Here is a 237,091-nt window from a genome sequence, read left to right as displayed (position 1 = left end):
CAGGATTAGCCCTAAGCACCCTAAAGCATCCAAGAAAAGTGTGCATCCAACCTTTGCTTGAAGACTGCCAGTGAGGGGGAGCTCACCACCTCCTTAGGCAGCCTATTCCACTGCTGAACTACTCTGACTGTGAAAAACTTTTTCCTGATGTCTAGCCTATATCGTTGTACTTGTAGTTTAAACCCATTACTGCGTGTCCTCTCCTCTGCAGCCAACGGGAACAGCATCCTGCCCTCCTCCAAGTGACAACCTTTCAAATACTTAAAGAGGGCTATCATGTCCCCTCTCAACCTCCTTTTCTCCAGGCTGAACATTCCCAAGTCCCTCAACCTATCTTCACAGGGCTTGGTCCCTTGGCCCCAGATCATCCTCGTCGCTCTCCTCTGTACCCTTTCCATTGTATGAAGTGCTGCTGCATGGTTCGATTGCTCTCTCCCCTTTCGTCTAGAGGAAACCTGCTGGATCGTGCTGTTTCCCTCTGTGTTTGGCCAGGCTTACATATTTTGGACCCATGGAAGTTTCCAGATAGTCTTCTAAAGAAGCCCCACATGATGAACCAAAAAGTGTCTCTCATGTGAAATGGCTCCCCTGTTCCCGATGTTCACTGTGCATTTATTTAGCTAAAATGTGAACTGCTGATGTGCCCTTCTTCGAATGCACCTGCTGTTTGTTTATTTAATGCTTGCTTTTCTCTCTGAGACTCAGGCGGGATTACACAGTGCAAACCAGTGCAGTCACTAGAATGGTTTGTCCAGTAAGCAAACAGCGAGAGCAGAATGCAGAAATTTGAACAAAGCTGCCATCTGACTAAACATACTGAGTGTGAGAAGTTAAACAATGCAGAACATGGTATTTACAGAAGTAGAAACCTAAGACCTGGACCAATCTCTTATGATATAGACCTGTTCTTCCTATAAAAATGTCCTCCTGAACAATTCTGTTTTGTGCATTTGTGAAGAACAGCTCCCCCAGGACAAGACATTGGACGCATCAGGGCAGTGAAGTGATTGCAGGAATAGAGTAATCATTTCATCCTTATCTATTGTTCCTCTTAATATTTGTGAAACAGCCTGAGGGGTGGAATGAGTCTGGGGTGTCCGAGTTGGAATAGGGCCAATCAGGGTGCAGCAAAGCTGGCCGCACACTGATTGGTCCTGCCCCTACAGCTCCCGCCCTCCTTCCCTGGATGCTAGCCACTTTGCTTTCAGACGCCTGAGAGAGAGATACAGAGACACAGAGAGCCCTGCCAAACCACAAACGAGCCCTGATTACCTGCTATGGCTCCTGCTGAGAGGGAGAGACAGAGACTGAGACAGAGAGACAGAGCCGCCCAAACGAGCCCTTATTCCCTGCTACAAACAGCCCTGATTACCTCTAATGGCTTCTGCTGCAAGTTGAAAAATATCCAGAATGACCTCTCCTCCTGGAGAGGATAGGATAAACTCAAGTCCACCTAGTAGCGATGTGTGTCCAAAAATTTGATACTCACATGTAGTGGATCTGGTCCAATGCACACATTTAAAACCACCATGCTAAGCACTGGTTGGATGGGAGAACACCAGAGAAGTCTAGGGTCGCTATGCAGAGGCAGCCAAATCACTTCTCAACGTCTCTTGCCTCGGAATCCCTACGGGGTCGCCATAAGCCAGCTGTGATTTGACAGCAAAAGAATGAAAGTTGGTGAGCTTGATATGAGAGAGATGGTTGTTTGACTCCTTTCAAAGTTCTGTTTTCCTTTGGAATTTCTGAATGTTTATACTGTTCAGTATGAAGCTAGTGTTCGTAACACAAATTCATTCCTAGCACTGATCTTTTAGGCTCCGGTTGCTGCTGAAATTCCCAAGATTCTGATCACCCACAATGAAAATTTAAAAAAATATACGGAATATACACTTATTTGGCATTCCCTTACAGAAAGCCATTCAGAGGCAAAATATGCAACCCTCGATTATGGATCTCATGTCCAAGGGTCTTTGCAGGAAGAAAACAGCCCCCCCCCAAATCTGCTTATATTTCTCCTTCCTCAGTTGGAGTCCGATCCCTTATAAGGAAACACCTAATGTATTTGCAATGATGGCATGTAAAACATGGGGCAGCAGAGTAAATCTGGCTAATTAACTCCTCAGCTAAGCTGGCAGTAGACTTTCTCAGCCTTCAACACGAATAGAGACTCCTTTCTGCAGACAGGCAAGGTCACAGGAGGCTCCCATGAATCCTTTGCTGTTTATGTTAAAAAGTACACCCTGATCTTTGGCAAAGGGACTCCTGCTGGCTTAGTTATCTATTTGAGTTCGTTACGGTAAGGACAATGGAAAGCCAGTAGGCCTGACACCATGGCTGAAGAATTTAAGGCCATATTTCAATTTGAAGACAATATTAGACGTTTCATTCACCTCTGACCTTCCCTTCCTGCTCTGGTCCTATGGAATGGGTGGTTCTCACAATTGTGCCTTGATTTTCTTTTCTGATTTGTTTGGAGATGCTGTCATAGGCTGAGGATGGCCAACGGACAGAGCTACCACTGCCTGCAAAACTCATGCTTGTGTAAGACCACTATGGCAACCCTTTCCAACATACTGCAAATGAAGTAAACTAACTATACCTAGTAGAAGAAAGTTGGAGTCCAGTGGCATCTTTAAGACCAACACAGTTTTATTCAAGGTATAAACTTTCATGGACACACATGCTTCTCCCGGTACCTCAGATATCTCTTGTACTGAAAGGGGTGTGTGTGTCCTGGTTGAACACTACTTAATCCAGATGTCAATCTGATGGCCTTTGCATGTACCTTTTAGTGGTGAGAATTACCGTATTTGCCAGCGTATAAGACGATTGGGCGTATAAGACGACCCCCCAACATTTCCACTCAAAATATAGAGTTTGTGACATTACATTACAGTACTATGGGCCACTATGGGCAGCTCTGTCTATCCCAACTGAAGTGCACCCGGCATATAGGACGACTCCCCCACTTGGAGGCATGTTTTTCAGGGGAAAAAAGTAGTCTTATACGCCAGCAAATACTGTAAATGGCATCTGCAGTTTCTCCCATGTAGGTCCTGGAACATGTAGAACAGTGCTCTTGAATGCCACAATGTCCATTAATGTGTTTTCTGGCATCCATGTCTTTCCTTAACACCTCTTCCCAGTGCAAGGAGCCATATTGGCTTTCTTTTGCCTCACTGGAGCAGAAGACACTTCAGAAGTCGTCACCATGGGGTCTGTAAGATGAGCCAGGTAATTAACGGCTGCCCTCATCCTAGGAGGAAACTTGGCGTGAACTCTCCCCATCTTTTGCAATTGCACACCTGCAGTCCCGGTTCTCCTGGCAGAGGTCACTCCCAGATCTTCCTGAAAATCCCGTAAGGGCCTACAGACTCAACAAGGCTGGGGACACCTGGTGTCAAGACTTCTGCCCATGCAATTCATCATCAGGCCACAATATTTTACATACCCAGTGAGTGAATTTCCAACAGATGTTGCATCAAATCGCCATGAGAATAACCATAGAAGCACTGGCACTCCTGACACTTAAGTGTGTGTAAAGGGGATTCTCAGACTGAGAACAACTTCGCAAAATAGAAATAGTGGGAGACAAGCTAGCATTGTTATGCCGGGTGGAATTTCCTGTAAAGCTACTGATTCCTCTTAAAGGTAAAGGTATCCCCTGTGCAAGCACCGAGTCATGTCTGACCCTTGGGGTGATGCCCTCTAGCGTTTTCTTGGCAGACTCAATACGGGGTGGTTTGACAGTGCCTTTCCCAGTCATTACCGTTTACCCCCCAGCAAGCTGGGTACTCATTTTACTGACCTCGGAAGGATGGAAGGCTGAGTCAACCTTGAGCTGGCTGCTGGGATTGAACTCCCAGCCTCATGGGCAGACAGCTTCAGACAGCATGACTGCTGCCTTAACACTCTGCGCCACAAGAGGCATCCTGAAAGAGGAATTTCTCTTTGCAATTTTGGTATACCACGTAAGCAACTGTGTTTAACAATGTTACTAGAAGTAGCAAAAAGTCACTTCTACATCTTGTGCTCCTTCTATGGAGCATGTAAAGTGGCTTGCAGAATATGAGGGGACCTGTGTACTTTCCTGGGAAGTCAGCTGTTTGAGGAGGAGGAGAAAAAGAAAACCACTGTTTCGCAGCATGGAATGGATGAATGACCTCCTCTTTAAACTAGCCATTTTCAATGTGTTTTTTGGCCAGGGCTGTTCTTGGGTTCCAGGGCCCTCCGTCAGGCAAGGACACAACACAACACGAACAGCTAGACAAAATAATTCATTATTGGACACTAAGAAAACCTGAACATTCCGACAACTTGGAAAAAACTTCTTAAAAGATTAGGAAATGAAAGTTTAATCATCTGTCAGGCTTAACAGGATCCTTGCGTTTGGTGCTTGCGCAATGAACTGGGCTAAAAAAGGCCTAAGCTAAGAGTGAACTAATTATACTCGACGTACCATGCCTTATGTATACACAAGACAGATTCCTAGAACCGAATCATGTGCATTCATTTTTTTTCTTAAATGCATTAATTCAAGCACACACAAAGGAATGGGTTACACAATTGCTTTTTCTTTCCTTTGACGAAGGTTGAACTTTCTAGCAATTAATGACGTCCTGAATAAATCTTTGTTGGTCTTAAAGGTGCCACTGGACTCTGATCTTATTGTGCTGCTTCAGACCAACATGGCTACGAATTTGTATCTATGACAAAAATGGTATTTCATGAGTTCAGTTACCAGCCCCCCCCCCCCCTAAACCCTCTGGGCTCCCTTTCTCACATTTTTAAGTCTGTGGCCTCCTTCAAATGTGCCAGGGCCCCTGTTTGTGTCCGTGACAACGCACTGGGTAAAACAATTGGCCCTCAGTGGCAGATAGGCACCCAATAGTGAGAGGGCACTCCCCCACTGAGGGCCAATCATTAATCTTCCTGCTTTAAACCATCAGCTCGTCATTGTATCATACATCCTCATAAGATGGAGATGAATCCACTGACATTGCTGAGTCTCCTGGGATGGGAGATAAGCAGGTCTTGAATCCATTCCCAGGATATGATTAGACAGGGCTTTGCGATGTTCTCTCGTGGAGCCTGGAGTTCCTCAAATGTTCATATGTCAGGCTGATAGTTTTGTGGAATTCTGTTGCATATTCTGGGTTTCTATTATCCCTACAGGCCCGATCTGAATAAATCTTTGCCTGCAGATGCTTTTCATTTCAACCCTGTTAGCCAGCTTTTCACTCTTCCTGACACTCTGGGTGATTTCGACCGGAGCACTACCGGCTATCCTCTAAAGCCTGTGCTTTGTTAACTGAAGCCGTTGGCAAGACCGGAGGTAGGGCCCTTCAGACGAGGCTTAAGTCGAGCAAGTGAGCGTTGGCTTCCTTGCTGTATAAGGTTGGCTCAAAACGGGAACAGGCTTGGCCTAGCTACTGAACAAAGTGGAAATCTAAGGCAGAGCCTCCATACAAGGGAATCCACCCATGAAGTTTACAGGCCTTTCTGGATTTTGGATGAACCGATCCGACCACTGCATTTCCTGAGGCTAGTCACGATGTTCTTGTTTTCTGAGATTAGGTGGGTGAAAAGGATTTCCGAATGTCACAGAGAAAAACGAAATCAGCAGGCCAAAATGATAAGTCTCACAGCCACTCTTGTTTGGTGTATAAATCATATAATTTCCGGGCAATCAGAACAGGCTCCTAGGTATATTTTTCCCCGTTTTCAAATACTTCTTCAATGATCTGATGACGAACCAACACGTGCCCCATGTAGGAATAATATTGCCTCAAGATAGAGAGCTTAAAGCTGAGAGATACGTTATAATTTACTGTTAAATGGATTACAGACTCTGCAGCGGCAATCATTGCTGGCAGGGGGCTCATGGGAATTGTAGTTCATGAACATCTGGAGGACCACCGGTTGACTACACCTGATCTAAGGCATTCTATAGTACTTGTACCATGAGTTGGATCCAAAGGAGGCCTGCCATTGGTGAAAGGACTTACACCCTCCTAGCGCAATTTTCTCACTAAGGTAGTTTCAAGTAAAGGCTTAGGGAAGCACATTAATTGATGTTCCTCCATGACTGAGCAATTCCCAGAACCGAGGGCCTCTTTATCCACAGTTCTATCAGCTTGTAAAGTCATATACGTAGTAAGCATCCTATGCTTAAAACGATAAATTAACGCAAAACAAACAGGAGCAGTATGCAGATAGGTAATTTTAATTTTTAAAAAATATTTCTTACATTCTTGGTGTAAAAAATTACAACACATTATGGTCATAGGAAAAGGCATATTACGCGTTACATATTGGTTATTTACATATGTATGTATATACAGAGTGCAGATCTTACAAAAAAGAAACACCCACAACAAAATAAAGTTCTTTAACATAATTTACTTGTAACACGTTATCAAACACATTTGACTGTTGTATTATTGGATACACATTCCCAGTATTAGAAATACAAAATAATATCTACCCATTTAACTCCAGTACCTACAGAAAACAACCCATTCGACATTAATTTAAACGGAATTCACAGATGTGCAACCAGTTCAGCTTTTCTGGCTTATTCATCTCTCTAATAGTGGACAGAGGTGAGAAACATTCTGAAATATTGACCAAGGCGTGTCTCTCCTTCCAGCAGAACAAACCATCACATTTGGGGGGGGGGGGTGAGAGAAATACTAGAGTGACACAGCATTTAAATAATAGGATGCTGCCACATTCAGGACAAGAATATATTGTAGCTTTGTTTCCAGTGGCTGGAAGGACGTATTATACACCAGGGGTAGTCAACCTGTGGTCCTCCAGATGTCCATGGACTACAATTCCCATGAGCTCCTGCCAGCATTTGCTGGCAGGGGCTCATGGGAATTGTAGTCCATGGACATCTGGAAGACCACAAGTTGACTACCCCTGTTATACACCACCGTTGTTTAGGCAAGGGGACCCAAATCTTCAGTTAGAAAAACAAAAAACCCTTTTCGTCATGCTCTCAAATTAAAATAGAAGTCATTCCATGATAAGGTGAAGTTATATCTGGAGAAAGCACAAATGGTCCAAGCTTGGTAGAGGCCATATGAATATAGAAACAGACTTCTCTGTTCTTATCCCGAGTTGGATGAGTAACTGAGTGGATAAGCAAGGTTCTGCAGCACAAGTCCTTGCTCTAATCCAGCTTTGCAGGAGGAGACCTTGATGGAAACCAGCAACAGGGCCAATCAGATATTCGGAAAGGGGAAGGAGATCTGGATTGAACATGTCCCACAAAACAGATGTTGGACATTACCGTTCCTGTTTTATTGTGGGAAATGACATTTTAGAAGAAGAAGAAGAAGAAGAAGAAGAAGAAGAGTTGGTTCTTATATGCCGCTTTTCCTTACCCGAAGGAGGCTCAAAGTGGCTTACAGTCGCCTTCCCATTCCTCTCCCCACAACAGACACCCTGTGGGGCGGGTGAGGCTGAGAGAGCCCTGATATTACTGAGAAAGAAGAACAATTTTATCAATGCCGTGGCGAGCCCAAGGTCACCCAGCTGGCTGCATGTGGGGGAGCGCAGAATCGAACCTGGCATGCCAGATTAGAAGTCCACACTCCTAACCACTACACTAAACAGGTATATTCTGTTCTTGCACAAGCGAGATTCCAGTCCATAGCACTTTAGAAAACAACACGATTTTCTTTTTTGAGCTTTCAAGAGTCAAAGCTCCCTTCTTTAGGTACTAACAGGAATGGAGATCCCTGAGCCCTGATATCCTTGTCACTCTTAGGTCAGCGACTGTAATGTAAGATTAAAATCTCTTTTGTTTGGGGTGTTTGTTTTTTTTTGTGTTAATTTTTTTAAATTGTCTGGGACAATACACTTTGCGAAAAGTGACAGTTCTCAGAAAAGCTTCAAGTAGAGATTACAGCAAGGGATGGCTTAAGTTGAGTTCATTAAAAAATAAATCTGGACAATAGATGCCCCCCCCCCCACAGTTGGGAGCTGAATACGGACAATCTTATCTCATGACAGATGCTAATTTTCTGCCCATAAGCATTTATCCTCTGCTCTAATGAAGCCGGTTACATTGTGCATTGTACCTTTGTAGGCTGAGGTGCATTGTACCTTTGTAGGCTATCTTTGCAACACCCTTCTGACGGGGATATCAGAGCTTAGGGATTTCCATTCCAACTTATATCTGATGGAGCCTTGACTCTCAGAATCTTATATGCCAAAAACCTTGTAGGTCAAACCTAGTTCCTCTGCTGCAGACTCTACTTTCTGGACTGCTCTCCAGAAACTATTCTTACATGGAGGTTGCTGGAGGTTCCCATTCCTGTTACCGGTCAACTCTGCTCAAACAACATGTTATATTATTAAAGAATGAACTCAGGTTGGGCAACTTGCCAGCAAGAACAAAAGGAAGGTGGACAGAAAAACGCTGCTTATACCATCACCCAATTTTCATTTTTTTTTCCTGCTCAAAATGACTGCCCCCAGCTGCTTTTTCACCTTGCACTGGGAGGCCATGTTGAAGTGACCGGGTTCCCATGGATGCAAAATGGTTTGGAGAGGGCAAGATATGAAGTGGGGGAATGACTCTCGGTCAGGGGTGTCTGGTCTCCCACTACATCTTCCAGCATCTTGGGTCTTTGCCTTTTGGCACCACAGAGGCTGGTGGGAGGACACTGAGTGGGGCATAGGCTGGCATCACATTGGCACGGTGCCATTCCCTTTAGTAAAAGAAGGAAGTGACAACATAAGACTCTCCAGAATTCCAACCCTTCCCCCACAAGATCTAGATTTTGTATATTCTAGAGCAGGAATGGTCAAACTCTGGCTCTCCAGACGTCCATGGACATCTGGAGAGAAACAGTTTGGCTGCCACTGCTCCAAAGCAACCAACGACATCACTTTTCATTTTTTAAACACTGAAAGTGATTTCATTGGGTTGACACGACACCAGTGTGCTACATCCCACCCCCCATGTGTTCCCCGGGAATTACTGGTTGTGGCCCACCAGACCTACCCTCAGCCTATCCAGGTTGAATTTGTTTTCAAATAAAAAATGCAGAGGAATTAAATGAAAACCCTGCCACATTCCACCGGGCACCAATTAATGTTTTTCTAATAAAGTCTTGTGCAAGCAGGCTGGCTGGCGTTCACAGTACTAACAGGTCCAGGGCATGCTCAATTGTCCGGAGTTACGTATTTGAGATAGGGGATAGTAAGAGATCTTACATTCTGAGATATACTTGAACATCTCTTCTATGTAATTTGTTGTGACCCGGCTCAACATTTTAGAACTGGTAGCTTATTAAAAATGTATCCTCCATGCTTTCCAAAGCACAGTTGCTACCCATTATAGCACTGTATTTTCCCAGTCACCTCAGACAAGAGTATGGATCCTACTGGCCCAAGGTCCATAATAAGTTTTTTGGTTGGTGGGAGGAAGATTTCAACAAAGTCCAGACTCCCTGTACCTCAGTACTCCTAGGCTGTCCTTTGGGACACCAAACGGTAACATATGTATCTACGGCAATGAATTTTCTGGTGCCGAATCCAAACGACAAAGCTGTTTACGGTGACTTTGCCAGAATCGTCATAAATAAGATAAATAAGCCTCATGATTACTCAGGTCACTAACAAAGTCACGTGACAGAACTACAGTTTCCATGTGGGTAGATAATCGCAAGATGGCCGCCGTTTAATGCCAGTGAGCTGGGTGTTCTCGAGCGCCATTGCCCCACGCAATTAGCTACGTATCCTACAATTAAAGGTAAACATAAAAAATAAGTCTCTAAAGATGAAAGCAAAAGAATATGGAAATCCAATGAAAAAAAATAGCATCCTGTTGTTGCTAATAGGCTTCATTGTACAAATACAGGGAATTACAAAGTGTGCTGATTTACTTGTTTTTCATATGCACATGGGCTTGGGCTCGCTGACTCTGAACATACCACTTTGTTCCGCTGATGGTGAAATCTTCCATGGGTGGAAGAGATTCTTTATGATGGTTCCAAGCTCTGCTATCAGTGGGGAAAAGGAGTAAGATCTAAGCCAATGACTCCCTTTTGTTGTATGCCGATAAATGTCTTCTGATTCTGACTCCCTTTTTTGCTAATCTTTCCAAACATAAGAAGAGCCCTGCTGGAGAAGGCCCAAACATTTCCTCTGGAAGTCCACAGACCTTGAAGGCCTTCTCCTGATGTTGACTCCGGCACTGGTATTTGGAGGATGATTGCCTCTAAAAATGGAGTTTCCTTTTAGTCACCGTGCCTAGTAGACAGATAGACCTATCCTCCGTGAAACTGTCTAATCCACTTTCAAAGCTGTTTATTTCTGTGGCCATCCCTCCAACCTCTGGCGGCCAATTCCACCTTCTAATCACTCACTGTGTAAATATGTACTTTTGTCTGTCGTGGAGCTACAGCCAATAAGCCTCACTGAATGTCCTCCAGTTCTAGCATTCGGGGCAAGGGGGAAAAAGTTCTATCCACTTTCTCTATCTTGTGCATACTTTATAACCCTCTATCATGTCTCGGACTCTTCAGCCCTTCCTCATAGGGAAGGTCCTTCAATGTGCTCATCATCGTGGTTGCCCTCCTCTGTACTTTATCCAGCTCTGTCATTGTCCTCTTTGAGATAAGGTGAGCAGAACTGAAGAAGAAGAAGAGTTGGTTCTTATATGCCGCTTTTCCCTACCCGAAGGAGGCTCAAAGCGGCTTACAGTCGCCTTCCCATTCCTCTCCCCACAACAAACACCCTGTGGGGTGGGTGAGGCTGAGAGAGCCCTGATATCACTGCTCAGTCAGAACAGTTTTATCAGTGCCGTGGCAAGCCCAAGGTCACCCAGCTGGCTGCATGTGGGGGAGCGCAGAATCGAACCCAGCATGCCAGATTAGAAGTCCGCACTCCTAACCACTACACCAAACTGGCTGATTTGGAATACCAAACTGGGTATTCCAAATGAGGTGACACCATAGATCTATACCAGTGGTTCTCAACCTGGGGGTCGGGACCTCTTTGGGGGGTCGAATGACCCTTTCTCAGGGGTCGTGGCAGGGCAAGCAGCCTGGCCGGGGTGGGGGAGGGGCGCCATCCACACAACAGCCTTGCAGGGTAGATTGAGATAGAGCGTTCATCTGTCTGGAGCAGCGGAAAAGCGCAAGATCGGCATGGTGGGACAAGAGGCAGAACTGAACTGAGAAACCCCAGGGGAAAAAAAAACAATTGATATGCAATCATGAACAATGGATCTTCACACCATTGGTCAGTTTTGGTTTAATTTCTGTGGAAGAACCCTTGCATAGTTTTATGGTTGGGGGTCACCACAACCTGAGGAAGTGTATTAAAGGGCCGTGGCATTAAGAAGGCTGAGAACCACTGGGCTATGCAGAGGCATTACCATGGCAGCTGTTTTCTTCTCAGTCCCTTTCATAATATTCCCTAATGCAGTTTGCCTTTTTCATCACTGCAGCACACTAAATTGACACTTACACTGAGCTATCTACTACAATCCCAGGATCTTTTCTCCCTCTCAACCTCAGACCTTATTAGCCTATTCTAGAAGCCGGGATTTTTTGTTCCAATGTACATCGCTTTGCACTCACAAACACTGAACCTCATTTGCCACATTTCCTCCCATCCAGCCAGCACAGAATAGTAAAGAGTGGCAGCTTGTAATCTAGAGTAGCGGTCCCCAACCTTCTTCTGGTCGGGGACCGCCTCCGGGGGTGGGGGAATGCCAGCGGCCCGGCTCCCGCAGTTGCTCATAAACGTGCATGTCCAATTGCTGGCCACCAGGTGGCGCTAACACGCATGCGCAGAGTTGCCGTGCATGCGCGTTTTGGCCACCAGGGGGTGCAAACGCGCATGCATGGCAGTTCCGTGCGTGCGCGTTTGTGTAGCTGCCGCACCAGCCTCTTTCCCCCCCTCTCGCTGCAGGGGGGGGAGGCAGGCGCAGCTGCTGGCGGCCAGGTATGATGGCCTTTGCGGCCCGTTACCGGGCCGCTGACCGGGGGTTGGGGACCCCTGATCTAGAGAACCAGGTTCAATCCCCCATTCGTCCACTTGCAGCCAGGTGGGTGAATTTGGGCTGGTCGCAGTCCTGTCAGAGCTGTTCTCACAGAGCAGTTTTGTCACAGCTTTCTCACTCCCACCTACCTCACAGGGTGCATGTTGTGGGGAAAGAAGGGGAAATGTGCTTGCAAGCCGCTTTGAAACTCCTTCATGAAAGGAGCCGCTCTAAAACGCCTCTACGAGCTAGCCGGCTCGTGGCGGTTTACAATAATAAAACAATAAAATGTTTTTATTAAATTAGTATGGTTGTTTTAACATCAGGGGTCCTCTGCCCTGAGCCAGCCAGAGAAGGGTGGGATACAAAAAAAAATTGCTATTATTATGTAGAGGAGTGGTTTGCCCCTGCTGTTCAACCACTACTCCCCACTGGCTCTCCAAGAGGAAGGGTTGGGATTTGCTGCACAAACTGCTCCAGTTTGCAATTCCATTATATCTATGTAGCAAGGAGGTGATTTTTACGGTCACAGCCATTAAGCACAACTTTATTACTGGAGAGGAGCTTGAAAAATGAGCCCTGGCAGGTTAGGTTACTTAAGTGGAGGGTTGGAACAAGGGACAAGAACAAGCTGGTACCTTCCAAGCACTTCAGAGATAACTCTGGGTTTTTGCTGAAACTGTCACAAAGACCTCCGCCGTACAAATTGCGGCAAGAACATTTGGCTCTGCAAACAAGCCTAAAGACGCATTGCTGGCAGATAATGTGCTTCACCCAGGGGAGAGGGCTCTTTCGATTACTTGGGCGGATCAGCTCAAAGGAGACTTTATTTCACCATTCTTGGGGGAAAACTAGCAGGTGGCACGGAACGCGGGCTGCTTCAAACAAACCTACATCCTTCCCGCATGGCAAAACGTCCACCGTGCCTTTTCAGCTTTGTCACTGTAACTCTGTACAACTATTCCCTGCCACTGCGGTAAATTTATCACACTTGTAACAAGCCACAGCAGATGCAACAGAGCGCCAGTACAGCAAGATTGAGGGTGGCCAGCGGAAGGGTAATCACAATCCCGTCTACCCCAATCATAGAATCATAGAGTTGGAAGGGACCTCATGGGTCATCTACTCCAACCCCCTGCACTCCAAGTTGGTGTAGTGAGGAAAACGATTCTGATCACAATCCGACATCACAACAAATCTGCTTGTTTGTGAAGAGCACAGCCATGGCTTGTCTGCCCTGCTTGCTCTACCCTCCCTCCTCTCCCCCCGCACATGGTATGATCAATTGAGAATGTCCTGATTTCAGAGGCCTTCAATCAAGCCCCAAATTTGCCCTGCCCCTTGACTGCTGGCCCCTGGCCAAATCGTTGCTTGTTTCATCCTTGCAAACTGAGATTCGAAGCCACAGCTTGAACCCACGAACAAACACAGCTTTGTGGCCTGTACCCAACAAAGAAGAAAAACACAGAAGGTAAAAAATTACTCCCCACAAAGGGACCTTTTCGAAACTGTCGCTGCCTTAACAGGCCAACTTCCTAATTTGTAGGGATGATAAAACTGCGAAGATCGTAAAAAGTGAGCTTGAATGGCACTCATCGATTGCACTCAATGACAAAATTCACATTTGGCGGAACCTGCACACAACACCCTGCTACCACTACAAGCACCTGCAGTAAAGGGAGTTCACATTTTTGTTCTGGATTCAGAGGCCTGGGCCTATTCCACACATATAGGATAATGCACTTTCAATGTGCTTTGGCAGGAAATTCAACTTCCAAAGTGCACTGAAAGTGCATTATCTATTGTGTGCAGAATAGGCCCTGGTTTACACAGCCAGCAGAATGTGGTGGGAGATGGGACTGCCGATCAGGGGTGCCTGTCCACTTCAAACACTGCCTGCCAGGGAAAAGTATAGCACATCATATAGAAATGTTCAAGCCCAGCTATTCATTTGACCTAGATTTCTTATTGTAGGTGCTTTTTTAAAAAAGCAATCCAGAAAAGTAATATGAAGTGGTACAGTTCTACCTGAGATTTGCAGCGACCAGTTATTGCCGCTGAGTTCTTCTGCACATGTGGATTAAGCCTGAGTCATGAGAGATAAACAGTGCAACCCTAAACAGATTTCCACCTTTCTAAGTCCACGGAAGTCAATGAGCTTAGAAGGGTATAACTCTATTTAGGGTGGAACTGATTTACAAAAGCTTGCGTGAATTCCTTGCCTCTTGTCTTTTGTATAGGGATTTCTCATATCAATTAAGGTTGCACCGATTCACAAAAATGTGCATGCATTTATTGCCTCTGTCTTTTGTGTAAGGGTTTCACTTATCCATTAAGGTTAACGAGGATGCCTCTTGAAATGGGACCTGATACTTCAAGAAAGCACCCGTAGCATTTTTTCCTTGCTTTGCATTCAACGGAAAATGTTTCAGTAGCCAGGTAAACAAAGGTTCACACGCTCCAAGCAGATGCCGCTTACAGCGGTGCTGAACAAAACTTTCAGAATGTGAAACGCTTTTTGCAAGTCAGCTGTCTAATTGGCAAGAGGAGAATACAAACAGGTTCAAGCCACTTCATGCACCAAACACATCGGCAGGAATAATGTTGGATTTTAATTCCCGTGTCTCTTCAGTTTTCAGATCACTTGCATTTCATGGCCATGCCTGTATTCTTTGGTTTTTGTTCACTCAATTGGTGCCCTGCTCTCATCCATTTCAAGGGGTCCAAGTGCAAAATTAATAACAAAAAAAAAAACACCCAAACATTTTTATTAACGTGGTTGGTCCTCTGATTCAGGAGTACAATGCTTCGGGATAGACAAATTCTATAAATATAATTTATTAATAATTATACCGATAAAACACACGCTAGCAAAGAAGGGGGAAGGTCACTTCGATGTGTCGTGGCATTTCCACTTTTAAAAGTTTCCTTTAAAAACAGAGAGAAAAATCGCAATTTGATTAGCTGGTGTTCAGTGGTAGGGATGCGCCGCCCGGCACATGACACATGTAGATTTTTGCTAATTGTGAGCACTCTGGACGTTTATCAACAGTTCACGAAGTATTTTCACCATAAATCTTTGAAATGGCTTGGACCAACTGAGAAATGATTGCTCAGAAAGGCAGATCTCCCAAATAAGAGTCTTCAATTCCTGGCTGATTTGTCGTCCTTAAAAAACAACGTGGAGCTTTTGGTGACCACCAGTGGAGAAGCCTAGGAAAAGTACCATGGGTTTTGAAAAACGGTAGAAATTAAGAGCAAAGCAAAACACCCTGTTGATTATTTTCCTCAGAGTCTCATCCCCTTGTCAGGAGCTACATTATCTGCCGCTGCAGAAGTCGTTGGAAATCAACCACATGCAGGGGCAAACTGGCAGATCCCCGTATCTGTGTCAGACAGAAAAAAAAAAAATCACAGTGCTTACTGCTTGTTACCATGGATACCATGAAGATACTGCTGCCTGCTAACTATTTACTAGAGGAAGACAACGTAATTCTCTGGAACGAGTCCCGTTTTGCCTTCGTAGGTTGCTTTTAACCATCCTGGTTCCACAGATGGATATACTGCGAAGAAACCGAACAAGAGAGTCGCTTTAGGTTTCGACAGAGCTTTGCACCCCTTTCACATATGTATTTTCATACAACGCCATTTAATTATCCATTAATGTATGTTTCTAGAATTGGGAGCTGTCTCAGGAAGTTCGCATTACAGAATCACAGAATCATAGAGTTTGGAAGGGGACATACAGGCCATCTAGATCAAGGGTAGTCAAACTGCGGCCCTCCAGATGTCCATGGACTACAATTCCCAGAAGCCCCTGCCAGCGAATGCTGGCAGGGGCTTCTGGGAATTGTAGTTCATGGACATCTGGAGGGCCGCAGTTTGACTACCCCTGATCTAGATCAACCCCCTGCTCAACGCAGGATCAGCACTGATTGAAAGCATAGGGAATATTTTAACTGCACATGAGATATGCGTGGGCTCCAGTTTATCTGCTTTAACTACCCGTTTCAGTGCCCTGTTCTAATGATTTTAATAGGTGATCGTTTTGGTATCATATTTACGGCTGCGGCCTGCCTTTGGCCTGACTGTGTTAGAGGAACAGCAGAGAAGATAAATCCTCAAAAGAAACAGTAACAAATATTAGTATATTATAATATTGAATAGAATACACAGAACCTCAGGCTAACCTCTGACCACCAAGAAGGCTATGCTAGGGGGAACATGGGACCTGCAGCTATAAAAGCTGTGGGGACGGGGGGGGGGGGGGGGGTTAAGCAGGGATTCCCAACCAGGTACTATTCTGCACACGTTAGTTAATGCACTTTAGAAGCAGGTTTTCCTGTTCCGCACAGTAAAATCCAGCTGCCAAAACACATTGGAAGTGCATTATCCTATTTGTGCGGAAAGGACCCCAGGCTCCCTGGTGTCCTGGGGCTCCATGAAAGCTCCTTAGGAGCTCCCTGGGCTTTCCCCTAAAGCCTGCCTTAATAGACTTGACCACACTTCCAGCCCGGTTCCAGAGCTCCCCAAAGCTACGAGCCTTTGGGAATGTCAGAATATAAATCCCTGGATGGACAGGCAGGCAGGCAGGCAGACGGAGTGACTGACTGACTGATTTCTGGGGCTGCTCCATGGTCAAAAGTCTGAAAAAAAGTTGGGGTATAATACAGCTGGCTGGATCCGACGCACTACCGTGGTGGAAAATGCCATCAAGCGGCAGTCAGCTTATGTCAACCTCATAGTGCTTTCAAGGCAGGAGAGGCTCAGAGGTGGTTTGCCACTGCCTGCCTCATCGAAGCTACCCTGGACTTCCCTGGTGGTCTCCCATCCAAATACTAACCAGGACTGACCCTGTGTAGCCTCTGAGACCTGATGAGATCGGGCTAGCCTGGGCTATCCAGGTCAGGGTAACCCATTATAAAATATCTGTTCCACATAGTATATTTCTTTTAAGGGCTTGGAAGAGAAGCGTGTCTCATGGCTGAGTGCCTCGTCCTCCAACCGGCTTGCCTGTCTGTCCAGCGGCCAGCCAATTACCTTCTTTCCCTCACCCCTGACCACCCCCTCCTCCTTCTGCTTCCCTCTGAGGCTCGGAGGCTGCAGTCCTCTGCTGCATGAGAGCTTCCCCTGCCAGTGAGTTCCCTTACAGCTGCCTGCAGCCTTTCCAGGTCCTGGGGGGAGGCCATCCACAGATCTATTCCACTCCGCCCCCCCCTCATCCAACATCTGTTGCATTCCTGAATGCAAAGGGCTTGGCCCCTAGTCTAATTATAATATTTATTAAATGGCCACAAAATGACTCCATTATCACCCTCAAACAAATAAGGAACGCTGCCCCTTACCATTGGAAAATATTGCCCCCTGTGGGAAAGAGAGTTCGTGGCTGTGCTCAGCTTTGCAGGAATACATTGCCTTGGCTTGCCTGAAAGAAAGCAGAGTTGATGGTGTTTCTGTTCAAAAGAAATGCAGGACGTACAAGAGGAAGAGAAGCCTGTGCTGAGAAGTTCATTAGGTGAAGTCGACAGGCTGACAGAGAAGACACTCTGCTTATGCCTTGACCACCCATGCCCGGCCCCCTGGCACACACTCGCTAGGTGAGGGGTCAGCATCCATCATGCCGAATGCTAAGCCGTGTTCTCCTCATCAAAGCTGGCTCTGGGTCCATTCCGCACACATTCGATAGCGCACTTTCTATATGCTTCCACAGCTGGATTTTCCTGAGAGCCAGCGTGGTGTAGTGGTTAAGAGCAGCAGACTCTGATCTGGAGATTTGAGGAATGGATTCCCCATTCCTTTGCACACAGTCAGCTGGCTGACATTGGGCCAGTCACAGTTCTGTTAGGGCTGTTCTCACAGAGCTCTCTCAGCCTCACCTACCTCCCAGGGTGTCTGTTGTAGGGAGAGGAAGGGAAAGGTGTTCAGGATTCCTTTGGGTAGTGAAAAGCGGGGCATAACCCCCCCCCCCCAGAAGTTCTTAAGTACACTGAAAGGTTTTTCGCTTGCCACCTTTTAGCAGTAATAGTATGTAACAAAGGGTATTATGGGTTTTTTATTGTAATTTATCTTTTTATTATTGTAAACTGCCACGAGCCCAATTGGGAACACCGGTATAGAAATCAAAGTATGTATAAATGAATGAATGAATGAATGAATGAATGAATGAATGAATGAATGAATGAATGAATGAAGGAAGGAAGGAAGGAAGGAAGGAAGGAACTAATGATCCAACATACGTGCAATGGGCACTGGTTTCAAACCTTTATTTATTTTTTATTTATTTAACCTTCAGTTTTCAGGCTGCCCCTCTCCTCCTGGTCTTGGGGCGGCTTAAATGACGAATTAGAACCAATACCAGGAGTTTAGGTTTAAAATACAAGTAGATACGTCGTTCCTGCTCTCCACGGAGATAAGATGCTTACAGGTTGGCCAGGTTATGGCTAACATCAGTGCCAACCTAGCTGTCAAGGCTGCCAGGAGGAATTCACACTAGGGATGTGCAGCTGTCTGGTCCACTCCGGATCCCTCAGCTCTGACTAAATGGTGAACAGCATTACATCAGTACTAGTCCACACTGGATTCGCCATTTCTTTTGCTGCTCCCTACCAACACCCCTTTCTGCAACTGCAACATTCATCTTTACAGAACTTTTCTTTTGTCTTTGAGAGAATCTTTACGTCTCTGATGTCGGTATCACAGTGGTAACCATGACTTAGATGCAAATATCCTAAATACAATAACATCCTTGCCTAAGCACAGGCTCAAATCCCACTCAGCAGGAAAAGATCACCAACAGAGGAAGGGGGGACTCGGGCGAGAGACATTGTCTTCCAGTCTCACCTAACCTCATTGAGTTGTTATGAGGATAAAAAATGGATAACCACACACATGCTGATCTTGCATTCTTGGAAACAGCTAAATGTTGTTCTTTGTCGTTCTGGGACACCCCCCCCCTCCCGAGATCAAATGACCAGATGAAGTCGGGACTGGTGGTCCCCCTTGGGGAACCTTGCAGGCTGGGTAGCCCCGGATTTCCATGAGGCCACCAAAAGAGATGGATTACCCAGAGGCACCCTCACTAGGGAGGCGTGGCCAGACACACTTTCCAGGGTGGCTCAAGCCTTCAGCTCCAGCTGTTGCTGGGACTTTGAAGGTGAAATTGGGGCATCGGAACCGGCTGGGTAGAGACTGAGAGGGCTGGCCCACTTATTTGGGAATGCATGACGAGCTGTAGTGAAGCACAGATTCCAGGTGGCCGGTCGAGGAGAGCTGGGTTGGCACAATGTCCTGCAGAGCCAGGTGTTCTGAATCACGGCTCCAGAGAATGGTGAGATTAAGGAAGGAGTTTTGGCACAGCTGAGACTTTCAGAGGGCTTACTTACCTGGGTGGGGAAGAATGGACTCCTGCCTGCAGCTCAGCCTAGTCCAACCTCCTGGGCTACACGTCACCAAGTTGAAAAACTCTTATTTATTACTAGAAGCAAGGCCTGTTGCACCCAAGAATACAATGGGTGCTAGGACATACAACCGGCCCTGTGACCTTCCTGGGCTTTGGCCCCTGCCCCAGCCCCAGCCCCCCACTCCTCGCTCGAGCTTGAGATCCAGCATGGTGAAGTGGTTAAATAGCCCCAGACTCTAATCTCCTCCCATGCAAGATGGGCTTGATTGCTGCCCCCCTCCATATGCAGACAACTAGGTTCAGAAAGAAAGAAAGAAAGAAAGAAAGAAAGCAAGGAAGGAAGAAAGAAAGAAGGGAAGGAAGGAAGAAAGAAAGGAAGGGAGGAAGAAAGGAAGAAAGGAAGAAAGAAAGGAAGAAAGAAAGAAAGAAAGAAAGAAAGAAAGAAGGGAAGGGAAGGGAAGGGAAGGGAAGGGAAGGGAAGGAAGGAAGGAAGGAAGGAAGAAGGGAAGGAAGGAAGGAAGGAAGAAAGAAAGAAAGAAAGAAAGAAAGAAAGAAAGAAAGAAAGAAAGAAAGAAAGAAAGAAAGGAAGGAAGGAAGGAAGGAAGGAAGGAAGGAAGGAAGGAAGGAAGGAAGGAAGGAAGGAAGGAAGGAAGGAAGGAAGAAAGAAAGAAAGAAAGAAAGAAAGAAAGAAAGAAAGAAAGAAAGGAAGGAAGGAAGGAAGGAAGGAAGGAAGGAAGGAAGGAAGGAAGGAAGAAGGGAAGGAAGGAAGGAAGGAAGGAAGGAAGAAAGAAAGAAAGAAAGAAAGAAAGGAAGGAAGGAAGGAAGGAAGGAAGGAAGGAAGGAAGGAAGGAAGAAAGAAAGAAAGAAAGAAAGAAAGAAAGAAAGAAAGAAAGAAAGAAAGAAAGAAAGAAAGAAAGAAAGAAAGAAGAGGGAGGGAGGCAGGGAGGCTGCCTCCTTCGTTCCCCGTTCTTCATGTCTCCCAAAGGCCAGGCTGGGTGGGGAAAGCCATGGGGGGTGCCTCTTTCCCACCCATCCCCATCTCCCAAAGGGCAAGCTGTGCAGTGAAGGCTGTGCTCTCATTCATTCAACGCAGCCAGTAAAAGACAGTGTGAAAGTAACAGTGCCAGTCTTTTCAGAGCCCTAAAGGAGATCTTCATTTTCTTTTGACTACGACACACACTCAGACCCCTTCAGCACACAGAAGAGGGTTACAGAAATGGCACCTAAGGAGCAGCCCGCTGGGCCTGCACACTAGCAAGCTGCCCCCCCTGCCTTTCTCCCCACAACTCTTTACTGTGTAATTCAGGGTAGTCAAACTATGATCTCCCCATTTAACACTCACCCCCACTTTTGAAGTAGGTTAGACTCAGATGTAGTAATGGACCCAGTATGAAATTTATGAATGTCATGGATGAGTGGGAGAATTTGAACTCATGTCAGTGGTCCAAGGTGCTCAACTAAGGTACACTGTATAGTACCATAACAATATAGCTGAATGATCAAGTTTATTCCTTCCAAAATGTAAAACAAAAAACAAACAAACAGCTATGAACCTTTAAGGTCCCCACTGTTTTTATTTAAAAGAGAAACAGTGTAATGAACAAAGAACTACAATTAGATTGCCAAGAACAAAGCAAATACCTCTGAGATTAAAAGAAAGGGAAAGGGGGGAAAGCAGAACTGTCTTCAGACTGAGCAAAGCACAGTCTGGCATGGCAGGTGTTGCAATTATCACAAAGGTGGCTCTCCACCCTGCTGCAGGGCACTCTGTACAAAGGATAGTTCAGTCACAGATCGCCTCCTCCTTCCTGCTGGCCTCTCATTTGCCTGGCCCTTTGTTACTGATCTGCGCATCTACAAAGGCCCTGTCTGAATTTCTGTTAACCCTGCCCACCTTGCTTGCTTTGTCAGCAAAAAAACCCCAAAACAACAACAACAACAACAACAAAAGCCACACGTCCTTTTGTCAGACAGATTCTTCCCTCAAATTAGTGTGACAGCAAAGTGGAGATGAGATTAAAGATTGGGAGGAAAGGGGGGAAAACAAAGTTGCACTTACTTATGACTCTTGTTCATTGTGTGTCTTCTGTGCAGGGACACATGGGACTATGTATGAGCAGGACTAAGAATGAAGAAGCCATTACAGCTAAGAGCCTCCTGAGGGTGCTGTGCATGGGAGCCAGAATGTTTGCTGCCATCTAGGGACCACATGCTCCTATGTAGCAGTAGCCCCAATCTCAGTATCTCTAGGTGCTGAAACCAGAGTATGCAGCAGGGCAGGAGGGAGGGTATGCGTGCCTGCACAGAAGTTACATGGCGGCAAAAGAGGAACGGATGGTGAGAACACTGCTGAGTGGGAGCATGTAGTTCCTGGGCAGGAACAAACTTTCTGGTTCTAGTGAAGTCCCCCGTGAGCTCTTAGCTGTAAAGGCCTCTTCAGTGGTAGGCCTGCTCGTATGCAGTTCTCATGTGTGTCTGCACAGAAGATTGATGATGAAGAAAGGAAAATGCACAAAGTCTGTAGGATTATGATTTTCATTTCAACAAACGTAGATAACTAAAGAAATTATAATTAAATTAAGTTTCTATCTGCATACATTCAGAATAGCACATACTGGGAACAAAAGAAGAGAGGCTAATCGCTTACGTTTCAGTCCCTTGAAAGCATTCCAAGGCAACTGGTTGACCATTGTTGGCCATTCTCAACCTTTCTAGCAATTCATGACATCATATGTGACAAAAAAGGTTTTTCATTGGTTCAGTTACCAGGGCCCCCCGTAAACCCTTTTGGTTCCCTTCTTACATATTTCAGTCTGTGGCCCCCTTCAAATGTGCCACGGTTGTCCTAGTTGACCCTTTTAACTAGAAATGTTCAGTATCAGACCTGTGTCCTTCTGTTTGCATAGCAGGTACTCTATCCCTGAGCCAGGGCTCTCACCTTCAACATACCGTAAGTCTCCTAAATTTCCCTATTGCAGAGTGATGTAGATTATGTTAACCAGGAGATTACACTGGTCTGCATTCTAAGATGCAGGTCCATTCCCTCCCATTATCCTGTGTTGCAGACAATTGCTCCACAGCTTGCATTAAACATAATATACAGAGTCCTGACCTTAAGCTTGCAGCCTCTTAAAGCATTTATATTAACCCTCTAGGGCCTGAGCAGAACCTCTGCTTACATTAAATCAAAGATTTGTAGTCCTCATGACTGCAGAGCCAGCATTGTGTAGTGGTTAAGAGTGGTGGCCTCTAATTTGGAGAACCAGATTTGGTTCCCCACTCCTCCTCCACATGCAGCCAGCTGAGTGACCTTGGGAGTCACAGTTCTGTCAGAGCTTTCTGAGCCCCACCTACCTCACAGGGTGCCTGGTGTGGGGAGAGGAAGGGAAAGGGGCTGTAAGCTGCTTTGTGATTCCTTTGGGTAGTGAAAAGTGGAGTATAAACACCAACTCTTCTTCAGTAATCTCAGGGCTCTCTCAGCCTCACCTCCCTCACAGGGTGTTTGTCTTGGGGAGAGGAAGGGAAGGCAATTGTAAGGCGCTTTGAGACTCCTTTGGGTAGGGAAAAGCGGCATATAAGAACCAACTCTTCTTCTTCAGTAATCTCAGGGCTCTCTCAGCCTCACCTCCCTCACAGGGTGTTTGTCTTGGGGAGAGGAAGGGAAGGCAATTGTAAGGCGCTTTGAGACTCCTTTGGGTAGGGAAAAGCGGCATATAAGAACCAACTCTTCTTCTTCAGTAATCTCAGGGCTCTCTCAGCCTCACCTCCCTCACAGGGTGTTTGTCTTGGGGAGAGGAAGGGAAGGCAATTGTAAGGCGCTTTGAGACTCCTTTGGGTAGGGAAAAGTGGCATATAAGAACCAACTCTTCTCCTCCTCCTTACATTAAAGGCTGGCACAGAAGTAGTATTGAAACAACAGGGTTTGGTGAAGGACACCTGTGCTTACCTTCCTGAGGGGGCCTGTTTCAGTGGGCCACCACTTTCGAACAGCTGGGCCTTGGCTGCCACCCTGAAGAAGGCAAGAAAAAGTTTCAGGCTGACACAAACTCCCTTAAACACAAGAAACGGAATGCTTGCAATGCTGGGCAGACTTACACAGACCCTGGCCTCTGATAGCCGTTACTTGACATCGTGTCTAATCGCAGTCTTCGGCACATCTTGGGCGGCAGGTCTGGATTCGCCAGAGTTTTTGGGGTCTCTTGGCCATCTAGAGAAGCTAAACTCTGAACCGAACCGCTGCAGCTTTTGTTTCCTGAATAACGAAAGGGACAAACAGAACCTTCTTGTGCATCTCTTGCAGGGTCAACTAGGAGCTCGGCAGTCACCTTAAAATCAGAAAACCTGAGCTGTCCTTTGCTGCTAGGCAGCAGAGGTGAGTTGGCTGATTTGCACCTGCAGGGAAGAAGTGTTAGACCGGCAACTTCGTACACAGACCTGTGTTTTCCGTATCAAATGGACAAGTGTTGTGGGGTCAGCAGCAGGCAAGGCAAAGCTCCCTTCAACTAATGGTGGAACTTTCTCCAACTGGAAAGGAAGGGAGCTTGCTGTAGTGGGCTCCAATGATGGAAGTCTCCTTCCATTGCGGAAGGGCCAGACCATTGGTGGAACAGAACCCTCCAATCTGGCGAGCCAGGTTTGGTTTCTCTCTCCTCCACCTGCTGCCAGCTGGGTAACCTTGGACTAGCTGCTAGAGCCTGTTCTCACAGAGCAGTAATATCAGGTCTCTCTCAGCCCCACCTCTAGCCCTGAAGCTGCTACAGTGTGGACTTCTAATCTGGTGACCCAGGTTTGATTCCCCACTCCTCTGCATGCAGCCAACTGGGTGACCCTGGGCTTGTCACAGTCCTGTTAGAGCTCTTTTCACAGAGCAGTGATATCAGGGCTCTCTCAGCCCCACCTCCCTCACAGGGTGCCTATTGTGGGGAGAGGAAGGGAAGGCGCTTTGAGAGGCCTTCAGGTAGTGAAAAGCGGGGTAAAAAAACACAACTCTTCTTCTTCAGCACGAAATCACTGGCTGCTCATCCCCTGCGAACCATAACCCACCCTACATGTGTTTGGCAAAGGCGAGCAAACAGCATGCGCATGGATTTACTGCTTAGCTCCTCCTTTAGGTCACAGGCAATGTGCATCAAAGCCAGTTTGCTGGTAATCAGCCTTTAGAAAAAACAGCAGTGACAGCAAATTACTGGGTGGTATAAAAAAAAATAGCAACTGGCGCAGGAGGTTTGCAGTGATCATTATCATCACGCACAGAACAACACTCAACAGTGGGGAAGCGGCTTGACTTCTTTGATTTCCCCACCCCCACTGCTGGTGGGCAGAAGTAGAACAAACCAACCTGCATATTAGCGAATGGAAACCCCAGAAGAAGAAGACTTGGATTTTATAACATGCTTTTTACTACATGAGGGAGTCTTGAAGCGGCTTCCGGGCACTTATCCCTTCCTCTCCCCATAACAGACAGCCTGTGAGGTAGGTGGGGCTGAAAGAGCTCTGACAGAACTGTTCTGTGAGAACAGATCTACCAGAATTGTGACTAGCCCAAGGTCACCCAGCTGGCTGCATGTGGAGAAGTGGGGGGACTCAAACCCAGCTCTCCAGATTAAAAGCCCCCATATTAGCATATAAGAACCAATTCTTCTTCAGTTATCAGGGCTCTCTCAGCCTCACCTCTCTCCCTCACAGGGTGTCTGTTGTGGAAAGAAGAAAGGGAAGGCGACTTTAAGCTGCTTTGAGACTCCTTCGGGTAGAGAAAAGTGACATATAAGAACCAACTCTTCTTCTTCAGTTATATCAGGGCTCTCTCAGCCTCACCCACCTCACAGGCTGGTGGCAAAAGGCAAAATTGGAGGGTTTCTTGCCCTTCTGGTGTATCTGTTTTATTATTTAATTTATATATTGTCCCTCTCGGACTTGCTGCCTCGATGTGCTGTCTGAAACATGGGAATGCGTATGTGCTCACAGCTGCTCTGCTGACTGGGATTTTAGTCCTTTTGGCTACCAATTGTTTTAAAATGCATTCGTTTTTTTTTCTTGTCATGTATTTTTATCACTGTGAGGTAAATTGCGAACCAGTATGAAATCAGAGCGTTGGGCCAATTTCTTTGGAATAAGTATAGTATTTTTAAAGTTGTAATTCCACACTTAGTAATCATTATAAGATGCCTTGTACTTCTGTCATGACACAGAGGAAACACATTCCTTTTTTTTAAAAAAAGAGAAAAATAAGCAGACCCAAGTAAGCGGGGTCTTGTCCCCATTAACACCAAACAATAGGGTTGGGTGCTCTGGCGTCCAAAATGCCTGTTCGTGCCCGAAGCAACCAGCACTGTGGCATGGGGGGGAGGGGAGGCACACCGCCACCCATGCCTCCCCTCCCCTCCCCTCCCCCCCACGCTGTGACGCTGGCCGCTTCGGACGCCAAAGCGCCCAACCCTACCAAGCAAGACGCCACATGGAACTTACCTTCAGCAGAAGGGATTGACCTGACAGACGAAGCTGCCGACCTTTTCATCCCGGAGAGACTATAGAGTCCTTTTTTGGCCAGGTCCGTCGGCGGAGAAGCATTCTCCGGGCCAGTGATGGAGGCAATGCTCTGACAGTCAGACTCTACGTCCGTTTTCGCTGCATCCTCCTTTGAGGATGATTCGGGACTGGTCGTCCAAAGTCCCGAATTTTTCTGCCCATTGGAAGAAGGGGACGAGGCGATCCAAGGGACTCCTCCTGCCTTCTCCCTGGGCTGGGAAGACGTGGATTTGGTGTTGCTGTTTTGTTCTGAAGAGTGAGAGGAAAGGGATTCAATGCTGCCCATGGGAGTGCTGTCTGGGCTGCTACTGTAGGAGTCACCTGGAAGGGTGGGGAGAAAACAAGCCCGTTTTTCTAAAGGGATATTGAACCTCATTTGTTTAAAACATTTATTAAGCCTCTGTCTCCCTTGTGGAAAGCCAGGGGGCTTAGAAATACAAGTAGACAACATGAATAAAATGATTATACGGAACTTTGGTTAGAGAAACTATCGGAATTTGCCAAATTGGCAAGATTGACAGTACTAGTTAATAGTCGCCCAGAGAAGGAAATTCACGAGCAATGGAAAATGTTCATGGACTATCAGTCTAATCAATAAACAGCTTGTGGTGGTGAAGGGTGGTGGGGGAACTGAAGATTTGAAGATATTTGGTTAGGAGAACCTATCTTGGTAATTATTGTGTTGTATGTATTATGAATATAACAATAATAATTTAAAAAAATGATTATGCAGAACATAGTAAAATCAATTTAAGTAAAACTAACAATTGTAAAAAAGCACACAATGGGTCACATTGGTTACCAAGGCTACACTTATAATTTATTAAAACGTTCCACATGTACAGTAATTTTCATTCACTTTTTCACAATTCTATACAAGTGCCTGAGAAGCCGCATAACTTAGTATTTGCTGCTGAATACAGAATCTTGTGAATCTCAACTTTAATTCTAAAAGAGCCCTTAGGGTTCATTTTTTGGCAAAGAAGAGTTCCAACCATTATGGACACAAAGCTAGGCCGTATTTATTGGAGTGAGAATCAGAATGCCCCACCTTTGCCATAGCTTAAGATGGCTTGCATATGAACATAGGAAAACCCCACATAACCCTTGCCCCCCCCAGGGGAAGAGATTCCAGGTGAAATCTCTAAAACCAGAGAAGGGCTAAATCAGACTATCACGGGCCAAAGCCTGGAGCTTCAGGAGGTTAATTAGTTCATTACCCCACCTCTTTATAGAGACAGGTCTGCAAAAAAAGGAAATATCTTCAGGCTTTGCTCCCTGCCAAGTCCCCGAAGATTTATTTCCCAAGCACCAAGGCAATGCAGCTGTCCGTGCTTTAGTTCAGAAAGCACCGGAATGAAATGTAACAAGAGAAACCCTTGAAATGAACAGTTTGCATGCAAGATACTGAAGGATCTCCCCACTCCAAGCTCTAATAGGTGCAGAGCCATCAGCTGATGATGATGTCATAATGCATCCTCGGACGGGGACTTGCTGCTAACGGGGAGACTGACCATCATTACAGCTTGGTCCATTCCACTGCTTTGGAGATAGATTTTTATGTGTGGATGAATTCTCCTGATTTTCTTACGTAAACAAAGCCAGCCTTACGTGGCGGACACCCAGCTGACCTTATTTTCGGGGGAGAGGGTACAAAAATCAGTAAAACCTCAGAAGCTTGCAAGTTGCAACACAGGATCTGCCCATGGGACATGACGTGCCAACATCAACAACAGCTGAGATCAGTACTCTTTTCATAAAGAACAAGAGCATCTGCCTTCTGCTACTACCCAGGTAACTGCCAACAGGTATGAGATCAAGATGCTGGGTGAACCCTACTTACTGTCCGGGTCCGCAAGGCATGGGGTGTAGCGTCCTCTGGGCTTGCGAGGGCCTGTGGAGAGGCAGATTGCTCTGGTCCTCCTTGACCCTGATCGGGACTGAGGCTGGGGAAGAGGGATGTTGGGATCTGGGGCTGTGTGGAAGATCTGCCGGTGACAAGCAAAGAGACTTCAGTCACTTGGAATTTTTTAACGGACTGCATGCTCTACACTTTCCCCCTTAGGATAATAGAGCATGTCTGACCTCGGAGCTTTCAAGAGATCTCATGGGTTTGGGCCTTTCCCCTTTATCAATAGATACCACACCAATTCTCTCCCAAGACAAGGCGATACAGCCATACACAAAAAGAAAAAAAAACTAAAACTATTGAAACTTGCTCTATTCAAGGCAATAGGACTTGAAATCCTACAATTCAATGCCAGCGGGCTGGTTTACAGCAGAAGGGGGAAAATAACCCCACGGTAATTCTTTCTCAGAAGGCCTGTTTCAATGCCTAGTGACCAATCAATTTAGCCATAGTGTGGCTACAAGAGTGAGTGAAATTAATTTTATATATATTTTTAAAACGTGTTAAACAGTTATTGGGTGATTTGACCATATATGGTCATGTCAACCACTCCTACCTCCCCAAATGGCCAATGATAGGCCTGGAGGGGGTGGGAAGGGGAGGGGATGGATGGACCCTGGATGGGCATGTTTACAGCTAAGTTTCTCAACCATATTCTACACGATTGTGCTACTTCTGGAGTTTCTTGAAGTCTGAAAAATGTTTCTGGGGCTTCTCATTGGTAGAAAGTTTGAGATAGGCTGCACTACACGGTATTCCCCTACTTCTGTACTCATCTCCGAGCACTGAAATGGAGCAACACTGGAATCTCAAAGCAACACGGTGTAGAATATCTAGTGTTGCATGTTGTTTTTTTTTTAAATTATATAAGGGGCCCAGTCTTCCAGGAACGCTTGTGTGTCTTCTCTCTTACCTTCTCGTAATGCTCAATGAGAATCTCAACCACAATATTCTGAAACTTGATGTTCATCATAGCCGCCACCGTCTCCTCCTGGGCTCTCATCAACGTGGGGCCAAATATAACCCCGAGGTTGGAAACCGTCATGAGGTTCTGCTGACTGTGTAACGATACCCTGAGGAATAAATGAAGCAGCAAAACAAAATCAGGGGTGTGTGTGTGAGAGAGTTCAACCACTAGATTTTTTGTTCAACCACTAGATCTTTTGTTCAAGTCACAGGTCAGAGGGAAGCAGAAACTACATTTGTTCTGCTACCAATGTTTTCCTTTTAAAACATCATTTGCTGCTGCGATTTTATAGCAACTCCCTCTCCCCTTGTGATGAAAATATTTTGCCTTTACTGCAGTAACTCATCTCTGTTGTCAAAAAACAAACAAAAAAAACCCTTGTCTTTTCAGGGTTATATGCAAGGCTCCAAGTTATAGCCTCGTGGGAGGGTTATGGAAATCAGCTTATGGTGTAATTGTGCTAGTAAGGAGAAGGAGGAGGAGGAGGAAGAGCAGGAGGAGGAGGAGCAGGAGGAGAAGGAGAAGGAGGAGCAGAAGAAGAAGAAGGAGGAGGAGGAGAAGGGAGGGGAGAATAATAATAATAAGAATGTGCTGTAGAGTGCTGAACAACGACTCATGGCGACCCAGCCAAAGGGTGTTCCAAGGCAAGAGATGAGCAGAGGTGGTTAGCCCTTCGTCCACATAGCAACCCCAGTTTTTCTTGGTCTCCCATCCAAGTACTGACTGTGGCCAGCCTTGCTTAGCTCCATCATTTTGACAAGCTAGTTAATGCTACAGTGATAATTGTAATATCTGCTATTTTCAGCACACTTAAGAATGAAACTTTACACACTTAAATTTTCCCTGAATGAGGTTGAAACCAAGAACATACCACAGTGTATCCTACAGATAAGAAGTTGCAGCAGCGTCTTTAGATGTTTTAAAGCAGAGGCTAGACAGCCATCTGACCGAAATGCTGATTCTGGAAATTTAGACAGATCGCGAGTGGGTGGGCTGGAAGCACCGGCTCGTACGGCCCTATCCTGCATGCCCAGGGAAATGCCGATTGCCAATTTGGGGTCAGAAGGTGAACTTCCTCCAGACCAGACTGGCCAGGGATTCTGGATTTTTTTTTGGGGGGTGGGTGGGCATCATCTAGGCAAGGAATTAGGGTCACTGTGGGTGGACAGGTGGTTGTGAGTTTCCTGCATTGAGTAGGACTAGATGGCCAGTTGAAGATGAAACTCAAATACTTTGGCCACCTCATGAGAAGGAAGGACTCCCTGGAGAAGAGCCAATGCTGGGAGCGATCGAGGGCAAAAGAAGAAGGGGACGACAGAGAATGAGGTGGCTGGATGGAGTCACTGAAGCAGTTGGTGCAAACCTAAATGGACTCTGGGGAATGGTAGAGGACAGGAAGGCCTGGAGGATCATTGTCCATCAGGTCGTGATGGGTCAGACATGACTTCACACCTAACAACAGATGGTCAGTATGCCCCCTTCCAACTGTTTGATTCTATACAACAAATGGGCACTGGTCAAGCTGAGCAGTGAAAAATATGAGGTTGTCTTGAAGAATGGTCCTCATCAAGTGGTGGCAAAATTCTGGGGTCCTAAGTCTTCCTTGAAAAATATACATAGATGGGCATGTTCCACAAGTTGCCATTAAAATGCATCCCTGAAGCAATAAATGTCAAAACTCCGGAGGCCAAAACTGTGAAGTGAATGCCTAAATGCTAGCACATCCAACCCTGCTCCAACTTTTCACCTTGTTACAGAACGAGGTTGGCAAATTGGGGAACGGGTAAAGCAATTCCAAGAGCACGGCAAATCCATTTCTGCACAGATCATGCCATTTTCGTTTTAGATGGAAGAGTTCAATGTCTCATTTAAAGAGAGGCCTATGAAAAATGCAGCTAAATTAATATAGATAGAAACAATAAGTAGATCTAAAATGAACAGCTGCAAATGCGGGGCATAAATTCCCTGCTTTCCCCTGGTGGGACCGCTGAGAAAACATTCATCTGTTTGGAATCATGTATTGTAAGAAAGCTACATTTGCTGCAAGGAGGCAAATGTGAAAGCCCAGGAGGGTGGTCCAGGGGCATCATGCCAGCCTGCCGGTGACGCCCTCTAGCGTTTTCATGGCAGACTCAATACGGGGTGGTTTGCCAGTGCCTTCCCCAGTCATTACCGTTTACCCCCCAGCAAGCTGGGTACTCATTTTACCGACCCTGGAAGGATGGAAGGCTGAGTCAACCTTGAGCCGGCTGCTGGGATTGAACTCCCAGCCTTATGGGCAGAACTTCAGACAGCATGTCTGCTGCCTTACCACTCCGCACCACAAGAGGCTCTAAGTAAAGCTGTAAAAATTGAAAAACTTGTCTGTTTTTCTTTTCATTTAATGTGAAGGCTCCAACCCAAATGGTCTCTAGATGTGTCCCGTTTTCAAACTTTTCCTCAGTGGCTGTCCTCTCGCTATTCGATCGGGATAAGCGATTCCAAATAGGAATGTATAACACCTTAATTGCGCAAATGAATACTTAATATATAATCTGGCCAATGGCTTTGTATCCTATGGAGCGGCTCCCAGTTTCCTTGGTGACAAATTGGGTCTTTTAGGTAACAAAACAGAAAAAAATGAAATTGATATTATTCTGACAAGCAATGAATAGGTACACATTTTGGAGGGAAAAAGTCCAAACTAGTTCTGGCAAAAGAATTGTCCATTCTTAAAAAAAAAAAAAATTGCTTCTTCAGAATGCTAATAAGATGGGAACTTTTTAATAACCAATTTTTCCCTTGGCCTCATCTACTTTCTCCCAGCTCAAGAAACCAGGAGCTGAAAGTCGATGATGTCTTCTATCTCATAACAAAGCACAATTCCTGCCTTCCAAAAGCCCATCTTTACTGTGTCACGGGTCAAGGTACAATTTCAGATATTGCCAATTTGTAGACTGCAGCTTCCCTGTATTATAAAAGTGTGAATTAGAGGAGTCATTTTCCATCTCCTTTTTTATAGTATGATGGCACAGAAAGCAGGAAGTTTTTCCACGGTCAAATCCATCTGCCCTGCTTAGCTGCACACAATTTTTAGTTTATGTTCTTTACATACAAAGACACTGAAAAGTGATGTCCATTACAGATCTGGGGTTTGTATATCGATGTATGTAAGTATAAAAATGTATGTATGAGAGAAGGTGTGGTTTAATAATCAGAATGTTGGACTTGGGTTCAAAACCCAATCAACACGTAATAGCTCACTGGGTAACACGGGGCCCAGCACTGAGCCTTGCTCGGCCTGCCTACATCTCTGGCGCTGCCACTTCATCCTCCAGCATTGCTGCCGTGACCTATGGCATTATGGCCATGGTGGTACCTGCTGCCACATCCCCCAGCACTGCCAGCACAGCCTTCGCTGGCATGGCCTCCTCTGTTGTCGGCCCAGCCTTCTCCACCACCTCAGCTGGCTGCCCCATGGCTGCCAGCTTTGGGGCTTTTTTGGGCCTCTGCTGCCGCAGCTTCCCTGCCTCACATCCGTGTCCATTTCTGTCCCAGGGGGTGCACCAGAAGATGTGTTCCACATCAAAAACTGCCCCGTACAATACCAGACCAGCAAAAAAGATGTATACGTGCCATTTTAACCCGACATTTCAAATACTATATAATCACATGCACACACCCTGAGCCCTCCACGATCCTGCTAACAGCCCTCCATATGGATTTGTGATAGAATTTTTCTGCTTTTAGGCAGGCAGAGTATTTTTTTTTAAGGCAAAAGAAACTCTCTACAGATGCAAGATCTGATGGCCTAAGGATATGAATGCAGGCAGCGCTTTTGGGGAAAGACACGGAAATATTGCAGGAGAAGAAATAATAAACTGGTGGGAATAGTTAAAACCATCGCCTAGAGCTTCCCTTCCATATAATCGTTTTTTCCCAGCAGAAGGAGAGGACAATTATAACCAACGGATTAATTCATCCGGCCTCGTTTATTGCCGGAAATGTCCTGGGCTGCAGAGAAGTAATGCATTTCTCTCTGCTAGTTCTCTGAGAGTACAGGCACCATTTTCAAGAGTTATTTCCTCTCTTCGGGACAAAGCAATTAGAGAGAGAGAGAGAAAGAAAGAGGGAAAAGGCACAAGGTTCAAGCAGCCTCTTTCTGTTTCCTTCTTCCCTTTTCCTTCCTTCAACGACCACCAGAATGCCAACTAAAGAGGAATTACTTGACCAAGTGCTTGATGAGGATGTCCAGCATCTCTCGGTTTTTCTCCGGCAGTTTGTACACGAGAGCATGCACTGCTTCCACCCTGTAGTTCTGGTCATCAGATTCTATTAAAATAAAAAGAGGGGGAGGGAACAATCCCCACGTGGTTATTTACTACGTTTATCATTGTTTTTCTTTTTTTTTATATTTGAATTTATTGCCCGCCACTCTCGGCAAAGACGGCTCGTGGCGGGTTACAAGATAAAATAAAGTAAAATACAAATCCCCTTAAAAAAAAAAAAAAAACCCAAACACAACAGCTAATAGAATACAACCCAGCAAGAACACGATGGCAAACCAACCCCCCCCCCCACCTACGCCTCCTGGGGACCAAGGGGAAACAGCTGGCCACCATTGATAGAATATGGTGGAATACCTTCCCTCCCTACTCCTCCTTTGGGGGGGCCATAGATCATAGAATCATAGAGTTGGAAGGGGCCACACAGGCCATCTAGTCCAACCCCCTGCTCAACGCAGGATCAGCCCTAACCATCCTAAAGCATCCGAGAAAAGTGTGCATCCAACCTTTGCTTGAAGACTGCCAGTGAGGGGGAGCTCACCACCTCCTTAGGCAGCCTATTCCAAGAGAGATCTTCTCTTTGCCCTGGCCGCAACCAAAGACCTGGCGGAAGCGCTCCGTTTTACAGGACCTGTGAAAAGCTGAAAGCTCCTGCAGGGCCCGTAGCTTCCCAATAAAGACCCCAAAAGCAGTTTCTCTTCTCCTCACAACAACCCTGTGCAGGTTGGTTATGCTGAGAGGGTATATTTGGCTCATCTGGGTCTTCCTTAGAACTGCCCCCCCCCCCAGTATTTCCCTAAAAGAAGTGCTGAGGAGGAGGGGGGAGAACTTGCAGGAAATGCCTGAAAAGAGAGCTGTGGAGGTAAGCTGGGAATGAGCTCTGTGTTCATGGACTGAAGGATCGAACCCAACGGCTGAGAAGTTCAAGCAGGCCGACCTTGTTCAGGATGGCATAAGCGCACCAGGTGAGGCTGAGCCCTCAAGTGAACGGAGCCTTCTCAGTGGTAATATCTGAGTCAGGCCTGAGGGTGGTGTTACTGCCTGTATCAGCCTTGCTCTGGGGAAAGCAGACGTGGCCCAGTGTCTGCAAGGGATTTACTATTTTTACTTCATGGTTTACTTACTAACTGCAACAATGAAGTCCTTGTGCAACTTGTAGGTCATCAGCGGCTCTGCGAGACACCTGGGTAAAAGACCGGAGAAGAAATGGTGAATGCACGAATGGATCTTCGCTTGTTACTGACGACAAATAATCTCATCTTCTGTACCACTATATATTTCTGGTAAGGGATTGGAGGAGGAGCCGGTCTCATGGCCTAAGTGCCACCACCCACTCTGGGTGGCTGTCCTGCCCCTGAGTGACTCCTCCTCCAACCAATCGCCTTTCGTCCCCACCCCTGACCACCCCCTCCTACATGAGAGCTGCCCCTGCCAGTGAGTTCCCTGGCCTCCAACATGCAGCGTTTCCAGGCACTGGGGGGAAGGAGAGGCCATCTGAAGAGTTCTTCCACCCCTCCCCCAATCGCGGAGGGGGAAGAAGCGAAGCAAACCGCTCATGTACCGGACGGGAAGCAACGGCGGCAAAACTCAGAGTAACCGATTATGCATGCGTTGACCCCGGCACCACTTCTGGCTGAATCCCGGTCACCCGGAAGCTGCGCTTTCTTCCGCGTTTCGCTAACGTGGCTTTTTTGGCGGCATGCACTGAATCTGCAGCCGGTTGCAGCCGGCTCCGTGCGTTATCGGTGATTTTAGTCGCTGCCATTCCACCCCGAATGTGCGCTATCCCCCCGTGCATAATGGGCCTGTGTGACGCGTCTATCGTAGAGAGCCACGCACTGTGTACTACGGAGCGAGCTCCAATCTTGTGTATTACAGACAGTAGCAGCAGGATGGGCCCTAAAAGGCATGAACGAGAAACATGGATAATTGGGGAACATAAAAGAACGGAGACTCTAACCACTGGACTCACCTGAGGTAGTTCTTTAGGCCACTTGTGATAGTTTTATTGTCCCAGACTTCCAAATCAATGTCTATATCAGGAGGAGATTTAGGAGCTATGGGAGAGAGTGAGACACACAGAGATGGCGTTCCTCGTTTGTTTTATTTGGCAAGAAGTACTTTTAGCTGAAATGAGTAGGCGCTTAATGTGCCACTAAGTCATAAGCTCTCCAACCAGGACACAACACAAATGCAAACATCAGGGATATGCGCAGGTTTTCACATCTATCCAGGTTCCAAGACTGTGAAATAAAGCTTCAGACAGTGCAAAACTCATAGCTTGATAATAGAGCCCATGACTTGCAAGAAAATGTCCTAGGACCTAGGTTAAGTCCCCAATACCTCTGGATCAAAAGATTTTCAGAGGTAGCCTCCAGGATAAAAGTCCTTAGTCTAACACAGGGGTTCCCAATCTTTTTTTTTTTTTGAACCTTGGGCACCTTTGGAATTCTGAAACAGGACGGTGGGCTCAATCACAGAATGGCTGCAATAATAAGTCCATGCTCTGGTTCGGCCTCACTCGGAGTCCTGTGTTCAGTTTTGGGCACCCCAGTTGAAGAGGGATGCAGACAAACTGGAGTGTGCCCAGAGGAGGGCAACAAAGATGGTGAGGGGTTTGGAGACCAAGACGTATGAAGAAAGGTTGGGGGGGCTTGGTCTGTTTAGCCTGGAGAAGAGACAACTGAGAGGGGATCTGATAACCACCTTCAAGTATTTAAAAGGCTGCCATATAGAGGATAGAGCAGAGTTGTTCACTCTTGCCCTGGGAGGGATGGACCAGAATCAATGGGATTAAATTAATTCAAAAGAAATTCCGTCTAAACATTAGAAAGAAGTTCATGACAGTGAGAGCAGTTTCTCAATCAAACAGGCTTCCTCGGGAGATGGTGGGTTCTCCATCTTTGCAAATTTTTAAACAGAGGCTGGATAGCCATCTGACGGAGAGGCTAATTCTGTGAAAGCTTAAGGGGGTGGCAGGTTAAGCGATAGGGTTGTGAGTGTCCTGCATAGTGCAGGGGGTTGGACTAGATGACCCAGGAATTCCCTTCCAACTCTATGATTCAATAACAAAAAGCCAAATGCTACAGGATTCTAACTCTCTGGTATTTGAGTCGGAAGCTCTGTCTAATGGGATGCCTTTTAGTCTGCACAGCAAAACCGCCACCTAGCCCTGCCCACTTTCGAAAAGCAATCGGTGAACAGTACCACAGAGGGGTCTGCTGGTCTAAGAGCCACTGCTAGAAACGAACCAAATGATCTGACTCAGGCCAGATTAGCTTCTTATCTGACTGGGAAACAGCCTGCAGAACCCCACAGTATATTGCGGTGCTGCCACCCCAAGCAAACTTACAAAACACGGTATTCATCAACTTCTGAACTTTGGAATTCACACCGCCTATTCTGTACAGCCCCAAGATTGTGATCCCTGCAAGGGCAAAACAGGAAATAACAGTGACATTCTGTTCCGGGAGACTTTGAAATCAATGGCTTACTGATTTATTTTATACAAAGCATTTGCGCCATTTCTCTGTCCCTGGAAGTCCCTTCTAACTTCACGATTCTATGAATCAATATTCATTCATTCATTCATTCATTCATTCATTCATTCATTCATTCATTCATTCATTCATTTGTTCATCAATCACATTTTTATACCGCCACCCCCAGTATAGCTGAGAATTTATTTAGGGAAAAGGAAATGTTTCATTAACACTGTCAAATGGTTTTTACTAAAGAATGGTTAGCCCCTCCATACATACCTCTTGTTTCCACAGCATGAATACATTTTCTAACGAAGTTAAAACCAGCTTCATTTAGGAACACTGTCAAAAGAGGAAAAAGGACATGCAGGATTCTCAGTATGCGTCAACATCCAGAAAATCAGAAAGCCAAAGCCTCTCATTCCACTGTAAGCAGAACTATCCCAATACTGGCAAAAGTGTCTAGAGATCAAAGTTTGTGAAGGGTTAATATTTAAATTACCTTACTGAGAAGAAACAAGAGAAGCGATACAGGGAAAGGGGTTTCCTATAGCGTATTACCTTCCATCCTTCACTGTAATCCTTCAGTGCTATAGCAACACCATTGAGATTCCGTGACTCCAGTGACTCAGTGGAGACAATGCATCTCAATGGTTCTGCTATGACACTGAAGTGCCATACTGGTTTAGCGCTATAGCACTATAATTAAAAAAAAAAGATCAGGTAAAAAAGGGGAGGGGGAAAAATGGCATTGTAAGAAGCACTATGGACATTTAAAACATCTTTAAACCGCCCGTGGCGCCGCGGGCGCCACGGACTAAATAAAAGACTAAGGGGTTCTAGGGCGGGATGTGTCCGTGATGAGGAAGGGTCCGGATTGGACCCTTCCTCCGGACAGACAATCGCAGTAGCTCTCTTGGCTGCTGGCCTGGCACGTCGGAGGCGCAAAGCGCCTCTGACGCGTCAGGCCAGCCGCAAGGGAGCCTCTGGCAGCCGCGTGGAGCGCGCCTGCCGGGGGCTCCCTGCCCGGCAGCCTGACGCGGCGAGAGGCGAAAAGCGCCTCTCGCCGCATCAGGCCGCAGCCCGAGGGAGCCCCCGTCAGTCGCGCTGCCGGAGGCTCCCTGCCTTGAGAGCGCGGCCGGCCTGACGCAGCTCCCTTGGTCGGTGAACCGAAGCCCCTCTCGACCGGCCTCCACGATCGGCGCCGCCTCCACGATCGCCGCCGGGGGCTCCCTGCCGGCCGCTCTGACCCAGCTCCCTTGGTCGCCGAAGTGAAGCGCCTCTCGACCGGCTTCCACGACCGGCGCCGCCACACCCACCATGAGGCCGGAGCCACCAGACCCTGAAGATGGCTGCTTTCCTGAGAGGTAGGCGCGCCTCCCGGGGGGGGGGGGGCCTGCGAGCGGCCGCGGATCGCGTCCCGGCCCATGCCTGCCCTTGCATATATGCCCAGCTGCTGGAAAGCCAGAGACGCGCCCCGCCGCCATTGCAAGGCCCGCTAGCGCCCGCTGTATTCGGGGTGCAGCGGGCTTAGTTTCTAGTTTTAAATGATTCAGATGGGAGGGTAGAAAACAGAATACAGCCATTTCTCTCAGAATTGGATCAGCTACACTTTACTAACCCCACACAAAGAGGTATGAACAAGAAGTTAAATTCCTCTAGTGGCCAGAGGGAAACCCATTAGCTACTCATTACGAAAATTGAATACAAAAGGTATTCCGAAAATGGCCACAATTATCAGTCTCCGTTTCTGTCAACCGCAGCACAAATTGTGAGGCTACAGGTAAGTGGAGAGAGACCACTCAATATGTTTTCCTAGAGCTCAGTTCTGTTAGGGACTGGAAAGGAGCCATGTTTAATTCCCATTTGTAGAGATGATGATGATGACGGTGCCATGAGGAGTACAAAGGACACACACTGATAAAATTACTGTCAGGATTGTCAGATTGAGCACTTAACCCCGACCCATTCAGGAGTAAAACGCTGGGAGGTGAGAATTACATCATGATGAGTCAAGTCACAATGTCAGGTTGAACTGTACCATGACATCCTTGAGCAAAACTGGATATTACCAAGCACCATTAGAAACGTCTGGAGGAAAGGCAAAAGGACTTGCGATGGTCTTTAATGAGTGGTTTTATTTCACTTCGGTGGACCTCCTTGTCCTGTCTCTTTTAAAATCTCCACAGCTCAAGTTTTGCCAACCGGCTGTATTAAAACGAACAACATTTCTAAGTGGTGAAGATGGGGACTATTTTGTCATGAGGCAGCAGCCTGCTCAGCGCTTAAGAAGATCGTTTTGTTTAGAGAGACAGAAAAAAAATATATGCAGGATTATAGTTCACCTATAGTTAGCTGCTATTTTTAAAAATAAATGAAGAAACCCTTCCTATATGTATATGACAAAACTAGAAGAGTGTTACTTAATGTAGGTTACTGCATATATGTGACCTGGTGTGTCAAAACTGAAAAAATACTGGGAAAAAAATCTTAAAGTTATTTTATGTTTTTTTTTTTGTAAGCTGAATGCAGATTCCGTGATCTGTTTGGATACCAGTATAGCCGACCCAAATAAAAGATGATTCCCTGCCCCAGCTTTTATTTGGGCATATTGAGCTGTATCAATTAACTGCCAATTTTGTTCCCCTCCTTCCAAGCAAGGGGAAGTGAAACAGATGGTTTAAATAGCTGGTAGCCATTTTGGAACCGAAAAATTCAGCATTCCAGATTATATGAGGAAATATAAATATTTGTTTGGATTCAGTGTACCTGAACCTGAAAAACATAGGTTTTTTTTCTTTTTTTACACACCCCTATAGGTAACTGCATTTAGATAAGGTCTTATCCCTTGATAGAAAGAAAGTACCAAGGGAAAGTACCTCATATAAATATAGCATGTCTATTATGGATATTACACAAAATACAAAGGTATAAATATTTCATACAGTTAATTTTTCTAAAAAAAACTTACTTTCCTCTTTCTTGCTAATAATGGCTGGCAAAGTATAAATCTGAAAAAGAAAAAATAACAAAAAAGAACATCACACTGGTACGCATCATTTGGGTTAAACTAAATGGCCAGTACGGCCCATTCCAATTCTAGGATTTAGCAACCAATAATATAAACCAATCATTTATTGTGTGAAAAAAGTACTTCTTTTTTCATCAGATGTAATGTTAACTTGTTCCATGGAAGGGCACATGTTCTAACACTGTTAAGCAAAGAGAAAAACATTATCTCCTGCCATTAAACATATCTCCCTACATGACAAAATTGTCTGGCCTCTTCTCCCTTCTTTTAAATGGTATTAGCCTCTACAAATGTGAACGAGGCACTGATCTCCTAATATACTTAAGAAACATGGTATTCTCTCTAGAACGAAAAACCAGGTATGTACATACCCCCTTCATTCAAAGTCCCTCACATAATTCTGGGAGGATAAATAGCATTTTAGAGCCTCCTTTGTACACCAGAAGGTCTACAGAAGTTATAAATAATAGATAGGCACCAAAGACGCTAAACAGGATGGTTATTTATACGTTACGGACTGTTTCTTGTATTGTTTATACATTTTTATGTAAACCGGCCAGAGCCTCTGGGGAGGGTGGTATATAAATCAAATCAAATCAAATCAAATCAAATCAAATCAAATCAAATCAAATCAAATCAAATCAAATCAAATCAAATCAAATCAAATCAAATCAAATCAAATCAAATAAAAAATCAATCAATCAATCAATAAAAGTGCTGCCACACATCTGTATATTGAGAAGATGCTGGAGATTTTACCTCCTCACTATAGTTCTTCTGCTGTATTGGATTTTATTCTGGGGGGTCATCTGACTTTGGGAACGATTTTTCAAAGTATGGTGGGGGCAAGTCTCCCATTATTAATAATTCAGATTTAAGCTCTGTATATTTTAAAGGATACATTAAGGTCACATATTTTCAAGGTGCACAATAATGCCAAAAAAATAAATTAAGAAAAAAGTTTCCTTACTGGTTCTTTCCCATCCATAGCTTCCAGCCAGAGCTTCCTATTGGATTCAGAAAAAGCCTGAAGTGTAATGATCCCATGTCTATGAAAAGAGAAACAAAAGTCCACTTATTTAGTTTTCACAATTATTTGGAGATGAAAGAACAAATCTGAGGGTGTACTGGCCGGGTCCCATGAATCTGTTCCTCCATCAGTAGTGCTTTCCTTTATTGCAAGAAAGCTCCTGCTTGACATGAGGCTCTTCTGACCAGTGGAAGATCTTGATGATTGAGTTGAGGGAAATCATGAGTTGAGGGATGCATCGGTAATGGAATGGATCCACGGAACCTAACCCAACTTTCCAGTCAAGAACTCATCAGCTCTATAGTTCACTAAACAAAAATGATGAACTTAGAAGACAAGTCTTCTGGGGTCAAAAACCAAATGAGCTAAATAAAATGGTGGAACAAACCGAGACACAACCTGTGCCAGCTCTATAAGAACTGGGTATTTTTATATCCCACTTTTTACTCCCCGAAGGAGTTTCAAAGTGGCTTACAATTGCCTGCCCTTCTTCTCCCCACAGCAGACACCCTGTGAAGTAGGTGAGGTAGAGAAAGCTCTGAGAGAACTATGACTGGCCCAAGGTCACCCTGTTGATTGCATGTGGAGAAGTGGAGAATTAGAACCCGATGCTATTATCCATTACACCAAGCTGGTGAGGTAAAGCAAAGGCTCATGTGGAAGATATTTTGGGGAAAGAGGCAGCCATTAACCCCTGCCTTGTCCCCTCACTTTTGTGCCCAAGGAACTATCGCTCCTTCTCTCCACCCCTCTCCCAGGCTTCCTTAAAACAGAAGCTGCTCACGCCCAGTAGGGCTTCCTGAACAGGGAACAAGGACGTAAAGTATCTTTAGGCTGCTTCACAGGAAGGGCAGGGGCAGCCTCACAGGACACCTTGTCTCAATGCCACTGGACATAAACAATGGCTTAAAACTGTGATGGATACATTTGGTCAGACAGATCCATGCTGAGGAAGCCTACTCAAAGGAGATTAAATGGAGTGTCACCAGGGTTACAACAAAATACATGAGTGGAAGGAAAAAAAATCCCTATTAATTTACTTTTCAGACAAGATCTTTTTAAAGCAGAAGGGAACAATTTGTTTGGATACGCTATCACTTACATCTGCAACCATGGGGGCTGCTAGACCAGAACCCAAAAATCTGTCTGGACTCTTAACAGGTATGCACAAAAATGACAACCTCCTGAGCCACGAGAGATCTCAGATCCTCCGGATGTGGCAGATTCATAGCCTGGTGATTTACAGACACAGACGATTCCTAGTTTGGCTACAATTTACCGTGACTGACACAAGGCCAGAAAACCAAGCCGAGTGTCAGTTTTTATTTATTCATGCGGTTTCTTCAGTTAATAAATATTTCACTTAAGGACAGAAGTGTCTGTTATTGGACTGATCTCACACTACACTAAGCCCCACCACTGATTTCACCATTTTCCAGAACACCATTTATCCATCTGCAAACTGAACTAACCCCCCACCCTCGGCCCCCCAAGCAAGCTCTCCTCCAAAGCATCCCAATTTCTGTACCAATGAAAACCCACTGGGGCAACTGAGTTCAGTTTCGGTGCTGCACTTTTAAAAGGACGTTGATGAATTACTGAGGGTTTAGAGGAGGGCCATGTATATTGCTGCAAGGTTGAAAGGACTTGGTATGTGCAGTTGAAATGAGAGAGGACTAAGACAAAATAACAGCAACCTGCTTCTTCTGAGCATAAATAATGTGCTCAAATTACAGGACAGTGTCATTCAGACATTTTACAGTTATACAAGTTGTTTATCAGTGGAATATACTGCTTTAGGAAAGGGTAGGCTTTTATGTTTAGTACACTTCTGTAAGAGCCTCTTGTGGCGCAGAGTGGTAAGGCAGCAGACATGCAGTCTGAAAGCTCTGCCCATGAGGCTGGGGGTTCAATCCCAGCAGCCGGCTCAAGGTTGACTCAGCCTTCCATCCTTCCGAGGTCGGTGAAATGAGTACCCAGCTTGCTGGGAGGTAAACGGTAATGACTGGGGAAGGCTCTGGCAAACCACCCCGTATTGAGTCTGCCATGAAAACGCTGGAGGGCGTCACCCCAAGGGTCAGACATGACTCGGTGCTTGCACAGGGGATACCTTTACCTTTACACTTCTATACCAGCTTTTTTCAACCTTTTGCCTGAGGAAGAGCCCCTGAAATAATTTTTCAGACTTGGAAGAGCCCTGGAAGTTAAGTCAGCTCCCACACCCCAGGAAGTGACATCACTACCCACACCCTTAGCCCTCCTTTTGCTCCCTCCCCCTGCCTTTACTACTACTATGGTGGCTCTGCCTCAAGTAGGCCGGAAGGAAGAGTAGGAGTTGAGAAGACAGCCCAGACCCTGCCCAATATGACATCACTTCAAAGATCCTGCAGACCCTCTTCAGAACTCCCACGGACCCCTGGGGTTCAGAGATCCTTGGTTGGGAATCCCTGTTCTATACAGAGACCAGTTAGCAATTTTCTTCTGAAGATTCTGAGACAGAGATGCCCTGTATCAGGCTGAAGACATTGTTGTTCCCTTTGGCATTCCATGAATGATCCCTCCTGCCTAAGTGATATTTTAATGTTTTGTATGTCTTTTCACTCTCTCATATGTATTTCAACTCTGTTTTTAACTGTTTTAAAAGGGGTTTTTTAATTATGTATGCTTGGGAGGGGTGTGATTTTAATACCTCTGTTATGTTGTTTTATCTTGCAGGTTTTACATTGTTAGTCACCTCGGTGGTCCTTATAAGGACAGAAAGGAGAGAGATAATTTTTGCATACAAAATAAATAAATATAGATTCCCCAAGAATGCAACCATCAGAAATGTTTGTCATCCCAAACTAATTTTGCATCTTAAGAACTGGATCCCCTCCCAAGAAATCTGTGTCCACTACAGATAAAGAAACAGAAGTAAACTTTTGTAGACAAAACTTTCAAGTGTGGATATGGTGCAGGAGGGGCTGCAAGACGTAAGTGGAGCAAGTTAAATGATGTAGGGAACAGAAGCGATAGAAGAGAGCTAGAACCACTGCCAGAGTATCTAATATGCAATGATGACTAATTTGCTGATATCAGGCTTTCTCAACCAGGGTTTCCTGAGTGGGTAGGAGTTAATATTTTATATATTTTTTAAAATGTGTTAAAGCTTTATCAGGTGGTGCAACCATATATGGTCATGTTGATCTGCCCTCCCTCCCAAAATGACCAATGATGAACCTGGGAAGGGGAGAGACCCCAGGTGGGCATGTCCACAGCTAGGCTTCCCATCCATATTCTGCACGATCACGCCACTTCTGGGGTAGCTTGAAGAATGTTTCAGGGGTTTCTCAATGGTAAAGAAGTTGAGAAAGGCTGCCTTAGATAAAACACAATACAGTATGGTGGAGAGCCCCATTCACCTTCAACGTGTAAACTATGCTTTCTCCTTGACGGTTTATGCACTGGAGGTTTCATGCCTGGATGCAGGCTGGAGCTTTAGTCGTAGCAGGTTGGCCGACCTCTTCCTGCACCCACACGGGGGAGCATTTGGCCCGGTGCACCTCATCTGCCCTTGATATGTACTCCTGCATGAGAGCTGGGGCAGTGAAGTTCTCAGTGCATAAACGGTCCCTTAAGATAAGGGATGGCCTTCAGGTGAAAATTTCTAGGCTTGTGTCTGCTTAGCTGCCAAATGGAGAAGGTCTTTGCTTCCCCAATGCCTTGCTTCTCAGTTCCAGGGCACCTTCCTGGTTATTATTTCTGCCATGTTTAGAAACCAATTTTGAATGAAAACATAAAACATGCACTGTCATACTGCAGACAAAAATCTCTATACTTATACTCTTAATAACTCAGCACAAATCTTTTTATGCACGCTTTTTGGGGAAAGGGACATGGATAAAAATCACAAACCTTTCAACGACTTCAATATCAAAACAGAAACGTTTGTCAATTGAATCAGTTTTCCTCCGGATGCAAGATTTCAACTTGAATATTTCAGGTGTGCTTGGAACAAGGCCATTCTGGGAAGGAAAGAAAGAAGATTGGAGGGTGAATCCAAAGAAGAGGAAAAGATTTGATAGTTTTTTTTGTTAATTGACTTGGTAGCCTCCTCACAAAGGCATTTCTTGTTTTCTTGCTTATTGCTGACCTGGGATGCTTCTTCGCATTTGGCTCTTCAGACATTGTGCTTACTGGATTAATTTTACCATATTAATCAAGAAACAAATCAAATGTTTTTTCCCCTTCAAAACTATTTTATTCGTATGTACATATTTACAAGAGCCTCTTGTGGCGCAGAGTGGTAAGGCAGCCGTCTGAAAGCTTTGCCCATGAGGCTGGGAGTTCAATCCCAGCAGCCGGCTCAAGGTTGACTCAGCCTTCCATCCTTCCGAGGTCGGTCAAATGAGTACCCAGCTTGCTGGGGGGTAAACGGTAATGACTGGGGAAGGCACTGGCAAACCACCCCGTATTGAGTCTGCCATGAAAACGCTAGAGGGCGTCACCCCAAGGGTCAGACATGACTCGGTGCTTATACAGGGGATACCTTTATCTTACATATTTACATTTACCTGATCAGTTCATTAATCAATTTAAGAAATCTTCATTAATGATATGGGTTTTAGCCCTACGGTAGAATAATTTTGAATTTGGGCAGTCCTTCCAATGCACTACTCACAAACCAGCAGATAAGGAAAAACAATTTTGTGCATATATACTTGCCTATTAAGAATGATACTATTAGCAATCTTACTCATGTGTAGTTGCTTATTAGCAACTATATTCTTGGAATTGGTTCATTTCTTCCCGATTTAAAATTCATGGCTGAAAAGTCATGCGGTCTTTCCCCCCAAATTACAGACACCTTGGGATGAATACTTACTACTTTCCCCCCAGATTTTGTTTCAGAAATACTCATTGTGAAAGTTTTTGTCCCTTTATCGTAAGTGCAATAATGTTTTATCCAGGTGAATCCAAGAGGCCCTGAGGGGAAAAAAAAAAAGATACCTAATCTTAATTTATTATAGAACAGAAGATACGTCGTAAGCAAATTCTTAAAGACATTATCTTAACATATATATAGACTAAATAAAGCCGTAAGGGCTTTGTGGGAGGAGTTAGGGCGGGCTCTGTCCGGGATGAGGAAGGGTGCCGACTGGCCCCTTCCTCCGTACAGACCATCGGCCGGGCCAATCGGCAGGTGCTTCACACCTGCCGATTGGCCCGGCCGATTCCCGCCTTGCCGACAAGGAATCTCTCAAAGCATCTCTCGCCGCGTCAGGCCGCCGGCCAAGGGAGCCCCCGGCAGCTGTGCTGTGCGCGACTGCCGGGGGCTCCCTTGCCTAGCGCCCGCTGTATTTTTATTACAGCGGGCTTGATTACTAGTAAATAAATTATTCATTTTGGCTTCTACTATACTCCTAAGGCCCTGACAATTATTTAAAGTTTCAAGCTTCTCTCAGGAGGTGAGGAAAGCTGCTTTCTGCGTTTGTGCATGTAGGTGAACATATAAACTTTCAAAGACTAGATACCTCCGGGAATTTGACTTCAAGCAGCTTCAGGTTGTCATTTTCAGTATTAGCATAAGCAAGTATATCCTTCTGGTTCATACCAAATGTTAACCCGGTCCAATATTCTGAGTGTAGCTTCCGAAAGTATTTACAAGCAAGACAACAGTTCTTCCCTGTTCTTTATCTCCAGACATTAGTGTTCAGGTGTACACTGCCCCTGTACATGGAAGTTCTATTTAACCTCGATTTCTTCTTATATATTAGATATAAAGCTATTGAATGACACTGGAACAATACTTTCTACACAGTCATCTAATAACCAGTTAAAACTGTATAAACAGAGTTCAAGGACACGGTTATTTTGACACCCAGAGGAAAACGTTGATAAATTTAGCCCCCGTATGTTTGCCAATCGTTACAGAAGGCCAACAGAAACAACACCGGTGACACACCCTGTACAGTGGAACTCTTGCTCTCAAATGACCACTGAGGTGTTACGGAAACATATATAAATCACCTTGCGTGTCTCTGTATCCTCACTTAGCAAGGAAACAGGCATCTACTGGTCATGTAAACAGAATAAAAGTGAGGACAATCCCCCAGCCTTCGTAATAAACACAGCAGGGAGAAATGAGGATGTTTCGTGGTGCACAAAATTTTGTCAGCAATGCCCATTAACATTTTGGGTGGTAAATGTTTCCAGCACCGTCCTACAGAATGATAAAATATCAACAATTTGGGGACCAACTTCTCACCAGTCCACCATGGAAAACTAAAGCTAGGATGACAGGGAAAAGGTGCCGGTTTATCCATGTAGCACGTGCTACGAGCCCCATGCTTCCGCCCCCCCTATGCCTCCCCCCCATAGAACAGGGCTGTAGCCTCTCTCCTCCTCCCTTTCCCCTCTTTAAGGATACCCAGTGACACCCCTTTCACCTGTGGGGGGGCCCTACTCTGGTTGTTTCCACTGCCATCCTTAGAAGAACACCATGGATTTCTCGTGAACAACAAGAAGTCAAAAATCAAGATGGCAGAAATGGATTAAAGTCTTTTTTTTCTTATTTAATGAATATATATTCTAAGGGCAAAAGAAGAAGGGGACGACAGAGAATGAGGTGGCTGGATGGAGTTCCTGAAGCAGTCGGTACAAACTTAAATGGACTCTGGGGAATGGTAGAGGACAGGAAGGCCTGGAGGATTATTGTCCATGGGGTCGCGATGGATTGGACATGACTTCGCAACTAACAACAACAATTTCTAATTTTCAACTTATCGGTATTTATTAATTTCCAAACATCGGCAACCAAAATGGCAACCATACTCTATTCAGGTATGTTGCCGTATGGACTAGTTTTTGCTGGATGCACAATTTATGTAATTCAGATTCTAATTAGGACACTGCCTAATTGTAGATACTGACTGGCAATCATTGATGAAGATACAGAAAGTGGGATACCTGGGACCCCGTTTTGGTTGCTGATGTTTGGAAATTAATGGATACTGACTAAGTTGAAAATTAGAAATATATTCATTAAATAAGAAAAAAAAGACTTTTATACATTTCTGCCATTTTGATTTAGATTTCTGACTTCTTGTTGTCCACTGCAATTGTGCTCAGCTAAGGACCCGTGAATATTTAAACTGGGTTTGGTGCTATGGGCCTTGCAAATCCTTAAACCACTCTGGCAGGGAGATAGATAGATAGATAGATAGATAGATAGATAGATAGATAGATAGATAGATAGATAGATAGATAGATAGATAGACAGACAGACAGACAGACAGACAGACAGAGACAGACAGACAGACAGACAGAGGAGAGAGAGACAGAGACAGACAGAGAGAGAGACCTTCTATTCAGAACAGGGACTATGACTGTGTCATTTTTTCCTCTTTGGCCAAGACTAATGATCTAATCCTTTCCTATTCAGCAAGAGCATGTCAAGTTGGCCTTTCACCGTCTAATGCAGCACTGCATGTGCCCAGCCTTTCACTCTGTTCTTGATCTCCTGTTAATAATGTCCAAGGTAATTTCCGCATAATAGTTTCCCCCCCCCCTCTCCCTCTTTTCCCGGTTGCTTTTTATTATAATTATTAATCAATGGAAATGCATGAAGGCTGTCCAAAGCAATCAGCCACTGTTAAGGAAGAAAACAAATTTATGACATGAAAACCGGACGGGCAACCTTTCTTTTTGCTCCGTCGTGTAAACAGGAGCAAAGGACCAAATGCCACCGAAAGCTAACTGTTTCAGACTCCGTTGTCACTGAACTCATGACTTTAGAGCAACCTTTCTCAATTTTTGTTACCATTGAGAACCCCCGGAAACATTCTTCAGGCTTTGAGAAAACCCAGAAGCAGTCCGATGGTGCAGAATATGGTTGGGAAGCATTGCTGTGTACACATCCCCTTCCCACCCCCTCCAGGCCCAGCATTGGCCATTTTGGGAGGGAGGAGGGCTAGTTGACATGACCATATATAGTCATATCACCCAATAAATGTTTAACAAATTTTTAAAATACATACAAATGAATTAACTCTCAGCCATTTGGGAAACCCTTCCAGGGCCATCAAGAAACACCAGGGTTTCATGAATCTCTGGGTGAGAAAACCTCTTTTAGAGCATAAAATCTACGGAGCCAGCATCTTAAGGTTGGCTTGCATTTTAGAGTTGCTGCACTAAAAGCATCTTCTTCCCAGCAGAGCTTTTCTCACATACTTGGATTTTGGTGCCCCTACTGTATGATGCTAGGCCAACACACTGCAAATTCCCCCAGTTCCCACTACACCTCAATAGCTGGTCACATTGATAAGAACCACCATTTGAGACTGGTAGGCCAACAGCAAGGGTGGACCCAGTAAAAGATGCTGCCTGTTTGGCTGAGCAGGACATTTTGTAACATCCATTTCGTATCAGTTAAACATATACAAAAATTATCTATTGGGTATTTTGATCCTTCTTACAAGCAGCTCAAGGCAGAATGCAGGATTCTTTCTTCCCCTTTTTGTCTTCATCAACAAACCCAAGAGAAAGAGAAAGAGAGAACACTGGTTCAAGGTGACCCTTTGTACCTGAGCCTTTTACACCCTATTCCGTCTCTCTCTACATCTTAGTACATCATGATAGCTTTAAAAATAGCAAGAAGAGAAAGGATGACGTATCTAGGGCATGGCATGTGCCCTGGACGCCACTTGATGGGGGGGCACCACTGAGCAGTAGTAGCATAATTTGTTAATTAAAAGATTAACGAGCTAGGCTTGAATTTACCAGAGCCAGTTTGGTGTAGTGGTTAGGAGTGTGGCCTTCTAATCTGGCATGCCGGGTTCGATTCTGCGCTCCCCCACATGCAGCCAGCTGGGTGACCTTGGGCTCGCCACAGCACTGATAAAGCTGTTCTGACCGAGCAGTGATATCAGGGCTCTCTCAGCCTCACCCACCTCACAGGGTGTCTGTTGTGGGGAGAGGAAAGGGAAGGCGACTGTAAGCCGCTTTGAGCCTCCTTCGGGTAGGGAAAAGCGGCATATAAGAACCAACTCTTCTTCTTCTTCTTTTCTTCTTCTTCTTTTCTTCTTCTTCTTCTTCTACCCCGAAGCCAGAAGGACTCATGAACATAACCTGACATGCCAAAATCACCCATAAGTGACGTCGACACATTGGGGTCATCAGGGGATGCTTGCTATAGGTGCTATTTTTCATACATATGCTCTGGAAGGCAGACAATGTATCATCTGAACCATCATAGTACATTGGGACCCCAATGGGCTCATAATCCTACTTACGTTTCTCTTGAACATACAGATAGCCTTCCATTGTCCACTGGCTTGGCGGCCTGTAATCCTGGCTGGCCGACTTCATTCTTTGCATCAGTCGTTCGACTTCCTGCCTGGTGCTTTCAAAATTATTCCGTGTCTAAGAAGCAAGACCAAGAACAGTCAAGGGGATAAATCAAGGGTGTACCTTGTGCCATATTGAGAAAGACCATTGTTTGTGCCATGGGGAAGCCATTAGCTCTACAGGAAGTCATAGCAAGTGCTGCGGCTGTCATGGCAGCCAACCACATCAAATAACTTTTTGACCACTAAGTCAAACAAGATTGGCCTGCACAGTGCTTGATTTATAAAGCCACTCCAGGAAATACTCAAGGTTGTTAATGAACATGAAACAACACAAGCACAACAGAGAGACTAGAACTCATGATAAAGAAAACAGAATCACATGTGTGAGTTTTGTGTGTATGATAAATGGCAGCAACTTGTTTTTGACTCATGATGACCCCATGAATTAATCATCTCTAGAACCTCATATCAATGGACAGCCTTGTTTAGATCTTGCAAACTGAAGGCTGTGGCTTTCTTTGTTTGGCCATGGAATCATAGAGCTGGAAGGGGCAATACACGCTGTCTAGTTCAACCCCCTGCTCAAACCCCTGGGGTTTACCAAATGGGTGTGAGTTAATTAATTCTAAATATATTTTTCATATATGATCATGTTGACCCCCCTCTCCCAAAATGGCCAGTGATGAGCCTGGAGCGGATGGGAAGTGGAGGGGCCTCAGGTGGATGTATACGCAGCTATGCTTCCCAACCATATTCTGCATGATTGCACCACTTCCAGGATTTCCCAAAGCCTGAAGAATATGTCAAGGAATTCTCAATGGTTGAGAAAGGCTGGTCTAAAGCAGCCATGATATCTGCCCAGCCACTGCTTAAAGATCGCTAGTGAGGGGGAGCTCAGCACCTCCTTAGGCAGCCAAGTCTTTCTCTAGTCTTTAGGATGCTTTAGGATGCTTAGGGCTGATCCTGCGTTGAGCAGGGGGTTGGACTAGATGGCCTGTATGGCCCCTTCCAATTCTATGATTCTAGTCTTAGCATTATTGTATTTTGTAGTGTATGTCCTGAAATAGCCATTTTCTCATTCTATAAGCAGAAACGTAACATTGGATGGGCCTTTTTTCAGAGGCCAAGATGTTAAATCATTGAGTCTATCAACCTCCCAGTGCACTGGGGATACTGAGAAATAAACTAAGCAATGGCTCAGACTAAACACAGGCAGCAAAATGCTTGGCGAACCTCTGAAGCCTCAAAGCTTACTGGCAACAATTACAGCTGAAGCATCAACCCGTAGATCAGTCTTTCTCAACTTTTGTATCGATGAGAAACCTGAATGAGAATTCAGGCTTTGAGAAACCCCAGAGCAGAATATGGTTGGGAAGCGTAGCTGTGCCCATCTGGGGCCCCTCCCCTCCCCACCCCCTCCATGCCCATTACTGGGAGGGGTGAGTAGGTTAACATGACCACATACAGTCATAAAAAGGTAAAGGTAAAGATATCCCCTGTGCAAGCACCAGGTCATGTCTGACCGTTGGGGTGACGCCCTCCAGCGTTTTCATGGCAGACTCAATACGGGGTGGTTTGCCAGTGCCTTCCCCAGTCATTACCATTTACCCCCCAGCAAGCTGGGTCCTCATTTTACCAACCTCGGAAGGATGGAAGGCTGAGCCAACCTTGAGCTGGCTGCCGGGGTCGAACTCCCAGCCTCATGGTCAGAGCTTCAGGCAGTGTGTCGGCTGCCTTACCATGGTCATATCACCTGATAAATGTTTAATGAATTAAAAAAATTAATTCCTACCCATTTAGGAAACCCTTTCAGGGCCATGAAGAAACCCCAAGGTTTCACGAAACCCTGGTTGAGGAAACCTGCTGTAGATCAATGAAAAGGATAACGTACTTGAGAACTATTCCATCCCAAGGCAAGCACAGCAGTAGCCTTATCACAAACCTGTCAAGTGGTCTTTTTGTGTCTTTCATTTATTTATTGGCTAAAATGGTACTAAAACTGACAGCAAAGAAAGATAGTTCTGGATTCTTAAAAAAAATACTCATCCAGGGTGAGCACGCATTGCTCAAAAGAATTAGTTGACAGGGTACAAGTTTTGTGAAACTTCGAGGTACAAAAAATCTGATGGAAGAGAAAAATCCTGATCTCCAGTCGTTTGAAATGAAATACAATAAATATCCTTATCCATTGTTGTTCCGCTATATATTTATGAAACAGCCTAGGGGGTGGGATGCGTCCGGCTGTCCAAGTTGGAATAGGGCCAATCAGGGTGCAGCCAGCTTTGCCCTGATTGGCCCTGCCCCTGCAGCTCCCGCCCTCCGTCCCTGGACTCTAGCCTCTTTGCTCTCAGACGCCTCAGTGCCTGGAGACATCAGCAGTTAAGGGGAGAGGGCCCTGGGCAAAGGATCGTGGTAGAGGGCTTGCTAACCTGTTGACTGCTCGTTAAGGACTGCTAAGGAGCTCTTTGGGCCCTGCTAATGAGCTGTCCAGCCCCCGCCTGCCCCACTTGATATGGCTGCGAGCTGTGGCCTAAAGCCACCTTAAGCTGCCTGGTCAGGGGCCAGGGGAGGGGACCCTTTCAAGGCCTGTTCTTAGGAATGGGCTTTGAAACTAGTAACACAATAAAACCCATTGCAGCAACAATCCACTAATAACACCCAACAGAAAGATTTCTGAATTGAAGGAAGAGAATCTACCCAGACAAGCTATTGGTTCCCAAGATGTGGACGCGTTTAGGATCAGAATAAGCAAGGACATTGCATCTAGAAAGTTTTAATTGCACAGCAGCTGTGAAATTATACTAAACTGGAAGTCACGGAAGTGGCGCATGAACATCTGCAATCAACACAAGCTGCAATTCCTACAGCTAAGGAATTCTCCAGAAGAATCATCCAGCGGTTGCTCACATACCCTAAGCATACCCATTTTGCTCCTGATCACACAGCATCATGGGTTTTGTAGAACTGAAGATAAGTGAATCGGTCTTTCTTACACTCAGAGTAACTCATGAAGAACCTTGACTATTTAGGTAGATTACAAGTATATGATTAGGCCCAAATGGATTAATCCTATAAAATGATGATTCTATGAAATGCTAGAAAAGTGGGCTGTACCCTGGAGATGACTTATTTTCCATTCCTCTGTACCAGCGGGCCCTACGATCTCTGAAAAGACACTTTCATAAGCCGGGGGATGGAAACTAGTTTTGCAAATGAAATGCTGTGCATTTCAGTGAACTGGGGTGAGAAGGAAGAAGAAGAAGAGTTGGTTCTTATATGCCGCTTTTCCCTACCCGAAGGAGGCTCAAAGCGGCTTACAGTTGCCTTCCCATTCCTCTCCCCGCAACAGACCCCCTGTGAGGTGGGTGAGGCTGAGAGAGCCCTGATATCACTGCTCGGTCAGAACAGTTTTATCAGTGCTGTGGTGAGCCCAAGGTCACCCAGCTGGCTGCATGTGGGGGAGCGCAGAATTGAACCTGGCATGCCAGATTAGAAGTCCGCATTCCTAACCACTACACCAAACTGGCTCTGGTAAATTCAAGCCTAGCTTGTTAATCTTTTAATTAACAAATTATGCTACTACTGCTCAGTGGTGCCACCACTACACCAAACTGGCTCAACCAGGTGAGGTTGCTTCTCATCCTTCTTCCATCGGATTTATGCCAATAAAGGTACTCTGAATCTGAATCCTCTTCTATCGGCCAAACGTCCAATCTTTGTTGTTACAACGCTTGAAATGAATGATGTGTCTGTTCCAGACAGAAAGTGCGGCAGATTTATCAAAACCACAACGGGTTTAACTTAAGGTTAGAAGCTGCAAGAACACAGTCCGAGCCAAATTCCGCTTAAAAAAAAATCAGCATCAAGAAGAGACAACTCAATAAAGTCAAAATGGTCCATGGAATGTCAAATAATACAGCTCTAGCTGTTTAGTCTAATAAGCACACAGGAGTGACCACAGGTGTAAGCTGGAAGCTACCATCCCAAATCTCATCTTTGTCCCTAACTCCAAAGCTATTCTCTCTCAGTGGAAACATCCTTGCTTAGTGCTGCTTCTGAACTATGGAAGCTGCACACCGCTGCTACAATGACGAATGGCAGTACAGAATGAGAGGGTGTTGCAGATATCAAAGCAACAGTGACCTCTGCTGCTTCTCTCAAAGGAAAACTGGTTCTAATGCAATGCTCTGTTTCTTTCTCATCTTCTGAGACCATCTTTGCCTCTTCTCAGCCCTTTGTAACCTCCAGGTTATGTCCCACTTATATGCTTGCTGATGGATCAGGGGTGAAAACTGACCCCCGAGGGTAGAACTTTACTGTCACCCCTTTCAAGGTTATTCAAATACATTATTTGGACCAAGTTTCAGATGCCTGCAACGTCTACATGAGCACCCTTCAATTAAACCACCTGTTTATGTAGCTAAAATGCATTCATGGACTTTAGCTCTTCTGTTCTCCAACTCAAAGAGCTTTTACTGCACTGCGGGAAGGAAAGTCCATTCAGTGTTCAAGTGGATAAGCAGCTGACATTGAAGAAGAGCTGAGGTTTTTTGTACCCCGCCTTTTTACTATCTGAGGGAGTCTGAAAGTGACTTAGGATCGCTCGCCCTTCCTCTCCCCACAACAGACCCCCTCTGGAGGTAGGTGGGGCTGAGAGATCACCAATTTAGCAGGCAAGGGTAATATTTTAGGGCCAATTAAAGCCCCTTAGATACATCCCTATGGTTTTGTCACCTGCCACTAACAAGAGTTCTGTCCAAGAGACTTTGGAGCATGGTGGCTCAGCCATGGAGGCTGAGCTGCAAGGGCCACCATGGCTGGCGTCTTCCCCCCATCCTTGGATTACCTTCTCCCAGCTCTTCCTCCTCCCAATGGCCTGGAAGCAGCACAGAGGTGGAGAATGGGGGCGGGGAAGACCCATGAATGGCTCTCAGTGGGGGAGTGGCCTCTCCCTACTGGGGGCATATCCCCCAGAGAGCCAGTCCAGTAGTGTGTGCTTTGGCTGCAAACAATCCCCAACATTATTATGGCCACAGATTTTGGAGAATCATCTTAGCTAAGTGTCGAATTTTATTCATTTATTTGATAGTGAAGGGTACAAATAGTTTGGCCAGAGGTGTAACAAAGTCTGAATGCAGAGTAGGCAGGATATATACATGAACCCAAATCCATTTAACTTATATCTAGAATATATATTTTTTAAAACTGAGGGGCATAACAAGTTGTACTATTTCAGTTTGAAAAGTTAACCTAATAAATGGATTTCCTCAGGGCTTTTGGAGGGGAAGGGGAGAAGGATGAATCTAAAGCAGGGGTAGTCAAACTGCGGCCCTCCAGATGTCCATGGACTACAATTCCCAGGAGCCCCCTGCCAGCGAATGCTGGCAGGGGGCTCATGGGAATTGTAGGGCCGCAGTTTGACTACCCTTGATCTAAAGTGTTGAAACTATTATGTGGTGTGGACTTCTGTCTTTCCACTTTTACCCACCCTTCTCCCTGCACTCAGAGCAACCCTGCAAGGTAGGTTAGATAGAGAGAGAACAACTAGCCCAAGGTCCCCCAGTTTCATGGCTGGCTAAGGATTTGAAGTCAGTTCCCAAAGTTGAGGCCCTCATTTGACAATTCAATCAACAAACCACACAGACTCTAAATACCTGATTTGCTTCTAAGAGATTATAGCACTGCCAACACTGACTTCTTGATAGAATCCTAGAATCCAAGAGTTGGAAGGGGCCCTACAGGCAATCAAGTCCAACTAGCAGGATCAGCCTAAAGCATCCATAATAAGTAGCTGTCCAACCACTGCTTAAAGACGGCCAGTGAGGGGGAGCTCACCACTTCTGCAGGCAGCCAATTCCACTGCTGAACTACCCTGAGAAAAAAAATTCCCCTGATATCTAGCCAGTACCATTCTACACATAGTTCAAAGCCATTACTGTGGGTCCTATCCACTCTGGCCAATAGGAACAGCTTCCAGCCCTCCTCCAAGTAACAACCTTTCAAATACTCAGAGAGAGTGCTCTGCCCTGGTTGAGGTCAGGGCAGAGCCCAGGTTCCATCCAAGAACTTTCACTCCTCTCTCTCTTACAGAATTAATGTCCGACCTCTCTCTGAACAAGCGGGGAAAGTGGGAAGAGTTATAGAATAGAATGCCATCTTTTTATTGTAATAATAGGGTATTTATGGTAGCGATCCCCAACCTGTGGGCCGTGGACCTCATGTGGTCCGTCGACTAATTGGAGGTGGGCCCCGAAGGAGGCCTTCTCCTCCCCCCGGCCCTTTACTTCATTCCCCCCCCCCCCCCGCCCTTTACAACACACTTTGGGTGTCATTGTCTCCCATCACTCCCAGATGGGACTATCTCGATGCAGAGAAACAAGCTCAGGGTTCCCATTGATTTGTCATTGTCATGAGTTAAAATTTCCATGAAAATAAAATGTTCCTTATGTTCATTGTTGTGGCGTGTCTGTATCTTATTTTGAAGGGATGTTTAAACATTACCATAGCGACCAGAGTCAGAGAGCGTTAGGGCCATGGTTGAGAGTAGAGGAGTAAACTGCCCCCCCCCCCAGGCCTCAGTAAAATTGTCAAGCGTTGAGTGGTCCCCGGTGATAAAAAGGTCAGGGACCACTGATTTATGGGGTTTTATGTAATTTTACTTTGATTTTATATTTTATTGTGAACTGCCGTGAGACCTTTTGGCGAACGGCGGTATATAAATCCAACTATAAATAAATATAAATAAATAAAATAAACAGACCGATCATGGTCCCTCTCTACTCAAGTCCAGTTACCTAAGAAACCGCAGGAAACGCTCCGACTTACGTTCTGCAAATTGAACTGCAGTTGTTGCTTGTATGGTGCGAACTCCTGGGCCAGCTCATACCCCTCGTGGTAGAAAGTAAACAATCCCTGTAGAAAGGCCAAAAGCTGAAAAGGGGAAAAAGAGAAAGTGATGTCAGAGCATGTACTCAAAATTCTCTCCTTTAAATGTATTTTTATTGGGGTTTTTTAGACTGCCGCTCTCCACAAGTGGGTTCAGAGCAGTTTACAACATACATTCCACTTATATCATATTACAAAATAACAAGAACATTAATAAAACCTTAGTAACTCCATTATTATTGCCCATTAATTGGTCAATCTACCTCTTAGTCCACTTTATGGACAACCTACCATTTCATCTTTCAGTTTCCAGTTTAGTGGTCGGTAGGTTTTACTGGCTATATAAGCCAGTCAGCTGCAATTTCCAGGTCAAGACTAAGAGTAGACCAGCGTAGAGCCCGTTATAGTAATCTAGGCTGGAGGTGACTGTCACACGGATGACTGTGACTAGGTTTTCCAGGTCAGGTAGGGCACTAGTAGCTTTGCCAGGCAAAGATGAAAGCATGCCTGGGCTGCCACGTGAATGATTTCAGCCTCCGTCGTAAGGGAGGCATTGGAAGATCATCCCCAAATTCCTGACAGAGAACAAAGTTGTCAGCTGCATTCCATCAAAACAGAGAAGAGGCACTTCCTCTTCCAGCCCAAAATTCAAACACAGACATCTTGGAGCAATTGAGGGAGAAAAAACAAGACACCTTTCCACGTAGGAAGAGATATGCAGAAAATGATTTCAATGTGCCAGTGGTGTTTGCAGTTTGTCCAGCTGCTTGCGATGTTAAGCAGAAGAAGCCATTGGCAGAGCTCCCCTGATGTCATGGGGAACAGAGATAAAATGGAACCTGCAAAAAGTGCATCGGATGGGTGGGGAACTGAGGCAGAATTAAATAAGAGACCTCAGAAAGGAATGGGGTACAGAATCCCATGAACACACAAAAAAATGCATCAGATCTTTGGGGTCCACAAGGATCGGTGCTGTCAAACTCTCCAGAATCTTAAGCTGAGGTCATTCATATCACCTATTACATGACCCCTTTTATTTATTTATTTATTTATTTATTTATTTATTTATTTAGATTTATATACCGCCCTCCCCGAAGGCTCAGGGTGGTTTACATTAAAACTAATCAACGATACATGAAACAGTCTTCATTAAACATACAGTAATTAATAACAGTGGTTGTAACCATATAACAGAATAATGTAACAGTATAACAGTATAATAAAATAATATAACGATGGAACGGTGCAATACCACAACAGGTCCAGAGCGCTCTGGTGGAGTTCTGGGAGGAAGGGGGGAAATGGGGGGAGGGGGGGAGCGGGGGCCCTTCATTCGCTGTTGGTTGTGCCTGGTCTCAACCAAATGCCTGGCGGAGGAGCTCCTTTTTGCAGGCCCTGCGGAACTGTTTAAGCTCCGTCAGGGCCCTGATCTCCTCCGGGAGCTCATTCCACCAGGTGGGGGCCAGTACAGAGAATGCTCTGGCCCTGGTCGAGACCAGGCGGACTTCTTTAGGGCCAGGGACCATTAGCCGGTTGGTGGCGGTGGAGCGCAGAGCTCTTTTAACTGGAAATGCCAGGGACTGAACCTAGGACATTCTGCATACCAACCAGGTGCTCAACCAATGATCTACAACCCCTCCCCTTCCCACCTCTTCTCAACATAACCCAGACACAGTCTTGGAGAAGAAGGGATAGGAAACCAACTTGCTAGATCCAGATTTCCTGAAGCAACTGAATCTGCTGGGATGGGGGCAGCAGGCACCAGAGTAACAGGAGGAACTGCCCTCCTTTCCCTATAACCCAGATTCTCATTGTACATTCCTGAATGTTTGCTGGAGGTTATCTGATGTAAATATAACCACGGTACCCAGGCGAAAGTTCAGCACTGAGAAGACGAAATCTGGGTAAAGGCACCAATGGCACCATAGTGCAAAAATCAAAACATGTGCACCATGTTAGTCAGAGACTAACATAAATTCTAGACAGATTCTATGTGTCAGAGTTTATGAGTCAAATATCATCAGTCAATGATCATGCCAGAGTTCTATGATAAAGGAGTAAAATAATAATACAATTTACATCAGTACAATTCCATACAAGTGTGGAATAATAACTGACTGATGAATCTATCTAGAACAGTGGTTCTTAACCTTGGGGTCCCGACCCCCATTTGGAGTCGCCTGGCCCCTTGCTGCGGGGTCACAGTGGCGGAACCATGCCACTGGCCGCCTCCAGATTGTTGTGTGCCTGCGTGCACACACACACATGCACCTGCACATACTGCCCGCACGTGTGTGCCACCGCCGCAGCCGGGATTGCATCGTGAGAGCGGTTGAGAACCACTGATCTAGAATTTGTGTAAGTCTGTCTGTTATTGGACATGTTTTGATTTTTGCACTTCTGGTGATTTTGATGCCTTCCCCCCAGAATTTGTCTTTTCAAGTGTGGAACTTATTTGATGTCAGAGATCACTAGGAAAGCAAAAGACCCCTGGCTAATCCACTTTCCTCACTCCAGCCATACAATAGGATAGCAGAGAACAAAGAAAACAAAACATCTATGCACGGATAACAGTAGATTGGCTTGGCACAGATAACAAAAGATACCCTGTGCTTTCCCCATCGGTTCTATATGGAGAAAGCAGCGAATGGTTTATCATTAGAAGAGTGACCTGGATTTATCACTGGGTTTGCACACTTGCTCAATATGGCTTCCTCGCTTCATGCTCTGCCAGTTAATTAATCATTTCTGGAACATAATTGGTTCACACATCTGACTCACAAGCAATGATTTGTTTCATGTGCGCCACAGAAGGATTCCAAACCACAGTTTAATTCATGGTTTTGCAAGTGGTGGTGGTGGGGGGACCTAATTTGTGGTTTTGGGGAACTAGAGTTTGGTGTGAATGTGGAAGTGATTAATTAACGGACTGCACAGGAGGGAAGGAAGGAAAGGGGAGCTGGTAATTGCTACAAGTGAATCACGACGCTATAATCCTTGCACATTGTTTTGTACCAGGCGGTGTGGGTTGCTGAATTTTTTATTTTCCTAGTTGTCCAGTTGATTTTTAGGAAGCTTGTAGGTTAAGAAAACTTCCCCCCTCCCATTAACAAAGGCCATAATTTCTCTCTGTATGAGTGCCTGTTCTCTTTTGCCCAACCAAAGTGAGCTCCTGAGACCACTGGGACACTATGGCTGGGACATGGGTACAGCTGATGTTCATCATTGCTTCCTGGAGCCATGCAAACCAAGCAGACTCCTTCAGGTAGAGAAAAGCACCATATAAGAACCAACTCTTCTTCTTCTTCAGTATTATCAGGGCTCTCTCAGCCTCACCTGCCTCACAGGGTGTCTGTTGTGGGGGGAAGAAAGGGAAGGCAATTGTTAAGCCACTTTGAAACTCCTTCTGGTAGAGAAAAGTGGCATATAAGGACCAATTCTTCTTCAGTAATATCAGGGCTCTCTCAGCCTCACCTCCCTCCCAGGGTGTCTGTTGTGGGGAGAGGAAGGGAAGGCGCTTGTAAGCTGCTTTGAGACTCCTTTGGATAGAGAAAAGCAGCATATAAGAACCAACTCTCCTCCTCTTCCTCCTCCTTTTCTCCTGCTATGGTCCTCAAACTTTGGACTCTAAAATCGAAGCTGGTCACTTCCTCACCAAATTAAACCACTCAATGTAGACCCAAACTATTCATGTTTTTTGGCTGACAAAGTTGAAAGTTGGTAGAGCAGTGCTAATGCATAAAGCTGCAAATTGGGAAGTCTCAGGCTGAAATCTCAACTCAGTCATAAGGAACCCTTTGACAATTGCTTCTTTCACAGTCGGAACACTCCGACAGCAGGATGGATAAACACAGGCCCAGATAAAAAGCCAAATCCTATTATTAAGCGTTATTTAATTATCATTATAATCATCATTAAGCATCATTTAACTGTAAAACGTTATTAAACGTTCACCTCGATGTTTATTCCTTATTCAATCTGGCTCAGAAAAATGGAGTCATGTGCGCAGCTTTGTAGGATGGCAATTATTCAGAAATCTAGAAGAATAAATGTTCTGTTTATTCCCAGCTTCTTCAAGCCTTTATTTCATAAACTGCACTGATCCAGAAAATCCTTTGGCCCTGGTAAGAAATGCTCATTTTCATTGACGCTATTGGAAGATTCCCAAAACATTTTTTAACAGTAACCAGCACTAGATGGCAGCAACTCCAAATTTATAAACCTTTCTGTATTGAAATCAGGATTTTTTTTTTAACTGAGGGTCTTTAAGGGCAAGCAAGATTTCTAACATTGAAGGGTGAAGGACATTATTTGCAAACACAGGCTGCTGTCTACAGAACCCTCACCCTACACTGAATGCTAACAGTTCCCAGCCATGATTTACAATGCAGATCAAACTCTATGTTGAGAGTTTTCCGAGAGACCTGTCAGGGATGACTTCATTGGACAGGGAGACATTGTAAGGGGGAAGGGGATTCTCCCACAAAACATTCAGCCCCAGGAGCTTGGAGGCTCTCATAGAATCACAGAGTTGGAAAAGATCTCCAGGGTCATCTAGTTCAACCCCCCGCACAATGAGAAAAGGAAGTTGAGAGGGGACATGATAGCCCTCTTTAAGTATCTGAAAGGTTGTCACTTGGAGGAGGACAGGATGCTGTTTCTGTTGGCTGCAGAGGAGAGGACACCCAGTAATGGGTTTAAACTACAAGTACAATGATATAGGCTAGATATCAGGATCAGGTTCAAGGTTCTGGTTTTGACCTTTAAGGCTATACGCGGGTTGGGACCCATATACCTGAGGGACCGCCTACCGCCCTATATCCCCCGCAGGGCTTTATGCTCAGCGGGGGAGAATCTCCTGATCGTTCCTGGCCCCTACCTGGTGGAACGAGCTCCCGGGTGAGCTGCGGGCCCTGCAGGATTTACCAGCTTTCCGCAGGGCCTGCAAGACGGAGCTCTTCCGCCGGGTTTTTGGTTGAGGCCGGGGTCAATGAATGAGTGCCAACATTCCCCCCCCCCCAGACCTAGCATCTCCTCCCCACCCTCCCTGCCGCTCTGATAGCAGGGGTGGGAATAATAAGTTCCGCCATGTTGGGATTGTTTTAAAGTCTTTTAATGGGTATTTTAATGGGGATAGGACTGCTGTGACCCGCCACGAGCCTGCGGGGAGTGGCGGGATATAAATCCAATTAATAATAATAATAATAATAATAATAATAATAATAATAATAATAATAATAATAATAATAATAAAATGTCACAGTCAAGAGTAGTTCAGCAGTGGAATAGGCTGCCTAAGGAGGTGGTGAGCTCCCCCTCACTGGCAATCTTCAAGCAAAGGTTGGATGCAAGCTTTTCTTGGATGCTTTAGGATGTTTTGGGCTGATCCTGCGTTGAGCAGGGGGTTGGACTAGATGGCCTGTGTGGCCCCTTCCAACTCTACGATTCTACAATGCAGGAACTCACAACCACCTGCCTACCCACAGAGACTCCAATTTCATACCCAAGTGATTCCCCCCCCACCACCAAATATCTTCAGAATCCAGCCTGGCCTGGAGGAAATTCACCTACCATCTCACAATGGCAATCAGCAGTTCCCTGGGTATGCAAAGAAGGGCCACAAGAAGTAAACACTGGCACATCCCTTCTAGGGCACCCACTCACAATCCGCCTAAATTCAAAAAATCAGCCTTTCTGCCAGATGACTATCTAGCCTCTGCTTCAAAACTTCCAAAGAAGGAGAACCCACCACCTCCTGAGGAAGAGCCCACCACCTCTTGTTCCACTGAGGAACCGCTCTAACTATCAGGAACGTCTTCTGGATGTTTAGCCAAAAATTCTTTTCAACTAATTTAAACCCATTGGTTCTGGTCTGACCCTCCCGGGTAAGATATTCCAAATGCCAATCTAGCTAGGACAGCCAATGGCGGCCGCCATGTCCGTTCATGACTGTGCGCCATTCCCAGGAGCTAAGCTTTCACCAAACAAGGTATGAGCAGGAGCTAAACTTTCACCAAACAAGGTAGGTAAGGTGAAATAAAGATTCCCCCTTCCCTTCTTTTCAACAACATCCCATCTCCAGCATGGCTCTCTCAGCCTAGCACATTTCTGGTATGGGGAGAGGGAGGGGGAGAAAGGCATTTTGTGCAATGAACTGTGGCAAGATAAGGCAGGAAAAGGGAGAGTTCAGGTCCTTTCACCTCCCGTGACTCTGTTTATATTGAACTAGACGCATTCCATCCACTCCCAAGGCCGACTTTATACATTAGCCATACACACATGGGTCCACTTTGTTTGAAAGAGGTGCAGGGAGCTTGTTTTTGTTTTGCTATCAAGTCGCAGCTGACTTTTGGCCACCACACGGGGTTTTCATGGCAAAACGTGTTCAAGAGTAGCTTGCCATTGCCTGCCTCTGTGTTGCAACCCTGAATTCCCCCTGGAGGTCTTCCATCAAATTCTAAACAGGGTCTACCCTGCTTAGCTTCTTGGCTACCCAGGGCAGGTAGAATGTGCAAACTGAAAAATCTCCCATGCTGCCTCTGGCTTTTCTGCAAAATAAGAACGGCAACGCTGATGGGACAAGGAAGCCCTTCTGCTGTCCCCTGGCAAACACCCACCCTCTAGAGCAGGGGTGGCCAAAGTGTGGCTCTCCAGAAGTCCACAGACTACAATTCCCAGGAGCCCCTGCCAGCACCTACTAGCTACTCCTTTAAACCAGGGATTTAACCTGAGGCCTTACACATGCACAGCAGATGCTCTACCACTGAACCAAAAAACTATGCCGGTAACCATGTAACGCAGGGTTAGTCAACCTGTGGTCCTCCAGATGTCCATGGACTACAATTCCCATGAGCCCCTGCCAGCATTTTCCATGTAGTCCATGGACATCTGGAGGACCACAGGTTGACTACCCCTGAATTGTAATGCACCCAAATACAGTGCAGCGTAGTATTTAAAGTGCCAACTAGGACTGTGTTCAGTTATGGTTCAGGCTAACTACACCCCAGGACTGCTGTGGGGATAAACTGGGGAGCCACATATGCAACCCTAAGCCCCTTGGTGGGATAAGAACTTAATAAATGACCAGAGTTTCCTTTTCTGAAAGTTATCATGTGCTTTTCAATAATGCACGGCAGGTGGAGATGCAAGGGGTGCCCTTGGTCAGTGTTAGGAAAATGCTGCTGTTAAAAGAAGAGGCCCGCGGCAAAAGAGTGTAGCGACATTATGACCGTATGGCAGCAGCCATGCTGGGCTGCTGCCAGGTCCTTGCGCTGGGGTGGCATGCCCCGCCACTTTCCGCGTACGCATGGGGGTGGGAATCCCCCAACATACATGGACTGCTCTAGCATAGCGCGCGTGCACAACACCGGGGCTGAGAAAGCCCAGTGTGATGTGCGGCAGCAGCAGCAGTGGGGAATGGAGGGCATGGGGGGCCCACCATAGGCCAGCATGGGGGTGGGAGAACGCCCCGTCCAGCTCCTTAAAGCTGACAGCGATGTTTGGTGTCCCTGCAGGGATTCCATTATGTACAGGGTTGGCCCGGCAGGGTCACAGATGGTGCCCATGGCATCGAACGAAATGCAGAAGTATCCGCGTTTGCTTACCATGGGGCATCCTAGGCGCTGGGATTGGCCAGAGCTGGGTGGAATGACGTCGACGTCATGTGCAATCTGGGATTAGTCCTGCTACACAGCCACCAGCACAGCCTTTCCACCCGTGCATAATCGGTCTATGGGAGCAAAGCCTTTCTACAGTCAGCTCTGCTTACTGTAAAAAGGCTGGCCTGCCTGATTAATGTAGGTCAGCTTTCTCCTCTCCCCTCCCCTCTTATTTTCCAAACAGCTAGCAAACTTAATTTAAGACTGGATATCGAAGTCTATTTTGTGTTCTCCGCAAATTGCAAAGCAAAAACAAAGCAAGCAGAAAGAAACAGGGAGCCAGGAAGACAGTGACTTCTTGGCTTGATGAATTGAAGGCCAGAGGTCAAATTCCTGCCCTATCCAAAATGGAAGTGCGATCTTCTTCCTGTGAGAATGAGATGACCAAACAGTCTCAGGGTCACCAGCACTACATAAAAAATAAATAAAGGCTCTTCCAGGCTTCAGATGCCGCCTTGATGCTTTCTGGAATCCTCGCAGGCCAGCTGCTAATATAGCCATGTCTGGGTTAAATTAAGAAAAGCTCTGGTTTACTGAACCGGTTGATTTAGGTACTCGCAGCAAGACAAATGCAAGATCCTGCGTACATCTGAAAATTGTTAGCACGCATCAAGGGACTGCATGAGAAATCTGGGAGCAAAATACTCAATCTGCCTACCACTTCCAAGGGGTGACATGACTGTAAATGACACTGGCCAAACTTCACCGTTCCCAGTTTGTCCCTGGATTTATAGGAGAGGCCTTGGCTTAAGCAGCAGACTCCCTGCTTTGCACCTAGAACAGGGGTAGTCAAACTGCGGCCCTCCAGATGTCCATGGACTACAATTCCCAGGAGCCCCTGCCAGCATTCGCTGGCAGGGGCTCCTGGGAATTGTAGTCCATGGACATCTGGAGGGCCGCAGTTTGACTACCCCTGACCTAGAAGGTCCTGGGTTCAGCCTCAGGATATCTACTTAAAACATTAGGCAGGAGGGGATGACCCACGGCAAGTCTGAGCAGTCACTGCTGACCTTGGCGAAGGACCAATGACCTGGTTCAGTGTAAAGTCAAATTATAGGCTCCAGGATTTTTTGCTTGGAAACGAACGGGAGTGTTTTAGGACATACAGCCTATCCTGTTGGAAGCCCATGGAACGAGCATTACGTCTAAGTATGTTCCATGAGTTACTTCAGACTGCTGGGTTCTGTACATCTCCTGCAATTCTGACAGGTGAGTTTTATTTCTGTTATAATGTTAAAATGCTGCCGTGGCTCTGTGCACCTATGTTATAAGGAGACACGTTCACTGTAATATTTTAAGGAACGGCGATTTTTCATGCACGTTGGAGGAAGATTTGAGACAAGAAGGTGTACTGGTCCTTGTTTGCTGCAATATTGTGCAAAGCTGCGACTCTGAAAGGCTGTAGGCACAACAGTACTTTCACAAGCAGTAATGTCGGACTTTTGTTACAATTACAAGCTTGTGGATACTTGTGCCTACGCGGTTTTGTTTGTCTTGGCTATACTTCACTGTGTACTCCCTCCCTAATTGGTGTCTGTAGCCATAAGGCTGTCGATTTTGGGTTGGGAAATCCCCGGATTCCAGTCGCCTTCCCTTTTCTCTCCCCGCAACAGACACCCTGTGAAGGTGAGGCTGAGAGAGTCCTGATATTACAGAAGAAGAAGAGGAGGAAGAAGAAGAAGAAGAAGAAGAAGAAGAAGAAGAAGAAGAAGAAGAAGAAGAAGAAGAAGAAGAAGAAGAAGAAGAAGAAGAAGAAGAAGAAGAGGAAGAGTTGGTTCTTATATGCCGCTTTTCTCTACCTCTACTTTTATTACAAGCCTGTGAGGTGGGTGAGGCTGAGAGAGCCCTGATATTACTGCTTGGTCAGAACAGCTTTATCAGTGCTGTGGCGAGACCAAGGTCACCCAGCTGGCTGCATGTGAGGGAGGAGCAGGGAATCAAACCTGGCTCACCAGATTAGAAGTCTGCACTCCTAACCACTACACCAAGCTGGCTCTCTTGGTCACATCTCCGGGCAACACTAAGTGAAGGCATGCAGGAATAGGGGCCGTAAGCCTACCTCCAAATCATTTTCCCGACATGAAATGTCCCCAGGAGGATGCTACACAGCCCTATGCATTTCCCCAGTGCACCAAAACTGACTCCCTGGGACTGTTTCTGTTTGGGAAAACCAGATGAGGAAATAGTGTGGAGCCATCGCTCCCCCCCCCCCAAAAAAAAAGCATGCTATACTCCCAATCTGAATTAGCCCTGGGAATCACTTCCTGAGGGCAGAACGCCCAGGATCCAGTGGATCAGTCCTGGAAGTTTCTCACAGAGTTAGGCTCCCAGGTAAAAGACCGCAGGGCATGCTTATACTATCAGCTCCACTGTGGTACTTTTCAGTAGCATAATCCACACCGAGAAGCTTGCTAAGAAAAATGAAACCTCAACAGCAAAGGAATTTTATCTGCAGCCGTCAGCCGCATGGGAACGCTACCACTGCGCTGGGATGTCAGTGCTACCTACAGGGTGAAACCTTAAGCAGGAGAGGGGCTGACTGTTAGAGATTAAAGCAAGTCCCAGATTCAGTTTTCTAACCTCCTCCTCAAAGGAGCCTCAGTGAGCAAGGCCAGGAAACAGCCTGAGGACTTGGAGGGTGGATGAGATCACAGTAGCATCATGTGCCAGGGAAGAGTAAAATCCAGATTTCATCAGGCAGTGTCATTCATTCATTCTTTACTGGAATAACAGTGGGCCAGCTTGGTGCAGTGGTTAGGAGCACTGACTTCTAATCTGGTTTGATTCCCTGCTCCTCCTCTACATGCAGCCAGCTGGGTGATCTTGGGCTTGCCACAGCACTGATATAGCTAAGCAGTGATATCAGGGCTCTCTCAGCCTCGCCTCCCTCACAGGATGTCTGTTGTGGGGAGAGGAAAGGGAAGGCAACTAAGCCACTTTGGGACTCCTTCTGGTAGAGAAAAGCACCATATAAGAACCAACTCTTCTTCTTTTTCTCCTTAAAAAACCCTTCCTAATTATCCGTATCAAACATCTTCTCATATATTCCTGTATATTTGTTGCGAATATTAGGCAAATTTGTCCAATGAAAATCATTCCTCCAACTGGACAAACCACGTGTGTTTGAATTCTGTTTTAATACGCGCGTTCCTATGTCAGGATAAGAACTGGTTAAGGTCGCTTCTTTTTCCCAGGAAATATTAACTTTGTGGCAGCAGCTGATACAAAGACAGGAACTGGATTATTTTATGGCATACGCTCAAATGTGTGTGTGGTGTGTGTGGTGGGGGTGGGATGGGGAATCTGCAGCTCTACCTAGTGTGTTCGTTTCTTGCAAAAAGATCGGCGAATCGTTTTATGGAATCCAGAAATGTCCTTGAGAGCAGTTAATAGTAATGATGCAAGTTACCCAGAGGAAAGCAGCACAAAGCCAAGGTGGCTCTATTTTCTGGAAAGAGCTGGGAATTATCCACAAGTTTCTTCTTGCACAGAATGCTGCACTTCCGCCAAGAATACGCAAGCAAGTAGATGTTTGGGTGATAGCAGAGCTTCTTCATGGAATATGACGTGGGGTTGAACTAGGGCAGGAGAAGGCAAGCTCATGAGCCTTTTGTTGGCAGAATTCACGACTCAAAACTTACTACAGACAGAGGCCTAGCCTTCACTCAAGACCGTGAGCACTTCACGGTTTCCTTGATTTCACTGTAAAGCGAAATCAAGGTATCCCCTGTGCAAGCACTGGGTCATGTCTGACCCTTGGGGTGACGCCCTCCAGCATTTTCATGGCAGACTCAATACAGGGTGGTTTGCCATTCCCTTCCCCAGTCATTACTGTTTTACCCCCCAGCAAGCTGGGTCCTTATTTTACCGACCTCGGAAGGATGGAAGGCTGAGTCAACCTTGAGCTGGCTGCTAGGATCGAGCTCCCTGCCTCATGGTCAGAGCTTCAGACAGCATGTCGGCTGCCTTACCACCCTGCGCCATGCGCTTGTAAGGTGCAAAAGATGGCTGCAGCCCAATCTCAGCCACGGGTATTCTGAAGGGAACCCCACTGCTTTCAAGCGTACCGATTCCCAAGTCAGCAGAGCGGTGCGGAACCAAGACGACGGGTTCAAGGCAAGTTTTCCTCCCACCTGCCTTAATAGATTTGTGTTGTCTGAAGCTTCGCGGCTCACGCTCTCCCTTACTGCTTTAATAAAAGCACAGGCTGACCGAAACCTGAAGACTAGTGCCTCAGCTAAGAATTCCAAGCCAATTTTGACGTTATGAAATGCTCGCCATGCGCTGCGTAGACAACGCCATTAAGCAACAGTCGTTAAAGTGTCATGTAGACTGATGGCAAGACGTCTGCAATTTCATTCCAGGCTGGGCCAGAAACCTGTTTTTTTTTTTTTTGCGAGCGTTTAAAGAAGCAGAGATGATTCTCGAAACCGGGGCTTCGTGGCTTTCAATATTAAATTTCCTCCTTTAATTAACCCACATGCTTCTCTGTAAATGCTCTCATTGTGGATGGGAAGGAGTGGTTCTCAAACGGTGTTCACAGGAAACTGTGGGGTTTCTCAAATTCCAGAGGGGCAGTCAGGCTAGTTTAGTTGGAGTGAAAAAAAAAAAAAAGGAATCTTGTGGTGCTAAAAGATTTATTGCAGTGGAGCTATAAAGCCAAACATTAGGGCTTGTAACAACCTGAGGATGCCAATGAAGTTCCCATGTGCAGAACACTTTTATGAAGCCTAAAACCACCAGCCGTACCGCCAGGAAACCAATCACTTATTGATCTGTCAGCATGATGAATTTCATCAACTGCCAACAGAATCCTTCTGTACACAAGGACGTGAAGGTCACGTTTTCACAGAAAAGATAAATTCACATTTGAGAAACCAGTGGGAAAATCTGTAGGCCTGGCACTCTGCTGGTGAGCTGGAAGTTAGCATTATTTAACCAAAGGACAGAAGGAGAAAATGTTTCTCAGCAGTTTTTCACAGTTCGGATATCAAACCGGACAAAGTTTAGCTACGAATTGGCATGACGTTGAAACTATGTTGGTCAAACAGCAAATGAAAATCCAAAATTGTAGGCTGGAGGTAAGCAATGCATTGGGTGCTGTTGACCATTTCTGCACATGTGGGGCATTGGAGCTATTTCCCCCAATTCCCCCTCCCCATGCTATTCCCAGAGGAATCCCCTATACCCAAGGAGCAGCATTTCAGAGGGAATTTTGATCTGCAGGAGAAAGGGGGGTGGGAGAGATATGGAAAAGCTGTCATTCAATGACAGAAAGATTTCCATCAGCTGACCACAGAAAGTACCATGTGGAAAAGACAGAAAAACAAACCAGAAGACCCACAATAAAAGAACGGAGTGCAATGGCACCATTAAGACCAAGGCAAATTCTGGGTATATGCTTTCGTGTGCATGCACACTTTTTCAGATACATAATAAATGAAGACCTGCAGCTCTAAAATGTGGCTTGCTTTTACACGTGATGCCACAGACCATGGGCTGAGTCCCACATGTTACCACCTACCATTGATATGGGAGAGCTAGACCTTTGCCGATCTGATTGAGATATGATAAGAGAGTCCAGTTTTTAGATAACCAATGCTAGATTTTTAAATCTGAACTCATTTCCTGTTATTTTGATTGTTTTAATTGTATTTAAGCCACCTTGCTCAACCTAATGCCAGGGAGAAAGGTCTGGTCATGTTTTGTCAAGAAGAAAGCACGCCTCTCCTCTGGCACTCATGACCATCTCGTCCCTTGCCCGTTTGCTCAGAGAGGAAGAATCATAGAATCATAGAGTTTGAAGGAAACACATGGGTCATCTAGTCCAACCCCCTGCACTATGCAGGGCACTCACATCCCAACGCTCATCTTCTGTAATCTGCCACCCCTTTCCTTCACAAAGGGTGGAGAATTATTTGGGACGAGCTCAGTGTCCCAATATAGGGTCCTATCTGCTGGGCACATAGTACCTCCTGCAGCCCAGAAGACAGAAGGTCCTACTGCGGATCCCACTGGAGATCTCCATTGCCCGGTTCCCCTGTTGTTTCCATGCAACACTGCAAAACTGCAAATCCCCTGGGCTCTCCTGAGCCAAAGTGTTGCCTTAATGGCTTTGCAAGATAGTGGGGATCCCTGGCTGAAGATAAGGACAAATGCTGTAAATCATGAGCCTGACTTCAAAGAGAGCTTGGAAAAAAGAAAGTATTTGGAGAGCTCTCTTCAAAAGTTGACTGCTCCACAGGCAGGAAGAGAAGGGAAGATGGGAGGGGGGGGGAGTGGAGGGAAGGATGTTCCCCACACATCCTTGTCTCCTAGTCCTTCCAAGGGAGGACAGAGCATGCACTGCAAATTGAAACCCACAATCCTTTGCAATGTTCAAGGGTTCTGTGATTTGTCCCCCTTGCTAGACAGGTCAATATGGGTCTTCGATGGTGTGAATTATGAACCCTTGATTTAAGGGAATAAACAGTAACAATCAAACATAACTCACCGGCTCAACGAACTCAAACTTTTTCCTCTCTTGAACTTCTTGGATCTTAAAGACATATTCTAAAGACGCTTCATAAAAATTTTGATGTTCTCGGTCGATCTGGGAGTCCGCCTGAAAAGTGAATAGACTGAAATTACGGTAAAGCACACGACATTATTTCACTGCTGTGGCTGCTTCTGTTCAGGCTTATAATACACACACGGTTATTTGTTACTGGTTTGGATCCACCTCTCCCACAAATAGAACAAGCTAGTGGAAGGGATCTTTGACTTCCCTTTCCCGTCACAGACCCTCAGGAGTCTGGGGATGTGAAAGGACTGTAATGAAAAGCAAAGATATTTTCCACAAGCATGTTCCTTTGAGCAGGGGTAGTCAACCTGTGGTCCTCCCCTGTCTTTGAGGGAATGGCTGGATCTCATTTGGAGACTGCCATGTTCAGATAATTTTTATCCCGCCCTTCCTCCACAGAGCTCAGGAGGGCAACATCCATTAAGGTCTCCTCTGTTATCCTCAAAACCAGTCCTGAAAGATCACCTTCTCTTGTATCAACCTACCCAACTAACCTGGTCATCTTCAGAGGCTCTGCTTTGGGTGTCTTTGCCATCTGAAACTAGATGGGTGGGTACCCAAGAAAGGTCTTTCTTGGTCACGGCAGCAAAACCTCAGACTTTCCAGCCCAGAAAGATCTGTCTCTCTTCCTGTTGTTGTCACCTCTTATTTGTTTTGTTGAAACTCTTACTGGCCTTCCTCCCTGGACATGCTGTGTTTATATGTCAATATGTGGGTTTTAAAAATTGGATGGCTTCAATATTCTACATACACCTTATTCATTTATTTATTTTTTATGCCACCCTCCCAAAGGACCAGTTCAGGGCAGTTGTACAACCTTATAGGAAATAAATTGTTAAAATAGATAAAAGTTAAATTTAAAATTAATTAAAAATAGTTACTACACCAGATTGAAAATATTTTAAATACTGTTTTAATTTTTGCATGTTTTAATGATCTTACCAAGATCATACTTAGCCATAATGAATGAAGACTGAAAAACTCTTTGACCAGTATTGGAAACTCTATTGGGGTGGAAAGGTTTTAAAGAAAGATGCTTTTGGATGCTTTAGGATGCTTAGGGCTGATCCTGTGTTGAGCAGGGGGTTGGACTAGATGGCGTGTGTGGCCCCTTCCAACTCTATGATTCTATGATTCTATGAAACAAACCATTTCTGCAGCAGAAATAACACTTACGAAGAGCCAGCTTGGCATAGTGATTAAGAGCGGCAATCTCTAAAACGCAGAGCCGTGTTTAATTCCCCAGTTCTACTCCACATGCATTCAGCTAGCTGACCATAGACTAGCCAAAGTCCTGTTAGAGCTGTTCTCACAGAGCAGTTCTGTCAGAGCTCTCAGCCCCACCTACCCCACAATTTTTCTGTTGTAGGGAGAAGAAGGGAAGCTGACTTGTAAGCTGCTTTGGGACTCCTTCAGGTAGTGAAAAGTGGGATGTAAAAACCAAATGTTCTCCTTCTATCACTGATACTATCCAACAGACCTGAGTGTGCTCATGACCAACATAAGTGGCTTCAATCCTGAACTCAATAGCTTAACAACCGTGATAAGTGAGGGCTGAGACTGAAGAAAAGTATTATAAACAGAAGCTAGGAGGTCAAAACTGACACAGGCGAGGCAAAATGTACTACAGGGGCAAGCTGACCCAATTTGGTAGGGTAAGTAAGAAATTTTTGATCTTAGAGATGCTGTCTTAATAGGAAATGTTAATTTTTAATTACTAGACATCGACGAACCCCACACACTAGATTCTTGAAGACTGAGTACTCATTTGGAAATCAGAGGAAATCAAAATAATCAAATTGCCCTTGGGGATAGGAAACAGTCAAGGAACAACAAATAAGCTTTAGCCATTGCTTCTTTATATGCTGCCTCTCCAGGGACTTGTTTGAGGGAGCACACAATTGAAACAAAAAGCAATGCTGGTAAGGGTCCACAAGCCACAAGCAGGCCATAAAAGAGCCTTTAAAAGGGTAACAGCCCATTAGTTAAATGGCTGGGTAGAAGGCTGTGGTTTATTTATTTTTGAGTTTGGTTCCTGAAGGAAAACGAGGGAGGTGCCACCGTTGGAAAAGTCCTGTCTCTAGATGCTACTTGCTTCACAAGATGTATCAAAACCAAAATCATACCGATCTGGAAGAGGCCACTAAGGGCCATCTAGTCCAGCCACCCCCTACACGCACACAACTTCCCAGGGACTTAAAAATATATTTACCCGTATATAAAAAGGTAAAGGTAAAGGTATCCCCTGTGCAAGCACCGGGTCATGCCTGACCCTTGGGGTGACGTCCTCTAGCGTTTTCATGGCAGACTCAATAGGGGGTGGTTTGCCAGTGCCTTCCCCAATCATTACTGTCAATCTTGAGCCGGCTGCTGGGATCGAACTCCCAGCCTCATGGTCAGAGCTTCAGACAACATGTCTCCTGCCTTACCACCCTGCGTCACAAGAGGCTCTTAACCCGTATATACTCGTGTATAAGTCGGCCCGAATTTTAGCCGAGGCACCTAATTTTACCACAAAAGAATGGGAACTTATTGGCTTGAGTTTAAGCCTAGGGTGGGAAATGAAGCAGCTGCTGATAAATTTCAAAAATAAAAATAGATACCAATAAAATTACATTAATTGAGGCATCAGTAGGTTAAATGTTTTTGAATACTTATTTCAAAGAAAAACAGTAAACTAGCTCTGTAAGTGGAAAAGAGGGTCAACAAAAACAATATGGTATCTACAATAACTTTAAAAGTACACTCAAGTATAAGCCGAGGGGAGCTTTTTCAGCATTAAAAATGTGCTTCAAAATTCGGCTTATACTAGAGTATATACGGTAAATTGAACCGCCTTTCCTGTAATTTGAATCCATTGCTCCCAATCCTTGCAGTGAACCAGCTGGCCCTCTCTTAAACATGTCTACCCCTTATGAAATTAAAAACACAGCTATCCCAAGCTACACATACCCAGCTCTCTGAGGATCTCCTCGTAAGGCATGAGTTCCAGCCCCTCAGCCATCCTAGTCACCCTTCTCTGAACATGGTCCAACGTCCGAATATACTCCTTGAACTGCAGCATCCAGAATTGGACATAGTATTCCAAATGAGGTCTAAGCAATGTGGAACACAGGACCATTCTAACGTCCCTTGCTCTAGACCAGGGGTAGTCAAACTGCGGCCCTCCAGATGTCCATGGACTACAATTCCCAGGAGCCCCCTGCCAGCATTCGCTGGCAGGGGGCTCCTGGGAATTGTAGTCCATGGACATCTGGAGGGCCGCAATTTGACTACCCCTGCTCTAGACCAGTGGTTCTCAACTTTCCTAATGCAGTTCCCTTTAATACAGTTCCTCATGTTGCAGTGACCCCCAGCCATAAAATTATGCAAGTGTTCTTTCACAGAAATTAAACCAAAACTGAGCAATGGCATGAAGATCCATTGTTCATGATTGTAAATAAATTGGTTTTTTTCCAGGGTTTCTCAGTTCAGTTCTGCCTCTTGTCCCACCATGCCGATCTCGCTCTCTTCCGCTGCTCCAGACAGATGAACGCTCTATCTCGATCTACCTCACAAGGCTGTTGTGTGGATCCCACCTCCACAGGCCAGGCTGTTTGCCCTGCCGCGACCCCTGTGAAACGGTCATTCGACCCCCAAATGGGCCCCGATCCCTAGGTTGAGAACCACTGCTCTAGATTCTATGTTTCTAGCAATACAGCCTAATATTGTATTAGGCTTCTTAGCTGCCATACCACACTGTTGGCTTCTATTCAACTCCTAAGTCCCTTTCCCATGCACTGCTCTCAAGCGTGGTATCCCGTGTCTTGTCATCTTATCAACAATTAGGGGTTTGATTGTTCACAATTGTTTTTATGAACCATTGCACGACTGCTGCTAACAAAAAGCTTTGTTTTTACAAGATGTTTTTACACTCTAGCTTGTTTTTGATAGCATTTTTGTTCATTAATTTTTATACTATTGTTTAAAAGGTTTTACTGTATCATTTTGCTTTGCGAATGCCCTCAAACGGGTCTCTGGAGAGGTCAGGCATAAACTTCCAAAATAAGAAAGTGGCTTGTTAACTAGAGAAGCTGAAGAACTAGAGGCAAACAGATTTCCAGCTGAAAAACAGATTCTGATTTTAGGATTTAAAATGCAGTCAGGGATTCTGTAATACGTGAACTCATGGGATGGTGATACAAAATACTCTTCTTTTTTTTTTGTCTCAAGCAACTGCACATCATAACACAGGAATGGCAAGAGCTGGGAGACAGCAAGAAAGCGAATAGTAACACCCATCTGACATCATTAAAGTAAAAAGAGAGAGCAAGAGGGAGAGAGAAACTGCCTTTAACTAAAAGAAGTAGCTAATTTGATTGAAAGTCATCCTTTCTCTTGAAGGTCAAAGAAAGTTACTTTTCTCAGCAGTAAAGAGAAATAGCCGAGATGAAGACAGTTATGGCTTCCTGTATTTCTCTTTTTAAGAAGCATATAAAAATACAAGTTAAGATACAGCTGTATTAGTTAAATATAATCATACCCAGAAGGAAAGGACTGCTTCATTTAAGATCCTTCAGAATGAATTCTGCAGTCCGGACCAGGTGACAGCAAAGAGAAAATCTGGACATAAACAATCTTACTAAGAGGAAACTTGGCTATAATTCATGAAGATGGAAAAAGTCTTTGACCGGTATTTATGGATGTGTCGTTTGTACTTCAGTGCTGGGAATAAATACTAGGGAAGTCTGTGACAGCAACTCCGAAATACTAAGAAAATCAGACAAATCTTTATTCATTACCAGTTTTATATTCTCTGGGAAATTCTGGTCTATGAGCCTAGTAAGTAAAAATAAATCTCAATGCTAGGTAGGTTTAAAGCAGATAAATGGAAGTACAGCCAGGTCTGGGGGAGGGGAATGCAGAGTGTGTATGTGTGGGTGTTTGATGATTTTCAAAGGAGGGATGCTGAGTGGATGGCATCTCTTAACTCTTTCATTGCCTGTTCCTTCCCACATGCAAAAATTTCCTACTATAAGGCAGCATACAGACTGGAGAAACAGAGAATATACACGGATCTCAGCCAATCACTGATGCTTTTCTGCTGCCACTTCTTCTCCCACTACTTGTCCAACGTTTTGCTGCTGTTTGTTGGTGACCCAGGTTCCCAGAATGTCTAGTCCAGTCAAGGAAGCCAGCCTGGTGTAGTGGCTAAGAGTAAGGTAAAGGTATCCCCTGTGCAAGCACCGAGTCATGTCTGACCCTTGGGGTGACGCCCTCCAGCGTTTTCATGGCAGACTCAATACGGGGTGATTTGGCAGTACCTTCCCCAGTCATTACCATTTACCCCGCAGCAAGCTGGGTACTCATTTTACCGACCTCGGAAGGATGGAAGGCTGAGACAACCTTGGGCTGGCTGCCGGGATCCAACTCCCAGCCTCATGGACAGATAGCTTCAGACAGCATGTCGCTGCCTTACCACTCTGCGCCACAAGAGGCTCTTGTGGCTAAGAGTAGCAGACCCTAATCTGGCGAGCCTGGTTTGATTCCCCACTCCTCCTCCGCATGCAGCCAGCTGGGTGACCTTGGGCTCGTCACAGCCCTGATAGTACTGCTCTCACAGAGCAGTAACATCACAGCTCTCTCAGCCCCACCTACCTTGTGGAGAGAAGAAGGGAAAGATAAGCTGCTTTGGGACTCCTTCAGTGGGGTATAAAAAATCAGCTCTTCTCTTTCAATTGTTAGAAATGGTGATGATTTTGTGTGTCCATGTCCCACAGATAACTTGCTTTTTCAGGTTCACGATATGGCCCCAAAATCTAAAGCACCCACAGTAAGATCGAACAACACAGAGGCAATGAGCCTATTCCATTAGATGTAACACACAACAGAGCAAGCAATGCCTGCAAATTTTCTGACCTGCCTGTCCGACAATTTCATTTATCAAATGGTGGAAGAACCTATGAGAGGCTCAGCCATACTCAATATGGACCAACAGGCAAGAGCTGGTAGATGGAGTGAAGGAGATGGGAACCTTGGTAGGGAGTGACTATGTCCTCCTAGAATGCCTTTTGAGATGGGGGGGGGCAAAGAAATTCATAGTCAGATGAGAGCCAGTTTGGTGTAGTGGTTAGGAGTACGGACTTGCTGGGTTAGATTCTGTACTCCCCCACATGCAGCCAGCTGGGTGACCTTGGGCTCGCCACGGCACTGATAAAGCTGCTCTGACCGAGCAGGAATATCAGGGCTCTCTCAGCCTCACCCACCTTAAGCAGGAGAGGGGCTGACTCTTAGAGATGAAAGCAAGACCCAGATTCAGTTTTCTAACCTCCTCCTCAAAGGAGCCTCAGTGAGCAAGGCCAGGAAACAGCCTGAGGACTTGGAGGGTGGATGAGATCACAGTAGCATCATGTGCCAGGGAAGAGTAAAATCGGGATTTCATCAGGCAGTGTCATCCATTCATTCTTTACTGGAGTAACGGTGGGCCAGCCTGGTGCAGTGGTTAGGAGCACTGACTTCTAATCTGGTTTGATTCCCTGCTCCTCCTCTACATGCAGGCAGCTGGGTGACCGAGCAGTGATATCAGGGCTCTCTCAGCCTCACCTCCCTCACAGGGTGTTTGTTGCGGGGAGAGGAAAGGGAAGGTGATTGGAAGCTGCTTTGAGCCTCCTTCGGGTAGAGAAAAGTAGCATAGAAGAAGAAGAAGAAGAAGAAGAAGAAGAAGAAGAAGAAGAAGAGGAAGAGGAAGAGGAAGAGGAAGAGGAAGAGGAAGAAGAAGAAGAAGAGGAAGAAGAAGAAGAAGAAGAATCAACTCTTCTTCTTCTATATTTTGTGAGGCGGACTTTAAGAAATTCAGAGACATTGTGAGAGTCATCCTGTGGGCAAGAATGCTGGAAGAGAAAAGGGCAAGTGACGGGTGGGCTCTCCTTATGCAAGAGCTATTACATGCTCAAGCCATGACTATTCCAGGAAAATGGAAACATTGTAAAGGATCCAAGAAGCCTATTTGGATGAACAGAGAACATCAGGAGGAGCTATGGAAGAAACAGGAAATGTTCAAGAAATGGAGAGAAGGATAGACCTCTAAGGAAGTGTATCTGCAGATTACAAGGTGCTGTAGGTCAGCCATCAGAGAGGCCAAAGCTGGGGGTGAGTGGAGACTGGCAAGGGAAGCCCACTATAACAATAAAAGCTTCTTCATAGATATGAGGAGCAAATGTAAGTTAAATGAGGCAATAGGGCCATTGCTGAGTGTAGATGGAGAAAGTCTGACAGAGAGAAAGCAGAAAGGGTCAGTACTTATTTCACTGGAAGAATATGGATACCTCTAGGGATGGTTGTAGGCAAGGTATAGTCTAGGTGGCAGGTTGTCATGTTGAGAGACACCTGACTGCACTGTATGAGTTCAAATCCCCTGGGATGGATGGTGTACACCGGAGAGTGCTCAAAGTACTTTCTGGAGATATGGAGAGCATGCAGAATCTTTGTCCATCAGCTTTAGGACTCCTTGGAGGACTGGAGAGGTGCCAGAAGACTGGAGGAATATTATCTCTGTCTTCAAAAATGGGAGGCGAAATGACCTACTACAGGCCTACTACCTCTGTTATGGGTAAGATAATGGTGCAGATTTTAAAGTGGATGTTCTGCAAACATCTGAAGGACAATTTGTTGATCCAGGGAAGTCAGCACAGATTTGTCTCCAACAGGTTCTGCCAGACCAACCTGGTTTCCTTCTTTGACTGAGTGACGACCTTATTAGATTGTGGAAACTCAGTTGATGGTGTTTACCTGGATCTTTGAGGCTTTTCCATGATGTTCTGATGGGTAAACTGGAAGACTGCAGACTGGATTTTCATAGAGTTAGGTGAATAGGGAACTGGTTAAAAAACTGCACTCAAAGAAGAGTTGTCCATGGTATTCCATCAGATTGGATGAAGGTGAACGGAGGGTGCCCCAGGGCTTGGTACTAAATATGTTACTTTTTCAATATTTTTATTGATGAAGAGGGGGTGGAAGGATTCCTCAATACATTTGCAGATGACACCAAATTGGGAGGAGTAGCAAACACACCAGAAGTTAGAGATAGTATTCAACAAGATCTGAACATGCTGGGAAAGTGGGCAAATGAGAACAAGATGCAATTCAGTAAGGAGAAGTACAGAGTTCTACATCTGAGTCACAAAAATGAGGCATTCATACCTGATGGGAGATACACTTCTGGGTAGCAGTCAAAACAAGATCTTGGGGATACTTGTGGACTGTAAGCTAAATTTGAGCAAACAGTGTGATGCGCTGGTAAAAACTGCAAATGCAGTTTTGGGCTGTATCAACAGAGGCATCAAATCAAAATCAGAAAATGTCATAGTCCCACTGTATAGCGCAATGGTCAGACCCCACCTGGAGTACTGTGTGCAGTTCTGGGGGGGCCTCACTTCAAAAAGGATGTGGACAAAATTGAGAGGGGGCAAAGGAGGCTGATGAGGATGAGAGAGAGAGAGAGAGAAAGAGAGAGAGAGAGAGAGAGAGAGAGAGAGAGAGAGAGAGAGAGACAGAGACAGAGACAGAGACAGAATTGCTGTTTAGGATTGAAATCTATGGGTCCTGAGTTTGGGATTGCTATTTTCAATGGGGGATGTATATGGGTGTCTGTGACAGCTGATGATAAAGATAATGATACCAGGTTTGGACAGAACACAGTCCTCCCTGTAATCTAAACACCCCTGGATTTTCAAGCAGATTGAACTACAGGGCTTGTTTTTACAGACCCCCCACCCCCACCCCAAATAGGTACCCCTCTGTGCAGCTGCACTTCTCTCTACTGATTCCTAAAACCGTGGCCAGGCAGCAGCCTAGCAGGAGAGCTCCAGATGGCCATGCCATCAAAAAACAAAAACCCTGTCTGCTTTTTCCTACTCTCACAGGGACTGACAATAAAAATCTCTTAACTTTCCACTGAAAACTATAGTTGCCGACCTTCCTTGCTGCGGCCTGTTTATTTCTCTTCCTTTGCTGAACCCCACATCTCTTTCTGTCTGCCATTACGGGTATGTACTAAAATGAGTGACAGAAATGCCCACTGAGATTAATGGGAGAGGCCTGAAGGCCTACTGGATAAAAGGGGAGCCAGGAACACCACTTGTTTGACCCTTGGGGCTTCTTTAGTAGAGGGCATTCTGGAATTTTGGCATCAGCGAGTTGAAAAACAACCACTCAAGCCCTCAGTCAGTACTGGTGGGATATAAGTATTTTAGTGAGATAAATGAATAAACTTTGCTCAGTGAAGTGTTAGAACAGGGGAAGTGAAGGCTGCCTAAGTGAATAGGCTGCCTAAGGAGGTGGTGAGCTCCCCCTCACTGGCAGTCTTCAAGCAAAGGTTGGATACACACTTTTCTTGGATGCTTTAGGATGCTTAGGGCTGATCCTGCGTTGAGCAGGGGGTTGGACTAGATGGCCTGTATGGCCCCTTCCAACTCTATGATTCTAAGGCAGGGGTAGTCAAACTGCAGCCCTCCAGATGTCCATGAACTACAATTCCCAGGAGCCCCCTGCCAGCGAATGCTGGCAGGGGGCTCCTGGGAATTGTAGTCCATGGACATCTGGAGGGTCGCAGTTTGACTACCCCTGTTCTAAGGGGTAGAACAGGGGAAGGAAGAACAGCCACTTAAGTTGGAGGTAGGCTGCTTAGAAGACGGTTGGATCTTAGATTGTTCTTAGGTCAACGTCGCTAAACACCTTGGGCACTGAAATGACAATATATAAAATGTTTTCAACATAAATGGGTCCATTTTCCATCTGGAGGTATTTACCCTGTGGACACTCCCCCCCCCCTTCCATGTGGCACAACTGGTTTAGTTACACAGCAGTCTGGGGTGCAGATTATTTGAAAAAGAAGAGTTGGTTCTTATATGCTGCTATTCTCTACCTGAAGCAGTCTCAAAGCACCTCACAATTGCCTTCCTTTCCTTCTCCCCACAACAGACACCCTGTGGGGTAGGGGAGGCTGAGAGAGCCCTGATATTACTGAAGAAGAATAATAGTTGGTTCTTATATGCTGCTTTTCTCTACCTGATGGAGTCTCAAAGCGGCTTCCAATCTCCTTCCCCCTCTCCCCACAACAGACACCCTGTGAGGGAGGTGAGGCTGAGAGAGCCCTGATATCACTGCTCGGTCAGAACAGTTTTATTAGTGCCGTGGCGAGCCCAAGGTCATCCAGCTGGCTGCATGTGGGGGAGTGCAGAATCAAACCCAGCTTGCCAGATCAGAAGTCCACACTCCTAACCACTACACCAAGCTGGCTTGTAGGACAGCAAGAAAAAGCAGACCATCTGATCTCCTAGCTAAGTGTAACTCTAGATGACATTTCCAGTTTTTTTCAGCCTTCCTAATATTACATTTGAAATTAAGGCTTTTCCTTGTAATAAACAACTTGGCCGCTTGTTGAACTGGCTGGATATGCCGTACATTTCGACACTCCATAGCAATCATTTACATGGTACATCAACATCCCTCTAAGATTTTTACATGATTATAGTTCTTTCCAAGAGCCGGCATCTATTAGGAAAGAGAAGAGCTAGACATGAAGTAGTTTGTGAAGAAACTACACCAAGGACATTACTCTTCCTTTCCATTAGATTATTCCCCAGCTCAAGTCAAATCCTTTTATTTCACCAGCTTTTACAACAAAAAGATCACTGTACCTGTTATCTGTGTGCTTTGTTTCAATGCACTTATTTAGATTGCCCAATTTCATAAATAATCCTTAGAATTTCCCTGTAGAGAAACGTGCTTTACTTAAACTCAAGGATGAATTGGCACTTAACTCTACTTAGCTGAATCACAGTTTTTGGGAAGCATATTATGAATCGCATTCCAGCTTGTCCGTGTTTTCGATGGAAAGTGCATTTATTTTCTCTACCATTAATGGAGACGGAAACTCATGCTCCAGGAGGAACAGTGCATGTGAAAATCCAATAAGCACAGGTAACAAAATCTACTTGCAGTTAATTTCAACCAACAGGCATCTGTTCAGTGCATAATACCCAAGACTCAATTCTAAGTTCATAAAACGGCCTTTTAGAAGAAGAAGAAGAAGAAGAAGAAGAAGAAGAAGAAGAAGAAGAAGAAGAAGAAGAAGAAGAAGAAGAAGAAGAAGAAGAAGAAGAAGAAGAAGAAGAAGAAGAAGAAGAAGAAGAAGAAGAAGAAGAAGAAGAAGAAGAAGAAGAAGAAGAAGAGTTGGTTTTTATATGCCGCTTTTCCCTACCCAAAGGAGGCTCAAAGCGGCTTACAGTCGCCTTCCCATTCCTCTCCCCACAACAGACACCCTGTGAGGTGGGTGAGGCTGAGAGAGCCCTGATATCACTGCCCGGTCAGAACAGTTTTATCAGTGCCGTGGCGAGCCCAAGGTCACCCAGCTGGCTGCATGTGGGGGAGTGCAGAATCGAACCTGGCATGCCAGATTAGAAGTCCGCACTCCTAACCACTACACCAAACTGGCTCTCAACGGTGAAGTCAACGGTGGTTTCCTGCTGACCATGAAGGAGAGAGAAATGCACAGAATTCAAAAGACTCTGCAGATAAATATTTGTCCCTTCCATATCTTTTTGTGCTCTTGCAATCTTAGAGATGAAGTATGTTAACTACCCATCCTTTCCTTCCCATCAAGGCAGAGTGGTAGGCAAAATAACCTTTGCATTGGTACAGCTGGAATGGATGATCAGGAAGAACAGATCAAGGACCTGGGTGGGGCAAAACGAGGCATGGCAATCAGAGGGAGAGCAAAGGGATGCCAATCTCTAGCGGCAAGAGCAGAATTTACAAGTTATGGATCCTGCTGACAAATCCTCAACCTCTCTACAAGCCTGGAAGTACTACCTACCTGGTCTTGCTTTGACATATTGGCTGGCTGAGAGTGGCAGAACTCTGTGTATTTCTAGATGAGGTGGCAGAGCTTTGTACATTTAATTGAATTTTCACTTGATCATCCCATCAAGGGGCATGGTGAGTTTAATGCCAATGGGAGCAATAATTCCTAATGGGTGTCAGGAAGACAGACTTGAAAACAACAGCTTCTTTCTAAAGCAAGCGTTTATTTCAAGGCAGCTCTATCCAAGAAGATTCAAAGCCGAATCTGGCTTGCCTATTCAAAACTAAGTTCTTATCCCCCCCCCCCCGACTTTCCCGCCTAAAGATGTTCACACACACACACATACACACAGAGACACAATAGACTTTCATGTCCAGGTGCCGTCCGGGAAAGCGTCCAACAATGATAACATGCCTAGCGTTGACCTTGGAGCGTCTAGTGTTACTACTTACAACGATAACAGCGCTTGTTACACTACTGAATAGTTAGTAGTTCAGGGCTAAAAGACAGACAGGCAAAATGGCTACACAGAGGCTAAGACATATTACATCATGGCGGTAATCAGTGGATTCTGACAATGGGCTCATATTAGAAATCTAGATTTAGCCAGGGATGGAGGATGTGGGATGATTCTATGGAAACTGCTGATGTGATATTTCCTTCACAGCTGAAAGAAGCTGTGAGGCCTCTTCTTAAGAATTCATCTCTTGAAAATGATGTGGGCAATTATTGACCTGTGTCCAGTCTCCTTGCAGCTACAACAGCTTGAACACTCATGAAGCTGCCTTATACTGAGTCCTACCATTGGTCTACTAGTAGGTGAAGTGAAGAGAAAAAGTCATAAAGGTATGACAGAATCATATTTATCAATGTATCTCAAAAGTGGAGTTTGATGTGGCGGAGCAAGTGAAAATGGTAGGTTTTTTAATGGACAATCATGTACCACGCATCTCTGGTTTCCCGTTATGAGGAAGGAGGAGGAGGGGTCAGGAATAGACAAGATACTCTTCTACACAGTAGATAATCTATCTTTGAATTTTCAATGACACAAACTTGGCGAACACACTCTTGTGCTTGAGTATTGTCAAGAGATGATCTACTAAACAGAGTATTGATTATTTGTCAGGGGATGGCTTTTAAATAATTACTAGTTCATCATCTGACTAAAAATGCAGATATCTTTTAAAACCCATGAGCAATTCATTCATGCGTTGATTTATTTATTTTTATTTCTAATTTGATTTATATACCACCATTCTCAAAGATTCTAGCTCTAGCAATACATTTTCATTTTGATGTGTGTGCTGTTCTCAGTTCCAACAACAAAACAATATATTTGCACTGGAAAGAATGTTCATTTCAGGAAGGGAGGAATAAAGTTAGAAATCATAACAATGCCATGAATATGTTTCCAGCAGATTCTAGACTGAAAACTGAAAAACAGAGCAAGCTATATACTGCATGCCTGGCCCTATTTTATTACAGATTTCAATACCGGGCAGATTTAAGATCAACATGAACCAAATTGATCAATTCCAAGAACTGACTGAAAGATTTACAAATAAAGTGTACACTTTTAGAATGGAAATATAGACTCTGAAAATTAGACTGTGGTTTAACACATGAAAATACACAATCACAATTCTTGGGTTTACTTTGCCTCAGAATATTTATCACAAAAAAACATTGTTTTAAGAACCAGAACAGAAATCACTGTATTTATTCTGACTTAAAAAAGAAGTCAAAAGAAGTCATTTTTTTTTCTTGAACACATTTTTTCTTTGTGAAAATAATAAAATAGTGTTAGAAGCTTACATCTTGTAGGTGTGACTCCTTCTTCTTTGCCGACAAGTTTAAGTGCTTCTCTAGAGTAGAATAGTATTTTTCGCTTTCTTTGTCAAACTTCTTCTTTCCTTCCTGGAAATCAAAAGGTTCCATATTAAAAAAGCACAAGCAGACATTGCTATGCAATGCAAAAACCTGGGAATGTGGTAGAAAGTCTTCCTACCTGCTGGACAAAGGAATTGTCCAGAAGAGTTTCCTTATACAAGAAAGTGTATCGTTCAAAAATTCCACTGGGGAGTAGGTGAAACCTACACATGTGATCACAGATCAATCCCCCAAGACAGACAAAACATCCCGTCTCCTCACAGACAACACTTGACACATCTAACTGCAAGGTGCAAAGTCAGGGCGTATGCCTGTGAACTGCACAATGTTTGAATCAATTTGCTTTCGATTGTTTTCTTTACTCTGCAGGTATTTCAAACTGCTCAAGGTCCTCTGCTCAATTTATTCTCTACAACTTGTGAGGTAAATTAGGCTAGGATGAGGGATGGGGTTTGGCCTAAGGTCACCTGGTGAACTTCGGAGCAGAGGAAGAATCCGAACCCAAATATCCACAGCCCTAGTTTGTCACTCTAGTCTTGGTCAACTTTTGGACCTTTGAGAACCCCCTGAAACATTATTCAGCCTTCAAGAAACTCCCAAAGTGGCATGACCATGCAGAATATGGTTGGGAAGCATAGCTGCCTACATGCTCACCCTTCCCCACTCCCTCCAGGCCCATCATTGGCCATATTGGAAGGGATGAGTGGGTCAACATGGCCACATATAGTCATATCACTTAGAATCATAGAGTTGGGAGGGGCCATACAGGCCATCTAGTCCAACCCCCTGCTCAACGCAGGATCAGCCCTAAGCATCCTAAAGCATCCAAGAAAAGTGTGTATCCAACCTTTGCTTGAAGACTGCCAGTGAGGGGGAGCTCACCACCTCCTTAGGCAGCCTATTCCACTGCTGAACTACTCTGACTGTGAAAAACTTTTTCCTGATATCTAGCCTATATTGTTGTACTTGAAGTTTAAACCCATTACTGCGTGTCCTCTCCTCTGCAGCCAACAGAAACAGCATCCTGCCCTCCTCCAAGTGACAACCTTTCATATACTTAAAGAGGGCTATCATGTCCCCTCTCAACCTCCTTTTCTCCAGGCTGAACATTCCCAAGTCCCTCAACCTATCTTCATAGGGCTTGGTCTCTTGATAAATGTTTAACGAATTTTATGTTTCACTTGATAAATGTTTAACTTGATAAATGTTTAACGAATTTTAAAAACATATACAAATTAATTCCCACCCATTCGGGAAATCCTTTCAGGGCCATGAAGGAAACCCAGGGTTTCACGGAACCCTGGTTGAGAAAGCCTGTTTAACCAAGTTTAACCATAAACGTTTAACCAATTTTAAAAATATATAAAAAATTAATTAACTCCCACCCATTCGGGAAACCCTTCCAGGGCTGTCAAGAGACCCCAGGGTCTCACGAAACTCCACTGAAAGATGGATGGAAATGCAGCGCACCTAGTGATGGGTGCCCGGAAAGGACAGTGGAAGCCCCCTCGTCACCATGCAGGCACTCAGCTAGTGAGTGGTTGGCAGAACCTAGGGTGGGCTTGTGTGGTGGCATCACTCAATGGCACTAGCCACTCAATAGCTTTTTTTTGCTTGCATTGTACGGCAGCTGCAGTCCACATCTCTATCGCCTTCTAATGCCCTCCAGGGTGGCGGGTTAAAGTAGATGAGCGATTGGGATGCGAGTGTCCTGCGTAGTGCAGGGGGTTGGACTAGATGACCCATGAGGTCCCTTCCAACTCTATTACTCTATGATTCTAGGAAGGGCATTGCAAATACTTGAACATTTAGGAATGCTCAGTGGCAGGAACCGGGACACTGATTCCCCATGACCCATGGTGCAAGCCACTTCTAGCAGGCATACATGTAGCACAACTATATGCAGAGAACACAGATACGTCACGTAGGACAGATACGATTTTGTCGACACTCTCTGCAAAAGAGGGCAAGCAGATGCCAACGAAGCTTTGAGCAGAATCAACCACGACTATTTCCCCCTGAACTGCTGAAGCAAGCTCTCAAAGTCGCTGACTCAGTTGGCATCGTAGCCATGAACCAGACATGTGGGTTTGGCCCAGAGTGTGGCTGGCTGCTGACCTGCCCATTTTTGGCATCAAGACCTGTCTATATAGCTGGAGCAGCTTTCTGAAAAAAAGCACAGAAGAAGCCTCGGCAAATACCACTGGTGCCTTAGTGGGACTGGATGCATGGGGCTGTGAATGGCCAGAAGAAGACAATGTCAATAGCCAATGCCAAGAGCCAGCTTGGTGGAGTGGTTAGGAGTGCGGACTTCTAATCTGGCATGCCAGGTTTGATTCTGCACTCCTCCACATGGAGCCAGCTGGGTGACCTTGGGCTCGCCACGGCACTGAGAAAACAGTTCTGACCGAGCAGTGATATCAGGGCTCTCTCAACCTCACCCATCTCACAGAGTGGTCTGTTGCAGGGAGAGGAAAGGGAAGGTGAATCTAAGCCACTCCGAGACTCCTTCAGGTAGAGAAAAGTGGTAACTCTTCTTATGAATGTTCCAAAACCTCCAAGCAGAGACCTGCCTATGCCTGGAGGCTTTGGAATGTTCAAGCCACAGGTGGGAGGATTTAAAGGGGCATGTAGCTTCATTACAGCCGATTATGACAGCCTGGGGCTGACAGAATCATCTGTAATGTGTGTGGGGGATCCAGCAGCCTTTAAATGTTCCTGACCAAGTCAGGAAACATTTAAAGAGACCATCCACCCACATGTTACAGCTGATAATGACAGCCCTGTGGCTGTCATGGTCACTTGCTAGGCAGCCCACAGTCCCTTTGAATACTCCCCTCCTATCCTGGCTGAGGGAGCATTTAAAGGGAGTGTGAGAAGCCTAGAGACCATTGTATTTTTTATTAAATGGGCATTACTAACAGTATTTAAATAAATAGTTGGGTTTGGTGATTTCAGCTTTTTAAAAAGTCTTGCTTCGTTTTAAGAGAGTATCCTTCATGTTCTCCCCCTAGATTTCCCCCCAGATAGTCAATAATCTCATATTCCTAATAAATGTGTATATTGAAAAATAAGAAAGAATATGAAATATGAAGCAACTAGACAGCTGCACTGGCTTATTCAAGGTAAAGAAAACAATACATGACAGCTACCAGACGCATAAAGATTATGGTTTTAGTATTATTTATTAAATTTCTGTACTGATCTCCCAATTTGGCTCAGTTAAGATTATGTTGAAAGAAGAAGAAAAAACTCCCAGCTGTGAGCTCTTTGGGGGGGGGAGCCTTCAGGGTGGGCGGTATATAAATCTAAATAAATAAATAATTAAAATGCTTATGTTTGTTTCCATGTTAATTGTAAAAGTTGCTATCCTTGCTTTGTAGGAATTTCTTACAGGCCAGAGTGGCCAGGGATTCTGGTTAGAGGGGGGCATCATCTGGGCATGGAATTGGGGCAGGCAGTTGTGAATTTCCTGCATTCTGCTGTGGGTTTGACTAGATGACCCTGGAGGTCCCTTCCAACTCTGATTCTATGATTCCTGTGGTTAAGCGGTTCCCTTCAGGTAGATTTTATCTGCAGGCCTTAAACATATCCTGTGTGATTTACTTCCCCCTGAAATAGCCAAAGAGCTATGAGTTCTGGAGACAAATCCAGTGAAGCTATCATGAAGCACCTGTCAGGAACATTTGCGAAGGCTCATCGAGTACAGGGCGAGTACGAAACTGGAGAGAACAGAATATAACAAGTATCCAGAAGCTTGGGATGTTCCGAATTTGGTGCCTGAGTGTGAATTTCACAGGATTCTTCTTATGAACATAAGAAGCACAAAAGGTACTTTTCACACTGTATGCAGTATGAATGCACTTCTATTGGACATATCTCTGTTAAATCATGCCCTGAACAAATTAATCAGCGATAGTGATCTCAGGTACAAAGAATGGCAGAAAAACCCACTGGGCTAAGATTTTACTGGCCAATGCTGAGACCTGCTTTGCATATGCAGCAGAATAAGGTGCTAGGGAGAGACGGTGCCACTTAAAAAGAACAGCAGGCAGGTCCTTTTTGAAACTGTGAAAAACTCCCTGAAACACACGTGGAGCTGCCTGAAGCTGAATTAGATCCTCATTTCCTCAAGATCAGTACTGTCTGCTCAGACCGGCAGCAGCTCTTTAGGATCTCAGGCAGAGGATCTTTCTTATCAATTACTGCCTGAACTTTCAAATTGTGGAGATGCTGGGGACTCAACCTGCATAGAGATTCTACATTCTACGTACACATTCTCTTGCACAAGTAGGAGATACTTTCTGTCATTCCTGCAACCCCTGTTGTCTTGTTCAATCACTATTCTCAGTTCAGCCAGTTTGGCGTAGTGGTTAGGAGTGCGGACTTCTAATCTGGCATGCCAGGTTCGATTCCGCTCTCCTCCACATGCAGCCAGCTGACCTTGGGCTCGCCACGGCACTGATAAAACTGTTCTGACCGAGCAGTGATATCGGGGCTCTCTCAGCCTCACCCACCCCACAGGGCGTCTGTTGTGGGGAGAGGAAAAGGAAGGTGAATGTAAGCCGCTTTGAGCCTCCTTTGGGTAGGGAAAAGCGGCATATAATAACCAACTCTTCTTCTTCCTGATGGACTTCACGGGAGTGGGGAGGGGGAACAGCATGGAGGGGGAACAGAATGAGAAGACGCATGAGATGGATGAGGAGAGGGGAAGCCCACAGTTGTATCTCATGTGACCTGGCCTCAACTATAGGCCTGGAGGGAAAGAGCCTTTTTAGAGACCCTGTGGAACTTTGGATGTGGAACATCTACTGGCGCGCTCCCTCAAACGGATATGTAGACGGACGTGATGGATGTTATCCCACCATAGAGAGCACACCAGTGGATGGCCGGCAGCTGCAGTGGCGCCAGAGGGGATGGGTGGAAAACAGGCAGCCTAATACCCCATAGCCTTCTCTGCCTGCCCTTTGGGAGATGGGCGTAGCAGCCCATCCCTCATGGACTTCCCAAACAGCCTGGCCTTTGGAAGATGTAGGAGGAGGTGAGAAAGAGGTAGACCCCGTGACCTTCCCCATCCAGCTTGGCCTTTGGGAGATGTGAGGGAAGGGGCAGGAGAGTGGCAGTCTTTCCCCCAGCAGCCTTTGGGAGATGTAGGGGAGGGTGTGAAGGAGGCAGCCCCCCCCCCCCCAATAGCCTTCTCTGCACAGCTTGCCCTTTGGGAGATGGGGGTGAATGAGAAAGAGGCATCCCCCATGTGGCCTTCCCCACCCAGCCTGGCCTTTGAGACATATGGAGAATAGGGCAGGAAGGAAGTAGCCCCCCTTGGGCCTTCCCTGCCTAACATTTGGAAAATGTGTGGGAGGGAGAAAGGTTACAGTCCTGACCACAAGGCCTTCTTGGCTGGGCCTTTGGAAGAGGTGGAGTGTAAGAAGGTGGCAGCCCACCCTCCACACCCTGCCAGGCTTGGCCTTTGGAATATGTGGGGTTGGATGGGAAGATGGGGACCTCTGTAGACACTGTTCTATAGGTTGGGGGTAGGAGGGCCAGTTCCCCTCCAAAGCAGCTGTTTTCTCATGGGAAACTGATTCCTTTCTTCCTTCCTTCCTTCCTTCCTTCCTTCCTTCCTTCCTTCCTTCCTTCCTTCCTTCCTTCCTTCCCTCCCTCTCATATATTCAGGAAGGGTTCCAGGCCCCCACCTGGAAGTTGGCAACCCAGCTGCCTGCATATGGAGGAGTCAGGAATCAAACCCAGCTCTTGAGATTAGAGTCTGCTACTCTTTAGGACCCAGAAAGTCACCATGCAGGTGTATGTGCTAGCACCCTCTGTATTCCTGGGTGCAATGGGTTGTGCCTCTAGTAATAAATAAGTAAAAACAAGTAAATGACATCCTTGGCAAGACTCTATTGAATTCATTAACCGAGCGATGTTTTGAGCACTTAATTTGCCGTGGCGGTGATGAATTAGCTGTTTAAATTCTTCCATGTTTCTCAGACCACACTAAAATTCTGTCCACATGTAAAATTAGCAGACTTCGCTAACAGGCAATTAAAATTCCTACTGCGCTCATAAAAAGAAAAAACAAAACAAAACAAAACAAAACAGAAAAGCAGCCCGGCCTGTTGCATGTATTATAATGGCTCATCCCACCTTAAAAATGTCCTCTTTCGAAAGCAGTTCTCGTCTGAAAGAAAACTTAACAACCACAGTTTCCTGTTACTGGGGCACCCTGTAGTCTGAGAGCTGTATTTACTGGAAAGCAGCACTACAAATCAGCTTTTAAAAAATATTCTCTCACCATTTACCACATGCGAACAATTCTCCTGCCAACGGCATGAGAAACGCAAGAGCAAACGACAACAGGGATTTGAACCGCTGCTGAGGCATCCTAAGGGTACCTTCTTTGCCTTTTTCTCTTTTTTTTAAGGTCATGATGGATCCATTGGGAATCTCTCAATAAAGGCCAGCAAGATGGCTTGTTCTGTTCTGGCATTTAAATATATATAGAGAGGGAGCTGGGCAAGTATTCCCAAGGACCCTACAAAGCACACACAAAAATGCCAGCCTTCCAAATCTACGGGTCAGCAAGTACAAAAAAAGGTACAGAAAAGATCCCTACTTGCCAATAAAACAACCACGTTAGATTTTCGCCAGGATCTCTGACCCCACCCGCAAAACCTCTGAAGGCCAATGAAAAAGGGAAGAAAAAGCAAAAAGTATATTAAATGAGAGAGGGAGAGGGAGAGGGAGAGGGTGAGAGTGTGTGTATGCGATGTCTTAAGCAGGCTTTTATTCAGCCTCACTGAACTCAATGGGGCATTCTCCTTGGAAGGTGGATGTACATATTTATTTAAAACATTTATTAGCTCCCCTTTCTTCCTTATGGAGCTCAAGATGGTTCATAAAATAGATAAAGTAAGATTAATTTTAAAAAAAAAACCATAAAACCCCAAATTTAATATGAGGACTGCTAGTCAGCACTGTTGTAAATCAAACCGTCTTTACGGCAGCAGCTAGAATTGCAGAACTCCAGGTAGAGTCTGAAGAAATTAAACTGATCCACAGACTTCATAGATCCGTTGCCCTGGAGACTTCAAAGATCCCTTGCCCTGTCTGATGCCTCCCCCTTCCCAAACGCCACACCCCAGATCGCCAAGAACTTCCCACATCCTATCTGCAGCCTTATTCTTTGAAACACCTCGACCACTTACTGAAATTGGGATGGCAGGTAATTGTGCGTTTCCTGCATTGTGCAAAGAGGGTTGGACTAGATTACCCTGGTGACCCCTTCATGATTCTAAGATGCCAAGACGTCTCTTCCCCCAGGGACTCTGACTCATTCACTGCTTTTGGGCCATGGTATTCCACGTCACCGTGATTGTGCTGCCATGCCTCCAAAATAAGGTGACCAGATTTCAACACTGGTAAAGCGGGACACCATTGACTGGGAGGGTTCTTGATTAAAAATTTGGTCTATATGGAGCAACAAAAAGTTTCATAGAATGCATAGAATGCAAAAATAGTATTGTAATATATATATATATTCTTAATTTCAAGATAGGTACAATTTGCCAGGTGCCCCCAGATGTCCCTCCAAAAGTGGGACAATCTGGTCACCTTACTCCAAACCCTCCTTACTAACTAACTAACTAACTAACTAACTAACTAACTAACTAACTAACTAACTAACTAACTAACTAACTAACTAACTAACTAACTAATTCTATGCCGCCCTCCCCTGAGGCTCGGGACGGTTTACACAGAATGAAGGGATTATACAGTGTAATTCATAACATCAGAAAGAGTGATAACAGTGGACACCAGAACTGAAGACAGCAAGAATTACAACATTTAACATTAACTTCTAATCATGATCCCGTAGGCCGGTGGTTCTCAACCTTCCTAATGTCACGACCTTTTAATACAGTTCCTCATGTTGTGGTGACCCCCAACCAAAAAATGATGCAAGGGTTCTTTCACAGAAATTAAACCAAAACTGACCAATGGCGTGAAGATCCATTGTTCATGAGTGAATATGAATTGTTTTTTTTCTCTGGGGTTTCTCAGTTCAGTTCTGCCTCTTGTCCCACCGTGCCGATCTTGCTCTTTTCCGCTGCTCCAGAAAGACGAACAGTCTATATCAATCTACCCCACAAGGCTGTTGTGTAGATGGTGCCCCCTGGCCAAGCTGCTTGCCCTGCCGCAACTCCTGTGAAAGGGTCATTTGACCCCCAAAGGGGTCCCGACCACCAGGTTGAGAACCACTGCTGAATGGAGCTAAAGTTGTGTATATATTAAAATTCACACTGCTGTGATGGGGCTTCTGGAAATAGATTAGAGATGGATCCTGAATATGACAGGCAACGGTGTCTTTACAGAGACTGAGGGCGGGGGGGGGGGGTGTCATCATGATATAACTTCTAGGAAAACCCCAGAACTGGCATTATGCCCCACTTTTTACTGCCACTACCAAGAAGAGCTGAAGAATGGCTGTACCCCCATTTTTACGATCTAACTAAGGCTCAACGCGGTTTACAATTGCCTTCCTTTCCTCTCCCCACAACAAATACCATGTGAGGTAGGTGGGGCTGAGAGAGCTCTGAGAGAACCGTTGCTGGCCCAAGGTCACCCATCTGGCTGCACGTAGAGGAGTGGGGAATCAAATCCGGTTCTCCAGAACAGAGGCTGCCACTCATAATGACAACAACAAGCTGGCTCTCTAGGAATCACCAGAAACTCTGTGGCTTTACCTCTCTCAATTCCTAGATAGGTGTGGCATCATTTCCAGTTTTCCCTCCATGTGACATGATGCCAGAGGTCCAGTGCCCATTTTTCGGTTTATTTTTCTCTTGCTACTCTCCTGAGCAGCAGGAAGAAATGGAGGCTGCACCAGGGGACTGGCAGCCAGCCCTACTTACAGAGAAAGACTTAGGCAATGGTTGCTTTTCTGCTTCAAAAAAGGTGGCTGATGGGCTCAGTCATTGAACCGCTGTTTGGCTAGAGGGTCCGTGTTAAAATCCTACCATCTCCAGTTCAAAGGACTAGGTAATAGGTGATGTGAAAAACCTCTGGAGAGCAGCTGCCAGTCAGAACAGGCAATACTAATCTTCATACGTCAAAGCTGTATCTCAGGATAAGGCAATATAAGGTAGCGCCAGGTGCAAGTAACTTATGAAATCATACTTAGTTTCAAGAGAAAACGGAGATGAATACCCCCTTCTCCTAGAATCAGGACCTGGGCCATTCAAATACAAGTTGGAACAGTGTACTCTTGTGGAAAGAGCCTCTTGTGGCACAGGGTGGTAAGGCAGCGACATGCTGTCTGAAGCTCTGATCATGAGGCTGGGAGTTTGATCCCAGCAGCCAGTTCAAGGTTGACTTGAAAACGCTAGAGGGCGTCACCCCAAGGGTCAGACATGACTCGGTGCTTGCACAGCGGATACCTTTACCTTTACTCTTGTGGAAATCTTCTCCTGAAGAATCTGAATATTTTGCCATACGACATAATGATGCAGGAGTTCCTGGCTTAAAGTCATATCAGTGTTTATGTTTGTCCTGTTGTCCCTAACCTCTTTCATTGTGTAGACCTCCCTTTCCCCTTATATCTCGGCAATGAAAGGAGCTGTCATTCCAGAAGGTGGCCAGAAGAAAAAAGAAACCACCCTGGGAAATGACTGCAGATCTGGGTGTTCAGTCTGGGCAGGAAGAAGCTTCAGTGGGGTATGTTGTTCAGGAATGAGCATTCTGGAAAAAGTGAGGGTGAGAAATGAAATAGTAATAAGGCTGGGTGTGAAGAAGGTTAATTAGGACAGGATTTAACGTTCTATTTCTGGAAAGCCAAAGGAAGAAGGAATGCAAGAGAGCCAAGAAACCACTGAGTGTTCAAAAAGAACATTCAAGCATGAAGACAGAGTGTAACATTAGGGAGATCAGGTACTTGCAATACTTATATGAAATAAATTAAAACCAATCCTATTTTCAACACTGTTTTTCCTTCGGTGTCCACCCTGGAATTAACCCTCTTAGCAGATGCCTTGTAATGTTTGGTTGCAGCCAAAAGATAAGTATGGCCTTGTAATGCTTAGATCAGGGGTAGTCAAACTGCGGCTCTCCAGATGTCCATGGACTACAATTCCCAGGAGCCCCCTGCCAGCGAATGCTGGCAGGGAGCTCCTGGGAATTGTAGTCCATGGACATCTGGAGGGCTGCAGTTTGACTACCCCTGGCTTAGATGCTTTGCACACCAGATGCGGGGGGTCTTTGGACCCTGCCTGCTGTTAGGAAAGCAGACTGATGTTGCCAAGAGAACCCTCTTAGGTGCATGCCAGATCTGTAGATTTTTCTCCTTTAGAAACTCAGTCAACCTAGCTAAGCTAGTGCATGCTTCTGGAACGTCCAGGTTCTACCTGAGACTAGAGTTGCCAACTCCAGTATGAAGAAGAAGAGTTGGTCTTTATATTTACATTCTCTGTCCTGGCCCCCACCTGGTGGAATGAGCTCCCAGAGGAGATCAGGGCCCTGACGGAGCTAAAACAATTCCGCAAGGCCTGCAAAACGGAGCTCGTCCGCCAGGCATTTGGTTGAGCCCAGGCATAACCAACAACAGCTGCAGGGCCCAGCTCCCTCCCTCCCAGAAATCCATCCACGCATTCTGCTCCTGGACTTGTTTACACTGTTATCACTGTTACAATGATCAGTTAGTAGTATTAATGTTATGGTTATCTATATGTTATGAATTGTTTCTTGTATTGTTTTTACTTTTATGTAAACCGCCCTGAGCCTCCGGGGAGAGCGGTATATAAATATAATAAATAATAATAATAAAATAAATATTCTGCTTTTCACTACCTGAAAGAATCACAGAGCAGCTTACAATCACACCCCCTTCCTCTTTCCCCAACAGATACCCTGTGAGGTAGGTGAGGCTGAGAGAGCTCTGAGAGAACTGTGACTGACCCAAGCTTTATGTGGAGGACTGGGCAATCAAACTCAGTTTTTTAGATTAAAATCAGCCAGTCTTAACCACTATCCCACATGGGGAAAAAGACTGCCTATCTGGGAGTAGAGCATGGGAGGAAGAAGCTTCAGTGGGGTGGGGGAAGGAAGAGGCTCAGCCACTCCCCGAGCTGCAATTTTGCCCAGGGGAACTGATCTCTGTAGTTGTGAAGATCAGCTGCAATTCCAAAAGATCTCCAGGCCCCACCCAAAGGTTGGCAACCAGACCTGGGACTGGCCATGAATATGATATGGAAACTTCAGTGCCGTTCTGTGTCCAACTCAAGTGTTGCTTGATGTAGTGGTAAAGAGTGGTGGCTTCTAATCTGGAGAGCCGGGTTTGATTCCCCACTCCTCCACATGCAGTCAGCTGGGTGACCTTGGGCTAGTCACAGCCCTGATAGTACTGTTCTGAACAAGCAGTCCTGTCAGAGCTCCCTTAGTCCCACTTCCCTCACAGGATGTCTGTTGTAGGGAGAGGAAGGGAAGGCGATTGTAAATCGCTTTCATTCCGCCTTCGGGCAGTGAAAAGCAGGGTATAAAAACCACCTTCTTCTTCTCCTAGGTGTTATAATCTATCACAGCCTGGGATCCATACAGCTGAAGGATCACATCTTCCTATATGTAAAACCTGCTCAACAGGCCCTGCTAATATAACCATCTTCCTACCAGATGTGCTTGACATGTTCTTTATTCTGCAGGGTTTATAAGAAGGAGCTATTTGGGAATGCTTTTTTGGGGAGGATTATGTTATAATGCTAGGCTTTGATCCACTTGATGACAGGCTCTCTGGATCTTACTTTGTTTACGTCTGTCGTAGGTGCTGCATAAATTGTATATTCTGTTGCTTTAATTGAACGCACGTCCCTTTCAACATCTTTTAGGCCGCTACCCGTAAAAAAGGTTGACTGACCTAAATCAAGGGTTGGTCTGCTCGGATTCATAGCTGTATGACGGTCAATTGAGGGGGGTAGCGGCTTTAAACTGAGTTCCATTTTTAAATTTTCTCATAAAATAGTAAAAGGAGTAGGAGGACTTACCCAAGCAAAGTAATTAACTTGTAGTCATTAGCGCACTAAGCACAGTTTACCGACAGCATCATTGGAGAAGACATCACACCTTAGATTTTGGGAAATTCCAACAGCATGAGGTGAATTTTTCCCGGGGCTTTAAAATTATGCTTTCCCATCTTTTCTGTATTATAACCAGAAATGAGAACAGCCTCCCCGCCCCCAACCTCAGCACTAACTTATACACAGAAGAGAACCAGCCTGGCCATTGTTTTGTCTAAATCTTCAATTTGCTGTTTTCACATCGCCAGACTCTCTTCTCCACTCTGGAAGGGTTAGGCTCTGACTTGGATGGTCCAGGTGAGCCCGATCTTGGAAGCCAAGCAGGGTTGACCTGCATGGCAGAGCAACCTGGGGCTTTTATTTTTATTTTAAGGAATGGGGTATTGCAGGCAAGGGTGGGGAGAAGTCGGGCCAGGACAGCCCAAGTTTTCCTCTACCAAGTGGCCCTGGCCCGACAGGTGTCCCAATGGCCCATTATGCACGGAGTGGAAGGTCCACATTCGGGGTGGAATGGTGGCAGCTAAAATTATGCACACTGCAGGTGGCAACCGGGCACAGAGTCAACGTATGCTGCTGAAAAAAGCCGCATTTAGCGAGATGCAGAAGTTGCAGGGCGCAACCAGAAGCGGCTCCGGAGTAGCCATGTGCATAACTCTGGGTTTTGCCGCCGTTGTGTTCTGTCCCGTGCGTAAGCGGTTTGCTTCGCTTCTTCCTCCTCCGCGTTCTCCATGCCACCGTTTCAGCAGCCGTGCGTAATAGGCCAATGAGGCCCACGGCAAAAAAGGAATGTGGACTTATTTTTGTTCCCTTGCCGTGGGTCAACTAAGGGCCTCAATCACACCAGGTGCGGGACCGGTCCGGCCCAGCGCTAATGTCATCAGGACACGGGAATTAGCCCCAAAACTGGACAAGTGGTGAGTCAGGCCGAATTCCTGGTGCGGAAATGGTCAGGTAGTGGCAAAACTGCCTCTCAGTGCCTCTTGCCCTGAAAACGTTACAGAGTTGCTGTAAGTCAGCTGTGACTTGACCACGACCACAACCACCACCAAACATGGTTTATATTTCGAATTCATGGGCAACAGCCCTGCTCACACGGTCCTTGCCGGGGCCAAAACTTTGTTAGCGGATTCTCTGGGGGAAACAAACAAATGCTTGGCCCCGGATCAGAGGTTTTCTTTCATGTGCAACCATTGCATGCTACCAGTTTATGACCACTGAGTCTCCTACAATCAAGCTCATATGTCATTCCTACCAAAACCACATCAAGGAAACTTCATATTTCAGAATGTGAAACGGAATATGTGTATGTGGATATTGCTGGCCCCGCTGCAAACAAGCGTAGATGGATGAATGTAGACAGTTACACAGCATTGGACGCACAGTAATGGGTTTAAACTACAAGTACAATGATATAGGCTAGATATCAGGAAAAAGATTTTCACTGTCAGAGTAGTTCAGCAGTGGAATAGGCTGACTAAGGAGGTGGTGAGCTCCCCCTCACTGGCAGTCTTCAAGCAAAGGTTGGATACACACTTTTCTTGGATGCTTTAGGATGCTTTGGGCTGATCCTGCGTTGAGCAGGGGGTTGGACTAGATGGCCTATGTGACCCCTTCCAACTCTATGATTCTATGATTCACTGCACTTGAGAGCCAGCGTGGGGTGATGGTTAAGAGAGGTGGCCGAGAACCAGGTTTGATGCCCCACTTCTCCACATGAGACCTGTTGGGTGACCTTAGGCCAGTCACAGAATCTCAGAACTCTCCCAGCCCCACCCACCTCACTAGGTTATTGTAGGAAGAGAGGAAGGGAAGGGAATTAGAAGCCGCTTTGAGAATCCTGAGAAAAATCTATAAAAAAACACTCTTTTTCTCCTAGTTGGAACAAGCAGTATTTTCTCTCTCTTTCTCTCTCAGAACGTTTTAGCACAGGACGTACATAATGCGAGCACACCTTCCAAAGCCATCGGCACACACTTCATATGTTTCTCTAAGGACTATATTAAGCTGTGCAGAGGAATTCCTGTTATAGTAGTTGTGCCCAATAGCAACTACAGCCAGCATACTGGATCAGCCAAGTGTTAGCCATCAGTAAATCAAACGCTTGCCCATTTCCGGTAATTACAAGGTTGAGTTTAATGGTGTACCAAGGTACAATTGATCATGCAACATCTTTAAAGGCATTTAAAGGGGATTTTGGAAGGAAAGGGAGACATAACTATCCTCTCCAAGTTTATCTCCCCCAGTTTGTCTCTTGAAGTAATTTTATTGCAGCAAAGCTCATTTCCAGTCCTGAAGGAAAAACAAAACCACCTCTGTGATAGATAAATTAAAGTGATAAGCCGTGTTTGGCTGGAGGGGCAGAACAAAGTTTTCAGTGCAGTGGCCCTGATAGAGCTGTTCTCACAGAACAGTTCTGACAGAGCTCTCTCAGCTCCTCCTACTTCACAAGGTGTCTGTTGTGGGGAGAGGAAATGGAAGGCAACTGTAAGCCACTTTGAGACTCCTTTGGGTAGAGAAAAGCAGCATCTAAGAACCAACTCTTCTTCCGTAATATCAGGGCTCTCTCAACCTCACGTACTTCACAGGGTGTTTGTTGTGGGGAGAGGAAGGGAAGGCAATTGGAAGCCACTTATAAGGCAATTGTAAGGCAATTGTAAGCCACTAGTAAGACTTCCTAGGGTGGTAAAAAGTGGGGTATAAAAACCAACTATAATAATAATAATAATAATAATAATAATAATAGTAGTAGTAGTAGTAGTAGTAGTAGTAGTAGTAGTAGTAGTAGTAGTAGTAGTAGTAGTAGTAGTAGTAGTAGTGCCTTTTTGGTGAAGAACTAAATGTCAGAAAAACATAAATTGGATAGACATGTGTGCAGGAAAAAAATTCAGACCATTTTGCATTTGTCTGGAATAGTTTTGGATAGAATCCGAATAACCTGAATTGCCCTCGAATCTGTTAAACATTTCCATTATGCTGTATGCCAATTTACTGCTCACCCACTACATTTACGTATAAACTAGTAATTTCCATGTCATTATATCTGAAGAAGTGTGCACCCACACGAAAGCCTATACCTCAGATAAAACCGGGTTGGTTTTAAAGGGGCCACTCGACTCAAACTTCGTGCTGCTCCTTCCGACCAACCAGAAGCTGGAGAAAACAAAATTTTCCCAGGCACGCATCAAGTAACATCGGAGCACACAGTCCTTTCCTAGTTGGAGTGCCAGGCCCATCTTATGAGAACATAACCTCATGGCTCACGCATGAGATTGCTTACAACTGTCTTCCTGTTTACAAATGGGAAAAGAAAAAGGTGAACGGTGCCAAAGGTTAATCGGGGCCATTCGACCCTTCTTCTCATACAAGCAGAGCAATAACCAGAAGATTCCAGCTTGGCCACTGCTTCTACGCTGAATCCACTTCAGGGCCACGGTAAGCAAGTATACAAACGGAGGCCCTTCTAGGCTGAATGCCGGGAAGATTGCATCAACACTGACGGTCATTACCCATCTAGAGATTAGTGATCCTTCATCAGAACTGTAAGCTGGGTCTATCCTTCACGAGGCGGATGGCGTCGTTTCAGGATTAGGAGACAATACACAGATTGTTGGATTCCCAAGTGGGTGAAGACGTACACCGTCTCCTTGAGCGTTGCCGGAATAATCCCTCCTTCCTAACCACTGTTTTAATGTATCACGTGTGTTTTATCTGTTCTCTGTGTATTGAGCTGTTTCTTAAAAAATACTTTAAGAAGTTTTTTTTAATGCTGAACAAAGATCAAGTCCGGCGGCACCTTTGAAGACCGACATCCCCCCCCCCCCCCCCAAGTGACATGGAACTCAAACTTTGTTCTGCATTTTTTTAAAATGCTGTAATGTTTAGGATGTGCGTCTGACTGTAAGGGTTCATAATGTAATTTTATCAAGGCTTTTAAATCGCTGGCCACCTTGGCAGCTTTGGTAAGGCAGAAAGGTGGGAATAAATGGGTTTTTTATTTATCATATGGCATGCGAAGTACAGCCAGGAGATTAGAGGATTGTTAAGGCAAGGCAGCCAGGCAAGGGATGTCTGGAGGTGGTTTGACATTTCCTGCCTCCTCATCATGTTCCTTGGAGAAACCACCACCCAAATCCTTGGAGGTCTCCCATCCAAATACTACTCAGGGTTGTCCTTGCTTAGCTACCAAGATTGGACAAGATCCGGCTTGCCTGGGCTATCCAGGTCAGGACTGTAGCTTTAGGGAACTATCTTGTATGCATAAGACCCCGAGCAATGTTACCTCTTGTGAATATTACACATGAAGCTGCTTTATGCTGAATCAGAAGATCAGCATTGTCTTCTCTGACTGGAAGCTGCTTGCCAGGATTTCAGACAGGGGTCTCCAGTGGTTCACCCACGGACTGACCCTTCCACACAGAGATGCTAGGATTGAAACTGGGGCCTTCTGCTTGCACAGCCTTGATATGATAGCTATATTTAAGGAAGAGGGGGTCAACTGGTTTACTGCAGATTTAGAGACAAGGACATGGAGCAATGAGTTCAAATTATGCGAAAGGAGGTTCCACTTAAATATTAGAATTTTAGAAAATAATATTAAATATTAGTATTTTCTGGTTGTGAGTGCTGCTCATACATGGAAAGTGCTGACTCAGAGGGTGGTGGAGTCTCCTTTGCTAGAAGTTTATAGGAGGAGATGGGATGAGCACCTGTCAGGAGTGTGTATTTTTTAAGACCTAGAGAACGTGGGTGGGCTGGACTGGATGGCCCTTTGTGGTCTCTTCCAGGTCATGTGATTCTCATGACCACCAGATATCGGAAGTTAAGTAGGACCACTAAAGAATACCAAGGTCACTCCTCTAAAGCAAGCAATGGGCAAAGTGGTGACGAGATACCACGTTCCATCTCCAATTTTACACAGAAAAAAAACCCCATTAATGTGAAAACAGGGAATGGCTCGTTCCATTTCTTTTTTATTCCGTACTGCGATTCTGTCACTGACATTGGAGCTTGATCTTTCTCATTTTGGGGGCTGTTGCTGAGGATTCATTTATGCCATCTGTTCCCATACAATGCAAAAGGAAAAAGGAAAAAAATGTATTTTGATGAGAAACATTTGCTCTAAGAAATGAGAAACTGGTGGAGCAATAAAGGTTCTTAGGTTCATTCTCACAAAAAAGAAACCAAATGGAACCAGGCATGATTTGAACTGAAACAGGCGGTTCTCAAAATCTACTCTCCTCCCAACGTTTTAACACTAGATTCAAATCTAAACCCCCCCCCCCCCCAAAGTCTAAGGGTTTCTTGCATGGTGTTGTGTGAACCAGGAGACTGTGACAGAATGAACCACCCTTTCTTGGCATTTTTATCATTGAGAAACCCCTGAAACATTCTTCAAGCTTTGAGAAATCCCAGAAGTGGTGTGATTGTGCAGAATATGCCTGGGAAGAATAGCTGTGTACGTTCCCACCCACCCCTCACGGCCCATCGTTGGCCCTTGGAAGGAGGGCAGGTCAATATGGCCACATACGGTCATATCACCTGATAAATGTTTAATGAATTAAAACATATATTAAAAATTATAGAATCATAGAGTTGGAAGGTGCCATACAGGCCATCTAGTCCAACCCCCTGCTCAATGCAGGATCAGCCCTAAGCATCCTAAAGCATCCAAGAAAAATGTGTATCCAACCTTTGCTTGAAGACTGCCAGTGAGGGGGAGCTCACCAACTCCTTAGGCAGCCTATTCCACTGCTGAACTACTCTGACTGTGAAAATCTTTTTCCTGATATCTAGCCTATATCGTTGTGTTGTTGTTGTTAGGTGCGAAGTCATGTCCGACCCATCACGACCCCATGGACAATGATCCTCCAGGCCTTCCTGTCCTCTACCATTCCCCGGAGTCCATTTAAGTTTGCACCTACTGCTTCAGTGACTCCATCCAGCCACCTCATTCTCTGTCGTCCCCTTCTTCTTTTGTCCTCGATCGCTCCCAGCATTAGGCTCTTCTCCAGGGAGTCCTTCCTTCTCATGAGGTGGCCAAAGTATTTGAGTTTGCCAAAGTATGTACTTGTAGTTTAAACCCATTACTGCGTGACCTTTCCTCTGTAGCCAACGGGAACAGCATCCTGCCCTCCTCCAAGTGACAACCTTTTAAATACAAATTAATTAACTCCCATCCATTGGGGCCATCAAGAAACACCAAGGTTTCACAATATCATGGTTGAAAAATCCTGTTCCAAAGGAACCAAGAAACTCCCCCCCCCTTACTTTCAACCCTGTAATTCTCTGAATATTGTCTGCCTTATTATGGCTCTGACACTATTCCATTTGGTGATCCCTGTGTACAATCTAAGGAAAAGACTTAAATAGGCAGGGATCTGTGCCAAGTGATATGAATGCTGTGTTTTAGTATACGCAGATGATCTTAACCCACATTCAGAGTAGCTGGTGGGAAGGGCTGGATGGGGACAAGGGGGTGGAGGGCATAACGGTGCTGATGTTGTTTTGTCACTTCCAGGTACAATCCAGATATGATTAAGGGGTAGCTCTAGGAATTGTTGCAAACTGATTTTGTTGCAGAATTTTCATTGATTCCTAGAGTTACCCTTTGACACTGTTGCACCAGAAATGACACAGTGCTTAAAAAAAAACAAAACACCTGGTGACATAACTGGTACCAGCAAAAAGGCTTGCAAGCCTAGTAGTTGGTGAAACATGTTGACTAAGAATTTGAAACACAGCTCACGTGTGTGACCTAGGGTGCCATCTTAAGCACAGAGACACATTTCTTCAAATTCCCCTGAAGTCAATGAACCCAGATAGGTTTAAAGGTGACAAGGCTCTACTTTGCCCCCAATAATCTTTACACCGCCCGTGGCGCCGCGGGCGCCACGGACTAAATAAACCAGTAAGCCCTTGGAAGGCGGGCTGTGTCCGGGATGAGGAAGGGTGCCGATTGGCCCCTTCCTCATGACAGACTATCGGAGGGACCAATCGGCAGGCGCGAAGCGCCTGCCGATTGGTCCCTCCGATTCCTTGCCGGAGCAACTGCGAGCCGCGCGTAGCGCAGCTCGCAGTTGCTCCAAGCCAGCCAGCCTCTAAGAACCTCTAAGCCAGTGGTCCCCAACCTTTATTAGGCTGGGGACCGGCAGGGCATCGGCCCGCGCCCGTGGGGGCCGCCCCCGCGGGGGCCGCACCCACGCATCGGGCCGCGCCCGCGAGCCGCGCCCGCCGGACGCGCCCGCGGATCGGGCCGCGCCCGCGGATCGGGCCACGCCCGCCGGACGCGCCCGCGGATCGGGCCGCGCCCGCCGGACGCGCCCGCGGGCCGCACCCGCGGATCGGGCCGCGCCCGCCGGACGCACCCGCGGGCCGCGCCCGCCGCCGCCCAGGGAGCCCCCGGCCTCTAAAAACGCATCGCCGGCACAAGAAGATGGCCGCCGGCAAGAAGAACGCGCCCGGGAGCCGCCCGCCGAAGGAGCTGCCCACCGCAAAGGAGCTGCCCGCCGAGAAGGAGCCACCCAAGGAGCTGCCCGCCGCGAAGGAGCTGCCCGACGTCGCTACAGCCCTCTCACCGGTAAGCTACCTTTCCTCACCCTGCCCTCGCCAGTCCCTCGCAATCCACCCCCCTGCTAGGGCCCATTGTATTTGGAATACAATGGGCTTTTTTACTAGTCTTTCATAAAGTGACATCCAAACCCTCGTTTGTCTCTGCTTGTAATGCATCCTCCGTAGAAAGATAAGGTGGTATGGAGTCGGGGGGGGGGGGGATAAAGGGTCCAATAGTATCTTGTATGCTTCAGATATCATAGGTGTTAGATGTTTCTTCTGTTAGGCTTTGGTATTAACCTTTAAGGCCATTCATGGCTTGGGCCCTACCTATCCGAGGGACCACTTGTCTCCTTATGCTCCCCACAGGGCTCTTTGCTCTGCAGGTGCTAATCTGCTAGAGGTCCCTGGCCCTAAGGAGGTTCACCTGGCCTCAACCCAAGCCAGGGCCCCGACCTGGTGGAATGAGCTTCCAGAAGGGCTGAGGGCCTTGTCGGAGTTTCAGTTATGCAGGGCCTGCAAGGCACACCTCTTCTGCCAAGGCTTTCTGGCTGAGTCCAGAGCTTAAGATCACCTGGGCCCCTCCATGGGATCAGATCCCTGCACTTACATCTGTGCATCTGTTGGGGTGTGGCTCCGGGAGGGGGATGAGAGAACTGTTTTATACCAGTCTTGCTGCTGCTATTTTAGGGGTATGGTTATTAGGAGGTTTATGGTTTTACTTTGTAACCCGCCATGAGTCCTTTGGAGAAGTGGTGGGACAGAAATCCGATCATAAATATATCAATCAACAGGTGAGATTCAGTTTCTGTTGCATTATAGTGAGGAAGAAATAGAGGGTTTTGCTCTTCTTGTTCTTCTACTGAAACCATAGAGTCCTCATGGATGTTCATATCAAAGCAATTTGCATCATAACAAGTGTCTCCATTGTTATAATGCCCATGTATTTTCAAAATGAACTCCTCACTGGAAAGTCCAAGGTTGATCCCACTGCTCACAAAGAGGGAAAGCCACACTTTAAGCCCCCTGCTCCCATGAAAATTAAGGGCAATGATAATGACGTGCTCTACAGAGGGGTAGTCAACCTGTGGTCCTCCAGATATCCATGGACTACAATTCCCATGAGGCCCTGCCAGCATTTGCTGGCAGGGGCTCATGGGAATTGTAGTCCATGGACATCTGGAGGACCACAGGTTGACTACCCCTGCTCTAAAGGGCTTCTGTGAAATTTCCAAGATAACTTATCTAGCATTAAAGTGCTATACAAATGCTAACAACAAAGTTTGAGACCGGTGGCACTAATAACCAATGACGTTTAATTCTGGGTTACAAGCCCTCATGTGCATGCACACTCCTTCACGCTACAAATGCTAATTATTCTTATTGTAGCTGCGGAATCAAGGAAACAGAGCAAACAAATCCATCTTCTGGTAGAGCAAGAGGTTACGACAGTTTGGAGGGGGGGAGAGAAGGAAAGCAGAAGGTCCTTGCCTTGCTATGAGAACATCTTGGTTGGCCTCTCCATCTTTGATCAGAGACAGATCGTAATAAAAGGCCAAGGAGCCCTTGAACAAATATTGCCAAACACTCCACAGGATGGGATAAGAACGAGCCCGCAAGAGCTTGGCCTGAAAGCAGACAACACGGTAATCCGTGATCTCAACAACATTACCAGCTGGGGACCAGCAAACCACATTGACCAAATAAGGCAAATGACTTCGTGCCTGGAATCCTTTCCCACTGAGCTCACTCCGCTTTTCCGATGGTTCGTGCAATAAACGGCGGAGGTCACTCTCCCCCGCTCTCCACCCGGCATGATTCAGAGGGAATAAATTGCCAAGGACCCAACAGAGAGCCACGTCTGAGAAGCCTACAGGGGGGGGGAATGCCGCTATATTTAAAAAAGCAAACAAAAACTGAGCATAAAACAGAAAAGGGAGAGCATGAAAGACAGAGTAATGTCAATGAGAACGCTGCCATGTTTGGTGCGTTTTATGAATGCGCCAAGGTGGCAGGAGACGTCGGCTTGATGGGTAGGTGTTTCGTCTGGAGCAGGGGAGGCCAAAACGGTGGCTCTGCAGATGTCCATGGACTACACTTACCATGAGCCCCTGCCAGCAGGGGCTCATGGTAAGTGTAGTCCATGGACATCTGCAGAGCCACCGTTTGGCCTCCCCTGCTCTAGAAGATCAAGGCTACTCTACTCTGCACATAAATACCATTCAGATAAAGCAGTGGTCCCCAACCTGCGGGCCGCGGCCCGGTGCCGGGCCGCAAAGGCCATGGCGCCGGGCCGCGGCTCCCTCTCCCCGCCCCCCCCCCGCAGTAAAAAACTTCCCAGGCCGCAAGCTTGCGGCCCGGGAAGCTACTTACTGCGGGAGGGCGGGGAGAGGGAATCAGGGCCGGGCCGCGCCCGTGCAGGCCGCGCCCGCTCGGCCCGATCCGCGGGCGCGGCCCGATCCGTGGGTGCGGCCCGCGGGCGCGGCCGGGCGTGGCTCGCGGGTGCGGTCAGCGGGCGCGGCCGGGCGCGGCTCGCGGGCGCGGCCCGATCAGCGGGTGCGGCCCGCGGGCGCGGCCGGGCGCGGCTCGCGGGCGCGGCCCGAACCATGGGCGTGGCCCGCGCGGGCGCGGTCCCTGCGGGCGCGACCCGATGCCCTGCCGGTCCCCAGCCTAATAAAGGTTGGGGACCACTGAGATAAAGAACAAAGCTTCTGTAACCAAGGTGACTATCTAAATAAAGAACAGGCACACGTCAGAACAGAAGTGGAGCAAGGGAACGTTGGCAAGGTCTGGCATAGTCGAGCTTCTTGCTGGAATTTAAAGAAGTGAGGCTGATCGTCCCTGATTTACCCTGTTCATAAGAGCGTAAAGGCTTGGCTTTCCAGCAGCCCTCCATATGGTGAGTTCAGGGAACCACATCTTTCTTTGTGCGCTGGCTACGGCAAAGCAACAGAATTTTCCAGTTGGCACAAGAAGAAGAGTTGGTTCTTATATGCCACTTTTCTCTACCCGAAGGAGTTTCTAAGTGGCTTACAGTCGCCTTCCCTTTCCTCTCCCCACAACAGACACCCTGTGGGGTGTGTGAGGCTGAGAGAGCCCTGATATTACTGTTCAGTCAGAATAGCTTTATCAGTGCAGTGGTGAGCACAAGGTCACCCAGCTAGCTGCATGTGGGGGAGGAGCGGAGAATCAAACCCAGCTTGCCAGATTAGAGGTCCGTGCTCCTAAGCAGGGGTAGTCAACCTGTGGTCCTCCAGATGTTCATGAACTACAATTCCCATGAGCCCCTGCCAGCGTTTGCTGGCAGGGGCTCATGGGAACTGTAGTCCATGAACATCTGGAGGACCACAGGTTGAGTACCAATGCTCCTTAGCACTACACCAAGCTGGCTCTGGGAGACACAGGCCTGAATCCCCTCTCTGCCACGTTAGTCCACTGGTTGACTTTGGACCAAGCTCAATTGCCCTCAGCCTAGCCCAGGGGTAGTCAAACTGCGGCCCTCCAGATGTCCATGGACTACAATTCCCAGGAGCCCCTGCCTGAATATGCATTTGCTGGCAGGGGCTCATGGGAATTGTAGTCCATGGACATCTGGAGGGCCGCAGTTTGACTACCCCTGGCCTAGCCTATATCATACGCTAGCTGTGAAGATAAGAAGGCGAAGAATGCTAGCTGCTGGGTGGGTTCCCCAGCAGGTGAGAAAGGCGAGATATAAATGAAGTACCGTAAATAAATAACAGAAGGTAACTATTTTGGTTATTTATATTATTAATAATTAGGCTTCTAGACCCTCTTACCACATGAAGCAGCTCGGGGTGGTTTACAATATAAACCCAGAAGCACCAATAAAAATAGCCATTCAAAACATCAATAAAGCAGAAAACCAATAGCAACTTGTGCAGATTTTAATGGCTGCATCCCTCTTTTACCTCAGGTTGAACTTCACTAAATGGTGATCTGGCAAAACTATGATGACCTGACATATTGGACTTTTATATTTCTTTCTCTGCCACTGAAGTCCACTGGTTGACTTCCGTGGCACTCCGGGGGCTCAAGAAACTGGCTTGGTTATGTGATTTATTTATTTGTTTGTTTATTTACCGCTCTCCCCGGAGGCCTAGGGCAGTTTACACAGAACATACGAACAATACATGAAACAATCTATAACATATGAATAACCGTACAATAATATTAATTAATGGCTGTAACAGTATAACAATATAACAATATAATAGTATAAACCAGGGGTAGTCAAACTGCAGCCCTCCAGATGTCCGTGGACTACAGTTCCCAGGAGCCCCCTGCCAGCATTCGCTGGCAGGGGGCTCCTGGGAATTGTAGTCCATAGGCATCTGGAGGGCCGCAGTTTGACTACCCCTGGTATAAACAATGCAACAGTGCAAAAGTCCAAACGGGTCCAGAGCACTCTGGTGGAGTTCTGGGAGGGAGGGGGGAGCATGGGCCCTTCAGTCGCTGTTGGTTATGCCTGGTCTCAACCAAATTTGCTTTGATATGACATTTGAATTGGGCCTGAAAGTGTGTATGGGGGGGGGGGAGGAATAGTTGTATTTGCTCTGCGGCTCTGTCCTTTACCACAGGAAGCGTCCTACGGATTTTCCATGCATACCCTTGATTTCTCAAATGAATACTACAGATATTAATAAACAGCCAACAACCGACGAGGCTGGGTTTTATGTTGTTGCAAAATTCTCAAGCCACGTGGCCTCTGACATTTTGCTTCTGGAGAAAGTTTTAAAATGAAAACGGAGGAAAGGTCACTCAGTATTACAGGTGCTACCTATATTTAAACTTCAAGGTGCAACTGGGACAGGCGATCTATAAACAACAAGGACGCAGACTGTGTGCTTTTGCTCTCTGAAGTCATTTCAGTTTGCCAGCCTAACAAAATAAGCTCTCTCTCTCTCTTATGTGTATTAAGTTATAAAGTTACTATTTCAAAGTTAGGATTTTCAAGGCACCCTTCTCTCCACTCCAAATGACAAAGGGACGACAGAACACCTATTAATTTTTAACAGGGGTGGCTTTCAAGGGAGGCGGTGCTAGAGAGCCTTGGGGCTATGAATATCTAGGGAATGACAGTTGTTTGCACGGCTAAAAAATGTATCTCTTGGGAGGTTTAGTTTCCCACATCTGAGCCACATTATGATGATTCTGCAAGCTGGGCTGCTGTTTCTCAGTGCACACCTTAGCCTCACCTGGAAGGGTATCTTCAAAAATTATGCAACAGAAACACAGCTCCCTCACTCCAAAACCCTAAGTCAGAGCTTGGCTGCAAAACTACAGACATACAACCTACATGCACACAAAGCAGTGGCAGAAATAACATATATGTGCACATGTGTTTGTATATTACAAGAATCCATATGTATTTGACAAGATGGGAACATAGTGATGACAGAACATGTGACATTTGAACGTTTTTAATTCTGCATGCTGATTTTACTGTAGGTACCTGCCCTGAGCAAGTTGGAATTTATTATTAGTGTATCTTGCTTCCAAACTGAACTAATTTCTGGTTATAATCGCCCTTTGCATTTTGCTTTTCATACACAGCATCACTGACCAGAATGAAAAATCAGCGCTTGACCTTACAAGCAGCCACTGTGCAAAGGGATCTACATTCAATAAAACTTGTTTTCCCCTATCACATTGTGGGATGCAACAAATTTTATCCCATCCCTGTATCCCCAAAGTTATTTGACACAGCAATATTTGCTGGCCTAAAAGTCCACCCATGCTTCGCTAGTAATTTGTGGCCAACTGACATACTAAAAGAGAGACGTAACCCAAGTCTTACCATCGGGCAAACATTTCCAGGTCTGGTCACCTGGGGCAACACTTACCAGCAGGTGAGCAGCTACCTGCAGGCTGGTTTTATGAGATCCTTTCTTGTTTCTCCCATCCTGAACTCATCAGGATTCTTGCAGTCGGTACTGAAGCTATTTCAGGGGGCAGCAAGACCCTGGTCAACCCTGTGGCTTTCTCATGCTTAGCCAAGTGGTTATCGTTCCCCTCTATGAAGCAGCTCCGTTGACGGTGCTGGAGTAACTTAACTACAGTATAAAGCAATAAGATTCATGAACTTACTTTTGCTGCCCCAATCTGTTCTTTACGGAACTTCTCCAGTGGTGCGATTAAAACGTCATTGGCATTCTGGATCTGAAATGTAAAAAAAAAAAGCATGTTCAAAGAACTTGATTAGTAGTTGTCTGAACTACACAAGAAAATCCTGTTCACACACCACTTATTTGCAGAAGTAAATCTATAAAGCAAGCAGGTTTGGACAACCGTCCAAATACTTAGAGAGCAATCATGTCTCCTTTCAACCTTCTCTTCTCTGGGCTGAACTTTCCCAAGTCCCTCAGCCTTTCCTCATAGGGTTTGGTCCCCTGACCCCGGATCATCCTCGTTGCTCTCCTCCGCCCCCTCTCCATTTTGTCCAAATCCCTTTTTGAAGTGAGGCCTCCAGAACTGCACACAGGACTCCAGGTGGGGTCGGACTAATTTGGTAGGCAGCGGGACTATGACATCTTGTGATGGTGATCTGATGCTGCCGTTGATACATCCCAAGACTGAATTCACCTTCTCCATCGCCGCATCATTGTCTGCTCCAATTTTGCTTATAACTCATAACAACTTATAACTCATATAACTCATAAGAGCACCTAAAGGGCTTACAAAACTGAAAGATGAATTGCAGATTTCATCCAGCATTAAGTAAGCACACAAAGCATATAGCAATTTAAGGGAAGATAGAAAGAGACAGACAGACATAGATCTGAAAACTGGCAAGTCCTGTATAGGAGAAATATACAAGGCTGGCATCCATAATGCCAACTTGGGTACGTTTAACGGAGGCTGGTTTCAAATCCCCACATCCTGATGACACTGATGTCAATTCTGAGCAGTGGCTTTCACTCTGCCTAGCATACTTCACAAAACCTACTTCACTGAGGGTCACATAAGATGCAGAGAATCATAGAATCACAGAAGTGACCATCTGGGTCATCTAGTAGTCCAACCCCCTGCATTATACAACCCTATTGCTCATCCACTGTAACCTGCCACCCGTTGAAGCTTCACAGAATCAGCCTCTCCGTCAGATGGCTATCTGTTGTTGTTGTTATGTGCGAAGTCGTGTCCGACCCATCGCGACCCCATGGACAATGATCCTCCAGGCCTTCCTGTCCTCCACCATTCCCCGGAGTCCATTTAAGTTTGCACCTACTGCTTCAGTGACTCCATCCAGCCACCTCATTCTCTGTCGTCCCCTTCTTCTTTTGCCCTCGATCGCTCCCAGCATTAGGCTCTTCTCCAGGGAGTCCTTCCTTCTCATGAGGTGGCCAAAGTATTTGAGTTTCATCTTCAGGATCTGGCCTTCTAAAGAGCAGTCAGGGTTGATCTCCTCTAGGACTGACCGGTTTGTTCGCCTTGCAGTCCAAGGGACTCGCAAGAGTCTTCTCCAGCACCAGAGTTCAAAAGCCTCAATTCTTTGTCGCTCGGCCTTCCTTATGGTCCAACTTTCGCAGCCATACATTGCAACTGGGAATACCATAGCCTTGACTAAACGCACTTTTGTTGGCAGGGTGATGTCTCTGCTTTTTAGGATGCTGTCTAGATTTGCCATAGCTTTCCTCCCCAGGAGCAAGCGTCTTTTAATTTCTTTGCTGCAGTCCCCATCTGCAGTGATCTTGGAGCCCAGGAAAATAAAATCTGTCACTATCTCCATTTCTTCCCCATCTATTTGCCATGAATTGAGAGGGCCGGATGCCATGATCTTTGTTTTCTTGATGTTGAGTTTCAAGCCAACTTTTGCACTCTCCTCCTTCACCCGCATCAACAGGCTCTTTAGTTCCTCTTCACTTTCTGCCATTAGAGTGGTATCATCTGCATATCTGAGGTTGTTGATATTTCTCCCTGCAATCTTGATCCCAATTTGTGACTCCTCTAATCCCGCATTTCTCATGATGTGCTCTGCATACAAGTTAAATAGGCAAGGCGACAGTATACAGCCTTGCCGAACTCCTTTCTCAATTTTGAACCAGTCAGTGATTCCATGTTCAGTTCTCACTGTTGCTTCTTGACCTGCATATAAATTTCTCAAGAGACAAATAAGATGCTCTGGTATTCCCATCTCTTTAAGAACTTGCCACAATGTGTTGTGCTCCACACAATCAAAGGCTTTAGCATAGTCAATGAAGCAGAAGTAGACGTTCTTCTGGTACTCCCTAGCTTTCTCCATGATCCAGCGTATGTTGGCAATTTGATCTCTAGTTCCTCTGCCTCTTCGAAATCCTGCCTGTACTTCTGGAAGTTCTCGGTCCACATATTGCTGGAGCCTAGCTTGTAGGATTTTGAGCATAACTTTACTAGCATGAGAAATTAGCGCAATGGTGCGGTAGTTTGAACATTCTTTGGCATTGCCCTTCTTTGGGATTGGAATGTAAACTGACCTTTTCCAATCCTGTGGCCATTGAGTTTTCCAAATTTGCTGGCATATTGAGTGTAGCACTTTTACTGCATCGTCTTTTAAGATTTTGAATAGTTCAACTGGAATGCTGTCACCACCACTAGCTTTATTGTTGCTCAGACTTCCTAAGGCCCATTTGACTTCACATTCCAGGATGTCTGGCTCCAGGTCAGTAACTACCCCACTGTGGTCATCAGGGATGTTAAGCTCGCTCTTGTATAGTTGTTCTGTATAATTTTGCCACCTTTGTTTAATCTCTTCTGCTTCTGTGAGGTCCCTACCATTTTGGTCCCTTATCATACCCAACTTTGCATGAAACGTTCTCTTCATATCTCCAATTTTCTTGAAAAGATCTCTGGTCCTCCCCATTCTATTGTTTTCTTCTATTTGTTTGCACTGTTCATTTAAGAAGGCATTCTTATCTCTTCTAGCTTTTCTCTGAAATTCTGCATTCAATTGGGTGTATCTTTCTCTTTCTCCCTTGCCTTTCACTTCCCTTCTCTCCTTAGCTATTTGTAAAGCTTCCTCAGACAGCCATTTTGATTTATTGCATTTCTTTTTCTTTGGGATGGTTTTAGTTGCTACCTCTTGTACAATGTTGCGAACCTCAGTCCATAGTTCTTCAGGCACTCTGTCTATCAGATCTAATTCCTTAAATCTATTTGTCACCTCTACTGTGTATTCGTCGGGGATATGATTTAGTTCATACCTGAGTGGCCTAGTGCTTTTCCCTACTTTCTTCAATTTAAGCCTAAATTTTGCAACAAGAAGCTCATGATCTGAACCACAATCAGCTCCTGGTCTTGTTTTTATTGACTGGATAGAACTTTTCCATCTTTGGCTGCAGAGCACATAGTCAATCTGATTTCTGTGTTGACCGTCTGGTGATGTCCATGTGTAGAGTCGTCTCTTGGGTTGTTGGAAAAGAGTGTTTGCTATGACCATTGTATTCTCTTGACAAAATTCTACCAGCCTGTGCCCTGCTTCATTTTGTACTCCAAGGCCAAACTTGCCTGTTATCCCGGTTATCTTTTGGCTTCCTACTTTAGCATTCCAATCCCCCATGATGATAAGCACATCATTTTTTGGTGTTGCTTCTAGAAGGTGTTGTAGGGCTTCATAGAACTGATCAACTTCATCCTCTTCAGCAGCAGTGGTTGGGGCATAGACCTGGATCACTGTGATGTTGAATGGTTTGCCTTGGATTCGAACTGAGATCATTCTGTCATTTTGGGGATTGTATCCCAAGACTGCTTTTCCTACTCTCTTATTGATTATGAAGGCTACTCCATTTCTTCTGCGAGATTCTTGTCCACAGTAGTATACCTGATGGTCATCTGAATTAAATTCACCCATTCCTGTCCATTTTAGTTCACTGATTCCTAAAATGTCGATGTTCAGTCTTGACATTTCTTGTTTGACCACGTCCAGCTTACCTTGATTCATGGATCTGACGTTCCAGGTTCCTATGGAATAAAAATCTTTACAGCATCGGACTGTCTTTTCGCCACCAGTTACTTCCACAACTGAGCGTCCTTTCGGCTTTGGCCCAGTCGCTTCATTCATTCTGGCACTACTCGTACTAGCCGTCTGCTCATCCCCAGTAGCATATTGGACACCTTCCGACCTGAGGGGCTCATCTTCCAGCGTCATATCGTTATGCCTATTGGAACTGTCCATAGAGTTTTCATGGCAAAGATACTGGAGTGGTTTGCCATTTCCTTCTCCAGTGGATCACCTTTTGTCAGAGCTCTCAGCTATGACCTGTCCGTCTTGGGTGGCCCTGCACGGTATAGCTCATAGCTTCACTGAACTACGCAAGCCCCCTTGCCACAACAAGGCAGCGATCCTTGAAGGGGGGATGGCTATCTAGCCTCTGTTTAAAAATTTACAAAGATAGAGAACCCACCATCTGCCGAGGAAGCCTATTCCACTGAGAAACCACTCTGTCAGGAACTTCTTCTGGATGTTTAGCCAGAATATCTTTTGAATTAATTTCATCCCATTAGTGCTGGTCCGTCCTTCAGGGGCAAGAGAGAACAACTCCACTCCAAGCTCTACATGGCAGAAGCATCAATGAATCCTCATGGAACACCATGGATCTTACTTCTAGGTAGACATGCACAGAACTGTCGTGCATTTGACGCAAGGTACAAAACGAACATTTTCTTGAGACCAAACATTTGGTAAAGGTAAAGGTAAAGGTATCCCCTGTGCAAGCACCGGGTCATGTCTGACCCTTGGAGTGACGCCCTCTAGCGTTTTCATGGCAGACACAATACGGGGTGGTTTGCCAGTGCCTTCCCTAGTCATTACCGTTTACCCCCCAGCAACATATGGTAGCTTAATGTAAATTAATGTCCTTTAAAGTTGAAGGTGGGCTTACACAGAAAGCTACCCAAAATTTATTTGGCTATTCATTCATTCATGTTATTTTTAAATATGTCAACTATCATACATCCTCTTTCTGCATTTATTACTAATCATCTGACTAGATGGGAAGTCTCAATAGTCATACCATCTGTCCTGGAAGTCTACATTGGTGAGGATGAAAGTCTGTTGTAATTGTTTTTTTTCATAACCTTATAAATATTTAAAGCAGAAAACACATGTTCCCAGAACTGCAGTTATTTTATAGTAATTAAGTTTTAGTACTTGCACATTGATTTACTCTGGTGATCAATTGGAGGGTGGAAGGAGGGGTGGGATACGGCTTCAGAACTTAATATGACTATTTTTCCGCCTAGATAATGTTTGTATTTGAGGGGGAATTTTCATTTATCATACAACAAACAAGAGTTTAATGGCACCTTAAAGGCAGACGGGTTTCTATTTTAGCATAAGCTTTGGTGGACTAGGGCCCAATTCATTTGTAATTATCATCTTTGCAAGTACTTAACATACCAAATGAACCACTGAGGACATTCTGATAGTCAGTGCTTAAAGCTGTCCTAGTAAACGAGGGAAGAAGAGATTGCTAAGGTATAAGCAATTACTCTTCAGATCAATTAAATTCTGCAAACCTGGCCTATAGGGAGTTGACAAATGACTTTGGGAGATGCAGGGTTTGTCACTGAGCCATCTTTCCAACAGATTTTATGGGCAAGATCACAATTTGTTTGCGGTATGTGATACACTACAGTGTTTCCTAACAGGAGATTGCAGATTTTATTTATTTACGTTATTTATAGTCTGCCTTCCACACAGGACTGAAGGTCAATCACCCGTAAGGAGTCAGTACAATCAACAAAATGGGACATTCGAAGATGAATGCACTCAGAGATTAGAAGTCTAGAACCATCGGAAAGAAACAGAAGCACAGCATAAGTATGAACAGAAATTACATAATGGAATCCTAATTACAATATGCTATAGACCAGTGGTCCCCAACCCCCGGTCCGGAGACCAGTACCGGTCTGTAGATCAGTTGCTACCGGTCCGTAACTCCTTCTTGTCCTCCTCCCCAGCTGCTGCCTCAGGGGCTGCCCTGCCACTCTGCTGCTGGCTCACTTTTGGTGCTCTCCAGCAGCTGCCATGGCTGAGGCTCCCCCTCGCCGTGGCACTGCATGGCACTGCGCAGCTGCTGCTGGCAGCGCTCCCCAGTGGGCGGCGGGAAAGCAGGTGGATCAGGGGTTCAGGTGGCAGCGACATCCCTTGGCAAAAGACTACCCTTCCCCGGGCTTCAGTAAAATTGTCAGACATTGACCAGTGATAAAAAGGTGGGGGACCACTGCTATAGACCGTTTACGCAGGGGGAACTTCACTGCCCCAGCAACCATGCAGGAGCACAAATCAGTGGCTGATGAGGTGTACTGGGCCAAATGCTCCCCCGTGTGGGTGCAGGAAGAGGTGGGCCAACCTGCCACAACTAAAACCCCAGCCTGCAGTCTGGCATGAAACGTCCTGACCACAAGTCCCCATCACTTGTCTAAGTCAGTTTGTGAATTGTTTTATACTGTGCGGCCTTATTACTTCTGCAGCCATGTGGAATAGTACAGTTTTGCACAGGGAGCAGGGTAGTAACCTGAATAAGCGGGGCCAAGAGAGTCATAAAAAGAATTCAAGTGACAAATCTGAGAAATGATAGATGGATGGCTGGATGGCTGGATAGATAGATATTTTCATTCCAGCCTTTGTATATTACTAAGAACACTTCTTTATTAATTAAAATGTTTATACACTACCTTTTGTCTTGCGGAGTAGACCAGGGGGCACGTGGGGGCAGATGTCAACAATTGTGTGATGTCATTTCCAGGAAAAGCCCAGAAGTAATTGTGTGACTCTCTAGGAATCACTGGGAACAGCACAGAGTTTGGGGAAATTCCTAGAGATGAGACGTCCCACCATCAGCCGGACAGCCAGTTACTTTGCACCTCTGAAAAGCTAGCCTTAGTACAGAGTCAAGACTCAGGTCAAATGCTGCTGTGAGGAGGAAAAAAGGGCCCAAGTAGTATGCCTCCACCGTATTATAGCAGTTCTTCCGATCTACTATGAAAAGGGACGAGATTTCTCTACTCTTCTTCAACCTTCTTATACAAACCCCGCAGGGTGAGAAAATATGCTGGTGCTATAGGTGTCGGTTAAGTGTCTAGACCAGGGGTAGTCAAAACTGCGGCCCTCCAGATGTCCATGGACTACAATTCCCATGAGCCCCTGCCAGCGTTCACTGGCAGAGGCTCATGGGAATTGTAGTCCATGGACATCTGGAGGGCCGCAGTTTGACTACCCCTGGTCTAGAACCAACAGCAAAGGTATTGACTTTTTTTTTTAAAGCAACACAAATAAACAAAGTTAATTAAGAAGGATCCCTTGACCTCCCTGAAGCCCCTGAAAAAAAGGCATGAATTTAGAAGAAGAAGAAGAAGAGTTGGTTCTTATATGCCGCTTTTCCCTACCCGAAGGAGGCTCAAAGCGGCTTACAGTCACCTTCCCATTCCTCTCCCCACAACAGACACCCTGTGAGGTGGGTGAGGCTGAGAGAGCCCTGATATCACTGTCCGGTCAGAACAATTTTATCAGTGCCGTGGCGAGCCCAAGGCCACCCAGCTGGCTGCATGTGGGGGAGCGCAGAATCGAACCTGGCATGCCAGATTAGAAGTCCACACTCCTAACCACTACACCAAACTGGCTCTGAATCTGAAATGAAACGACTCCATGAATTGCCACAGTTTAGTGCTTCTCTACATTGGTTTTGCTTCCATCAGCACAAAACTCACTAAAGTAAGAAAGAAAATCTCTGACTTTAGCCACTGAAAAGAATGGCTTACAGCCAAAGACAACACGACGTTTGCACAGATTGGATTGAAAAGGTTTGTAAACCAGCAAGGCCAGTGACGATTTAGGGTCTGTCTTCATAAACTGAGGTCAGTCCAGAACCAGTTCAGGTTCACTCGAATGCTAGCGGACTGGAACTCTTCAACCCACATCTTTGTCCAGCTTCCTGCCCCCCTCAAACTTCCTGCCCCCCCCATAAAACCAGGAGTGGTGTTACAACAGTTAAATATCCAGGTAAGGCCTAGACCAGGGGTAGTCAAACTGCGGCCCTCCAGATGTCCATGGACCACAATTCCCAGAAGCCCCTGCCAGCGCTGGCAGGGGCTTCTGGGAATTGTGGTCCATGGACATCTGGAGGGCCGCAGTTTGACTACCCCTGGCCTAGACTCTCCCTGGTGAACCTCTCTCCCCTTCTCAAAGGAGTTTCATTGTTATTTCAGAGAGTGATTACAGAATGTCAGTGGAGTGAATCCTAATCCAAGCTGTACTCGTGAGCATTCAAAAAGATTCTTTCCCACTCACCCTGAAAAACACTTGCAAGGGAACCTCAAAAGTGGAGGTAGAAACTGAAGCAAATCCAGGTGAGTTTGCCCAGTCTGCACATAACTTCAGAAATATGCCACAAGACTTCAGAAATACAGGTTTTGGTACACCCCCCCCCCCCCCATGACTAGAATAAGATTTTGTTTTTATATGAAAAAGACCGTGAATTTTTGGACAATACACCTGCACAACAGACAATTTTCAGGTTTAGAAAGGTCAATATCAAAGGGTTTTTTATTGTTTAGCCTGGGAGGGGGACAATATCTTTGAGCCTCAACATTTTCCTGTTCTGTTGAATAGGAAAATGGTCCTTCATGAATATACGCTGAAGATGATAAACTGAAGGCACAGAATCACTATGTTGGAAAGGATACTCCTACCCCCTGCATAATGCAGTGCCTTACGATAACAACAGACGGGACATGAAACACATTCAGCAGTTTTGGTTGGACTAGTAGGATTTTTCACACTGAACAAATTTGGAGCTGTTGGGGCATCTAATTACTGCTTCAAACAATGGCTATGCCTGGAACTTTTCAGCATTTCCAGTCTGAAATGTGTTTTGTATTCGATGTTAATTAACTTTTTAGATGAATACAGTCAACATTTCACTACCATGCCTGGCGTTCAATTACATCAGTTCAGACTTCTAATTCCGCTTTTCAATTCAGTTCCTGAGGCACAGGGAATTAAACCCCACAAATTCCATGCCTAGCAAAGAATGTTCCAAATAAAAAAAGTCCCAGAAAAGTCTCACCTTTCCCCACTCTCTGCTAACCACATGAGGACCCTTCCTTCAGGTTAAGTTCCCGGGTCTTTCAGAAGGGGAAGGTGGGGGAGTGGGCCTGTGCCTAATCCCTTTGTTTCTTTCAACCTCCTCTTTTGGGTAAATCCAGAGTGTACTCATCATTATACAGGACTAGTTCTGCTGTTGGTATACACTACAGTAGCGACCCCCAACCTGTGGGCCGCAGACCACATGTGGTCCGTCGACTAATTGGAGGTGGGCCACGAAGGACGCCTTCTCTCCCCCCCCCCCCGGCCCTTTACAACACACTTCGGGGGTCATTGTCTCCCATCGCTCCCAGATGGGACTATCTCGTTGCAGAGAAACAAGCTCAGGGTTCCCATTGATTTGTCATTGTCATGAGTTAAAATTTCCATGAAAATAAAATGTTCCTTATGTTCATTGTTGTGGCGTGTCTGTATCTTATTTTGAAGGGATGTTTAAACATTACCATAGCGATCAGAGAGTGTTAGGGCAGTGGTTGAGAGTAGAGGAGTAAACTACCCCCCCCCCACCGGGCCTCAGTAAAATTGTCAAGCGTTGAGTGGCCCCTGTTGATAAAAAGGTTGGGGACCACTGCACTACAGCAGTGGTCCACAACCTTTTTATCACCAGGGACCACTCAACGCCGGGGACCACTCAATGCCTTTTACTGAGGCCTGGTGGGGGGGTAGTTTATTCCTCTACTCTCAACCACTGCCCTAACGCTCTCTGATCGCTATGGTAATGTTTAAACATCCCTTCAAAATACGATACAGACACACCACAACAATGAAGTGTGTTGTAAAGGGCCAGGGGGGATGAAGTAAAGGGCCGGGGGGAGAAGGTGTCCTTCGGGGCCCACCTCCAATTAGTCGAAGGACCACATGTGGTCTGCGGCCCACAGGTTGGGGATCGCTACACTACAGGACCAGTTGGTGTGCCCAGTTGTAGAGGATTTATCTGCCGATAGGTTATGCTTTTGAATTAGGATATAAAACTGCTACATTGAGGGCATGCCGGTGCCTGCATAACAGTGGGGCTAATCCTTGCTTATGCACGACACTGGCACCATCTGGGCCCCCTCCCAGCCCTGGCCAGCTTTAGGGTCTCTGATGGCCAACGGCAAGGGAACACTGATGTTTTCGCATTCCCTTTCTTGCCACGGTGAACATCAGAGGCCTGGCCATGCCAGATCCATGCCTGTATGCCCAGCTTCCCCTCCCCACCTACGGTGTCCCTGCAAGGACACAAAACATGGTGCTGTGGAAAGCCCCAGAAAGGTCTCACCTATCCCCCATGATGGTGAGATAGCAGCATGCAGCATCCTGCAGTGGGACCCCCACACCTCGTCCCCCCTGCGGCTGCTGTGAGGCACAGTGGAACCATCCAGCCCCGGAGTTGTGCATGCGCACAACTGGGGGATTTTGTCCCCCGTGCATACACAGAAAGTGGCGTGCCATTTTCTGCCTGCCACGAGAAACCGCCATCGGACTGGTGCCACTGTGCAGAATGGGTCATTGAGAAGCTATGGGTAAAGATCAGCATGGCTTGTGATATTAATTTGGCAATGTATTCAGTGTGAATTTGTGTGTTGTGTGTGTATCTATATCTAACTAGGGAGGTTGTCAAATTGTTTTTTAAACTGCTTTCAATGATTTATTTATTATTTATTGTCAAATATGTCGATAACTTTTGTGAGTTATCCTGTGCCAAACAGGGAAGGATGGCATATAAAAATTAAAATTATTTATCTGTCTGTCTGTCTGTCTGTCTGTCTGTCTGTCTGTCTGTCTGTCCATCGATCCATGTGAGTAGGGATGTTGTATTTTATTTCAAGTTTTTTTTCTTTTTCAATGAAGTTCCTTTACAAAATGTCTATTACCTACACATTCCTAAGATTCCTATACAGTGACAGCAGCCATGGAAACAGTTCAGAATCAACTGCTGCTGGCATTTCCAGGGTTTACACTAATACCTTGCAAAAAAAAAAAGAGACCACAATGCTTTGGTGGTCAGACATCCTGTGTGTGTGGGTCAACCCCCCCCCCCCCCGTGTAATTATTTACACAGACCTATCAATGTGGATTCTCCACTATGCAAACAAGGAGCAAAGACTCCAAATAAGTTTACAGTTTAAGCAAATTGCATAGCATTTAATATTTCTTCTCAAGACACACAAAACATGCGAGTCGAAGCATGATTTCGTATTCTTCATTTCTCTGTACTGAACACCAGTGACCCACGAAGAAATCTCTTTGGAGGCTAAGGAACCGGAACGGAAAGTGTGCAGCCGTATCTGCACTGCTGGAATAACGTAATTGAAAGTTGTATTTTAAACTGGGTTTTCATGAATGAGCACATCCAGGCAGTAAGCCAAGATCAGCGTCCTTGTTTGTAATGGTTACATGCCCAGGACCCTTAAACGCTTAGAACAGAAAGGGACTACTGTGCAATTCTACATGGATTCAGGAAAACAAGGACACAGACGTACACTACGTAGATCGTAAGAAAGATCTGCACATCCACATGACATGGAGAACTCTTTAAAATGGTATTAAATGCAAGGATGGCCAACTGGTAGTCCATGAGCTGGATCCCCCCCCCATTTTTTTTTCCTGGTACCTGTTGAGTAGAGCTGCTAAGCTCCCCATGACAGATGAAAAACCATGCAGTCTCATGTACTTACCAGAGGTTGTTACTGGAACTAACGACGCATAGCTCTAGGAATCACCGGAAACTTTATGGCTGTAGCATAGAGTATCCAGTGATTTCATGAGCCTCTTGTGGCGCAGAACAGTAAGGCAGCAGAAATGCTGTCTGAACCTCTGTCTGAATCCCAGCAGCCGGCTCAAGGTTGACTCAGCCTTCCATCCTTCCGAGGTCGGTAAAATGAGTACCCAGCTTGCTGGGGGGTAAACGGTAATGACTGGGGAAGGCACTGGCAAACCACCCCGTATTGAGTCTGCCAAGAAAACGCTAGAGGGCGTCACCCCAAGGGTCAGACATGACCCGGTGCTTGCACGGGGGATACCTTTACCTTTATCCAGTGATTTCTGCGGCTGCCATTTATAATTTCGAGTGAGAACTTCCAGTAAGTACACAAGTGCCTTTTTTAAAGGTTTCCTCTCATGATGCTGTACCTCCCTCACACACATCCCATTGGTAGCATGTTTGCCCCACCCACATCTTAAACTAAGTAGATGGAGTATAGTGACAGTAATAAGCAAAAGTGAATAGTTTTAAATGATAAAAACTAAATAATCTCACACTTGAAGAAGAGTCGTTTTTTTACCCCGCTTTTAACTGCCTGAAGGAATCTCAAAGCGGCTTACAATCACCTTCCCGTCCCCTCTCCACAACAAAACATCCTGTGAGATAGGTGGGACTGAGAGACCTGTGACAGGACTGCTCTGTGAGAACAGTACTATCAGGGCTGTGATGAGCCCAAGGTCTCCCAGCTGGCTGCATGCAGAGGAGTGGGAAACAAACCTGGGTCACCAGATTAGAAGCAGCTGCTCTTAACCACTGCACTACCTTTCCGTGGATTTTGAATGTAGTATATCCATATGTTTTTGTAACAAATCACATTTCAGGTCGCTGAGCTACTTTCTGAGGGGGAGAAATACACTCACAAATACAGAAAGTGGCCAACTCTAATCAACATTTATGCTTGTGAAATACCCGGCTCATCCTAAAATATCTACATACTAATAGCAATGTGTGGCCTCCCATCTGCGGATATGTAAATCCACAGATCAGGGCCCACATCAGCGCAAAACAAATTTTTCAACGGTGGGGACTCCCCAGGTTGGAAAAAAAAAATCTGAAATCAACATTAAAATATATTAAAAGGTAAAGGTATCCCCTGTGCAAGCACTGAGTCATGTCTGACCCTTGGGATGATGCCCTCTAGCGTTTTCATGGCAGACTCAATACGGGGTGGTTTGCCAATGCCTTCCCCAGTCATTACCGTTTACCCCCCAGCAAGCTGGGAACTCATTTTACCGACCTCGGAAGGATGGAAGGCTGAGTCAACCTTGAGCCGGCTGCTGGGATCGAACTCCCAGCCTCATGGGCAAAGCTTTCAGACTGCATGTCTGCTGCCTTATCACACTGCGCCACAACTTAAAATATATACAGAGGGTTAAATCCCTTCAAATGCATTTTTTCCTCTGTACACACAGACAAGGTTCTTACTAGATCAGAACAATGCCACTCCAGTCCAGTCCAGCACCAGCTTCAGAGTCAAAGGATACCAGAGCCAAAGGATACTTGGGCCTGTGGCAGAGTAGGACATTGGCAACCATGCCTCCTGCAGCAGCCCATTATGTAGCCATAATGCTGAGTTGAAATCCTAAAGGTGCCCACAGGCTCATAAAGGTTGGGGACCCCTATTTTAGGGCTACGTCTTTACTCTTGCCAAGAAGAGAAGCTGAAACTTTATGCTAGCCTTGCCCAAATTCGTACAGAATACTGGATTAACAGGATATCGTTAAATCCCCGTGTCAGTGTTTTGGGGAAAAAAACCCGAAAGCCTTTGTTAAATAAATACCTGCAGCAGGAGGACGTGCTCATCATGGGGAAAGAAATTAAGTTTAAATTATGTGACTCAAGGAACAAATTACTTTAATAAATGAGAGCGAGCTAGTGACTTCGCAATTTGCAGCCCCATTCAGCCTGCACTTTGGCTGAACCCAACGGAGCAAAATTATCTCTCGCACTCCCACAGATAAAGCACATCCAGACAAAAAGCACCCAGCTGCGCTATTGCTGTGCTCCCTTTTAATGACAGACATCCAAGGTGCGCTGTTGGCTGCTTAGATTTATCTCTCGCCAGCACACTTTGAAATTTACACAGCTTATAAAACGAGTTCCAGAGCAATAACAAAAAGGAGATCTATTAATGCCGCATGGCCTACAATCTATCCCAGGGGTAGTCAAACTGCGGCCCTCCAGATGTCCATGGACTACAATTCCCATGAGCCCCTGCCAGCGAATGCTGGCAGAGGCTCATGGGAAATGTAGTCCATGGACATCTGGAGGGCCGCAGCTTGACTACCCCTGATCTATACCATTTGTAGCGCCTTTGATGGCAGGAGGTGTCAATCTACCTTGTTATGCTAATGTGTACCTTAAGGCAGGGTAGTCAACCTGTGGTCCTCCAGATGTCCATGGACTACAGTTCCTATGAGCCCCTGCCAACGTTTGTTGGCAGGGGCTCATGGGAATTGTAATCCATGGACATCTGGAGGACCACAGGTTGACTACCTCTGCCTTAAGGAACACTTCCCTGAAAGATTATCAAAGATCTCTGCTCTGGTATCTGATGCGGTGCTTGCTTTGTGGCTAATTAATTGTGGACCTCAGTGTTGGGGAGGGAAGGTTGATCAGAGGTTTCTAGCTTACATCTCTACTAGAAATGTATCTCAGAAATTCTTCAGGATGAAAGGACTGACCACTAACAGGAATGTTAAGATCTGGTGATGAGTCACTCATGCTTACCCAGCCTAGATTAGCCTTTGTGGCATAACACAGGAGGGCAGGTAGAAAAGGCCTTTGGAAGCATTTGCGGCTTGGTCAGCAGTGACATATGCCTCTTCTCAATCGGTTCAATAAAATCAGAGTCCCGTAGCCCCTTTAAGACCAACAAAGATTTATTCAAGGCGTGAGCCTTGAATAAATCTTTGTTGGTCTTAAAGGGGCGACTGGACTCTGATTTTATTGCGCTACTTCAGACCAACATGGCTACCCATTTGAATCGATCCTCTTAACGTCACTTAAGATGTGCCTCCCAAGCCCCGCTCCCTTAACTCCCGCCTGCAAGGGTGTGGCATGTGGCCAAGAAAAATGGTACTCTGAGGAACAATGTGAGTGGGGTCTGCAGTGGGAAGGGAAAACCGCCAATCTGGTCGGACTCCAACCCAGGATAAATGAATAAGGAAACAGTCACCTCAAGATGACCATAGGCTTAATTGGGTTTATGTTTATAAGCCGTCTTGAGTCCTTGGAAAAAAGCAGGATATAAGGTTAATTAGACAGACAGACAGACAGACAGATATAAAGAATTAGACAAATTCATGGAGGAGAGGCTTCTCAAAGGTTATTGGCCATTACAGTTAGATTTCTGAACACCAGCTTCTGGGGAGCAAACAACTTGCTTGCTATCTGTCTGTCTGCCTGGTTGTCGTTATTGTTGTTGTTATTGTTGTTGTTGTTATTATTGTTGTTGTTGTTATTATATAGTTGCCTTTATTGACTGCCACTCCTGGGTCCTGCCAGCTTGTGGTGGTTTACAAAAAAATTATAAAACCATACAAAATACAGTTACAAAACTATACAACATTATAACTGGTGGCAAAACCCTTTCTAAAAACCTTCCCTCCCTTCCTTCCCATACCCAACTGCAGCACATACAGGTCACGCCGCCACCTCGGGAGGGGTATATGAAACTCCTGCCCAGATAACCAGCACATTGGGCCTATACAGGGCCTATAGAGGGAGGGACTCGATCTTCCTAGACTGGCCTCACCCAAATGCCTGGCAGAAGAACTCCATCTTGCAGGCCCTGCGGAAATTTGACAGCTCCATCATGCCCTTGTTGAGGTTCTTATTCTGGGCTGACCACTCTTGGGGAATAAAGATGCTGGACTCGATGGATCCTTGAATTCAACGTGGCTCTTCTACTCCTAGCACTTTCCCTTCTCTCTTCTCTTACTGTTGACAGCAGATCTGGAAATGGAGGGATCAGACTGGAGGCCACAAAGGGTCTGGAGCTGCTTTCCTTTCAGTGCCCTCCTCCCCTGACATCAGAGTTGACAGGGCTGATAACCTGCTATGAGCAGGCGGTTCAAGATTGGCCCGCCCTATTTAATGGCCCCCCAAAAATGAGCCAATTGCCAAATTCATGCTCTGTGTATTTTGTATCGACTTGGGAAGATACAGGAGGAACGTGTATATATACCTTCAGAACACAGGAAGTGGATCCCATGACATGTAGGAGTATGTGTGAATGGAATAATTAAATGGGCAGAGACCAACTATGCAGGTCTTTCTCACCTTCATCCACACATTCCCTGCTGCTGGGTGTTGGAGTTAAAGCGACCAGAAATCTGGGGCCACAAGGCGGGACGCTGTGCCGTGGTGGCAGCGGCAGGTGGGCCCTCCCTCCCTGACTGGCCTCAAGAAGGGCAGCAGTGGCCCGGGAACAGCCCGGCGGACGGGTCCAGGAAGAGGCAGGAAGGCACGAGGAAAGGGCCGCCTGAGCAGGCGGCAGCAGAGCCGGCCGGGAAGCCCCGCCCTGGAGCCCAGGCACCTGCACGGGGACCTCCTGAGCCCGGGATGCTTGCTGGGCTGCCGCGCATCGCACAGCCCCCCCCAAATAAAAAACATTATTTAAAAAAAATTGGAGAACTCTGCAGGACATTTAGAAAATGCCGGACTGTCCAGCCAAAGGCGGGACTTCTGGCCACCTTATGTTAAACGGCTGGGAAAGGCCCATAGAATTGGGGCCACCACTGTGTGGTCTATTTCACATGTGCTCCCTTGAAACGTTATCCATTCACACAGGAGAAGAATGAAGTGGCAGGGTAGAACAGATTGCATCCTTTCTGATTGTGGGTGGACAGTGACATTTGGGAATGTGCCCCAATGTGAAAACTCCCTGCAGTGTTAGAAACCCTGCACAGAGAACAAAGAGAGAAAACGCATTCCCCGCTATATTAAGTTTCGATTTACATGGAGTGTCCAGATCCCTTATTCCAGTGGTTCTCAACCTTGGGGTCCCAACCCCAATTAGGGTCGCCTGGCCCCTTCCACGGGGTCGCCAGGTTGGTGGTGGCCATGGTACTGGCTGCCTCCAGACTGATGTGCGCATGTGCGCATTGCACCCACCGCAGTTGGGGTCGCGGCATTATGGCGGTTGAGAACTGCTGCCTTATTCTGAAGCAGTTCCGTTACCAGACTCCCTTGCGCCATATTTCAGAGACGACAACTTCCAGAGTGCCTAAGGCAAGACTTGACCTACAACATGCCCATGATTCACTCTCTCTGCATCCAAAAATATATTCCCTCATGAAAATGAACCAGCCCAACTGTTTCACCAGAGTCTGTTTGGATTGTTTCACGCCAAAACTCCATGTCTGTTCAAACAGAATCCCTCTTGCCCAGGAACAGCTTTTAAGTAATTTATTCTGAAGGAGGTACGGCCAAACAAAGGTATCGAATGACAGGAGCATACCTGGCTGACTCTCCAGCTGGACTCCGGGATAAATTAGTCAGTCAGTTCCTACTCAAGCTCTGAGAGAAAAAAGCAGTCCAAAAACTAACTCCCTCATGGAATTAGAAACAAGGCTCATTCTTGTTCCCACAGAGTCACCAGCAGCTCTGCTGTGGATTGAGAACAGATGCGCCTTGTGGCGGTTATCAGATGTTTTCATCTGCTGCAACCCAGGAAGAACAATCAATACAAATAATGCCAATTTGGAAGGCCATTAAGCACAGGACTGATCTTCTCCAGTCCCCACTTTCCCCTCCACCGCCATCACTCCAATGCAACCAGCACAGGAGGCCGATCAGTTTGTCTGGGCCAAATGGTTCTTACTGATGGTGCAATTTTATGTCACATGAGTAGGCGTGTAAAAGGCTGTCAAACGGCAGTTGACTTAGGGGGACCCCAGCAAGGGGCATTTAAGACAAGTGAGAAGTAGAGGTGGTTTGGCATTGCCTTTCTCCACAGAGACTTCCTTGGTGGTCTCACGTCCAAATACCAATCTTGATTATTGTTGTTTTTGTTACTACTACCACTACTACCACTACTACTACTACTACTACTACTACTACATTTTTGTAGCATTCCCTTCCCAAGAGGCTCAAAGTGGGTAACAACCAAAAATATTCAAAGTAATTTAATTTACATAATAAAATAATTTTAATCCGCTCCTGCGGAGCAGATTAAATAAAGGAGTAAGGGCAAGTTGGGAGGAGTTAGGGCGGGCTCTGCCCGGGATAAAAACTCGGAGGGGCAAATCAGGAGCCGCGATGCAAAATCAGGAGCCTCCTTGGCCACCATAGACTGTGCGTCGATGCAGGGAAAGGAGCAGGGATGCCGCGTCTTTGACGCGGCGGCCCTGCTCCTTTCCAGCCGCACACCCTCCCAACTGGCCCGGAAAGGAGCAGGTACGCGGGGGCCGCACTGCGTTCTCCCGGCCACTGGAGCAGCCTTGCCACATCGCAGACGCAGCGAGGCCGCTCCTGTGGCCGGGAGAAGGCTGAAGATCGCTGGCGGTGCACCGCCTTCTCCCGGCCGCTGGAGCAGCCTTGCCACGTCCTAGTGCCCATTTTATGCCTGGCTAAAATGGGCTTTGTTTCTAGTTACTATATAAACGTATATAGCATGGTGTAGTGGTTAGGAGCACCGACTTCTAATCTGGAGAGCCGGGTTTGATTCCCTGCTCCTCCTCCACATGCAGCCAGCTGGGTGGCCTTGGGCTGGCCACAGCACTGATTTATCAGGGCTTTCTCAGCCTCACCTACCTCACAAGGGGGTCTGTTGTGGGGAGAGGAAAGGGAAGGCGACTGTAAGCCGCTTTGAGACTCCTTCTGGTAGAGAAAAACGGCATAGAAGAACCAACTCTTATTCTTCATTAGTATCAGGGCTCTCTCAGCCCCCCCTCCATCACAGGGTGTTTGTTGTGGGGAGTGTTGGCATTCCACCAGGCTGAGGTCAGGGATGATAAGGCCAGTTTTACTTCTTTACTGCACCTTTAAGGCAAGTTCACAGAGTATCTTCTGGGCAGGCACACCTGGGAACTGAGCATGAGCCGGCCTACCATCAGAGAGATTTTATAGGCAAGAGCCTCAAGGGGAGCACTGTGTACTAGAGCAAAACCCTGTTTCCGCCCAGGGACCATGAGATCCGACGCAGCGGTGCCCCTACCCACAATATGTCTAGAGTGACTGAAGCATGCCATATGCAACGGGGGCAGGAGGGAGAGTATGTGGTCTACACAGGAGATACTAAATCAGGGGTAGTCAAACTGTGGCCCTCCAGATGTCCAGCAAACGCCGGCAGGGACTCATGGGAATTGTAGTCCATGGACATCTGGAGGGCCGCAGTTTGACTACCCCTGTACTAAATAAACAGTAGTTACAACTGAGTGCAACTTTGTTTTCATCATCAATTTTCTCTGCCTTCTTATATGGATCCTAGCAATCTACTCACTAGGAGGTGAGGCATGCTCTCTTGACTTGAATAACAAATGAAGTACTACCTTGCCCATTTGATCTTCTTTAGGATGCTTAGGGCTGATCCTGCGTAGAGCAGGGGGTTGGACTAGATGGCCTGTATGGCCCCTTCCAACTCTATGATTCTATGATTCTCTCGCCTGAAGATCCAGAACATAAGTGACATACAAAGGTGTAAGATCCAGAACATAAGTGACATACAAAGGTGTCAGCTGATGAGCAGGTGGTAACTCTTCTCTCCATACTGCCATTAATGGCACTCCATCCAGGGATGCTGATGATGAATGGGCTTGCTGAATGGGCATGAATGCTGAAATAGTAATTTGGCCAGCCTATAATACTCCCTGATAAACGTGACAATCCAACAAGACAAGTTTTGAGATGATGTTCTCCTACCTTTCCTAGGGCCATTAGAACAAACAGAGCCCTATCGTTGTGGAATTCTAGGGATCTTTTAAGACAAAACAACAATGGTCTTCTAATATCCAAGAAGTGTAACGAATGCTCAGCGTCTGAACTTGGTGAAGGGAAAAACACAGGCAAAATAATATCCTGGGATAAATGGAACCTGGACACTATATTACTAAAGATCTTAAGGCTAGGGCAAAGGATGACCCTCTCTGGAAAAAAGACCAAAGTTCTATTTGAAGGGTCGCTAATTCAATCACTCTTCTGGCTGAAATAACAGCCACATGAAAACACACTTTCGTAGACAGGTCTGCCAAGGAACATGTAGACAGGCGTTCAAAGGGTTTTGACATTAACTGAGCTAACACAACCGATAAGGACCATTAGGGCAATAACGGGTCCCCGGACTGGTATAGATTATATAGCCCCTTAAGAAATATTTTGGATATAGATGGTGGGAGAAGACGGATACCCCTTATCCTTGCGATAACAAGAGATAGAAGTCAGATGAACCTTTATAGAAAAAAAATGCTACCCACTTAGTTTTCAGGTGTAATATCCAAATACGCACTGCAATGGGGCATTACCTGGTGCTCCCACCCTTTCATTACACAAGGGAAAAAACTGCTTTCACTTATATGCAAAGGATTTCCCTATGCAATATGTGAGATTGGAGGAAGACATCATTAACTTCCTGCAAGAGTATCAGGTCTCTGTCTAAGGCCTCCAAATCATCAGGCTGAAGTAACTTAGATTGCGATGAAGTATCTGGTTGATGCTCATTAGATCTGGGTGATCTGGAAGGGGAACAAATTGTTCCCAGGATATATCCATAAGGCAGTGGTCCTCAACCTTCCTAATGCCGCGACCCTTTAATACAGTTCCTCATGTTGTGATGACCCCCAACCATAAAATGATGCCAGGGTTCTTTCACAGAAATTAAACCGAAACTGACCAATGGCGTGAGGATCCATTGTTCATGATTGTATATAAATTGGTTATAAATTGTATATAAATTGGCGGGCACCTTCAGGAAGAGTGGCAACATTGGTGGTGACCCCCCCGCCCGCCAAGATGCTCACCCTGACGCGACCCCCGTGAAAGGGGTCCTGACCCCCAGGTTGAGAACCAGATTTAGCATCGTCAAAAGGGGACTAGTGGGATCATGTTCAATCGCTCTTTCCTGGCCTTCTCTATGTACCTGAGGGGCCGCCTATCTGATTACATCCCTCGGAGTGCCCTTCCATCAGTCAACACAAATGGATTAGTAGTCCCCGGCCCTAAAGAAATACCTTTGGCCTCAACCAGAGCCAGGGCCTTTTCAGTCCTGGCTCCTGCTGGGTGGAATCACCTCTCTGGCACGATCCAGCCCTGCTGGAACTCGAGCAGTTCTGCAGGGCCTGAAAGACAGAGCTCTTCCGCCAAGCTTACGGTTGAGGCCAGCAACAATGACATCTTATCAGGGCCTCCCCCCCATTCCTCCTCCCCCCTCCTTATGGCGCTAGTGGTTTTAATTTTTTTAAAATTATACTCATTTAATTTTATTTTAAATCCTACTGACTAAATCCTACTGCAATGACATGTTTTTGGCTTTTATCGACTACCAGGGAAGACTCTGCAGAGGGAGACCATGGCAAACCACCTCTGTTTCGCAGGGACTTCGCATGAGCAGGCCGGCCAACAAATAGGTTTATAGTTAAGAGCAGAGGTAGTCAAACTACGGCCCTCTAGATGTCCATGGACTACAATTCCCAGAAGCCCCCTGCCAGCATCTGGACATCTGGAGGACCACAGGTTGACTACCCCTGGGCTAAGATTTAGATGAGTGATTTTATTTTGTTCTTTTTTTAAGAAGAGTACTCTGATTGATGCGGACACCTCAGAAACGGGCAGCCATATCCGTTTACGTAAGGAATAAATAACCGTTCACCGTCTTGGTACTTCTTTTTGTTAGCTAATGAAAAATGACAGTAAGCACCGACTTGTCTGCAACGAATCGTCTAGACCTCTGCAGGGCGGGTTCGGCATCAGCCATGTATCTTACACGAGGGAAAACGAGCACCACATGTAACCCTGTTATTTTTTACTTTCGGGAGATTAATAACTACGGCATCCTGTGGCTTTTCTTCAACCTCTGTAGGGCTTCATTGGGCTTTCTAAGTTTAGAAAGGCTAGTACTAAGGAGCCCTGGGACAATTAAAATCATTCATTTCTTTCGAGGACTGTCAATCATAGAATCATAGAATCATAGAGTTGGAAGGGGCCATACAGGCCATCTAGTCCAACCCCCTGCTCAACGCAGGATTAGCCCTAAGCATCCTAAAGGATTAGCCCTAAGCATCCTAAAGTCAAGTCGTCCCCCCCCCCCGGCTAATCACGACTGGGGGTTCCCCACCCTAAGTTCTAGTTGCTGCTCCAAGCACATGAGTTTCTTATAAAGGCCAACTGACTCAAAACATCTACAGGTCCCCCCCCCCCCGACTGAGAAGTCGAACCTACCAAGGGCTTGTCAGTTGCTTGTTGAAATGTTGTTCTAATCTAGCTGATATGTATTGTTATTTGTTATATTGATATCTGCTATATTGTTATTGTTATATTGATATTGTTCTCTGTAAATGTTCTATGTGTTTTATGTAAACCGCCCAGAACCGTAGGGAAATGGTGGTAGAATCATAGAATCATAGAGTTGGATGGGGCCATTTAGGCCATCTAGTCCAACCCCCTGCTCTACGCAGGATCAGGTATAAAAATCTAAATGAATAAATAAACAAGCACAATAACTATAGGGCATTTTTCCTTCAATAAAGCAATCAAAACGCCTCCCACAAATTAAAATCATGGGGCTGGATCCCGCAGACCATTTCTGTGTGCACAACAATCCGTCTACGCTGTTGGCCTGCGCTCAATGAAAGAGATCGCATCCTTCCCCCACACATACACACTATCTTTTGCGCAAGACTACAGCACAAGGTATTTCTTCTGATACAGCCTGCAATGCAAATAAATGAAAACCACGTGAGCCATCTGTTGTACGTTTCGTTGCTCCATGTGCACATCGTTATTTCATTAAAAGGGCGTTCTGTCCCCCCAGGCCTTGCGCTACTGCTTGTGTGAGCGGAACTCGGCCATGTACATTTCCCCTTCTGATCATGCATTGCTGGAACCAACCCCACAGTGGCATGCCCGGATACAAACTTCTGTGAAGAGAGGGAGTATGTAAACGCCAGTTTTACCGCTTTCCCTTTCTGCTGTGAGGCCCCCCTTTCCAAAGACAATGCTGAGGATTGGAAGAACTTGCGTAGCATACCCTGGGTCATGGTAGACTGTTGCACAAAGAGGGGGTTGGCCAACTTGTGTGCGCATATCAAGCTCTCGGGCAGTGGTTCTCAACCTTCCTAATGCCGCGACCTTTAAATAGTTTCTCATGTTCTGGTGACCCCCAACCATAAAATGATGCAAGGGTTCTTTCACAGAAATTAAACCAAAACTGACCAATGGCGTGAAGATCCATTGTTCATGATTGTCTAGGAATTGTTTTTTTTTTCCCTGGGGTTTCTCAGTTCAGCTCTGCCTCTTGTCCCACCATGCCGATCTCGCCCTTTTCCGCTGCTCCAGACAGACGAAATCTTTATCTCAATCTACTCCACAAGGCTGTGTCGATGGTGCCCCCCGACCCAAGCTGCTTGCCCTGCCGCAGCCCCTGAGAAAGGGTTGTTCGACCCCAAAAGGGGTCCCGACCCCCAGGATGAGAACCACTGCTCTAGGGGATAGCAAATGATCATGCATTACAAGCATGTGCAGATTTCCAGCTATTTCCCCCCTCGCCTCACTGCAGCTCCCCACATGATCTGAGATATAATTCTAGAAGGACACCCCGGTACTTAAGCATGGCTTTTCCAGGGGCTGCTGCAGGAAGTGGGGAAAAACAGTCAAATCCACATCCACTATTTGCTTCCAGATTTTCCCAGAAGATATTTTCTCATATACTTTCTAAAAGAAGGTAATTTTTTAAAAACAAAGCAGCAATGAGAAAGATGAAGGTGGGAGAATTGAACGTACTTTTGTTTTGTTTAAGATTTAGGAGTCCCAAAGTTTTTAAGAAGAGTAACCATCTAAGGATTCACTGGAGACTGAAATTAGACACCCACCTACAGAAGTTAACCAAAAACATGGTTTGACCTATTGTGTATTCGCTGGAACCAGGCAGCCATGTGCCACTGAAACATCCACACACACACAATGAGGTGGGAGAGTCAGAGGAGAAAGACCATCACCCCCCATGTTTGTTTTCATGTTTCCCTAACTTTACATTACAGACAAACTTTAGTACATTTTGGTAATACAGCTAAGCAATGAGAAATACAGTGTCCTTTAAAGCAGCGGTCCCCAACCCCTGGTCCGGAGACCAGTACCGGTCCGTAGATCAGTCGGTACCAGGCCACGGCTCCTCCTCATTCCCCTTCCCAGCTGCTGCCTCGGGGGCTGCCCTGCCACTCTGCCGCTGGCTCACCCTTGGTGCCCTCCAGCGGGCGGTGGGAAGTCAGGGGCGCCAGCGGGAAAGCAAGCAGAGCAGGGGCTCAGGTGGCAGCGACGTCCCCCAGCAAAAGACTACCCCCCGACCCCGGGCCTCAGTAAAATTGTCAAGCCTTGACCGGTCCCTGGTAATAAAAAGGTTGGGGACCACTGCTTTAAAGGTTATAGCAAAACATTTTGGCAGATTAATAGATTCCCTGTTTAAAATTAAAAGCTGTAGTGCAATTATGCTAGAAGGAAAAACCCTGAGTGACAAGAAAGCTAAGTACTACTTAAAGTTATTAATATTTTACTACAAAATATATATTTGCTAACTTAAGAGGTTCTTCCTGGAAATCATTGTGCCTTTGTTTAAAAACCAAAACAACCAACCCCATTCTTTCCTCCTAGCTTGTAATTTACCTTAATAGAAGTAAAATTCTGTTCACAGATGTCAGTGAGGTATGCAACCATGGAATAGAAGTGGAGTGCATGAACAAAAATAAACTGTAAGGTACTGTAAGATACAGCTTCTGGCAACAACAGGGGTAGGGAGAGCAAGGACACTGGAAGTCCATAAAACCATAAAAGGACACTGGAAGTCCATAAAGCCATAAAACCATAGAATTTTCAGCGACTGCTAGAGAGGCATGATATCACTTCCAGGTTTTCTGTGACATAACAGTGTTGGATGTCAGCAATTTCCGTCTTACTACGGGCTGCCAGTGAGCAATGGGAGCTTAGGTAGCTCCTGACCAAATAGGGCATATCAAAGGAAACAACTTCCAACCTTATTGACAATCCAGAAGCAAAACAGGGATAGGAGACCGTGGCAGGAATAGGAAGAAGAGTTGGACTCTATGCTTTGGAGGATCATATAGATGCCGATGCTAAACTATATGGAAGCTGAGTAATTTGGAAGGGGAGGTGTTGAGTAGGATAGAGAAGAAAAACAGCTGCTTTTATACCCTACTTTGCATTATCTGAAGGATTTCAAAGTGGTTTATAATTGCCTTACCTTCCTCTCTCCACAACAGACACCGTGTGAGGTGGGTAAGGCTGAGAGAGCTCTGAGAATGGATTACCCCAAGGTCACCCAGCTGGCTGCATGTGAAGGAGTGGGGAATCAAACCCTGCTCTCCAAATTAGAAGTGACCACTCTTAACCATTTCACCACACTGGATGAGGGCTAATGTTTTTCTCTGGTCGGTCAGACAGATTGGGCTTTCTGTAAACAACTAGCTGATCTTTTCAATCCTAAATTTTTCTAAGCTTTCCTGTGGCCTTGGCTTGCTGACAGAATACCAATAAATCATCACATTAACTTTTAGCCAGTATTTCTGTTTCCTACAACTTTTATTTCTTACATGTAGATCCCATCTTTCCTCTGGGGAGCCCAAGGCAGTGTCCAGAAAGTTCCCAGGTGGTCATCTCCCATTCAAAATACCAATCAGACCCGGACCTGCTTAAATTCAGTAAGGTTGCGGCCTCGTGTTTCTTCAGACTGCCTTGGGCAATAGCAGCTTTTCTTGGTGCAGCTAGAGTCTCTTGTGAGCCCCTGGGAAAAATACCCCAACCAGAAGCAACATGGCATCTATCGACTATGACGGAATCAAAATTCAGAGTAAAAATAGCTTCCTGAATTTGAAATGATCAGAATGAACTTCAACGTATTAGGTGTTTTTCAGAAAACTTAAGTCAACAATACATCTTCATGGCTTGGTGATTAAAAAAAAAAACCAGAAGCAAAAAGTGTTTCCCAGGTGAAAACAATATCCAAAACCTAAGGAAGAAGAAGAGCATCAGCAACAAATTTTGCGCCGGACTTACCAAACGTCTTCTTTCCTCTTCCACTGCAATCAGTAACCGGGCAAATTCCTTCAATGACTGGGCTATGAGAAAGTAGAAAATAACACAGAATATTTAGGAGATTATAACATCAAAAAATTACCCCAGTCCCAAAGAAGGGCAATGCCAAAGAATGTTCAAATTACCGCACCACTGCACTCATTTCTCATGCTAGTAAAGTTATGCTCAAAATCCTACAAGCCAGGCTCCAGCAATATGTGGACCGAGAACTTCCAGAAGTACAGGCAGGATTTCGAAGAGGCAGAGGAACTAGAGATCAAATTGCCAACATACGCTGGATCATGGAGAAAGCTAGAGGGAATTGAGACAACTAGAGAGAGTGTGGCAGAACACTTGCGATGAAGCGGCAAGAATATCCTATTGCATGCTTATAAGTATGTAAGAGAGGCAGTGAAAGTGGCGAAACAAGATTTTTTTTTTGCCACAGAAATTGCATCTGTGAGCTCTCGCCTGGCACAAGTGTTTAAAGTAATTTGGTTTCTTACTGGAGGAAGGGCGCCAAAATGTTAGTAAATTGGACCTTAACCGTGAGGCGTTAGTGAGCTTTTTCGAGTCTTAAGTCTTGTCACTCCACCGGGACCTTCCCGCCATGGTTGATACAAATAGGGAACTGGAGGCCTGTTGGCTATCTTTGGGGGTGATGTTTGATAGCTTCAGATGAGTTTCACTATCTGAAGTGGACAAATCGCTGGGGTCAGTGAGGGCAACCACTTGTCCCCTTGATCTCTGTCTGTCTTAGCTGCTCAAAGAGTGTGGACAGCGGATAGGAGGCCAGATCAGGGATATTATTAATCTCTTCCTGTCTACTGGGGAGTTCTCTGAGCTGCTGGACGGGGCAGTGGTTTGCCCTCTCCTTAAGAAACAATCACTGGATCTGCGGGACCCGGCCAGCTATGGCCCAGTCTTGCATCAAGTGTTTCTGGGTAAGGTGGTTGAAAGGGCAGCCACGGATCAGCTCCTGGTGTTCTTGGAGGAAACTTTGGAACTTGAACCATACCCAGTTGGGTTTCTGTCCTGGCCACATGGTGGAGATGGCGTTGGTCACCCTGATGGATGACCTCTGTTACAAGCTGGATCAGGATGGTTCGGCCATCCTCATGATGAGCTCCTGCAAAACGGAGCTCTTCCGCCAGGTCTATGGTTGAGGCTGGGCAGCAAGGATGATTATGGCTCCCCCGGCAGCTTGTGAGTTCCACCTGTCCCGTCCTCACCCTTCTCCTCCCCCCACCCAGAGGTATTGCTGGGGATGTTAGGTATGGGACGATGTTTCCGCCGTATCTTTATTTTATACCGTTGATATTGTTGTATTTTATGGTTTTTATGTCAGGGGTTTTAATAGGATTTTTTAGATTATATCTGATATTTGTAACTCGCCACAAGCCTAATATAAATATTTAATATTTATATTAAATAAATATAAATAAATGATATATCTGTTGGCCACATTTGCTGTGGTCGATCACGAGTTGTTGGCCGACCACCTCGACAGATTTATGCTCTGCGGGTAGTAACCTGTTGGTGGTCCCTGGCACCTGGAAAGTTCACCTAGCCTTGATCAGGGCCAGAGCTTTATCAGTCCTGGCCCCTTCCTAGTGGAATGAGCTTCAAGAAGATCTGAGGGCCCTGCAGAAACTTTCTGCATTCTGCAGGGCTTGCAAGATGGAGCTTTTCCACCAGGTCTACAGTTGAGGCCAGATCAGATGGACCCCCAGAAGAGACTGCCACCAGGCAAGACCATCACCGCTGGTAGACTGTCAACATCCCTAGTATCCCATGGTGCACCTAGAGGCACCCTGTAGTAGGTAAATTTTTGCCACCAGGATATATAATTTTAATGGGGATATATAGGGTTTTAGGTGGGATTTTTGCTGTCTAACCCACTACACAACAGCTTGCTGGGAGTGCTGGGAAATTAATCCAATAATAATACTAATAATACCTTCCAACTCTATGATTCTATGATTTAATTTGTACACATTAACCAAAGATTTGGAGGCAGTCTCTTTGCTGGCTCTAGACTTTCTATTCTGGCCAGAAACGGTCATTTATATCAATTTTGCAATGTACAATCATCTGTTGTTCTAATCAAAAGGGGCTCTCTTTCGTGCCTGGAAAAATAAGACCGTATTTCATTCATGGATAGTCTGGCACTGGAAGCAGAGCATGGATGACGAAAACAAAATCCGACACAATGAGACAGCCTAAAATGAATTATGCGTCTTGATTAAAAAGAATTTTGCTTTGGTTGGGTTTTTCCAAGAGCCGGTTGTTATTATTTTGGAAATAACTAAAATCTACTAGGCGCTGCATAAAAATAAAATGGAAGACTATCCCTGCCCACAGGGACATAACTGGGGGGCAGGGAGAGATAAAAACAAGTTGTCAGTTCCAGGGCTAAATTAATATAAGAACAGGCAGGCAATAGCAAACCACCTCTGAATACCTCTTCCCTTGAAAACCCCAGGAAGGTCACCATAAATCGGGACTTTCCACCTTGGCATAAATATAAACCCCTCAGATTAACAACAACAAAAAATGATAAGGCCTGAGGCATTTATTCAAAGGATGGGGACTTCGCTTAATCCAGCACATAAAGCAGGAAACAAGAGGGGGAGTGGAAGAAGAAGAAGAAGAAGAAGAAGAAGAAGAAGAAGAAGAAGAAGAAGAAGAAGAAGAAGAAGAAGAAGAAGAAGAAGAAGAAGAAGAAGAAGAAGAAGAAGTTGGTTCTTATATGCCGTTTTTCTCTACCCGAAGGAGTCTCAAAGCGGCTTACAGTCGCCTTCCCTTTCCTCTCCCCACAACAGACACCCTGTGAGGGAAGTGGGGCTGAGAGAGCCCTGATATTCCTGCTCAGTCAGAGCAGCTTTATCAGTGCTGTGGCGAGCCCAAGGTCACCCAGCTGGTTGCATGTGGGGGAGGAGCAGAGCATCAAACCCGGCTTGCCAGATTAGAAGTCCAGACCCCTAACCACTACACCAAGCTGGCTCTCAAGAAAGTGTTAACCAGGGACCAACTTGTTTCAACGAGGCCATCCATGTGAATTGGTGTGAAGGGGTAGTAGTGAGTTATTGCATGAGGCATTTCGCTTTTCACAACTAAGTTATTTAGAGCAGCCATTCTCAAGGAGCTCTTCTCAGGTTCAAGGGCCCCCTGCAGTAGGCTGGCTGCTTGCACAATGAGCTAAGCTAATAAAGGCCTAAGCTAAGAGTGATATAACTACACTCGATGTACTTTGACTTATATATACATGAGTCAGATTTCTGGAACATTCAACCGGGAGAAGCACGTGTGTTCATTTTTCTTCTTGAATGCATTCATTCAAGCACACACACAGGAACAAGGATCAAAACTTTCGCAATTAATGATGCCATATGTGACAAAGAAGGGATTCAATTGATTCAATGAAACTGCCTCATAATTAAGGTGACCAGATTGTCCCACTTTTGGAGGGACATCTGGGGGTACCTGGCAAATAGTACTTATGTTGAAATTAAATATATATATATTACAATATTATTTTTGCGTTCTATGCGTTCTATGAAATTTTTTGTTGCTCCATATAGACCAAGTTTTTAATCAAGAACACTCCCCCCCCGTTCAATGGTGTCCCACTTTACCAATGTTAAAATCTGGTCACCTTATCATATATGTCTTTATATTTCTGGTTCACCATAAGCAAGTATGGCCAAGGCAGTTATTCTGAAATAGTCCAGTCTCCACTAAGAAAAATTTCCTGGCTCTCCATTAATTTGAGAGACATACTAACAGCTACATAGAATGCTACATTGAGAACAGTGATTACATACACAAAGCTGACACAACCCCCCCCCACACACACACACACATACACACTCATGCCAATTGGGTTCCACACAGTCTGTGATCTTATAGACATTACACCTTAATTGTCAAGGTAAAATATTGATAGCACCTCTAATAGGAAGAATTGTCAAAACCCAGTAAGATGCCAGATGGCCCCGGGGACCGGAGAGTGCGAAAAGCCAGGAGGGTGGGACCCCAACAGGTAAAGTCAACCAAGTGCCCCAGGAGCATCATGGGACTCTGGTCAAGCCAAAATGGCATGAGTCACTGGCAAACATGATAATGCGAGCTCAACAGTATTCCCGGCTTCTATATACAGCCGCTTATTATGGGTTGGTATAAGAAAGTCCTGCTCATCACAGTCTGCAGATTGTTGTATCCATACCACTGCCGTTGAATTGAACATTTATTCTCTCCATGCAGAGAAAATATTGGACATTTGAGCATCAGAAACCAGTGCTATTAGTCATTTATATGACGATTATTGTTGTGGTTGTCATATCAAGCCTTCAGACTAGAATGCAGAAGATGGCAGGCTGTATCTCACCAGGACTATTCACCAAGCCCATAAAGATCACGTAGGGAACTATATTAGGCCTCGCCCATCAACGTTTTCAACTTAGCTACGTTTATGACTATCAAACAGCACGGACATTCATGGAGAGACACTACAATGCCCATTAACTACTACCCTTTTGCTACTAGAGCTTCTGGACACTGCTGACACCCCAATTCTAAGTATGCTTACAAAGGAGTAATCCCACTTTGTTCAATGGAACTTATGTTCAGGATGCTGCATAAGACCTCAATCAATATCCTTACAAGTACACAATAAAATCAGAGTCTAAAATCTACTTCAGACCAACATGGCTACCCATTTGAATCTTATAAGTACACAGGAAGAGACAACCAGAAATCTCTCCCATCTATAAGCAAGTATAATTCTTGCAATTTCTTAAAGTGTGTTCCTAAGATATATAAAAAGCTCTTTTTTTACTGACAAAGCAGTATTTTTAAAAAACTGCTATAAAAGTATTTGAAGGCTTTCCTGTGTACATGCAGGGGATATTTAATTACGTTTAGATTGCTATGCTTCAAGTCAATCCACCCAAGTAGGTAAAGGATCAAGAGAACAAATAGTAGGATTTTCTGAGAAAAAGAAAGAATTGTTGTACCAGCTCCATGTATCTGGGAAGCCTCTTCTGAGAATAAAAACACTTGAGAAATCTTGACTCAAGATAATAAAATGTTGTTATGGAATTCAGGTCACTGGGGAACCTGACCATAACTACCACAACAGCCAGAGAGTGGGAATGAAGGTATGATAACAACATTAATCTACCAAACAGAAGTGGTGAGGGGTGGATTATACAATAAATATCAAGACAGACAACCGTTCCCCTCTTTCTCTTGAGAAGCAAGCCTGAACAAGGCTTATACTGCATTGCAATATAAGCCTAGGCTTATATTGCATTGTAATATCACTGATTCATAAAGTTCCAGCATTAAAAATATTTGGGGTCTTGCAAGACCCAGTAGGGTCCATGAGTTCTACTGATCTTACCTACAAGCAGCAGTGGGGGGCACCCAACTATCAGAAGACCTCATAGAGCTGGACTTTCTTATCTCCCCCCCTCTACTGACACACTCAATTTATTTCTTGGGGTAGGTGGACCCTCAGGAATATCATGAGAGTACAGTGAGGTCCCCCACCTTTACATCTTCAAAACTGCCTGGACAGATACATGTTTATCTTCCCAGAACAATTCCCCACCCCTTTGATGTGGCTGTCTATAGTGCTGGACCAAGATCCCTGATTTTACTGGATGACCTTGGGACAGGCACTCTCTCAACCTCACCTATCCATACAGGTGTTGCAAGGATGCCATGGAGACAGCTTGATATAGTGGTTAAGAGCAGCAGCTTCTAATCTGGAGAGCCAGGTTTGATTGCCCGCTCCTCCACATGCAGCCAGCTGGGTGTTCTTGGGCTCATCACAGCTCTGATAGAGCTGTTCTCTCAGAGCTCTGTCAGCCTCATCTCCCTCACCGGGGGTCTGTTGCAGGCGGAGGAAGGAAAGGAGATTATAACTAGTTTGAGACTACGTCTAGTAGAGAAAAGTGGGGTATAAAAACCAACTCTTCTTCTTCAAAGGAGAATCAGGTACACTGTAGCAGGATAAACATGTATTAGTCTAAACATAAAATAAGCAGGTTTTAATGTAAGAATCCACTGGGTATAAGTTCCTTTCCAAAAATTACCGGTCCTCTCATTTTTATTGTCCGCAGCAGTGGATTTGCAATTAACTCGGTTACACAATTCACATAGGACCAACATTTTTTTTTAAATATCTCAATCGACAAACACAGACGTCATTTTCATTTGCGGTAAAGATGGTAAAGAACATATTGTTTGAATTTTCATTTGCATTCAGGGAAGTAGGGATGTACTCCATAAAACATTCTTGTAAAGTCAGCAAGACAAACTGCTTCCAGATTATTTTGCTGTCCAAACTGGTCGGTTTTAACCACAGCGTGATTTGTTACCTGCCACACGAGTTACACTTTTACTCCTTTTTTTCAGGAGTCACTTTTTCAGTGCCAGAGAATTTATATCTGTTTGGCCAGACAAATGCCACTATAATGAGTGCTGGCGTTTTCTCTCTCTCTCTCTCTCTTTTACAGTTTGAGTGAAAGCTCTGAGAGGTCAGAAGTGGTTCATCAGATATACCAATAAGCACAGGTTTGCTAGCCTTGAGCACCCATTCAGTGGAAGGCACAGGAAGGAATGCACAAGAGCAAGTATCCTGGCCCCGCCCCTTCCCCTGCCCAATCTCACTCCCTGCTCACATAACCATTTCCTCTGCACAGCTGCCCCTGCAGGCAATTTTGCAGAGGAAGGTGCAGTGTCAGCACCCTCGTTCCTCCTCTCCCTCCTTGTACGTTCAGGGAACATGGGAGGCTGTTGTATACGTTTTATTTATTTAGATTTTTATGCCGCCCTTCCATACGGTTCTGGGTGGTTTACATAAAACATCGTAGAATAGTCACACAGAGTATTAGAACAATCTAACAGATAACAATCGTAACAATAACATGTCAACCAAAAACAGTATTTTAACAGAACAATAACATTACCAAATACCTGGGCAGCTTCGATTGTTCAGTCATATAAGTAATTTCACCTGAGCCATCACCAAATACCAGGCTGCCCAGTTAATATCCACCAGGTTAAACTGCCTGAAATAATATGCTTATGGCAAGGTTGCAAACAATGAAGCCCAGGTATCTTCAACACTGACATTTTGGAATGCCCTTCCCCGTGCTATTTGTCTTTCTCTCTCTGTGTGTCATTGTTTTCCATCAGCTGTTCCTCCCCTGTTGTACTGTAGCTGTATGTTTGCATGTTTTTATCCAATTGTATAAATATTTTTTTTGAAATGTTCCTTTAATGCTTGGATCTTCACCGCCCTGGGGGGATCGTATTTGGGTGGGAAAGCAGCATAGAAACGTCTAAAATAAATAACTGAAATGAACTGTGGGTTTCAATGAGCAGGGAGAACGCTATTTCATTGCTGCCGTTGTTTATCCATTGTTTTGGGTGGTTCCACAAAAAGTTTGGAAGCTTTAAGAGAACGCAGTCTGCCTTCGCAGACCTCAAACCAGGGTTAGTCAAACTGCGGCCCTCCAGATGTCCATGGACTACAATTCCCAGAAGCCCCTGCCAGCATTTGCTGGCAGGGGCTTCTGGGAATTGTGGTCCATGGACATCTGGAGGGCCGCAGTTTGACTACCCCTGCCTTAAACACAGGGAAGTATACACAAGTCATAACATACATAACGAATACCGGGTGTGATATAGTTGCGCCCAATCCTTCTTTTTCCCGCAAAGTTTTTGTGGCAGGGGAAGCGTTCCATTCCTGGCCAGCATGGTGCAGCGATTAAGAGCAGCAGACTCTACCTGAAGATCCAGGTTTGATTCCCCGCTCCTCCACGTGCAGCCAGGTAACCTTGGGCCAGTCACAGTTCTCTCCAGACTCTCTCAGCCCCACCTACCTCAGAAGGTGCTTGTTGTGGGGAGAGGAAGGGAAGGCAGTTGTAGCCACTTTGAGACTCATTGGGGTACGGCAGGAATTTCCAACCAGGGATCCGTAGGGGCCGCTGGGAGCTCCAGAGGGGGTCTGTGGCCTTTCCCCCCTCTACCGTAATGGACGAGCTAGGGAAATGGCTGCCTCTACCTAGAGGGCTCGGTGGGAGGCCATGGGAGTAAAAATCAAAGTGCAGAAAGTTGGTTGTGTAGTGGTATGGGGGGCCTGGACTGTCTTCTTAGCTCCTGGCATTATTTCAACGCAATGTGAGGCAGAACCGCCGTAGAAGTAGTAAAGGTGAGGTGGAGTAAAAGGAGAATGAAGGGTGTGGGTGGTCATGTCACTTCCAGTGACATGGCACTTCCTGGGGGCGTGGCAGGGAGGCGTGGCCAACTGACATCACTTCTCGGGATCCTTGAGGCTTGAAAATTTATTTCAGGGGCCCCTCCACCATCAAAAGGCTGAAAAAGGCTGGGATTGAGAAAAGTGGAATATAAAAACCAGCTCTTCTTTCCCAGTTGTCAGGCCTCCTGTAAGTTGAGCTGTGCTATTGCAATTTTAAAAGAACCAATGTGTAAAAGAACCAATGGGATCACATCTTTAGTATCTAACAGAGGCTGTTTTAAAAGTAGTGTTGGGGAAGGGGGGGAGGGACATGCTATGATTATTTAACTCTATAAATTAGAGTTTATAAGCCCTATGAAGATAGGTTGAGGGACTTGGGAATGTTCAGCCTGGAGAAAAGGAGGTTGAGAGGGGACATGATAGCCCTCTTTAAGTATTTGAAAGGTTGTCACTTAGAGGAGGGCAGGATGCTGTTCCCATTGGCTGCAGAGGAAAGGACACTCAGTAATGGGTTTAAACTACAACGATATAGGCTAGATATCAGGAAAAAGAATTTCACAGTCAGAGTAGTTCAGCAGTGGAATAGGCTGCCTAAGGAGGTGGTGAGCTCCCCCTCACTGGCAGTCTTCAAGCAAAGGTTGGAGACACACTTTTCTTGGATGGTTAGGGCTGATCCTGCGTTGAGCTAGATGGCCTGTTGGACTGCGTTGAGCTAGATGGCCTGTTGGACTAGATGGCCTGTATGGCTCCTTCCAACTCTATGATTCTATGATTCTATATCTTTCCAGTATTGTAGAACCTTCATGAGAGAAATAGAAACTAAAATAATTTCTTTTCACAGTCACTGTTGTTCTCTGCCAAATTGGACAATTCCACAGAAGTGACAACCTTTTCCTATGAATTGTGCGTTGTGGGCCTTCGACAAATATTCTTTGGCCTTATGAGCCTCCAAAAATGTTTAGGAGCCAGGCTTATCATCTCAGCCTTCAAGGTTTTATATTTTAGTGACCATTATTTAATGAACAGTCTAATTATGGTTACCACAAAACCTAATCCTAAGCACTTCACAGTTTATAATTAAAAAAAAAAGCTTTAACAGAAGAGTTGTAGCATACGAATAATTAATGGATAACCATGGTTGTCATCTAAAAAAAAAAAACTAACCACTATCTCTCTTCTAAATAACAACTGTCCATCTATTGAAAATCACCAAGAAGCACTTACAATAAATAATTCCTGAGAATACTAGGAGTCATAATGAAATTTCTAGGTGCCATGGCTCAAGGGTCGCCACATTCCCCCAGCCTCTGGTGGGGAATGGGCGGCAGGGGGGAGGGCAGATCCAATTTGGGAAAATCTTGGAGATTTTGAGACAAGCCTGGAGAGAGCAGGAACCTAAGTAGCCTATAATTCCATAGAGTCCATCCTCCAAAGCAGGGGTAGTCAACCTGTGGTCCTCCAGTTGTCCATGGACTACAATTACCAGGAGCTCCTGCCAGCATTTGCTGGACGGGGCTCATGGGAATTGTAGTCCATTGACATCTGGAGGACCACAGGTTGACTACCCCTGCTCCAAAGCATCCATTCTGCCTGAACTCCCACAATTCTGCAGGGCATGTAAAAGGGAGCTCCTCCACCAGGCATTCCCCTGAGACTGACCAACCCAATAATACCTACAGGTCTCCCCCTCAGACACCTCCTCCATTGCCTACACCGGTCTGACCTCCTAGGGTTTTTTAAAAATCTAACTTGTCATACCTGCTATATTATTGTTAATCAGAATCATTGGTACTATGTTAATTTAAACCAGAGTTGGATTATTTTTGATGTTATTCTATGTTATGTTTAGGCTGTTCCAAGTATTAGCCCACAACATTATATGGAAACTGCCCTGAGCCGTATGGGAGGGCGGCATAAAAATCCAATGAATGAATGAATGAATGAATGAATGAATGAATGAATGAATGAATGAATGAATGAATGACCTGCAGTTTTGGGGGATCCTCAGGTCTTACCAGGAAGCTGGCATCCCTAAATGGTTCCCAGGCATCTGGGATTCCTTGGTCTCTGGTGCAATGTATGTCTGTTTTCAAATGTAATGGTCGAAAGAAACCACATTGAACAAAACTACACAAACAAAACTGTAGATGCTCTAATTCTACACTATGTTCAACGTTGTCTCAAATATTTCTACAGCCTGCCTTCCATCTAAACACAGTTTTGCAAAATCAAACGCAGCCACACAACGTAGTTTTGCAGTGGGAAACAATGTCTGACACCAGCTTTAACATACAGAAAAACAGTTGCATATTGGCCCCGCTGTGTATTTTGTGGTTTCTTTCATCAGAGTTAAAACAGGTTTGCAGCTGTTTTCTCTGGAGCGTTTCCCACGTCCAGAAAAAGCCTGAAAACGAGTTGAACTGTATATACTTTAAAAAAAAGTTTTGCGCTGTTTTACAAAAAAAATTCCCTTTTAAATAACTTCTTCTAGAAAAGGGGAAGGAGAGAAATGATTATAACTGGCTGATAAGTGGAGCTTAAAATTTAGGCCCAAAATAAATTTTCTGTTATTGTTAAATGATCCTGGGCTTTGTTCCATCCCTTGGATTATAAATAAAATATATGATCAACAACATTATCCACTTCAGAATATCCTTTAAGGATCTTCATATGAGAAGGGCCGAGTTTCCAGAAAAACCAGATGTCCTTTCTATTTCCGCCCCTTTCCTGGTATCTGTTCTGAATAGATTTTTAAATAAACTGAGGAGAAAAAAAGACATAGCATTTTAGCTCTTAATTCACTTTGCCAATGAGTTCACCAGGACATTTCTTCCTTCTGAACGCGGAGAAACTCCATTAATCACAGTAGTTAATTCTTATGACCAATAGTTTTTATATAAGAAGAAGAAGAAGAGTTGGTTCTTATATGCCGCTTTTCCCTACCTGAAGGAGGCTCAAAGCGGCTTACAGTCGCCTTCCCTTTCCTCTCCCCACAACAGACACCCTGTGAAGTGGGTGAGGCTGGGAGAGCCCTGATATCACTGCTCGATCAGAACAGCTTTATCAGTGCCATGGTGAGCCCAAGGTCACCCAGCTGGCCGCATGTGGGAGAGTGCAGAATCGAACCCGGCTTGCCAGATTAGAAGTCCGCACTCCTAACCACTACACCAAACTGGCTCTCCTGACTCCTAACAAAACTAAATAGCACCTTTGAATGCAAGTGGTATATGACAAAATTGTGATGTGCAAAACACTAGCATGGTTCAGTGGTTAAGAGTGTCGGACTAGATCAGTGCTTTCTCACCCTGGGGGTTGAGACCCCTTTGGGGGTCGGACGACCCTTTCACAGGGCTCACACCGCAGGGCGAACATCTTGGCTGGAGGGGCACCACCACTGTTGCCGCTCCTCCTGCAGGCGCCCACGCTCGGCCGCCAGCCCCTCCAGCAGTGCCCTCGGAAAAAAAACAATCACGAACAATGGATCTTCACGCCATTGGTCAGTTTCGGTTTAATTTCTGTGAAAGAACACTTGCATAGTTTTATGGTTGGGGGTCACCACATCGTGAGGAACTGTATTATATTGTTAGCCGCCATGAGCCCTTGTGAGAGTGGCGGGATAGAAATGCAATGATAAATAAATAAAATAAAAAATAAATAAAGGGTCGCAGCATTAGGAAGTTTGAGAACCACTGGACTAGATTATAGGAGATCAAGGTTCAAATCCCAAATTGTGCCTTGGAAGCTCACTCGATGACCCTGGCCGAGTCACAAAGGAAACAGGAAAAGGAAAAAAGCCTCCCTGAACCAAGGGATGAAAACACCCAAGATGCCCTTTCGGTTCTGGCCCCGACCTGGTGGAATTAGCTCCCGGGGGAGCTGCATGCCCTGCAGGTGCTTTCAGCGTTCTGCAAAAAGAGCTCTTCCACCAGGTCTATGGTTGAGGCTGGGGGTAGGGAGGAAGATCTGTGGGGACCCACTGGTGTACTCAGCAGTCAATTGTCATCATGACCCTCTTTATTTCCCCCTAGTTTTTTTTTTTTGGGGGGGGGGGAGGTTGGGGAAGTTTTACTGCCATATTGTTCTGTTTTTATTGTAATTTTTCCTGTCCATTTTAATGGGGTTTTACTGGACATTTGCAACATGCCATGAGCCAGTTCTGGGAATGGCGTGCAATAAATTTAACAATAACAATAATAATAGTCTTCCGCCTCTGGGGGAGAAGAAGTAATTCACAGGCCAAAGGTCCATCTACGGCCTGCCAAACCTTCCTCTTGGCTAAGATCAGCAAAAGAGGCCTTGCAGAATGTTACCCATACTAGTGACCAGGATTTGCCTGATACTAAGTCACCAAGCCATTTGAGCTGGGTGTACTCTGACGGGCAGCAGCTCAGCGGGTCTCAGATCTTCCTTTCCAGTAAGGCCTACCAGCCAATTTCAGCCGGAATTTCCAGGGTCTGATCCTGCATTAGTGAGGCTTCTGATCTGCCACTCAAGCACGGCCCTTCCCCGTTAATGTTCCATATTCCAAACGTAATTCCAATAATGGAACAACAAAACAATAGCCTGTCTTTGTTTTACAAACCTTTGATGTGAAGGTTGGTTCCCATTTCAAACTCTAGGAAAAACAATCTCCATCTAGTAACCTGCTCAGGTTCTTTAACCACACTTAGGAACCATGCCAGTTTAACCTGCAATTTTAGGATACAATGACCCATTGTACTGGATTTGAAGGGTCTGACCTCCATGGTAAGCATTTTTCCCGTGACACTTTGCCGAGAGCAGCAAGAAAGAAATCCAAATATAATAATAACAACAACATATACAGGCTGCTCATGATATTAAAGTGTATGCAAATATGAAAGCCAGGACCCTAATGACTTGCTGAATCAAACCACTACATTTTTTTTTTGCCACTGAATCCAGAGCTGTGATGAAACTCAAATACTTTGGCCACCTCATGAGAAGGAAGGACTCCCTGGAGAAGAGCCTAATGCTGGGAGCGATCGAGGGCAAAAGAAGAAGGGGACGACAGAGAATGAGGTGGCTGGATGGAGTCACTGAAGCAGTAGGTGCAAACTTAAATGGACTCCGGGGAATGGTAGAGGACAGGAAGGCCTGGAGGATCATTGTCCATGGGGTCGCGATGGGTCGGACACGACTTCGCACATAACAACAACAACCAGAGCTGTAGGTTAATGACCAGCGATTACGCTTATGTCTCCTTTTCATGTAGGAAAAATCCCCCTACCGTCCTTCGTGCTACTTCAAGTAGTTTGCCGTGCTTATGGAATTTATATACTTCCTCACTATTCAAGATAGTGAGATTGTAATCTATTCAAGATTGTAATCTATTCAAGATAAGATTACAAAACAGGCAAAAAGGGTTACAATGGCAGAAGAAAATGCAGTGAAATAATACTGAAGTAGACAACAATTCTAAGAGCCTCTTGTGGCGCAGAGTGGTAAGGCAGCAGTCATGCAGTCTGAAAGCTCTGCCCATGAGGCTGGGAGTTCAATCCCCGCAGCAGGCTCAAGGTTGACGGTACCTTCCCTTCCTCTCCCCACAACAGACACCCTGTAAAGTAGGTGGGGCTGAGAGGGGTTCGAGAAAACTATGACAGGCCCAAGGTCACCCAAGCTGGCTGCATATCGAGGAGGAGTGAGGAATCAAACCTGGTTCTCCAGACTAGAAATAACTCCTCTTATCCACCACACTACAGGTCTAGAGCCGAACCTGCATTCGTTTCCGATTTACCTTAGGCTACAGATGAAATTTTCGCAAGCAACGCCAACTAAAAGTTTTCTGTCCCAATAGGTTTTAAAAAAAAAAAGCTTTGCATTTCCTATCAAAATCATTTCGCCCAAAAGAGTCATGAGGAGTACAGAAAACCTCCCCACAGATAACCAATGCCTCTGAAGGCTAGGCAGGGTATTTCCTGTTTGGCTAGTGCAACATTTCTATTTCTAGAGAGAGAGAGAGAGATTATTAATCCACATGTATTTATTCAAAAGAGCATCTTGTGGTGCAGAGTGGTAAGGCAGCAGACATGCAGTCTGAAAGCTCTGCCCATGAGGCTGGGAGTTCGATCCCAGCAGCTGGCTCAAGCTTGACTCAGCCTTCCATCCTTCCGAGGTCGGTAAAATGAGGACCCAGCTTGCTGGGGGGTAAACGGTAATGACTGGGGAAGGCACTGGCAAACCACCCTGTATTGAGTCTGCCAAGAAAACGCTGGAGGGCGTCACCCCAAGGGTCAGACATGACCCGGTGCTTGCACAGAGGATACCTTTACCTTTATTTATTCAAATAGTTGATATTCATGTTTTTCATGTCGAATTTAAAAAAAAAATTCAAAAATTTATTTCAGCTTACTAAAAAGCTAACGCATTTGGAAGTGTACAACACTTTCTCAAAGGGGGAAAAAAAAACCCCAGGAAGTTCCTTGCTATAGCTGTTCCGAATTCACTTCACCTCTCATTTCCATGAACATACCACACAGTTCATTTTATACAAGTCGCCTAAAAAAATCCCACACTTATTAAGCTTGGCATAAAAAACAACCGTTCTAGTTCTCAACATCTGTGTGTACCGTGGCTGTTTCCTCCACCAAACATCTATTGCCAGAGCAGCGATATAAATTAGAAATTAAGCTTGTTCTTTACACCATTGCGTTGGAGTTGCTATTTGTCTTTGCATCAGTAGCAATTTATACAATGCTTGGGTAGCTTACGGAAAGGGTTCTGTCTCTCCCTCCTCAAGCCTTTTGGCTGCTACTAACCGCTAATTTATTCCTATCCCGTGTTTCTTCTTAATGAAGATTCAAAGCAAATTAAAACACCATTCTCCTCTCTTCCATTTTATCCTCACAAAACTTGAATCCTGTGAGGCAGGTCTCAGAGCCAGCTTGGTGCAGTGGTTAAAAAGCGGTGATTTCTAATCTGGAGATCCAGGTTTGATTCCCCGCTCCTCCACATGCAGCCAGGTGGGTGGCCTTGAGCCAGTCACAGTTCTCTTAGGACTGTCTTCACACGTTGTGTTAGAGCTCTCTCACCCCTACCTACCTCGCAGGGTGTCTGTTCTGGGAAATGGAGGGGAAGGTGATTGTAGGCTGCTTTGAGACTTCTTTGGGTAGTGAAAAGTGGGGTATAAAAACCTCTTCTTCTAAAAGTGTCTTACTGGCTCATGGTCATCCAGAGATGGCACCGCGGGTATCTGAACCTAGATGTCCTACAGCTCCGTGGAATCACTTTAGGTCCTGGAGGACCCTGATCTCACTCAGGAGAGCATTCCGCCACGCCAGGGCCGGAACCACTGGCTTTACTTGCAGCCAATTTGACACAGCTTAAGTTTTCTCTTTCTCCCCCAACCTTCAAGGCTAGGACAGAGGAGAATGAAAGCTCCTTTGCTGCATGACAGAGGTAATAGCACAAAGGAGAATAATAGCTGTACCAAAGGCCATGAGAGCCAACAAGTTTCCATCTGTTCCAATCTCTTTTGATTTGGCTGTTACTGACCGCCCTGAGACCTTAAGATAGTTGAGACCGCAGAGCAATGGCAGGCAATAATCTTTTTAAAACTCACCGGAAAACCCCGGAAAAGCAGTTATAACTCAGATGTAAGAAATCTTACTTAAAAGTTTCAACTATTATTTTGCCTCCACTCCACTGTCTTTTGAGGAACTGCTCAGGGCATTCTACTGCGCAGAGCTCTCCATGATTTCTTACCCAGGTCTTGATGAATAAAATCCAGTAGCACCTTTAAGACCAAGAAAGATTTATTCAAGGCGTGAGCTTTCGAGTGCAAGCACTCTTCCTCAATCAAGTACAGAACCATGGATGCCTCAATATGAACTCAGAAAAAAACGGAATCACAAGGCAAAGTAACTTGGTAGTCCTCTCTGTATTATTAGTAAAAGTCCAAATAAAGAGTCTGTTTTTTGGGACTTTTACTAATAATACAGAGAGGACTACCAAATTAATTTGACTTGTGTTTCCATTTTTTTCTGAGCACTCTTCCTCAGACTATGATATCATAGTCTATATAGACAGTTGGGTGTAGTGGTTAGGAGCGCGGACTTCTAATCTGGCGAGCCAGGTTCGATTCTGCGCTCCCCCACATGCAGCCAGCTGGGTGACCTTGGGCTTGCCACAGCACTGATAAAACTGTTCTGACCGGGCAGTGATATCAGGGCTCTCTCAGTCTCACCCACCTCACAGGGTGTCTGTTGTGGGGAGAGGAATGGGAAGGTGACTGTAAGCCGCTTTGAGCCTCCTTCGGGTAGGGAAAGCGGCATGTAAGAACCAACTCTTCTTCTTCTAAATATAGGAAACGTGGTCACCAAAGGATTCGGTGGCTCGACACAATCAAAGCCGATACAGAGATGACCACGAACCAACGAAAAGAAGCAGTCATTGACAGAGACGTATGGAGAAAACTTTCCTATAGAATCGCTAAGGGTTGGACACGACTGAACGGATAACATCATCATATAGATAGACTATATATAGTCCATACAGGCTATGATATCATAGTCTGAGGAAGAGTGCTTGCACTCGAAAGCTCACACCTTGAATAAATCTTTGTGGGTCTTAAAGGTGCCACTGGACTCTGATTTCATTGTGCTACTTCAGACCAACACGGCTACCCATTTGAACCAGGTCTTGATGGTGAGCTACCTTTGTCTTTCAGCGTTCCGCAGGGCCTGCAAAACGGAGCTCTTCCACCAGGCCCTAGTCTGCACACACAGGATAATGCACTTTCAGTGTGCTTTGGCAGCTGGATTTTCCTGTGCGGAACAGGAAACTCTACTTCGAAAGTGCATTGAAAGTGCATTATCTATTGTGTGCAGACTAGGTCCAGGTCTAGGGTTGAGGCCGGTGCGGCGAGGAAGATCTGCATGGCCCCCCTTCCAGGACAGAGCAGCATGAGTGGCGGTTTGCGAGTTCCATCTCTGCCCCTCTTCTAGGAGATATTATTGGGGGAATGAGAATAGTGAGTTTTCCCACTGTTTCTTCTTTTTCTGATTAATGAATTGTGTTGTTTTTATGTCTGGGGTTTTAACGGGGGCTTTATGGGGGGTTTTATTCAGACATATGTAGCCTGCCACGAGCCGTCTGGGAGTGGTGGGCAATAAATGGAATTAATAATTATAATAATAATAATAGGATTCTCCATAACTAGAGAGGCAGCTTGGAGTAGTGGTTAAGAGAGGCAGCCTCTAATCTGGCGAGGAGGGTTTGATTCCCCGCTCCTCCACATGCAGCCAGCTGGGTGACCTTGGCCCGGTCACAGTTCTGTAAGGGCTGTTCTGACCGAGCAGTGACATCAGGGCTCTCTCAGCCTCACCCACCTCGCAGGGTGTCTGTTGTGGGGAGAGGAAGGCAAGGCAAATGTAAGCCGCTTTGAGACTTTGAGAGAGCCAGTTTGGTGTAGTGGTTAGGAGTGCGGACTAATCTGGCATGCCAGGTTCGATTCTGCGCTCCCCCACATGCAGCCAGCTGGGTGACCTTGGGCTCGCCACGGCACTGATAAAATTGTTCGGGCAGTGATATCAGGGCTCTCTCAGCCTCACCCACCCCACAGGGTGTCTGTTGTGGGGAGAGGAAAGGGAAGGCGACTGTAAGCCGCTTTGAGACTCCTTCGGGTAGGGAAAAGCGGCATATAAGAACCAACTCTTCTTCTTCTTCTTCTTTGGGTAGTGAAAAGCGGGGTATAAAAACAACTCTTTTTCTTCTTCTAATCCCTGAAATGACAACTTCAAAAGCAGTTCTGCCTACAATGAACTAGGAAGAGGCAAAGCACTAGCCAGATTTTAATGCATCACCTTTAACCACTGACAGTGCTGTTTATGAGATTCTTTCTTACGTGAGTGCTTGATAAATCTGTTACTTTTTTGAACCAATCTGCACCTTGCCTGCAACATGAACTTTTAACTCCAGGGATAGGAGCCAAGGAATGGCCCATCCTCTCCTAAAAGATGGATGATGCTCATCTACCACACGTCTCTCTGTGCAAAGAAAAGAATTCTATTAGGAATCATAAATTATCCCCTTTGCCAATGTTTCAAAAATTCGGCGGAATCATGGGAAGGATTTTCTTTGGCTGCAAATCCAGGCACATTCTTAGTGACTGAATGACTGGCTCTTCTGATCAGAGGTTTAGACCAGGGGTAGCCATTCGCTGGCAGGGGGCTCCTGGGAATTGTAGTCCATGGACATCTGGAGGGCCGCAGTTTGGCTACCCCTGGTTTAGACAATGGCAGGCATCCGAAGGGATAGGCAAACAAGAGTTCGCAATTCTGGAGTGACTCCAAGTTTCAAAAGACCCTGGGATCAGGTGTTCATGTAAGTGCCTCCCCAGGCTTGGCTTAGACCAGTCATTCCCAAGCAGGGTTAAGTAATCCTGTAAACTAGGATTGTCAGCCTCCTGGTGGTGACTGGTGATCTCCCAAAGTCACAAGTGATCTCCACATCACACAGATCAATTTCCCTGAGGAGAACTGCTGCTTTGCGTGGTAGGCTTTAGGAAAACTGAGAGGAATGTTTCCTTATTGTGCTCAGGCAAGGCACTGCACATACAAAAATGAAACTAACTTCGTATTGAACAAGCGTTTAATTTTATGAGTGATGCTGTGCCCACTGTAAACATGTGACTTCCAGGGGCCTGGCAGAGAAGCTTGGCCAGCAGGTTTCCAGGGTTACTCAAAGCCTGAAGAATATTTCAGGGGTCACTCCACAGTCAAAAACTAGAAAAGGAATGGCTTAGACCTAAACTTATCTTATTATACTATTTAAAACATTCATATGCCAACTTTCCAACCAGATAGGATTCCCAAGGTGATGAACCTCAAAGCATTAAAATGTCTTAGACATTTAAAACAGAATTTAAAATTTATTGTTTATGTGTGTGTGTGTGTGTGTGTGTGTGTGTGTGTGTGTATGTATGTATGTATGTATGTATGTATGTATGTATGTATGTATGTATGTATGTATGTATGTACAGAGAGACAGAAAGACAGTAAACAATCAAACAAACCACATAAACATAAACATACATACCACAACCAGGGAGTAACAGTTAGTTGGGGACTGCCAAACAAACAAACAAAAAGTTTTCACCAGCTTGTGGAAGACAACAATGTAGAGACACAGACAAATCTCCCTACGTTTGCAGTTCTACTGTTTCAGTGCCATGATCGAGAAGGCCCTTTTCGTGGATTTCCAGCCATTTAGAAAAAACGGAATGTTTAAACAACTACCCTGGTGGGATGGCTGAATAACCCACCAAATGCAGCATCCAGCAGCAGGTACACAACTCAGAGCAAGATTGGGAATGCGGTCGCTGCTGAATCTTGCAGCAGAGCTCTATTTGTAATAGAGCTATGTGTGAAAAGAGTCGGAATAAGAAGGTGGAAAATGAATAATTATCTCCTGGAGGACCTAAAGGTCCAGCAGATTTGTGAAGCAAGTCTACAAGAGTTCTTTCAACTAAATGTCACCCCAGACTCTTCATTGGCCACGGTGTGGGACGCCAGTAAAGCATATATGAGAGGCATACTTTTGCGACTTAACACTACAATAAGAAAAAGAGAGGAAAAGACCCTGAGTGAAATAAAATGAATCTTGCTGCAGAGTTGGGCATGTTGCCATTGGCAGTGCAGTCTGGTAGCTGCGCTGGCCCTGGCATCAGCAGTGTTGCCTAAGGAGAACCCAGAGGCTGCAGTCGGCCTGGTGGGGCCACAGATGCTAGGGACATGCGGGTCCAGGGGCAGCAGCCCCACAGCCCAGTTCTCTGTGCTGGCTCCAGGGACTGCACTGGGCCCAGGCCCACACCAGGCCCGGAGCTTGTTACTGGACAGTCCAGGAATCCACACTGGATCCAGCAGTGGCTGCTGCAGCACCCGGGGGCCACGTTGGATGTGGCAAGAGATAGGATTCCTTCCCGCAGCAAGTCTCACACTCCCCCACTTGTGATTTCTATTTAGCAGATGGAAATAGGGGCCAGATGCCAAGAAAGAATGGATTGGCTAGAGCCTTCCAGTCAAGTGGCTGTTGCAGAGAAAGCTAACATGGGCATGTTTCATTTCTACTTATAATAATTTGGGTTTTTTCATTTCACCCTTTTCCACTGCTGGCATTCCTAAAGTGTTTCGATCCCTTGACAGCATACCAAAATATCTACCTGTTAGAGGCTGGGGTCAGGAGTGAGGAAGGGGACTTTCCTTCACACACCCACATTTGCTAATCGGTGAAGACGGAGCAATACCAAGGCTATATTCCACAGATAACAAGTGGACTTGCACTCCAGTTTCTCCAAGTGCAGGGAAGTTTAATGACAATAAATCAATCAGATCTCAAAAGTATGCTAAAGGAAGCAAAGATTATTGCCATTTTCCCGCCAAGCAGAGAGGAACGAAGTCAGAAACTGGGATTTTCCTCGTCAAACCATGTGTGTGAAATTCAGTACTCTCGCTAATTTGAACCAGAGACTTCCTGATTTACAATTCCATCACTCGGGCATTGCTTTACTACGGTTCCAGATTGATTCTGACATTTTTCTTTCCTCTGTCAGACAGCACCATTTCAACTTTCAAAGGACCAGGAAACATAAGACACTCTACGATAGGTCAACATTCCTTTCCTATTTTGGGGGAAACTCTTACAAGACGCTCCGGGACAGTGTCGCAGAAAATGGAAAATGGGTAGGTCGATTGCAAAACCTACACAGCAGTGGGGTGCGGGCAGCAGACAGCCATTTTCCTGCCTCTAATCTCCGAGTGCCATTGAAATGACTGAGCAAGGACTGCCATTTTGAATTTTCACTTCAGGTGCAGAAACATCAAAATGACAGTGCTAAACAGGAGGCGGGTCTTCAACAGATGAAAGCTGCACTGGAGACTGGTACAACAGGATGACTAAATTAAGACAAACTGTACTAAAAGGTATAATTGGTGGACTGCTCCTTCTTGTATCCCTGCTTTTTCACTGGCAGGAGGGATTAATCAATTATATCCTTCTAAAGTAAATTAGACAGCAAGAGACCAATTTTTGCAATGATACTCTGTAAGTCCATAATTGGTTTTGAGCCTAAGTTCCTGGAATTCAAGTCACTGATTGAGCCAGAGGGACAGGAGAAGTACCTGCGGGGGCTCCTCTATCATACGACTCTAGCTGAGAACATGTAAATTAAGCATCGAGAAAACCAGAAACCATTTTGTTGTCCAGGCCGTGTCCTTAAGGCACGCTCATATTCTCAATGCACAGAAAAACACACCTGACAAATCAACAGCTGCAGCTGTATTATCTTTACGTGTGGGTGGTTTAGCGTGGGTGAAACCATAAAGAGCAGGAGGACAATAAGAACATTGGAATTTCACTTGTGCCTCATTAAATACAGGTTCCAGCTTTTGAATGCACAAAATATTAGGAAAGGGATACCTAAAATATTATTGACGTCTGGAGTGGGAGAGGGGAATCCTGAAGCATTTTCAAGTTAAATTTTCCATAACGAAACGCACAATGGAAGACTTAGCATGCAGTACATTTAACAACACTACAAGGGTAGAGAAAGGGAGAGAGGGAATGCAGCTTTGAAGCCCTAGTCGGTGGACTGATCATATATGTCATTTAACAAACCAATGGACCAGTCAAATACTGCTCTGTGTTTTACAAAGTCAAGAAATCCTTTGTGTAAGGGTCAACCTATCCTCCGGACAAAAATAGTAGGGGTAAGGGTCACTTGCTCCCTTGCCCTGCAGGAACCATGCCTATGATCCATATTTAGAAACAGATATCTTCTTGACCTGTATCTCTACGTCTGCCTTTGCCCACACCAGTCAAGCTAGATTCAAGTGGTGAGCATCCTATTCTTCATGCTAATTCTACTTTTCAGCCTCCTCCCTCCCCCCACTCCGTTCTACCCCCATTCTGGTTCCTCCCTGCTCCCCCCCCCATTCTCTTTCTGGAGCATCTCAAGGTGTCGTCTAGCCAGCACCACCACTTGCAGGTGGCGTGCATGTGCATGGGTGGCTCTGACGACCTCTGCCTACCACTGCCTCCGGCCGCTGCCACTACCGCCTGCCTGTGCCCACCGCTGCCTGCACCCACCACCGTAGTGGCGGGCAAACTGGCGACCCTGGGGAAGGTGCCAGGCAAGCCCAAATGGGGTCCCGACCCCAAGGCTGAGAACCACTGTATTAAAATATGGTTATCAGCTGTTACTCCACTCTGGTTAGTCCTCACTTGGAGTACTGGGTTCAGTTTTGGGTACCACAACTGAATAAAGATGTAAAGAAACTGGAGCGTGTCCAGAGGAGGGCTACGAAGATGGTGAGGGGTTTGGTGACCAAGTCATATGAGGAGAGGTTGAAAGAGCTTGGTCTGTTTAGCCTGGAGAGAAGACGATTAAGAGGTGATATGATAACCATCATCAAATACTCTAAGGGCTGTCATGAGCACAGTTGTTTTCTGTTGTCCCAGAAGGGTGGACCAGAACCAATGGGTTTAAATTAATTCAAAAGAATTTTCGGCTAAACATCCGGAAGAAGTTCCTGACAGTTAGAGCGGTTCCTCAGTGGAACAGGCTTCCTCGGGAGGTGGTGAGTTCTCCATCTTTGGAAGTTTTTAAGCAGAGGCAAGATAGTCATCTGACAGAAATGCTGATTTTACGAACTTAAGGCAAATTGTGAATGGGTGGGCAGGAAGTGATGTGCCAATGTTAGTCTCTTGTGGCCCTTCCTTGCATACCACTGGAATTGCTAATTGCCACTGTGGGATGATAAATGAATTTCCTCCCGGCTAGGCAGAATCTGGAGATTTTTGGTGAGGCATGAAATTGTGGTCACCGTGGGTGAGCAGGTAGTTGTGAGTTCTTGCATTGTGTGTGTGTGTGTGTGGGGGGGGGTTGGACAAGATAACCATGGAGATCCCCTTTAACTCTATGATTCTATGATTCTAATCACCATAAATAACTTTCTGGCCTTCATTTGCTGCTAAATTACTTCAGAGATCGGACGCTTTCAACATCTCTGAAACCTGGCTCCATGTGACACCATCAACCATGCCATTCTCCTCAGTTCTACATACATGGCCGAGGACTCAAAAGAAGGCCAGACTCAAGTAATGCTTGGCTATCAAAGTCAGCCAAGTTTACGAACCTCTGATTTATTCTGATAATTTTATGGGAACTTAAAAAAAAAAGTTTTATGGGCACTTATTTATTGGAGGGGAAACCTGCACAGGCTACTGTTGACATACTTTTCATGCTCACCCGAGGAAAAAGCTACCAGCTAACTTAACACTCCCAGTGTTAAAAGTTAACTGGATTCCAATACGTTAAACGCCAAAAGGCCACTCGGCCATTTACCCTGGTTAATCATGAAGCCACAACCTGCATTTCATTCGGTGAGGATAAATCAAAGTGACCCAATTTCATGACCATTGTAACCATTACTGCTCAGTGATCCAGAACCTAGTACTCTCCACCACCATCACTGATAAGGAATTCAGCTCCAACCACGCAATCCGGACAGGAAGACACATTCTCTCCACTCCGTGAAGCAGGGGTGTCCCTGGTTTACTTGGTAACCTATTCAGCTCTTTACAATTTACAGCTCCAGGCTTTGGAACAACTTAATGGCCGTAAGAACATTTAGAACGACACACACCGATTTGGTTTCTGATTATTAGAACACGTAACTACAGGCCACTGTCTTTTGTGTTTCATTTTAGTAGGCGGTTGTTGACGGAGGTTTTTTTCCTGTCATTTCTGACAGACCCATTTTAGTAACTGGCTGCCAGCGGAATTTATTGACCTGTTCGCAAAAACCCACTTGCATAGGGTCAGCAAATTGTGGTTGAGCCACTTCTGAGGGAAACGACTTTCTTCCTTTTTCTATCCCTCCATGGCACTTCTGAATCACTGTGGTGCGCTGTTTAAAACGTCGACAGCAGTTCCTACAATGCTACTTTGCCCCTTTTTCGCTATGTGAACTACTCCAGACTTTTCTTTAACATTCTAAGTCGAGTACTGCAGCGTTACGCCAATACTGTAGTGCTGGATTGTTTAGCATTATAATGTTCAACTTAGAATGTTTAAAAAAACTCCAAGGAAGATTGCAGGGAGAAAAAGGGCAGGCGGGAAAAAGGAGCAATGTTTGAAATGACCATAGCACTTCAGGTAGGGCTCACTGACTGGTGAGCTTCCCCTCACTGGCAGTCTTCAAGCAAAGGTTGGATGCACACTTTTCTTGGATGCTTTAGGATGCTTAGGGCTGATCCTGCGTTGAGCAGGGGGTTGGACTAGATGGCCTGTATGGCCCCTTCCAACTCTATGATTCTGTGATTCTCTTATCGTTTTACTCGAAATCAGGCCTACAATGAATAACATTCAGTTTAGAATAGTAATGTGAAACCCTTCTGCACATACTTTTTGGGGACACCCCATTCCACATTGACTGGGAAAAAAAGGTTTGTCAGAGAGACGAGCAGTCATTCATAGCAGAAAAAATTAGCAAACGTACTTGTATGATAACACATTTGCAAGACACAACTACATTGCATTCACATGTAATATTGAATTATGTGAAAGGATTGGTGTGGTACTCCAGAGCTGTTGAAATCCCCTTTTGCTTTATTTTTCATGTATCCATGGTAATTGTAGGCCACGGACATCTGGAGAGCCATCCCTGATGTAGTGGATACTGAGACAAGGCAGTGGGCACACACGGCCACTGCTGGCTCTTTCTCTCCCCCCCCCCCCCCGTGTTGGAGGGGTAGTATCACGGGAATCCAACCCCACCACCGACCCCAGAGCAGTTGCCTCAGATGGTCAAGACTGCCCCTTCACTGGCTGCTTTTTTAAAATTGAATACTAGAATTAAAAAACATTTGAGCTGCAAACACAACAAGCGCTAGCGTGGGGGAGGATGGAGATAAGGGATGGATGGAGAACTTAACTGGTAGCAGAGAGGCTGTCTGCTGGGGCCGGGGGGGGGGGGAGGATTCCTCGTTCCTCTATTCGCTGAGCCGTGGAGGGGTGAGTTGGGCTCGAGAGCTGCCAAAGGGTGAGCTTGTGAGGTGGGGGTTGTGCTAGGAGGGTGGTAGGTGGCCTCGTTGGCAAGGTCTGTTTTTTGGGGCATTCATGCTTGAAGGTATAGATTCTGACCTCCTTTCCCTGCGGCGTTCAGGCTCTGAATGGCAGTGAGTGTGCCAGAGTGCTCCTCGCCCCGTTTGTTGTGGGCAAGTGTGAGTGGGGCCGGCCCAATGAGGCCCTGATTGGCCCATAACGTTCCAGGGACCATAAGCAGAGGCCGGACCGGCTCCGCCCACGAGGGCTCTGAGCAAATATTTATACAGCTAAGCGTTAAAGATGTGTTGCTCAGGGAGGGTTTAAAGCATTGAACATGTTATCTATTTTTATACAACTGTTTTTGTGAGCCACAAATAAGACACTAGAGAGAGACAGCCACAGACTACAATAAAAGCCGAATGGATCAATGTTGACCTGACATTCACTTTTTAGCAAGCATGCTAAAAGGACTAAACGACTGGGCAGAATACTGAGCACGTACTGCCCTTTCTACCTCAGGAATTGTGCAGGCCAGACGCTTGCTGCTTTTTGGTTTTAAAGAAACAAAAGCGTTGGATCCAGGCTACCCACAAGTGCAGAGTGGAATGCCCAAGAGCCATGCAACACTCAGCAGGCAGAGCAGGGAACCAGAGGCCACATTCAGACATTGTGAGGCCACAACGGAAACAACACAGATTATTGCCGTGCCCACTCTCTCCCTCGCGCCTCCCCCAAATTCACTTTGCTATCTGAATCCAGAGCCTGGGGAAACTTGATCCTGGATCAGAGTTTATTGGGAAGGAAATGAACTCCAGTTTATTTGCCCAGGCATTTGGACATTAGAGCAAACTGGTGCTTAAATGAAGGCTTCCCAAGCTGCAAAGTTTTTGGGTTTTGCTCTGTGTATAAAGGAAAAGGGAAGAATAATTATCAGGAACCATTCAGACATGAGAATGGCATTTATGACCATCACAGGCAGACATCTTTGTGATGTCTGGAGAGGGAGGGGGAGAGGGCTGTTTTTTAATACCCCGCTTATCAATACTGTTAGAGAGAGCTCTAACAGAAATTCACTGTGGGAACAGTTCAATCAGGACTGTGACTAGCTTGTCACCCAGATGATTGCCTGTGGAAGAGCGGGGAACCAAAACAGAGTTACACAATTCTATTATTTTACCATTTTACATTATCTTATTCTACTTACAGGTTTATTTTACACCCACATTTTGTTAGCCACCCTGAGACTTTGTGAAGGGCAGGATACAAAGTAATTAATTGATTGATTAACTCAGTTCTCCAGATTAGAGTTTGCAACTTTTAATCACTACACCATGCTGGCTCTCCTAGGAAGAAGAGTGGGGGGATTGTACCCTTCTTTTTAATGCCCAAGGGAGTCTCAAAGTGGCTTACAATCGCCTACCTCTCCCCACAATAGACACCCCATGAGGTAGGTGAGGCTGAGAGAGCTTTGAGAGAACTGTGACTGGCCCAAGGTCACCCAGCTGAATCAAACCCAGTTCTCCAGACTAAAGGTCGCTGCCGTTAACCACTATGCCAAGCTGGCACTACACCAAGTTCGCTCTGAACGCTACAGGGGATATCCATTTCTTCTAGAAATGCATTTTAAATGCATCTCATGCTCCCTTCTGGACTCAGCTCACCACAGTTACCCTGCCCATCTCTTGGCTCAGCTTATTTAGGTAACCTTCTTCCTTCGGTTCCCTGTCCCAGTGACCTTAGGACAGCAGCCCTCTGTTCAACACGAATGGCAAAACAGAATGCACATTCACAAGGAGCTATATTGAGAAAGATAAAACACAGAAGCCCTATAACACCTCCTTAAAGTGTTAAGCTTTGTGAATATTTGCACAAACTGCAATAAAAGGCAGGGAAAACCGTGGGTGAAAGGCCATCAGCCCTTCTCTGATGACTTAAGAACTGCGGAATTACCATGCCGACAAAATATTTGCATACCTTGAGGCTTTTTGGTTCCTCGGTCTCCTCTGCTACTTAAGGAGGCGGCTCTTAGCAGAACGAAAGCAAAACTTTGGCTTTTGCTGTCAAGTCACAGCTGACTTCTGACTGCCTTGTAGGGTTTTCAAGGCAAGATACATTCAAGGTGGTTTACCATTGCCTCCCTCTGCATCATGCCGTTAGGTATTCCTTGGTGGTCTCCCATGTGAATACGAGAGCCAGCTTGATGTAGTGGTTAGGAGTGTGGACTTCTAATCTGGTGAGCCGGGTTTGTATCTGCGCTCCCCCACATGCAACCAGCTGGGTGACCTTGGGCTCGCCACAGCACTAAAAAAGCTGTTCTGACAGAGCAGGAATCTCAGGGCTCTCTCAGCCTCACCTACCCCACAGGGTGTCTGTTGTGGGGAGAGGAAAAGAAAGGTGAATGTAAGCCATTTTGAGACTCCTTCAGATAGAGAAAAGCAGCATATAAGAACCAACTCTACTACTAGAAGAAGAAGGCTGGTTTTTATACCCTGTTTTCCCCTACCCTAAAGAGGCTTACAATCACCTTTTCTCTTCCCACAACAGACACCCTGTGAGGCAGATGGGGCTGAGAAAGTTCTGAAAGAATTGTGACCAGGCCAAGGTCATCCAGCAAGCTTCATGTGGAGGGGTGGAGAAACACACGCAAGTCTCCAGGTAGGAGTCTGCCACTAACCACTACATCATGCTGGCTCTCTGAGCCAAGGGGCTTCAGCATTGGCTCCTCCCACACAGCCCAATCTTCCAGTATTACCAGAGATCCATGGGAAATTAGTTGCACTGCAGCAGCTTCCATGCCCACAAAGGTATCATGGGAAGGGGCTCTGTATCAACACGGCCAACAAGTATATGCAATTGTGCACACATCAGTTTATTCCATTTAAACAGGCACCTGAGATGCATTTGAGCTAAATGTCACACTTGCCCTGTCAATTGATATTTCTCTGCAAATTTCAGAGGGGATGCAAGCACACTTCAGGAAAATGTATCTTCAGCAAGTGAGAACGCCAGCATGCTTGTCCTTCATCATCTGTGCCTGAAAAATTGCACATGTCGTTTTGGATGATGGTGGCTGTCAGCAAGGGCAAAATGATACATTGTACGTTCAAGCAAGTCTATTTCTAGGCAACATTAATATAGCTCTATGACGCCACCACGCACTTAACGACAATTGTAAAAATGGGAACAAGATCCATTTTCAACCGGTATGCATGCATGTGCTCACATTTGAAACACAGTTGCAAAGGTCTATGGTTGAGGCTGGGGTCCGCAAACTCGGGACATCACCCCCCCCCCGGGAGTTAGGAAGTGTACATTGCACTCCTCCATTATCTCTGATATTAGTATGGGGAGGGATGGGGTATTTTCTCTTTGCCGCCATGTTGGTATTAATATTTTAATGGGGGTTTTAATGGGGTTTAATGGGGTTAAGATTATTGTCACCCGCCTCGAACCTTCTGGAAGAGGCGGGGAATAAATCGAAATATAATAATAATAATAATAATAATAATAATAATAATAATAATAATAATAGTTGTTGTTGTTGTTGTTGTTGTTAGGTGCGAAGTCGTGTCTGACCCATTGCAACCCCATGGACAATGATCCTCCAGGCCTTCCTGTCCTCTACCAGAGTCCATTTAAGTTTGCATCTACTGCATAATAATAATAATAATAATAATAATAATAATAATAATAATAATAATAATAATAATAATAATAAAAGTCTGTATACGATAAATTTCAATTTTAAAAAATCTGCTGTATCTCGGGAAGTGTGGGCAGCTCACAATTTGAAAGCAAAATCTTAAAATGCAATTATTTTTTTAGTGTTTTCCAGAGAAAAACAAGCAAATGTTCTTTTTTTTTTTTTTTTATAATGATTTTTTTTATTTTCATAAAGATAGAAATATAGTCATCATTTGAGAATATACGACCCCACATTGACTCCACAGTGATATAAACTTTTGCCCAAAACTCTAAGAGCCATGAGTCTAAGAGCCATCCACATTTCCACTACATTAAAAAAAAAAAAAAGCCTGTTTAGATATACAAAAGAAAAGTTATTATTAATCAACTTACTTGAGAGATCGTAGACCTCACATTAACTGCTTGATACAATCTGAGAGCTATCCTAGCAGATATTTCTAGGTTTGAGTTAGATGCTTAACATTAAACATTTCTTATAGCACAGTATTAGTTTTGGCCCTGTATCAATACCCTGATAAAGGGAGAGGAAAGTAGGGCTTTGCCTTAAAGATGTACAAAGAAAAAAAATTACAAAAGGATTTCATAATTTCTCCTTATCCTTAATACAGATACATCTACAAACCATTTATACTTGGCCCATTCTAAGAGCCATCCTGACAGGTATAAGTTGAGAGCTTTGCATTTTCTACAGATCAATATGAGCTTTGGCCCTATAACAATACACCAATAAAAAAAATAATAAGAGGGGAAAGCCCCATTTTATATTTCCAACGCTAACGATTATATTACCTATATGCCTACTAAGAAAAAGAAACAAGAGAGAAAAAAGGCACTGCTTCCCCTTTTTCATAAAAATAGCAATATAGGATACAGTATATGTTGTTAATACAGAGAATAATAAGATTTCCAGGTTTAGATTAAATGCTTAACATTAAACATAGAACAATATAAGCTTTCAGTCTTCTATAGCTTCTCCTTATCCTTGGTTCTAATACATCTACAAAACAATTTTTGCTTGACCCATTCTAAGAACCATCCTCAGTGTAGGCTTTAGTCCTAGGACAATTCACTAATAGAAGAAAGAAAAAATAGGGGGGGAGAACCCCATTTTACATTTTCAGCACTAATGATTATATTACCTATATGCCTATAAAAGAAAAGAGACAAAAAAAAAAAAACAAGAGCGAAAGAGACACTGCTTCCCCTTTTTCATAAAAATGGAAATATAGAATACGGTATAACATTAAACATAAAACAATATGAGCTTTCGGTCTTCTTAAGGGGGTCTCATCTCGAGGCTTGCTACATCTTGTCGTTCCCGTAAAATTATATTCTGTCCCATTGGCCTTTGGCGTAGAAAGTGCAGTTGTACTCTTTCCCGCAAAATATGCATCGATAAATCTTGAGGCCGTTGCACCTCCTGGACTCCAGTATCAATACAATTTTTTCCCCAGAGAGATCCTTTAAATCGGTTACTTTCACTGCAGATCCATATTTCTTTTGATTGATTTTTGTACACTCTTGCTTTGAGATGGCTGTATGTCTTTTTAAAAAGGGTGTCCTTATCTGGGCTGCAGAACTCCGGCATCCCATTTTCCGTCTCCAGAATTTCAGATTTCTCTTCTACTGTTGGTTTTCCACCTTGTTTAGAGCTGTCATCAGCCACTGTTATTGATCCATTATTCCTGTTAAAGACGTCTTCCTTGGCATCTTGGATCTCCTTGAAGATATGAATTTCAGATTTCTCTTCTGCTGTTGGTTTTCCACCTTGTTTAAAGCTGTCATCAGTCACTGTTATTGATCCATCATTCCTATTGAAGACTTCTTCCTTGCCATCTTGGATCTCCTTGGAGATATTTTTGATCAATCCATCTAAGAATACTTTGTAATCTTGGGTTTGTATCTCTATTAGATGAGCCAATCTTTTTAACATAGACATGATTTTGACTTTAAAAAAACCCGGCCCCAAACAATTTTACAAGTGGCCAGTAGAGGTCCTCTGTTTTATCCTCTAATGTTCCGGCACAGGCATGTGACGTATTGAAGCCGGTTAAGGCAGGGATTCTCGTACTGGCACAAAGTTCTCGTGAGATTTTCACATTCACTGCTCTTATCTCTATCTCCGAAAACCAAAACAATTACAATAAGAGCTTTTGCCAATTAATTCGAGTTGATTTGAATCCTTCTTCTGCTTAGTTAGGAGAATTAGCCTGCCTCTTAACGAGGTGGCTTCAGGCAGAGCAGAGTAAGAGGAGGGGGGAAACAAAGGGCTTTGATGCAGGAAGAGAGACGGAGAAAAAAAAAGCGAGAGATACTTGCAGTAAATGATGTTTTGGAACTCAGCCGAAGTCCTCCCCTCAGTTCAAAGCGTTCATTTGTGGTAAATCATCATGTAGGGTTGAAGCAGATACTTTAAGATTAAAGAAAGAAAAGAAAGTCCGAGGTAGAAAATGGCAGTCGTCCTCTGGACCTGGAACGCTGACAGCCTATAATCCAGGGAGATATACTCCCTAAAGGATTGGAGACGGCCCCAAGAACTTCCTGGGTAGAAAGGTGAGGTGAGGTTTGCGTACCCCTCCTCTTTTCTGCCAATTGCTTGCACAATTGACCCCTGTCAGGCTTCAGAGATAGCAGAGCAGATGCCCTGCCACCCTCTCAGGACGACATCTTTAGCCACACCTCAAGCAAATGTTCTTCATAGATATCTTCTGCCCAAACGGCAACGTCTCCTTTTTATTCCCATTCCCAGTTATTCCATCTGTAGTGTTACCTTCATGATGTACCTCCCCATGTGCCCGTTAATGTATTACAGAATTTGTTATTTATAATGCTGGATTACTGATTTTGTTTTTAGTTTATCATACCTGGTCATCTTTAATATCCACTGGAAAGGTCTCACGGCGTTTAACAATAAAATATAAAATCAATGTAAAATCCCATAAATACCCCATTATTACAATAAAAAGAAGGCATTCTATTCTAACTTTCCCCACTTATCTGCTTATGCCCCCCCCCCGCAGTGCACTTTGCTCTGCAGGTATGAATCTGCTAGTTCTCCTGGGGCCCCAGGACATTCCCCTGGCCCTGGCCCCAACCTGGTGGAATGAGCTCCCAGGAGAGCTATGGGCCCTGACGGAGCTGTCAAAGTTCCACAGGGCCTGTAAAATGGAGCTCTTCTGCCAGGTCTACAGTTGAGGCTAGGGAGGAAGAGTTGTCCCAGGATTTACGAACTGGAGGTCCCGCCTAGTGGAAGGTGCTGTGTTAGATCTACCTGGTTGTACCAGAGTACGGATGCAGTTGGGATAGGTGATCTACCGACTGGAATAAGGGAGGAATGTTGTTCCATCATCTATTGGAGTTTTAGATTGCATTATTGTATTTTATTGGGGATTAACTGAAAGGGGTTTTATGCAAATATTTGTATTCATTCTTTTATTTTGTTGTAAGCCGCCCCAGGCCAACTGTGTCGGGAGGGGTGTGGTATAAATTAAATTATACATAAACAAAATTAACAAGAATCAAATTCCAGTTTAGCAGATATCTGCTGATGCTGTTACCCTTCAAAAGCAGGCTTTTAAAAAGCAGTCCAGATGCAGCAACCTAGAATCTAGACAGCTACATTCTAGTCACCCCAGCAGCAATCCACCACCATCACAACTGCATCAGGATCAGAACTTTTAGCGGACAATATGCACATGTGAGGAAGAGAAATAACAGGCAAAGGAACCAGTCAGGAACAACCCAAACATGAAAAGCATGGTGGTGAGTTGTCCCACATGGCCAGATGTCAGGGAAATACATAAAGGTATCCCCTGTGCAAGCACCGGGTCATGTCTGACTCTTGGGGTGATGCCCTCTAGCGTTTTCATGGCAGACTCAATACGGGGTGGTTTGCCAGTGCCTTCCCCAGTCATTACCGTTTTACCCCCCAGCAAGCTGGGTACTCATTTTACCGACCTCGGAAGGATGGAAGGCTGAGTCAACCTTGAGCCGACTGCTGGGATTGAACTCCCAGCCTCACGGGCAGAGCTCCAGACTGCATGTCTACTGCCTTACCACTCTGCGCCACAAGAGGCTCTTAGGGAAATACATATGTTTTAATTAAATTTTTCAGCCTCCAGTGGACAATGAACTTTCTCTGGGAAGATGCCTCAGTTTCCAAAGACAGGGCGGAATATGAATCTCAAAATCAATCAATAAAATGAATAAACAATTCCAAAATGGAGCTGCTCAAGAGTCACACTGAGAAGCAAACCAAAACACTCACCAATGCTAATTTCATCATCTGTTTCAGCATCTCCAATGCACTCAAACTGAAAATCCTGAAGCGACTGGGAAAATTTTTGTACAGCCATTGAGAGATCTGTTATTTTAAAAAAGAGAGAGGGAGAGAAGATTAAATTATTAAAAATTAATATTGCAGAGAGTAAGCTTAAGAGCTCAAAGTTTCATTAGACTGCTTCTACGAAAAGTATTTCCATATGTAAGGGATTCAGGTGCAATTTACTTCACAGATATATGTGTATACAATCATCTTTCAACTGAACCAGAGATGTAAAGTTTCCAAAACAGTCAAAACTATTAAAAATAAATATCACTCTAGAAAACTACAGAAAATGGGGGAGGGGAGGCGTTTTTTTTTTAAATAGTTGCAACACCTACCATCCTTTCAAACCTAAATTTACTGTGATATTTTTAAAAACATAAAAGACACAATTGATAACCAAATCTGCATATAAAATCTGCTAATGACATTATTCAAGGATTCCACCAAGTTTACAGAAAACGGCACTTTGTCTATGCATCTATGTCTGATGCATAGACTGATATTCTACAGGACGGAAATGAAAATACAGGGAGAGTAATAATGGGCTATAATTATCAGTTATAAACATGGATGCTGTGTAAAATGGAAAAAAAAACAACAGATTACAATCTATCTGGAGCAGTTAGATCGACGGCCAACACAATTCCAAAAAGGTATCAGAAAACTAAACTCCTTGATTTAGTTCTGCCTCTCCCAAAAGTTTCCAACTCAAATTTTCCTGGGAAAATCCACATTACCAGCCCCCCAGGCAACAGAAGCTGGGAAATTCCTTCTTCTGAAGCCTTGGAGCAGGGGTAGTCAAACTGCGGCCCTCCAGATGTCCATGGACTACAATTCCCAGGAGCCCCTGCCCGCAAACGCGGGCAGGGGCTCCTGGGAATTGTAGTCCATGGACATCTGGAGGGCCGCAGTTTGACTACCCCTGCCTTGGAGGATCCACTGCCAGTCAGATAAGACTGTACTGGCCTACATCAATAGTCTGATCCATTCATTATAAGGCAACTTTGGGTGTTCACCTCCAAGGCTTGGGAAGCTGTATAATCACTGTAAATGCATACTAAAAGTGGCAACATTTCATTGTATTTGAACTGAAGAAGAATTGTTTTTTATACCCTGCTTTTCACTGCCTGATGGAATCTCAGGCAAAGTGGGTTACAGTTGCCTTGCCTTCCTCTCCCCGTAACAAACACCCTGTGAGGTAGGCGGGACTGAGAGAACCCTGAGAGAAACTGCTCTGTGAGAACAGTTCTAACAGGACTGTCACTAGCCCAAGGTCACCCAACTGGCTGCATGTGGAGGAGTGGAGAATCAAACCTGGCTTGCCAGATTAGAAACCGCTGCTCTTAATCACTACCCCCAACTCTCTTGGGGGGTAATACCAGCTTGGAAACTACCATTGTTTCACCAAATCATAGAGTTGGAGCGGACCATACAGGCCATCTAGTCCAACCCCCTGCTCAACGCAGGATCAGCCTAAAGCATCCACGATAAGTATCTGTCCAACCACTGCTTAAAGACCACCAGTGAGGGGGAGCTCACCACCTCCTTAGTCAACCTTTTCCACTGCTGAGGTAGAAGCCTCCTTCATGCTACCCCATATCATATAACATGGGGGTATGTTTCTGCCACACTTCACGTAGAAATTGTAGCCAAGCAGGCAAAAATAAAGGGGGGAAAATAGATAATTTAGCAGATCATTGCTTCTGATGAGCACGATTTTCTCTTCTGCTCCCCTCCCGTGCTTCAAAATTATCCTTGATAACTCCCGAACCCTTGCAAATTCACCCAACTGCCTATAAATGACAATTGTAAGTCTTGACAAACACATGGAAAACTGAATTATAGATATTAAAAACAGGCGCTCATCTGGTAGCCTGAACATCTTGAGCTACTGTACCGTCTTTATATTTTACGTATTAAAAATGCTTTCTATTACTAAGCGCACGGAATTCGACACATTCTTGGTGAATGCTCAGCAGACTGGGTGGCGGCTTCCTCTTTCTAGATATACAAGTCATGCTTCATTTCAGTTTAGCAGCTGCCTATTGCATGTCTAGGACTAGCCAATGAAGTTGGGGGTGTGAAGAGACCAGCTAATCTGAATAAGTGGCTTTCGAACTGGTTTCTGAGGAAGGCCGGCCTTCTACTTGGAAGGGTTTGTCAGTGAGAAAGACCACAATGGTGGGCAAACTTTCCTGAGATAAATGTTAGACTATCATTACAGCTGTTTATTTATTTATTCAATTTATAGATCACCTTCCTCTTTAGTCTAACAAGCACTCTATGGGAATCAAAGGGCTCTCTCAGCCTCACCCACCTCACAGGGTGTCTGCTGTGGGGAGAGGAAAGGGAAGGCAACTGTAAGCCGCTTTAAGACTCCTTCGGGTAGGGAAAAGCAGCATATAAGAACCAACTCTCTTCTTCCTCCTCTTCCTTCTTCTTCCTCTTCTTCTTCTTCTCCTTCTTCATTAGAAGGGTGTTACAGAGGACATGCAGGGTTTCTAGGTGGAGAACAGGATTGTCAAATCCAGGCTGGTTAATTCCTGGAGAGATGGAAGTGGATCTTGAGGACGACAGGACCTCAGCAGTGGATGACACCATGGAGTCCACTCTCCAAAATAGCCATTTTCTCCCGGGGAAATGACCTCTGTAGCCTGAAGACAAGCCGTAATTCTCAGATATTCTCATGCAAAGTGAATGGTTTCCAATAACAGTGTATTCACAAGGCAAAGTTTAGGGGAAACGCTTGGTACATTTTAATTGATTTTTTAAAGTTACAAGGAGCTAGAAATACTAAAAATAATTTTAAAAACCTAATGCATTTATAGTATTTGCTGGCGTATAAGACTACTCCCCCCCCCCCTTGAAAAACATGCCTCCAAGTAGGGGGGTCGTCCTATACGCCGGGTGCACTTCAGTTGGGTTAGACGAAGCTGACCATAGTAGCCCATAGTACTGTAATGTATTGTAACAAACTCTTTATTTTGAGTGGAAATGTTGGGGGGTCGTCTTATACGCCCAGTCGTCTTATACGCCAGCAAATACGGTACACTGCACCAATGGGGGAATGATGCTACATCAATATCTTGTATGAGCTATGGTCTCCCAGTTGTGACTATGCACATCGTATGATGCATCTAGATCTTTCCTTAGGTCTTGGATGAGCATTTTAAGGAGATGGCGATACAGTTCCAGGTGCACATTGATATAACGGACAGCTTTTTCTTGTGCTTCCTGGAGAAAGCTTTCCTGACCTTCCAGGGCACGTGAAATGAAAGAACAGCACGGGGAGATGATTAAAAACAATTGGGTTTCTGTGCCATGATTACTTCATTGTTCACTTAATACATATTTTATAGGTAACTAATCCTTAAGAAACCACGGAAGTCTGCAATGCGTGAAGAAAGGGGAAAAAAACTTTCCATTAAATCTTGATTTTGAAGGTGTAATTTCCCATTGTGTTGAGCAAAACAGAAAGAATTGACTCCTACCTTGCCACGCAGAGAACTATAAACTATCTTCAGCCACAGAAAGGTCATCTTCTGGTAGAAAGCTCCACACTTAGCAGAACGATGCTGCAATATATTGGTGTTATATGCCGAGACCTGAATAGCCCAACTCAGTCCAATCTTGAAAACTAACCGGGGTCAGCTCTGGATGGGAGACCACCAAGTGGTTCCTCAGAGGAACACACTTCCTGGTGGTGGGAGGTGGTGGGTTCTCCTTCTTTGGAAGGTTTTAAGCAGAGGCTAGGTAGCCATCTCACAGAAATTCAGAAGGGATTGTGTCGGTGCTTGGCTTTTGTGGCCCTTTCTGGCATGCCCAGGGAAATGCAGATCACCACTTCAGGATCAGGAGGCTAATTTCTTCCACACCAGACGGGCCAGAGTGGACATCATCTGGAATTAGGATCACTGTAGGTGGGCAGGTAGTTGTGAATTTCCTGCATTCTGAAGGGGGTTGGACTAGATGACCCTAGAAGTTCCTTCCTACTCTGTTGCTATGATTCTATGAATTCCAAAGTCACTATGCACAGGAAGATAATGGTGAACCAGCTCTGTACATTTCTTGCCTTGAAAACCCATTGTTAAGACCCTGTTCACATGTTCACAGGTTATCTGTTCACCTGTTCTAATGTTCTTGCCATGGGACATTTCATTGACCTGTCTTTGCCCTGTCATATTTGCATAATAATTTCCTACAGCTTAAAGGCCTCTCACATATATTTCCTGGGAATGTTTTATTGTTTTGACCTTGCTAATCTGATGTATTGTTTAGGAATGCCTTTGTAGTGTCTAAACAGTTGAGAAACACTGTCCATGCCTGGTGTCTTTGTCCAGCACACCCATTTTCAAATTGGGAAAGGGTATTTGTTCAGCAAAAGCTTAAAGCCTGACTGCTAGCTTTGTTTTTCAGTTCCAGCAAGGAAATACCATGCTCTCTGTTTGTTACACTTCTCAATAAAGAGATTTTTTTCCTAACAAGTCTGCTTATTGGAAGTTGGATGGGGACCTGACACGCATAAATCAGATATAGTTTATTTATTTATCGTGAGGCATGTATAGTGTGGCTAAGAGATCCAAGGACTGTCTGGCAGCCAACCAAAGGACATTTGAAGCAAGGGACAGCCAAGGAAGAGACATTTTTCATTACCTGCCTCTATGCTATGACCCCAAGTGTTCCTTGAAGGAACTACTACCCAAATCCTTGAAGGTCTTTCATCCAAATACTAGCCAGGGCTGACCCTGTTTAGTTTCAAAGATATGACAAGATCAGGCTTGCCTAGGGGACCCAGATCAGGGGCGCCTGTGGCTTGAATGGCATTTTATACTCTCACACACACCAGGAGAAGATAGATCAAGGGTAGTCAAACTGCGGCCTTCCAGATATCCGTGGACTACAATTCCCATTGCTCATGGGAATTGTAGTCCACTGACATCTGGAAGGCCGCAGTTTGACTACCCCTGAGATAGATTAACAGATACAGCAATTACAGTCCAATTTAGCTTTATCGATTAATGAAATATTATCACAGTTCTAATGGAAATATGAGAAGCATTCATGGCACAATAACATCTTTCCATAGGTTCTCACCAGAGACTTTTTATTTTTGGGAAAAGAGAGAGAGAGAAAAACACTGATTTCTGGTTTATACTCCTCAGCTGTTTTCCTTCTCTTGCTCTTCCGAATATATACACAGATGAATCTCTTATAAAATGGCTGTAAAACATATATAGTTCCTGCGGGTTTCCCGGATACAGAGCTGTTATGCTCTTGTGCCATAAAAGGTCAAGAAGAGTGGAAGGAGAATGGTTCGAAACACACCGCAGCTTTGGGGGCTATGCCACATGTGACGAAACCAAAAGAGAGACTGAGTCACGAGGTGATAGAATCAGACAGTGTAGGAGGATTTATGGAACATTAAGTATTATCTCATCTTCAGTGTAAACCAGAGACATTGTCAGTTCCAAAAGGCTGTGAAAGAGGAGATGTGTTCATATGTAATACCAAAACATGGGCTGGAATTACAAGGATAAGAAAGCTGACCAAGAATCCGCTTCCCCCTCTTCCCTTAAATGCTCTGATTACCTCCCTCGCCTTCTAATTTGCGGCAGGCTGCAGCAACACACCGCAAACGACAATACACAGGAGCAGCTAAAGAGGAGAAATGTAGAACTCCGAGGCTCCCCTTATGGAATGAACAGGTCTTCAGAATCCAGCATATATACTACCACTAATGCTTTCATTTACAGCAGTGGCTTACAAATTTTGTGAATTCAGAGAATCCTTTCCATGTCAACTCATCTGCCAAGGGAAACCTGGAATGTCTGCCTTTCTTTCCCTGAGAAACATCAACAAGCATCTAGACATGGAGCAAAAGCCACAGATTTAAAGGACTAAAATATCTTTAGTAGGGATGGGCACAAACTGGGAGAATGTGGTTTGGTTCAGGGCTCATAGGAAAACCACAAATCAAACCATGAACTTAACCAATTCAGGGTCCTGCGAACACTATTGAAAGGGATTGAAGTCCCTTTAAATAGGATTTGCAGAAAGCCCGAAAACCAGCTCAGTGGCAGGGAGTATGTTCACTGCTGCTCAGCTGTTTTGGGCTGTTTTGTGCAGTATCATAGAATCATAGAGTTGGAAGGGGCCATACAGGCCATCTAGACCAACCCCCTGCTCAATGCAGGATCAGTCCAAAGCATCCTAAAGCAAAACTTTAAACCCTTTAAACTGTAAAGGGATTGCCCGAAGCAGCTGAATGGCAGGGAACGCCTCCCCAGCATACCTGAGTCCCTTTAAACCTCTGCTTTCTACTACATCAATGAACCATCATGAACTGCTCTAAAAGTTCATGGAAGTTCATAATGAATCTGTTCATGAATCACAACAAGTACAAAATTCATGGCAAATGTTGCTTTGTGGTTCACCCCTAATTTTTAGCAGACAAGGAGGCGAAAGAAGAGCTGGGTTTCTGTACCCCACTTCGTACAACCCGAAGGAGCCTCAAAGCAGCTTACAATCATCCACCTTTCCTCTCCTCACAGCCAACACCCTGTGAGGTAGGTGACACTGAGCTGGGAGAACTGTGATGGGCCTGAGGTCACCCAGCTGAAAGGGGGTGGGTAAGGGAGGATTAATTGAGACCCTGCCATTATGCTCCATCCGTCTCCTCTCAAGCATCCTCTGCTGCTTCAGACCAACACAGCTACCCATCCAAATGATCGCTATTTGATATCCCCAGATCAATGCTCTTTGTACATCACCAAGTGACAGATACTAAAACATACTGTCAAGGGAAAAAAAAATGAAAGCATGTAACCTGTGCCTTTGTGTATGTTGGAATCAACACATTCAAGGGTAAAAATGAACCCCCATGCTTCTTTTGGTCAAATGTTCTAAAAATCTCTCTTGCTTATATATACGACAAGGTACATAGAGTATAATTCACTCTCAGCGTAGGCCTTTTTTAGCCTAGCTCATTTCACAAGCAGCCAGCTTACAGCAGGAGGCCCTGGGCCCCAGAAGAGCTCCTTAAAGGGCCATGGCCAAAGAAAAAAAGAGGTTGGGAATGGCTGCTGTAACTACTACACAGCACTTTTACTCTCAGAAGCCCAGGTCACAGCACACACCGTAGAGCTGGTAAAAGATTCACTACAAGCAAGGCAGGTCTTCAGATCTGTCTGGAGCGCCTGTGCCTTCCGTCTCAGCAAAACTGCATACCTCAACTTCTCTCTCCTTGCCCGCAAATTAAGGCCTGCTGTTTCTTCACTTTGAAGATGAATGGGAAATAAACTCAGCTTTGGTTCGCCTGTACTCAGACAACCACAGAGCAGAAAACTATATCAATAATCAAAAAACACAGCGAAAGAACAAGAGCACCCCACTGGGTAGCACCATATTCCAACAGCTGCTGTGCCTGATGCACTCAATTTCATCCTAAACAAAACATATCTCCGTGGGACATCTTTCTTTTGCTACCCCCCCCCCTCCAACGTCGAGACGGCAAACATTCCAGCTGGTAACATGATTGCGCTTAGCGACGCATGAAAAGAATTAAACAGCATTAAACACGCCAATAAAGAAGTACCTTGTAAATCAATATTATTGGAGGCTGCTTGGCCAATTTTATAATTTTATAATATCAATAAAAATGTAGAATGCATGTGCGTGTGGATACATTCATACTTCGTGGGACCAAAACGTACATGATTGCTCAAGAGTAATAAAAAACAAAATTAAATTCTTGTTAGGCCTCTATTCTCCATTCCACTACCAAAAAGAGCTGAAGAACAGCCAGGGTTTATTGTATCCCACTTTTACTATCCAAAGAAGACTCAAAGTGGCTTACAATCGCCTACGCCAGGGGTAGTCAAACTGCGGCCCTCCAGATGTCCATGGACTACAATTCCCAGGAGCCCCTGCCAGCATTTGCATTTGCTGGCAGGGGCTTCTGGGAATTGTAGTCCATGGACATCTGGAGGGCCGCAGTTTGACTACCCCTGGCCTACGTTTCCTCTCACTACAGCAGAAACCCTGTGAGGTGGGTGGGGCTGACAGAGATCTGACAGAACCACTCTGTGAGAACAGCTCTAACAGGACTGCGACTAGCCCAAGCTAGCTGCATGCGGAGGGGCGGGGAATCAATCCCGGCTCTTCAGATTAGAAGCCACCCCTCTTAACCAGCAAACTACTCGGGGAGAGCAGGGACCACAGAGGAGGGCATAATGCCATGAAGTCCATCCTTCAAAGCAGCCATTTTCTCCAGAGGAACTGAAATCTGTAGCCTGAAGATTCCAGAAAATCTCCAGCCCTCCCTGGAAGTTGGCGACTCTAATTTTAACCAAACCCCTAAGTTTTGGGAACAAAGAGCCTCACTGTTGCTAAAGGGACAATGCTGGTTACTTGCAAAGTGGAAGTTTAGGGTCGAACTGACCACTGGTGGGAAGATCTATTGTGGGGTTTCTGTATATAAGTAGGGGTTGGTTGTGGCTTTTTTTGGATCCGTTCAGTCCTTCTTGTACCATGCTGTGCTCCTAATAAAGAGCCCAAGTCACTCCCAACGTCCACGTCCACCTCTGAATCCACGGATTTAACAGCTGACCCTTCAGGAGCCAATCCTGATATTCAGGTACTTCTCTTCATTCTAACCTAGCCTTCCCAGAATAATTTGCCCATTTCTTATAATCTCTTGGGTTGGTTGAGGTCGACCTGTGCCATCACGTCCCAAGAGCCCTCCTCCTGAGCCCCTTCCTATGGCACCCACCATAACGCCACCCGACTCACTGGGCTATCAGTGTGAGCTAATTTAATGTTTCCCACATTTTTCTACTGTTCCATGTTGCTTGTTCTTTCACTTCATTCATTCAGGGGTAGTCAAACTGCGGCCCTCCAGATGTCCATGGACTGCAATTCCCATGAGCCCCTGCCAGCATTCGCTGGCAGGGGCTCATGGGAATTATAGTCCATGGACATCCGGAGGGCCGCAGTTTGACTACCCCTGAGTTATCTGTATGATTTCTGTTCTGTTTTATGTGAACTGCCCTGAGCCTCCGGGGAAAGCGGTATATACAAATAAATATATAATAAATAAACAAACAAACAAACAAGCATTAACCATCGCTTCCAGCTATAAGTGCACCATTGGAAATCACGAACCTTTGTAATAAAAATTTGCCAGTCTACTTCAGAACATGGTATATGAAGAATCAGGGCTCTATATAACTATGCTTTGCACCAGTACTGTTAAAGTCATGTGCAAACTGGCTTCCCGCTTCCTTAAATTAGACAAGTTCTTGGAGGATAACAACAGACATAACCATGTGCATATTTTTCAGTGTTGCAATGTATTTATTTATCCTATGGCAGAGTTACACACAGGAAGCATATTAACATAAATAATATGAAATATGTTGCAATTGCTTCAGATACATTGGCTTCCATCCTCTAATAGCAGTTCCCGCAATGGAAAGAGAAAATTCACAGTAATCCCCTCCTCCCACTGCAGACCCACATCTTGCTTCTTATGATATTCTTCGAAGTCTGCAAACCTCACAAACCAGGGGGGCACAGTGGGCTGCAGCAGAAGGGGGAAGCGAAATGGTCCCAGTCCATTGCATTGGATACAAGCCATTATCACAGAAATATGTACTGCTGCCCCATGAAGAAGAAGAAGAATTGGTTCTTATATGCCGCTTTTCCCTACCTGAAGGAGGCTCAAAGTGGCTTACAGTTGCCTTCCCTTTCCTCTCCCCACAACAGACACCCTGTAGGGTGGGTGAGGCTGAGAGAGCGCTGATATCACTGCCCGGTCAGAACAGTTTTATCAGTGCTGTGGTGAGCCCAAGGTCACCCAGCTGGCTGCATGTGGGGGAGAGTGGAATCGAACCTGGCATGCCAGATTAGAAGTCCGCATTCCTAAGCGCTACACCAAACTGGCTCTCTGAAGTAGAACAGTATTAGGAAAGACTGAGGCTAAAAGAAAAAGGATGCTGAAACACAGCAAGCCTGTGATCGATATAGTTCAGCAGTGGAATGGGCTGCCTAAGAAGGTGGTGAGCTCTCCACCACACTGGCAGCCTTCAAGCAGCAGCTGGACAGATAATTATCATGGATGCTTTAGGCTGATCCTGCCCTGAGTAGGGGGTTGGACTAGATGGCCTGTATGGCCCCTTCCAACTCTATGATATGACATCTGAACCAGAAGCCTCTTGGTTCACAGCTTGTTCTTTTTGCCTCTGAGCCCAGCAGCAATGATGACCACTTCATTGCAACTCCATGTTCAGAAGCAATCTCTACGGAGCAAGGAGAAATAAGCCTTCACTTTTATGCCCTGTTATTGAATTTCCAGAGATATCTGGCCAGGCTAGATGAACTCTTGGTTAAATTCCACAACTGAACCATTCTCCTGTTCTTCTGACATTTCCCAAGTCTTTGCTTCTTCAGTGATGTCGGAATTCGTCGTACCAACTTCTTAGGGCAGCTTTACTGGTTTTATTGTTTTGAACTATCCTTTTCCGGGACGAAGAGTATATTGACCCTGCCTTCATTTTCCCCATCTCCTTTCTATTAACAACAGAAGATTCTTATCTGGAACAACCAACACAACAAATGCAAGCAGGCCTTTTTAAAGGGGGGGGGGCACCGACCGTATGCTGAGTATTGTCCAGAGGAGTTGGCAAGCTAGGGGAGGGGGCACTGTGACGCAGAGGTAGCTACGAGCTGCCAAAAAATTGTAAAGGCAAAAGGCTCATGCGCTTGAGCTGACAGAGCATTTGTTGTCTTCTTCAATGAATGCTCTCTTACACATTTGCACAATGCACGGCATTTCAGGCAAGCTTCGGGACGATACTGAGTTGGAATGTCTGTGCTAAGATACTATATGACATTTGGAAGCCGACTTTTCCACACTAAGGAGAGAAAAGGCTGCTATTTCTCAGGATGCTAAAAGCGAGGGGGATGTGCGCTTTAATTCAAAGACATTCAAGAGAAGAGCATAAAAATAAGTCAACACCACCCTGCTCCTTCCCCCCCCCAAAACCCTGTGACAAACTGTCAAGCAGTCCAACAGAATGCAATTCCAATTTTCCTTCTATGTGTGTTAATACTGGATTTGATCTTGAACATGTACTCAACGAAATTCCTTTTGGCTGCCATCATCTCTGTTTCTTTCTCCACCACAGATACATGAAACACACATTCAAGATGGAGGAATTTCTTCCAAGGTAAGGAATCTTTCTCTATCCGAAGATGCTGTTCATCAACTCAAGTGGCTTTTCCATTGGAGAAAGACTTATTATTATTATCATCATCATCATCATCTAAGAGCCTCTTGTGGCGCAGAGTGGTAAGGCAGCCGTCTGAAAGCTTTGCCCATGAGGCTGGGAGTTCGATCCCAGCAGCCGGCTCAAGGTTGACTCAGCCTTCCATCCTTCCGAGGTCAGTAAAATGAGTACCCAGCTTGCTGGGGGGTAAACGGTAATGACTGGGGAAGGCACTGGCAAACCACCCCGTATTGAGTCTGCCATGAAAACGCTAGAGGGCGTCACCCCAAGGGTCAGACATGACTCGGTGCTTGCACAGGGGATACCTTTACCTTTACCTTTACATCATCATCATCATCATCATCATCATCATCATCATCATCATCATCATCATCATCATCATCATCATCATCATCATCCTTTAATTTATATCCTGCCTCCCCCCGCAGGCTCAAGGCAGGTTTGCTTAGTATAATGCAGGCCACTGAAAAGACATTTTGTGATCCATAATCAAAGGACTTTAGATGAGGGAAGGAAGCTTCATTGCATCCCAGGATTCTACCCCAACTTTCTAACCACTACCCTGAACCATATCTCAGTGCCCGACTGAACAGGACATAGGGCTGCAAGGTCTCCTGGAAGCCTCTCCCCAAGAGACCCAATGCCTACCACTGCCTCTAATGGGGGGAGAATTTAAAAAAATATATAAAGCCCAGCATAATCTGTATTACAATGTCACTTTCAAGGGAAACCCGGAAGTGATGTCGAGTAGCTCAATAAATTGCTAAAAACTCAATGGTTTTACCATAGAGTCCAGGCAACCCCTAGAGCTACCCAACGTCCTGGAAGTGATGTTGTGATCAAGATGTCAGATTCACGACCCATGTTGCTCCCCCCAACCCTCTCACCAGCACACCATGGCAATTCTATCTGGAACGGCCACCAAGTTAACAAAAAAAAAAAGAAAAAAAAAGCATGGGGAATGCAGTAGACTGGTTTGTAACTGGTTATAAAATAGAGGCTATAAGGCACTGCGCCAACTCAAACATGTTAATTAATGGCAGGATTTTTTGTAATGGTTCTCTTTATAATTTCCTCTTATAAATGGATCACTTCCAGAGGGGAAGTTGCGTGAGGCTGTTGCGACAAAATTAAACAGTGGCACCTCAAAGACGAACATTTCCCCCCCCCCCGGCACAAGCTGTTGTGAGTCAGAGCTCACATCAAAGGGCACAGTGCACATCCATCAGAGATATATTTATCAATGCATCTTTTATGGATAAGGACAAAATAAAGGTCCTCCATCTAGTTCAGCATCTTGTCTCATGCAGTGGCTTATCTATAGAGCAGTGGTCCCCAACCCCCGGTCTGCAGCTCCTTCTTGTCCTCCTCCCCAGCTGCTGCCTCGGGGGCTGCCCTGCCACTCTGCCGCTGGCTCACCTTTGGTGCTCTCCAACGGCCACCATGGCTGGGGCTCCCCCTCGGTGTGGCACTGCACAGCTGCGGGTGGCGGGAAGTCAGGGGCGCCGGCAGGAAAGCAAGTGGAGCAGGGGTCAGGTGGCAGCGATGTCCCTCGACAAAAGACTACCCCCCCCCGGGCCTCAGTAAAATTGTCAAGCATTGACCAGTCCTCGGTGATAAAAAGGTTGGGGACCACTGCTATAGAGGACCAACCACAGGGCATAATGGCCAAGGCCTTCCCTTGACGTTGCTTCATGCATGTACAGTCCAGGATACTAATGAAGTCAGCTCTGATGTTTATAAGGAAACACATTCTGCGGGCTTTTAAAGGCGCCCCAGGGCATCCGTTTTTAAAAACTGTTTAACCAGCCAATTGTCCTTGAGCAGCCTTTCTCAACTTTTTTACCCTTGAGAAACCCCTGAAACTTTCTTCAGGCTGCCAGAAACCCCAGAAGTGGCATGATTGTGCAGAATATGACAGAAGCAGAGCTGTGGACACGCCCACCCGGGGTCCCTCCCCACTACCTCCAGGCCCATCACAGGCCATTTTGGGAAGGGGGGAGACATGGCCATATATCACCCAATACATTTCTAACAAATTTTAAAAAAATAACTCCCACCCACTCAGAAAACCCTTCCAGGGCCATCAAGAAACCCCGGGGTTTCACAAAACCCTGGTTGAGAAAGCCCGATCCTAGAGGGCGGACTGCAAAGACCTCTGTAGGCAAATATGAGCACACCCATTCAGTCATAGGGGGAAAAACCCATAAAGCAAATATTGTACCTGAGTTCACAGGTCACAATGGGCAGATATCCTAAACATGAGTGTATCTGTTTGTAAGAAAGAGCCAACAGGTGTTTACTTAGCAACTGAAACCAGGGAGCAGTACCTGGATAAATGTGGGATTGGTACCACTTTTGTTAAGTGCAGTGTGAGAATCACTCAACACACTCAACTTGTGAATAGGGCTTCTGAGCTAAACCCAGTGCAGATGACAACCAGTTTGCAGTGCATAGGAAGAAGAAGAGTTGGTTCTTATATGCCACTTTTCTCTATCCAAAGGAGTCTCAAAGCGGCTTACAATCCCCTTCCCTTTCCTCTCCCCACAACAGACACCCTGTGATGTAGGTGAGGCTGAGAGAGCCCTGATATTATTGCTCAGTCAGAATAGCTTTATCAGTGCTGTGGCGAGCCCAAGGTCACCTGCCTGGCTGCATGTGGGGCAGTGCAGAATCAAACATAGCTTGCCAGATCAGAAGTCTGCACTCCTAACCACTACACCAAAATGGCTCTCTATGGATCAGATAGTCCAGAAACAGAGAATACAATGCCAATGAGTCGTACATGGAAAGGAAACAATGCTCTAGCAATATGTTAAACCAACTTGGTCCTTTTCTATGCACCACACATCTCTTTATTTGCATGTGTGTTTCTGTCTGTGTGTGTGTGTGTGTGTGTGTGTGCGTGCGCACACACTCACCCACGTACCTGCATGAATGAATCACCAACTCAAATACGAGAAGCATTCAATGCCAAATTACACAATATGCTGGGAAACTGTGATCAAATCCCCTGATCTGTCATTCGGTCTATAAAACCATGATTTCATCAGTGATTTGGAGGGATGTGTTAGGGCCAAACTATATGAGATGCTATCCCAAGATGCACACCTCTATGACATAATGCTGGGGAAAGCTGTTTAAGAGTCCCGTGAGACCTGATTCTGTTTGAGACTACTGCAGAATGGGGGAAAGGCCTCATTGCAAGTTTGCAAGATGGAGGGGGAGTCAGGAGCCCCTCCTTCCCACATGCTGTGGTGGTCCCAAGAAATATCGGGGGCCCTGCAGTGTTCTTAAACAGCCTTCCCCTGTGCAACAAAATGGGCACTCATCTCCAGGGTGAGCTCAGGAACACCATCTAGTCCAGGGGCAGTCAACCTGTGGTCCTCCAGATGTCTATGGACTACAATTTCCATGAGCCCCTGCCAGCAAATGCTGGCAGGGGCTCATGGGAATTGTAGTCCATGTAAATGTGGAGGACCACAGGTTGACTACCCCTGATCTAGTCTATTCTGGCCTTTGTTTTCCCCTCCACTACCCCACATCGTTTCCTCCTCTTAAAGGTTATCAGCTCCAGTCCTGAAAAAGACTGGCAAAGAGGCTGGTCTTTTTATCTCCACCAGGGTCAACAGCAGGTCGGAGGGATGGCTTGAATCAGGGACTCAAATACTCCCATTTTTCCTGTATCCAAATTGCCACTTATGGCCACTTTTCCCCCTATGCCAGTGGTTCTCAACCTTCCTAATGCCGTGACCTTTTAATACAGTTCCTCATGTTGTGCTGGCCCCCAACCATAAAATCATGCAAGGGTTCTTTCACAGAAATTAAACGGAAACTGACCAATGGTGTGAAGATTCATCGTTCATGATTGTATATACAGTATTTGCTGGCGTATAAGACTACTTTCCCCCCCTGAAAAACTTGCCTCCAAGTGGGGGGGTCGTCCTATACGCCGGGTGCACTTCAGTTGGGATAGACGTAGCTGACCATAGTGGCCCATAGTACTGTAATGTAATGTAACAAACTCTATATTTTAAGTGGAAATGTTGGGGGGTCGTCTTATACGCCCAGTCGTCTTATACGCCGGCAAATACGGTACATTGTTTCCCCCCCCCCGGGGTTTCTCAGTTCAGTTCTGCCCCTTGTCCCACCATGCCGATCTTGCTCTTTTCCGCTGCTCCAGACAGACAAATGCTCTATCTAAATCTACCCTGCAAGGCTGTTGTGTATATGGCACCCCCCCTGGCCCCGGGCCAAGTTCCTTGCCCTGCCACAACCCCTGCAAAAGGGTCGTCCAAACCTCAAAGGGGTCCTGACCCCCAGGATGAGAACCACTGCCCTATGCAAATTGAAACTCAAATGCCTACCCTTTAAGGCAGGAGTAGTCAAACTGTGGCCCTCCAGATGTTCTCTGGCAGGGGCTCATGGGAATTGTAGTCCATGGACATCTGGAGGGCTGCAGTTTGACTACCCCTGCTTTAAGGTTATGTTGCACACCAACTGATCCTTCACTTTCCACGTAAAGGTAAAGGTATCCCCTGTGCAAGCACCGAGTCATGTCTGACCCTTGGGGTGACGCCCTCTAGCGTTTTCATGGCAGACTCAATACGGGGTGGTTTGCCAGTGCCTTCCCCAGTCATGACCATTTACCCCCCAGCAAGCTGGGTACTCATTTTACTGACCTCGGAAGGATGGAAGGCTGAGTCAACCTTGAGCCGGCTGCTGGGATCGAACTCCCAGCCTCATGGGCAGAGCTTCAGACTGCATGTTGCTGCCTTACCACTCTGTGCCACAAGGGGCTCCACTTTCCACGTACCGCTAGACAAAAACCTCCCTGGCAGTACAGAACGGAAAGCGACAGCACTGAGGCCGGACGGATTTTGCTGTCATGCACGGGGGTATTTGGGCATCCATCGGGTTATCTATGCATTCCGCATAATGAGTCCTTGGAAGAACAACAGCAGCCGCTTCCAGGATAAGGGTCATGGGAAAGAGAAACTGTGATCACCCTTCTTCCTGGCAAGGTTTCCTACAGACCCATGGGTGGAGAGCAAATCTGTGTTTAGCAAGAATGCGGCAAGGAGAGTAGAATTTTAAAAGGCATCTATATATTTAGCCTTTTCGGGGAGGGGTGGGTTTAAAAAATGCTGCTACTTTTTTTAAAGGAAATGAAACACGTCCAAAAGATAAATTCCTTCAAGCCTGAAGTGACATACAGCTCTTGATTAACTTCCTTTGATCATAAAGCTTGGATGTGTCTCAAGACGGCATGGAGCAGTGCGTTTCCCTTCGGCGTGCGCATGAAAACACACACACACACTGCACAGAATATTCATGTGTTCAGCCAATGTTTATTAACCATCAGAAGGAAAGGGAGGAGGGGAGAATATACACACAGAGACAGCCATACACTCTTGGATTCTGGACTGGGGTACAGGAAGAAAGGGCAAAACAGGATTATTAGTGTGAAACCATGTGGATTTAAGCGCGTGATATTCCTGACGGGATTTATTAAGACTGTGTGTGAACATTAGAGTTGCTGCTGTCTCACTGGAGGATGAACTGGAAGCTCGTGCACAAGTAAGAAGAGAGCTCTTCAAGAATCCGTTACACATGAGACCCAGAAACATGTCAAAACATGTCCTTTATAAAGCCACAGTGCCTAAATAGCCTGAGAGCATGAATGCATACCAAGGGCCAGAGAAGATGTAGCATGGGATTCTTCTTAAAGCTCAATACGGACTTTAAAGCCCATTTAAGCGAATCTCTCTCTCTCTCCTTATTTCTGGCTGTATGTAAAATATTTACAAGTCCACGTTTTTCTTGACAAAGGAGGACCCAAGTCAGGTAACAACATACAGCAAATATTAAATACCTTAAAAGCACCAATATTAAGTTAACAGCTAGAAAAAAAAAACCCTTTATCGGCCAGACTGTGTGTCGTAAAAGGTCTACCTCTATTTTATAGGCTTTCCAAAAAGGCTTTTGGGGAGGCCATTCTACAAACACAAGGTAGAAACAGAAAAAAAAGTTAATGTGTTATATGGTGTGTGGTGATAGCACACCATTGAAGAATTCAGCAATTAATTCAACATTCAAATATGGGGGTCATTTTTTGGGGGGGAGGTAAAATATTTTTTTTAATTATCTCCATTCTACAAAATATGGGGGAACAGAAAGAGGATCAAGAAATACATTTAAGCATGAAGTCTGGTTCTACTTCCCCCTCTCTACCCCCCTCCCCAAAAAAAGGAAAAGAAAGAGAGCAAGTTAAATATTGTGAAACACTAACATTAATTTCTACTAGGTTATAAAGGTTCATACGTCTTTTTTCCCAGTGTAAAGGTTGCTCTTCCATACATGTGAATGATTCACTGGAAAGTTAATCGGCTTGGCTGCCACCTCTAAATGGTGGCATTTTTAGCTTAAGGGAATATTTCACAGTACTAGACTGTGTCCAAATAATCAGCAACAGATAGGCATGGTGACTTCAGCCGCAGCTGACTTATGCTGGCATCAACATTAAATGTAATAAAAGGTACATCTTTAACCAAGACTTGAACTGAGCATTAGTCAACATTGTATTCTGGATGGCCCTGGTAAGGCCTGATTCGAATGCAAAATTAAGGTGTCTAATAAGCTTTTCTATACCTGATCTCTTGGTAACAGATACACATCAGTTGTTTTTTTTTTTTTGGTTTATCAGGGGGAGGGCATGAAAGTTCAAGTGTTACTAAAGAATCTTCACTTCCAAGTTTCCTTTTCATTAAAACATAACTATTTATACCTTGGCAATTAGCTAACTTTAAACAACAACAACATTGCAATACCTGCCCGCACATTGATTTCTACACAAATATTTAAACAGCAGCAATTGCTTGAGTCCATGCTGTTTATTGCCGTTTATTGTTCTTGTTTAGGGCTTATATTTTTATAATACTGTACTGTACTCTATTATTCTTTTACTGTAAACCTCCACGAGCCGGACTGGTTTTGGAAGTGGCAGAGATAAATCCAAGCATAAAATAAAATACAAATAAAAAATAAGGTGGTTACCAGAAAGAGCTGATAATCACTACAGACTTATTTATTTATTAATTATTGGATTTATATGCCGTACTCCCCTAAACCTGGAGTTCTCCCCCAAATGCCAAACGGATTTCCAAATTACTGTGGCCTTTGGAAGTAAACATAAAAAGAGCCCAGCTGAATCAGACCAATAGTCCACCTAGTCCAGCATCCTGTCTCACACAGACCGTTTATGCACTGGGAACTTCACTGCCCCAGCTTCCATGCAGGAACACAAATCAGGGGCAGATGAGGTGCACCAGGCCAAATGCTTCCCCATTTGAGTGCAGGAAGAGGTGGGGCAACCTGCTACGTCTAAAACTCCAGCCTGCAGCCAGGCATGAAACCTCCAGTGCATAAACGGTCACAGTAACAACCAGTTCCTCTGTACAGCCAACAACAGAGCACAGAGGTTGAGGCCTTCCCCCTGATGTTGCCTCCTGGACTTGGGATTCAGAAGATTAATGACTCTGTATGAAGGTTGCCCTCAGTCACCATGGCTAGCAGCCATTGATGGACTTACCCTCCATGAATCTCTAATCTCCTTTAAAAGCCGTGGCCATCACTACGTCCTCTGGCAGTGAATACCACATTTAAATCAATCTCTGTGTAAAGCAGTACTTCCTTTTGTCGCTTCTGAACTTACTGCCTCTCAGCTTCATTGGACGCCCTCAAGTGTTTTGGAAAAAGGGGGGAGCATCTCCTATCATTCTGTTGAAACGTCAGCTGATCACTGACCTAACAAAAGGAAGGAACACCCATCACCCACAAGTGCTGTTGCTCACTTTCATTTATATTCCAGTTTAAGATTACAATGGCAGATTTGGATATTTGCCTCCATTTTGGAGCATACTTTCTTGCCACATTTTTCTTTTTGAGACAGATGAACGGTTCAAGAGAACGCGGAAGCCTGTGTGCAGTTTTAGGATTATGAACAGCCAGTTTGGTGTAGTGGTTAGGAGTACGGACTTCTAATCTGGCATGCCGGGTTCGATTCTGCATTCCCCCACATACAACCAGCTGGGTGACCTTGGGCTCGCCACGGCACTGATAAAACTGTTCTGACTGAGCAGTGATATCAGGGCTCCCTCAGCCTCACCCACCTCACAGGGTGTCTGTTGTGGAGAGAGGAATGGGAAGGCGCCTGTAAGCCGCTTTGAGCCTCCTTTGGGTAGGGAAAAGCAGCATATAAGAACCAATTCTTCTTCTTCTTCTATCATTTTTGATTTGTAATTTATCTCTCTTCAAACACCCACTTGTACAGTATTTGCTGGCATATAAGACTACTTTTCCCCCTTGAAAAACATGCCTCCAAGTGGGGGGGGGGGGTCATCCTATACGCCGGGTGCACTTCAGTTGGGATAGACATAGCGGCTCATAGTACTGTAATGTAATGTAACAAACTCTATATTTTGAGTGGAAATGTTGGGGAGTCGTCTTATACGCCGGCAAATACGGTACATCTGGTTCAGGGTTCTTAAATAACAAATGTTTACAAATGCGCATATATGACTTCTGCACATTATAGGTCTGCTGTATATTCCTAACGGGAGTTTTAAAAATGATTTTTTGCAGGCTTTTAGGCAGCTAATAAATGTTTTTTTTATATATATACAATAATAAATATTATTTATCATTTATTTTTATGCCGCCGTTCTTCCATTTGTCTCGCAGCGGTTTACACAAGATAAAAACAGTAAAAATACAATAAAACCATATGAAACACCCCTTACAGCACGACAGCAAATAGCAAAATAGATTGCAACCTCCCACTCAACTTGTCTAATATCCATCCCCTCAACTGTTCAGCTGGAGGGCCAAGCTGTCTTCCACTGGGAGCGAGGAGCCCGATCTGATAGGCATCGTGGGGATTGATGGGGGATCCTCCAATGAAAACACCGGGACTCCACCCCGGCCTCAACCGTACACCTGGCGGAAGAGCTCCTCCTTGCAGGCCCTGCAGAAAGTTGACAGTTCCGGCAGGGTCCACAGCTCTTCCAGGAGCTCATTCCACCAAGTTGGGGCCAGGACCGAAAAGGCCCTGGCCCTGGTTGAGGCCAGGCGAATAAATATTTATTTATTCAAATAAATAAACATACTTTAGAAAAATACCCCAAAATCTCTTGTTACCGAGCCCTACTGAGGCTTTCTGATGAAAAGGATGGGAGTTTGTCTTGAGTAAGAGGCTTATGGAATGTAGTTGCAATTCTAGCTCTGAAAGACCACTAATAAATCATGATCCTGCTTCTCAGGTGTTATCTACACACACACACATTAGGCATGCAAGCTTGACAAAGAAATCATCTATAAATGTTATACACCAGGACACAGGACAAAGATTAAACAGGACAAAGATTACACCCTTTCTTGCTCATTTCAATGGGGTTGAACTTTCTTCACCCTGTTCTCATGCCCTATTTTTTCTTCTTCTTTCTGAAATAAAATCAAGACTTTTGTTACCCACTTCCCCCACCACTCCCAGTAGCATCCTCTCTCAGAAATAAAGGCATCCCAACCACATTTTGGCTGATAACAAGACAAGCAATCCCTCCCATTAAACACCACAAAGGTTCCAGGCAAGATAAACAGGAACTGAGTGGTAAGTACGAGTACCCTCATGTGCAAGCTGAAATGTTTTCATCTTATCTTCTGACCTCCAGATGTTGAATAAAATGCAGACTCTGCGTACTAGGGCAAATGGAAATGAAGAATTCAGGTATCCCACCCAATACATTTCTCCACAACATACTCTTTTAAAAAGAGTTACAGGGAGCACAATGCTAAATTAGATACAAGTGGCACATTTATAATGTGGCTTTAGTGAAGCTTGACTGTCATTCGCCACAAAATTCTAATGGAGAGGTCAGATTAACCCCTAAGACTAGTTTCTAACTTTTGAAAGTGCGTTAGGAACAGATATGACAAGGCTGAAACAACAAAAAAGCACAACTTAGCAAGAAATGGCTCAAGCAGAGTTGTCTGAAGCTCAGCCCTTCAAAGACAGAGATCCTATGGCTGGGCAAGAAGGGAAGTACGTTTTTCCACCCTGGATGGTGTACAGCTATCAGTGGCTCACTCCGCCAGGAACCTGGGCATGATCCTGGATGTTTCCCTCTCAACAGAAGCTCAGGTCACGAGAACAGCGTGGCTGGCATTCTATCACCTTCGCCAAGCCAAAGTATTAGCGCCCTGCTTGGTCCTGGAACACCTAACCACAGTGATCCATGTGACGGTCACCTCTAGACTGGACTTCTGCAACTCGCTGTATGCAGCCCTGCCCTTAACCTCCCCCTCCCAGGAATCAATGTGCCTGAACTGAATCATGGACCTGTTTTATTATTGTTACCTTGTCAACTGTCATTCTCTGTTGTTGTTACTACCATCGCTATATTTCTATTTGGCACTAAAACCAAGTTCGATGTATTGTTCTTTTATGTTCCACGTGAACCGCCCTGGGTCTCAGGGGAGGGCAGTATAAAAATGTAATCAATAATTAATTAATTAAGACCCAACAACTGACAACATGGCTAGGCCATGAGGAGGTAGTGGGGAAGCTTGAGAGCCAGTTTGGTGTAGTGGTTAGGAGTGCGGACTTCTAATCTGGCATGCCAGGTTCGATTCTGCACTCCCCCACATGCTACCAGCTGGGTGACCTTGGGCTCGCCACGGCACTGATTAAACTGTTCTGACCGAGCAGTGATATCAGGGCTCTCTCAGCCTCACCCACCCCACAGGGTGTCTGTTGTGGGGAGAGGAATGGGAAGGCGACTGTAAGCCGCTTTGAGCCTCCTTCGGGTAGGGAAAAGCGGCATATAAGAACCAACTCTTCTTCTTCTTCTTCTTCTAGCAGGTTACGGCATTTGTAGGGCCTTCCTGACCCCCAACAGATGGTGCTGAGGCTTTGGCCAAGCAACGTTGACTTCCTCTTCCACTCAGCTCCTGCTCTCTGACTGGCTTACCTTGTGGGAGGACTATTCCTGGCTGATGGCCATTTCCCATTGGGGAGGCACAGTGCCTAGGAGAGCTATTCCTGGCTGATGGCCATTTCCCATTGGGGAAATACTACAGGGGGCAGTAAATACTATGAGAGGGGGACCAATCAGGTAGCTGTTGAATCATTCCTAGAACTCCCACAACCTCCATTGCATCTTATATAGTTTACAGATACCATTATGTGTAACTATTATGTTGGCAAACTTAAAGTTTTGCCTGTTTCTAAGTCACCCAATGAACAAGAACATAAACTCTTCATCAGACTAAAAAAAAAAAAAAAAGGATCAGTCTTATTTGTTTTATATGCCTGAATATCCAGGATGTAAAAAACCCTTTATTTTCTCTAGGAATCTCAGCAGACTGCCCTACCAGGAGAAAAACACACAAAAATCCTCTCAGTGGCAAGAAATTCTGCGGGTGGTCTAGCCCAGGGGTAGTCAAACTGCGGCCCTCCAGATGTCCATGGACTACAATTCCCAAGAGCCCCCTGCCAGCATTCGCTGGCAGGGGGCTCCTGGGAATTGTAGTCCATGGACATCTGGAGGGCCGCAGTTTGACTACCCCATGAAACAGAAACCTACACGGCAAAGAATAGGCAGAAGCAGGAAATAGTTTTGAATTAATCGTAACAGGGAAGTGCCAGGCTGCCACAACAATTCCCAGTCTACAAATCCCCCAGGGAATCTCTACAGCCTCAGGAAGAGAGAACAGCCTTCATAAAATGACTGCCCTCTTATGAACCACAGTTATTTATCTTATTCACACCGGGTGAACTATTCAGCAAAGAAGGAACAGGACTCTTATAAACCAGAGAAAAAAGGTCTTCTGTACAGCTCTGATTGCAAATATTTATCGGCATTTCAAAATATTTATTAGTGTTTCAAAATTCCCAGTTAAAGAAAAAAGGTTAGATGAACCGTGCCAAGTGGCCATTGATCAGGATTCACGTGTTCTTCCATTCCTACACTAGCACTGATCCAGAGCAGAATTACTATGGACTTTTGAACTGGTATGTGAATGCAAGCTATTTCCTCCATCCACCCTTTTTCGTATGTGACTCTTGTTCTGGCATTATATTCACCAATGCCAACCACAATTAAGACACCAAACCAGTTGCAATGTGGTTTGCAAAGGAATAGGTGCATAAAACCCGATATATCATTGGTAGGCAATATCACAAAACTCCTGCTCACTTATTTTGGCCAAATCATGCAATCCAACTCAACGGAGAAAGCAATTATGCTTGGATTGGTCAATGGTAAAGGGAAACTAGGCCGACAAAGAATGTGATGGTGCAAAGGAGTAGGTGGGCAGAGGAGACTGTGTCAGTGCTTGGCTCCTGTGGCCCTTTCTTGCATGCCCAGGAATGGGAATTGTAGGATCAGGAGGCAAATTTCTCCCAGGCCAGGCTGGCCAGGGATTCTGGTTGGGGGGAGGGCATCACATGGGCATGGAATTGGGCTCACTGTGGTTGGGCAGGTAGTTGTGGATTTCCTGCATTCTGCAGTGGTCCCCAACCCCTGGTCCGGAGACCGGTACCGGGCCGCAGCTCCTCCTCGTCCTCTTTCCCAGCTGCTGCCCTGCCACTCTTCCGCCAGCTAACCTTTGGTGCTCTCCAGCGTCTGCCATTGCTGGGGCTCCCCCTTGGTGTGGCACTGCGCAGCTGCTTCTGGCAGTACCCCCCCCCAGCAGACGGCGGGAAGTCCAAGGCCATCAAGAAACCCCAGGGTTTCACAAAACCCTAGCTGAGAAAGTCTGCTCTAGAAGCTGAGTCATCACACTGAGATGAAGATCACACTGCCCTCTTTGGTTGCGCTGTTTCCACCCACCAACCAGCTGAGCATCTCAGGTCTTCTGCTGTAAATCAGTAAACGGTAAGCCTATATATAAGCAAACCTATTGTGTTCAGTGAAGGCTCAAGGGGGTGGCAGGTTACAGTGGAAGAGTGATAGGGTTGTGAGTGTCCTGCAAGGGGTTGGACTAGATGACCCAGGAGGTCCCTTCCAACTCTATGATTCTATGTTCCCTCAGAAGTGGCTGGGATCATGTTTTGGGGGACCCCAGGGGATTTTGCTGCCCCCATAATAACAGGTTTCCGCACCTCCAGCAATCAATCTGCAGGCAAGGAAGGAACAATTCATTCACTTCATCAGAATTATATAAAACCATCCCAAGACTTCTTCTTGCCGTAATCTGTTTTCAAACTCTTAACCGTTAAACGCGCCAACCTCAAATATTTGCAAAATGTTTACAAGCAGGAGTACAGGAGGCCATGCTATTAAATTATTCATTTTTATAGATCTAGCAGGCATCTGATCGAGTATCTGCTAAACAAGAAAGCCAGCTACTGTGAAGAGTTTACCAACAGCTTTGCAGTAGTCTGGAAAAGGCATTTTGAAAACGTATCTTGTCTGCCCATGCAAAAATACAAGAACCTCTTTTATTCACACAGAAATATGCCAGCCGTCCCCATCTGAATTTTGTCTCTTAACTTTTCAATTATTTACTTAACACATCTTGTCTTATTCCCAGGAAAGGGGCAGTACATATTCCTCACTTTCACCGAAGGCAAGGAATCACAATTAAAAACCACACTCTTCATCAACTATAAATTCTTTCTACCGTCGCCACTGCTCCGAAAAATGAACATGTTTAAAACAAATTTTAAAAAGCCTTTGAAGAAAGAAATGTGCTCTTGGCATGCGTTTCCAAGGGACTGAAAGCGGGGCTTTGTGTGTTGCAACCATCTCAAATTTCAAACAAACAAAAACAGCATGACAAAAGCTGGAATCTGCATGTCTGTGCCAAGCTACACTTTCCCAGAACACAACGGAACTGTTTGTTACCACGTGAGGCTTCAAATGAGTTGGCCGCCTCAGGTAACAGTGCCTGGGGGACTCCAACCTCGCTCTCTTCAGACCTCCCAACAATGACTTCACACTCGGCGCCAAATTGCAACTGATGGCCCACCCCATGGCTGCCGCCATTTTAAAAGCATTTTTCGTCTTTCAAAAAGAGCCTCTTGTGGTGCAGAGTGGTAAGGCAGCAACATGCTGTCTGAAGCTGTCTGTCCATGAGGCTGGGAGTTCGATCCCAGCAGCTGGCTGAAGGCTGACTCAGCCTCCCATCCTTCCGAGGTCGGTAAAATGAGCACCCAGCTTGCTGGGGGGTAAAACGGTCATGACTGGGGAAGGCACTGGCAAACCACCACGTATTGAGTCTGCCATGAAAACGCTAGAGGGCGTCACCCCAAGGGTCAGACATGACTCGGTGCTTGCCCAGGGGATACCTTTTCCTTAGTCTTTCAAAATTGCTAACAGCCCCTGATATGGATCATGCAAACGGTGGCCCCAGATGTTTTGTCCCCCCCCCCAGCAGATTGTCTGGTGCCCCAAGAGGGGCTATTTCTGTGCTGGAAAAAACGGGGGCTGCTTCTGGAGCCACTTTGTGACAGGTCTGATCAGGGCCTGGTGGTAATTTTTTTTAAAAAACTTCAAATGCTTTTAAAATGGCGTCCATGGCCACAGGAGACACTTGTGGTTTGGCTTTCGGTCACTACTGTCCAGCTGTCATTGAGTAGATGTCAATTAAGTGGTTACGAGCAGCTATTTCTAATCTGGTGAGCCGTCCGCTCCTCCACATTCAGCCAGCTGGGCGAGTCTTGGGCTCATCGCAGCCCTGATACAGCTGTTCTCACAGAACAGTCCTGTCCGGGCTCTTTCAGTTCCACCTACCTCACAGGGTACCATTGTGCGGAAAGGAAGGGAAGGTGATTGTAAGCTGCTTTGAGACTCCTCACAGTAGTGAAAAGCAGGGTATAAAAGAACCAGCTCTTCTTCTAGTTGTTGCTACAACTGCAGCTCCCAAATTTAAACCTCCTGAATCAGAAGAGGTGTAGACCACAGGCTCCACAGTCAGGACCGATATCTCCCTAAACTCTCTCTCTCAGTGGCAACAACCATAGTTAATCAGCTCCATCTTCTAAAACAGTGGTTCTCAACCTGGGGGTCGGCACCCCTTTGGGGGTCGAACAAGCCTTTCACAGGGGTCGTGGCAGGGCAAGCAGCTTGGCTGGGGTGGGGGGCACCATCCACACAACAGCCTTGCAGGGTAGGTAGAGCGTTCGTCTGCCTGGAGCAGCAGAAAAGAGTGAAATCGGAATGGTGGGACAAGAGGCAGAACTGAACTGAGAAACCCCAGGGAAAAAACCCAATTTATATAGCATCATGAACAATGGATCTTCATGCATGGGTCAGTTTCAGTTTAATTTCTGCGAAAGAACACTTGCATAATTTTATGGTTGGGGGTCACCACATCAGGAGGAACTGTCTTAAAGGGTTGCGGCATTAGGAAGGTGGAGAACAGGCATGAACATGCTGCCCCTGGCTCTGCACAGTCACCAGATCACAGGCACATGCAAGCACATGGAGAAAGCTTCCTCCGCATGTAGGCTTCCTCTCTATAACCCGAGGAACCTGGCTTTCCTAACTTTCCCCATCATGAGGCGGGAGAAACTGTGCACAGTCCCTCTCTGCGGAGGCACTGTGTTGACAAGCTGGCAACCATGAGGTTGTGCCCTCCCCCTTCTTCTCAAGTTTGGTAAACATGCAGAGGGGTCATGTGAACAGGGCTACTGAGTCACACTGCTGGACAGTCCACCAAGGACACTGTTATCTGCTCTGACTAGATACTGCTCTCACATCGCCTACGACCGGATCCTTCAAGCTAGAGGTGTCTGGGATTGAATCTGGGACTTCCTACACGTAAAGCAGATACCCTACTACTGAGTCATGAACAAAGCTGCCTTCAACAAAGTCAAACAATTGGTCCCGTCAAGGTCACTACTGTCTGTTCCAACTAGTAGTGGCTACTCCGGTCTTTCACATCATATACTACTTGAGCCTTTAAAGTGCAGGTATCAGGAACTGAACCAAAGTCCTTGCACACCAAGAGGACACTCTGCCACTGAGCCATACCCACACCCCATGTTCCCCTCTTGTCCTCCACCTTCCCTTGATTATGTTGCATGTATGCCAATAAAGGTTTCTGAGTCTGGTCATGTTGTATGTGCAGATTTCCTACCCCATTACATGGCATAGGGGGAGAGGGAGAGAAAAGGAGCTGGACTCAATGAGATATTGTGTGGAGGACCCAACGTTCTCAAAAACTTGTTTTTTTGCACCATTTAGATTCGCTAAACAGAATTACTTAGGGTCCTTCATAAATTAACTAAGGTACATCAATGGGCAACATTTGTTTTATTGAGGTTAATGCATGTTGTACACCAGCCTAAGCCACATGGGAGGGCAGTATATAAATTAAATAACTCATCAACATCGTCACAGTTATGGGCAAAATTTCTGCTCCATGCTTGGGGGTAGGGGAAGGATAGATAAATAATTTCATTCACTGCTGTGCTAGAGCGAATGGTGGGTTTTTTAAAAAAAATCTGAACCTTGAAATATGCCACAGAAAGATTAGGGGCCAGTCATAATAAAACAATCCACTATTTTTGCCCCTTGAATAGGTTAGAACCAAATAACTTCAGTTTAATGACTAGCTCTGAAATCACCTCCTTACCAAACATGAGAAGTCTTGGGACACACAGCAAAGATAAATTTCAGTTTTTCCTCGGAACACAAGTATAAGCCAGCATATGAAAAAGAAGAGCTGTTTTATTTTTTATACTCCATCATTCACTACCTGAAGGAGTCTCAAAGCGGTTTACACACACCTTTCCCTTCTTCTCCCCACAACTGACAGCCTGTAAGCTAGATGGAGCTGAGAGAGCTCTAACAGAACTGGCGAGAATCACCCCAAGAAAACTATGACTGGCCCAAGACCACCCGGCTGGCTGAATGTCGAAGAGCGGAGAACAAACCCGATTCTCCAGATTAGAGGTCACCGCTCTTAACCACTACGTCTGAAGTGATTGCAGAGATCTTGTCTCAGCCCCTGGAAAAATCAAGACACTCACGGTTTTGCATTTTTTATTCATGCTGGGGTACCGAATTCTCTGTATGGTGGGAAAAGGGGTCTTTCGCATCCTCTCACACAAAGAACACTGTGACCAATACAAATCTAGCATGACCCTCCTCTTTACAGTTTTTTTTCCGTGGAAAAGGAAGGAGTGTCAAAACACAGGAGGAAGAGAAGCAGAAGAAGAGTTGGTTCTTATATGCCGCTTTTCCCTACCCGAAGGAGGCTCAAAGCGGCTTACAGTCGCCTTCCCATTCCTCTCCCCACAACAGACCCCCCCTGTGAGGTGGGAGGCTGAGAGAGCGCTGATATCACTACTCAGTCAGAACAGTTTTATCAGTGCTGTGGCGAGCCCAAGGTCACCCAGCTGGCTGCATGTGGGGGAGCGCAGAATCGAACCCGGCATGCCAGATTAGAAGTCCACACTCCTAACCACTACACCAAACTTCTTCATGCCCACCATCATTATTATTTATTTTATTTTAGATTTTTATTTCCTGCCACTCCCGGAACTGGCTCGTGGCGGGTTACAGATAGCCCATAAATTAAAACCCCATTAAAATATCAAAACAGGACATAAAAATTACAGCATATGAATAAGAAAACATAGTGGTATAATCCACTACCCATCACTCCCCTAACAACATCCAACAGGACAGGGGTAGTCACAACCTGTGGTCCTCCAGATGTCCATGGACTACAATTCCCATGAGCCCCTGCCAGCATTTGCTAGCAGCGGCTCATGGGAATTGTAGTCCATGGACATCTGGAGGACCACAGGTTGACTACTCCTGCAATAGGGGAAATGATAAGAGAGGAAGTCACTCAAGACCACTCAAGAAGGGATCAGGGTTTTCGGGCATATGAAAGCTTCACCATCCTGATTGACATTTGAACGAGAACTCAGTTTGCAAGGATTTCAGGACTGCACTCCATGGTCTTGTCAAAGACCTTATGAAAAACACCACCTTAAAATCCCTTTTTAAAAAAAAGTCATGGTTGGCAAATTACTCTGCCCTCTTTGAAAGGATCCTGGGGGCACCACAGGGTCTAAATGCATGACCAGAAAAGCCTTGTGCATCGAGGGGAGGTAGTTTCCGCTGAATTCTGTGGATTTCTCAGGCCCAGCCTGAGAAACAAAAACAGTGAAACTTCCCTTATGCAAAGGGCTGTCAAAGTAAACAAATTCCAGGGAACCGTGAGAAATATGTCTCTCGCCTGAGCTTGCATTTCAGTGTATTTTTGACAGTAACGAGAATAGAATATTCATATATGAACTGAACTTTAAGCTCTGCGGAATCAGAAAGTGTACTTATAAATTTAGAATGTGATCTGAACAAGGCCTACAGCAGCAGAGGTGTGGGCTTACAGGCAGTTGGCATAATTCTTTTATTTTTTTTTTAAGTTTCACCCCATTTCCTTTGAACTCAAGACAGCTTGTAGGTGGTACAACCGTTTCCAAAATGCACTAGATGATATTTTGAGAGCCAGCATGGTATAGTTGTTAAGAGCGGCGACTCTAATCTGGAGATACGAGTTCGATTCCCCACACCTCCATATGCAGCCAACTGAGTGACCTTGGGCTAGTCACAGTTCTCTAAGATCTGCTTTCGCAGAGCAATTCTATTAGAGCTCTCTCAAGCTCCACCTACCTCACAGAGTGTCTGTTGTGGGAAGAGGAAGGGAAAGGTGTTTGTAAGTCATTATGAGACACCTTTGGGTTGTAAAAAGTGGGGTATAAAAAACAGTGTTTCTTAAAAAAATAAACTATATTAAAATGTGAACATAGGAACTAAAGTGCAATCCCAGTATCACAAAAAACATGTTTTCAAAGGTACAGTCATTCCTCTGTTGCTTCAACTCATTTGTACAACATAGTGGTTGGAAACTCTTCAGATTGTCTGCTTATCCAATTAGTAAGCTACCACATATGAAACAGCATCAGCTGCTATGACTAAACCAGAGAGGCATCCTCCTCTGCCACTTCTCTGCTCTCTAGCTCGGCCCTCTGCTCCCCCAACCATCACTCCTTCCTTAGCCTCAGCAAGACCCTTCCAACAAAGCCACCAGCCAAACGCTGTAATCCTCAAACGCAGGGTTGCCAGCCTCAAGATGCTGGCTCCCAGAATTAAAGGTAAAGGTATCCCCTGTGCAAGAACCGGGTCATGTCTCACCCTTGGGGTGACGCCCTCTAGCGTTTTCATGGCAGTCTCAATACGGGGTGGTTTGCCAGTGCCTTCCCCAGTCATTACCGTTTACCCCCCAGCAAGCTGGGTACTCATTTTACCGACTTCGGAAGGATGGAAGGCTGAGTCGCCCTTGAGCCGGCTGCTGGGATTGAACTCCCAGCCTCATGGGCTGAGCTTTCAGACTGCATGTCTGCTGCCTTACCACTCTGCGCCACAAAGAGGCTCTGCTCCCAGAATTATAGTTTATCTAAAGACGACATAGATTTCTTATTTATTACTTATTTACTTAAAACGTTTACTCAACTTTTCCTGGAGCAAATGACGGCTCTGGAAGATGGACTCTATGGCATTATATCCGACTGAGATTCCTCCCCTCTCTAAACCACACCCACAAATCTCCAGGTATTCCCAGACCTGGAGCTGGCAACCCTATCCAAGTAGCAGCCGAGTTCTCAGAAGTTCTTGCCCTCCATTTTCAGTATCTAGGTCAGGGGTAGTCAAACTGCGGCCCTCCAGATGTCCATGGACTACAATTCCCAGGAGCCCCCAGCCAGCGAATGCTGGCAGGGGGCTCCTGGGAATTGTAGTCCATGGACATCTGGAGGGCCGCAGTTTGACTACCCCTGATCTAGGTGGCCCCATATGACATCACTGAGGCCCAGTAAGTACCTCAGAAAGATCGTTCCACACAATTGACTGAAAATCTTAATATGAAAATCTCTTCCCCTTTTCAAGCATTGGGGGAATATTTGTTCACCCTACAGCCCTGCGGGAGAGGTTAAAGGCTCTACTTTAAATCGTTAGCAAACAAAGCCAAAAATAATTCTGTATAAACGACAGACTTATGTCAAAAGCGGCCGGGGAGAGATATTTTGAGAGTGCAGGATATAAATATTTTAAATTAATACCTGTCACAGGCACGCAAGTACAGCTAAATATAAAAAGTAATATTTTTGAGTAGGACAGCTCTGTATACTAGAGGTCTTTGTCAAAGTCCGAAACAGCTGTCTCCACCCCCATCTTTTTTGGGTGGGAGTGTTTGAAATAGTCAACCTCATGTAGACTTATGGGTATAACACCATGAAGAGCAGAAAACATAACTGGCCATAACCAGGGGCCAAATAAGACTCTACAGATTCTGCAATCAGAGCTCTCAGAATGTTTTTAATGCAGAGATTGGACACAGTAGCCCCACTGCAAGAAAGGGTTCAATCCCAAGGTTGTTTTCTTCATCTGGTACATCCCCCCTCCCCTGGAGTTGCTATTTACTCCAGTGTAGAACCAACTCTTCTTCATGATTCAACCTGATGACGGTTTATGGGAACCTCAAAAACTTGCTCTCAACTAGAGGCATAGTGACAGATTTTATTTTCCTGGGCTCCAAGATCATTGCAGATGGGGACTGCAGCAAAGAAATTAAAAGACGCTTGCTCCTGGGGAGGAAAGCTATGGCAAATCTAGACAGCATCCTAAGAAGCAGAGACATCACCCTGCCAACAAAAGTGCGTTTAGTCAAGGCTATTGTATTCCCAGTTGCAATGTATGGCTGCGAAAGTTGGACCATAAGGAAGGCCAAGCGTCAAAGAATTGAGGCTTTTGAACTCTGGTTCTGGAGAAGACTCTTGCGAGTCCCTTGGACTGCAAAGCGAACCAACCGGTCAGTCGTAGAGGAGATCAGCCCTGCCTGCTCCTTAGAAGGCCAGATCCTGAAGATGAAACTCAAATGCTTTGGCCACCTCATGAGAAGGAAGGACTCCCTGGAGAAGAGCCTAATGCTGGGAGCGATTGAGGGCAAAAGAAGAAGGGAATGACAGAGAATGAGGTGGCTGGATGGAGTCACTGAAGCAGTCGGTGCGAGCTTAAATGGACTCCGGGGAATGGTAGAGGACAGGAAGGCCTGGAGGATCACTGTCCATGGGGTCGCGATGGGTCAGACACGACTTTGCACCTAACAACAACAACAAGAGCCAGGTCGACAAACCGACAAGTTTTAATAAAAGGTATTATTTTGTCACTGTGTTTAGTAACCAATTTGCTAAATGAATTAGCTACTCCTCCCACAACAGTCCAGGATCCCCCTTTTAGGGATGTATAAGCAGCCCGTCAAGAATCAAAGCTAAGAACTGAGAGTCGAATTATCCGCTTGTTCACCTGTTTGTTTCAGTTCATCTCCAAAAACAGGAGTTGCACCAGACTGCAGGATGCCACATTGATTCAGCCTCAGAACAGATAACAGAAACACCTGATTAAACACTGCCTCCCACAAGCATCCCTTCAAGAAATCCAGCTGCTGCCAAATGAATTTCTAAAATAAATTAACATCTCTGCAGCGGTGACCAGGATCTATGACCAAAGAAACACAAAAACGTTTCATTTGGAGTGATGCTCATTATTATTGTGCGATAAAAAATACAGGCCCCCGAATTGTTGGGATATGCAAGATCTGTGATGTGCATGCTTCAAAAGAATATGAAGACTATCCTGCAGGGGGCACTGTGTAATTAACATAGTCCAAATTTGGCTAAACTGTGGCTCTCCAGAAATCCAAGGACTACGATTCCTATGCAAAGCAGCCAGAGGGCTTAGATTACAGACCAGGGAACTCTTGCAGATATCACAATGGGGCAATAGCCCCACGGAACTACCTGGCCCAGTTAAGAACAAGGTGCTGAGCTTGTGTGAGGGCTCCTTTGTCTCACAGGCCTATTATGCACGGCCGCTGAAACGGTGGCATGGAGAACGAGGAGGAGGAAGAAGCGAGGCAAACCGATTATGCACGGGACAGAACACAACGGCGGCAAAACCCAGAGTATCTGATTATGCACAGGGCTACTCCGGAGCCGCTTCTGGTTGCGCCCTGGTCCCAGGAAGCTCCACATTCTTCTGCATCTCGCTAATCAGGCTTTTTTGGCGGCATAAGTTGACTCTGCACCCGGTTGCCGCCTGCAGCGTGCATAATTGGTGATTTTAGCCGCCGCCATTCCACCCCGAATGCAGACTTTCCACTCCGTGCATAATGGGCCACACTGAAAAACAGGGCCTCAAATGCAGAGAAGGAGGAGAACAAGATTCTTAATACCCCGCTTTTCACTACGCAAGTGAGCCCCAAAGTGGCTTACAAAGTTGCCCCTTATCCCCCATAACAGACACCCCGTGAAGTAGGTGGGGCTGAGAGAGGTCTAAGAGAACCAGGACTAGCCCAAAGTCAACCAATGGGCTGCATGCAGAGGAGCGGGAGGGATCAAATCCGGTTCTTCAGATTAGAGTCCGCTTCTCATTAATTGCTACACCATGCTGGCTCTCAGACTTCGAGAAGCAGAAAGTAAGGGCAGGCAATTCACGGCATCCATGTTGCCTCTTTCATGGCTGCCATCCTCCTAGGAGACAGGAGGGTTGGAGGATAGTAAACCTGCCACCCAATCTCTTTTAGAGTAGAGAGGACCCAGCATACCACAGCAGTGACTCCAGTCAAGTCAAGGATGAGCATGCCATGTTTAGGCCTTTCAAGTCTGCAAGCCTGGCGCCCTCTACCTACTAGAGGTGCCCCCCTCCAGTTGGGACCCAGAGATCGCTCGGAATTACAATCATCTCCAAACTACGGAGATCAGTAGAGAAAATAAAGGGGCTTTGAGGGTGGACTTTATGGCAACGCATCCCCCTAAGGCAGGGGTAGTCAAACTGCGGCCCTCCAGATGTCCATGGACTACAATTCCCAGGAGCCCCTGCCAGCATTTGCTGGCAGGGGGCTCCTGGGAATTGTAGTCCATGGACATCTGGAGGGCCGCAGTTTGACTACCCCTGCCCTAAGGTCTCAGACTTCTCCAGGCTCAATGCATAAATCTTCAGGAATTTCCAGAGGGCCTGCCAAACGAAACTCTTCCACCAGGTGTTTGGTTGAGGCCAGGATGAGTAACATCAGCTTGGTCCCTCCTTTGAGCATCCCCCTCCTTGTGGCATGGGATGCTGATGGATGGCCATTGACTGGAGAGCAGGGCAGAGGGTTTGAGTGGGTCAGGTGGGGCACTCCTGTTTTGTATCTTAAAGCTGACGTAAACTGCCAATGAGCAAGCTGGACTGGAAGGAAGCGGCAGTCAGCAAATATTATGAATGGGTGGGTGACTTTTCCCAACCTGGATCTGGCAACCCAAGCCCCTGACGGTGGTCAGAGTGACCTGGCAACCCCACTGACAACATACATCTCACAAATGTTTCAATACACATCCCAAGTGAAGACTAGACCACCTGGCCCCCACCTGGTGGAATGAGCTCCTGGGTGAGCTGCAGGCCCTGCAGGTGTTTTCAGCGTTCCGCAGGGCCTGCAAAATGGAGCTCTTCCGCTAGGCCTAGCGTTGAGGCTGGGGGCAGCGAGGAAGACCAGTGTGGCCCCCCTGCAGCCGTCAGTGTCATCTTGACCCTCTTTTCTTCCGCCTTGAGGTAGGGATGGAGGTGGAGAGAGATTGAGGAGGTGATTTTGCCATGTTGTTGCTGTTATTTGTTGTCTTTTATTGTCCATTTTATATGAGCCTCTTGTGGCGCAGAGTGTTAAGGCAGCAGACATGCAGTCTGAAAGCTCCGCCCATGAGGCTGGGAGTTCAATCCCAGCAGCCGGCTCAAGGTTGACTCAGCCTTCCATCCTTCCGAGGTCGGTAAAATGAGTACCCAGCTTGCTTGCTGGGGGGTAAACGGTAATGACTGGGGAAGGCACTGGCAAACCACACCGTATTGAGTCTGCCATGAATACGCTAGAGGGCGTCACCCCAAGGGTCAGACATGACTCGGTGCTTGCACAGGGGATACCTTTACCTTTACCGTTATTGTCCATTTTATTGGGTTTTTGGGGGGACACATTTGTAACTGCCACAAGCCAATTTTGGGAGTGGCGGGCAATAAATTGAACAACAACAATTATTATTATATAGAAGTGCACATATGTTCAACACCACTGTGCTCATTTCTGTCCCCTATTCCCTTTGCTACTCTCTCATCTTCCTCCCCCACTATCAAGACTTAGATTGCAATCTTTGTGGGGGCAGAGACTTGTGTTTTCAGTTTACGTTACTCTGAAAAGTAATGATGCCTAATGATGCTGATTTATAAATCACTCATTGTGCTACCGTCAACATAAAACTGGAAGATTAGTCATTTCTGCCAGTGACACGGAGGTGGATTAATTGAAGGGTGAATGGCATATCTGATCACAGCTATTCAGGCCCAGATATTTTGCTAACAAAACAACAGTCTCCTTTTACAGAGGGGGAAGAAAGCCTTTGATGGGTTGGCACATTACATCCAGGATCTCACAAATACGCTCAGAAATAATGCTAAATGTAAAACCACACACTGAAGTGTCTCAAACCACTCAGACCACTGACCATTACCTGAGCCAGCATAGTGTAGCAGTTAAGAGTGGTGCCTTCTAATCTGGGGAACCGGGTTTGATTTCCCACTCCTTCACATCCAACCAGCTGGGTGACCTTGGCCTAGTCACAGTTCTCTCAGAGCTCTCTCAGCCCCACCTACCTCACAGCGTGTCTGTTGTGGAGAGAAGGGAAGAAGAGTTGGTTTTGATGCCCTGCTTTTCACTACCCAAAGAAGTCTCAAAGTGGCTTACAATGGCCTCCCTCTGTAAGCCGCTTTGAGACTCCTTCGGGTAGTGGAAAGGAGGGTATAAGAACCAACTTTTTGTCCGACCAAATAACACAGGAGACATTAATCAAATTTTGCATGCATTGCAGTGTTGCCAAGGAAAATGAACCACAGAAGAATTTCTTTCATCACCCAACACTGAAGAGACAGCCTCATGAAACACCAGAGAAAAATGTTTACAGTCAATACACTGAGTCCCAAGGAAAGCCATGGGTTAAAACAAACATCTCCCTTAGATAAATTTATACTAAAATCAAGAACTGAAGAGTCGAGCTGTAAGGAGGGCTGAAAGAGCTCTGAGAGAACTGCCATGAGAACAGTTCTAACAGAACTGTGACTAAACCAAGGTCACCCAACTGGTTCCATGCGGAGGAGATGGGAATCAAACCCGGCTCTCCAGATTAGAGGGTACCAACTTCTATGGCTACACCAAGCTGGCTCAGTGTTCGGCCATATTTCCATGCTGCAGTAAGACCCCCCTGGAAGGCTGCTGCTTTCAGAAGAGTCAACCATTCACAGGGCCACCCCTTGATGGCACATAATCCACACACACATTGAAAGTTGGGAGTGGTCTTCACCCTTTCCAAATGAATTGATCGGGCCCTGTTTCAAACTGGCCTCTCTGTAAAATCTCCCCATACACACAAACACACACACCCTTTTTGCTGTCTTCCACGTTGTGCGTCTGATGACACGTGCGCTGACTCACGAAGGTTTACAGTGGAATAGACTGCGTTACCGGAATTTCCAGCACATGAGTTTTCCTTCTCTGCCAGGACACACAGCAGCGCTTTAAAAGAGTGGCGGGTGAAGGAGATTTATCATTTTATTATTATTCACACTAATTGCATTCATTAGCCGCCCTTTCTCTTCGGACCAGGGCGGGGCACGTCACACTCAAAACACACAGAATCATAAACTCTAGAAATGCATCCAATAAATATTTAAAAGTCTAATTGGCACAACTTGGCTTTTAAGGAGCTAGACTGCTTCTCTAGCCTTAATTAGTGTTGGCACGGCAGATCACATGCTGGATTTGAACTAGGAAGACTTGGCTTCAATTCCCCTTTCATACATATAACATTTTTACTTGATAGGACAGGATGGCTTCGAGGATCAAACTGGATATTACCAATACACCACTCTGCATTCGCGAGAGGAACAATGAGAGAAGTTTTACAATGATGTTAAAAGTTTTAATGAGTTCACCTAGCTAAGGTGGGGTGGCAGGGGCTCATGGGAATTGTAGTCCATGGGCATCTCACCATTTGGCCACCCCTGGCCCACGGCAACAAATGAAAAGCTCTCTCAAGTAGCAGCTGACTTACAACAACCCTGTAGGGCAGTGGTAGTCAACCTGTGGTCCTCCGGATGTCCATGGACTACAATTCCCATGAGCCCCTGCCAGCATTTGCTGGCAGGGGCTCATGGGAATTGTAGTCCATGGACATCCGGAGGACCACAGGTTGACTACCCCTGCTGTAGATTTTTGCAGAAAAGAGAGGAACAGAGTTTGCCAGTGCCCACCTCTGCACAGCAACCCATGTGGTGGTCTTCCCTGGTCAGCGTCTGACATCTGACAAGGTCAGGCTGGCCTGGACTTACATCACTATTCACTGGAAGGACTTCCTTGGGTGGATACCCCACACTGTCACCTCATTATATTAGTATCAATCGGCTGTGCCCCCGTAAGTCCTAGGAAGCGTCAAGCAATCCTGGCTCTCTGGGCCTTCATAATTACATACACATATTGGGGGTTCACATAAACAATTCTATGCATGCTTAGCTATAGATAAATCCCCCCCCCCCACTTTACTCTGCAAAAATACAAGTGTTTTAACAGCATTACAGAACATTCGTATGCAATGGCCTTAGCCAGAAGTGACCACACAGGGCTACGGAATTAGAAGAAGAAACTTACAGTGTTTGGTGGGAGGAAAATGTTAAACTTTTAATTGCACCTGCCTTATCTGCTAATTTGTGTAGTGGTTAAAAGCAGAGGCCGCTAACCTGGCAAGCTAGGTTTGGCTCCCCACTCCCCCTCCACGTGCAGCCAGCTAGGTGACCCTGGGCTAGTCACAGCCCCCTCAGAGCTGTTCTCAGAGAGCAGTTCTATCAGAGCTCTCTCAGCCCCTGTGGTAGGCCGCTTTGAGACTCCTTCAGGTAGTGAAGAGGGCTTTAAAAACCAACTCTTCTTTTTTTGGGGATGGATAAATCACTTGGGCATGGAATTGGGGCCAGTGTGGGTGGGCAGGTAGTTGTGACTACCCTGCATCGTGCAGGGGGTCGGACTAGATGACCCTGGAGTCCCCCTTCCAACTCCGTGCTTCTATGATTGAGCCTTCACATTAAAAAGTTGTACGTGGCCCGGAGGCTGTCAGTGAAGGAATGCAGCTCTTCTTCTTCTTCCTCTGGCATATGGGTGAGCGTTTCCTCTTGCACACTTTTTGCATCCACGCTGGCCACGCCGCTCAGCCGCGCACGGGATCGCACCGCGAGGCAGCCCCCCGCTGCGCGCGTTGACGCGGGAGTCGGCGCGGCTCCGGAGGCCGAGGAAGAAGAAGAAGAGGTGGTTCTTATATGCCGCTTTTCCCGACCCGAAGGAGGCTCAAAGCGGCTTCCAGTCGCCTTCTCATTCCTCTCCCTACAACAGACGGGCCCGCAACGCCTCCAAACCACGCGGACCGGGGAGGGCCGAAACCAAGCGATCCTCCTGGCCCATCCAGGCCAACTTTCTCTCTCCCTCCCTTCCTCCCTCGGCCGCCCGATCGCAAGAGCGCGTCGCTGGCCTCCCCGGGCGCCATCCGCGGAAGCTTCCCGGCCGCCAGAAGGGGAGCCCTTTCCCTCGATCCATTCAAACAAAAGACGAGCCCTGCCGTCCGGATCCCCGCCCCGGCCCGGTCCCAGCGCGGACTCACTGCGGAGGGCGCCGATGAGCAGGCTGCCGTCCTTGATCAGCTCCTTGATGAACTTGTTGGTGCGCTCCAGCTCCACTTCGTGGCATTGCAGCCGCTCCCTGAAATCCGGGCTGTCCAAGTAGGAATCGCTGAACTCCAGCGTGGGCAGCCCCATGGCAGCCCCGATCGCGCCCCTCTCGCCGCAGCCCCTCCGAAAGCGAGCCCCGGTCAGGCGCTCACATGGTCCGGCCCGGCGGGATCCACCACGGCGTCGCGCGGCTCGCCCGGCAGCTGCAGGGCTGAGGCCGCCAGCGTCGAGGTTCCCTGGGAGCCGCCGCCGCCGCCGCCGCCGCCCGGGCCAAGAGCGCTCTCCTCCCAGGTCAACATGCAGACACGCGGGCGGGACGACGGAGGAGGGGAGTGCCCCGGGAGCCCGATCCGGCCCAATTGCCGGGCCGCTTCCCAGCCTCTCGCCCCGCCCTGGGTATGGGACGCCGCGCCGCGCCACGCCCCTCCACCCCCTTACCCCGGTTTTAAAAGCGACCCAAGCGCGCCCGCTTCCCTTCGCCCCAAATTAGAGCGGCGCGGTGGGGAAGATTGCAAAGCGCGCCGTGGTTTCTGCGGGGTTGGGGTCTGCGGAAGCGCCCCCCGTAAGCGAGTGCGTTGCAACGAAGCGGCGCTTAAAAGACGGGCTTCCCGCAGAGCTGCGCTGAGAACGAAATGGCTCTGCGATGGCCCGGAGCGAGGAAGGCGTCGTCTCTGCACTGGGGGCGAACCCCTGGCATCTTCAGGCTCCATCCTCCCAAGTCGCCAGATGTTTTCCGAAATGTGGAGGTCTGGCTTGGATTCCCCTCTTGAAGCTGGCTGGGGGGACTTTGGGTTGCTCGCAGATCTTTTAGAGCTGTTCTTGCAAAGTAGTTCTCTTAGAGCTCTCTCAGTCCTGCCTATCGCACAAGGTATCTGTTATGGGGAGGGGTTTGTAAGCTGCTTGGGGACTCCCATCGGGTAGGGGAAAGTGGGACATTATAAAATATCAATTCATTTCAAACAGGCGACTTTTTCAGATATATGCACAGTCCCCAGGATTCCTTTTTGGCAAAATGAATATTTGTTGTGTGTGTGTGTTCCTTGCAGAGCTGCAGTCCCAAGATTCCTTTCTCAAGCAATCCTTGTTACCACAGCTCTATAAAGGAAGCCAACATCTTGACCCATCCACAAAGGGGGAAGGGATAAAATTCAGCATAGCGGAAGAGTTTTTGATTCTGAGTCAGTTCTTTAAAGTGACGTGACTTTACTTCTGTGGAAAGGCTGAGAGAATGATTGTGCTCTTCGTTCTTAAGTTCTAAGCTGTTTCTCATTCTGGTGACAGCACCCACCCCCCAAAAAAAACAACCCGCAAAAACGTAATTTAAAGGAAGACAGACTAAGATTTGAACAAATGGCTCATAGCTCATACTTGGGACCACTGCAGAGAATCCCCCAGAGCAGGGGTAGTCAACCTGTGGTCCTCCAGATGTCCATGGACTACAATTCCCATGAGCCCCTGCCAGCAAGTGCTGGCAGGGGCTCATGGGAATTGTAGTCCATGGACATCTGGAGGACCACAGGTTGACTACCACTGCCCCAGATGAATTGTTTGCTGCAACTCCAGGTTGGGAAATTCCTGGAGATTTTGGGAAGGAGAACTTGAATGCAGCAGCCACAACAACACCATGGAGGTCCCTCATCCAGCCCATCCTCCAACAGCTGCACTGGCTTCCAGTCAAATTCGATATCAGGCTTAAAGTTATGGTAAACACCTTCAAGGCCATACACGGTCTGGGCCCAGTGTACCTCTCTGCCTCTCTGCCTACACCCCTCAAAGAGCCTTATGCTTACTACCTCCAACTACCTGGTGATCCCTGGCCCCAGGGAAGCCCGCTTGACCTCAACCAGGGCCAGAGCTTTCTCCATCCTGGCCCCCACCTGGTGGAATGAGCTCCCAGAGGAGATCAGGGCCCTGACAGAACTTGAACAGTTCTTCAGGGCCTCCAAAAGGGTGCTCCTCCACCAAGCATTTGTTGAAGTTGACCTGAACCAACCACTTCCCTATGGCCCCCGAGCCCCTCTCCTATGGAAACCACTGCCGATCCATCCAACCCACAGTACACAATAATTGCTAATGTTCTCTCCGTTGTTCTACCATTCTATTGTATTATCCAATTTGTTACTACTGTATTATTGTTACAACTATATTGAGTTACCTGTATTGTTCCCCATTTCATGTAAACCGCCCTGAGCCTTAGGGGAAGGCGGTATATAAATATAATAAATATATATCTGCCAAGCTTTCGACTGGGGCCAAGGGACTGATAGCATCTACTGGGCTCCCCCAGATCCACTACCACCATCATCAGATATGCCCATGAGATATATTGCAAGGCAAGTCCCAGTAGGGCCAATCTGTTAAGCAATAGTTACATGTTAAATGGTTTACGGCAGTGGTTCTCAACCTTCCTAATGCCACAACCTTTTAATACAGTTCCTCATGTTGGGGTGATCCCCCAACCATAAAATTATGCAAGTGTTCTTTCACAGAAATTAAACCAAAACTGACCAATGGGGTGAAGGTCCATTGCTCATAATCTTTAACCCGCTCCTAGTGGTGCGGATTAAATAATCGGTTAAGGGCTCCAAAGGTGGGCCCTGTCCATGATGAGGAAAGGTGCCGATAGGCCCCTTCCCCAGGACTGACACTCGGAGGGCCCCATGCGCCTCCCGATTGGGCCCTCCGAGTGTCAGTCCAGCGGCAAGGGACCAATCGCGAGCCGCACACAGTGCGGCTTGCAATTGGTCCCTTGTCGACGGACTAACTAATTGGGAGGCGCAAAGTGCCTCCCGAACCGCCCCCCTTCCACTTGGCCTACCTGCCACAGCCATTGCCTCGCTGCCATGCGGCCCGGACGGCCACTCTCTCACGGAGCGCCCTGTGACTGCCCACTGCCGCGGCCCTGACACTTCCTCCCCCAACCTTGGCCCTCGACCACAATGGCAGGAGCGCCCCACAACGCCGCCTGCTGCCGCCCGCTGCCGCGCCTGCGGCCCCTGTCCCGCAGCCATGCACCCCACCCTGCCTCCCACCCTCCAGCGCCTCACTGATGACCCAACGGCCCACAGAACCACTCGGCCACAACCAGGTAGGCCGCGCCGCCAGACCCCGCCGCCCAGCCCGAGCCTCTCCAGCCCCACTAGCGCCCGCTGCATTAAGCTTGCAGCGGGCTTATTTACTAGTTTTATATAAATTGTTTATAAATAAATTGTATATAAATCGGTGGGCACCTTCAGGAGGAGCGGCAACAGTAGCAGTGCCCCCCCCGCCAAGCTGCTCGCCCTGCTGTGACCTCTGTGAAATGGTCATTTGACCCCCAAAGGGGTTCCGACCTCCAGGTTGAGAACCACTGGTTTACAGTTAAAATCATGCTTTCTCAACCGGGAGTTCGTGAAACCCTGGGGTTCCTTAGCAACCCTGGAAGGGTTTCCTGAATAGGTGGGAGTTAATTATTTTTTCATTTATATTTTAAATTTGTTAAACACTCAACAGCTATATGGTGATATATGGTTATGTTGCCCGCCTTCCCTCCCAAAATGGCCAATGATGGGCCTGGAGGGGAAGGCCCCCTGGTAAGGCCTTGGAGGAGCGTGTCTCATGGCTTAAGTGCCACTCAGCACTTAACACCAACTCAGGGCGGCCGTCCAGCCCCACAGTGCCTCCTCCTCCAACCAGCTTGCCTGTCTGTCTGTCCAGTGGCCAGCCAATTGCCTTCCATCCCCCACCCCTGGCCACTCCCTCTTCCTTCCACTTCTCTCCGAGGCTCGGAGGCTGCAGATCCCTGCCACATGACAGCTGCCTCTGCCTGTGAGTTGCACAACAGCTGCCTTGAGGGGTGGGGAAGGCCATCCTCAGACTTCTCTCACTGCACCCCCCCCCCAATCTAGCATCCTTTGTATTCATAGAACCATAGAGTTGGAAGGGGCTATACAGGCCATCTAGTCCAACCCCCTGCTCAATGCAGGATCAGCCCAGAGCATCCTAAAGCAACTAGGGGCCATTTCTGAATGGCCCCTAGTTAATTCATAAGGCTTCCATAAGTCAGAAGCCACTTGATGGCCCCTGGCACGCAATGTTGCTATTCGAAGAGACCACTGCCCGGAAACTGGGTAATAGCATTGCAGCGATATCTATTTATCATATATCTGACCCACCCAAATCCCCTAAGAGTGCTACAAAAATTTACAACCCAAAGAAGAATCTTCACTCCTTCGACAAGAGAAAAAAAATTAGCATATTCTCATGGCTTTGGCCATAAAAATGCCATCGGTACTGATGGGAAGCAAGGAAAGTGAACTTCTCTTGAACTCGGCACCCCTCCCCTTTTCACGACGCTTTATTATTATTATTATTTAAATCTCCATGTTTTTATTCCATTATGGGAGCAACAGGAGGGTTCTCCCGCAGACAGCTTAACAGTCATCCATTTCCTCATTCTGCAAAATAGTGGATAATGCCGTTCAGCTATTCCATTCGGACCCTGTTGGTTTTGTACCGTTATTCAAAAATCTTCCATTTTCTGTTTCATACTGTTTTAAGTCTCCGCATGCAGCTGTTTCCTTAGGACCCTTATTAGCTACAAATACATCTCCCATGTACATTCAAAACATATCAGGTTTATGATAAATCATCCAGGCAGAATGCAAAAGTCTGTCCATCCCCGGGCTTGTGAAAATAGATGATTAAACTGGAGGTCAGCCCTTTTCTTTTAAAAGTTCAGAATCGGAGGAACACAAGCCTGGGAGTTTCTGGAAAAATAAACAGTGCAGTGAATTTAACCCTGAGGCGTGGATCGGCATACTTGGGTGGGCTGGTATCTGAGCCCAAAGCTCCAGGAAAGAGAGAAGAAAGGGGGAAGCTGGCTTGTGTCAGGAGAGGGTCAAAGGGAACAGTCCAGAGCAATGGGAGAAGGTCAAACGCAGACTGAAGGAACACAGGACTATAACAAGACTCCTTTAGCAGTAAAGCTGTGGCAAATCTAGACAGCATCCTAAAAAGCAGAGACATCACCCTGCCAACAAAAGTGCGTTTAGTCAAGGCTATGGTCTTCCCAGTTGCAATGTATGGCTGCGAAAGTTGGACCATAAGGAAGGCCGAGCGTCAAAGAATTGAGGCTTTTGAACTCTGGTGCTGGAGAAGACTCTTGCGAGTCCCTTGGACTGCAAGGCGAACAAACCGGTCAGTCCTAGAGGAGATCAGCCCTGACTGCTCCTTAGAAGGCCAGATCCTGAAGATGAAACTCAAATACTTTGGCCACCTCATGAGAAGGAAGGACTCCCTGGACAAGAGCCTAATGCTGGGAGCGACTGAAGGCAAAAGAAGAAGGGGACGACAGAGAATGAGGTGGCTGGATGGAGTCACTGAAGCAGTAGGTGCAAACTTAAATGGACTCCGGGGAATGGTAGAGGACAGGAAGGCCTGGAGGATCATTGTCCATGGGGTCGCGATGGGTTGGACAGGACTTCGCACCTAACAACAAAAGCAGTACAGAGCCCTGTTCTGCAATTAAGAGCTTTCCCCCCCTCCACCCGACTCTTCACTACCAGGAGTTCTGAAGCAGCTTACAAACATCTTTCCCTTCCTCTCCTCATAATAGACACCCTGTGAGGCAGGTGAGGCTGACAGAGTTCTAAAAGAACTGCTCTGTGAGAACAGCTCTAAGAGAACTATGACTAGCCCAAGGTCACCCAGCTGGCTGCAAGTGAAGGAATCAAACCCAGTTCTCCGGATTAGGGTCTGCCGCTCTTCAACCATTGAACCATGCTGAGAGAAGTGGGAAAACAAAACGAACTACCCAACCCCCGGGTGGGGTCTGAAGATCTCCAGAAATGACAACTGATCTCCAGGCAGCACCTTCATGACTGGCAGCCTTCAAGCAGCGGCTGGAGAGATATTGATTCAGCACAGGCAGCATCAGGTCATCTGAGCATGCATTGGGAATTAGTCAACCTGAATTGGGACGGTGTGACTGTGGGGTGACGTGGTCTCTGGACAAGATGGTTGCCGGCTCAGCTTTTCACTTGCAGGAATGTTTTCACACTTGGGTGGAGATGGATGGGGCCGGCAACAAATGGTAAAGTGACAGCCGTTATGCACTAACATAGACAGTTTTATTTCTCCTATGTTTTTGTGAACTACAACTGAATTCAAGGGGACTGATTGGCTGTTTTAGCAAAGAATTATCATATGGCTGAATGTGGATGTTGTGACGCAGTTTAATAATTTAACTTTATTAACTTTTGCTTTATATTTCCACTGTTATGATGGTAATTCATAGTCTGAGGAAGAGTGCTTGCACTCGAAAGCTCACGCCTTGAATAAATCTCGGTTGGTCTTAAAGGTGCTACTGGACTCTGATTTTGTTGTGGTACAACTGAAGATGCAGAGATGCTACTTGGGGATGCCAACTTAGCTAAGTACCTTAAGCAACCTAATGTTTGCAGCAGCATTGATTTCACAAGCAAATCCATTTCATTTTCACTTTCCCCAGGTGCAAATTGAACCTGCAAGTCTGTATTTTCCCACCAGTTTCTGTTTCCTAGTGACAATTCCCCTCCACACATTGAATGTAAGCTATAGTGTTTTAATTTGTGGCCAGGATTCCCAGCCTCCATGTGGCATCTGAAGATCTTCAGCTGTTACAATTGATCTCAAGACAATCCATAACCATTCCTCTGGAGCAAATGGCTGCTTTGGGGGGATGGACCTGATGGCATTATACCTTGTTGAGGTCCACCCCCTCTCCCCAAAACCCATCAATTTCAGGCTCCATCCCCCAAATCTCCAGGTGTCAACCAACGCAGAGCTGGCAATCCTGTTTCCATCCACTGCATATAAATTGTGCTTATGTAGAATAGCACAGACATACCATAAAAGAAGCTGTGGTGCCTCTCTCTCTCTCTCCAGCCCAACCTGCTGGCCTTCAGCCATGTTGCTACTGTTAAATTAGCCAAGATCTGTGGTGTGCATGACTCAAAAGACTATCCCACAGGGGGCATCAGAGGAGATGTGTATTTCCTGCCGTTTTTCAAAGAGTCTCCTCCAGTGGCCTGACCTCCTCTTTGGAGACTTCCTCCCTGCCGGCCTCCATAGCAGACGAAACAGAACTGAATGAATGCAGAAGACAAAGTTAGGCTGAGGAATCTCTCTCTCATTCCTCCTTCTTCCTTCACAAAGATTGTTTCTCTTCTTAATAAAACTATTTTATTCTTTAAACTACCTGGCACTCTGCTCCTCTTTGCAAATTAAGCTCTGCCAACACTCACCACAGAGGACGCTCCACCACGTTGTTCTTCACATTTCACTGAGCCTGTTCTCAGTCAGCACAATCTGCTTTATATGGGTTGGGTTTGGCCCCACCTCTTCCCCAATCTGCCCCAATCCCCAGCCCTCTGGATGTCCTGGCCTGTCAGAGCACTCTTCCTTCCTGCACTCCCCTGTGATTGGTTCCCTGTGGGCTGGCCTGCCACCCTCCGATTGGCTGACCAGGAGGCCTGCGAAGAACCCGCCAATTGGGTCAGGCGTGCTTCCTACAGATGTTTCCCATCTGTTAACCATCTTGATGAGGGCAGAAAAGCAGGGTATAAATTTGGGAAAGAAACTTCCCAGCTCTTGATGCTGCTAGCCTGTCTTGCTAGTTCACCCTTCATCTCATTGGTGGGCTGCTTCTCCTGGTGAGCAGGGTTTGCCAACTTCCAGATGGTGGCTGGAGATCTCCTGGAGAGATAGTGTGGCACAGTGGTTAAAACCGGCAGCTTCTAATCTGGAGAAATGTGGTATGACATATGAAGAAGGGTTGGGGGAGCTTGGTCTGTTTAGCCTGGAGAGGAGACGACTGAGAGGGGATTGATAACCATCTTCAAGTATTTAAAAGGCATGTAGGAGGAAGCAGAGTTGTTTGTTGCCCCAGAGGGACGGACCAGAACCAATGGGATGAGATCAATTCAAAGGAAATTCCGTCTCAACATCCGGAAGACGTTCCTGACAGTTAGAGTGGTTTCTCAGTGGAACAGGCTTCCTCGGGAGGTGGTGGGTTCTCCATCTTTGGGAATTTTTAAACAGAGGCTGACTCTGTGAAGATTCAAGGGGGTGGCAGGTTACAGTGGATGAGCAATAGGGATGTGAGTGTCCTGCATGTGCAGGGAGTTGGACTAGATGACCCATGAGGTCCCTTCCAACTTATTTTCTGATTCTATGATTGTTTTCCCATTTCTCCACCTGCAGCCAGCTGGGTGACCTTGGGCCAGTTCTCTTAGGGTTGTGCTCACAGAGCCGTTCTTTCAGAGCTCTCCCAGCCCCACAGGTTGTCTGTTGACGGCAGAGGAAGGGAAAGGTGTTCCAAAGCCGCTTTGGGACTCCTGGGAATGATAAAGCGGGATATAAAAAGCAAGCTCTTGTCTCCTGGGAATTACCACTGATCTCCAGGCAACAGTTCCCTGGAGAAAATGGTTGCTTTGGACTCTATGACATTAGACCCCACTGAAGGCCCTCCCCTTCCCAAATCTTGCTCTCTACAGACTCCCCCCCCCCAAACTATCCAGAAATCTCCCTGCTTGGAGCTGGTACCCCTACCTGCTACTGTCTCTTCTGCTGCTGGGCTACAGTGAGTCTGAGGCAGCTACTCTTGCAGCCCCAGGTGGTTGCTTTTCTCTGGGGAGTAGATCCAGGGGGTGGGGCAGTGGTGAACCCAGGCTAAGGGCCGTCCCTGCACAAAAGCAAATAACTTGGTAACACAAGCAAAAATATACAATTAAGTTTGCAAGGACAACATACAAAAATAAAATAGAATCATAGAATCATAGAGTTGGAAGTGCCATGCAGGCCATCTAGCCCAACCCCCTGCTCAACGCAGGATCAGCCCTAAGCATCCTCAAGCATCCAAGAAAAGTGTGTATCCAGCCTTTGCTTGAAGACTGCCAGTGAGGGGGAGCTCACCACCTCCTTAGGCAGCCTGTTCCACTGCTGAACTACTGAAATAGGCTAAACTGGCATCCGTATGATCGCATATAACATATTTCCACTGTAAGGCTGCCAATTTCCAGGTGGGGCCTGGAGATCTCCTCAAATTACTGCTAATCTCCAGACGACAGAGGTCAGTTCCTTTGGAGAAAATGGATACTTCGGAGAGAGGGCTCGGTGGCATTATACTCTGCTGAGATTCCCTCCCCTCCCAAAACTTAGCCTCTCCCAGGCTCTTGTCCCAGATCGCCAAGAATTTTTCCACCAAGCTGGCAACCCGCCTGCTTTTTCCCAGCATTCCGGAGTCTTTTCCCCCCCATGAGAAACGCATTCACTTGGGAGAAGTTCTATGGAATGGAACTCTCTTCTCGTGAAATGTACTTCCACTAGGGACGCCAGTCCCCGGCTCATCTCCAGACGACAGAGGTCAGTTCCCCTGGAGAAAATGGCTGCCTTGGAGGGTGGGCCCTATAGTGTTATATCCACAGAGGCCCCTTCCCACCCCAGATCCTTCCCACTTCCAGCTCTGCTCTCAAAGTTTCCAGGTATTCCCCAACCCAGAGCTGTCAGCCCCAGCAATGATATAAGCAAGTGTTGGTCGGCTCACAGGCAATATCCCGTGAACGGAAAATTGAAAAATAATTTTATATAGGCGTACCATGACAGCAAAGTGCATGTTCATAGAAGCACTAATGCTATTCCGCAGCATTATGTTTAATAGATTTGTATGCATTATGCACGATAAGGAGAATTCCCACGGGTAACACCTTCCCAATTCTGCTATTATTGGACAAGGGCTTACCCAAGAACATGTTATTCCAGTTATCCTATCCTATTAATTTTGGAATGCCTACTGGAGTCGAAGCTCGACAAAAACGACACATCGCATTGCGGATAAAATGCAAATGGGTTATAAAAGCAATTCTCTTCTTTTTTTGGCTCCAGCTAACCAGCCGTTAATGACTTGCGTGCTTTTCCAGGGTAATGCTTGCTGATAGCATTTCTTTCTCTCCCCTGTTACTGTTCAGAGAGCGACCCTGAGATTTTGTGCAAAGTGGGCTTCAACCAAAGATTTTAAAGTTTCCCTTCTGGGGAACGAGCAATGGAGCTGCAGTGCAGATTCAGTTAAGTTTATTAAAGGATCCGTTGATTAAAACACATATAGCTGCTCAGAATCCAGTGGACAAACTGAGCTGCTTTTTAAAATCCTCAAAATAATCCCATTGGGGGGGGGGGTTCCAGATGTTGACCTCTGGTCCTCGTTTCCAGTTCATGGCCAGTCCTCAGTTCTAAATTCTCTCTATTCCCCTTTGGATTTTTGGTTATTCTGTCAAATTTCAAGGGTTGATTTCACCTTCCTATTTGGATAAGAGGATAATTGATTCATTCACAGTCAGAGTAGTTCAGCAGTGGAATAGGCTGCCTAAGGAGGTGGTGAGCTCCCCCTCACTGGCAGTCTTCAAGCAAAGGTTGGACACACACTTTTCTTGGATGCTTTAGGATGCTGAGGGCTAGTCCTGCGTTGAGCAGGGGGTTGGACTAGATGGCCTGTATGGCCCCTTCCAACTCCATGATTCTATGATTTGAACTCTGGTGTTGGAGAAAGTTTCTGCAGATCTCATGAACAGCACAAGTCACAAACAAGGAAATACCCCAGCACACAAAACCTGATATATTGATGTTAGGCAAAATCACAAAACTCTGTCTCTCTTACTTTGGCCACATCATACAATCCAATGCAATGGAGAAAGCAGTTAGGCTAGGATTGCTCTGTTAGGATTGGTCAGTTATGTTAGGATTGGAAACCAGGCCGACAAAGAACGCGGTGGTTAGATACCATCAAAATGGATACCAGCCAGAACATTAGACAAGTAAAAGTAGTGATACAAGGTCGATAATTATGACAACAATTGAGCCATAAAATCACCCGCCCTCAATTCTTAAGAGTTGTTAGCTCTGAGTTGGGGAATAACTGAGGATTTTGGGGATAGAGCCTGAGGAAGGCAGGTTTGCTGAGGAGAGGGACTTCAATGGGGCGTAATGCCATAGAGCAGGGGTAGTCAACCTGTGGTCCTCCAGATGTCCATGGACTACAATTCCCATGAGCCCCTGCCAGCAAATGCTGGCAGGAGCTCATGGGAACTGTAGTCCATGGACATCTGGAGGACCACAGGTTGACTACCGCTGCCATAGAGGACTCTTTGCGAAACAGCCCTTTTCTCCAGGTGAACTGGTCTTTGTTGCCTGGAGATCAGTCATAATAGTGGAATATCTCCAGCTACCGCATGGAGGTTGGTAATCCTACCAATTCAACTTGCCAATATCTATCTATTCCCTTTGGAATTTGTTGCTGTTCTCCGGAAGTTCAAGGGTTGGTTTCACTCAATCCTCCCTTCTTTATCCTGTTCCTGTCCAGTCCCCGATTCTGAATGCAGAAACCAGTTTAAAAAGAAGGCCGATGGGATGATGTGATCTGTAGAGTCAGAGGAGTAAACAATACTGATAAGATTAATTCACTATGATCCAGCTGGAATGCGTTTTTCGTACGTTTGCATGAAATATTTTTAGCCTGGTGGGATTTGATGTGTAGACCCAGAAGTGAATAATGCAATCCTAAACAGGGTCACACCCTTTTAAGACAACTGACTCCCCTTGAGTTTACTCTGAGAAGAGCGTTAAAGAGCGGCAGGCCCTAATCTGGGGAGCCAGGTTGGATTCCTCACTCCTCCACATGCAGCCAGCTGGGTGACCTTGAGCTATCCCCAGTTCTCTTAGAGCTGGTCTCACAGAGCAGTTCTGTCAGAGCTCTCTCAGCCCCACCTACCAGCCAGAGTGTCTGTTGTCAGGAGAGGAAGGAAAAGGTTTTTGCAAGCCACTTTGAGGCTCCTTCAGGAAGTGAAAAGTGGGGTATAAAAACACAGCTCTTCATCATCTTCATCATCATCATGGAGACTGCTGACTACCAAGCTGATGATTTGCACAAAGTTTTATTATGACTTTGCCCAGTGTTTTGTGCTATGCTGCCTTAACATTTGTATAGCTTGTGGTAAAGTAATGTTCAAAATCTTACAAGAAAGACTATAGCCACATAGGGAATGAGAAATGCCAGGCATTCAAGATGGATTCAGAAAAGGAAGAGGCACCAGAGACCTTGCAGCAAATTTATGTTGGTTACTGGAGCATATGAGAGAATTTCAGGAAAAAAAAGCAGCTTGTGTTGCATAGATTACAGCAAGACTTTTTGACGGTATGGATCAGCCTTTCTCAAATGTTTAATGGTTGGGAAAACCCTGAAACGTTCTTCAGGCTTTGAGAAACCCCAGAATTGGTGTGATCATGCAGAATGGGGTTGGGAAGCAGAGCTGTGTACATGCCCACCTGGGCCCCTCCCTTCCCACCCCTCCAGGCTCATAATTGGCTATTTTGGGATGCGGGTGGGCAGGTAGACATGACCATATATGATCACATCACCCAATAAAAGACAATGATGCTAGAAAAAGTTGAAGGGGGCAGGAAAAGAGGAAGACCCAATATGAGACGGACTGACCTCATCAAGGAAGTTCCAGCTTCAGTTTGCAAGACCTGATCAAAGCTTTGAGGGGTGTCAGGTATACCTCAGGTATCCCTCAGGTATACTGGGCTCAGACTGCATGTGGCCTTAAAGGTGATAACCAAAACCTTAAGTTTGGGAAGTATAGCTGTGTACATGCCCATCCCCTTCCCACCCCCCTCCAGGCCCATCTCTGGCCATGTGGGGAGGGGTGGATAGATTGACATGACCATATGTGGTCATATCACCTGATAAATGTTTGACAATTTTTTAAAAAATAGCTTTAAAACTAATCAACTCCCAACCTATTTGGGAAACCCTTCCAGGGCTGTCAAGAAACCTCAGGGTTTCACGAAACCCTGGTTGAGAAAGCCGGAGATGAATAGAAAGATGGAGCTGCCAAACGTTTAGGCAAAAATATGCGTGCGGGAGATAATATAGACATCTTGGAATTCTCCGGCTGCCCAATCCACCTGACAGGGAAGCAAATTAACATCCAAAAGATGTGTTTTCTCCGGCTGGCTCAGAAGAAGAAGAGAAGATGTTAGATAATCTACCTTTGGCCAGCTTCCCTGGTATTCTAGCTTTGCCGGTTTTGTCTGCCTGATTGCCAAAAGGGAAGTAGGTTTGCATTAATCAGTTTTTTCTGAACTGAAGCATGTACCAGCGTGATGGTTGCCGGTGCCCCAAAGCCAGACATGTGTTCCAAACGGTGCACAGTCTGCCCATGATGCGCTCAGGTGAGGCATCATCTGAGGGCATCCCTACATTGAAAGAGCAGACCGTTTGGCAGAGCATATTCACCCAAACTCTTCCAATTCACAAAGGTCAGCTGGAGGGCTTTGGGGGTGAATCCTGCCTTTTCAGCAAATGATATCAATAAAGCAGTTGAGCTACAGCTCTGGGAATTCCCCCACCCCCAAGTTGAGCTTTTTCTGGAGTTTGCATAGCTGTCATTGAACTACCTCCCCAGGAAGAGGCATCAGACCCCCTCTGCCAGCTATTGTGGCTAGCTGGGGTTGCCAACCTACAGGTGGTAGCTGGATATCTCCTGCTATTACAGTTGATCTGCAGGTGACATAGATCAAGTTCCCCTGGAAGGACTCTATGGCAGGGGTAGTCAACCTGTGGTCCTCCAGATGTTCATGGACTACAATTCCCATGAGCCCCTGCCAGCAAACGCTGGCAGGGGCTCATGGGAATTGAAGTCCATGGACATCTGGAGGACCACAGGTTTGACTACCCCTGCTCCATGGCATTATACCCCAGTGAAGTCTGTATGGCGTTATTCCCCACTGAAGTTCCTCCCTTCTCCAATCCCCACCATCCTCATGTTGTATCCCCAAAATCTCCAGATATTTCCCAAAAGAGCCAGTGTGGTGTAGTGGTTAAGAGTTGTGTACTCTAATCTGAAGAACCAGGTTTCATTCCCCGCTCTTCCACCTGCAGCCAGCTGGGTGCACTCGGCTAGTCACAGTTCCCTTAAGGCTGTTTTTGCACAGCAGTTCTCTTAGAGCTCACTCAACCCCACCTAAATCACAGGATGTCTGTTGTACAGAGAGGAAGGGAACGGTGCTTGTAAGCCACTTTGGGACTCCTTTGGCTTGTGAAAAGCAGAATATATATTTTAAAAGCTCTCCTTCCTCTCTTGGAACCGCCGACCCTATTGCTGGCATGTGAAGACTTGGCAGTTTGAACAGTCAGAGAAATGCTTCACATCCACTGCAAAACCAAAGGCTCGCACTGCCTCAGTTTGCTTTGGGGCAGTGCTGGCAGGGAGAGGAACTTTAACCCTTAGACTTCTGTTTGGTTTTGCTGTTTGAAGCTGTCTCCCCAGCTCAGCATTTTAAAGGACACCATCGCATGGCCTTATGCTTCTTTGTAGATCGGTGTCCTGGAGATGAAAGTTGCAGGTAAACAATATATGAATTCTGTGTTTTTGACCTGGCATTTCATTTTCCAGATTGCCGAGTTGCACTTTTGAGAACTGCAGGAGAGAAATAAGAAATGTGCAGAAATTTGCCATTCTGAGCTCTGGGTTCTTTTAACGAGCTCATCTTAGCACAGCGTCCCGCTGTCATGTTTGGCTAAGGGTGGGCAGAGAGTGGGTGGGGCCCCTCACCAGGACGGACAGCACTTCTGGCCAATTGGGTGAGGGCCCAATCGGAAGGCGCTCCTGGGCCGAAAGGGAGCCTCCCATGGGGGGGGGGTTCCCACTCCCAAAGGGAGGGCCTTCTTAGGATGGGCTTTGAATCTAGTTTAAAAATAACACATTTCTCTGAGCAAGGCAGTATTTACCTAGTAACTACCTTTGAACAAGAGTCTTCTGTTGGTGCGCTGTGGTGCCCCCTCCTGTTAGATTTGCACTTCACTTCTAAAAGGTTTCCGAGCTCCACTGTCATGACCATCAAGGAAATCAGTGGTGAGAACTGAAAGCGGGGGGGGGGGGAGAGTGGGTGACCTAGAGTCTCTCTGTGTGGAAAAATGAACCAGGAAGTCGTGAGCAGCTAAAAGGGCAGCCCGAGCTATTTCTGTTCGCAAGAATGTAAGCAATGGCTCAGTTCCAGAGATGCACAAGTGGAAGGGAAAATGTGCATCATGCTGTTCCACTCACCGGAGTGATGCTGCAAGGGATGCAGCGACATCAGTAAGTTTTTAAACAGAGTCATGATTCACAAAGCGATCAGTGGGCTGTACAGAGAGCTGGCATGCTTTGTTTGCATGTTGAAAACGTACTGGAAGAAACACCTCACACTATGTCTTGTGTGCGTGGAAAAGATGGGGAACAAGCCAGAATCGTGTTGTTCCTGCACCCAGTCAAGTGGCAATGCCAAAACTAGAACGTAGTTCCTTTCCTCTAAAACCCTCATATTTGTTGGGAGCCACAAATGAAGCCATTCACAAGATGATGGCTGGAAGTTCTTTCATGCCACGGTTAGAGACAATGGGTAGCCTTTTCGGAAAGGTGACTAGATTTTAACATTGGCAAAGTGGGACACCATTGACCCCGGGGGAGGGGGTGTTCTTGATTAAAAATTTGGTCTATATGGAGCAACAAAATGCATAGAACGCAAAAATAGTATTGTAATATATATTTTTAAATTTCAACATAAGTACAATTTGCCAGGTTACCCCCCGATGTCCCTCCAAAAGGGACCACCTGTTCATCTTACTTTTCAGGCATGACTTCGGCCTGGTGGAACGCTCTTCCAAAGGAGATCAGAGCCCTGCAGGACCTTGAATGGTTTGGCAGGGTTTATAAAACAAAGCTGTTCCATGTGGCCTAAAACAATCCCTGAATTTGAACTTGCCTCCCTATCAAAACGCTTCTTACCTTCTGGGGCTCATAAGACTTCTCTGCCCCCTCCCTCCCTCTTTACCCTTGTAATTCCAGCATAGGCAATTAAGAATGGAACTGTTTTAGATGTTTTACATATTCACTACAAAAAGGCCATGGACAACATTGAGAGGGTGCAGAGGAGAACAATAAGGGTGATCCGGGGCCTGGGGAATTAAACCCAGCTTGCCAGAATCAAACCCAGCTTGCCACTCCTAACCACCACATCAAGCTGGGGATGCCAGGGATTGAACCTGGGACATCCCGCAGGCCAAGCGGTTTCTCTGCCACTGAGCTACACCCCTGCCAGGAAGAGAACAACGTCATCCATTTGAGCTCCCCCTTGGGGGAGAAAAGCAGGGGTTGAGCGTTATAAATCTGATCCTGGCCACAGTTCTCAACAAAGGAAGACGACTCTGGCTGCAGCTTCATCTGCTGATGCTGCAGCTCTTTGAAGCAGGAGGCAGAATGGCTTATTCAGGATCCAAAGTGCCATTAAAGATTGCAAGTGCAGTGAGCTACAGGGTTAGCCAGCAGAGAAGGCACGCTGGCCTCTAGTAAAAATAAAAGCATATGGAACAGCCCAGTTTGCAGTATGATGCGGATGATTTTTTTTCTTAGGTAAAGGTAAAGGTATCCCCTGTGCAAGCACCGAGTCATGTCTGACCCTTGGGGTGACGCCCTCCAGCGTTTTCATGGCAGACTCAATACGGGGTGGATTGCCAGTGCCTTCCCCAGTCATGACCGTTTACCCCCCAGCAGCAAGCTGGGTACTCATTTTACCAACCTCAGAAGGATGGAAGGCTGAGTCAACCTTGAGCCGGCTGCTGGGATCTAACTCCCAGCCTCATGGGCAAAGCTTTCAGACGGCTGCCTTACCACCCATCCCACAAGAGGCTCATTTTGTAATGTAATGTAATGTAAAGGTAAAGGTATCCCCTGTGCAAGCACCGAGTCATGTCTGACCCTTGGGGTGACGCCCTCTAGCGTTTTCATGGCAGACTCAATACGGGGTGGTTTGCCATTCCCTTCCCCAGTCATTACCGTTTACCCCCCAGCAAGCTGGGTACTCATTTTACCGACCTCGGAAGGATGGAAGGCTGAGTCAACCTTGAGCCGGCTGCTGGGATTGAACTCCCAACCTCATGGGCAAAGCTTTCAGGCGGCTGCCTTACCACTCTGCGCCACAAGAGGCTCTTTTTTTTTTCTTAGTCCATACAAAATTACTGGACACACAATAATGACAACACAGGTCCCCAAGAGCAACGGCATCAGGTCTTCAAATGGGTACGTGGCATAGTCGTTAAGGGCGGTGGCTTCTAATCTGGCGAGCCGGGTTTGATTCCCCGCTCCTCCACAAGCAGCCTGCTGGGTGACCTTGGGCTTGTCACAGCCCTGTTAGAGCCTGTTCTGATCTAGCAGTAATATCAGGGCACTCTCAGCCTCACCTATGGGTGCCTGTTGCAGGGAAGAGGAAGAGAAGGCGACTGTTAAGCCTGTTAGAGACTCCTTCAGGCAGTGAAAAGCAAGGTATAAAACCAATTCTTCTTCTGTGCTTAAAAGCAGGTTGCAAACTTCATTTCGATTAAACAGAGAGATGTTCCGAATTCGTTATCCCACCTTTAATTTAACCTGAAAGCCCCGGTCTCGATCTCACTTCTTCTTTGCGTGAATCAAGCCAATTATTTTTTGTTATTGTCCCTTGTTCTGTTTCCTCCCATCACTCATAAAATGTACACATTCTTGTCTTTGTGCATCAGAGTCATGCATCAGGGTTATGTGTGTGTGCCTAAGGTGCTGTCAAATCACAACTGACCTGGCTACCGTAACCGATTTTTAAGACAGATATATTCAGAGGTGATTCGTTGCCTGCCTCTGCGTGCCAGCCTTGGGATTCCTCACTGGTCTCCCATCTAAATACAAACCAGGACCAACCCTGCTTAGCTTCCAAGCTGCAATAAGATGAGCTGGCCAGAGTCTATTCTATATACTTTAAATATAAAGAGCCAGAAAACTGATGTAGAAAAGAAACGGAACACAAGGAACATCTGCTCACCTGTAGTTAAAATATCTCCATTTGAAGGAATCAAGCAATGCCACCAAATCCCTTTTGGCCAGAAAGGAGGAATTTGATGGAACAAAGTAAGTATTTTATATTTGCATAACTTGGTCCTGAATTGCCCTCTTGTGGCCACACACAGGCGGCAACTCAGCTACAAAAAAGAATCTTGAAAGCCGGAAACAAGGAATCCGGGAGCAGCTAGTATAATAGCAGTCTAATCCAGCGAGCCACCATCCGTGTTTCCTTCCCCAGAGGAGCACAGACCTCACCTAGGAGAGATAAGCAAGGGAAAGATGCCTCTAGGGAATGAAGTCAGGATCCATGCACAAAACCAGTTCCAGAATCTGTATGAGGCGAAGCCACTTCGTCTGCGGCTTTTCAATTTAGAGAAAAGAATACTATTGGGGGGGGGGGGGATGACATGATAGGGGTTCATAAAATCATGTAGGGAGTGGAGAAAGTGGACAGCAAGGCTTTTTCTCCCCCTCCCATAATACGATAACTGGGTGGCACTAAGGAAGTTGCCGGGACATAGTTTCAGGAGAGACTGAATTAGTTATTCCTTCATTGGCATAGAAGAAGAAGAAAAAGAAGAGTTGGTTCTTATATGCCACTTTTCTCTACCCAAAGGAGTCTCAAAAGAGCTTACACTTGCCTTGCCTTTCCTCTCTCCACAACAGACACCCTGTGAGGTGGGTGAGACTGAGAGAGCCCTGATATTACTGCTCGGTCAGAACAGTTTTATCAGTACTGTGACAAGCCCAAGGTTACCCAGCTGGCTGCATGTGGGGGAGTGCAGAATCGAACTCAGTTCGCCAGATTAGAAGACCATACTCCTAACTGTAGGAGTGTTGTAGTTAAGAGCGGCAGCTCCCAATGTGGCGAGGAGGAAGACCTGAAGGTCAGTTGTAATTCCAGGAGATCTCCTGGAGATTTGGGCGTGGGGCCTGATAACAGTATCCATAACTGATGATAACAGTTTCTATAACATATCCTGTAACATTTTGATAACAATTAACTTGCTATGGTTCCATAGGTAGATCGGTTTGGGATTCAGCACATGGGTAGGGGTTTTTCTGGGGGGCCCAGTTGGCACTTTTGGTTCCGTCAGCCTCAACCAAATATATGGAAGAAGAGCTCCCTCTTGCAGGCCCTGTGGAATTGTGGAAGTTCTGGCAGGGCCCTGATCTCTTCAGGGAGCTCATTCCATCAGGTGGGGGTCAGGACTGAAAACGCCCTGGCCCTTGTTGAAGACCGACGTGCTTCTTTGGGACCAGGGATCCCCAGCCAGTAGGAAGTGGCAGAGCATAGAGCTCTTTGGGTGGTATAGGCAGTGAGGCACTCAGGTACACTGGACCCAGACAGCATATGGCCTTAAAGATGATTATCAAAATCTTAAGTCTGATCCGCAATTCGACTGGCAACTAGTGCAGTTGTTGGAGAGCAAGCTGGATATGGGACCTCCATGGTGTCGCTGTGAGGTCCCTGACCACTGCATTCTGGACCAGGTATACTATCCAGATCAAGGTTAGGAGTAGGCCTGCATAGAGCCAGTTGCAAAAGTCCAGTCTAGAGATGACCGTCATGTGGATCACTGTGGCTAGGTGATCCAGGACCAAGTAGGGCACTAGAACTTTGGCTTGGCGAAGGTGGTAGAAACCAAGCTGCACGACTCTCGTGACCTGTGCCTTCAGAGAGGGGGAGACATCGAGGATCATGCCCAGGCTCCTGGTGGCCATTATCATGTTCATTCATTAATTATATTAATATGTCCTTGACTGATATACGCCTTCGAATTCACCATCCTACATATTTCCAGCGGTATTTCTGTTTTCTGAGTCCTGGCCAACAGATGGCGTCTCACCAGCTTGCTTTTCTTCTGATGTTCCAGTGGTATTTCTGTTTTCTGAGTCCTGGCCAACAGATGGCGTCTCACCAGCTTGCTTTTCTTCTGATGTTGTCTTTTGGATCCAGTCCTACCACTACCTACAGCTAGGTGGCACTCTAGGGCAGAACTTGACAGGAAGTGGCAAAAGAAACTAACAACAACAACAAAAAACACACCTCAGGAGAGCCACACCAAGATTAGCACTTCCTTTCTTGCACAGCTTATGGGCTCCTGGCTCCTGTTGACGGAGGGGGCATCAGGAGGCATGATTAGCATCATTCTTTGGAGATGCATTAAGTGCAGGGGGCTGAAGGCAGGAGTCCGCTGGGCATAGGGACATTTGCAAAGACCTTGAAACAAAATCATTACGAGCGTCCCTGTGAAATAGTGCCCATGAGTAACAAGCTGACATTCTGGACACAACTGCGAGAGCCGCTTCTGCTGATGTAAGATGCTGGAAGGCAAACTGTGGCTCAGCCTGCTGAACTGATGAGGCGAACTACTCTTAAAATATTCAGTAGGCCCTGCGCTTCGCAAACCTTGTTTAATTTTTTAAGTGCAAGTTTTTGCAGAGCTTCCTCCGCCGGTGGCCACTTCCCTCCCAGGCCTGCGGGTTCCCCAAAGAAAACGAGGAGCTAATGGACTCCAGCAGCCCTTCCCATAGTGTCATTTGTGTAGCTCTGTCTTCCTCTCTTGAAAGCTGGAAAGTGCTGAGATGAAGCTGTGAGGTTTGAGCTAGTGCTCAGGAAGGTTTCTACGCTCGACTTCCCCTCCCAAGTCCGACCTGCCCTCCGATCAACCCAAGACACTGTTTTCTTCCTTCATTTTGCCATCTGTGAAATGATTACTTCATTTGTGTTTGTTTGGGCATTTGTTGACATGTCTCGCAGTGTGATGTAGGAACTTACAAAAGCCGATGACGTGGAAAGAAGCAGCTGATCTCTCAGCCCAGCCGAATGGCAGATTTGAGTAGGGAAATCTCTAGAGCCTAATTTGAACAGAGACCTCTGTAGTTCCAGGAGAGAGGAAGTCTCACTCTTGCTGCTTCGGAACCAGCCCCTCTCCTCTCTGTTCTGTTTAACTGTTCTTCAAGAAGTTTTCTGTGTTTTCTCTCTCCCCCTCAGTGTCTCCTTCTCTTCTTCTTTGTATATCTGACACTGCCTTTTCCAGCAGGAATCTGGTAGAAGAAGAAGAGTTGGTTCTTATATGCTGCTTTTCTGTACCCGAAGGAGGCTCAAAGCGGCTTACATTCGCCTTCCCATTCCTCTCCCCACAACAGACACCCTGTGAGGTAGGTGGGGCTGAGAGAGCCCTGATATTACTGCTTGGTCAGGACTGCTTTTTCCGTGCTTTTTCCAAGGTCACCCTGCTGGCTGCATGTGGAGGAGGAGCGGGGAATCAAACCTGGCTCGCCAGAGTAGAAGTCTGCACTCCTAACCACTACACCATGCTGGCTCTCAAGGATGTGATATCCCTTCCAGTTGATGTTCTATCATAAATTCCATAGAAACGATGGGAAATTCCTCAAGCAACACTCTGGAGGCAATTATTTGCTCCCATTGTTCAGTATGATTTAAAAACAAAACATTTTCAGTCTATCAGTCTGTCTGGGATTATAGAATGGGTGGGGGATGGGGACCAACGATTGTCTGTTTGGGGCAACAAGACAATCAGGGTAGGAAAAACTAATATAAGTCATCTCCTGAGTTGCTCTAACGCTGCCTCTGTGTTCTTCATACAAGAATGCCTTCTGCAACAGTTCTGTTCCCCACATTTTGTGCAACAACAGAATCATAGACTCCATAGAGTTGGAAGGTGCCTTTAGAGTCAACCAGCCCAACCCCTTGCACAATGCAGGAAACTCACAACTACCTGCCCACCCACAGTGACCTCAATTCCACTCCCTGAAGTTCGGCATTTCCCTGGTCATGCAAGAAAGGGCCTCAGAGCCAAGCACTGTAGGGAGTTTCCTGGTAGACTGTTCCACAGTGTAGGACACAACAGACAATGAGTGTAAATAGGCAATTGCTTACTGGTGCATTTAGAAGGCTCTGTTCAGATGAAGAGCTCAGGTGCAGTGGAACATAGCAGGAGAAGCGGTCTTGCAGCAGTGTGACTCTGATGCCCATAGGACAGGGCTGGCCAAACTGTGGCTCTCCAGATGTCCATGGACTACAGTTCCCATGAGCTCATGAGAATTGTAGTTCATGGACATCTGGAGAGCCACAGTTTCACCAGCCCTGCAGGACGTTGTAGATCGGTGGTCTCCCCTGGCACCGGGCTGCGGCTCCCTCTCCCCACCCCCCACCCCCGAAGTAAGAAACTTCCCAGGCCGCAAGCTTGAGGCCTGGCAAGCTTCTTTTTGTGGGAGGGGGGAGAGGGAAGCAGGGCTGTGCATGCGCGTTTGCGCCATGCGCAGCCGAAAACTGTACTCCAAATGAGGCCGAAACAGAGCACAGTAAAGAGGTACCATCACCTCCCATGATCTGGACACAATACTCCTTTTGATACAGCCCAAAATCCCATTTGCCTTTTTAGCCACCGAGTCACACTGTTGACTCATGTTCTTTGCAGCCCGGGGCATCCATGGTGGTCTCCCATCCAAGCAATAACCAAGGCTCTGCTTAGTTTCAGATCCTGGCCATCCAGAGCAGGGCAGGTTAGACCAGGGGTAGTCAAACTGCGGCCCTCCAGATGTCCATGGACTACAATTCCCAGAATGCTGGCAGGGGCTTCTGGGAATTGTAGTCCATGGACATCTGGAAGGCTGCAGTTTGACTACCCCTGGGTTAGACAATAATGACCTTAATTGACTAATGGCTCTGAATAATGCAGGTTTATGAGGTTCAGAAGGACAGATCACATGCCTGCAGATCATCAGAAAAACACCAAAGCAAAAGATCCTGGAGAAGACACATCTCTCTTGATATTTCCTCCACACATACAGGGATTTTCAGGTTCATCAAAAATACAACCAGAATCTACTCTCTGTCGAAAGTCAACTGCATGTTTGCTCAGTCAAAACCTATTCACTCGCCGTCAATGAAGAATGTTATTTTCCTAAACTTTAGAAGTTGTTGACAAAATCCTGGGTGTGTTTACTTGCGGGTAGGGGGGGGGGGAACCTATCTTTATCAATCTGCGTACACCACCGGAGGATACAAAACTAATAACCTTGTAATGGCTTTTGAACAAGTGAATGTCCCTTAACTAGGCTATTCCCTAGTTTGTTATCAAAACGCTTGGCTGTTGCCGATAATAAAATATTCAGCTTTACCGGAACACTTAATCTTGAGATGTCTTTCTCCGAGAGGGATGTAACATTGATTAGATGGCTGTAAAAAAAAGATTGTCATGGGCCATAATTCCTCTCGATGTGATGGGTTTGACAGCCCAGCTAAAGCAACACTGTCGCCCGGCCATTGATCATGTTTCCCCCCGATAACCCTTTCAGGTGCAATCGCTAGCTGGCAGGGACCGTCATCCGAGACGGCTTTGCACGTTCGCAGTGAATTAATCAAAATCCCTGCGCCGGATTTCTTTTAAACAAATCATTCAGATACAGCACTCAGCCGTGGGACCGGGTCTTTATCCCACTCAGCCTTGCCATGGCTCTTTGAGGGCAGAAAACCACAGGAGCTTCTGTGCCTGGAAGGTTAAACAATGGGGAGGGGGGTGTGGCTCAGTGGTGGAACATCTGCTTAGCATGCAGAAGGCCCCAGGTTCAATCCCCGGCATCTCCAGTTGAAAGGATGTAGGTAATGTGGAAGAGCCTCTTGTGGCGCAGAGTGGTAAGGCAGCCGCCTGAAAGCTTTGCCCATGAGGTTGAGAGTTCAATCCCAGCAGCCGGCTCAAGGTTGACTCAGCCTTCCATCCTTCCGAGGTCGGTAAAATGAGTACCCAGCTTGCTGGGGGGTAAACGGTAATGACTGGGGAAGGCACTGGCAAACCACCCCGTATTGAGTCTGCCATGAAAACGCTAGAGGGCGTCACCCCAAGGGTCAGACCTGACTCAGTGCTTGCACAGGGGATACCTTTACCTTTAGGTAATGTGGAAGAGACCGTGGAAAACCCCTGTTGGCCTGAGTAAGCAATACTCACAGCTAGGCACCAATGGATGTGATTCAGTATATGGCAGCCATGGTTACCACCCACAATTTCCCAGCTGTCATTCACGCACTCCAGTCCCGCCTACTTATGGGTGGGGCTGGCTTCTGCTGTGGCTGCCCTTTCTATTTCCACGGGGGGGGGGGGATAGGCAGACCAATGCATTAGATAGAATCATAGAATTATAGAGTTGGAAGGGGCCATACAGGCCATCTAGTCCAACCCCCTGCTCTAAGCATCAGCCCTAAGCATCCTAAAGCATCCAAGAAAAGTGTGTATCCAACCTTTGCTTGAAGACTGCCAGTGAGGGGGAGCTCACCACCTCCTTAGGCAGCCTACTCCACTGCTGAACTACTCTGACTGTGAAAATGTTTTTCCTGATATCTAGCCTATATCATTGTACTTGAAGTTTAAACCCATTACTGTGTGTCCTCTCCTCTGCAGCCAACAGAAACAGCATCCTGCCCTCCTCCAAGTGACAACCTTTCAAATACTTAAAGAGAGCTATCATGTCCCCTCTCAACCTCCTTTTCTCCAGGCTGAACATTCCCAAGTCCCTCAACCTATCTTCATAGGGCTTGGTCCCTTGGCCCCAGATCATCCTCGTCACTCTGAATGGAGGGGGGGGGGGGGGGGGAGAGAGACAGAGAATCTCCCAACATACTTTTTAATTTTAAAAGGCAGCTGTGAGGAGGGGCTGGATTTCCATCTGGGCTGTGGTATAGGAGGGAGAGAGATAATCAAGGGAAGGAAAGGTTAAAGCCTTCATGGTATGTCAAAAGCCACAGCCAAAATTGAATATGCCCCTGATGCTTTTTTGATGTCAAGAAAGCCCATCGGGAGATCTAGTGACACACGGTTTGACTGTGAACTCTGCTTCTATTCAGGATTCAGGATGAGATTTTCTTTTAACTTCTTTTCCAGGAGACAGTGAGCATTTCTGACCAAAGGCCTAGACAGTTGCCGTAGGGGAGATTCATGGAGGGCAGGTCTCTCAGTGGCTACTAGCTCCGGGGACTAATTTTTCTTGTTCGTATTAATTCAAGGGCTCCTTTTGTGTTGCCTGCAGAGTCAAGGGAACCTACACATTCAGAGGCAGTAAATCTCTGAATCTCAGAGCCAGGGAGCAGCTATACAGGAAGGCCCAGGCTCTATGGTTGGACCTCCAGAGAAACAGGTAGGCCACTGCGTGAGGCAGGATGTGGGGTACATCAGGGGTAGTCCAACTGCGGCCCTCCAGATGTCCATGGACTACAATTCCCATGAGCCCCTGCCATCTGGCAGGGGCTCATGGGAATTGTAGTCCATGGACATCTGGAGGGCCGCAGTTGGACTACCCCTGGTCTATATGGATCACTGGTCTGTTTCAGCCGGGCTCTTATATTCTTGAGTTCAGAGTTCAACCATGCTTTGCCTCCTATAGCTTTTGCCTTTTTTGAGAGGGCCAGTGGTGAAGATGCAAGGATTTAATGGATTTAATGTATGTATAATATGGTTTTATAATATCTTTGCTGTAAGCCTCCCTGAGATGACTGGTTCAACAGGGGCAGGCTATACATCTAAATTTAAAAAAATGACTGACAAGGATTCTCACCCCTTATGAGGAACACATCCACATAAGGGGGGGGGGGAGACACAGTTTACTTTCTCCCTTGCCTCTCCCACTTACCTCACCTTCAGACACACGCATACATGCGCGCACACACACACACAGACACAAATTCCTCCTCCCACTCTCTCCTTGCCTCTCCCCCAAACCTCTTCTTTCTGATCCCTCTCCCTCCCTCCCTCCCTCTCTCTCACACACACAGAGACTCCTTCCTCCCCTTCCCTTTCCTTACCTTGCAGGCTCTGCTGAGATGCTGGCAGCATCACCTTCATCTCAGGCTGGTCCCACTCTCCTCAGGGCAGGGCAGGCCTGGGAAGATGTGCAGCACCCTGGCAGAGCTCCAAGGCCATGTGGTCCTGGGCCACTAGCGTCAAAGCCATTTTGCGCTTTTAAAAAACTTGGGTCAGCAGCTGTGCGAGGAAAGCCCCGACAAGCAATTCCCATTTATGCAAGGCATGGTGCTAAGCAATAGCATGATGGTGTAACTGTTTGTGCACCCAGGCATTTGGGGAGTGTGATTCTCTAGCACTGCTGCTTGCCCAATGACCCTTACTTTAACAGAACACGGCTTGGTTTGAGATGAACACCACTGATGTTTCATTGGATACATGCCATCGGTCCCAGCATTTCAGCAGCGCAGGCATGTCCTTTTACCCAATTTTTTCTTTAAGCAGGAGGGAGGGAGGGAGGGAGGGAGGGAGGGAGGGAGGGAGGGAGGGAGGGAAGGAAGGAAGGAAGGAAGGAAGGAAGGAAGGAAGGAAGGAAGGAAGGAAGGAAGGAAGGAAGGAAGGAAGGAAGGAAGGAAGGAAGGAAGGAAGGAAGGAAGGAAGGAAGGAAGGAAGGAAGGAAGGAGCCATGTCCGGCATTCTGTATCTAGTTGAGAAAAATGACAATAGAAGTTTACAAAACTGTGCACAGGGTTGGGAGAACTGACAAAGAGAACTTTCCCTCCCTCTCCCAAGATATTCGAACTCGAGGGCAATAAATGAAGCTGATGGGGAGTAGGTGTAGAATGGACAAAAAGAAATACTGCTTTAGACAAAGAGTGATGAAAATATGGAATTTGTTGCCAGAAGATGCAGTGGGAACCTACACCTGTATTAAAAGAGGAGTAGATAGATTCATGGAGGAGGGGTCCATCAGTGGCTATTAGCCATATTGACTGAAGGGAACCTCCACTAAACCACTGAATCTCAGTGTCATTGGAGGCAATATTATTAGGGGAAGGCCTTGGCCTCTATGCTCTGTTCTTGGTCCTCCAGAGGAACAGCTTGGTCTCTGTGTGAGACAGGATGCTGGAGTAGATGGACTTCTGGTCTGATCAAGCAGGGTTCCTCTTATGTCCTTAGGAAGACCTCAGCCTTTCTGCCCTGTTGTTGGCCATCCAAAGGAACTGGTTGACCTCTGTGTGAGATGGGATGTTGGACTAGATGGACGATCCAGCAGGGTTCTTCTTATGTCCTTAGGAAGGCCTCAGTCTCTCTGCCCTATTTTGACCCTCCAGAGGAACTGGTTGGCCACTGTCTGAGGCAGGAAGCTGGACTAGATAGACCACTAGTCTGATCCAGCAGGGTTCTTCTGATGTTCTTATGAAGGCCTCAGTCTCTCAGCCCTGTTGCTGGCCCTCCAGAGGAACTGGTTGGCCACTGTGTGAGATGAGATGCTGGACTAGATGGACCACTGGTCCGATCCAGCAGGGTTCCTCTTAGGAAGGCCTCGGGCTCTCTGTCCTGTAGTTGGCCCTCCAGAGGAACTGGCTGACCTCTGTGTGAGATGGGATGCTGGACTAGATGGACCACTGGTCTGATCCAGCAGGGCTCTTCCGATGTTTTATGCCTTGATGGCTTTTGATGGAATGCTGGACATGGCCTTTTCACTCCCATCTAGAGAAGTGTATAAAGGAACATGCAAGTTTCCTGTCGGATAACTACATTTGAAGAGCCAGATGCTTCCCCTCGAAGTATTAAAAATTGTCTCTCCTCTATTAGATTCCCCTGTCATAGACTTGGCAAGCTATCAAGCGACATAATGCCACTGCATAAAACAACATGCGCCATTCTATTAAAGTCCCAGCATATCTCAGCCTTAGGCCCACCAATATAGCGCCATGGGTTTATTGCATCCCGAATGTGCCCTCATTTGCACACCCGGTGGCTCTCATAACTCTGGTGACAACATATCATAGGGCGGAGAGGGGAAGGGGGAGACAGATTCCCTGCAGTTTAATTTCTGCTCCATTTTCATTTCCTTGTGCCATCTTTAAAAAAATGCTTATTCTAGTCAATTTTGGTTTTGCTTTCATCAAGAGCCAGGCTTCTAATTTGGGACTCTTCAGGGTTTTTTTTAAAAAAAATCCAACTTACAATAATTGCATATTCCAAGGGGGAAATTATCTCCAATAATCGTAGGGAGCAGACTTTCAATGGCGTTGCAAATTGACTGGCGGGTGATTCATGATCGACACAGCGGTGTTTTATTAGATCTCCAACGTCTCGTGTTCACACAGTATGTGAAATAAGAATCAAGAGGCAATTTGGGTTTCTTTTACTTGGTAATTCATTGCTGTCCTGCAT

The 237,091-nt window shown here is 46.1% G+C and overlaps 1 protein-coding gene and 1 non-coding gene across 5 annotated transcripts; one reads left to right on the top strand and one right to left on the bottom strand.

Moving 5' to 3' along the window:
* Positions 1–7,108: 7,108 nt before the first annotated feature.
* ARHGAP42 (Rho GTPase activating protein 42) lies at positions 7,109–209,415 on the bottom strand. 4 transcript variants are annotated; one of them, XR_013231712.1, is made up of 25 exons: positions 208,941–209,412; positions 169,800–169,895; positions 136,470–136,531; positions 110,509–110,580; positions 84,713–84,814; positions 70,987–71,097; positions 56,776–56,880; positions 49,894–50,023; positions 45,486–45,586; positions 44,516–44,625; positions 40,562–40,640; positions 39,532–39,571; positions 36,840–36,902; positions 36,431–36,505; positions 35,051–35,135; positions 34,203–34,261; positions 33,019–33,124; positions 28,760–28,919; positions 27,781–27,925; positions 25,878–26,258; positions 23,508–23,664; positions 23,359–23,421; positions 17,359–17,438; positions 15,438–15,576; positions 7,109–9,763 (listed from the first exon to the last, which is right to left on the bottom strand). XR_013231712.1 is itself a non-coding variant. In XM_077341501.1 (24 exons), the coding sequence occupies exons 1-24, from the start codon at positions 209,092–209,094 to the stop codon at positions 15,488–15,490; spliced, it is 2,553 nt and encodes an 850-aa protein (XP_077197616.1). In that variant the 5' UTR covers positions 209,095–209,415; the 3' UTR covers positions 14,765–15,487. The 4 variants fall into 4 exon arrangements, 2 of the variants coding, with proteins under 2 accessions (XP_077197616.1, XP_077197617.1); XR_013231711.1 differs by lacking the exon at positions 7,109–9,763 and adding an exon at positions 14,765–15,226; XM_077341501.1 differs by lacking the exon at positions 7,109–9,763 and having other exon boundaries at positions 14,765–15,576; positions 25,878–26,186; positions 208,941–209,415.
* Positions 209,416–232,473: 23,058 nt separating this feature from the next.
* On the top strand, positions 232,474–232,545 carry TRNAA-AGC (transfer RNA alanine (anticodon AGC)). Its single transcript has one exon. It is a non-coding gene; the product is annotated as a tRNA-Ala (tRNA).
* The last annotated feature ends 4,546 nt before the right edge of the window (positions 232,546–237,091 follow it).

Source organism: Paroedura picta, chromosome 6 (genome assembly GCF_049243985.1).
Source record: "Paroedura picta isolate Pp20150507F chromosome 6, Ppicta_v3.0, whole genome shotgun sequence".
Taxonomy (NCBI): Eukaryota; Metazoa; Chordata; class Lepidosauria; order Squamata; family Gekkonidae; genus Paroedura; species Paroedura picta.
The sequence above is the reverse complement of the archived record's forward strand: the minus strand, read 5'-3'. Positions and strand labels throughout refer to the sequence as shown.

Excerpts from the sequence above, each read along its gene's own strand:
- ARHGAP42 (XM_077341502.1), bottom strand. The coding sequence starts at position 209,094 with ATGGGGCTGCCCACGCTGGAGTTCAGCGATTCCTACTTGGACAGCCCG. Across the intron at positions 35,136-36,430 it reads GTTGATGAATACCGTGTTTT|CTCCTAAATCTCCTCCTGAT; the intron begins GTAAGTTTGCTT and ends TCTCTCCCATAG. Across the intron at positions 33,125-34,202 it reads GGACTTCATTGTTGCAGTTA|AATCTGATGACCAGAACTAC; the intron begins GTAAGTAAACCA and ends TTATTTTAATAG.